At 40.0% G+C, this 288,358-nt stretch overlaps 1 protein-coding gene across 4 annotated transcripts; it reads left to right on the top strand.

The window, feature by feature from the left end:
• Nucleotides 1-62,785: 62,785 nt before the first annotated feature.
• Nucleotides 62,786-195,441, top strand: ADGRA3 (adhesion G protein-coupled receptor A3). Of its 4 annotated transcripts, none has more exons than XM_061419784.1 (19): nucleotides 62,786-63,039; nucleotides 100,205-100,276; nucleotides 112,078-112,149; nucleotides 116,133-116,204; nucleotides 122,599-122,670; nucleotides 125,472-125,632; nucleotides 127,287-127,500; nucleotides 132,785-132,949; nucleotides 135,942-136,143; nucleotides 137,373-137,528; nucleotides 148,219-148,380; nucleotides 151,130-151,333; nucleotides 164,371-164,584; nucleotides 164,792-165,000; nucleotides 178,830-178,954; nucleotides 180,012-180,135; nucleotides 189,654-189,799; nucleotides 193,829-193,924; nucleotides 194,060-195,441. In XM_061419784.1, the coding sequence occupies exons 1-19, from the start codon at nucleotides 62,801-62,803 to the stop codon at nucleotides 195,300-195,302; spliced, it is 3,948 nt and encodes a 1,315-aa protein (XP_061275768.1). In that variant the 5' UTR covers nucleotides 62,786-62,800; the 3' UTR covers nucleotides 195,303-195,441. The 4 variants fall into 4 exon arrangements, with proteins under 4 accessions (XP_061275768.1, XP_061275769.1, XP_061275771.1 ...); XM_061419786.1 differs by lacking the exon at nucleotides 62,786-63,039 and adding an exon at nucleotides 63,090-64,133; XM_061419785.1 differs by lacking the exon at nucleotides 112,078-112,149.
• The last annotated feature ends 92,917 nt before the right edge of the window (nucleotides 195,442-288,358 follow it).

Here is a 288,358-nt window from a genome sequence, read left to right as displayed (position 1 = left end):
GGAAAGTGACAATGTGCTGATTTGTAGACCTGGAACTTGGCAGTTTCTACTTCCTGGTCTCTCAGAACTCTCATTTGTATAGCCTTTACCTACCCTGCAAGAAGCCTGATGCCTCTAACGGAAAAATTATGAAGATAGGCCCTGAGGCTACGTGGAGAGAGCAAATCAGCTGAGCCCAGACTTCCAGCTGTCCCTAACAAGGCTCCAGATGTGAGTAAAACCCTCCTTGGACTGTCTTGTCCAGACCAGACTAGCCTCCAAGTGAGCCCAATTGGACCATACAGGGTAGAATTACTCAGCTGAACCCTGTCCAAACTCCTGACCCACAGATCATGAGCATAATAAACTGATTGTTTTTATAAACCACCAAGTTTGGAACATTTGTTACACAGAAATAGATGAGGAGAAAAAGTAGATACAGTCTTAGGTATTTAAAATGGGAACTCTGCTTGTACTGTGCAAGCTACATATCCTATAAAACCTCTTGTTGCAAATACTGGCTAAAACTTTCCCCAAAGTATTTTAAATGTGTAGCTAAGCTCCCAAGCGAATAAGAACACATTCGTAAGTGAAGGCGCCCACAATGAATCTGGACTAGTAAGTAACACTAAAGTTGGCAACTGCCCAAGGAAAGTGGTTCTAAAAAGCAAGAACCTTGGTTTTAATGGCTGAGAGAAAGTTTTGGGCCATCACAAAATGGGGAATTAGAGTAGAGAGGCTGATTAAGCCAGGAGTCCAACAGGTTGTGCCTTGAATAAGAGACTGAATAGAAAAATGTCAGTCCTGCAAAGGGATATTATTGGGAAACTATTTTTGGCCTTCAGGGAAGGAAGAAACTAAGAAGATATTTATTCTGAGAATCTGTTAACAAAAGCAGTCCTCAAACGGATTTGGGATTCCAATTCAAAACTACCTGCCTGTTCCAAAAGAGCTAAGAAATTAAAGTGGTCTGAAATTGGAAACAGTCCTAGGTATCTAATTAAAATACAGGCTAGTCTCCTCTGAAGAATAGATTCCTGTCATGACCAAGTTTGAATTTCTATAGGTAAGGAAAGTAACGGGCTTGGAGCTGACCTGTGCCAACTCACAAAAGCCAAGTATGTGCATTTCTTCCCAAGTCTGCATTCAACAGTACCAGGTTGATAGCCTGAAATTGGCTAGGGGTGTGGAGATTATTCATACCACAGAAATTAGCAAACACCACAAATTGGGGCTCTTTTTTTTTCATAAGTGAGCCACTTCATCAGCATAAAACTAGATTAAGGCTCCATAAACATGAGTTATTAGAAATATCACAACAAACCACAAACAGGAATCAGTAGAAAACAGCACAATTCACCTCCTAAAAGCTTCATATGATTGAACTGTAAGATAAAAAATATAACATAAGAGTCTTTCAGATGCTTACAGGAAAGAGATTCACAGACATAGGCAAAAAATGAGAGATTATAAAAAGTGATTAACAGACTTTAAAAAGGTTTCACATATCTTTGTAAAGTATATTTATTGTGATTACTAATCATTTTTAGTATGATATAAAGATATAACTGACTTTTATAAATTAAACTGTATCTTGAGAATTTGCTGAACTTATTTACTAGCTCTAGAAACTTCTTGATAGATTCCTTTGGACTTTGCACTTATAAGTTACCACCTACATGATTATGACATGGGACAAATTTCTTTTCTGATTTATATGCCTTTTGCCTTTAGACTAATACTTTCAGTACAATGTTGAATCAAAATAGTAAGTAAATATTCTCATCTTATTTCCAGTCTTAAGATGCTGCGTATGGGTATTTATTCTTTTACTATTAGTGATGTCAAGAGATTTTGTTGTAGATTGCCTTCTATCAGATTGAGGGAGTTCATTCCAAATTTTCTGAGATAGTTTTAGCATGAAATGGTACGATTTTCATTAAATTTTTCCCTATACCTAAGGACATGATTATACAGCTTTTCTCTTTTGTTAATATGATGAATTTAATTGATTTTTTTGTGTTAAATCAGCCATGTACTCGGGTCATGCTATCTTGTACTTTTATATATTGTTAGATTCACTTTGCTAGTAATTTGTTGAGGATTTTCTTGTCTTTGTACCTGATAGGTGTGCTTCGTTGCTCAGTTGTGTCTGGCTCTTTGCCACCCCCTAGAGTGTAGCCCACCAGTTTCCTCTGTCCATGGGGATTCTCCAGGCAAGAATACTGAAGCGGGTTGCCATTTCCTCCTCCAGGGGTACATGACAAATACTGGCATATAATTTTCTTTCTTATAATGACTTTGTGCAGCTTTGGCGTCATGGTAATGCTGACTTAATAAAATGAGTAAGGAAGTATAAGTGAGCCACTTCAGCATTTAGCAGCTGAATTGTGCTGTTTTCTACTGATTCCTATTTGTGGTTTGTTGTGATATTTCTAATAACTCATGTTTATGGGGACTTTATCTAGTTTTGTGCTGATGAAGTGGCTCACTTATAAAAAAAAAATTGATGAAGCACAAGCTGGAATCAAGATTGCCAGGAGAAATATCAATAATCTCAGATATACAAATGACACCACCTTTATGGCAGAAAGTGAAGAAGAACTAAAGAGCCTCTTAATGAAAGTGAAAGAGGAGAGTGAAAAAGTTGGCTTAAAACTCAACAAGCAAAAAACTAAGATCATGGCATCGGGTCCCATCACTTCATAGCAGATAGGTAGGGAAAAAGTGGAAGCAGTGACATTTTATTTTCTTGGGCTCCAAAATCACTGCAGATGGTGACTACAACCATGAAATTAAAAGATTCATGCTCCTTGGAAGGAAAGCTATGACCAACCTAAACAGCATATTAAAAAGCAGAGACATTACTTTGCCAACAAAGGTCTATCTAGTCAAAGCTATGGTTTTTCCAGTAGTCATATATGGATGTGAGAGTTGGACTATAAAGAAAGCTACGTGCCCAAGAATTGGTGCTTTTGAACTGTGGTGTTGGAGAAGACTCTTGAGAGTCCCTTGGACTGCACGAAGATCAAACTAGCCCATCCTAAAGGAAAACAGTCCTGAATATCCATTGGGAGGACTGATGCCGAAGGTGAAGCTCCAATACTTTGGCCACATGGTGCGACAAGCTGACTCATTAGAAAACACCCTGATGCTGGGAAAGATTGAAGGCAGAAGGAGAAGCAGACGACAGAGGCCAAGATGGTTGGATGGGAGCACTGACTCAATAGACATGAGTTTGAGCAAGCTCTGGGAGTCGGTGATGGACAGGGAAGCCTGGTGTGCTGCAGTCCATGGGGTCACAAAGAGTCGGACACAACTGAGCGACTGAACTGACTTAACTGAAGGAAGTACTCCCTCATTTTCTTTACTGAAAGTTTTTTTTTATAAGATTGGATTTATTTCTTAAACCCTTGATCACACTTGCCAATGAAGCCATCTGAACTGGAACCTGTGGTAATATGGAATTTGTCTATTTTGCCTGGGCTGTTCAGTTTATTGGCAAAAAATTATTCATAATATTCCTTTATTTTTGTTTCAGTGTCTGTATCCTTGTACTGGTATCTTGTGTTTTCTCTCTTTTACTCTTGGTTATTTGAGCTAGAGGTTTATCAATTATATCAGTTTTTTTTTATTCAAAGAACCAACTTTTGGCTTCATTGGGTTTTCAGTTCAGTTCAGTTCAGTTCAGTTGCTCAGTCATGTCCAACTCTTTGCAACCCCATGAATCGCAGCATGCCAGGCCTCCCTGTCCATCACCAACTCCCGGAGTTCACTCAGACTCACGTCCATCGAGTCAGTGATGCCATCCAGCCATCTCATCCTCTGTCGTCCCCTTCTCCTCCTGCCCCCAATCCCTCCCAGCATCAGAGTCTTTTCCAATGAGTCAGCTCTTCGCATGAGGTGGCCAAAGTACTGGAGTTTCAGCTTTAACATCATTTCTTCCAAAGAAATCCCAGGGCTGATCTTCTTCAGAATGGACTGGTTGGATCTCCTTGCAGTCCAAGGGATTCTCAAGAGTATTCTCCAGCACCACAGTTCAAAAGCATCAATTCTTCAGTGCTCAGCCTTCTTCACAGTCCAACTCTCACATCCATACATGACCACAGGAAAAACCTTGAATAGACAGACCTTTGTTGGCAAAGTAATGTCTCTGCTTTTGAATATGCTATCTAGGTTGGTCATAACTTTCCTTCCAAGGAGTAAGCATCTTTTAATTTCATGGCTGCAGTCACCATCTGCAGTGATTTTGGAGCCCCAAAAATAAAGTCTGACACTGTTTCCCCATCTATTTCCCATGAAGTGATGGGACCAGATGCCATGATCTTCATTTTCTGAATGTTGAGCTTTAAGCCAACTTTTTCACTTTCACACTCACTGGGTTTTAACTTTTTTAAATTAACTTTTACTCTTTAGTATTTGTTTTCTTCTCTTTTGGGTTTAACTTGTTCTTTTTCTTGGTTGCTAAGAGGGTGCTTAAAACATTGATTTTAAAACTTTCTATTTTCCTAATAACTATACATATCACTATGAGTACTGTACTGACTACATGTCATCAATTTTGGTATGCTTTTTTCTTTTTCATTCCATTCAAAATATTTTCTAATTTCTTTCATGAGTTAGTCTTTGATGCATAGGCTGAATTTCCATATATTTAGGGTTTTTCTGGATGTCTTTATTATTATTTGCCCGCATAAATATCACTTTAATGTTTTTCGTTTCCTTGTGATTTTCAGATTTCTACAAGATACCATTTATCTTCCATCTAAACAATGTCACTTAACATTTCCTATAGTGCAGGTCTGTCTACAATGCATTTTTTTACATTTTGTTTAACCAAAATTTTCTTATTTAGCCTTCCCTTTGAAGGAGATATTCACTGAATATAGACTTGTAGGTTCAAAATCTGTCAATGTTTAAAAATGCCCTTGTCTTCTGTCTGGCAAAAGTTTCTGTTGGCTCTTATCTAACATGGAGTGGGTTTTCCGTGCTCTTCTCCAGGGGATCTTCCTGACTCAGGGATTGAACTCATGTCTCTTACATCTCCTGCATTGGCAAGTGGTTTCTTTACCACTAGCGCCACCTGGGAAGCCCAATTCAGTCCATAGCAGTCTCTAAATCTTCAGATGGAAATCAAACCTTGGAAAGCTGGGTTCATGATGCCAGAGTAAATCACTTGGGTAAAACAAATGCACCTGGCTTACCTGTAGACTTGACGGTTTATTGCAACTAAACTACAACTAGTTATACGAATCATTGTTTTAATTTGCTGTTTGTTTCCAAATTGTTTATGCTTAGTGTTTCCCTGCTGCCCTATAACTTTGTCAGTGTTATTAGCTGTACTACTTACGTCCTGTCAATTTTGTAAGAATGTTTGCCCTTATCGTACCCAATGTGTAATCAGACCTCCAAGGATTGGTGATGGCTAAACATCTTGAGGAAACAGATCACATTTATGATTTTTACAGAATGATTGTAATAATGTGGTTCTAGGTATAGGAAGAAGCAAAAAGGGAAAATATCTGCTGGGTCATAATTGACTAATAAGACAGAGGGTCCAGAGAACCTTTAATTAGCAACAGGGCTTGATCCAGAAATTGGCACCTGGAGTGGCATATCAACAAGAATTTTTGCTTGGTCTGGGGAGAGACTCTCAGCACCGAGGGACAAAAATTAGTCATGAAATATCTCCCAAACACTGGTTGAATTTTGGACCAAGAAAAGGAACTGAGAAATAAAATATTGCCCAGCATATCAGTAAGCAAAGGACGTTACAGTCAGCAATGGCAGCCCTCCAGTGTTCCGCTGGTGAACCCTGGGGCAACCCTTGAAGGAAACAAAGAATACCTGCCATTTGGCAGCCATCAGACTACAGCTACTCTCAGCAGTAAGTCTTGAGGAGACTCAGGATATGAAAACACAGGATACAGCCCTGAAGAGCTGAGGCACATACCAAAGGAATGATTGGAGTGAGCCCAGACTCGCACTCGCATCTTCCCACATATAGAAAAGTGCTAAATTCCTTTATCTGGGATATTGTTTTCTTTTATTAAAAGTAATATTTTGTTCCTACTACCTGTGCTTTGTTGCAAAACTCCTATATATTTTAGGTCTCCTCTTGCCTCCTCAAAGCAGTTTTCTCAGGGGTTACTTGCTGCTTCCTGGGCTTAAAGTCCTCAGTGGTGGTGGTGGTTTAGTCACTAATTTGTATCCAACTCTCTGCGATCCCATGGACTGTAGCCCGCTAGGCTTCTCTGTCCATGCGATTTTTCATGCAAGAATACCAGAGTGGGTTGCCATTTCCTTCTACCAAGGATCTTCGCAACCCAGGGATTGAACCCATGTCTCCTGCATTGCAGGCAGTCTCCTGCATAATATGTCTTCCAAATAAAACAGAAGTCTCAAAAAGAAATGCAGAAACTAATAGAAGACACACACTGTTGCTAAGTCACTTCAGTTGTGTCCGACTCTGTGCGACCCCATAGACGGCAGCCCACCAGGCTCCCCCGTCCCTGGGATTCTCCAGACAAGAACACTGGAGTGGGTTGCCATTTCCTTCTCCAGGGCATGAAAGGGAAAAGTGAAAGTGAAGTTGCTCAATCATGTCCGACTCTTAGTGACCCCATGGACTGCAGCCTACCAGGCTCCTCCATCCATGGCATTTTCCAGGCAAAAGTACTGGAGTGGGGTGCCATTGCCTTCTCCAAATAGAAGACACACACACTCACACACAAATACCCTAATTCAGATGTCAGAGTAGATAATTTTAGTTATATAAAAGGTAAGACGATAAGCATCCACTATGTATGCTCTTGCCTGGAAAATCCCATGGACGGTGGAGCCTGGTGGGCTGCAGTTCATGCAGTCGCACAGAGTCGGACACGACTGAGTGACTTCACGTTCACTTTTCACTTTCGAGCATTGGAGAAGGAAATGGCAACCCACTCCAGTGTACTTGCCTGGAGAATCCCAGGGACCGGGGAGCCTGGTGGGCTGCCATCTATGGGGTCGCACAGAGTCAGACACGACTGAAGCAACTTAGCAGCAGCAGCAGCATGTATGCTCTAATAACTTAAAAGTGGATTGAGGATCTTTCAGAGCCTGTAACCTAGAAAAGCATACTTGCTCTATTTACATCAACATATTTTTGTGAAGACGAAAAATAATTAGCTAATGGTGGCTCCGATGGTAAAGAGTCTGCCTGCAATGCAGGAGACTGGGGTTTGATCCCTAGGTTGGGAGGATCCCCTGGAGAAGTGAATGGCTATTCACTCCAGTATTCTTACCTGGAGAATCCTGTGGACAGAGGATCCTGGCAGGCTACAGTCCATGGGGTCACAGAGTTGGACAGGACTGAGCGACTCAGCACACACACACACAGAACACATCTAACATTGTATGTCTTCCTTTATCCCCCATACTCCAGCAAGAAGCACTAATTTGTAACTGGACATTCTTCTATGCTCTAAGAAGGGAGAAAAAAAAGAAAGAAAAATTAATTTCATGGTCTACAAGATTTATTGCACAGAAAATTTGAGTCAGATTGTAAGCTTACAAAATTATAATAAGGTTCATAACCCTACTATTATCCTGAGTTATTGCCCTGAGCCTCAAATTTTATTTTTTAAAAATCTGTGAGGTAGGAGGAATATTTTTAGGAATAATCTTACTTTGTTTATAATTTTTAAATATGTATATTGTACATATCCTAACTTTACCTGTTGATTTGTAAATTAGTCATTTATACTTTCCAAAATGTGCAGGTCCTAAGGGCTGACCTTAACACTTTGATCTTTGTGAACCTCTGAATGTATCATTTTCAATAGAGATTTTCTTTTAAATAAATGCATCATTTTCTATTATGAACAAGTAATGCCAATGTCCAAAAATGACAAGAAGAAAAAAAACTCAATGCATCTATTTAAAGCCAAGTCTGAGAATATGTCATTTCAAAGTCATTTCAAGTAGCTAGTAACTGCAATTCTAAAATTAAGTAAATTTACATAGTCTAACACATTTTCCCTCTTTAAGAGTTATACAAAGAAACTGACTCTTTGGAAAATGTCATGGTTTGAACAATCATTTAAATTAATGTCCCATAAATCACAATCTTATTTAGCATATTAGTTCAGATAATTAGTTTACATACACATGATTGAAACAATAAAATGTTCTGAGTTATATAATTGTTCATAATTAGAATATTAAATTACTGCCCTAGTTTTTAAATTTTCAAACAAATTGTCTCATCATTATTTGGTATTTATTTAGCTTATGTTTTTATTGCTAAACTTGAGTTTCTACTTGGCAAGCTCAAATATAATTTGTTTAATGGAGTGAAGAAGATAAAACATTTAGGTAAATGTCAGTATAGCTGAATATGTAAATTTTAGAAATAGATGCAAAAGATTTGACTCCTTTCTGACAGCACCCTAAAATATAAAAAGGAAAATATATACATATACACATACATACATATCATTTTAAAAGGCTTATCCATGCCAAACACAGACTTATTACAGTTTTGTTTGAATCTGACTTTAAAATCTATGGTAATTCTATATCATTTGTCTCTGACAGTCATATCACCAGGGAAGAATTAATCTATCTGAGTTGCTGTCTGTTTCTCTTCTTTCTCTCCTCTATCTGCTGCTATTATTCTTTCTCCTCTCTTACTTTCCACTTTCTTTTTATCCTTTTCTTTCCTAATGCCAAAAAAGCTTATTTAATTAAGCCACAACTACTATGCCTGACCTCCTAGAATTCCATAATTAAAAGCTTTATCTTCACAGACATAATGTGTCTTAGAACATATGGTAGATCTAATCTAGAATGTTTCTAGCATTCAATAAGAATAATCAAATAACAGAATTAGTCATATTTCAACTTTATTATAAGAATTAAATACTGAAAATATGGAGATGTCATTTTTAGGGTGCATTTTAAGGCTCTACATGAAAGCTTTAGAAAGCAATTTGATTCACTTCTCAGAAGGTAGCTATTATGGGTTCAGTTGTGTCCTCCCTCAAATTCATATATTGAAGTCCTAACTCACAGTCCCTCAAAATGTGACCTTATCTGAAGATAGGGTCTTTATAGAGGTGCTATAGTTAAATGGCATTAGGATGAGCCCTATTCTAACGTAACTGATAAAAAGGGGAAATTTGGAGACACATGCCACATTCACAGGGAACCCCTATGAATATCAACACAGAGATCAGGGTGATGCACCTATAAGCTAAAGAACCCTAGAGATTGCCAAGCAAACTACCAGAAGCTCAAGGACAGATATGGAACTGATTCTTCCTCAAAACTCCCAGAAGGAAAAAACCTTGCCAAAGCCTTGATCCTGAGATTCTGGCCTACAGAACCATGAGACAATAAATGTCTGTTATTTAAGCCTCAGTTTGTGGTATTTTGTCATGGTAGCCCTAGAAAACTAATATAGTATCTAACTTTTGTTATTTCCACTTGGTAACTTTGTAGCTTCTAATTTTGATTTGTTTTCATTTGCATTGAAGATTCATTATACCAGAAAAGAAAAAAATCAGAATGTTAGGAAAAGTGAAAGCGTTAGTCCCTCAAGTGAAAGTGTTAGTCACTCAGTTGTCTCTGACTCTTTGCGACCCCATGGGGCCTGCCAGGCTTCTCTATCCATGGAATTCTCCAGGCAAGAATACTGGAGTGGGTTTGCCATGCCCTCCTCTAGGGGATCTTCCGAACCCAGGGGTTGAACCTGGGTCTCCTGCATTGCAGGGAAATTCTTCACCATCAAATAAATCTCAATTCACAGTTGGATTATCAAATATATCCTACGTTCAGACTGGAAAGGCTCAACAATCCATGCATTATAGAAAACATTCTCCTACATTATTATAGCAGCTGGTATTACTGATGTTTCGGCATTGTAGTGTCAAAAACACACAGGTTCAGAACTTTAAAACAAGACTTGCCCCAGGTTGCAAGGTTGATGTAACATCCAAAACTTAGTTAATGTAATACAGCCTATCAATATAATTAAAGACAAAAACCAAGCAGGCATCTCCATAGACATAGAAAAGTCATTTCACAAAAATCAGCCATTTCTCATAAGGAGAAACCAACAAACTAGGAATAGAGGGTAACTCCCTTAACTAAGTAAAGGGTACCTCCAATAAAATCACAACTAACATCATACTTAATGATGGTATATCAAATCATCACACTCACAATTCCTAATTTCAAACTTATTATGAAACTGTAGTGATCAAGACAATGTGATAATGTCACAGTAGACATGTATGTTCTTGGAATAGAATAGAAAGTCAAAATAAATGGACACCTATATTAGTGGTCAATTGATTTCTAATAAGGGTGCCAAGACAATTCAATGGATATTGAACTGGATACCCAAATGTAAATGAATGAGGTTGGAACCATTCTTCACACCATATAGAAAAATTAACTCAAAGTGGATCACAATCCTAAAGGTAAGAGCTAAAACTATAATATTACTAAAATATAATGTAGGACCTTGAGTTAGGAAAAGCCTTCTTAAATATGACATCAAAATCACAAGCAATGAAAAAAGAAATAAATTAGACTGCATTACTCAGGATTCTCTGGAGAAATATAACTGACAAGATATATACACATATAGAAAGATATTTCTATACATACATAGAAAGAGAAAAACATTGGCTCATGAAATTATAAAGACTAAGAAGTATAAAGATTTTCAGTCAGCAATCCAGAGAATCTGGAGAATAGATGAGTTAAGTTCCAATAGCTCATATGCTTGAGACCCCAGAACAATGCTGTTTTGGTTTGAGTCCAAAGGCAGAGAAAGATTAATGGGCCAGCACAAACAGTTAGGCAAGAGGAGTTCCTTTTACTCAAAGGAGGGTGAGGTTTTTGTTCTATTTAGGTCTTCAACTGATTAGATGAGGCCCACTCACAGTAAAGCTTTTCCCTGATAGCTCAGTTGGTAAAGAATCTGATTGCAATGCAGGAGACCCTGGTTTGATTCCTGGGTCAGCAAGATCTGCTGGAGAAGGGATAGGCTACCCACTCCAGTATTCTTGGGCTTCCCTTTTGCCTCGGCTGGTAAAGAATCTGCCTGCAAATGTGGGAGACCTGGGTTTGATCCCTGGGATGGGAAGATCCCCTGGAGAAGGGAAAGGCTACCCACTCCAGTATTCTGGCCTGGAGAATTCCATGGACTGTCCATGGGATCACAAAGAGTCGGGTGTGACTGAGCAACTTTCAGTTTCACTCACAGTAAAGAGGGTAATCTGCTTTTATCAGTCTCAGAATGTTTGACCAAATATCTGGGCAACCCCTCCACCATGACCTAGTTAAGTTGATATGGTATTAACCATCACATATACTTTATTGAAATTAAAAATTTTTGTGCTATAAACATTAAATTAAGGAAGCAAAAGATGAGAGAAATCAAAGAAAATTAAAGAAAATATTTGCAAATCATATCTCTGATAAAGGTGTTTAAATCCATAAAGAACTCTATTAATGCAATAATAAAAAACAAGATTAAAAATAGGCAAAGTATCTGAACAGATAGTTTTCCAAATTAGATATACAAGTGTCCAGTTAGCTCATGAAAAGATGATCAACAATATTAGCCATTAGGGAAAATGCAAATCAAAACTACAATGTGATATTTTATAGCTACTTTTGTTGTTGTTCAGTTGCTAAGTCATGTCCATTGCTTTTGCAACCCCCATGTCAGACTCTTCTGTCCATGGGATTCCCCATGCAAGAATACTGGAGTGGAGTGCCATTTCCTTCTCCAAGGCATCTTCCTGACCCAGAAAACAAACCTGCATCGCCTGCATTGGCAAGTGGGTTCTTTACCAGTGAATCATTTACACCTGCTGCTGCTACTGCTGCTAAGTCGCTTCAGTTGTGTCTGACTCTGTGCGACCCCATAGACGGCAGCCCACCAGGCTCCCCGTCCCTGGGATTCTTCAGGCAAGAACACTGGAGTGGGTTGCCATTTCCTTCTCTCATGCATGAAAGTGAAAAGTGAAAGTGAAGTCGCTCAGTCATGTCCTGCTAGGATGGCTATAAAAAAGTAAAAGTAAAACAATAAAAATAAAAACAAGAGTTGGAGAGGATGTGAAGAATTTGGAACTTTCATAAATTGCTATGAAAGTGAAAGTTGCTCAGTTGTGTCCAACGCCTTACAACCCCATGGACCATACAGTCCATGGAATTCTCCAGGTCAGAATACTGGAGTGGGTAGCCTTTCCCTTCTCCAGGGGATCTTCCCAACCCAGGGATCAAACCCAGGTCTCCCACATTGCAGGCAGACTCTTTACCAGCTGAGCCACAATGGAAGCACTCATGGGAGCGCAAAATGATGCAGTTTGGCATTCCTCAAAATTTAAATATGAAGTTATACCAGGTGACCCAGAAATTCCATTCCTAAATACATTCACACAAATGTCTATGGCAGCATTATTCATGAGAGCAATAAATGGAAAACAACTCTAATTTACATCAACTGATGAATGGATAAATGAAATAAATGCATCTATATGATAAAAGAGTATTCAGAAATAAAAAGGACCAGAATACTGACACATGCTACAATAGAGGAATCTTGAAAATGTATGTTAAGTGAAAAGAATCAGTCTCAAAAGACACTTATTGCACAATTCTATTTATATGAGATGTTCAGAACAGGCAAATTTATAGACAGAAAGTAGACCAATGATTGCCTAGGGCAGAGGTGGGTTGGAAGGGAATGGGAAGTGATTGCTATAGGGAAGGAATTTCTTTCTAGGAAGACAAAAACGTTCCAAAATTGATTCTGGGAATAGTTTCCCAACTCTGTGAACATAATAAAAGCCACTTAGTTTTGCACATTAAATGTATGAATTGTATGATCTGTAAATTATATCTCAATAAAGCTGTTAAAAATTAAAATAAAATTTTAAAACATTTGTGATTGATTTGTCCCATTTCCAAGAATAGCATTGAAGAAGGAAAATGCTTATCCATGACCATCTCCTACTTTTTGAACACACCAAAATTATAAACTTTTTTTTAGTACCTTAGTATGTCCAAGACCCTCTTCAACATCTGTCTTATACTCCACAAGAGAGAGGGTCTCTGAGATACTCTGATGCGTATCAGGGAAAAGGAAAGTTAATCATATCCCCCCAAATTATCTGATTTCAAAAGGACGATTTTAACATAGATTTGCAAGAAGTCACAGGATTTGTCCAGGGGAGTAAAATTGTTACTCTTTTTGTTATTTGAGATTTTCAAGTATTCTACTTGTAACTCTGTTGTTTATGAGAGTTCTGATAACCCTGTCAATCTCCCCGCTGGAGGTGTACAGATACACATATTTCACCGTATATTCTTTTTTTCTATATATTCTTTAACTGTAAATATGTCTTTCAAAGCACTGTCGTTTCTCACTATCATTTTAAATGTAACTTGAGGAAATTGGGCATGGCAAGAGGTGGTAGGGGGGAATGTTTCTGTAGGGAGCAGCAAACTTCAAACACAAGCAAGGTAAAGACACATCATGACATCTCCAGGGGTTTTCTAAAGTAGTTGTAGGGGGCTCCTCTGGTGGTGCAGCGGATAGGAATCCACCTGCCAATGCAGGAGACACAGGTTTGATCCCTGATCCAGAAAGATCCCTCATGCTGCAGAGGAACTAAGCCCTTGCACCCCAACTACTGAACCTGTGGCTCCAGAGTCTGGGAGCCGCAACTTCTGAGCCCATGTGCCACAGCCACTGAAGCCCATATACGCTAGAGCCCATGCCCTGCAACAAGAGAAGCCACTGCAATAAGAAGCCTGCACACCGCAACTAGACAGTAGCCCCTACTCTCCACAACCAGAGAAAAGCCCATGAGGCAAAGGAGACCCAGCACAGCCAAACACAGATAAATAAAATGAAGCTTTTAAGAATTAAGATTGAAAAAATAAATAAAGTAGTTCTGAGGTTAATTCTGCTTCAACAGGTAGGTCTTTGAAAGCTGGGGTAACCACCTGGCAGCCTTTCTTCGAGGCTAGAGCTATGTGCTACAGAGAAGTGAAATGTGGGCGTTCCCTCCAGTATTGGCCTTAGACCGGGGCAGTAGGGCCCTTGCCCTATGTTTCATGGTTTAGAAGATGACTATAAAACACTCAAACCCCTAAAAGAATGAAAGAGAACGTGGGTCCTGCCTCACTTAGAACCAGAGTCTTACTACTGCTTAGATGCTCAGCAGCCTCTCTTGTGAGTAACACTGCTCAGGGCCCAGGAAAACACTTCTCTGTACTTCTTCCTTTGTGTTCTTGATGGTAGGGATAAGGATGAAAATTTGCGATTGTAAAGCTGATGATATTGAAGACAGACAATGCTTCAGTGTGCAGGAAGGATTTCCTCTCAGGGAATCAAATTAATCTATCAGATTCTTCCTCTCAGTGTGAATGCCATAGATACTCCCATAGCAAAGTACCATTTCCAATCGGTGTTCCAATATGTGCTTCAGGAAGTACCCAGGAATTAATTAGCATAGTATTTGCAACATTGCACAAGGCAGCTGATGGACATTTTGTAATAGTAATTAATACTGCTCTCAAAATTGCATTATATAATTTGAGACTCAAATGTGTGAAGCTTGACAACTTTATATTAAAAATTTGATAGACAGTGAACATAAGGAATGTGAATAGTTTCATTTTTATAAATGTATTTAACATGATTATATTTTCAAAAATTAATACATTTCAACTTTAGTAATTTTGAGTTAAAATATTGATGCTTATTGTTATTTGAATTTGTATTTTGGTTTTAAATAATTTAAGCCTAAAGTAACTTTTTGAAAACTTATGAAAATTATTTAAAATATTTGATACTTATTTTTTATTAATAAGAAAATATATTGAAATATATCCATTTTGGATATAACGAAAGTGAAAGTCGCTCAGTCGTGTCCGACTCTTTGCGACCCCACGGGCTATATCCAGGCCAGAATACTGGAGTGAGTAGCCTATCCATTCTCCAGAGGACTTTCCCAACCGAGGAATCAAAGCGGGGTCTCCTGCACTGCAGGTGGATTCTTTACCAACTGAACTATCAGGGTACAATAGAATTATTTAATCTTTTATTTAACTGCTATTAACAGACTATAACTCAAGGGAGAAATAATTATTATAATAACATAATTATTGATATTGCTGAAATGGAGGCAAAAGAAAGAAATTTCATGGAAGAAGTTTATAATAATTTGTAAGTTTTAATTTATTCAGTCATCCGAAATCACCATTCAATCAGCATAACACCTAGACACATACAATTAATAGTTAAATTGAGTTGTTTTCACTCTATGGCTAAAATCACATAAAAACTATAGCTTTACACATATATTTGCTTCTTATTAGAAAAGTGTATTTGTTGAGATAGGCATTTAGAATACGTTTTACATAATATAGCTGGTTGGCTTAATTTAGGACTTTTAAATCTTTAAACCTATGGTCGGAGAAGGCAATGGCACCCACTCCAGTACTCTTGCCTGGAAAATCCCATGGACGGAGGAGCCTGGTAGGCTGCATCCATGGGGTCGCTAGGAGTTGAACACGACTGAGGGACTTCACTTTCACTTTTCACTTTCATGCATTGGAGAAGGAAATGGCAACCCACTCCAGAATTCTTGCCTGGAGAATCCCAGGGATGGGGGAGCCTGGTGAGCTGCCGTCTATGGGGTCGCACAGAGTCGGACATGATTGAACCTATGGTAAGTAGAACTAAAATTGTGCCTCTGGACCAGGATCCCAAAATGTTAGGGGCAAAGCAATTCCCTTCTAAAGTTTGGAGGTCATAAAAGTTATTTTTTATTTGCATATTGTTTTGGTGGTGGTTGTAACATGTGTGTGTGTGTGCTTAGTCGCTCAGTCGTGTCTGACTCTTTGTGACCCGTGGACTGTAGCCCACCAGGCTCCTCTGTCCATGCAATTCTTCAGGCAAGAATACTGGAGTGGGTTGCCATGCCCTTCTCCAGGGAATCCTCCCAACCCACTGACTGAACCCAGGTCTCCCATATTGCAGGTTGATTCTTTACCATCTGAGCCATTAAGGGAAGCCAAGTAGTGGTAACATAATTTTCCTCACTTTCCATGACTTTCTTGCTCATTACACAGAGCAGACTTTCGATGAAATTTATGCATCCACAGGCACGATCAGCTACACTATATAGTTCTGGGAGTTCATAGGGCCCAGCTGACCCAGGGCAAGGCAGGTATATCTCTGGAATTTTTACTGACATAGACCTTGGCTGCAGACATGTGTCAAATTGGAGTTCAGGGTTGGCCAACCCACTCACATGCTGAAAATGAACTTGGAATGACAATGCATGTTTGACAGGGGCCACAACCTGCCTGCCAGTTGTTTGAGGGAAATAGTGGGAATACATGCTGAGGCCCATCTGGTGATGATTTCATATAGTCTGAGGCCCATAGTCCCTTGAATTGCATTTCCCATGTTCACCATGTTAGTTGGAAGTGCTTCAAGCCTTTTACAGTTTTTTTTGTTTGTTTGTTTGTTTGCAAAGTTACTTTGTTTCCTATGGTTGCTGTCATAAATTTGCAATAAACTGTGTCTACAGCAGAAATTTCTCTCTTATGGCTCTGGAGGCCAGCAGTTAGCAATCAGTTGCACTATGTCAAAATCAAAGTGTCTTCAGGGCCCTTTTCCCTCCAGAAGTTAGAGGGGAGAATCTGTTCTTGTCTCTTTCGGTTTCTGGTACCTGCCAGTACGCCTTGTCTTGAACCACATCACCAGCTTTATGGCCAGCATCTTCAATGCCCTCTCTGCTTTGATCACACAGCTTTGCTCTGTGTGTAATAAAATCTCCACCTGCCTCCTTCTTCCAAGGGTACACATGATTGTATTTAGAGTCCACCTGGATAACCTAGGATTCTCTCCTCACCTCAAGATTCTTCATATCATACCATTGGCACAGACTTTGCTACAATAAGTAACATTCACAGGTTTCAGGAATCAAGACCCGATATCTTTGAGGAAAACATTTTTAACCAACAAGTCACAGTCCTTTCTTAATATCATGGTTTCTCTATTCTACTTTATCAGAGTTTTTAGGGTAGTATGAGGTACATAGTTAAAAATTATCTTTTGGGTCTATGTACATATTTATGGAAAATTTACCATTAAAATGAAAATCTTGGTCTTGGACTATGTTACAAGAAACTCCAGCAAGTATTCTTGGAGTTTTGTTTTTTTCCCCCTACACTAAGGCACTTGCTTTTTGACAAGAAAATTCTGGCCACTCAGAGAACAGGTACGTGATAACTAGGACATGGGAGTATCCAACCTACTAGGGAACATTAGTCAAGTCAGTTTGTAGGTGGATAAGGAATCCTACCTACCTTCCCAATGGTTTCTGCATAAGCTTTGGTCTGGTTTCTCTGAGTTACATGCAGCAAAAGTTGGGTAGTATGCACATATATCGGAAGAGCCAGGCCTAGATCAATCATCTTCTCCTTCTTCTATTGTCTTATCTCTGCCTATGGGTGCCACTAGCTTGAATGCCTGGGTGAGGACAGGAATGAAGGTCTGGGAATTCATGGAAAGACCACGTGGGAATAGCCAGACGTCCAAAAGGTAGACAAAGCTGGCCTCAGACATCCAGGCAGCATTATAAATCAGTGTCCATTTCATTCAATTATTCAGTGTTGGTTTGTTTGGGCTGATAAAACACATTCTGTAGTAACTGTACTTACCACGATAACACCAATAAATTTCCCAATATTTTAAATCAGATTTTGAAATATTAATATAAAACATATTTTTCCAAGTATCCAAAGTTGAAGTACTAGTTGTAGAAAATAAAAGAGATTCAAAAATGAGTTATTTAACCAAAAAGAAAGTTGGTTTAATTCAACACGCCCCTTTCCCCACCTTTCATTCTAAAATCTGGACTTTCTGCTATTAGGTAAGATGGTTTTCTCTTTTTTTTTCATTAATACACATAGCGTTAAAATTTACCATGTTTATCTAGACAAGATTTTAAAGCATCATTTTTTCATTCCTTGTGTGACCCTGACTTTCAGTCAAACCTTTTATCCATTAGTTACTGTATGGTTTATTTTTAGCTGCCAAAAGTTAAATTTATCATGTTTGAGTTTAAAATTCTGTGAGAAAAATAGAATACTGTTTTAAAAACAGTTTATTTCCTATTGATTTTGTGTCAGAGAAACAGCATCTTACCATGTGTATACCTCAATTCACATCCCAGTTTAACACTTCAAAGCTAAATTATTTTTGTTTGTTTAGTTTTGGGGATTTTTCTAATACCCAGTGTAGTCAAGAAGTCCCACTCCCTTTTAGATCTGCCTTGTAATCAGCAGAGGAGGAGACCCCATGACCCTCAGAAGGTTGAGATTTTGTGGCATTCAGCAAGGGATGGGGAAAGAACTTATTGTCACAAGCGCTTTTAAACTTCAAAAGACCATTTGAAAGGACTGTTGGCATATATTTGGAGAACTGTATAATACTTATTAAGTAAAACAGGATCTGTAAAGGGATTATAGTATTTGCCCACTGAAATAAAATATTGAAGATTTAGGAGTTGCATGACTGTCCAGGGAGCAAATAATTAGGGATCTCTTTATTCTTTGTGTTTTTTTAAATTTTAGAACATGTGACACCAAGTTTTTTGATTATAGAGTGGTTGATTTTCTCTTGAGTGTTATCTGTTGAGTTTCACTTCTGCCATGTTAATTGTAACCTACTTAAAAGTCTTTGAACCCAAAGGCTTCCAACATGGAATATTAAAACCAACAAATGCAGGAGTACTCAAACAATGTATAACTGAAATCTGATTCATGTGATATATTAGGTACTCAAATACTACATTAAATAGGGTCCATGATAATACTTAGGGTCTTAGAATAAAAAATAATCTGGCTTCCCTCTTGAGGAGTCCAACTCCTGGTTAAAAATCAATGTGTGATTTTTCAGTTCTCATCGTAGCCAATTATAAAGGTCCTACCTGGCAGGTCTCGTGGGGGAGAGCTGCCTGCCCCACTCCAGACTCGGTGCACAGCCAGTGCCCTGCCATCTTTCAAAGGAGTTACAGTCAAAAACACAGGCACCCTCTGGTTGGTCATGCTCTTATGTTTATCTGCATTCTTAGACCAGGCTCCTATATTCCTAGGCTTCTTTGAAGCCTTGGGCTGAGGTCCTTTTAGGGTGCCTCTTCCAAGGTCTTCTTATGGAGTGAAAAGGAAGCCTTGAAGCCATTTTATTTACTCTTAGTATTCAGTAATTTCCCCCCTGAGGTTTATAAAAACGATAGAGCCTTTTTGTTCAGGGCTTCCTTAACAGTAGTCCCTTCCACTCGGCTCTGGACCATTGCACCAATTCGTAGGGAAAATGGAACAGGAGAAGTTGGCAATTTCTCTGATTTTAGCCTCTTTGCTTACATTATCTCAGAAACTAGTTAAAGACAACTCTTTTATCTTTCCTTGCTGCCTTAAATTGGTTACTCTGATACCTACAAGCTCAGCTCTCTTTTTCCCAGCTCAATTGAGCTTCTGATATCTTGGGGCTTATATAACATAAGCAACATTATTAAATCAACTTGAACATCCTTTACTCGAGTTTGTCAAGGGTGAGTCTTCCCAATAAATAAACCAGAATGGACACTGAGCAAGAGCTTATGATGAGCAAACCTGGGCACATAGTCTATGGACTTGAGATTTCTTCAGTTAGGTTCAGTTCAGTCGCTCAGTCATGTCTGACTCTTTGCAACCCCATGAACCACAGCACACCAGGCCTCCCTGTCCATCACCAACTCCCCAAGTCTACCCAAACCCATGTCCATCGAGTCGGTGATGCCATCCAACCATCTCATCCTCTGTCGTCCCCTTCTCCTCCTGCCCTCAATCTTTCCCAGCATCAGGGTCTTTTCAAATGAGTCAGCTCTTGGCATCAGGTGGCCAAGGTATTGGAGTTTCAGCTTCAGCATCAGTCCTTCCAATGAATATTCAGGACTGATTTCCTTTAGGATGGACTGGTTGGATCTCCTTGCAGTCCAAGGGTCTCTCAAGGGTCTCTCAAGAGTCTTCTCCAACACCAAAGTTCAAAAGCATCAATTCTTTGGTGCTCAGCTTTCTTTATTGTCCAACTCTCACATCCATACATGACTACTGGAAAAACCATAGCCTTGACTAGACAGACCTTTGTTGGCAAAGTAATGTCTCTGCTTTTTAATATGCTATCTAGGTTGGTCATAACTTTCCTTCCAAGGAGTAAGCGTCTTTTAATTTCATGGCTGCAATCACCATCTACAGTGATTTTGGAGCCCAGAAAAATAAAGTCAGTGAGATTTCCTAGTGTGGCTTTATTACTTATCTTGCAATACTATGGATCAAACACATTTGTATTCAAACATAAATACTAAGACATATTTCTTGTAGTCACAGAATCTTACCTTCTCTGCCACACATTAATATGAATATGTCAGAATGGTTTTGGTCTCAAGTAAAATAAAACACAGGGATTTCCCTAACTGTCCAATGGTTAAGACTCTGTGTTCCATTGCAGGGAGTGCCAGTTCAATCCGCATGCTGCCTTTGTAGTGCAGGCAAAACACACACAAAGTGACCAAAGTAATAAGGAAATTTTTTAACTGCTGTAAATGACAGACCATCACATTTGCAGCCTGGAATATACAAGCCTGGACTAAAAGTTCAGACAAACTAAGAGTAAAAGCATGACTGAGTTCTTGACTGCAACTCCCTTCACAGAGTGCAATGGCCATGCATCAAGTCTAGTGTGTGGAGGGCAGCTCTCCCCCTCTGAGACTCACTAAGTGGGACCTTTGTAATTGGCTATGAGAAGGCAATGGCACCCCACTCCAGTACTCTTGCCTGGAAAATCCCATGGACGGAGGAGCCTGGTAGGCTGCAGTCCATGGGGCCGCTAAGAGTCGGACATGACTGAGTGACTTACTTTCACTTTTCACTTTCATGCACCGGAGAAGGAAATGGCAACCCACTCCAGTGTTCTTGCCTGGAGAATCCCAGGGACTGGGCAGCCTAGTGGGCTGCGGTCTATGGGGTCACACAGAGTCGGACACGACTGAGGTGACTTAGCAGCAGTAGCAGCAGGCATGAAAAATCACACATTGATTTTTAACCAGGAGCTAGGCTTCTGGTCTGTCATTTAGAGTAGTTATGGTTTGATTAAAATGTCATCAGTCTATATCTCAGTCTTACTGTGATTCCTTTACTCTTTCTTTCTCTGTATATCCTTCTGATCGGCACAGAATCTTTACTAAGGAAACAATATGGCTTCCAGAGTTCTAGACTTTGTATCTATGGGTCATTTCATCCAAAGGAAAAGAAAGTCTTAGTTTTCCCAGCATTCTCTCTCTTTAATTATACTAGCTTTGGTCATATGCCAACTCCTGAGCCAATCTTGGTGGCGAGGGCAGTGCATAATTCCAACTGTCTTGGTCAAGGTGATGTGCTCTATTCTTAAAGCTGATGGATGGAGTTATCATCTTTCCTAAAACTGCACGGAATCCCAAACAGAAATCAGGAGTTACTGAGAAGAGGTGAATGGGTACTGGAGAGGCAGCTGTAACTATCAAATAAATCGGGTAATAAAGAATTGACTGCACTTTGTAATTTGGTCCAGAAATTAGCATAATAATCACAAACTCTCTGACTACTTCTAGCTTGCTTAATTAGTACAATGCATTTTGCACAACCACTATTTCAGAACCATATTTAAAGTAATGTACATCTTTAAAGTTGTACATTTAAAGTAATGTACAACTCTTTTTAAGGAAAATGCCTTTGCCATCAACAAATTACAAAGCACGTCATCATTGTAATTATTTTCTGGGGGAAAAATCTTTAAATTGTTAAAGTATTATTGGATAAATTAATGTAAATAGGATTATAGCAACTTCAAAAGTATCTCAGTTGCTTCCACTGCTAAAAATAAGTTGGTGATGAGCAATGACTTGAAATACTCAATAGATGACAGTGTCAATTGTATGTGGATTTATCTATGTACAGAGTTGAACAAAAATAAGTAGCATATGATGTTTGCAGTATGTAAGGCAAGAAAAATTAAAGGAACAGCCTCAAGACCTCCATAATGTCTTTATTCAGATCAGATCAGTCGCTCAGTCGTGTCCGACTCTTTTCGACCCCATGAATCGCAGCACGCCAGGCCTCCCTGTCCATCACCAACTCCCGGAGTTCACTCAGACTCACGTCCATCAAGTCAGCGATGCCATCCAGCCATCTCATCCTCCGTCATCCCCTTCTCCTCCTGCCCCCAATCCCTCCCAGCATCAGAGTCTTTTCCAATGAGTCAACTCTTCGCATGAGGTGGCCAAAGTACTGGAGTTTCAGCTTTAGCATCATTCCTTCCAAAGAAATCCCAGGGCTGATCTCCTTCAGAATGGACTGGTTGGATCTCCTTGCAGTCCAAGGGACTCTCAAGAGTCTTCTCCAACACCACAGTTCAAAAGCATCAATTCTTCGGTGCTCAGCCTTCTTCACAGTCCAACTCTCACATCCATACATGACCACTGGAAAAACCTTGACTAGACAGACCTTTGTTGGCAAAGTAATGTCTCTGCTTTTGAATATGCTATCTAGGTTGGTCATAACTTTCCTTCCAAGGAGTAAGCATCTTTTAATTTCATGGCTGCAGTCACCATCTGCAGTGATTTTGGAGCCCCCAAAAATAAAGTCTGACACTGTTTCCCCTGTTTGCCCATCTATTTGCCATAAAGTGATGGGACCAGATGCCATGATCTTCGTTTTCTGAATGTTGAGCTCTAAGCCAACTTTTTCACTCTCCTCTTTCACTTTCATCAAGAGGCTCTTTAGTTCCTCTTCACTTTCTGCCATAAGGGTGGTGTCATCTGCATATCTGAGGTTATTGATATTTCTCCCAGCAACCTTGATTCCAGCTTGTGCTTCTTCCAGCCCAGCGTTTCTCATGGTGTACTCTGCATAGAAGTTAAATAAGCAGGGTGACAATAGACAGCCTTGACGTACTCCTTTTCCTATTTGGAACCAGTCTGTTGTTCCATGTCCAGTTCTAACTGTTGCTTCCTGACCTGCATATAGGTTTCTCAAGAGGCAGGACAGGTGGTCTGGTATTCCCATCTCTTTAAGAATTTTCCACAGTTTATTGTGATCCGCACAGTCAAAGGCTTTGGCATAGTCAATAAAGCAGAAATAGATGTTTTTCTGGAACTCTCTTGCTTTTTCGATGATCCAGCGGATATTGGCAATTTGATCTCTGGTTCCTCTGCCTTCTCTAAAACCAGCTTGAACATCTGGAAGTTCATGGTTCACGTATTGCTGAAGCCTGGCTTGGAGAATTTTGAGCATTACTTTACTAGAGTGTGAGATGAGTGCAATTGTGCAGTAGTTTGAGCATTCTTTGGCATTACCTTTCTTTGGGATTGGAATGAAAACTGACCTTTTCCATTCCTGTGGCCACTGCTGAGTTTTCCAAATTTGCTGGCATATTGAGTGCAACACTTTCACAGGAAAGATACAAGCATCTGAATGCAGAGTTCCAAAGAATAGCAAGAAGAGATAAGAAGAAAGTCTTCCTCAGCAATCAATGCAAAGAAATAGAGGAAAACAACAGAATGGGAAAGACTAGAGATCTCTTCAAGAAAATTAGAGATACCAAGGGAACATTTCATGCAAAGATGGGCTCGATAAAGGACAGAAATAGTATGGACCTAACAGAAGCAGAAGATATTAAGAAGAGGTGGCAGGAATACACAGAAGAACTATACAAAAAAGATCTTCACGACCAAGATAATCACGATCATGTGATTACTCACCTAGGGCCTTAGAAAGCATCATGAAGAGATTAGATTTACCTAAATTTATAAAAGCCACACAGAGGAGGTAACACTTGAACTAGGTCTTAAAGTATGGGTAAGACTTTTGCAGTAAGAAGGGAGAAGGAAGGCAGGCCATTCTAAGAAAAAAGACAAATGCAGGCAAAGAAAAGGGAAAGTCTGAAATTTCTGCAGCAAAGGGTCCTTGGAGATTTCTGAACACTGAATTATGTTGGAATCTGAAAAAGACAGGTCGGTTCAGTCTCTCAGTCATGGCCAACTTTGTGACCCCATGGACTGCAGCACGCCAGGCTTTACTGTTCATCACCAGCACCCAGAGCTAACTCAAACCCAGGTGATGCCATCCAACCGTCTCATCCTCTGTCATCCCCTTCTCCTACCTTCAATCTTTCCCAGCATCAGGGTCTTTTCCAGTGTCAGTTTGCATCCAGTGGTCAAAGAATTGGAGTTTCAGCTTCAGCATCAGTCCTTACAATGAATATTTAGGACTGATTTCCTTTAGGATGGACTGGTTGGATCTCCTTGCAGCCCAAGGGACTCTCAAGAGTTTTCTCCAACACCAGAGTTCAAAAGCATCAATTGTTCAGTGCTTAGCTTTCTTCATAGTCCAACTCTCACATCTATATATGACTATCGAAATATTATTACTAGCTTTCACTAGATGGACCTTTTTTGGCAACGTCTCTGCTTTTGAATATGCTATCTAGGTTGGTCACAACTTCTCTTCCAAAGAGTAAGCATCTTTTAATTTCATGGCTGCATTCACCATTTGCAGTGATTTTGGAGCCCCCCAAAATAAAGTCTCTCACTGTTTCCATTGTTTCCTCATCTATTTGCTATGAAGTGATGGGACTGGATGCCATGATCTTAGTTTTTTGAATGTTGAGTTTTAAGCCAGCTTTTTCACTCTCCTCTTTCACTTTCATCAAGAGGCTTTTTAGTTCTTCTTTGCTTTCTGCTTAAGGGTGGTGTTATCTGCATATCTGAGGTTATTGATATTTCTCCCAGCAATCTTGATTCCAGCTTGTGCTTCTTCCAGCCCAGCATTTCGCAAGACATACTCTGCATATAAGTTAAATAAGCAGGATAACAATATACAGCCTTGACGTACTCCTTTTCCTGTTTGGAACCAGTCTGTTGTTCCATGTTCAGTTCTAACTGTTGCCTCCTAACCTGCATATAGGTTTCTCAAGAGGTAGGTCAGGTGGTCTGGTATTCCCATCTCTTTAAGAATTTTCCACAGTTTATTGTGATCCACACAGTTAAAGGCTTTGGCATAGTCAATAAAGCAGTAGATGTTTTTCTGGAACTCTCTTGCTTTTTCAATGATCCAGCAGATGTTGGCAATTTGATCTCTGGTTCCTCTGCCTTTTCTAAATCCAGCTTGAACATCTGGAAGTTCACAGTTCAGGTACTGCTGAAGCCTGGCTTGGAGAATTTTGAGCATTACTTTACTAGAGTGTGAGATGAGTGCAACTGTGTGGTAGTTTGAGCATTCTTTGGCATTGCCTTTCTTTGGGATTGGAATGAAAACTGACCTTTTCCAGTCCTGTGGCCACTGCTGAGTTTTCCAAATTTGCTGGCATATTGAGTGCAGCACTCTCACAGCATCATCTTTTAATATTTGAAATAGCTCAACTGGAATTCCATCACCTTCATTAGCTTTGTTCGTAGTGATGCTTTCTAAGGCCCACTTGACTTCACGTTCCAGGGTGTCTGGCTCTAGGTGAGTGATCATACCATCGTGATTTTCTGGGTCCTGAAGATCGTTTTTGTACAAGAAAAAAAAAGACATCAAGTGTCAAAACATTAAGGCTTGAGACTTGATTTTACATGCAGTGAGTGTCAATAAAGTGTTTAAGAAGGAAATGGTACAATTGGTTTTGCTTTTAAGGATGACCCCAGTGGAGTGTGACTGTCAACTGTAGTAAGAATGGAGACCAGCCAGGGCCAATTTTTAAAATTTAGGTGAGAGATCACCCAGTTCTGCATTAAGTCCATGGAAGAGTTCAGCAAAGGGAGATTAGAATGCAGAGATGCTTCTGAATTTACAGCTAATAAGACTTGGTGAATGAACGAAAAAGGAATATTGAGTAGAAAAAAAAGAACACTAGATTTGCAGCGTAGGAGACCTGAGTTGACTTCAGGTTCTGCCATTAGTATTTTTTGACCTCATAAATTATTTTACCCTTATTACTTATAAGTTAGATATAACCATACCTCTCAATGGTTTATTGTGATTAAATATAATATTTATAAATCTCCTCCATATCATTAGTTTTATTATGATTATTAATCATAGTATGAGACAGAAGGAAATTCTGGGATGCCGTCTAGGTTTTTGACAGAAGAATGGATGATAAGGTCAGGAACTTAAAAAGTGATAGAACAAGTTCTTGAAAATAAGACTGAATTAGTTCCATTCTCTGTAGGACTCCAGGTTGAGGTGCCCAGGCATAGTTGTTAACATGGGCCAGAAACTTGGGAAAGAAAGCATGAGATTTAAAATACTGTTTCTAAAATTTATCAGTGTGTATATAATGTTTGAAGTGGAAGTAATGGATAAAGCTTGTCAAAGAAAGAAGAAATAGCTAGAAAGAAGTATTTTGTGAACTAAGCTTATGTTATATGACCTTGAGTCCCACCCCCTCCAAAAATTATCTATGAAGTTCTTTAAGAAAGGTCTGTTACTTCAAAACTTCATTTTATATTAGCATAGGCTTGCTTTTGCCTTTAGGGAATCCGGACTCTCAGTTTGGGTAACTACTAGCTAGAAAAAAATGCAAAAGTGGAGCTAAAGCCGTGTTCTGGTAGTTCAGGCCCTTAAGAAGCCAGACTGAGCTGTGTAATGTAAAAAGTTGTCCTAGTTGGGTGCAAAGAGATGAATGCAGAGATAAATAGAGTGCCACGTGGTCTTCTTCTTCAGAGGAAACTCTGTAGTGGTCCTAAGTTGCAAATCAGTTGCCTGACCTGGATATAGCGGCAAAAGACTAATCGAACCATCTAGTATCTGGTTCCCTCTGAAGTCTCCCTCAGGATAGCTGGCACTCTCGCATGAACCATACAGTTTATCCGATTAAGCGAATGATTAGAGGTCTTGGGGCCCAAACGATCTCAACCTATTCTCAAACTTTAAACGGGTAAGAAGCCCGGCTCACTGGCATGGAGTTGGGCATGGAATGCAAGTGCCTAGTGGGCCACTTTTGGTCTTGGAGGACTCTTCTCATCAACTGAGTCCTCTCGATATTCGAAGAGCCTGATATGCCACTGAACTGAAGAAGAGTCTCTCTTTGCCTAGCAAGTCTTATCTCTGGATGTAGGTGATGTGGCCAATGAGGCCTTCTTTCACAGTGAGCTGGCTAGAGCTTTACAATCTTTTGGATAGTTTGGAAACACTACCTCCCCACCCCAAGTCGAATGAAAGGTGGGAAGTCGTTGACTTAGAATGCACCTTGAGATAGGATACAGACAGCCCCCGAAATAGCTCAAGTGAAACTGAGCCTCACAAGAAAGGGACCGAACCCGGTATCAAGGAGATGTCCAAACTGACCTTCATGCCAAGGCAGCAACAACAGCTTCTTCAAAGATGATTATTGGGGGAAGAGGGCGCGCATGCATCAAGTTCGTTCTGTCCATTCAACAAATGGTCGGGGCTATGGGAGGCTCCGATATGGCTGCTGGGCCAGCCACTCAGGCGGTCTCCATTCTACTCAGCCAAACTCTCTCCCCACCCACCCACCCTCACACCCAGCCACTCCTCCCTGCCTTCCTTCACTTTCACCGGACATGGTGCCTTTAAGATGACTCTGATTGTAAATAGGCATTGACAGGAAGATTTCTTCAGTCTGACCTGTCATTCCTGTAACCCTGGGGTGGGGAGGGGATTATTTTTGTCCCCAAAGACCTCAGACCTCCTCTTTTTCTGGACCTTCTGAACCCTGGCCGCTGGACTTCATTCAACTGCCATTTAGTAAGAGGGTCATTCAAACAGTCTTGGTATGGTAGGTATGCTTTCTGTGTGGGTTGAAGCCTTCCCACCCTCACTGCAAGCTTTAAAAACCAAATAGACAATAACAACAACAACTAAATAAGGCAACAGTGTTTGCCACTTGGGGTATACCTTCCGCAGTCTCCAGTGATCAAGAAACCCACTTCACTGGGCAAATCCTAGGAGCCTTCTCTTGCAAAATTTTTTGGAACCATCACTCTTCCAATCACCCTCAATCATCAGATCATGTGTACAGAACCGACGGAAAAATTGGACTCCAAGAAGAACAAGGAAAACTTCCATGGGATTGCATGAACTGATAAGTAGGATGATAAAATGTATGACTTTTTGTCTAAAATAGAATTGAATGTGAAATAGGGGCAGGGCGGGAAATTTAGGAGGTTGGGAGGAACATATACACATAACGATACATAAAATAGATAATCAACAAGCACCTACTATATAACACAGGAAATTATACTTTGTATTAACCTATAAGGGAAAAGAATCTGAAAACCCAAAACTAACATGATTCTGTAAATCAACTCTACTTCATTTTTTTTTTTAAATCCCTTAACCTGAGTGAAAAGTAAGAGAGGGACAGACAGACAGAAGAAAAAGAAAATAGGATCTACTGTTAAATCTTTTGCTTTCCAGATACAAGGAAAAACAAACCACCAAAAGAACACAACTTTTAAATTTTTAATTTTGAAAGATGGACATCCATTTGGTCACTTAATACCCCTGGCAGCAGAATGGAGTCATTTATCTTTTTCTCCCTACCTGGTCCTTCCAGATTTCAGAAACTCTCAGTGAAGATTCTTATCTCCTTGGCAATAGTTATTTTTATACGTTCCTTAAGGGGCCCAAATGATGTTTCCATGAAACGGGGATGCACACTTCTGAATAGGAGATTCTGGTGCTATTTGCTTTCCTTTGTGTGTTGTTCTTAACCTGAAAGCAGGAATGAATCTTGAAGTTTTCCAAGTTGCCTCCAATATCTGGATACAACCCTCTCCATGCACATTTACCATTTTCTCTTACCCTTCTGATTTGGCATCACTGAGAATTCAAAAGGCCCCATACCTAAAGCCCTGCAAGTAGAAACTAGAGGACCTGGTGAAATTTTCTGAGAGAGCTTCCCTGGTGGCTTACACTGTAAAGAGTCTGACTGCAATGCAGGAGACCTAGGTTTGGTCCCTGGTTCAGGAAGATCTCCTGGAGGAGGAAATGGCAATTCACTCCAGTATTCTTGCCTGGAGAATCCTATGGACAGAAGAGCCTGGCGAGTCCCAGTCCATGGGGTCACGAGGAGTCAGACATGATTGAGCAACTCACACTTCACTTTTGGTCTTTTTCATCTGTGAATTTAACACAAAAATGTTTTTCCCTAGGTTAGCACAGTCTATAGAACTTCAGGCACACACTCTCACTTAGGGTTCACACCTAGTATCATGGCTTTGAATACAATGTAAATAGTGATGATTTTCAAATTTTTATTTACAGTCCAAACTTCTACATAAGCTCCAGACTCCTATATCCCACTGCCAAATCAACACCTCACTTGGATGTCAAAGAGGCATCTCAGAGTCAACATACCCAAAACCTATCTCCTGATTCCTTCCTCCTTCTTCAAACTCTTCTCCTCGCAGAGTCTTTTCCATTAATAATTCAGAAAATGATAAGTCCATCTTCACAGTGGCTCATACTAAAAAAGCCATCCTTGATTTGTCTTTCTCTCACAATCCATAGCCAATGCCTCAGTAAATATTATTAGTTTGAATTTCAAAATAAATTCAAAATCTGCATGAGAAGTAGAGCTTTGGGAACTATTTAACACCCCACACCATAAATTGCAGAAATCTCAGTAGCCATTAACAATGCACCAGTAACATCCTAACTGAACTCCTTGTGTCTGTCTCTCCTATGACAGCAGCTGCTGCTTTGCTCCAAATGATCCCACTTTCTGATAGCCATGCTCACATGTAATCCCCTTCCCTTGATTGTGAACTGGACCTACCAGAGTGCCCCAACCACAATAGAAGCAATGGTATGGAATGTTCCTTCTGTGACTAGGTTACAAAGACTCTGGCTTCCATTTGGCTGAGATTTCTGGCTCTGGCTCTTCGTGCTTGCTTGCTCTGATGGAGAGGACTACCTGGCAAGGAAATGAGGATGGCCTCTGGCCATCAGCCAGTAAGTGACCCAGGCACTCATTCCAACAGCCCATGAGGAACTGAACTCTCCTCACAGCCACTGAATGAGCTTAGAAGTATATCATCACCCAGTTGACCTTGAGATTACTGAAACCCTGGCAACACCTCAACCACAAGCATGGGAGACCCTAAAGCAGAGGCCGCAGCTAAGCTGTGTCTAAATTTCTGGCTCCTAGAATCTATGTGATAACAAATGTGTGTTGTTTTAAGTTGCTAAATTTTAAGACAATTTGTTACACAGCTAACAAATCTCAGTGAAGTCAATTTTGAAAGAGCAGCCAAACTATTTGTGAAAATCATATCAAGGCGCTCCACTTAAAATCATTCAATGGCCAGAGATGAATCCACACACCTATGGACACCTTATCTTTGACAACGGAGGAAAAAATATACAATGGAGAAAAGACAATCTCTTTAACAAGTGGTGCTGGCTGTTTACAATAGCCAGGACATGGAAGCAACCTAGATGTCCATCGGCAGACGAATGGATAAGAAAGCTGTGGTACATATACACAATGGAATATTACTCAGCCATTAAAAAGAATGCATTTGAATCCGTTCTAATGAGGTGGATAAAACTGGAGCCTATTATACAAAGTAAGTCAGAAAGAAAAACACCAATACAGTATATTAATGCATATATATGGAATTTAGAAAGATGGTAATGATGATCTTATGTGCAAGACAGCAAAGAGACACAAATACAAAGAACAGAATTTTGCACTCTGTGGGAGAAGCCAGGGTGGGATGATTTGAGAGAACAGCATTGAAACATGTCTATTACCATACATGAAATAGATGACCAGTCCAAGTACAATGCATGAAACAGGGCACTCTGGGACAACCCAGAGGGATGGGATGGGAGGGAGGTGGGAGGGGGGTTTGGGAAGGGGGGACACATGCACACCTGTGGCTGATTCATGTCAATGTATGGCAAAACCCACAATATTGTGATTAGCCCCAATTAAAATAAATTAATAAAAAAACAAAATAAAAGTGAAAAAAAAAATCATTCAATGGCTTCCAATCTCACTTGGCATAAAAGCCAACATCCTGCAATAGCCAATATGATCCTACCTGATCAGGCCTGATCCTACCTGATCCTCCTTCCTTAACAGTCTTAGTTCTCTGACTGTATCTGTGACTGTATCTCCTAGGAGTCTTTCTCTTGTCTTTGCTTCACACTGACCTCCTGGCTATTTTTGAACATGCAATCATCTGCACTATTTCAGAGTATGTGCGTTTGTAGTTTTATCTGCTTGGAAGGCTTTTTAAATATCCACATGCTTCTCTTCTTCAGTCTTTTCAGTCTCTATTCCAAGGTCTCCTTACCAATAAAGCCTTCCCTGATGACCCTACCAAGTATCAACCCTGATGACCCTCCCCTGGCATGTTCTACTTTTTTTCCATACTTAAAAAAAAAAATTTTTTTATTGTGGTAAGGTCACATAATACAGAACATAGCATTTTAACCATATTTAACTGTATAGTTCAGTGGTACTAAGTACGTTCACATTGCTGTGCAATTCTCACCACCATCCATCTGAATTTTTCACTTTCCTAAACTGAAACTCTGTCCTCATTAAACACCAAGTCCCCATTCCCATTACCAACCCCTCACCTCTTTACTGTTTGTCTACTTATTTATAACATGTAACCTGTATCTTTTGGGACGATCCCCTGGAGAAGGAAATGGCAACCCACTCCAGTACTCTTGCCTGGGAAATCTCATGGACAGAGGAGCCTGGCGAGCTACAGTCTGTGGGGTTGCAAAGAGTTGGAGATAACTTAGCAACTAAACAATAACAACAGCCTACACCTTGACTTGTATATGAGTATATCGTCCATCTCCCCTTACTAAAATAAAAGCTCCGGGAATAAAAGAACTGATTTATTCACTGCCATATCCCCAGCACTAGAGCAAGGCTTAATGCATAGTTAGCATTCAATTTGTCAAAAAAGTTTCTGGTCCTTTTGCAGTAGAATTGGTACATTTGAAAGTTGTAAATGTTTAATGGGAGAGACACGAGGATGTCTCAGGGCTTTACGCAGGACCTGCTAGCAAGCAATACATAAATAGCCATAGGAACATGAATTGCTATGAACAACGTATCACTCATTAGGATACAAAAAGAAAGTGTTAGTTGCGTCTGACTCTTTGCGATCCCATGGACTATAGCCCACCAGGCTCCTCTGTCCCTGGTATTTCCCAGACAAGAACACTGGAGTGGGTTGCCATTCCCTTTTCCAGGGGAATTCCCAACTCAGGGATCGAACCCATGTCTCCCGCCTTGCAGACAGATTCTTTACCTCTGCGCCACTATAGGCATTAATTTAATGCTATTACAAGCTAGTAATTTTTCACAAAAAGAAAAAAAAAATCGGTCCCATAATCACAGACTGTACCCCTAACCTTGGCTAATCATCTTGCAAATGCCTGCGATTAGTCACAATGGGTAATGCGAAGGGGACTGCCTGAGGCCCAGGCAGCACCATCCATCACCAGCGCAGGGGATATAACTCACATTTCGTGTCCTACTAATGGCAGGTCAGTTAGCATCAATTTTGTACTTGAAGGGCAATTCAAACCAAATTCCTTAAATGCACCAAAATTTTGATAAGTATTCTCTGCTAATACTAACATTATCTAGCAAAACTTTAACATGGGAAGAATTTGTAGCCGTCGGGAAAGCAACCGAATTAAAAGTATAAAAACAAATCACGCAAGGCAATCTTGCTAGTTGTTTTGATGGAACGTCAAAATGTAATGGCCATTTAAGGGAACAGCATTTTATCAAAATGTCAGGAAATCTTACTCATTTTTTTTATGGATACTAACAATTTGATTCAAATTGCCCTTCAATACAAATACCAAATATCAGAAATGGGTCAAAAGGTATGATATTTATCCCTGTGTAGAACTACCTTTGCACCTACCATAGGATGTAACACTTTAAGGCTGGAGGGTGAATATAAAAGAGTAAGAAGAACCTCTAAGAATACTCAGCAAGGCAGAAAACGAAGTGAATCAGGGTATCTACAGACATTAAAAATGATAGAAAGGAAGTTTTCAATTGTTGAGAGCAAGAAGAAATGATGGGATGGCCTACTGTTTAAAGAATATAATGTTAACAGGTGATAGAACACTAAAATATTTCTATTCAGTCTCCTTCAAGTTGGAAAGGTCCAATTTAAAGAAAGAAATTATAGCTCAAGATAGTCGAAAAGATAGTAAAAAGGGCACATAGGCACTTCAAGTGAATTTAAGTTTCTAAGACCAAGCAAATTACATTCTCAGAAGTTGAAGCAATTTCTAGATGGACTCTCAGGACCACTCTTTGACATGAAGAAAGGGGTAGAAGCCGGACAGTTGAAGGCAGCTCTATGTTGCTCTGTTTTCTAAAAAATGAGAAATACACACATATATGTATAGACATATATTTTTTAAGTGGTAGACAGAGACACAGATTGTGGGCAAAATCCAAGAGTGGATTCATTAAGCACAGCCATTTTAAACCTTTAGAACATAATGCAGTGATAGATGTGCTGTGGCCAGAGTTTATAAACACATGGTCTAAATTGAAGTGATTTGCATTAGTGTTTTGCTTTTTTTTTTTTTTCCAGAAGTTTCAGGTTTGCTAGAAAGAGTTTTGGAGGCAGAGAGCTGATCATGGATATAAATGCTGGTTCTACCACTGTCTTCCTGGGGGCTGTGGGGGAATTCTCTTCACTCTCTTTGAGTCTTGTTTACTTATAATACTGCCTCAAAGAGCTATTATGAAGGTCTTCGGGCTATCTACTGCACCTTACATAGATGACTTAGTGTTATGTGTTAGTGCAAATCCTCTATTTCTCTGCTTCTCTATTTCTCTGGAGAGAGACCAGCTATAGCAACTTTCCTTGCCTCTCATCCTGTCCGTATTCCCCTTATTTGCGTATATGGGAGAAGGAAGTGGGCCTGTCCAGTTCAGATGCTTCTCTTTTTTCTCTTTTGGAATCAGAATATTGAAGGACACATGCATTCTGGTCGCCTTTTCTGCCAAGAAGAAAGCTTGTTCAAGCAGGTTTGGTTTGTACAAAGGGGAGGCAGGTGATTATCCAACAATGCCAAAATGTTATCCACATGGTGACCAGGTGGGTACCATGACCTATTGTAGAGATTAGAAGCCCTGGTGGCCGCAGATTGAAACACACTCTTTGGTTCAGTTTTTCCAACAATAAAGTTGATATTCTGATCTCCATCCAAGTCTGATTCTTGTATCTCTGTCATTGGGGGAAATTTTTAAGGTTGGAGATGGAGAAAAAAGTGTTAGTTATCATCCCACTAGAACCTCAACAAGATGATGACAACAATGGTCACAAAACAAGTCAATTGGGACACTGTCATCCTGAGGAATTTTATACTTGGATCCCTATTCCTTAAATGACAAAATCGCCTGCTGCATTTTAGTGAGGAAATTGTTAAATGTCTGATAACTAGATAAGTAATAATTCTACAATACCAAGGAGGATTGATTAATAATACAGAATAGTTCCTTAGCATTTACGGAACCCTAGAGACTTCACAAGTTCTTCACACGTACCATCTAATTCCTCTCTGCAGTCACATGAAGCAAATATAATACCTCATTTTATAGGTGAAGAAAGGAGAGTTCAATGGTTAAATGATTTGTCTAAGGTCATGCAGTTAACAAGTAAAAAAATAGGATACAAACTTAGATCTAATTCCCGAGTTCATATATGATCCAGGGCTTGGCAAAACCCTACATCCTGCAGGCCAAATTCAGCCAAGACCACTTGTTACATATTGTTTATGACTATTTTTGCACTATAATGACAGAGTTGAGCAGGTGTGACAAAAAACATATGGCCTGTAAAGCAGAAAATATTTACTATCTTCACCTTAATAGAAAGTTTGGGCCTTCTGCTCTAGTATAAACCATTGTGAAACACTCTTTCAATTTAAAATCTTGAAGGTTCCCATCTCATGCCAAAAATATGATGTGAATGTTCCTTCACTTAACACTGGCAGACAAGGTAAAATTTGAGACTCTCTGAGAGATAAGAAAGCCTTCCTCAGTGATCAATGCAAAGAAATAGAGGAAAACAATAGAATGGGAAAGACTAGAGATCTCTTCAAGAAAATTAGAGATACCAAGGGAACATTTCATGCAAAGGTGGGCTCGATAAAGGACAGAAATGGTATGGACCTAACAGAAGCAGAAGATATTAAGAAGAGGTGGAAAGAATACACAGAACTGTACAAAAAAGATCTTCATGACCAAGATAATCACAATGGTGTGATCACTCACCTAGAGCCAGACATTCTGGAATGTGAAGTCAAGTGGGCCTTAGAAAGCATCACTATGAACACAGCTAGTGGAGGTGATGGAATTCCAGTTGAACTATTTCAAATCCTGAAAGATGATGCTGTGAAAGTGCTGCACTCAATATGCCAGCAAATTTGGAAAACTCAGCAGTGGCCACAGGACTGGAAAAGGTCAGTTTTCATTCCAATCCCAAAGAAAGGCAAAGCCAAAGAATGCTCAAACTACTGCACAATTGCACTCATCTCACATGCCAGTAGAGTAATGCTCAAAATTCTCCAAGCCAGGCTTCAGCAGTGCATGAACCATGAACTTCTTGATGTTCAAGCTGGTTTTAGAAAAGGCAGAGGAACCAGAGATCAAATTGCCAACATCCGCTGGATCATGGAAAAAGCAAGAGAGTTCCAGAAAAACATCTATTTCTGCTTTATTGACTATGCCAAAGCCTTTATTGTGTGGATCACAATAAACTGTGGAAAATTCTGAAAGAGATGGGAATACCAGACCACCTGACCTGCCTCTTGAGAAATCTGTATGCAGGTCAAGAAGCAACAGTTAGAACTGGACATGGAACAACAGACTGGTTCCAAATAGGAAAAGGAGTACGTCAAGGCTGTATACTGTCACCCTGCTTATTTAACTTCTATGCAGAGTACATCATGAGAAACGCTGGGCTGGAAGAAACACAAGCTGGAATCAAGATTGCCGGGAGAAATATCAATAACCTCAGATATGCAGATGACACCACCCTTATAGCAGAAAGTGAAGAGGAACTAAAGAGCCTCTTGATGAAAATGAAAGTGGAGAGTGAAAAAGTTGGCTTAAAGCTCAACATTCAGAAAACGAAGATCCTGGCATCTGGTCCCATGACTTCATGGCAAATAGATGGGGAAACAGTGGGAACAGTGTCAGACTTTATTTTGGGGGGCTCCAAAATCACTGCAGATGGTGACTGCAGCCATGAAATTAAAAGACCCCTACTCCTTGGAAGGAAAGTTATGACCAACCTAGATAGCATATTCAAAAGCAGAGACATTACTTTGCCAACAAAGGTCTGTTTAGTTAAGGCTATGGTTTTTCCTGTGGTCATTTATGGATGTGAGAGTTGGACTGTGAAGAAAGCTGAGTGCTGAAGAATTGATGCTTTTGAACTGTAGTTTTGGAGAAGACTCTTGAGAGTCCCTTGGACTGCAAGGAGATCCAACCAGTCCATTCTAAAGGAGATCAGCCCTGGGTGTTCTGTGGAAGGAGTGATGCTAAAGCTGAAACTCCAGTACTTTGGCCACCTCATGTGAAGAGTTGATTCATTGGAAAAGACTCTGATGCTGGGAGGGATTGGGGCAGTAGGAGAAGGGGACGACAGAGGATGAGATGGCTGGATGGCATCACTGACTCGATGGATGTGAATTTGAGTGAACTCCGGGAGTTGGTGATGGACAGGGAGGCCTGGTGTGCTGCGATTCATGGGATCACAAAGAGTCAGACACGACTGAGCGACTGAACTGAACTGAGGTATACTTTTCTATTCAGAAGCTTTAATTTAATAAATAATTCAATGGTCCTATAATGTTTTAGCTTTTTCTCCCTAGAGCCTCAGCATTGTTCTTAAATTCCAATAAATCTCTTAACAATATCTCTTGATTATACTAGATTTGACCTTTTCAACAAAGTAAGATAATTCATAAACAGTATAGCTGTTAGGACAGCTTTCAAGTAGCAGGTAGAGTTTTATCTACTTTATATTATAAAAATTTTCAGATATATACAAAAGTAGAGAGAACAATACACTAACATTCCTTGTATTTATCACCCAGCTTCAAATTACCATCTTCAAGGCTAATTTTATTTCACCTATAAATCCTTCCTCCTCCCCAACTCCCACCAGACCATTTGAAACAAATTGCAGACATCATATCATTTCAGCCACAAATGCTAAAAATGGTTTTCAACACAGAGGCAGTGAAAATATGCTAATAGGATACCAGCACATAGAACCATATAATCCTTATATGGTTATATATATAATTATAATTCTGCTCAAGTTGAGAGTTTATACTAATTCTTTATAGGCACAATGTTTACTACATTTTTTGGTCAAAACAAGATAACATGCTATTCAAACTCCATTAAGGAAAAGAGTTCAGGAACCATGATAGCAGTTTATGTCATATGGCCTCAGGTGATCTCAGTCATTCACCCAGCAGTGAATCTTCAGAGGGTCATCAATAAGACAGAGTCCATGTAATAAATGAACATCAGGGCAAGAAAGAGGTCAATCCTGGTCATGGTATGCCAACAAAAATAATAAATATACTGCCTGCCATATATTCTTGAAAGATCCTGTACCAAGGTTACTGAAACCATTCATTATATATTTTCAAGATTACAATAATGCAACTGTTACAGTTGGAAGCTGGCTTTTAAGTGTGTAGGGAGAAGCTATACTCTATTGTTTAAAGATGTCAGCACAAGTCAGTCATTTACAAATGTTCTTGAAAGCTACAGGTGTGATCTTACTCTATGCAAAACAGCAGAAAAGAAGTTGGTCAGTGCTGGTTCCTCCTGTGTCCCCAAATACTATTTGTGAGTAGGAAAAGCTAAGTATGTTGTTTACCATATTAATAGAGAACAAGCCTCCATGAAGTTTTGGTAATGTCTCAGTAGGGGAACAAAGTCAGAATTAATCAAGAATTGAGAACTGAAGTTTAGTTCTTTAGGTTTTTCAGTGCAAGAGGATTTGGCAAGAACTGTGTAAGGAGTAAGATATAACAGTCCAGTATTGTTGAAACCAGGAAGGCAAGGATTTCTGAGGTATGACATTGAGAGCATCTTAGAGTACAAATGGTCTGTTGATACTTTCTATTGTAGAATGGATGGGTCTTTTGAAGGTCATGCTAATGAAGGCAATGGAATAGTAAGGCCATTTTAAAGTAAACAGCTGTGGGGGAGCATAGAGAGTAAGCATTTTAATTTCTCAACATCCAGCTGTGGGTAAAAGTTGGTAGTTCCAGTTCTCAACTTTCATCTTCAAATTAGAAGCATGCATGCGTGCACACTCAGTCATGTCCAACTCTGTGACCCCATGGACTGTAGCCCGCCAGGCCCCCCTATGAATGGAATTTTCCAGGCAAGAGTACTGGAGCAGGTTGCCATTTCCTTCTCCAGGGGATCTTCCCAACCCAGGGATCGAACCTGTGTCTCTTGTGTCTCCGCATTGGCAGGCAGATTCTTTGCCAGCTGAGCCACAGGAGATATAGATAGTAGATAAGCTATGTAATGAGAGATAAATCAAGAATCTCTCTATATGCATATTTGTTTTAATATAATGAAGTCCATATAGTGTTTTATCTACCATCTCTTTAAGATGCCAGTAAAGAGCCTCTGAATATGATTCATTAGGCATCTTTCTTCTTTATTTTGGAGTTCTGCCCATCACTTTTTGTCTCTGTGTCTCCAAGGGTGTCACCATCAATATCCTTCATCAGAGGCTTCTTGCCAATTGGGAAGAACATCCAGTATTGACAGAAAAATTTTCAATCTCTGCATCTGTACCTGCTCAAAGTTCAGATGTTAATGGAGATGCATCATCAACTGTAACAAAAGGTTGGATCTTTAATTTAATTCTTTCCTTCTAAAGTTTGCTCTTAGTACTGAGAACCCAGAAGTGTATTTTTATTCCTTTGTGTTGCACAGCACTTCTGAGATGTCATGGATATTAACACTGTCAAACATTGTGCATAAACACAGCAGATTAAGGCTTAGAACTCGGTGCTTCTGTTTAATGTCAAGCCCATATTTCTACACTGAATTTCTGATATCAACAGATGACAAATTACAGACACATTTGAGACATCCTAAATCATTTTGGCATATCAGTTATGAGTGGGAAAATTTTGTTTTTAATTTCCAGGGTCACTTCCTTTAGTTAATGTTCACCGTTATTCAAGATTCATGCAATGTATATTCCACCTACCTTTGAAATGAGAAAATTCCAAACTTTCCTTAAGTTGTTAGCATTTTGGCTTCAAGTCCAATTCATTGGCTTCAAGTCCAATTCAGCTGGGGGATTCAGTCTCTTCAATCATGAGAGAACTAACTCCTGAAGTGGGACTTTTACTGATTTCTGAACCAACTCACTGTACAGCCTTCAGTAAAGAAGGTACTGGTTACTGTGAATGCCTCCCACAGCAGCCCCTTTCAATTGCCTTACCTGACTAAACCAGCTTCTAGCTTGACACTCTTACCCCCATTAACAGATCATACCTTCCCAGTTATTGTGTTCTGTATTTATTCTGTACAACCTCTCAGTGTCCCTAATACTCAGAGCGTGCTTCCAAATCAGTGACTTTTCCTTACTGATTGAATGGTTGGTCTTGACTTTCCTTAAAAGGAAAAAAAAAAAAAAAACAATTCTCCATGTAAGGAGCCACCAACTGTATTCTTTTCTTGTGTAAGGAAACCATTTTTACTTGTAATAAAATCCAAATTCAGCTTACCTCAAATTGTTGATTTGGGAATAATATCTGATGAGGTGAGATAGTCATATCTCAGAGACTTGGGTCTTGTTCTTGGAGATTTCTCATTAATTTCTCCTGCCACTTAATGAGAATGCTGCTCCCTCTTTGACATTTTCTTCCAGGATGGAATACAAGACTCATCCCTTAATTCTTCATAGCACAGCAAGAACCATGTTGAAAGATTAAAAATAATTTACTGAGTACTAAACAGGTATAGAAATACCAAAAGTAACTTGCTACAAAATACTCAATATTCTATTATATAATCTATTTTCTACTAGGGCTTTCTTGTAGAAAGTAGTCCTTTACTCATTCCTAGTCCCTGTCTAGCCCCAGATTTGCCTCAAGGGAACAAAGGTAATTTTCTCTTTGTTTGTCTTGTTAAGTCACTAAGTTGTATCAGACTCTTTTGCAACCCCATGGACTGTATCCCGCCAAACTCTTCTGTCCATGGGATTTCCCAGGTAAGAATACTGGAGTGGATTGCCATTTCCTTCTCCTTGAGATCTTCCTGACCCAGGGATTGAACCAGCGTCTCCTGCATTGGCAAGCAGGTTCTTAACTACTGAGCCACAAGGGAAGCCACATTTTCTTCTTACTGCCTGGAAACCTAATTCTAATGCATGACTAGATTCTTTGTAGACCAAAGCCAAAGAAAGGTGAAATGCTCCTTCACACTTGTCTAAGACCCGTCAGGATACTTAGTGGCAGCATGTGGGATCTAGTTCCCTAACCAAGGATTGAACCCAGGCCCCCTGCACTGGCAATGCAGAATCTTATCCCCTGGACCACCAGGGAAGCAGAGGATACATAGTTTTAATCTTAGCTAATCACTCATGAGACAACGAATGGGAAGTTAGCAAAGGGGGAAAGGTCTGTGTCTGCCTTGTTAGTAAGTCCAGACAATAGGGGAAAGTTGTGTTTGGCCTTGCCATACTTCTTTCCCCTGTTGTTGAAGACAGCCATAGGTTGTCCTTAAATAGTTACATCTTAAAACAAGGAGATGAGGAACGTCCAGCTCTATACCATTGTCAGTCCAGTTTCGATCCTGATGCGTTAAAACTATCAGTTGAAATTCAGCTTCTGCATGAGAAGTCAGTTGAAAGTGGAGTTATTTTTAACTCTGATAGATCATAATACACTGCTGAATTTTGTTTCAAGATGATGACTACGCGACAGTGTTAGGACTTAGGACTCTGAACAAGATTCATCACCCAACTGCAAGGCATAAGGTTACAAGCAAAAGGACTGATAATCTTTGCAATATACCTCAAAGCCAAGATCCTGCTTTCCATTTCCTGTCCAGGAGAACATGTCCTATTGGGCATTTGGCTCAACCTTAGAGAGTTAAGTAGCCTTGTCATTCAGTCTAGTGATGGATGACTCTACTTGATCTGTGACGTTAATCCAAGTGCAGCAGGAAGCGTTGGCCATGAAGCAGGCACCTCACAAGCTAGAAAGGAGAAAGTCAAGTGCTGTGATTGTCCACAACACTGGCCAGTGAGTTTAGGCTTATCTGCAACGCTTCCATCTGTGGTCCTATCTGGCTTAATGAGAGAGTTCTAACCACCTTTTCAAACTGTGTAATTCCCAGAGTGGGCACAATGACCCTCACAGCACACATAAAGAGAGAATTGATGACGTTTCCTAGGAGTTTTTCTGAATACCCTGTAGTTTCCTCATCTGGACATAACCATTTAAATCTATAGAGGGACACATGATCAACAGGTGGGCTGATGATTTTGAATAAGTGGAAGTCCTATAAAAGAGTTCCCGTATAAGGTAATAACACAGGAAAAACTGGGATATGTGGGAAAGGCAGGGGTAGTCTTGCTGACAAATAGTAATATCTCGGGAGGAGTTGCCCACAGACAGCTTGGGGGGATAGAAATTATTAATAATACCTGGGGTTAACCCTGGGGTATATCCCTCAGGAAGGCAGAGTCTTGCTTAGAATTAAGCAAAATTTGTAAGCCTGGCTGAAAAGCGGTGGAGGAAAAAATGGTTATTAGGGATAAAAAAAAAAAGTGTGTTTTTTCCTACATCCTGAGGAATTAAAGCTGCGAAGCTTGGCGACTTCAAGAGAAGCATAAATTACACTGGGAATTAAGTTTCAGTTAGCATCTACTGAGAGGTTGAGGTTGGTGATATGGGCGTAGTTGAAATGCCAATACGATCGTTAAGGGGAAAGTCTCCCTGAGAGGTGTTGAAGGGAATGACAATTGGGTGTTCATCCTGGTGTCAGGTGGGGGGATGAGTGGAGAATGTAGGGATAGTTTGAAAAAACTGAGCCGACTTAACAAAGGAGCTTGCCCTTCCTGTGATGAGGATGCAAAGGAGGGAAAGGACAGAGCAAAGAAGGGCAAAGTCATTGGTTTGTATTTTTTAAATTATGAAATATGAGCCCAAGATTGTACTTCTTGTAGTTTTGTAGCAGTATTGGTAATTAGGAGAATAAAGGCTCCCTTCCACTTGGATTCAGACTCAATCTTTCAGGGCTATCTTTTCTGGAAGACTAGGTCTCCAACCTGAAAGTCATGTAAGAGCTGTGGTGGGATGTCTAGGGGGAAGACAGAACTGACCTGAATGTATTGAATAAATATGAATATGTTTAAGAAGAACTTGGCAGTGTTGAAGTACAGTGGACCCTTGAACAATAGGGGGGTTAGGGGTGCCAAACTTCGTGCACTCAAAATTTCCTCATTTAACTTCACATTTGGCCCTCTGTATCCCCACTTCACATATATGGATTCAACCAACCTTGGACTATGTAGTACTGGACTAGGTGTTAATTGAAAAATCCAGATTTCCCTGGTGGTTCCAGAAGTTAAGAATCCACCTGCCAATGCAGGGGACACAGGTTCAATCCCTGGTCTGGGAAGATCCCACGTGCCATGGGGCAACTAAGCCCTTGTGCCACAACCTACTGAACCCGTGTGCCACAACTAGAGAAGCCACTGCAACTAGAGAGTAGCCCCTGTTCGCTGCAACAAGAGACAGCCTGCACGCAGTGCTGAAGACCCAGCAGAGCCAAAGAAATAAATAAATGAGCAAAGTCCATTCCGTGCATAAGTGGACCCTCAAAGTTCAAACCTGTGTTGTTCAAGTGTCAACTGCATATTGGATTGAATCAGATTAGAGTCTCCCAAGGTGCAGGATGGGAAAGGGATCTTCCTTGACCTGTTGTAATTACTTCACAAGGGCCCAAGCAGGAAGAGCAAATGATTATCAGGGCTAATAGCAACACTTTGAGCCAGAATCTGAGGAACCATTGAGAACTGAGAACAGTCCATTTACCAATAATAGAGAGACTTGCCAGGGGGGAGCTGGCTCCCATTCTTGTTTCTTCTTTACATGTTTACTAGGATTGTGTTTCTGGTGGATGATGCCAGTTGAGATTACCTGCCAATATGAGGGCTGATGCAATCTCATGATTTCTGCAGGAGACCTTTAAGATTTCCTTTGCTATACAGGGTAATCTTACAAGGGGCTTTCCAGGTGGCTCCAGTGGTAAAGAATCCACCTGCCAATGCAGGAGACACAAGAGACGTGAGTTTGATCCCTGAGTCAGGTAGATCCCCTGGAGGAGGAAATGGTAACCCACTTCAGTATTCTCGACTGGAAATCCCACGGACTTAGGAGCTTGGCAGGCTGTAGTCCATGGGGTCACAAAGAGCTGGACATGACTGAGCAACTTAGTAAACATCTAGTCTTATAGAGTAGTTGTTGTTCAGTCACTAAGCTGTGTCTGACTCTTTGCTAGCCCTTGGTCTGCAGCACACCAGACTTCCCTATCCTTTACTATCTCCCAGAATTTGTTCAAACTCATGTCCATTGAGTCAGTGATGCCATCCTACCATCTCATCCTCTTTTGCCCCCTTCTACTCCTGCCCTCAATCTTTCCCAACATCAGGGTCATTTCTAATGAGTCAGCTCTTTACATCAGGTGGCCAAAGTATTGGAACTTCAGCTTCAGCATCAGTCCTTCCAATGAATAATCAGGGTTGATTTCCTTTAGGATTGACTGATTTGATCTCTTTGCTGTCCAAGGGACTCTCAAGAGTCTTCTCCAGCAGCACAATTTGAAAGCACTCAGTCTTACAGAGGCTATGGGCTAGAGTTCAAGTGAGAGACAAAAAGAGACCAAGCTGGTGTCTCCAAAGCTCACTGACTGGATAAAAATCCATCCTGTTTTCAGGTAGCCTTTCAGCTTCAGGTACCAGCAGTTATTATGCCTTAAATTCCCTAAATAGAGTTTCTGTGACCAAAGGAGGTTGAGCAAGGCGAACTATGTTGAGGAAGAGTTTTCTTGGAAGCAGTTCCTTAGCATATTGTCAGTCAAGGAGTTTTCCTTAGCTGCAGGGGTCTGGCTACTAGTCTGAGGTTCGATTTTGAAAATATTTCTTAGAAAGTCTGGAAATTACAGATTTTTATTGTGCCCTTGTCTTCAGAGTCTGAGGACCTCTTCTTAATGGTTATGTCTTTTGACTGATCCTATTACAGAATTATTTTTGTAGAAGGCCCCATTTTGGTCTATATCTCAAATTAGGTAAGGACTGGGAATAAGAAATAAAGACTTGACCCCAACTCATAAGTTATTTTTACATAAAGGATGAATTTTATGGAGAAATAATGTTGATTTTCTAAATGAGGATCATCAGATCACCTTTGGTGTAAATGTTCAAAGGAAATTTGAATGATCTCATTGCTTAAATTTATGTCAGGTAGCCTGGAAGAAGCACAGATCATAGGAAGCCTGTAAAAAGAGATGAATCACATTCTATCCTACTTGACATTATATTGGCCCAAGGTCCCTTCAGGTTAAGGGCTCTGGAAGCATTTAACATGCATTTCAAGGATTCATGTTGATTTTTCAGGCAGATACCAAAAGAACTTCTTGGGTTAGACATTCTTCCAAAATGGCTCTAAGTGCTTATAATTACATTTCAAACATCTGCGGCAACAATCAGCTAGTTTTCGCAACACATGGATTGACAGGCAACTGTTCTGATTCAACCTCAGTTTGAGTGGTGAGAACTTGTAGTTCGGAGCCCTATCTGAACTGTCACCATTATGTCTTATCAACTCCAAGCAAATGGCCACCCCTGGATGTTATAGACCACTAAAACTGTCTTAAATAAAAATGTTGGAAGAACTGTTTCCAACATTTGCCAGATTTATTTATTTTTGTCCCCAGGGTTTAACATTTCCATTTTCAACAACTCGAATTGAATTTTCTAAATTAATTATTGTGGAGAGGGAAGGAGGTGGTGACAACTCAGGTTAAGACTTGCTGTGATGGTCCTCGTCTAAAGCAGAGGTCACCGCATCATCCAAATTTATGGTGCCCACAAGCTAAGGTGGCTTTTGCATTTTTTAATGGATGGGGAAAAAAGAATATTCCACAACACATGAAAATTGCATGAAATTCCAATTTCAGTGCCCATAAATAGTTTAATTGAAACATGGTGCTCTTTAATTTGTTATTTATCACTTTTTTTCACCACAATAGTTGTAACAGAGACTATAGAGCTGACCCGGGCTGAGATATTTACCATCTAGCCCTTACAGAAAACGTTTGCAGACCTTTGCTCTAGTGTTAAGTCGCTCAATTGTGTCTGACTCTGTGATTCCATGGACTGAAGCCTGACAGGCTCCTCTGTCCCTGGAATTCTCCAGGCAAGAATACTGGAGTGGTTAGCCACTCCCTTCTCCAGGCCATCGTCCTGTCCCAGGGATCAAACTGATGTCTCCCAAACTGCAGGCAGATTCTTTACTATCTGAACCACCAGGGAAGCCCTTTGCTCTATACTGCTGAAGAAAAAAACTCCTTCTGGAAATCAGCCCTAATATTTATACCTACTTTTGTCCATAGGGAAAAATTTGCAGGAGACTTGTAAAGGACTAGACTAGATATTCATCTTTAAAAGACATCAGTGGGCAAAAGATGGCCCTGATTGAATGATTGATTATAAAGTATTTTTCCACTATGGCTTGATGACAACAGAATCCTTAGAGCACCATCTGGCATGGAATATTTAGCTCTGTCTCCAGAAAACTGAGTTGAGATGCAAAGAATAAAAAATAATAATTCTCTTGATTCCTGCAACAGCTGAAGAGAAGCCAGCTGGAATTTCCATACTTGCTAGGAAAACTCAGAGCAATCTCATAAAAAGTTGTACCACCAACAGTAAAGGATTCTGTTAGCACAGTGGTGGGACTGGGGGTGGAGGATAGAGTGCTGCTGGGTTTGGCAGATAGAACAGTTGATTTTGTGCTTTTAGTCTTGTTTCTTTCCTTTGTATTTAATTTCATGTTCCGGAAGGCAGTTTAAGAAGGGTTAAATTAAAATAGTAGATCTTGCTCCGATAAAATTTTCTTCAAATCTTATTTGTCACTAAGTGACCACTTGGTAGAACAATAATTAAATGACCTTACGGAATTATCACCAATCACTTATTACACCATCAGTTTTTTTTTTTTTTCAATTTTATTTATTTTTTAACTTTACAATGTTGTATTGGTTTTGCCATATATCAAAATGAATCTGCCACAGGTATACATGTGTTCCCCATCCTGAACCCTCCTCCCTCCTCCCTGCCCATACCTACACCTTCAGTTTTGATACGCCCACCTCTTCAGTAAACAAAGGATGTTACAGCCATCAAGCCTTCAGCCACAGCTCCTCCTCCATGGTGCACCCCGAGAGGAATTCTGGATGTGGAAACGCAGGATACTGGCCTTAGATGGTTAAGATACACATCAAAGGAACAATTCAATGAGCCCAGACTCTTGCATCTTCCAATACTTAGAAAAGCTCTAAAGTCATTAGCTTGAGGTGTCTGTTTTCTGATTAGCAGTAATCTTATGACATTGGATTACGTATTTGTTTTCCCAGCAAAAACTCTCCTGTATCCTGGTTCCTCTCTTACCTTTTTGGAACAGTTCATCAGAGTTGAGAGGCTACCTTCCTGGGCTATGTGCATGTTAGTCGCTCAGTCGTGTCCAACTCTTTGCAACCCCCTGAAGTGTAACCCACCAGGCTCCTCCGTCCATGGGATTTCCCAGGCAAAAATACTGACGTGGGTTGCCATTTCCTTTTCCAGGGGATCTTCCCAACCCAGGGATTGAACCTGGGTCTCCCACATTGCAGGCAGACTACTATGTGAACTACCAGGGAAGCTCTTCCTGGGCTATAGTTCTCAGTAAAGCCCCAAGTGAAACATGAAAGTGAATGTGAAAGTTGCTCAGTCATGTCCAACTCTTTGCGACCCCATGGACTACACAGTCCGTGGAATTCTCCAGGTCAGGATACTGGAGTGGGTAGTAGCCTCTCCTTTCTCCAGGGGATCTTCCTCGAACCCAGGACTCCCTCATTGCAGATGGATTCTTTACCAGCTGAATCACAAGGGAAGCCCAAATGAAATATAATTCTCAACTTTTAAATTTTGCATTTTTTTTTTCAGTACAAGTGACTTTCTCTAGTTACTCTGGTGCCAGCTCTTCTTATTCCTTATCTGCTGCTGCCTCCTCCTCTCCCAATATTTAAAAGCAGACTTTCTTTGCTAATCCCTATTCTTTTCTCACTTTGATCTTTCTATTTAGGAAATCTCATCCTCACCTATGCCTCTAATAAAATTTATAGGCTTTGATTTATGGGCTTCCTTGGTGGCTCCAATGGGAAAGAATCTGCCTGCAATGCAGGGACCCAGGTTCAATCCCTGGATCAGGAAGATCCCTGGAGAAGGGCATGATTATCTATTTCAGTATTCTTACCCAGAGAATTCCATGGACAGGGGAGCCTGGCGAGCTATAGTCCATGGGGTCACAAATAATCAGACATGACTTAGCATTCACACATACATTCTTGCCTGGAGAATTCCATGGATAGAGGTGTCTTGAGGGCTACAGTCCATGAGGCTGCAAAAAATCAGACACCACTGAGTGACTTACACTTTCACTTTCCCTTATATTAAAAAAAAAAAAAATCAGTGGGAATGACCTGGCAATCCAATGGTTAGGACTCTATGCTTTAGTTACTAATGGCAAGGGTTCAATCCATTGTCAGGGAACTAAGATTCCCACAAGCCATTTCTTGTGGCAAATATATACATTTGTCTCTCCAGCCCTTGCTGAAAACTCCAGGTGCACATTCAAAGCACCACCTGAATGATTAAAACAAACCTCGGTCTCAACATGTCCCAACAGCACTCGTGATCCTCCCAGTCAAACTGCTCTTCCTCCAGGGTTTCTTGTCTTGGTGAATGGCATCATCACACACTCAGGTAAACCAAAACCTGGAAGGCATCTTTGACATCACCCCTGTCCCTCATATCCCCAACCAAACAACCACAGAAGTGAGTCCTGTGGTTTCTTAATTACAGTGTCATTCATATGCATCCTCTTTTCATCTCCATTCCCAACGTCTTGGCTTAAGCTACCAGAATAATTTCTCACCTCTGGCTAAAGCACCTAATTATTTCCCAGAATCTAGTCTTCTGCAGCTCCCCATTCTCCAAGGGAGTACATAAAACTGCAACTTTTATGGTGTCTTCCCTCCACTTTAAACCCTTCAATGACTTCCAAATGTTACTAAGGTGAAAAACATTCTCTCAATGAACAAAGCCACAGTCCCAGCCAGATCTTACCTTTTCTTACCTCACCAGTGTCATTGGCTGGCTCTCCTCCTTCCATTTGAGGCCCTGCTAGATTTGCCTTTTAACTTTTTCCAAACGTTCCATTTTCTTTCCAGCTGCAGTAGCCTTCCACAGGCAGGTCTCCATCCTCTCAGTTCAGTTCAGTTCAGTTCAGTCACTCAGTCGTGTCCGACTCTTTGTGACTCCATGGACCGCAGCATGCCAGGCCTCCCTGTCCATCACCAGCTCGTGGAGTTTACTCAAACTCATGTCCATTGAGTCGGTGATGCCATCCAACCATCTTATCCTCTGTCTTCCCCTTCTCATCCCGCCTTCAATCTTTCCCAGCATCAAGGTCTTTTCAAATGAGTCAGTTCTTCACATCAGGTGGCCAAAGTATTCAGCATCAGTCCTTCCAATGAATATTCAGGACTGATTTCCTTTAGGTTGGACTGGTTGGATCTCCTTGCTGTCCAAGGGACTTTCAAGAGTCTTCTCCAACACCACAGTTCAAAAGCATCAGTTCTTTGGCACTCTGCTTTCTTTATAGTCCAACTCTTATATCCATACACGACTACTGGAAAAACCACAGACTTGCCTCTGTTGGCAAGTAATGTCTCTGCTTTTTAATATGCTGTTTAGGTTGATCATAACTTTCCTTCCAAGGAGCAAGCATCTTTTAATTTCATGGCTGCAGTCACCATCTGCAATGATTTTGGAGACCCCCCCAAAAAGTCTGTCACTGTTTCCACTGTTTCCTCATCTATTTGCCATGAAGTGATGAGACCAGATGCCATGATCTTAGTTTTCTGAATGTTGAGTTTTAAGCCAACTTTTTCACCCTCCTCTTTCACTTTCATTAAGAGGCTCTTTAGTTCTTCTTTGCTTTCTGCCTTAAGGGTGGTGTCATCTGCATATATGAGGTTCTCTCTGCCTATCTCTGTCCTCTGCATATCTCTGTCCTCTGAGTTGCACTAAGTATTACTTAAATGCCTCAAAAGTACCAAAGTCCTTCAGAGACTGAAAGCCTTTGAGCTTCAGAGAGGGCCTTCCCTGGTGGCTCAGATGGTAAAGAATCTGCCTGCAATGCGAGAGACCTGGGTTTGATCCCGGGGTCTGAAAGATCCCTTGGAGAAGGGAATGGCCACCCACTCCAGTATTCTTGCCTGGGGAATTCCATGGACAGAGAAGCCTGGCGGGCTACAGTCCATGGGGTTGCAAAGAGTTGGAAGGGACTGAGTGACTAACATTTTCACACACTGAGCCTCAGAAAGGTACTGGTCTTAAGAGCCTGCATCCCTAGGTGTCCAGGAATCTTCTTTGTTCCTATGCAGACTTACTCACCCTTCCCCCAGTGACCTGATCTACATTTGAAGGGATATTAAAAACAGAACTTTTGGTCATAAGAAAAAGGCCTCCCTTGGGGCAATGGGTACCTGCTTGCTTTATAGTGTTTACACTTACATAATCAAAATTTTTACATTTACAAAATTAAGAGCATTTCTTCAAGAAATTTTTACTGGGAAAAAATAGGACAGACTTTGATAATTTGCAGTCTACTAATATAAAAAAAAATTGAATGAAAAGTTATATTTACCATATTTGCTCTCAACCTTTAAAATCATCTTGCCTTTTAATTGAAGAGTAAATGGGTGGCAAAGTGGTAAAGAATCCTCCTGCCACTGTAGGAAATGCAAGAGACTTGAACTTGATCCTTGAGTTGGGAAGATCCCCTGGAGTAGGAAACAGCAACTCACTTCAGTATTGTTGCCTGGAGAATCCCATGGACGGAGCAGCCTGGCGGGCTACAGTCCATGGGGTCACAAACAGTGGGACATAACTGAGCACGTGCACACACACACACACACACACACGCAGAGGTTTTTTAAAAATCAAATAATAAAAAAAGTATAATGAAATGTAAGTCTCCTCAGCAACAATCCCTTTCCGAGATAAGGTGGCCTTTATAACTGTTTCTTTATATCCTTCTAGAAATATTCCATATACTCATAGTACAAATAGACACACATACACACATTATTTCTAGAAATGAGGACCATATGGCTTCTTCCACAGATCAACAAACAGAGATCTTAGTCTCTTTCCTCAGGTTTTCACTTGAGGTGAAGTGCCGCCTGTTTGTAATTTGTTATAATTTATTGAACCCATTTTTCCATTCAATTTATTAATAGACATATTATTTCCAATTTGCCGTTATAAAAAAGGCACCAAGTTGTATCACTAATTTAGAGCATAATGATTATAGCTAATAATAATGTATCATAGATTTTACAGCCAAGAGACTAAATCTTTAGCATTCTCACTACAAAAAAAAAATGGTAACTATGTGTTGAAGAAGACAGAGGTAGTAGCTAATATTTAGTAATAATCACTTTGCAATTTATAAATGTAACAAATCAACATGTTGACACAAATGTACACAATGTTATGTGTCAATTATATGTCAATAAGCTGGCGGGGGTGGGGAGGGAACAAAACAAAATTTTTATCAATTTTTATTGCCTCCAACCATGTAGGGAATCATTGACTTCGCCACACAAGGAAGTTATGAAATGCTATTTTATTTATTTCACGAAATGCTATTTAATTTTTTCCAATTTGATGGCTAAAATTAGTATTTAGATTTTTGTTGGTGGGTTGGTTTGCTTGCATTTCTTTTTTGTGAGGCTGAACATCCTTCCATATTACACCTTTTATTTTTCCTTCTGTGAGCTAGCTCTTCTCTATTTTTCTTAAGTAATTGAAGGTTTTCTTACTGATTTGTAACCTTTGTAAATATAATAAAGAAATTATTCCTCTACCATATACGTTGCAAAGCTTTTTAGCAGCTTGACTTTCGATTTTTTTTAATAGTATTTGTTCAGGCAGAATTTGTAACCTTATGAGATGAAACTTACCAATTCAAGCTTTGTGTCTTGATGTGGTACATATGTGCACACACATATATACATCTATATGATCATATATATGCATATAAATACAATGTTTAAAACACTTTATGATTATATTTTTATATATTTAAACCTTTGATCTCTGTTGCGGAAGAGAGGAATTTGGTGATAAGCAGTGAGTAATAATAGCTGGTAATTTTTAAATAGTAATTATCCTTTGCAGAAGGAATTTAAGGACCTTTACAATAGTAATTAAAGGATTATATATTTGTCTTCCCCATCTGACAACAAATGCCTTGAAGGTTTTACCAAAGGCTTTTTTGTACAATGCAGCAAGCCAGACACTGAGAAGCCAAGGTTTGCCTCAAAGCGAGGATTTATTCAGGAGGCAATCAATGGAGGAGAAAGAGAATGCATCTCAAATCTGTCTCCTCAAAGGCAAGGGTCTTGGGGTATTTATGGGATAAAGCTGAGGTGTGGGGAGAGGCGAAGGGTGATTAGAGTTAAGTAAAGGCTGAGCCAAACATTCTGTACAGGCGCAACTAAGCTACCTGCTTCTCCATGGGTTTTTTCCCCTACCTTTAATAACATATTTGGAGAGAATTCCCTGGCGATCCAGTGGTTAGGACTCCAAGTTTCCACTGTTGGGGGTGTGGGTTCTATTCCTGGTTGGGGAACTAAGACTGCACAAGCCTCAGCACACAGCCAAAAAAAAAAAAAGAATGTATTTGGAGAATTCAGCTGATTCTACACCTGTTTCAGAGGTATGTTTTCAATTCAGACCAGGCAGTCAGAGGACTTCATTGTCCCCGCCCCTTCTTCAGGGATGTGTGACACAGACAGGCCAGTCATATCCCTCACTGGGAACCCTGTGTGTGGAGGGGGGATTGTTGTTTTCTGTTGTTATTTTTATCTTTTTGCTAGGATTTTACAATGTGAGGATGATGTAAAGGTGAAGCTGCCTGTGACTCTCCAATTATGAGTAATTCTTGCCAGAGAACGAAGCCAATAAAGTGCTAAGAAATGAAGAGAGAAAACTGGGGACATCATTTCAGCTCCTTGATCCAGCTATGCCTGAAGCAACATTCTAGCTACATGAACGAATATATTTCTTTTTGTGTATAAACTATTTGGAATGGTGTTTCTCTCACTTTCATCTGAAATGGTTTTGACTAACATAAGACTAGTTTTGATAGCATTTCATGGTGCTTTGGCAAAGGATCTATGAATGCCTGACTCTTGACTCCCTCCTTTCAGAGTTTGAGTGCAAGAAGGAAAGGAGGGGAATGAATATGCACACAAAACGAAATAAAAGCAGGAAATATTCTTAGCCAACTGAGTAATGAGTAACCCTGAAAGGCTCAAGCAGGGTGAAATACAGTATGGAATAGAATCACTCTCTCCCCTTAAGATTCTTTGTGTCTTGCATTATTAGTTGCCAGAGAGGCTGTTTTATTACATATGCCCATCAGAAGGGGCTGAGTTTTATATAATGAAGATTAGAGAAGCTAATTAAGTGAATTTAGAATTTATATACAAAGCTTTCACAGCCAAATAGGCTTCATATGAGTGAGTTTCCTGATGGGGAAAGACTGAAGTCAGACTGTTGGGGTTTTTAACATTTATAATCTATATCATCAAACATTCACTTAAGGAGTAAGTGCAAGTATGAGAAATTTCAATGCAGCCAATTGAGCCAAGAGATGAGTTCATAAATATAAGTTTTGCTTGACTTACCATATAGCAAATAAGTTATGGTTATTTGGCAGTCATGAAAAGACAAATTAATCAGTGGAGAAATATTACCTCTTCTTTTGTTCACTCATTCATTATTCATTCAACAAATATTTATGGAGTGCCTATTGCATGTGCGGCACTGTTCAAGGTGCTAGGATACAGTAATAAACAAGGCAAAAGCTTTCCCTTCATGGCAAGTACCTAAAGAAGCATCTTGATTATACTGAACTGAACTTAGAATATACATACATTAATCTGTATGTGTGTGTGCTTAGTTGCTCAGTTCAGTTCAGTTCAGTCGCTCAGTCGTGTTCGACTCTTTGCGACCCGATGAATCCCAGCATGCCAGGCCTCCCTGTCCATCACCAACTCCTGGAGTTCACTCAGACTCACGTTCATCGAGTCAGTGATGTCATCCAGCCATCTCATCCTCTGTCGTCCCCTTCTCCTCCTGCCCCCAATCCCTCCCAGCATCAGAGTCTTTTCCAATGAGTCAACTCTTTGCATGAGGTGGCCAAAGTACTGGAGTTTCAGCTTTAGCATCATTCCTTCCAAAGAAATCCCAGGGCTGATCTCCTTCAGAATGGACTGGTTGGATCTCCTTGCAGTCCAAGGGACTCTCAAGAGTCTTCTCCAACACCACAGTTCAAAAGCATCAATTCTTCGGTGCTCAGCCCTCTTCACAGTCCAACTCTCACATCCATACATGACCACAGGAAAAACCATAGCCTTGACTAGATGAACCTTTGTTGGCAAAGTAATGTCTCTGCTTTTGAATATGCTATCTAGGTTGGTCATAACTTTCCTTCCAATGAGTAAGCATCTTTTAATTTCATGGCTGCAGTCACCATCTGCAGTGATTTTGGAGCCCCAAAAAATAAAGTCTGACACTGTTTCCACTGTTTCCCCATCTATTTCCCATGAAGTGATGGGACCGGATGCCATGATCTTCGTTTTCTGAATGTTGAGCTTTAAGCCAACTTTTTCACTCTCCTCTTTCATTTTCATCAAGAGGCTTTTGAGTTCCTCTTCACTTTCTGCCATAAGGGTGGTGTCATCTGCATATCTGAGGTTCTTGATATTTCTCCCAGCAATCTTGATTCCAGCTTGTGCTTCTTCCAGCCCAGCGTTTCTCATGATATACTCTACATAGAAGTTAAATAAGCAGGGTGACAATATAGAGCCTTGGTGTACTCCTTTTCCTATTTGGAACCAGTCTGTTGTTCCATGTCCAGTTCTAACTGTCATGTCCAATTCTTTGCGACCCTTTGGCCTGTAGTCCTACAGGCTCCTCTGTCCATCGAATTTTTCAGGCAAGAACACTGGAGTGGGTTGCCATTTCCTTCTCCAGGGGATTGAACTAAGTCTCTCAATTCTCCTGCCTTGCAGGCCGCTTCCGCTGAGCCATCAGGTAGGCCCATTAATCTGTACAGTGAAGGGTATTCACTTGCAAAGGGATGAGGCTGACTGAGGTAATTATTGGACAAATAGAACTGTAAAAGCCGGGTAGGATGAAGAAAGTCGGCTGGCTTCCTCCTAAATTTTCTGTATGATTATCTCGATTCTCCATTTTGTCTTCCTAGTAGAAGCATTGTCTGAGTGTTCACAGTGTTTATTTTGGAGGAATTCAGAGCTCCAGAGATGAAAGGAATTGATACATATATAATTGTAGTGTTATTAAAGATGAAATGCTTTTGTAGCTTATAATGTTTATAATGATATGCTATAATTACATGGAATGTTTTTCCCAGTGATTTCCTTCACACATCACACATCACTTCTTTACATTTCCAATAATACTGGTATGTGTGTGTATGTGTGGGGGGGACAATTATTAGTTTCTCAATTTTGCAGGTAGGGAAATAGATATTTAGCAAGTGATGTTTAAATCATAACTCTTAACCAGATTTATAAGAAAGCTTGGTTACAGGTTTATAAGGGAAACCAACTACACCTGCAAAGTTTTCCCAGCTCTCTGGTTCAGGCTTTCATGTGCACAAAGGGTTTGATTTGAGATTCATTTAACCTCCTTAGATTTCAGCTTCATCTGGAATATGAGGCAATGGGCTAGATTCAGGATCAGCTAACTTTCAACAAGTACTTACTATGTGCAAGTCGTATGTTAGGAACTTTCAATGTAATCATAATAATTCATATTAAATTTTAAATTAAACCCTATAACAGGTTAAGAAACCTAGGCCCCAAGAAATTTGGCAGCTTGCTTAAGTCAAAGAACTAATTTGTATCAATAATAATTAATTTAAATCAAAATAATTTAAATTAATTTAAATATAAATTAAAATACATTAATTAAACTAATTAAAATTTATTAATTTAGATTAATATATTAATCCTATCTCCTGACTTAAAAAAATCAATGCTTTTCCCTCTATACTTTCACACTTTCCTCCATATTTTAGCATTATATACAATTATAGAAAAATGTATATGAGCTTTGATTTATTGATATATAAGCTAAAGTATTCCTATTACCCAAAATACACACGAGTAAAATAATTAATATATCTAAATTGAAATTTTAAAGTTTGACTGAGTTTATATAATCAAATTGCTTGACTTACTAGTGTTTGAGGTTTCTGAGTGACATGGGAATGTGTTTTAAAATATATTACAGAAATCCAAACAGCAAGATATTCCATGTGTTATCAACATACAGATTCAGAGACTGAGTCAAAGTAGTGAATTCTTGATTGAGAAATGCATAATTTCAAATATAGATTCTCATTCTGTTCAGCTCCATGAATGGATTTTAATATGTTAACTGACCCTAAGAAGGAAGAAGACTACTATTTTTAAAAAAAACTTTAGATGGAAGTTTCATGATTGGTATATCTGCTATTGTGTCTACCATTAATAATTATTAGTTGGTTGATAGATTTTAATCATTATATTGGCACATAGGAATACAATGTATAATAGCATAGCTGATATAACAAGACATACATCATATTTGGGAGATAAATATTTAGGAAATACTGCTATTTGGGAAAGCAATATACATCTCTGGTGTGGACTGTATTTCTAAATTTCCCCAGAGTCTGCTGTTTCCTCTATTATGTACCATGTTTTATGTTATGCACTATGTTTTAAATATTTTAAAACATATAATTCTGCTATAAAAATAATAGGCAAAAAGGAAGGAGAATTGATGACACTAAATAGAGAAGCAAAGACTGTGTGAGACATGGTAGATAGAGAAAAAGAAAGTAGAGTACATGTGGGATGAGCAGATAAATATGATGGGACAAAAGAGAACAAGATGAAAGGATAAATATTTAGAAAAGGATGAAAGATAAATATTTATGATTCACTAAATGTGCATATGGCATATGAGACACTCAATATATATCGGATTGAAAAACAGCTGCTCATTTGTGACATCAGATTTGGCCCCATGTTCCCTCTGTCCAGGAAGCACAAATAAAGTCCATAGCTGCTTATTGGGCGAGTTATAATCATGGCCAGGTATAACTGCCCCTGCATCTCTAACAAAGCAGTGAGATGTTGGTCCCAGACATCTTAAATCTGTTAGGTCACCTTGCTTAAAGTTCAGCTGTGGTCCTTGGAACTACACCAGCAGTGGGGAAAGTTGACGTGTCTGAGTTGGAAGATAGACCGATGGACTAACTCAGTTCATATGTGCATTGTATATGTTGAGGTGATAGGTCTTTCTTCTGTTTGCATCCTAATCCTTGTGGGTTAACCTAGCCCAACTCTTTCCCTGCTTCTCACTGGTCCATGTGTTTTAAATGGATATAATAAACTGTGTGATTTGAGCATCTTAATTTGCACTGTAAGCCTTCCTGTTCCACCACCTCTGTGCTAACCTGCCTGGTCATGTACTTGGAGACTCCTATTACATCAAGGTAATTCCCCACATGGCACTGCTGGCCAATTTTTGCCTCATATTTCTTCTTTATATTTACAACTGATGGTAATTACACTGCAGTGGGTAGAGAATATACCATTTCAGAAAGATATTTGGTCATCTAAAAAGAGCATTTAACTGTCACAGGGATACATTCCAATAATAGTCTGGCTGCAGCAGACAAACAATACAAGAATTCATGGTTTAGCAGGATAAAGTCAGAGCACTTTAAAGCTGGTTCCAGTTCAAATTCTCATTTCAGAAAGACGAGATTTAGTGACTTGCTGAAGGTCACTATTTCTAGTAACTAGTAAGGCAGAACAGGAGCCAATGCTGTCTAAAGACGTTATGGGGTTATTTGAGCTACTGCTGCTTCTAGCTGGGTCCTGGGTAATAACCAAGCATGCATTCCAGCACATGCCATGTAATGACTAAAAATATAAACTACAGCTGTCACAACTAATAGATTAACATTAAATGACGCAAAAATAAACAGAGAATGTCTGTTTATTAACAGGGTTTATAGAGGTGTCACTGAGACATTTCAAGTGCTAAAAATTGCTGTTCTTCCCATGTCAGTTTAATCATGACATTACACATTCCCCTTTGATTCTGGAAGACAGGACATTAGTCAATCTTCTCAACACTCACTAGCTAATATATTTGAAGAACTGTGTTAGATGTTTGCCACATAAAAATGAGTAAGGTATAAACTATGAGAATCAACACTTCAGACTCCCTTCCATGTGCCAGGCACTGCTGTAGGCACTAGAAAACCAAAACAACAGTGTCTTAAACCAGAGAACATTCATAATAAAAATAAGTCCAGAGGTTTGAGAGGCAGCTCAGCGATGACCTCAGGGACCTCTGTCTTTCCATTTCCTCCTATTATTTCAGAATTTTCCTTTGTTCCTTTTGCTTGTGGTTTCAAAAGGCCTTGCTGCAGCTCCATGCCTCACGTTCTCACAACACCATTTCCAAAGCAAGAAGGATGAGGGTGGTGAGACAGATCTTCTCTTGTAGGTCTCTATTTATCATCACAAAATTTCTATCCTGAAGTTTCTTGGCAAACTCCCCTCAGAATTGTGTTGAAGAGTAGAACTTTCTGTGAGTTGAAACTCTTTCATAATTTGTGCTACCCAAAATGGTATCCACCAGCCACGTACGGGTAGTGAGCACTTGAATTATGACTAGTGTGACTAAGGAATAGAATTTTTCGTTTCATTTAATTTTAATTAATTTGAGTTTAAAATTTAAATACATGTGTCTAATGTCTACCATATTGGACAACACTGCCTTTGACTCTTTCTGGGTAGAACTGCAATATGGCCACCAGTAGTTCCCATATTGTGTAGCTTTTTCAGCCTCCAAAGGAGAAAAAGTTGGGGAATGGCTCTTTGGCAGCAACTAACAGAAGAAAGTGAAACTGTTAGTCACTCAGTTGTGTCCAATTCTTTCCCTCCAAGGGACAATGATTGCGTAGCTTTTTCAGCCTCCAAGGGAGAAAAAGTTGAGGAAAGGCTCTTTGGCAGTTACTAACAGAAGAAAGTGAAACTGCTAGTCATTGAGTTGTGTTCGACTTTTTTCGACCCCCATGGACTGTAGCCCACCAGGCTCTTCTGTCCATGGAACTCCCCAGGCAAGAATACTGGAGTGGGTTGCCATTCCCTTCTCCCAAGGATCTTCCCAACCCAGGGATTGAACCCAGGTCTACAGCAGTGCATCCAGATTCTTTACCATCTGAGCCCCCAGGGAAGCCCAGAAACGAACAGAGTCTGCCTTAAAAAGTAAATAAGACAAAGTGTCATAGAGCTGGTATTGTAATGGGGGAGGCTAACATAAAAGTATAAACAAACTTTTAAAGGTAGCTATCTTCAGGTTGGAACAAGCCATGTTATCTAGATTCAGTCTAGATGACTGGTCTAGATTTTAGAGTGATGTAATAGGGAGTAATTGAAGGTGGGAGGGAGTAATTTAAGCAGGGGTGGGAAAAATCTCAAGAAGTTCATCGTCTGGTAGAAAAGGAAGAAGACAGCCATATAAAATTAAATTGTTAATAAATAGGGTGTTATATACATATATAAATCCATGTATTTATTGCATAGTAAATATATGTACATATGTATTTACTCATGTACATAGCTAATACAGAGTCTACACTAGAAGGATAAACAAAGCATCTTTGAATGTTTCCCTGGTATCTCCTACAAGCTTTACATAACATAGCAAGACAGGATTCGCAGCATAGAAGCCTTGGAATGTGGTCCATCTACCACCCTTAAAGCAACAGTTGACGCAATACAACTTTACAGGACTATGTGTACAGGAATTATGGTTAATGAGTGATTTCTCAAACAGTTCCTATAGGATGTTCTAAAGTGGGATAATCAACAACACAGTGAAGACTTTGAAAGGACCTATTAAAGTAACTTCAAAAGGTATAATGTTCTTGATGCCTGAGGGGGGATCAGCAGTAGATAGACCTGTCTGACAAGAGACTGTCAGGGCTGGGGTAGCTTAATTAAAGCGAAGATTTTGGTGTGACTGAGGGTTAAAGATGGTAAGTTTCAGACAGTGTCATCCTCAGAGATCTTCGTAACTGGGGAAAGGATCATCTGCCATGTCCTTATGAACCCATGCTGGTACAGAATGATAACCCAGGGTTGTGTGCTTTCCAAGGACTACAGGGTTGAAAGATAGACTTTCTAAAGCCTTTTCAAGTTTTAATATACTATATTACTATTTTGTGACTTGTAGTGATTTTTTTCAAAGACAGTGATTTCTGTGCCAGAATGTTTGAAATCATCCATGTATTAAAACATGTCCTTCATAGTTTTCCTTGGATTCAGGATATTACTTGAGATATCTCTGTGATAATTCTGTGCTTTCTACAGCTTTCTCAACTACAGTGAGGTAAAAAAGAGGATATGTATCAAATTGGTGTTAATACAGTAAACAAATTTCAAAACAGACATGCAAATTTATTTCAACCATAGGCTGAAGTAGAGTGTGTGAAGATACAGATTCTGAGTTCACATGACAGTTGTGGCTCTGACAACAGTAACATAGCTAATAAACTTCCATTTAGCCATGAAGTTTTCATCTTTATAGAGAAAACTGATGACAACAATGATGATTTTGTTAGGGAATAAGAATTCTTTAAATAAATTCAAAAGAATTTATTTAATTATACCACTTAAGCTTATTTATAGGTTTAAAGCTACTTAATGGTGATGGTGATATCCCACTTTTTCCATCCATCTGTGTCAAGAACTGCACAATTCAACAAGGTAGTCACTAAGCACCTTGGACTTGAAATTTGAATTAAATTAATTAAAGGTAAAGTGAAAAATTCTCTTCTGACCTCACACTAGCTACTTTTCAAGTATTAAATAGCCACCATACTGGACAATGCAGATCTAGAATATCTTATTTCAGAATGCACTGTTAGCAATAGACACCTTCAGGTTCACATCGTTGGTTTTCAAAAAATGTTGATCAAATGAAGCACTATTCAATTTAATGCAACAGTGTCTGTTAAATAGACATCATTTATTTACTATCGAGAAAGTTTTAGTCATATAAAGAGATTCCTAGGAACTGGTGCCTAAGATAGATTCTGTAGGGGCCTTAGTCAGTAATGACCTTAGACTTGGTGAAGAAAACCCCTTTCTAGCTCTGCATGTTATTTTATTTTTGGCTTTATTTTTATTTTTTAGCTGCACCTGGCAGCATATGCGATCTCACTTCCCCAACCAGGGATTGAACCTGTGCCTCCTGCAGTAGAAGCCAGGAGTCTTAACTGCTGGACCACCAGGCAAGTCCCTGAGTCTGCGTTTTAGAGGGCACCAACCAAGCTCTCCTCCCCAAAGGGTGAAAAATCTCCAGGGCCAAGGGACTTATTCCCTAAGAGCCTGTGTCCCCTTTCTGTCACTAGACCTTGTCCAAGGAGCCCAGGCCCCTGGAATTCAGTGACTGAAAATTCCCAATGCTACTTCCAGGGCCTGTGTGCTAAATCGCTTCAGTCCAGTTCAACTCTTTGCGACCATATGGACTATAGCCCGTCGTGCTCCCCTATCCATGCCATTCTCCAGGCAAGAATACTGGGTTGGGTTGCCATGCCCTCCTACAGGGGATCTTCTCCACCTTGGGATCGAAGCCGCTTCTCTCGCGTCTCCTACATTGCTGGTAGATTCTTTGCCCCTACTGCCACCTGGGAAGCTCTATAAGGGCTTGAGCAGGCCTCTTTCCAGAATTTTCCTCTTCAGGGAGGGCCAAACAACTGGTATTTGCATTCCTAGCCCTGAAGGGCTGCCAATACCACTTGAGGGTGTGCATGAAGCTTCGTTGAGAGGTGTGCAGAAAGCTCCTCTTGTTCATGAATGGTGCGGGCACAGGAAGTTAAAGTCACATAAGTGTGTAGACCAAGTGCTGGGACCTACCACTTATGAGGTGTAACTCCAAGGTATTTGAGAGCTCGGTACACACACCTGGCATTCCAGGTTGTTATTAAGGAGTATTTCTCAAGATGGGAGCACAGAATATATATATTTTTGAAGGTCTGACATACTCCTTGTAAATATTTAAATATAGGGTAGGTGAGCCCCGGTGTTGGGACTGTTAGCGTGGGGTTGGCAGCACTGCCTAGAAGAAAAATAGATTCCGCTTGAGTTTCTTGGCTGGTATCTTTGGTATCTGAGGTATCTTTGGATACCAGAGGGAAATTTCCTTTGCCAAAGGCTGCCGGTCCATCGAGGCCCCACTGCATCCTTTGCAGTGGTTATAAGTGGAATTGCTGAAGGCCAGAAACGGCTTTGGGGGGTCCTTTTTCTGGGACAGGACCCTGTTCCCAGCTCGGATGTATCTGGGACAAATGAGACTACGGAGTGTCTAGAAGGAGGTTCGAGATGTCTGCAGAGAGGAGGGAAGGCGATTCCTTTGAAGACTGTTAGTTTGGGGGCACTCTCTTCTTTCTTGGGTGCTCCAAAGAAACTGAACCCTGCTCTCCTCCCCTTCCCCAAGCCCAGGCTGGGGCTCGCCAGGCGGAACGCGCGGCTCCCAGGGACACACGGGGCACCTTTGTCTTGAGGGTTGCGGTGGAAGAGTAGAGAAGCGTGCGAGAGTGGCCACCGTGGCTGGAGTTTGGACTAGAACTTTCTTCCGCCCTCCCTACGGGTACGGTACTCCCGCTGACCCACAACTCCGGCCCAGAAGCCGGGAGCGCCTAGGTACCGGGGGTCCGGCTCCGCGGCGGGCGGCGCAGGTCCCCACGCACGCCCCTCCTTCCCGGAGCCGCGGGCGGCGAGGGGAGCGGAGACGACAAGGTAGAGGAGGAGGAGGAGGAGGAGGAGGAGGTGGAGGAGGTGGCGGAGGGGAAGGGGCGGGGGCGGCGGGCTGGGAGGAGCCGCCGCGGGCAGTGGCCGGGGGAGGCGGCGGCGACTGAGGAGGAGGTGGAGGAAGCGGCGGCACTCCCGCCCCGCCGTAGAGCGGCGCTGGGACCCACGCGGCCGTGACCCCGCGGCTCCCCGGAGGCCGAGCGCGGCAGCTGCGGACAAAGGAGCATGTCGGCGCCGAGGAGGGCGCGTCCTCCGGCCACCACGAGACTCCGGGCGCCACCGGGCCCGCGCTGCGCTCCAGTCCGCCGGGGCACCAGGGCGGCCCGCTAGGCCAGCGCTGCGTCGCTCGGCCCGCAGGCCCCGGCCGGCCGCCCGGCCCGCAGCATGGAACGGCCCGGGCGCCCGCGGGGCCGCCCGCCGCCGCCCCTTCTGCTGCTGCCGCTGGCGCTGCTCGCGCTGCTGGGCGGCGGGGCCGTGGCGCTGCCCCCAGGCTGCAAGCACGACGGGCGGCTCCGAGGGGCCGGGAGGGCGGCCGGCGCCGCCGAGGGCAAGGTGGTGTGCAGCAGCCTGGAGCTCGCGCAGGTCCTGCCCCCGGACACGCTGCCGAACCGCACGGTTACCCTGTGAGTAGCCCGCGGGGCGCCCCTCTGTCCTGGCGCCCGGTCTCTTCCGTCCCAGCGCTTTCCGTCGTGTTGCTTCTCCTTTCTCGCCACTTGGAAGAGGGTCCCGCCGCCACCCCCGCGCCTTTGTGTGCGTGGAGCCGCTGGCGGGGGTGATGCTGGGGAACGAGCGGGCTCGGCCGGAGGCGTTTCTGTGGCTGGCGAGCGGATGTGTGCCGGCGTCGCTCCGCTAGTTTGCAAAGTAAAAGTTTTAGGGTTCCCCCGCGCGGTCCCGGCGCAGTGCTTGTGAGCTAGCTGCGCGGTGCCACGTGAGGATGCAAGTAAACTTGCAAGCCGCGGAGTTAAAGCTCATTCATCCGTGCTTGGGCGCAGGAAAACAGCTGGGCTAGAAGGGCCAGCCCTTCAGTTACTTGCAAGTTAAGTTACTCGAACACTAGTTTTCAGGATACTAAAGCCACACAGGGACTTTGAACGCCACTGTGTGTGATCTCCAAACTTCCAGACTGTTTCCTTTGCTTTTGCCGGCTGAGTTTTATTACATTAAAGAGCACCTTGTAAAATAAGAGTTTTTTTTTTTAAGGGCCCAGAAATATATTTGAGATGAAATCGTGCACCTTCGACCCCCGGTTTCTTGGGTATGAGAACTTATCTTTAAAGCCGAGAACTTCACATTTGCAAACTGGGTTTGTTGAGCCTTCCAACTCAAGGGATTTTCCGATTGAGTTTCCACCTGGAAAGAAAAATTTTTGGTCTCGTAACTCACTTTGTGCTACGATTCACTGTCCAGTTTTGCCAATTCTAGCTGAACCCTTGGCCCGGTGACTCTTGATTTTATTTTCTGAACGAGGAATTGGTTTGGGACAGTTTAAAAGTGTTTCTAATGGGTATTTTGTCGAACTGAAATATGAGTCCCTCGGCGCCGTGTGCCTCTGTGTTGTTTTGGTTGGTTTCCTAAAAAAGAATCAAGGCTGCCAGTATAAAAACATGAAGGCAAGAGGAACAGCGTGACCTGTGAAAGAACTTAAAATATGGTTTTTAATTTAGCCCAGAAATATGGTTTTTAATTTAACCCAAATTAACCCTAGCAGGATTTATGGGTAAGTACAGATTTCATTACTAACACGTTTGTTCTTCGTTTCCATTTGTTTGAATTAGGAAAGGTTTAACACAGGAAAACTGTGTGTGTTTCTGTTTATGGAGGCCTGAAAAAGGTAAAAGAGTTTTTGTTTTGTTTGATTCCTTTACCAACACTTGACCACTTGGTAGTGGCAGCAGCTGTATTTATTTCTTAGCCAGATTCTTTGAAGTGGAAATCTTGAGTATGGGCCCGTAATTACAGTCTGGAGTCAAGTGGAGAAAACCTTTGTTTTGGAGATATCCTCTGTTACTCTGAAGAAATTAGTCCTATATTTGGCTTCTGAATCAGTGGCACTTAAGCTGATTCAAGTTTAGGTCGATTTTTCCTGAATTGTCAACAATTGTAAATTGTTGATTTCACAGGGAGAAAAAAGTTGATATTGTAGAAAATAACTTTTCAGCATATGATCAAACTATTTCATTGAATGTTAATGAACTGATTAAAATATGTGCCTTTGAAATGTCATTTTAATTCTTTTTTTTGCACCTGAAAGTCCTTTAAAGTAAAAGTAATACAATTTAGTGAATGGGAAGAATTATAATTGAGGATCAGATAAAGTTGATGTTCTGGATGAAGTTGGTTTCAAGTGTATCAGAATGGGGGTGGGTGGGTGGGTGGGTGTGGGTGTGTGTGTGTGTGTGGTGTTCTGGGCCAGTTTCCTCATTTTCCTAGAGAATAAATTAGACGGTCATAGTAGATAAGTGACTTGCCCAATTCCTATGATAAATTTATAGCGAGGGGATCCGTGCCCTGGATTCTTGCCCTGCAGTTCACATGCTTTTTCATCTTCATTCCTTGTCTTCATCTTCCTTAGTTCAACACAGGTTTTTTTTTTTTTTTTTTTATTAAATCATTTCTAGATCATTGGCAGTATGTTGAGGTTTGGACTAGGTGTTATTTTCCTAGGACTGTGGTAGATTAATCAGTAGTTTGATGCCTTAAGACAGCAAATTTCTTCTCTCACCATTCTGGAAGCCACAAATCCAAAAGCAAGGGTTTTAAGCAGGACCATGTTCCTGCCAAGGCTCTGGAGAATCCTTGCCTCTTTTCAGCTTCTGACTTTCCTTGGCTTGTGGCAGCTCAATTCCACTCTGTTTCTGTCTTCCTGTGGTCTTCCCTGTGGTGTCTTTCAAATATTCTCCTTTCTCTTATGAGACACCAGTCTTTGAATCTAGGGGTCCACTGGGAAGTCCACGAGGCTCTTTTCTCAAGATTCATGACTTGGTTTCATCTGCAGAGAAACCCACAAAAACCAACCCTATTTCCCAGCAGGGTTATTTTCAGAGGTACTAGGAGTAAGAACTTGGACCTTTGGTTTTGGGGCACACTCACTTTTCAATTCATACAGAATATAGACAAAAACATTATCTTTCTTCTCTAGGAACTCACAGAGATTTGAGGAGAAAGTTTCATGAAGTCTCAGGACAGTATGGTAAACACTCTAATATCAGGGAACACAATTAGCAAAAGGAACCCATAAGAGGGCAACCGAGGTTCCTCTGGGGCATAATGGGTAGGATCGAGGACCTGAGAACCCATAGCCAATTTGAGAAGTATGAGAAAGATACTGTGGAGGAAATGAGGGGATGAGAGGTGGGCATCCCCGGCAGGCCCAGGATAGTGGAGATGCTTGAGGAATTGTGTGTTTGAAGTTTCTGGAATGTCAAGGACACATGTCTAGTGCTTGGAATGGTGGTGGTGGTGGTAGGGGTTCAGGGAGCTCTAGGAACAAGTCAAGGATAGGCAGGCTCTCTAATTCCTTCGGTGTGGCCAAACGTTTTCAGCTGAGTTGTGATGTGGCTGCCGAGTGGAAAGTTGGGGGTTGAAAGGATGGCAAGGATTGAAGTTTTCTTTCTCTTTAATAATTAAAAATAAGATTATTTCTTCTTAGTGGATTTCTTTCTCAGATCCTTCTGCTGCTGCTAAGTCGCTTCAGTAGTGTGTGACTCTATGAGACCCCATAGACGGCAGCCCACCAGGCTCCCTGGTCCCTGGGATTCTCCAGGCAAGCATACTGGAGTGGGTTGCCATTTCCTTCTCCAATGCATGCGTGCATGCTAAGTTGCTTCAGTTGTGTCTGACTCTGTGCGACCCCATGGACAGCAGCCCACCAGGCTCTGTCCATAGGTTTCTGTAGGCAAGAATACAGGAGTGGGTTGCCATTTCCTTCTCCATTAGATTCTTCTACGATCTTAGTGAACAACACTTATTTTCATAGCCATGTTTCTAGAGAGGTTTGGCAGCAATCCTCAGCTTGACCACACTTGTTCCTTGTATCTTATATAGCCTTCTGCATTAAAGGATTACGTTGCATTTATTATTTTATGCACAAACTGAATACAAATTTAACTGCATTAATGCTTTTGTTGGAAATCTATTTCTGTGTTTCATGTGAAATGCTCAATATTAAGTTTTAAAAATTCTGAAGACATCAGTGGTAGAAAGTTTCACAGATTTAGTCGTGGTCTTCCAATAGTGTTTTCCTGGTGATGCTACATGGTGATTGTAGATAAAAGGTTTCTTTTAAAAAAATTTTATGATTTGTTAAGTAATTTTGGGACAAAATCCAGATGTTTTTCAGACTGTTTAACAGACTAAAATAATGCTCGGGTTTGGTTTTTACTTTTATAAAATGTTAAGTTCTTTTGCTATCAGAGGACTGATAATTGGACATCCCCAGTGTATGCGGCTCAGTGCTAGGTACACAAAAAGAAGTGCTGGTGTTTGGAAACTTCAGTCTGGTTGGAGAGGGAAGATTTGCACCGAAGCAAAGCAGACATCTAGGGAATAATCTCAGAATGTCTGTAATTAAGTAATAAATTCTGTACTGCTGATTGTTTAAATGCTTTAGGAAGCCTGTTAAGAGGAGAGAGCTGTGAGGCTGTGGAGGCCTGGGAGGGTATTAAAATTTTCCTGGAGAGGTTGAGACTTGAGCACGGCCTGAGGGAAGGGAAAGGTTTGGGTTTTGAGCTAGGGGAGAGAGGGCGCTCTGCAGTTGAAATGAGGCGTGGCGATGAACTGGCCCTGCTGAAAAGCAGGGAAGGTTTCAGAACCATTGGTCTGTCTGTGGTGTTTCAAGCACCAGGCTGGTCCAGGTCAGTTAGGGGAGTGTGTCCAGGTGGGAAGGAGGAGGGGCCCAGGCTGAAGTCCCCTGGAGCAGTAGAGGGGCCTGAGAAGGAAGGTGCAGCTGGTGAGGTTGAGGGGCAGCAACTGGGGAGTATTTGGTCAAAGAAGCCAAGGGGAGTTCAGGTTTGAAGACAGGATGGGGGCGCCCCAGTGGAGAGATGCTGCGAGGTCGGGAACAGTAAGAACAAGCTAGACTTGACAGCTTTGGTGCCCTCCGTGGGCCAGAGGCTGCAGGAGGCAGATTGTGGTAGATTAAAGGGAGAACTGTGTGAGGATGGTGGTGTTACCTTGATGAGGAAGAAGTTTGGTGTGAGGAAAGAGAATCTTTGCATCCTGCTGAGTATGGTTGGCAATAGTTGGGGAGAGGGAGAAATGGATGATGGAAGGTGAGATATGATGGGAGCTGGAGCCCAGGTGGGGTGTGAGGCTTTTAGATGGAGGGGGGTTGTTCATCCCCAAGTGGTGACTGGAGGGAGCTTGGGCAAAATGGTGGGTGGGAGACCACCGAGGAGGGCATGTGGGATGAAGAGGGCTTTGCTGTCCCCTGGCATTTATTTTTTCAAAGACCTAGAGGCAGGGTGAGGGAAGAGGGTGAGGAGATGGCGTGAAGAGGAAGTGAATGAAGAGTGAAGTGGCCCTTTTGGAAAGGACCTGGGGATTGTAGAAGTGTCACCCAGGTGGAGTGGTGTCCGTTTTTGCCTTGTGATCCAATTCAGAGGGAGATGGTCGGCATGTTTTTTTTTTTCTTCTCTTCAGCTGCTTTCAGCTTAGAGATGAGAACAGTGGATATTAGCCAGGCTGCTTCGCCAGGTGAGGACAACAGAGGAGGAGAAGGAGCAGGGAGATTTTAATGAACATCACGGACAGCTGCTGTGGTCTGAATTCATGTGGATCCAGGTTTTTATCTTTGAATGAAAGGTCTTCTCTGTAGCCATATTTTCTCATTCTCAGCACAGCCTTTTTTCCCCGTGCACATCTATTGAGACACTGTTAATATTGTACGCACAACTCTGAGTGCTAGGGATGGCTCTGAGTGCTAGGGATGGCTAGAATAAGCCATAATTCTTTAATCCGAGGATCAATGCTGCTGCTGCTGCTAAGTCGCTTCAGTCCTGTCTGACTCTTTGCGACCCCATAGACGGCAGCCCACCAGGCTCCTCCGTCCATGGGATTTTCCAGGCAAGAGTACTGGAGTGGGGTGCCATTGCCTTCTCTGTGAGGATCAATAATATACCCCAATTCTCTGCTTCACCACAGCATGCGTCTCATTGTCCCCTGAGCAGATTTTTATGTATTTGCTTCCTGTATGCCTCGGCTAAGTTTGCCACTCTTGCCTGATGCCCCTTTCCTGGTAAAAATCTGGGTTCTCATTAATCTAGCCCAATTGCAGTGGCCTCTTTTGTACCTCTTCCAATGCTCTGATCCTTGTCTTCTCTAAACTTGGGAAGTGCTTCTTATCTGTGCTCTTACGTCACTTTATGGGATACTTGATACGTTCCTAAAGCATGTCCTGTCAAAGGAAGGGCTCTGAGACCTCAGTGGGTGGGAATGTAATCACTCTTTATTGATAAGAGTAATGCCAGCAATGATAGGACTGTATGGTGGGAGGTCAGGACAAGCGGAGAGATGTGAATTCAAAATTTTACTCTTTTATGGCCAGTGAAAACATTTCATTAGTTTAGGTCAGCATTTCATGGCTGTTGGGTCCCCGATTCAAGAACAGATATAAATATGGGCATTTACATTTGACCTACATGATCTTATGTGTGTGATAAGCACACATTGCCAACATCCATTGGATCATAGAAAAAGCAAGAGAGTTCCAGAAAAGCATCTACTTCTGCTTTATTGAGTACACCAAAGCCTTTGACTGTGGATCACAACAAACTGTGGAAAATTCTTAAAAGAGATGGGAATACCAGACCACCTTACCTGCCTCCTGAGAAATCTGTATGCAGGTGAAAAAGCAACAGTTAGAACCAGACATCGAACAACGAACTGGTTCCATATTGGAAAAGGAGTATGTCAAGTATATTGTCACGTTGCTTCTTTAACTTCTATGCAGAGTACATCATGGGAAATGCTGGGCTGAATGAAGCACAAGCTGGAATCAAGGTTGCTAGAGAAATATTAATAACCTCAGATATGCAGATAACACCACCCTTATGGAAGAAAACGAAGAAGAGCTAAAGAGCCTCTTGATAAAAGTGAAAGAGAAGAATGAAAAATCTGGCTTAAAACTCAACATTCAAAAAACGAAGATCATGGCTTTCGGTCCCATCACTTCATGGCAAGTAAATGGGGAAACAATGGAAACAGTGAGAGACTTTATTTTTCTGGGCTCCAAAATCACCACAGATGGTGACTGCAGCCATGAAATTAAAACACGTTTGCTCCTTGGAAGAAAATTATGACCAACCTAGACAGCATATTCAAAAGCAGAGACATTACTTTGCAGACAAATGTCCATATAGTCAAAGCTATGATTTTTCCAGTAGTCATGTATGCATGTGAGAGTTGGACTATAAAGAAAGCTGAGCACTGAAGAATTGATGCTGTTGAACTGTGGTGTTGGAGAAGACTCTTGAGAGTCCCTTGGACTGCAAGGAGATCCAACCAGTCCATTCTAAAGGAGATCAGTCCTGAATATTCATTGGAAGGACTGATGCGAAAGCTCCAGTACTTCAGCCACCTGATGCGAAGAACTGACTCATTTGAAAAGACCCTGATGCTGGGAAAGATTGAAGGAGGAAGAGAAGGGGACAACAGAGGATGAGATGGTTGGATGGCATCACCACATCGATGGACATGTGTTTGAGTCAATGGACATGAGTTTGAGCAAGGTCTGGGAGTTGGTGATGGACAGGGAAGCCTGATGTGCTGCCGTCCATGGGGTCACAAAGAGTCAGACACCAGCTGAGTGACTAACTGAACTGAAACACTCACGTAAAACAGTGTTTCGGCAGGTTGATCAGAAATACTGAAGAATTTGGGGCAGACTTAGGCATTTGGTCTATGAATGCAAGTCTTGGTGGTGGTGGTTTAGTTGCTGAGTTGTGTCCGACTGGTGACCCCATGGACGGTAGCCTACCAGGCTCCTCTGTCCATGGGGTTCTTCAGGCAAGAATACTGGAGTGGATTGCCATTTCCTTCTCCAGGGGATCTTCCCAACCCAGGGATCAAACCCTGGCATCCTGCATTTTAGGCAGATTCTTTTCCAACTGAGCTACAAGGGAAGTGTTTTTTCCAATCTGGTGAGGTTTTGCATGACCCAGCCCCTTAATCTTGTTGCTTCTTACCTGCTTTGGAGTCCTCCAGCATCAGGAGTATTTGATGAGAAGATGGTGGGTTTGGCAATAAATCAGAAATAAAATACTAGAAAGAGACATAGGAACTTTCCAAACCTATAAAGGTGGTTTTTTTTTTTTTTTTAATAGGCAAAAACAACAAAGTAAAAACTCCTGAAAGTACTCAGAAAACAACACAGGGTGAAGTTCCTTAGAGTTGCATTTAGGACTTTTGTTTTCTTCCTATTTAGTTGCGTCTCTGAAAATAGTTGCTTTCTGTATTGGCTCTCCTCCTGTGGAGGAATTTTTTTTTTTTTTAAATTATAGCAGATCTATTTAGCTGTGTCGAGTCTTAATTGTGGCACACAGGATATTCATTGCATCAGGCAGAACTTCTGTTACAGAACACTGGCTTCAGTAGTTAAAGGCTCATTTGCTCTGCTGCCTGAGGGATCTTAGTTCCCCTGCCAGGGATCAAACCCGAGTCCCCTGCATTGCAGGGAGGATTCTTAACCACTGGGCCACCATGGAAGTCCCTCGCATGAAAGTCCCAGAGAACATAACAAATTCATTGTTCTCAACATTTTTGTCAAAAACAGACAAAAAAATAGAGTACAGAATTCTTAAAATTTTAGTAACTTATTAAATCAGTTTTTGGTTTTTTTTTTGCCAAAATTAGGAAGCTGTAGATGCAGACTTGCTCAATGAGTTTTTAATAGTTGCCTAACTAAATTTATTTTAATAAAATTTTTAATGCTTCATGGATGGTTTAGCTTGTTTTTATGTTCATGTGCAGATAATTTTAGTCCAAAGAGGGAGTTTTAAATTAAGCAGTTTCAAAAAAAAAATAAATAAATAAATTAAGCAGTTTCTCCCAAGCTTTTTAAAATTTAATTTTGCATGTGTGGTGAGGGAAACTCCTGCGTGTTGGATGGGACAGAACAGAGGTGTAGCTGTTGCCCCACAGAAGAGACAGGTCTGTCCTGACCACCACTTGTAGTGCCATGCTGAGCACCTTGCACATAATGGGCATTTCTCTCAGGTAACCTTTTCTTGTCCTCAGAGCCTGAAGGGAGTAAACGGAAGGGGTTGGTGTAAGAATCATCTAGGACTTCCCCCATCCCCCTGTGCCCACCCAGCTTCCCCCCAGCACCCTTTGTCTGCAGGTTGCAAGCCCAGGTTTAAATCTGCTTTCCCACAACAGCAGGGGCCTTCCAAAGACCAGACTTTTGGTAATCACTCTTCTCTAGTGGCTGTCTTCGTAATTCCTATCCTAGTTTTTAAAACTGCTTGCTTTTGTGTTCGCTCGGCAAATAGTTATTTCCTGCCTACTCGACCTGTTGTCGATGTAATTTAGGTGTGCCTGTGTGATTGTTTTTGGCCATTAGACCAGTTTAATCCTAGGCTCGTGTGCTTGTATTCCTTTCTGGAACTCCACCTCTTGCCTTCCAGAAACACAACATCTCCCTGGTCTGCCGCCTTGTGACACAGTTTAACCCGCATCCTCTTCCTTCGCCACACTCTGCTGTGAGAGCTGGAGATACCGGGGTTGGGGGTGGGAGGGGGAACTGGTGGATTTCAAAAATTATTATAGGCGTTGAGGTTTCTAAAGAGATACCCGCAAGACTGGTTTAGGAACAACATAACCAATGGGACTGATAGACCGTGTGGGCAGTGGCCGCCTTTGCTTCCCCTCACATCTGTCTGCTGGGCACAGAATCTTTCACCTCATATGTCTCTGATCTCCGTAGCACATAATCACCTCCAGTACTCAGAGCAGTTCTTTCTGAGGATTTTCATGTTGTGACACACACACACAGTGCTAAGGTTTGTGTGGAGGGTGCGCAGGTGGGAACCCCACTGAGCCAGACCCTGCATCCCAGCCCAGCTTGGGGAGGGGTTTGGGGGAGCAGTTATTTCCACCTTCCTGTAACCTGGTTGCTGAGTTTGCTGTTGAGACTTTTCACCTTGCTTTGAATCACCTAGGAACATTAAAAGCTCAGATGCCTGGGCCACAGGTCTCATGATCTGATTTGACTGTTCCAGGATGGGGCCTGGAAGTTGGTATTTTTCACAGCTCTGCAGGTGATTGTCTTGTCACCTGGGCTAAGAATCTGTTTTCTAGGTGTTTTCTTCACCACTTGTCATCTGCTACAACAAAAGAAGGTAGAAGAAAGAGGAGTGGAGCAGAATGAGGACAACTGCCTCAAGGGAAGGGGGCTGTTCTAAGTGGAGCAAGGATGAATGGAAATCAGGAGATGTTTTTAGGACAGAGAACTGAGAGCTTTAGGTTGGGGCCTTATTCATAAGAGAGGAGAAAAGTGACTGTATGTAAAGTGGGGAATGATATGCCGAACTAGGATTTAATATCAAGTCATGAGGTTAACGGCTTCCCAGAGGGCTCAGCAGTAAAGAATCCGCCTGCAATGCAGAAGACGCAGGTTCGATCCCTGGATTGGGAAGATCCCCTGGAGAAGGAAATGGCAACCCACTCCAGTATTCTTGCCTGGAAAATCCCATGGACAGAGGAGCCTGGTGGGTGACAGTCTGTGGGGTTGCTAAGAGTCGTACACGACTGAGCGACTAAACAACAGCAGCAACAGCATGGGGCTAAGGACAGTAAGGTTGTGGAGGTGCGTTGTGGCACTGAACGGATGAACTGAGAGAGTCTAAGGGCAGCAAACCAGCATTTGGGGGCCTGATACTCAGATGGAGCAGACAACGAAACACATAACAGCCCCTTCCTTGATCTGCCTTAAATCCTTTATTGTATATTAAATTTAAAATAGAGATTTATTTCTGATAATAATCCATTATTAATATAAAATAGTAAGAAAGCATAGAGAATCCATGAGAGGCCCAATTCCCCAAGTATCTACCTACTGAGAATTTTTTGTTTGGTCTTGTCTAAGTTATTAAAAAAAAAAAGCTTATTTTAATTTACATCCTCATTATAAGTGAAGTTTCATATATTTTTGACACATCTGCAAAAGGGTCATTTGTATTTGGCCACCTTCTCTGTACATTTTTAGTTTCCAGCAGTTTTTTTTAGCCCCCAGTTGACACTTAGATTTTTTGAGTGACCACTCATCATCTGAAAATGTAGTACTTTCATTATTTCTTGCTGCTTTGGCTGGGACTGAGGAGGCAGGATTGTGGACACCTTTGTCATGTTCTTGACTTGATAATGGACAGGCATGTTGGGCAGATGAGGACAAGAGATATTTCCTGGCAGGGCACATGATTTTGTTGAGAGGCTAAATCCACTCATATAGCAGGCATTTGCTAGTTGCTTTTAGCTCTTTATCAATTCACATGACTGACATTCTTGGTTCTTAGGTTAAATAAAAGATATCTTTTGCCCTTCTTTTCCTTCCCATATTTTGCCTTGTGATGTTTAAATTATGTAATGGTTGAATTGTACATATTTGAAATCTTTTCTTCCTGAATAATCAGTATGGGGGGGGAAGGGTATGCCTGTGGAATGCAGTTTTATACAAAGAAGGCTCAATTGACAGTCATCCTCACTCTCTAGTTCTTAGGCTATTTTTATTAAATTCTTTTGGATGACAGTGGCATGAGCATGAAGAAAATCTTTTGGCAGGATTGCTAGCTCTACAAGCAAAAGCGGTGCTTCCACCTAGTCAAGAATTGTACAGTAATCCTCCTTTATACCTAGTTTCAGTTACTCGTGGTGAACCATGGGCCACAAATATTAGATGGAAAATTCCAGAAATAATTCATAAGTTTTAAAGTGTGCACTGTTCTGAGTAGTATGATGAAGTCTCGCTCTCTCCTGCCTGGGATGGGAATCATCCTTTTGTCCAGCGTATCCACCTGTTAGACACTTGGTGGCCGTCTGGGTCATGTGTCATCAGATGGATTGTCCTGGAAGCTCAGTGCCTTCTGTTCCAGCCACCCTTGTTTTACTTCGTAACGAGCCCTCAAGTATAGGAGTATTGATGCTGGCAATGCAAAGGTGCCGAAGAGAAATCTGTAAAATGCTTTCTAAGTGAAAAGGTGAAAGATGTAACACGGAAAGAAAAATAATCATATATACTGAGGTTGCGAAGATCTAGAGTAAGAACAAATCTTTAGCCATTAAATAGTGAAGAAAAAAGAATCCGTGCTCATTTTGCTGTTGCACCATAGACTGCAAAAATTATGGCCACAGTGTGTGATAAGTGCTTAGTTAGATGGAAAAGACCTTTTTCATTTGTGCAGTGAGATATTTTGAGAGGGAGACCACCTGCATAGAACTCTGATTACAATATGTTGTCATAATTCTCTTAGTTTATTGATGATAATCTCTTATGTGCCTTCTTTAAAAACTAAACTTTATTGGAGAATGTATATAAAGGAAAAAAATAGTACATAAAAGACACTGAAGTTGGAGGCGTCCGCTGGGGGCCTTGAAGCGTATCCCCTGTGGATAGGAGGGACTCCTGTACTTGCAGGCCAAGATGTTTCCCCAGAATAGGAACAAGCACGTCTGCCACCCAGGCTGGGGAGAAATAAAGACCCCTGTGGGTAATCTAAGCTCCCCAAGCTGCACCCCTACTCCTCTCCCCTGCATCCTCCCAGTATGGGACATAATATACAGTAGGTGATTGTGAGTTAAATTCACTCCCTATATGAAGACATTTCTGAATTAGAGTAAATAGTTCCGTCTCTGTGATCTTGCCTCCCCTAGATAATGGAGCTTGGAGACTTTTTTGTCCCCTCCTGCCACTCTGGCACCTAGAAGAGTGGTCGGCTTTTCATTGGCATTTCTGTGATCGCCTCCTATCGTGAGCTGGATAGAAAGCAGGTTGTAAATTGTGTTGGGGATGACACTTCTGCCTAAACCCTCCTGAGATTTAATTGAAGGAAACTTAAAGTGGGCTTTGGAGATGCAGCTGTAACACAGACTCTGTAATGCAGTTGTTAAACTTCTCTTTCTTCAAGACTGCTTGAATCTAAGTCTAATTAAATTGATTCATTTCCCATCAAGATAAGACTTAAAAGCATTCTTTGTTTTATTGTGCAATTCTTCCCAACTCTTTTCTCATGAAAAGGCAAAGAGTAATTGACTAGGGGTGTATTCATCTCCAGTACCATGTTTAAGGCAGATGGGCTTTCTATTAGATTAAAAATTTTTTTAACCTTCGTTTTGTTTGTTTGAAACAAGACCAAGTGTAAACTCTCCCTTGCTGGTGAAGATTTGATTAGATTTCCCAACTCTAAAGATGGTAACAATAACCCTGTATGTGAGACAGCAAAAGAGACACTGATGTATAGAACAGTCTTTTGGACTCTGTGGGAGAGGGAGAGGGTGGGATGATTTGGGAGAATGGCATTTAAACATGTATAATATCATATATGAAACGAGTTGCCAGTCCAGGTTCGATGCACGATACTGGATGCTTGGGGTTGGTGCACTGGGATGACCCACAGGGATGGTATGGGGAGGGAGGAGGGAGGAGGGTTCAGGATGGGGAACACATGTATACCTGTGGCGGATTCATGTTGATATATGGCAAAACCAATACAATATTGTAAAGTTAAAAAAAAAAAAAAAAGATTTCTAAACTCTTTCCAATACCATGGAATTTGCAGTCCACCTTGGCAATCAGTGCTAGGCTGGCTCCTGCATTCCTTGTACCCGCATCCAGCCTCATCCTTTGCTTGCATTACTGCAGCCGTCATAATCTTTGGAATTATTTATTTACAATCCTTTCTGTCTTACCAGACTCTGAACTTTTTAAAAAATTGATGCATGCATAGTTGGTTTAGTTTCAAAATGTCCAACATAGTGATTCAGTATTTTTGTAACTTTAAATGGACTATGCCTGTATATATACTAAGTCACTTCAGTCATGTCTGACTCTTTGCAAACCTACAGATTGTAGCCCTCCAGTTTCCTCTGTCTATGGGTTTCTCCAGGCAAGAATACTGGTGTGACTAGCCATGCCCTCCTCCATGGGATCTTCCCAACCCAAGGATCAAACTCGTATCTCTTACATCTCCTTCACGGGTTCTTTACCACTAGCATCACCTGAGAAGCCCTTAAATGGAGTATAATCTATAACAAAATAATGGCCATATTTCTCTGTGCTGTACAATATATCCTGTGGCTTAATTTACTTTATACATAGTAGGTTGTATCTCTTAATTTCCTACCCCTATTGTGCCCCTCTCCCCATTCCTTCTCCCCATTGGTGATCACTGGTTTGTTCTCTGTATCTTAAAGTCTGTTTTTTGTTTTGTTACATCCATCCCTTTGTAAATCAAACCAGTCAATCCTAATGGAAATCAACCCTGACTATCCATTGGAAAGACTCATGCTTAAGCTCCTATACTTTGGGCACCTGATGCGAAGAGCCAACTCATTGGAAAAGACCCTGATTCTTGGAAAGATTGAGGGCAGGAAGAGAAGGGGACGACAGAGGAAGAGATGGTTGGATGGCATCACCGACCGAATGAACTTGAGTTTGAGCAAACTCCAGGAGATGGTGAAGGACAGGGAAGCTTGGCGTGCTGCAGTCCATGGGGTCTCATAGAGTGAGACTTGACTTAGTGACCGAGCAACAATGAGTGATAACATAGAGTGTTTGTCTTTCTGTGTCTGACTTATTTGTCTTAGCATGATAATCCCTAAGTCCGTCAACTTTGTTGAGTTTCCTTCTATTTTGTGGCCTAGTAATGTTCTTGTATATATGTACCACATCTTCTTTATCTGATCAACTGTCGTTGAACACGTAGGTTGCCTCTCTATCTTGGCAATTGTAAATAATGCCGCTACGAACGTTGGGTGCATGTATTTTTTAAAATTAGTGTCTTTGTTTTCTTCAGATGTATACCCAGCTGTGACATTTCTGGATCATGTGGTTCTGTTTTTTATTTTTGAGGAACCTCCATAGTGTTTTCATAGTGGCTGCACCAGATTGTAAACTCTTGATGGTGATATTTACCTCTGTATCCTCAGTGTCTGTCACATAAACACTTAGTAAGTCTTTGTATAAATAAGGCCCATGTTCCCCATTGTTTTTCTTTTTTTCCTAAAGTAGAACTAGAAGAAGAATCTTGCATTATTTTTAACACAGGATGATGACTCCATCACTGATAAGCTTGAGAGTCTTCAAAGCGGAATACCCAACCTACAAGGTCGAGGCTTAAACTCCCACTCTGTATTTGATAATGAAAAGCCTTTCTCTGTTACCCATATTACTTTGGTTGTTTTTTTCCTCCCCTTTTCTTGATCTGCTTCCCTTCTACTTTTGGAGAGACTGTCACTTACCTTTTCTGTTTTAAGCTTCTCTCCTTGTTTGTGATGTTTCTCCTTGGCATACATAGCCTCTGTTAAAACAAAAACAACAAAAATCTCGCCTCCCTCATACCACCCTTACGGCAGCACTATGTAGGTACTCTTCTTATTTCACAGTTAAGCTTCTTAAAAAGCAACATGAATTCACCCCGGCATTTCCTTACCTTATTTCGGTTTCAGTCCATTGTCTCGTTTCTGCACTGTGCCTTGCCTGAAAGCAGCTAAACTCAGAGCTCTTTTCATTCCTCCATCATGTGTAGTCTTCTCCTGGTCACCACCTCTGTTACCATGCTCATTTAATGATTAAACTTGAGCAGTTTGACATGGTTTGGGCTCAGCAGCTCCTATGAGGAAGTGGCTAGCTTGGCTGTATGGTTTCCTGCCAAGATGACCACAGGCAGCAGTACCTCCTTAGGGGATGGTGTTTTTTTTGAAGGCAAAGCCCTACGGAATGCGTATTGTCCACCCTGAACCACCATAAACAGAGATTGTCTACTTGAGATTATTGCCTACTTAGAGAAACCTAGTTAACTGTCTGCCTTGGCTTGATTTTTTTCAGGGATCCTTACTAGGGTCGGGAAGGGAACTGTCTTGGAGTTCTTCCCCCAGGGATAAAGTTGAAAAACTTGTCCATCAGCTTAACTAGAACAGCTTAGCAACCACAGACTGGGGCCATGATGTAAGGACTTTGTCAGACTTTCCCTTTATAAGCTTTGTTAGTGTTTCCATTGTTTTTCCTTTTAGTGTTTTATAGAACTTTAAAAATTGCAGATGTTTTGTTTTCACCGCATGGAGCACAGATGAGGGGGGATTTTGGAGACCTCCTACACTAAGTCTTAACTTTCACTAAGTCTTACACCATCTTAGAGTAGATGGTGACAGCTTATAAATGGAAAGAAGCTGTTTATTTTTCTGTTGGGAGGTTGATAGTAAAGCCAATGTGAAGAACCTTCTTGTTTTAGGAAAAATAGGATTTCAGAAAACCTCTTAGCTTTCTGTTAAACCTGCTGTTTCTACTTCTGATGTAACTGTAAAGAATCCATGATTGAGTTAGCTAATTTAGGTGGTTAAAAACTTTTGTTTTAATGCTGGTTCAACTTTCTCCCAAAACCAGCTTGATAATTGCCTTAAACTACCATGAATAGCACAACTAAGGTGTAGAACTCTGTAGAACTCCTTGGCCTCCAGAACTTTACATAGTTGACCCTTGAACAACAAAAATTTGAACTTCGTGGTTACATTTATGAGTGGAAGTTTTTCAGTAAGTACTATAGTACAACATAGCATTCAGCATTCAAAAAACTAAAATCATGCCATCTGGTCCCATCACTTCATGGCAGATAGATGGGGAAAAAGTGGAAGCAGTGACATTTTATTTTTCTGGGCTCCAAAACCACTTGTGGACAGTGACTACAGCCATGAAATTAAAAGACGCTTGCTCCTTGGGAGAAAAGCTATGACAAACCTAGACAGCGTATTAGAAAGCAGAGACATCACTTTGCCAATGAAGTTTCATCTAGTCAAAGGTATGGTTTTTCCAGTAGTCATGTATGGATGTGAGAATTGGACCATAAAGAAGGCTGAGCTCCAAAGAATTGATGCTTTCGAATTGTAGTGCTGGAGAAGACTCTTGGGAGTCCCTTGGACAGGAAGGAAATTGAACTGATCAATCCTAAAGGAAATCAACCTTGAATATTCATTGGAAGGACTGATGCTGAAGCTCCAATACTTTGACCACCTGATGCACAGAGCCAGCTCATTGGAAAAGACCCTGGTGCTTGGAAAGATTGAGGGCATGAGAATGGGTGACAGAGGATGAGATGGTTGGATGGCATCACGGACCCAATGGACATGAGTTTTAGCAAACCCCAGGAAATACTGAAGAACAGGGAAGCCTGGTGTGCTGCGGCCCATGGGTTGCAGAGCGTTGGATACAACTGAGTGACTGAACAACAACAATAGAACGACATGATCTGAGGTGGGTTGAATTCATAGATGTGGAGGAACCATGTATACTGGGAGCTGACTCTAAGTTGGATTTTCCACTGAGTGGAGGGTTGGTGCCCTAACCGCCATGTTTTTCAAGGCTCAGTTGGGTATAAGTGCCCTTAACTGATTTTGAGTTCAGTTCAGTTGAGTTGCTCAGTCATGTCCAACTCTTTGAGACCCCATGGACTGCAGCACTCCATGATTTCTTTAGAGCTGGCTGACTGATGGGGAAATAGAATAACTGAGACTTTAAATACTTACCGTGTCCTAGTAACTCAGGTTCTAATTGCGATATTTATCATGTGCTGGGTACAGTGCCACATGCTCCACATACACATCTTAGTTGTTAAAATAACTTCATAAGCTTGGCATTGTCCCCATTTTTCAGTTGTGCCATCTGAGCGTGGACAGGTAAATTGATCCTCTCAGGTTACATGCTGTGTACGCTCTGGCCCTGGAATGTGGCCTTTAAGCTTGTAATTCTCACTATTGTTCTGTTCATAAAAGTCACTGAGAAGCTAAATGCTCATGATGGCAGTAGGGGTTGAGGGTAAGCCTTTGCAGAACAAAAGAGATGGGGAACTTCTTTACCTGAACCATTTCTTTAGAGTTGGCTGACATGGGAAAATGGAATAATTGAGACTTCTCCTTCAGTACTTACTGTGTCCTAGTAAATCAAGGGCAAACGTAGTGTCTTGTTTTGCTATCAGCTAGTGGTTATGGGAACGATCAGAGCGTCATACTTAGTCCTCTTACCTGTGTTCCTGAGATCAAATATTTTATCCTAGAGTGATATCTTCGAGTCATAAATGACCTACCTCAGGCGTTACTGCTCTGTTAAGATGAAAGCAATAATGACATCATAGGGGGTAGTTGCATGTTTGATAGGTCTCCATGGGACATGAATCCATCACACACAGTCTTCTCAGGGAGCACTCACATCTACCTGTCAGAGTTGTGCCTGAGTAAGCAGGGAGCTGGCGTGCCTATTCCATGTTTGACAAAAATGCCCAGAAAGCAGGATACAGAGGAATTAGCAACAAGACTCAAAGTGTTCAGGGGCACTGAGTAGAATGTGACCCTTTACACATCATAATTTTTCTGGCTATCGCTTTCCTGAAGAGTAAAATAAGATTTTGAACTAGGTTATCTTTAAGTCTCTTTAACTGCTGAAATTCAAGATTACTGACATATTTTTAAAAATCCTCAGAGTTCATATGCATATTTGATGAAGCTCAAATTGTGTATTAGAAGGGGTTTGTTGCATTATAATAGCAGGGCTGTTTTCTTGGCAGATGTTGGGGCTGTGCAGTCCTTAGTATCTGGCCGCATGCCTTTTCTCACCACTCTTAGGCTGATTGCCCATCAGTTGCGGGCTGAGACCTGCCCTTGTTCCCTAGGGCTAAACCAACATGGAACTTTGTGCTTTCATCCTGTTAGCTGGTTTTGTTTTGTCCCTCAGTTAGATCTGAATCCACTGAACTCTGGCTATCTCTTTGCAGATCATCATTCTTTTCCTCTGTTAAATAAATATAGATTATTAAGTCCCAGCCCAGGTAGTCTACCAGTCTGCTTATCTGAGTTCCCGAGTATCACAGGAATGTACAAAGTGTCCATAAAGTTCAGAAGCATACTTTGTTAAAGCAACGTGAAAATGAGCTTTTTTTGACTTTATGCATACACAGACACATGGATATTTTCCCCTTTATTTCCAGACTGTATGGATATGCTGCAGATTTTATATCACGTGATTGTTTTTCTTGCCGGCGTGCCCCCCACCCCCTTACTGCTTTGCCCAATTGCCACACGTTTGTTATGCATCCTCTGATGCCAGTGTTCTGACTGATTCTACTTCACAGCACTTCCCTGTTGACTCTCTATACACAGTTCACCTTCAGTGGGCAGGTCAGTGCCTGGTCACGATGCCTCCACCAGTTATAAAAAGTACATTGAGGTCATAATTGCTGTGATAGAGTTTCTGTTGTAGAACCACTATGGTAAATAGATTCCTTGAATGACAACATCTGTGAATTGGGAGCAGCCATTAGGAGTGTGGCCTGAGCTTATCAGGAAAGTGCCAGTTCAGATGTCTGCTCTGGCACAGGATGGGGAGGTGGTGGCACACATGCCCTTATTTGCCAATGGCCCTGGAACCCCAAAACTCTGTTAATTACTGGATTGTTTGGTTTTATAATCTTGGAATCATATGGGTTTTTGTACATACCCAGGTTCTTTCCTGTTTGATAACAGTTTCAACAGCTACATGGAAAGAGTGTCTCTGAATTTTACAAAAGTCTCAGGAGATTTCTTTTTTTTTTTTTTTTGAGGCATGTGGGATCTTTGTTCCCCAAAGTATGAAAGTCTTAGTTGCTTGGTGGTATCCAGTTCTTTGCGACACCATGGATGGTAGCCTGCCAGGCTCCTCTGTCCATGGGGATTTTCCAGGCAAGAATACTGGAGTGGGTGGATATTCCCTTCACCTGGGATCTTCCAACCAAGGGATTGTACGCAGGTCTCCTGCATTGCTGGCGTATTCTTTACCATCTGAGCCACAAGGGACACCCCCTGCCCCAGGGATCAAACCCATGCCCCCTGTAGTGAAAGTGCAGATTCTTAACCATTGAACTTCCAGGGAAGTCCCAGGAGATTACTTACTGAAAGAATTAGACAATTCTTTGCTTAGCAGTGAGCACTTAGCTTGTCAGAAGTAATGATTTCACTCCTTGGTAATAGTTTCCGAACTCTAAGTATCTTCTAACAGAGACTGGCACCCAGCATTTGGGCCAGCTGCCTAAGAATTTTTGGAAGATCGTAATTAGTGAGAAGACACAGATAATCCATTCGAAATATGGGCCAGTAATAATCAGTAATGTTTGTTGAGTGTGCCAGATCCTGTCGTAAGTGTTTTTAAGGGTTGTGTTGTATTAGTTGATTCTCATAATTCCCTCATGAGGTCATTATTATTATGATCCCTCTTCTGTGCCTGAGCAACGGAGGCATAGCTCATTAATTTTCCCTAGGTCACCCGGGCAGTAAGAGGTGGAGCCAGGCTGTGAGCTGAGGCAGTCTAATTTGAGAGTTCACACTTAACAACCAGTGTGTTATAATGATCAAAAGACGTTTGCACACCTTCACAGGAAGGGAACACAAATTCACAATGGGAAGTGGAAATTACAAGGTATCACTTTTTTTTTTCCTGTTCAGATTGAAGCATGACTCTAGCAAGAATATTTCACAGGTGATATGTGCACTCATTTCCTTCCTTCCCTCCACTCCATTCATTAACTTAGGAGCATCCCCTCTATTGGTACCCAGGTGCTGTGCAGCCACTTCCCACCCTGAGCAGAAAACCCACATACTCTGGGCTGGGCTTCTGACCTGCAGAGCTATGTGCTAAGTAATAGGTATTGATTTAAAGCATTAAGTTTGTGGTAATTCGTTATGCAGCAAAAGAAAATAATACAGAGAGTTTATCTCTGTTTAAAAGGATTTTCCCCTTCCTGTCTGCACTTGGAATTCTTCCTCATTTAACAACAAAGTTCAGAAATGTTTCCCTTATTCATTTGCATTTCTGCAACATTTAAACTCTGTATTTTCTTTGAATCATACAGTCCTCTTGTAGCACTTTATACCAAGATTCATGTATTGTATTAGCCCTTGAGACCAATTATTGTGTCCTTTAATGTAACTCCCAGCACACAATAGATGCGCAAATACACTCAATTAATGCGTAGTAGGTTCATTGTGAATTTCAGCTTAAAAATCAGGCTCAAAATCCTAGAAGAAACTCATTCTGTTCCCAGGAGAAAGCCCTCTATTTGATTAAAATGCCAAATAAGCATGCTTTTATTGTATTCATAAATATTAAGTGCCCAGTGTTCTTTATGATGTTAAAGACACCTTGAAAAATAGGCTTTCTTTTCTCATTGAGCTAATGTGTTCCTAAATAAAATGGAAGTGTTATTTAATAAGCAGTTTTTCATTTTTAGGCATTTTGGAAACAATCAGTTCAGTTCAGTCACTCAGTCGTGTCTGACTCTTTGTGACCCCATGGACTGCAGCATGCCAGGCCTCCCTGTCCATCACCAACTCCTGGAGTTTATTCAAACTCATGTCCATTGAGTCGGTGATGCCATCCAATCATCTCATCCTCTCTCTTTCCCTTCTCCTCACACCTTCAATCTTTACCAGCATCAGGGTCTTTTCAAATGAGTCAGTTCTTTGCATCAGGTGGCCAGAGTATTGGAGTTTCAGCTTCAACATCAGAGAAGGCAGTGGCAAGCCACTCCAGTACTCTTGCCTGGAAAATCCCATGGACGGAGAAGCCTGGTAGGCTGCAGTCCATGGGATTGCTAAGAGTTGGGCACGACTGAGCGACTTCACTTTCACTTTTCACTTTCATGCATTGGAGAAGGAAATGGCAACACACTCCAGTATTCTTGCCTGGAGAATCCCAGGGACAGAGGAGCCTAGTGGGTTGCCGTCTATGGGGTCGCACAGAGTTGGACACGACTGAAGTGACTTAGCAGTAGCAGCAGCAGCTTCAACATCAGTCCTTCCAATGAATGTTCAGGACTGATTTCCTTTAGGATGGACTGGTTGGATCTCCTTGCAGTCCAAGGGACTCTCAAGAGTCTTCTGCAACACCACAGTTCAAAAGCATCAATTCTTTGGCACTCAGCTTTCTTTTATAGTCCAACTCTCACATCCATACATGACTACTGGAAAGAACATAGCTTTGACTAGACTGACCTGTGTTGGCAAAGTAATGTCTCTGCTTTTCAATATGCTGTCTAGGTTGGTCATAACTTTCCTTCCAAGGAGTAAGTGTCTTTTAATTTCATGGCTGCAGTCACCATCTGCAGTGATTTTGGAGACCCCCCCCCCCCAAAATAAAAAGTCTCTCACTCTTTCCACTGTTTCCCCATCTATTTGCCATGAAGTGATGGGACCAGATGCCATGATCTTAGTCTTCTGAATGTTGAGCTTTAAGCCAACTTTTTCAGTCTCTTTCACGTTCATCCAGAGGCTTTTTAGTTCTTTGCTTTCTGCCTTAAGGATTGTGTCATCTGCATATCTGCGGTTATTGACATTTCTCCTTGCAGTCTTGATTCCAGCTTGTGCTTCATCTAGCCCAGCGTTTCTCATGATGTACTCTGCATATAAGTTAAATAAGCAGGATGACATATATAGCCTTGACATACTCCTTTTCCTATTTGGAACCAGTCTGTTGTTCCATGTTCAGTTCTAACTATTGCTTCCTGACCTGCATACAGATTTCTCAAGAGGCAGGTCAGGTGGTCTGGTATTCCCATCTCTTTCAGAATTTTCCCCAGTTTATTGTGATACATGCAGTCAAAGGCTTTGGCACAGTCAATAAAGCAGAAATAGATGTTTTTCTGGAACTCTCTTGCTTTTTCGATAATCCAGCAGATGTTGGCAATTTGATCTCTGGTTCCTCTTGAACATCTGGAAGTTCACGGTTCACATATTGTTGAAGCCTGGCTTGGAGAAATTTGAGCATTACTTTACTAGCATGTGAGATGAGTGCAATTGTGCAGTAGTTCGAGCATTCTTGGCATTGCCTTTCTTTGGGATTGGAATGAAAACTGACCTTTTCCAGTCCTTGTGGCCACTTCAGAGTTTTCCATATTTGCTGGCATATTGAGCACAGCACTTTCACAGCATCATCTTTCAGGATTTGAAATAGCTCAGGTGGAATTCTCCTCCACTAGCTTTGTTTGTAGTGATGCTTCCTAAGGCCCACTTGACTTCACATTCCAGAATGTCTGCCTCTAGGTGAGTGATCACACCATTGTGATTATCTGGGTCATGAAGATCTCTTTTGTACAGTTTTTCTGTGTATTCTTGTCACCTTTTCTTAATATCTATTGCTTCTGTTAGGTCCATAACATTTCTGTCCTTTATTGAGCTCATCTTTGCATGAAATGTTCCCTTGGTATCTCTAATTTTCTTGAAGAGATCTCTGTTCTTTCCCATTCTATTGTTTTCCTCTATTTCTTTGCACTGGTCACTGAGGAAGGCTTTCTTATCTCTCCTTGCTATTCTTTGGAATTTTGCATTCAAATGGGTATATCTTTCCTTTTCTCCTTTGCTTTTGGCTTCTCTTCTTTTCACAGCTATTTGTAAGGCCTCCTCAGAGAGCCATTTTGCTTTTTTGCATTTCTTTTTCTTGGGGATGGTCTTGATCCCTGTCTCGTGTACAATGTCATGAACCTCCGTCCATAGCTCATCAGTAGTATGGCATTAAAAAAAAAAAACAAAAAACCCCTTTAGTTTTTCTTAATTAACCAAATGCTGTTTGATTACTGGAGAAGGCAATGGCACCCCCCTCCAGTGGGGTGGGGAAAATCCCATGGACGGAGGAGCCTGGTAGGCTGCAGTCCATGGGGTCGCTAAGAGTAGGGCACAACTGAGCGACTTCACTTTCACTTTTCACCTTCATGCATTGGAGAAGAAAATGGCAACCCACTCCAGTGTTCTTGCCTGGAGAATCCCAGGGACGGGCGAGCCTGATGGGCTGCCATCTATGGGGTCGCACAGAGTCAGACACGACTGAAGTGACTTAGCAGCAGTAGCAGCTGCATTTGATTACATGCGAATTTACTGCTTAATGCAAAAACAGAAATATAGATTTCCTTCCTATTTATAAAACTACTGAATAAAGTGGAAAAAAAGTGGAAGTGTTAAGTTGCTCAGTCTGCTCGTGGCAGCCCCCTGAACTGTAACCTGCCAGCCTCCTCCATCCATGGAATTCTCCAGGCAAAAATACTGGAGTGGGTAGAATTCCCTTCCCCAGGGGATCTTGCTGACCCAGTGGTCAAACTCAGGTCTCCTGCTTTGCAGGCAGATTCTTTACCATCTGAACCACCAGATCAGCTCTTTTATTTATAAAACTACTGAATAAAAATTCTGAAATAATTATAAGAAAAAGCAGGCCTTAAAATGTCAGATTTTTGATAGAAATGCCTGGAAACTTGAAAGATTATTTAATGAACCATTTGAGTATTAAGGATAACCATATGCCCAGGTTAACACCTGTTGTCTTGCTGTAATTATTAATGTGAATGTAAGCATCAAGTGTCTGGTGATAAATTATATGGTGACCTTACAATAATATGTTAGCTGGTGATATCTTTGACTTGCTGTCTAATTTTTAAATATTACTCAGGGACTTCCCTGCCAGTCCAGTGGTTAAGAATTCATGCTTCCATTGCAGAGGGCGCAAGTTTGATCCCTGGTCAGGGAGTCGAATCTTGGTCTCCTGCACTGCAGGGGCTTGCCTTGTAGCTCAACTGGTAAAGAATCCACCTGCAACGCAAGAGACCCCGGTTTGATTCCTGGGTCAGGAGGATCTCTTGGAAGAGGGCATGGCAACCCACTCCAGTATTTTTGCCTGGAGAATCCCCATGGACAGAGAAGATTGACAGGCTACAGTCCATGGGGTCACAAAGAGTTTTACAGGACAGAGTGACTAAGCACAGCACCTGCACTGCAGGCAGATTCTTCACCGTCTGAGCCGCCAGAGAAGCCCGAATAAAGCCAGTAAGAGCTTTTAAAGTTGTTCAGTTGAGCTTTGTCTTTTAATAGTGGCCAGGTGAGGGAACAGAATTACAACTTCCGTCTCGCACCCCCTTCCCCCCATATGACTCCCCACCCTTGTTTAGCCTTTGGGGGTTGGATGCTGAACCAGATGCCTGTGGCACTCATGAATGGGTTTACTCAGCGACACCTGATTGTTTTACAGGGCACCTGGAGCTTTACCTTTGGTGGACGTATGAGGCATTGTTTTAAGCGGGTCCCCTTGTGATTAAACGTCATCTTTCTTCCAGGTGAAAGGTGGTTGAGATTTTTCTATGGGTTTTGGCAACGTAAAGGGAAAGGCTAGCCTCCCTGTGTGCGGGGCTGGGATGGGCCAGACAGGAAGTCTGACCCCAGTCATGTAGCATCGAGAGAGGATGCAGGAGAGGAAGGGAGCCCTCCACTCTTAGGAAATGACTCTTTTACAACCCCCTCAGTGGATATACATTGAACCACACTTGTTTACTTTTTCTTCTTTCCTTCCAAAATTCTGTTGAAAATGACAGCAGAAACATGAAAATATGAACAGACCCATAACTAATGGGGCTGAAAACTGAGAAAGGTGCTGCAGTGCTCCAGGCGCACTGAGGATGCAGTGGAATAAATAAAACAGATGGGATCAGACTGATGGTGAAACTGCACGGCGCGGGAACTTACAACCCAATAGAGACAGAAGAGGGAGTAACTGCGCAAATGAATTTTTCTTCACAGGATCCTGGAAGATTCCCAAGAATTGAAACTCCAGGGAGTGGCAGCAGAAGTGGTGAGGAGAGTGATGGGCAGGGATGAATAGCTTGGAACCAGCTCTCATTGAGTTTGACTCAGCAGGCTTGGTGGTAGGGTTCGCCTCTGCAGCAAAGCCCTTCAGCGGAGTTCTTAGTAAGCTGGGAGATTTGTCCAGGCAGAATACCGGTAGCTTACTGTAGCCAGAAGTTGAAGTTTTTGTCACTGAGGACCCCAGGTTTGTGTCCCTACCTTCCAAGGGTTATTAGACTTTGTGCCTTGAGATGAATGCTTTTTGCTCAACTCCCTTTCCTGCTTATTCCCCATTGTTTTCATATGCGCTCAAGAAACCACCTGCAGCGGGGAATCTGCATTGATCCAGACCCCCATTTGTAAAGATGAGCAAGCAACCGTGGGTCATCAGGCATGCGAGAGGAAATCAGCAGGATGATCAAGAAGTTAATACAGGAAACTTTTAATTCCTAGTCTCAGATCCAAGAGAAGGACAAATCCAGAAAGCAACAGCTGTTGAGGGAAAGGAGTTACAGAGAAAAGGAGGCAATTGGAGACATTAACCGTGAGGTTGTAATGTTAGACTGTGGCGGCTGGGGCAGCACATGGGCTCGAGATTAAAATAGGAACTGCATCAGACTGAGAAAATTAGTGGTCGGGAAAACTGAGCCGAGGATTTCTTCTAAAATTCAAGGCAGAAGGTTTAAGAACTATGAAGAAGAATTGAGAGATGTGAAGGATGGGTCTACGAGAGCCTGTATCCAACCAACTTGAGGAACAGATGGAGAAGAAAAAAGCAGCCAATATTTGCTGCTAAGATGCCATCAACAGTCAGATGCCTGTTTCCAAACAGCTTTTTTCTAAGGGAGCTAATTTCTCTAAAAATGTCGGTGTTTTTTTCCCACACCATGAAATACCACTTCTTCAGTACTGAAGTGGACACCCAGCCATCTCATTTAGAAATCTTCTGAAGCACTTGACCATTCTTGTCATGCATAGTGTCATCTTAATACAAAACTTTTTATACTGTCCTCTGAAAATAATTTCAAACGTGAAAGTTGAAAGTAATAATGGGCAGAACCCTCATTTTATACCCAGATTTGCCAGTTTTGACTATGAATAACATTTTACCCCTTTACCAGTCCCCTTTTCTTTTCTGTGTATAAATGATAAATGTATTTTAAGATATTGGACAGCATGGTGCATGTATTGTAAACTACTGAGCTTTTTATAAAAGTGATCTTGACTTTTTCTTTTGCATCTTTAGCCTTGGCAGTATAATTTGGCTGTTTGTAAGGAATATTAGGGTTTTATTTGTACTTTTTATTTGGTTAATTTAACAAACTTCCTCCACCTCCATTGAATCATGCTTCATTGAAGTTTAACTGCTTCCCTTATAAATTCACTGCAGCTTATGAGAGATGGGAGCTGCTTGAATGATAGTTCTCCATGACACATGAATGAATCCCACCAGCCTCTCCTAAATGTTAAATTCTGGGAGATTTAACATTTCTGCTGCCTTTAATTATGCTGACTGTCATATAATATGCAGTCTCCCATTACATGACTTTTTATTTCAGTGCTGTATCATGGTGAAACCTTAATGTATCAACATTAAGCCATCATTAAGGATTCAGACTTCACATTCAGCCACAGTTTGTGTATTTGCCAGTAAGAACAGCTACTGATAACTTATTCCTTTTTCTAGCAGCTGGACATTTTTTTTTAATCTCTATTTTAAGATGCTCCTAATTTTAGAAGGGTTAAAATGTGGGGTAAAGTATATTAAGACAACTTTTACTGCAATATTAAAAGAGGAAGGGGCTTCCCAGGTGGCTCAGTGGTGAAGAATCCGCCTGACACGCAGGAGATGTGGTTTCAATCTGTGTGTTGGCAAGTTCCCCTAGAGGAGGGCATGGTAACCCACTCCAGTATTTTTGCCTGGGAAATCCCATGAGCAGACGAGTCTGCATTGGGTTGCAGAGTCAGACACCACTGAACACACATGCACATAGAAGAAGAAATCTAGGCGTATTCTGGTAGATTGTTTTTTATTCCTGCCCCCGTCCCCTCCAAACTTTTTTCAGTAGGTCTCAGAGAAGAAGGAATGAGCATGGGACTGAAATTTATGTCTCATCTGTATGACTGGGTGCTTGGATATTGTAGATGTTGTATCATTAATCCCTTATAGAGGGATCTTTGAACATAGAACTTTAAACCCAGCCATAATTTTATTTCACTCATTTACCGGACAGAAATTGTAGGTGTCTTATCAGTTGGATCCTCTGGAAAGCACATGCCGGAGTGGGGTTAGAAGAATAACTCTGGAAACTATCTCGGGGGGTAGGGGAAGAAGGAGATGAAGCAGAAGTTATGGAAAGCCTCTGGATTGGGATGCAAGTCTAGCACCTGTGAAAGGAGAGGGAAGGAAGGATGATTGGGTGGTGCAGACTACCTGCAGCTATGAGAGGGTTTTGGCCACCCGGCAGGAAGCTCTGGTGCAGAGCAGGACCACTGTGGAGTCTGTACCGACCAGGGATGGAGAACCTGCTTATCACTGTGGAGCTCAGTCCTGGACTGGCATTGCTTGCAAAGTGGGTGGCCTCTGCTTGGAACTGAGGCAGATCTTCTGGACAGTCGCAGCTGGAAGTGGTCAGTTGCCTGCTCTTCTGAACAGGGTCTGTCCGGAAGGGAGATCTTAGTACTGCACCTCCCTTAGCCCTGTGAGTCTCTCGTGTATCAGGCACTGTTTGACTCTTCACTCTGCTACTTGGTCTGAATATGAATCTGCGCAAGTTGCCCAGCTTGCAAATTTTCTGTTGTTACTGTCTTTGAAAAAACAATAGTGCCTGTTTCATAGTGTTCTTGTGAGGAGTAAATGAGTGTGTATCCATATGGAAAAGAATGGCTGCAAGATAGACTCTCTCCAGTGTTCACCATCATGATCTTTTTTTGTGGGGATGTGGTGACAGTCATGTTGAAAAAGATCCCCTATGCTTTATGGATTTTACCTTGTCATAGGAGACATGTAAATAGACCAATATCTGAGCAGAGTAATTTCAGATGGTGAGAAGTGCTGTTAAAACAAGGTGATGTGACAGAGCGAGGACAAAACATTTTTTGACCCACAGAGACAGAACATACCACCCAGAATTCTTTCTGCAGGAATGAATGAATGCATCCAGTTAACAGAAGGATGCACTGATGAACAGATAACATGTGGGGCAAAATGTGTGTAATTGCTGATGCCTTGCAGAATTAAATGTGATTTTAAAATAAAGATTATTCAAATCAATGGAGACTTTTGAAATGCAGTAGATACTCTTATTCTTACTTGGTAGGAAGAATTAATTTAGAAATTAGCATTTGATTTTCATTTGCCTGGAAACAGAGAATAAGCTGAGACAGAGTACACTAAGACAAGAGTTGGCAAACTTTTTCTGTAACGGGCCAGACAGTAAATATTTTAGACTTTCCTGGCCAGTCTCCTTCAGTACTCCTCAAGTCTGCTGTCAGCATCAAAGCTGCCATAGACAATATGTGAACAAATGAGCATCGTCGTGTTGCAATAAAACTTTAAGAACACTGAAATTTGGATTTCATAGATTTTTTTCATGTATCATAAAGTATTATTTTGGTTTTCTTTCAGCCATTAAAAAACATAAAAAACCATTCTTAGAGCCCATGGGTTGTCAAGAAAACAGGTGGCGGGTTGTATTTGGCTGCCCCAAGAGAACATGGGAAATAACCAGTTTTCATTAATGGGATAAATGAAGCAAAGTACTGAACATCACTTCTGAGGAGTTAACATTTCTGGTTTTAGCTTATCACAGGTGGCCCTAAAGGTTTAGGCAGTGTGCCCACTGTGTAAGTTAGTGATTCAGAAGCATAGCCTGGCCATATTGTCTATTTTTCTTGCACTTGATAAAGATGTAGCAATAACAGGTGCTCTTCTACATGATAAATCTAGTAGAAAATCAATTTGTATTATTATTTTAGCAAATCAAAAGTCTCAAGGGATGGGACCGTTTAATATGTAAATATATGCCCTCGGTCTTCAGTGTGTCTGATCTGTATGAATAGCTAAAAGCTTCCTCGCCACCACCTCTGCGCCCCCATCCCCCATTCTGCATGGTATCCATTTAATGGAGGACTTAAACCAATTCCATATTCCTGGGGCCAACTTAAATATTCAGTAATTAGCTTTTATAAACAATAGAGCAATGCATAATTTTGTTATCTAAATATATAATTATATTTAACATGTACTATATTTTGTACATGTGCAAGTATGTCTTTTGGAGAAGGAAATGGCAATCCACTTTAGTATTCTTGCTTGGGAAATCCCATGGACAGAGGTGCCTGGCGGGTAGGCTACAGTCTCAAAAGTGTCAGTCATGACTTACTGGACTAAACAACAGCAACAAAGTATGTCTTTTGGGTAAATTTCCAGAAGGGGAATTAATGGATCACATATTATATATGCATTTGTGTTTTTGCCCTCTATAGTGATCGTACTAATTTATTGCTAAATGTGAGTGGCTATTCCCGTCTGAGTCCAAATGTGATACCACATTTTTCCCCATTCTGATAAGTGATTTATGGCATCCTCTTTTACTAAGTTGCGTTTCTTTTGTAATTAAGGCTGTATATCCCTTCATGTGGTTGTGATCCACTAGTGTTTATTTTCAATGAACTATCTAGCTTTTGCTAGATTTTCTATTGGGGATTTTTTTTTTTAAAGAGCTCTTTATACATTTGGGAAATTAGTCCTTTGTCTTTGATAGTGGTTGTAAATATTATGTATTTTTTAACAGTTAGAACTGGACATGGAACAACAGACTGGTTCCAAATAGGAAAAGGAGTTCGTCAAGGCTGTATATTGTCACCCTGTTTATTTAACTTCTATGCAGAGTACATCATGAGAAACGCTGGACTGGAAGAAACACAAGCTGGAATCAAGATTGCTGGGAGAAATATCAATAACCTCAGATATGCAGATGATACCACCCTTATGGCAGAAAGTGAAGAGGAACTCAAAAGCCTCTTGATGAAAGTGAAAGTGGAGAGTGAAAAAGTTGGCTTAAAGCTCAACATTCAGAAAACGAAGATCATGGCATCCGGTCCCATCACTTCATGGGAAATAGATGGGCAAACAGTGGAAACAGTGTCAGACTTTATTTTTCTGGGCTCCAAAATCACTGCAGATGGTGACTGCAGCCATGAAATTAAAAGACGCTTACTCCTTGGAAGGAAAGTTATGACCAACCTAGATAGCATATTCAAAAGCAGAGACTTTGCCAACAAAGGTTCGTCTGGTCAAGGCTATGGTTTTTCCTGTGGTCATGTATGGATGTGAGAGTTGGACTGTGAAGAAGGCCGAGCGCCGAAGAATTGATGCTTTTGACCTGTGGTGTTGGAGAAGACTCTTGAGAGTCCCTTGGACTGCAAGGAGATCCAACCAGTCCATTGTGAAGGAGATCAGCCCTGGGATTTCTTTGGAAGGAATGATGCTAAAGCTGAAACTCCAGTACTTTGGCCACCTCATGCAAAGAGTTGACTCATTGGAAAAGACTCTGATGCTGGGAGGGATTGGGGGCAGGAGGAGAAGGGGACGACAGAGGATGAGATGGCTGGATGGCATCACTGACTCGATGGACATGAGTCTGAGTGAACTCCGGGAGTTGGTGATGGACAGGGAGGCCTGGCGTGCTGCGATTCATGGGGTCGCAAAGAGTTGGACACGACTGAGCGACTGATCTGATCTGATCTGATGGATTTTTAAAAGTAAAATAATAAGCTTTAAAAATATAAATATACTACGTTTAAGAACATAGTTTTGTTTACACTTTTCCTTAGATCTGGAAAATCTTTGATTATTATGCCTGTATATTAGGTATATCTGCCTATCTTCCAGTTTCTCTTTTTCCTCTTTCTGAGGTTGCCCTTGTTTTCACATGTGCCTCTGAGTCCTCTTTTCTTTCTCTTCTGGGACACCCATCACTGTGTTTAGAGCCCAGCCTAATCCAGGATGGGTTTTATCTTGAAACCCTTAACTTCATTGCAGATACCTTATTTCTAATTAAGGTAGCATTCACAAGTTCTTGGTATACCTTTTGGAGTCTTCCCTGGTGGCTCAGTATGTAGAGTCTGCCTGCAATACAGGAGACCTGGATTTGATCCCTGGGTTGGGACGATCTCCTGGAGAAGGGAATGGGCAACCCACTCCAGTATTCTTGCCTCGAGAATTCCCTGGACAGAGAAGCCTGGTGGACTACGGACCGTGGAGTGACAAAGAGACAGACATGACTGAATGACTAACACTTTCACTTTCATACGTTTTGAGGAACACCATTCAACCCACTCTAATGACCCTATTTATCTTTTTTTTTTCTTATTTATCTTTTTTGACTATGTTTTTTTTTCTTTCAGGAAATTACATTGATTTTAAGAGATATATTGCTAACGTTTGCTCTGAATATTTAATGCTCTTGAAATACATTTTCAGTTCCTCTTAAAAGGAAAATGATTCTGTGTCTTCTGCCATACAGAATGTGGATGCTATGAATAGCATTCCATTCTTGGAGTTGAAATAGCATGCAACTGAGGAATTGTAATGCTGAATTTTTATTTCTTTCTGCTCCATAACCTTTTGATTTAAAAAAAAACACATGTCTACATTGTGTCTTATTCCTTTTTTCCATGTTTCAGGCATAAATTACACACCAAACTAACTTGTTTCTGGGTTAAATGGTAGCAGCGGACATCAAACTCTTCTTTTTTTTTTTATATGTTGGTCCCAGAAATATTTTTATCAAAATGGCATTTTTATTTATTGCTCTGATTACTTTTACTGTATAACAAAAATTATACTACTGCTGTTCTATTATACATTATGGTTACAAAGATTTGATAAATCAACATATTCACTTTACTAAATCTACATTATTGTTTTAGTTATTTAATGGAAAATTACTACAAATAACATGACATCAAATTAGTTCACAAACCTGGCCATTTCAAAAATAGTGAACCAGATGATTTAGAGCATATATTCAACATTACTGGACTTTACATTCTTAGGTTCAACCATTTTCAAGTTCCATTTAAGATCTAAGAGTTATAGTAATTTTTAATTTCCCTGAAGCATACATTTAACCACATCATTGATAAGTTTTTCAAAAAGAAGTTAGTCAAATAAGCAAACAGAAAACACACCTCATAGCACCTTCATCTTGGTCTACTTAAAAGGAAAAAAAAGAAAGAATTATCTTGTGAAGTCTTAAGATTAAAATACCCTAAAACATCTTATAATTTAACTCTTCTTGTGTTTGAATTCCAGAGGCAGGAACCCATAAAAGCATTCCTGAGTGTTGCCTGTTGATCGTGTGGTGGTAACGTCATCAGTATAGAACAGAAATGAGTATATATAAGCTTTGTAACTCTGGTCAAGTTTACATTTTTCATTTAGTTACCTCCTAGAAAGTTTGAAATTTCAAAGGTTCCAGCAAAAATATTATGAATAGGTTTTAGGTTTATAATGATACATGATATTATGCACTTACTAGTTCCGCAGTCCCTCTGTCTCAAAATTGAGTATAAAAACTGTCTGCAGAGTAGATTTATTCATACCGATCCTGTTTTCTTGCAAAAATCCTTAAACACATCAAGTAATATGTAGACTGAATATATTAACATGAGGTTGTAAACTATATTTTTAAGGTTACAGTTATAACTTTTTAAGTGTGATAAAATATCTTCCCTTTTACTCTCGTCAATAAAGTCTGTCATTTATCATACTAAAGCCTTTATGACTGAGCAAATGACAGGCCTTTTGCTGAAGCAATACCAAGTCTCACTGAGTGTAATTCAGTCCGCATCCTGGCAGTTTTTCCCAAGATATGTCTGTGTGTAGGTTTCATTCTTCATTCTGAAACAGCATAGTGGTGGCAGTGAGCTTGGTAGCTTTGTGTAGTTTTCCTTTATTTCCTTACTTTTGGTTCATTGCTAGTAAATTCTCAGTCACCATCAGTTTCTTCAGCTTTGCTCATTACAACATGAATAATTATAAAAAATTAAAAATAAGTTGGGAGGTGCTTCTTTTAAGAATGGAGATCATTCTTGCCTAATCTCTTCTGTCTTAAAAATGATGAAACAGAAGTCTATGTAGAAAAGTGAAGTGGCTTGTCAGAGACTGAGTCATGTATTACTGGTGAGGTCTCAAAAGCCTGAGATAGCAACCACATTGTTCTTTGCACTACTTTTACTGCCTTTTAAGTTGCAGTCACTACATAAACCTTTTTTGAATGTAAATAATGAAATGTGAGCTTTTAATCTCAGCAGAAATAAAGTATTCCCTACTTCAATGTTTAAGATATACTCAAAATCAGCTCAATTTGAAGCTATACTTGGTAATTAAGATTCTTATGTTTATCATCAAAGTCTGTTTCAAAGAGAATCATTCTAGATATTTCAAAATACTGCAAGATTATAAAGACCAAGAGAGAAGTAGGAGCCTCATCACCAAGATAGTGATCATTGTGATCTATTTCTTCCAAGTCTTTTTTGTCTCTGCATTATATTCATTCCAGTCAATGGTGTCAGTTTTGTTCTTTGCTTTTTAACTGATTATAAGCATTTTCCTTTTTATCAAGTTTCTTTTAAAAGGATCATTTTTTAATGGATGTGCACAATTTTGTTGTTTGATATACCATCATTTGTTTAACTCCCCCTTTTACAAAAGCTGAACTCTTTGGTATAAATCATGCTTAAATTAGATCATTGAATATATTTCTTGTTGGATTTGGTGACCTCTTAGCTTAGGACCCCTGCCTGTTTAGGAAGGCAAGGTTGGCAGCTCTTGGGTATGGACTGCCGGAGAAATGCCGTTACAGTGACCTCTGCAGCCTTGTCCAAGTCCAAGTCCGTGTTTGCTTTTGCTCATGCCTACTACTTTACTTAAAGTCCTTTTGCAGCTTTGATTAGATAAAATGATGTTTTAATTGGCATGTTGTTGATCACCATGTTTTTCTTGGTTCCAGTGGTTCAGGCCTTATCCTTGCTTTAGTAACAGGTTGGAGGAGAAGAAAAATAACTCCATAGTGATATGCTTTGATTGCCGGATGCATTTTGACCTCAGAAACATTAAAATGAGGGAAGATGTGTGTCTTAGAACCAAGGAAATAGAATTTGCAACATTACACTCATCGAGCATGTTAGGTGTTTTCTTGCTTTCTTTCTAGAATTATATGAGGTATCAGTAGATACTGTTCTTCCCATTTATAAATGAGGAATTGTGTTACAGAGAATGGAGTGACTTGCTCATGACCAGTGTAATTGAACATGATAGAGCTGGGCTTCAAGCACACATAAGCTTGACTTTATCGCAAAAATGCTGTGAAATGTTAATCTGCATTAGCTGGTTTTTTTTTTTTTTTTAACTTCAAACTAAAGAACATCAGTCAAATGGCTATTTCTTTTTGCTTGCTTTCATACACATAATGGACTCTTTTGTTCTAAAGAAAGATGAGAGTAAACAAAATGAAAATGAGTGCCTGAAACCCCATGACCCAGGGGTGTTCTGTTAACATTTGTACGTACAGTGTTGCCCATTCTGGACTGGGGGCAGCCCTCAGCCTGGACCCAGTGTGAAGGGTCTGCCCCTGAAGTTGTACAGCACCTTGTGGGATGGAGAGTTTTCTGCCTAAAATGCCAGTAAGGGTGTCTCTTGACCAGCATTGGTCTGTATTGAAGAACAGGGGGTTTGGAGTGAAGTGTGTACCAGGGTTCCTATTCCATCTCTACCATTTCCTAGGATGGTCTTGACCATTAATTGAACTCTTCTAAGGCTGTTTTTTTTTTTTTTTTCCATTTATTTTATCTCGTTATTTCCACTCTCCCAAGTAAGGTAGCTTTAACATTTCCCCCTTCTGTGTGGAAATTCCTTATTGGCATGCAAGATGCAAAAGGAGCATAGTTACAAAGCCTAGAGAGGAAGCAAGACCGTGTGCGCATTGTCTGGTCTTAGGCAAGTTCTGCCACGGTGGTGGCTCGACCAGGACTTCTTTTAAATCATTTTTTTGTTTCCAGTTTTTTAAAGAACATCATCCTAATCCATGAGTTGTAGTATTGCAGTACAGCTACCTGTTTCTGCCTGTGAATGTGTGCAAAAAGTATAATATTTTCACACAAACTTATATGCAGAGTACATCATGAGAAACACTGGACTGGAAGAAACACAAGCTAGAATCAAGATTGCCAGGAGAAATATCAATAACCTCAGATATGCAGATGACACCACCCTTATGGCAGAAAGTGAAGAGGAACTAAAGAGCCTCTTGATGAAAGTGAAAGAGGAGAGTGCAAAAGTTGACTTAAAGCTCAACGTTCAGAAAATGAAGATCATGGCATCTGGTCCCATCATTTCATGGCAAATAGATGGGGAAACAGTGTCAGACTTTATCTTTTTGGGCTCCAAAATCACTGCAGATGGTGACTGCAGCCATGAAATTAAAAGACGCTTACTCCTTGGAAGGAAAGTTATGACCAACCTAGATAGCATATTCAAAAGCAGAGACATTACTTTGCCAACAAAGGTTCGTCTAGTCAAGGCTATGGTTTTTCCTGTGGTCATGTATGGATGTGAGAGTTGGATTGTGAAGAAGGCCGAGTGCCGAAGAATTGATGCTTTTGACCTGTGGTGTTGGAGAAGACTCTTGAGAGTCCCTTGGACTGCAAGGAGATCCAACCAGTCCATTGTGAAGGAGATCAGCCCTGGGATTTCTTTGGAAGGAATGATGCTAAAGCTGAAACTCCAGTACTTTGGCCACCTCATGCAAAGAGTTGACTCATTGGAAAAGACTCTGATGCTGGGAGGGATTGGGGGCAGGAGGAGAAGGGGACGACAGAGGATGAGATGGCTGGATGGCATCACTGACTCAATGGACGTGAGTCTGAGTGAACTCCGGGAGTTGGTGATGGACAGGGAGGCCTGGCGTGCTGCGATTCATGGGGTCGACTGAACTGAACTGAACTGAAGTTGCAAATGGAGAAGGCAATGGCCACTCCAGTGGTGCTCCCCACTCCAGTACTCTTGCCTAGAAAATCCCATGGACGGAGGAGCCTGGAAGGCTGCAGTCCATGGGGTTGCTGAGGGTCAGACACAACTGAGCGACTTCACTTTCACTTTTCACTTTCATGCATTGGAGAAGGAAATGGCAACCCACTCCAGTGGGTTTCTTGCTTGGAGAATCCCAGGGACCAGGGAGCCTGGTGGGCTGCCGTCTATGGGGTTGCACAGAGTCAGATACGACTGAAGTGACTTAGCAGCTTAGCAAGTTGCAAATAATATTCAGTATTATCTAGTGAGCAGGGGCTGCTCCAGATGCGGTGTGTGGGCTGCTCGTTGCGGTGGCTTCTCTTGTGCAGCACGAGCTCTGGAGCACGTGTAGGCTCAGTAGTTGTGGCTCATAGGCTCAGTTGCTCTATGGCATGTGGGCTTCTCCTGGATTAGGGAACAAGCCAGTGAGTGTCCCCTGCGTTGGCAGGCCGATTATTTACCAGTGAGCCCCCAGGGAAGCCCTGTATTTCCTTCCAAGTCAGTGCTTGGTAGAGCTCTTTTTGTATTAAGTTTCCAGTTTTTAAGTAGATATTCAGTTTATATAAATTAATTTTGTAAATGTATATGACATTCTTTATTCTTACACTGAACTTAGAGCTGTTTTATGTTGACTTTTTATTTCAAATGTCTTGGTTTAGGGTGACAAGAACAATTTAAGGTGTGACAAGATGTGCAAATTAGCTATTTTGGGTTGTTTCTCAAAGAGAAGGAAGCTCCAATTTTTTTCAGGCATCTCAAAAATTCTTTGGGTAATAAGTGACTTCTTAGACTTCCTATAGTTTAAACTTAACAAGCTAAATTTATTTGATATTGATGATGTACATATATTAGGCAACTTACCTTTTTTTTTTTTTTGTCATTTTTAGGATTCTGAGTAACAATAAAATATCCGAGCTGAAGAATGGCTCATTTTCTGGGTTAAGTCTCCTCGAAAGATTGTGAGTATTTTTTTATTATCATCTCTTATTGGTATTTTGTTTAATACATTTCCAATGTAAGTCTGTTACTAAGCTATCAACTTTTCAAAATAAAATTTGTTTTCCCATTATGAAACATATGAGAATTTTTTTTTTTTTCAGAATTGAATTTTAAAAAGCAATACATTAAAGCAGAGGAGGGCGAGCTTTTGATAAGGGCCAGATAGTAAATAATTTAGGCTTTGTGGGCCGTGTGGTCTCTGTCACTGTGACCCAGTTATGCCACTGTCTGGAGAAAGCAGCCACAGACAGTACATGCACAAATCAGTGTGGAGGTAACTGTGCTTACAAAACAGGCTGTGCAGCATGGTTTGATGATGTGTGGCTTTTAAAGCCTCAGTGCTGTTTTGAAATTCTGTCATGAAATGTGTGTAGAATTAAAAAAATTAAGAAAAAAAAACCTCATCCAAGGGGAAGTACTTTTGTATAAACTTAATATTTTATTCAGCCGTCTTTGAATGGGATCCTTTTGTTTTGCTTAACAGTTAGGTCTAGTTTTGCTTCTGACCAGATGTGTGACAAGTGTCACTTATTTTTTGCCTTGGTGAATTTTGCACAGTGGATCTTTAATTTGCTTGTATGCTGAATGCTACTCTAGGATCATGTTTCCAATTCCCATATTACTCATACGCTTCAGATAACGTTTCAGATACAGCAGGGAGCTGGTCACACAGTGAGCATCTCCGTTTCTGTTGGATAACAGACTTCCTCATTTTCTTAGCTCTCATTTCTTCTTTTTCTCCACTCCTCTGTGGCCTTTCCTTGACCGTTTCCTTTGGTGTCTTCTCCCACAACTCATTCCCACAGGACTTCATTGCTTTGATCTCAGATGTGTTATTTAAGCACATAGCATCTAAAATTCTTCGTCTTTTTCTTTCATTGAGATCAAATGTCTTTAAATTAGGTTATATTAGGGCCTTCCAGCTCCCCTCTACTCATTTACACATACAGCAATGTGTTTACATTTACCTATGTAATATATGCATTTACATGTATATATAGCAGTGCATTCATGTGTGCATGTGTACATATAATCGTGTATATACACACATGTGTACACATACACACCTATAAAATGATCTTTACACAGTAGTGCTTAATTCTCAGATTTTTTTTTTTTTTTTTTCTGTTTTCATTTGAGGCTTCCTGTCTTGTTCCACATTGTCCGTTTGCTTCCGAGGATGCTAGCTGCACCTCGTGTCCAGGCCTTTCCTTGAGAGAACCATCCACTGGTTCTCTGGTCCAGTCACTGGTCCAGTAATGGGTATTTGACACAGTTGAATCCAGTTGAGATTTGCTTGGGGCTTTGGGGAGAGGAGTTTGCTCCCTGTCATCAGAAAGATGGTTGGACTTCTGGTACAGAAGCCACCATGCTGCGGGCTTGGGCAGAGCTGACGCACAGAGGAGAGTGGGGTAGGCCCCTTGGGTGAGTGGAGGGGAGCTGGCACGACCTCCCTGAAGCAGGACTCCCTCTGGACTGTTGGAGTCGTAAGAGGTGGCATGATCCTGTTTAGTTTTCTATTCCTTGTAATAAAAGTCATCGTGCTGACAGATACCCTGTCACACGCAGCACAGTATCAGGCCCTGCATATAGGTGTTCAGTGATGCAGGATCAGTGAGGTTTGCCCTTTCCAAGAGAAGGGTAATGGGCACTCCAGGGAGCTGTGGTGTCTCTTGTGTTCAGAAACATAAGTTACTTTTGGCACCAGGATTGCTCTGGTGGTTCATGCACATCAGAAGTGTGGACAGCATTGTGGTAGTGGGGGTTTTGACCTCAACATAGAAAATCCGGGGGTACACAATTCAGCCTGTGGCAGTGATGTAGTATTTTGATAGATTCAGTTCAGTTCAGTTCAGTTGCTCAGTCGTGTCCAACTCTTTGCGACCCCATGAATCACAGCATGCCAGGCCTCCCTGTCCATCACCATCTCCCGGAGTTCACTCATGTCCATCGAGTCAGTGATGCCATCCAGCCACCTCATCCTCTGTCGTCCCCTTTTCCTCCTGCCCCCAATCCCTCCCAGAATCAGAGTCTTTTCCAGTGAGTCAACTCTTTGCATGAGGTGGCCAAAGTACTGGAGTTTCAGCTTCAGTATTATTCCTTCCAAAGAACACCCAGGATTGATCTCCTTCAGAATGGACTGGTTGGATCTCCTTGCAGTCCAGGGGACTCTCAGGAGTCTTCTCCAACACCACAGTTCAAAAGCATCAATTCTTCGGTGCTCAGCTTTCTTCACAGTCCAACTCTCACATCCATACATGACCACTGGAAAAACCATAGCCTTGACTAAACGGACCTTTGTTGGCAAAGTAATGTCTCAGCTTTTCAATACGCTATCTAGGTTGGTCATAACTTTTCTTCCAAGGAGTAAGCGTCTTAATTTCATGGCTGCAGTCACCATCTGCAGTGATTTTGGAGCGCAAAAAGATAAAGTCTGACACTGTTTCCACTGTTTCCCCATCTATTTCCCATGAAGTGATGGGACCAGATGCCATGATCTGTGTTTTCTGATAGATTAACCCATGTATATTTTCCTTACCTGTTTCCTAATTGCTCTGCCTCAGGAGAATGGATAACAGAACAGAAAAAAAGACTCTTTGACCAGTGAGTTCCTGAAGTCTTAGTCCAAGTGTAGAAAAGAGGTTTCAGTAGGTGTGAAAAATTATTCCTTACCTTGATACATACTCTGTGGGCTAATTGGGGAGTTAGAGGGAGTGTAGATAGAGCTTACATGCTGGTGGGTCCCCAGGAAAGAGCTCTGTCTTTGTCTTCCTCCCTGTTCCTCCCTGGGATGAGGGGGAGACAGGCGAAAAGACAGGGAAAAAGATCACGTGAAGTCAGTAAAAGGTTCTGTATCCAAAGGGGCATCTGAGGCCTCTTTCCTGGGGAAGCAAAATCCCAGATTTCCCAGGACCCAGCATGACGTGGGAGCAGGAGAGCTGATTGTGTAGCCATTGAAATGTGTGGGCTAGGACCGTCTATCGAAGGGTTTATCGAAGGGTTTGTCGAAGGGTTTCCTCAGGGAGCGGCAGGATAGGTTTGGGGCTTGTTATTGGAGAGAGGGCGCATGCTCTGCAGAATCCTGATGGTTGCCAGGAAGTACTTGAGAAGCGTCCTGGGCTGGTTCTGGGAACCCAACTTAAGACTGAGCTAGCCGGATAAATGACTTCTTGTTTGTATAAATGACATCATTTTCAAATCTTTCAAAAATTACCTGAAAACACTGTAGCAGACTTATTCCTTTAACACTTCCCAGAATGGGATGTGGTATAAAAAGCAAGTAGTAGGTCAAGGAATTATTCAGACTAGGGCCAAAACTGTAAAAGCCTGGCCTTAAAGTTCCTGTAGCCAGGCCATGCAGAATAAGAGAGGGGCTTAGTAGTGCTGGGTAGGGTGCCTGGAGTAGAATAGTAGGGGCTGGCTGGGTTGAACTAGCTGGCACGTGGGCCCCAGCGATGGAGTAAAACCTGCGAGGCAAGCGGTCTTGGCAGTTCTTTTGGGTTGAAGAGTGGATTTCTTAAGAGGATTCGTTTTCTCTTTTTTTCCACAAAGTAAAACTGGTGCGGGTGGACACACTCCTTCTTACAAACTCCATCTAGAAAGGAACCTATTTCTTTAGGCTTTGTTCTTTGAAATGTTTGGTTTTCGTTTGGGAGCTTTCTTGTTTTCCATCATTTGTATTTGCTTTTGTCCCTCATAAGAAAGTAGCAGAGTGTGTGGTGTGTGTGCTTGTCTTTAAAAATTTTTATTTGAGTATAGTTGATTTTCATCATTGTGTTAGTTTCAGGTGTACAGCAAAGTGAATCAGTTATACATGTACACACTCTTTTATTTTTTTAGATTCTTTTGAGTTTTTCTTCAGGGTTTGGGGTTTTTATTTTTAGGACATAATACCTCTTTCTGACATCTTGGAAACTAGTTTCCTAGTGATGATCTACTTTTTTAAAAGATTAATTGGCATTCTTTTAAAAGTGTGTACCATGGATAACTGATATAGATTTATTGTATCATGTTAATTTAAACCATTAAAAAGGTAAATGGTCTAACATCAAGGCTTGGTACAAGTATTGTCTCAATCATTATTAAGTCCTTCCTGAGTAGCTAATCTAAATTTGTTTAGCAGATATTTATTAATTGCCCACACTGTTTTCGGATTGGGATTCATTGGTGAATCCCAATCCTTTGTTGTCAAAGGTCCTGTCTTTAAAGAGTTTATGTTGTGATGGGAAGAAATAGAATAGACATAGCAAGCCAATTGATAGCATAAGTACAAGTGCCCCTGCTCCAGGTTCCATCCTGCATGGTATGGAGGACTGACTCTACTATACCATTTTACGTAAAGGACTTGAATGTCTGGATATTGGTGTTTGTGGGGGTCCTGGAACTAAAGGAATGACTGTACTATGGGTAAAGAAACACAGAGCAGGGAGTGGCGTTTGTGCACCTATGCACTGTGTATGTGAGGTTTGTATGGTGATAGTGTGAAGGCTTAGAGCAAGTGATTGAGCCTTGAGGAAAGAATATTATAGGCAGCCGGACCTGCAGGTGCAAAAGCTGTGCTGTGAAACGTGTTGCTTGTGTTTGAGGAGCAGCAAGGAGACCAGAGTGAGGCCAAAGAGGTATTGGTGGGACAGATTCTAGAGGGTTATTGTAAGGACCTTGGCTTTCACTGTGAGCTACTGTGAGCAGTAGTCATGTATGGATGTGAGAGTTGGACTATAAAGAAAGCTGAGCGCCGAAGAATTGATGCTTTTGAACTGTGGTGTTGGAGAAGACTCTTGAGAGTCCCTTGGACTGCAAGATCATCCAACCAGTCCATTCTAAAGGAAATCAGTCCTGAATATTCATTGAAAGGACTAATGCTAAAGCTAAAGCTCCAATACTTTGGGCACCTGATGGGAAGAACTGACTCACTGGAAAAGACCCTGATGCTGGGAAAGATTGACGGCAGGAGGAGAAGGGGATGACAGAGGATGAGATGGTTGGGTGGCATCACTGACTCAATGGACATGAGTTTGAGTAAGCTCTGAGGGTTGGTGATGGACAGGGAGGCCTGGTGTGCTGCAGTCCATGGGGTCACAAAGAGTTCGGACATGACTGAGCGACTGAACTGACTGACTGACTGACTGACTGTGAGCAGAGGGGCTTCCCAGGTGGCGCTAGTGGTAAACAACTCGTCTACCAGTGCAGGAGACGAAAGAGATGCAGATTTGATTCCTGGGTCCAGACAGTCCCTTGAAGAAGGGCATAGCAACCCACTCCAGTATTCTTACCTGGAGAATCCCTTGGATGGAGGCGCCTGGCAGGCTTGATCCATTGGGTCTCAAAGAGTCAGACACGACTGAAGTGACTTAACACTCACGCACTGTAAGCAGATGCTCTGGCTGCTGGAATGAGGGGTTGGGATAAGGAGGAAGTAGGGAAGTGAAACGAAAGTTGCTCAGTTGTGTCCGACTTTTCGCAACCACATGGACTATACAGTCCATGGAATTCTCCAGGCCAGAATACTGGAGTGGGTAGCCTTTCCCTTCTCCAGGGTATCTTCCCAATCCAGAGATTGAAGCCAGGTCTCCCACATTGCAGGCAGATTCTTTACCACCTGGGCCACAAGAGAAGCCCAAGAATACTGGAGTGGGTAGCCTATCCCTTCTCCAGCAGATCTTCCCCACCCAGGAATCGAAACGGGGTCTGCTGCGTTGCAGGCAGATTCTTTACCAACTGAGCTTTCAGTTCAGTTCAGTCACTGTCCAACTCTTTGCGACCCCATGAACCGCAGCATGCGAGGCCTCCCTGCCCATCACCAACTCCCGGAGTTCACCCAAACTCATGTCCATTGTGTCGGTGATGCTATCCAACCATCTCATCCTCTGTCGTCCCCTTCTCCTCCTGCCCTCAATCTTTCCCAGCGTCAGGGTCTTTTCAAATGAGTCAGCTCTTCTCATTAGGTGACCAAAGTATTGGAGTGTCAGCTTCAACATCAGTTCTTCCAAAGAACACGTAGGACTGATCTCCTTTAGGATGAATTAGTTGGATCTTCTTGCAGTCCAAGGGACTCTCAAGAGTCTTCTCCAATACCGCAGTTCAAAAGCATCAGTTCTTAGGCACCCAGCTTTCTTCATAGTCCAACTCTCACATCCATACATGACTATTGGAAAAGCGATAGCCTTGACTAGACAGACCTTTTTGTTTTTGAGCCTTCAGGGAAGTGTTAAATCTAAGGTAATTTAAAGCCCATAATCTCTGTTTAGAGACTAGTGCCTCACCTGGACTGGTGGTTGTCCAACTTTGTGTGCAGTAGAATCACTTGGGAGGACTTGATAAAGCACAGACTAGAGCTCCTGATACTGTGTTGGTTTTTGATGTGGCTGTGAGATGTCCAGATGTAGGTGTTGAGTTAGACAGCTGTGTATGCAATAGGGAACTCAAGGGAATGGTGAGGTTGGGCTACAGATACAGTTGTGAGCCTAGAGAGGGGTGGTGATGATTGCCTCAGAGAAAGTAGTTGTGGCACACAGGCTTTAGTTGCCCACGAGGTGTAACATCTTCCCAGCCTAGGGATCAAACCCGCGTCCCCTCCATTGGCATGCAGATTCTTACCCACTCTCCCACCAGGGAAGAAAGACTTAGCTCTTTTAACAACTGTTAAGATACTCCTTTAATTTTGTTTATGCAATTCTTGTGTGCCTTTTCATTTATATTTTAATGATACAACATTCAGATTTAGCTGTATATCCTCAACTTAGACTTGTGTTTACTAAGTCTGGAAGTTGTGGGTTGGTAAAGGCAGGGAGGGAGGGCAATGTTAAATGAAAGAATTTGACTATAAATATCTTTTGGCAATGCCTGATTAATATGGCTACTATTAAATATTATATAATATGTCAAGGATTTTTTATTATTGAAGAAAAAGTGCATCTTTAAATCATATTATAGTCCTCGGTTATTCATGAGAGGTATTTTGTAGAAACACATGCAGTACATCATTGACCACAAATTTATGTACTGCTTTAGCTAAATCACTTCCCGTTGTAGATACTCTTTAAAATCTGATAACTGAAACATATGTATTAAAAAAATAGAACTGACATTGTATATTTCTTTTTGCAGAACTTTTTGCTTATATAGGTCAAAAACATTGATTCAGGTTTTTCCTAAAATCATATCTTTGCAATAAAGAATTGGGGTCGGTTGTGGTGGGGGAGGTGGGTGGGGAGATGAGAACTAATAAATTGAGCCTGAGGACTAGTTGTAATTCATGGGACTAAAAATAGTGGGAACAGAATTTGTATTAAAATTTTCAACATACAGAAAATTGAAAGAATGATGTAGTAATCTCCCACATTACCAATTTACCTGCTCAGTCATTAATAACAGCATGTCATCATTGTTTTCCTTTATATTGGAGTATGCCTACATATACATGTTTGCTGAATGATTTGAAAGTCACTTGCAGACATCATGACCTTCTGCTTTTATTGAGAAATATTAGTGCTTATGAATGAGATGCAGCAGTTTCTACATTGTCTGACTATGAATATATCCTAATGATTTTGTGGCTAGCTGTAATTGACTAAAAAGACTTTTATGGTGAGGGTCAGGTAGTGTAATCCTGTCTCTCAGCCATGGTTTACTTTTCCATCCATTTATCATCTGTCCCAGCCTGTTCTGGCTGCTGTAACGAGATGCCATGAGCTGGGTGGCTTATGAACAGCAGACGTGTATATCTCTCAGTTCTGGAGGCTGAGAAGTCCAAGATCAGGGCTCTGGCAGGTTTGGTATCTGGTAAGGGCCCACTTCCTACTTGGCCGTCTTTTTGCTGCAGTTTCTCTCATGTAGTGGAAGGGGAAGCGGGAACTCTCTGGGTCACTTTTACAAAGGTATTAACCTCATTCATGAAGTCTCTACTCTTATAACCTATTCACCTCCCAAAGGCCCCATCTTTGTGGAACATAAAATCTGAGTTCTGATTAATGAAATACTTACTTAGTAATGGTAACCAGAATAGACTCTATACTATGTTAAAAGAATGTTTCCTGTATTTTATAAATACAGGTATTTGCAAGGTACTTGGGGGTTCAGTTTTATGTAGAAGAACCTGGCTCTGATTTGTAGGGGGGGTGGAGTGGGATTGCGGTTTTGCTGCTAGCTTACAGAAGAAGGCTTAATGCATAAGGTTGAGTGTGAGACATGGAGAAGGCAGAACAGGGTTTGTTGGTGGATGTTTATGTGCACAGGCGTCACTGGTTGCGCCTCCAGGGAAGAGTTCTTGAGAATTTCTGGTCAACTTCCATTGCCCGGTATGAAACAGCATTGAGAGCACAGGAGGCCAGTGTGGATGGCACTGGGTTGTGGAGAGAGTGTGGGTTTTCAACAGCGACTGACCAGTGCAGTGAGGAGCAGAGAGCCAGTTTCTTCAGGCTGTTTTTGTGAAATTGCCAGGAAACCTGCCTACAAACCAGTCCTAGTGGTGCAGCTTTGTCTATATTGGTAGTTCGAATGAGCCATTAAGGAAAAAGAGCATGTTATGAAGCAGGCCAGACAACGGTTAGTTTTCATCAGCTGATGTCAGTAAAATTGAACGTGCCTCCCTCACTGGATGACAGGAAACACGTGGATCTGAGCCTACTGCAGTGACTTACCCAGTGTCCTTTTCTTAAGCGCCAGTAGACCAAACAGGTCAGATGCCTGAGGAAGTGAACTGAGTATTTTTCTGTTGAGTAGTTTAGGCTGCTTCTCACAGGCTAGACTGCCCATGGTAGGGCAGTAGTGACAAATGATCCCAGAGACACGTCACCTCAGTGTTGTGATAGCAGGCGGCACCAGTGGTCCAGGATCTGCTTTCAGGAAAGCTTTTTATTTCTCAAATAAGTGAGGTACTGAAGGACCCGAGAGGTACATGCTACCCTGGGTTTGTATTGCCCTTTGCTCTGCATTTTTGCATTGTTTCACCAACTCAGTGTGTGTGTGGGGGTGGGGGTGGGGGGTGTAAGTCACTTTAGTCTTGTCCAACTCTGAGACCCTGTGGACTGTAGCCCATCAGGTTCCTGTGTCCATGGGATTCTCCAGGCAAGAATACTGGGGTGGATTGCTATGCCCTCCTCCAAGGATCTTCCTGACCCAGGGATTATGTTTACTGCATTGGCATGCGGGTTCTTTACCACTAGCGCTACCTCGGAAGTCCAGTTATGAGAATAATGATGGATAATTAGGATTGACGTCAGAAGCTCACACATACATGGAAGGGAAAATGTTGCCTTTGTTTGGGAAAGACTCCCAGGTGAAGAGAAGTTGGGAAGGGTTTCTGTTCACAGTCTGACCTGAGGTGCTCTGAGAGATGACCAGAGGCCACTCAGGCCTCCAGTGGGCAAGGTTATGAGTGAGTCCTGATGAATGGGCCCACTTTGGGTGTCTAGTAGAGTTGAACTGTGGGCCAGCCATTGGCTGGCCTGTGGGAAGCGGGCCACTGTTCTCCTTCTCAGTGCTCCTGCGGCTGAGGATCGCTCTCTACAGATGTTAGCTGGACTCTTGTGTGGGGTGACTGGAGAGTTTCAGCTGAGCCCAAGCAGAACCTTTGAAAGTGAAAGTTTCTCAGGTGTGTCCGACTCTTTGCAACCCCATGGACTATACAGTCCATGGAATTCTCCAGACCAGAATACTGGAGTGGGTAGCCTTTCCCTTCTCCTGATCTTCCCAACCCAGGGATTGAACCCAGGTTTTCCGCATTGCAGGTGGATTCTTTACCTGCTGAGCCCAAGCAAGCAGAACCTTTAGTGATGGGCCAAATCTGCCCTGGAGGAAGGATCTGGCTGTGATGCTCACTGCTGCCCCCAGTGGTGGTGTGCTGGCATGGAAGGGCCAAGCACCGGAGGAGAGTGGGGATACAGTAGCCTCCCCACCCCATCCGAGGTTTCAGTTTCCACAGTTTTATTTACTCATGGTCAACTACAGGTGGAAAATATTAAATGGAAACTTCCAGAAATAAACAATTCCTATGTTTTAAATTACACACCATTCTGAATTAGTCTGATGAAATCTCACACCATCCCACCCAGAGCGTGAATCAACCCTTTGTCCCTCACATCCTGCTCCTCAGTCCCTTAGTAGCCATTCCGGTTATCAGATCCACTGTCAAGATATCTCAGTTTGTGTTCAGGTCACCCTCATTTTACTCAGTAACAGCTCCAAAGCACGAGAGTACTGATGCTGACTGTTTGGATGTGCTGAAGAGAAGCTATATGACACTTCTTTTAAGTTAAATGGTGAAAGTTCTTGACTTAATAAGGAGAGAAAAAAACTGTATGCTGAGGTTGCTAAGATCCATGGTAGGAATGACTCTTTCTCTGAAATTGTGACCAAAAAAATTGTACTCGTTTTGCTGTTATATCTCACATTGCAAAAGTTATGGTCACAGTTGTGGTAAGTGCTGAGGGAAAAGGCTTTGCGTGCATGTTAAGTCACTTGGTCGTGTCCGACTGTGTACAACCCTATGGACTGTAGCCTGCCAGGTTCCTCTGTCTGTGGGATTTCCCAGGCAAGAATACTGGAGTGGGTTGCCATGCCCTCTTCCTGGGGATCTTCCTGACCCAGGGATCAAACCTTTGTCTCTTATATCTCCTATATTGGCAGGCGGGTTCTATACCACTGGCAAAAATGGAAAAGGCATTGCATTTGTACAGTAAGATATTTTGAAAGAGAAAGACCGATTTTATAAACTTTTATCATATTGTTATAATTCTGTTTAATTGTTGTTGATTGCTTACTGTGCCTAATTTACAAATTTTGTCATAGATATGTATGTATAGAAAAAAGGCATAGTATATAAAGGATTCGGCACTATTTCAGTTTCAGGCGTGCACTGGGAGTCTTGGAACGTATTCCACATGGATGGGGGGACTGCTGTCCGTTGTGATTGCTGTCAGATGCCATTGCATGGAGGACTGGTGCATCTTGGCTTTGAGCTGTATACTGTGAAATAACACACTGTTTTATAGAAAGCCTCGCCTTAGAAGTCCTGGGAGGAAGAAATATTAACAACCAAATGGTGTGAATTTTAGAGTGTATAGTTTTGAAAACGATTTGAAAATTTTTAATTTAATTATCCTTGTCACCAGTACAGTCTGATTTATTTCGATAATTAAAGTGTAACATACTAAGGAAGAGACTGTAAAAATAATGTATAAGATTGTCATTTAGTCATAACTTTGAATTGGACTAATGCTATGCTATGCTAAGTCACTTCAGTCATTTCCGACTCTGTGCGACCCCATAGGTGGCAGCCCACCAGGCTCCCCCATCCCTGGGATTCTCCAGGCAAGAACACTGGAGTGGGTTGCCATTTCCTTCTCCAATGCATGAAAGTGAAAAGTGAAAGTGAAGTCGCTTAGTCCTGTCCGACTCTTAGCGACCCCATGGATTGCAGCCTAACAGGATCCTCCATCCATGGGATTTTCCAAGCAAGAGTACTGGGGTGGGGTGCCATTGCCTTCTCCGGAATTGGAGTAATACTAAGATGCATATCTTTTTGACATATACCTTTATTCTATATTGCCCCACACAAATGGGTTCAGAACCAGATTTCTTGATTTTGAATTCTTGCTCTTCTACTTACTACTGGGCTGATTTTAGCTTAGCCTGTTTGGCCTCAGTTTCTTCCCATTCCTATTACTATCATTGCTGTTTTCTGTACAGCAGATAAGTGCAGTATACCTAAATAGTTCTTACAGTGTTGAGATGTAAGTAACTTTTATTTTGTCTTTAACAGGGACCTCCGAAACAATCTTATTAGTAGTATAGACCCAGGTGCCTTTTGGGGACTGTCATCGCTAAAAAGATTGTAAGTGTTTGAATTGCTGGAATGTGAACCATTCCTTTTTAAGTAACTGTTAACGTACTTCAAACTTTAACACGATAAAAAAGTGGCTTTTTAATAATTTTTAGAAGTTCGTCTAGCCGGGTCTAAGATAGAAAAGCAGACTGTTTAAAGTAAGTAGCTCAGAAGGCAATTTATTTATACAGCAGTTTGATTTGTTGGTGGTAGATGGTTACATCCCTCTTATGGTAATAAAATGATTATGGTTGGCTTTGCCAGTGGGCATAATCTGTAGATGAGTTTCAATTTACGAATGCATTTAAACAGTCTATTGTAAATGCCCTAAAAATTGAGGCCTCTTTCTATTAATGATTTCAAAATCTTGCCAATTTCCTATGTATTTTATCTGTATGTTATTTCAAAATCTAAAGACCAGTTTTTATTACTTCCGAGACTAAGCACTCTTGCTTTCCTTATCGTGTTCCTGTCACAACTACTTTGTGAGAGTGCTCATATTTTAGAGGTCACCTGGTGCTTAAGCCATGTGGACTGCGCCACTACCCTTCATTCCTTCTGAATGCATTTATTGAGTGCTGACTGCTTACTATGCTTGGACTTCCCTGGAAGAACTCACAGACTCTTAGGGGCAAATCGATAGTGAAAATACATCCTAAATAATGTTACTAATCTGCCGGGGAAAGGAGGGACCACCTGAGATGGGAATGACCTCCATGAGAGCAGCCAGCCTTTAGACTTGACTTTGCTCCTGAGGGGTGAGTATGTATTGAAGAGTAACAGAAAGAGCACTGTAAGCAGAGTGGACACAGGTGTGAAAAGAACATGTTCTTTGACCAAAGCATTAAGTAGAAAGGGGAAAAGAACATTGGAATGTAAGGTTAGTCAGAAAGAGACCAGGCTTTTGATGACCTCCTGCCATGTTGAAGAATTTCGAATCTATTATTTAGACAGTGGAGGGCTGGCAAAACTTTTTCAGTATGGAGTTGATGTGATCAGATTAGTGACATCAGGGCTGCAGTGGATCAAGCTGGGTTTAGACGTCAGTGAAAGTATTATCAACGTATAGAAATGTAATTGAAGTGGAAAGACAAATCGGCATCAATTCAGTTCAACAAAAATTTATCAAGTTCATCCTCTGTGCCCAGTAGTGACCAGCCTCCAGAGATACAAAGGTAACTAACTCAGGAACCGCTTGGAAGGTTTGCAGTCTAGTGGAATTATGTATACCAACCAAGATCTTGGGTTTGGGTTTGGAATATACTTCCAGAGAGATGGAGCCCTAGCTGGTGTTCAGCTGTTAAGGGTCTTTGAAGCTGTTGGGACTTGCCAGACTGACACAAGCAGGAGCATGGAACGTGGCCATCAACAGGCTACATGCATCCCCAGATACAGTCTTTAGGGAGTGGAGGGGCAGCAGCCAGCTGAGCTTGATTTATAACAATGAGTCATTTTCTCTGTGCTTCTTACTGGGACAAACTGACCCCTTGTTTGGATGGAATGTGAGTCCTCACGTAGGGAGAAGGAGTAGGAGTGTAGCTGCTAGAGCTGCCCTGTCAAACTCTGGAGCTGAGGCTAAAGCGTTTTTGTTTCAACTGTCCCTCCTGGTGATTCTGATGCTAAAGCTGGAGAATTACTACAACTAGTTGTTCCAAGAGGAGGGAGGAGGGTGGTATCATATGGCCAGACAAGTCCACTTATTCTCACCTTCTCTGATCACGTGACCGTCCGTGTTCTGTTTTCTGATAATAGGGAGCTTAATATGATAGTATCTGCATGTTGAGGTAGAGATTGAAGGAAACTCGACTCTTAATAAAAAGCAGCTTCATCAGGCTCTTTCAAGCATACTGCAAAATAGCCTGTGTTCTCCATCAGTTCTTTATCCTTCAGTAAATAATTTTTCACATATTGCTATCCAAAATGAATTTAAAATTTTCTTGTTCAGTAGCACTTAATTTAATTACCATGATTGTCCCAGATGTTGCTTTAGCATTTTTTCATTGCATTACACATTAAGTAGTCTCTGGTGCTCATGTCTAGGAAGGTAATTGTCATTTATAATCTTCCCACTAGAAAATTCGGTCTTAATTCCAAACAGCTAACTTGGTATACAGCTTGCAAGCTGAGAGAGTTCTGTATGAAAACTCCGTGAGATAGAAAGGTATCTGCTAGTCACTTCTTGACTACAGGCACTTTTTCTTATGAGGCCTTAAATCATTCAGTTGTGCATCTCACTCAGCAGCTGCATATAAAGTGTTTCTGTCAGTGTCCCATGCCTTTACTTTATAGATAATTTGGATCAGGAAGATTAAGTCAGTGGCTTTCTGGAGAATAAACTACCAGAAGTAGGTAAAACCTAGACCCATTCAGTTTCTCTTTTGCTTTATCAACAAAATTCAAGCTGATTCTCAATTCAAATGAAAACTCATTATCAGTACCTAAATTCCATTTTAAATAGGTATAGCTGTAATGAAATTGTTTCCCAAAGAATCAATGGTAATTACACCATTTAAAACTCAGAACTGAGACAAGATAATGAATAGAACTCAAAATGCTTGTTTAAGCAACACTTCACACGATGATGCCTCATTTTCTTAAATAGTAAAGCCCAGAAATAGAAGGAAAATCAGCCGGAATAAAGAAAAGTCCCACACGATTAAATACTTAGCTTTAATATTCTGAGGAGCTAGAGCATAATGAATGTAGATAAAAACTTGTATTGCTTAACATATTTTTTTAAATCAAAAGTTGCCATAAGAAAGGGAAAACAGAGCTATGAAATTTTTGAATACTAGGGATTACCTAAACTAGCTTTTAAAATATCTAAAGGAAAAAATTAATGAGTGGGTACTGAATTCAAATATGAAGTCTTTGTAATTTCTATCAGACTAATACCCCCCCCCCCATTACCAAGTGTATAATTTAGAATCTGACAGTTTTAGTTTAGAAATGGTTGGTATAAGTCTCTAAAGAGTAACTCAGTGAAATTCAAAGAATATGTCCTTCTCTATTACAGAGAATAATACAGACAGTGAAGAAAATACGAGAAAAATATTTTTTAAAGTTTGGCTTAGAAAGCTTGTTTTACTTCTTTTATTGAAATAAAAAATGACCAATAATCTCAAATCTTAATAACTGAGAAAAACAAAGATTCATTGTTTTAGGGCTTTCATAGTAAATCCACTGATGGGAAATGATGAAAGCTATGCTCTCTTATTTGAAGAAATAGTTATCTCCTAATTAAAATAAATCTTAATTGAAGTATAAAATTGTGTTCACTGTGCTTGGTATGAATAAAAATAGTGTGGAAAGAACAAAATACTAAACTTATTACAGATAAAGTTACCTACATTGAGGAGGAGAAAAAAAAAATGGTTTCAAAGTAACATTTGATAGGAACTATAAGAAGTTTAGGAGTGACTGAAAAAATATGGGCCATTACCTAGATATTGTGAAAAAGTAATTTGGCTTGGAGCCTAAATGACAGATCTGTAAAGTAAAAGCTAGTTCAGTTGTTTTTTCATTACAGTCAAAACTTCTGAGTATTTAAGGAATGAAGTTAGCATTAAGTTTCACTTGTTCTTGAGGAAATAAAAGTTTGGGGATTGTGATAATGTACCTTTTTACCAGTTGTCTCTTGGATGTTGCCTTAGATCAGCTCTGTTCCCTAACTTACCAGTGTGATGAGCTGTGTATATCATCACAGGCAGTAAGATAGATTGGTTTTATCTTGAGTCATTTTCCAGGAGTAAATGGCTTTAAATATTGAGGGCACTGTAATTAAACAGCGGTTAGTTTTCTACGTGCCAGAAGTAAGTGAAAGCAAGGATTATTTCTTCTCTCAGTGCTGTACTTGAGATAGGTGAATATGTTAGAGATGCTTAAAAGAAAAGTCTTGTGTGATACCTGGGTGCCATTCTTGAATATGAAATGTATGAAACCTTCATTAACCAGGAGAACTAATTGAAGATACTTTTCCCCTTTCTCCTTAGGGATCTGACAAACAACCGAATAGGATGTCTGAATGCAGATATATTCCGAGGACTCACCAATCTGGTTAGGCTGTAAGTACCTCTGTCTTCCATATTATAATACAAGGAAGCATATGAACCAGTACCCACATTTTTATGACCACTTATATGTTTAACATTAAAATAGCAACTGTAGAGGTTATAGAACTGGTAGGGGGATAGTTCAGTTCAGTCACTCAGTCATGTCCAACTCTTTACGACCCCATGGACTGTAGCATGCCAGGCTTCCCTGTCCATTACCAGCTCCTAAAGCTTGCTCAAACTCATGTCCATTGAGTTGGTGATGCCATCCAACCATCTCATCCTCTGTCATCCTGTTCTTCTCCTGCCTTCAACCTTTCCCTGGGAAAGATTGAAGGTAGGGGATAAGGAGCTGGAAATTTAATCATGGAGATATAATGTCATCAGAATATAATAATGCATGACATCCACTGCTCCACATACACATGCACACACGCGATGTAGTGTGTGTGCATATTGGACCTAGAGAATAGGTCCATATTGAGACACATGATCAAAAGCTTTGATGGTTTGGGAAAATTTCTTTGAAGAGGTGAATATTGAGCTAATGGTCCAGATCCTTAGAAGGGAAAAGAAGTCAAGCAAATGATAGAAATCAGAGCGAGGCCAGTTTGTCAAGGTGAAAGCTGATAGTCTTATGCATAGACTGACCATTGAAGTCACTCCTCTGACCTTGTGTTTATAGGTGACCTCTCAAGCTTTTCTGTTTTTCGTCTGTACAGTAGGATTAATAGTACCTCAAAGTTATTAGGAGGATTAATTAGCATTTGAATTATCTATACCTGTTTCTTATAATTTATATCTAATATAAATGGAGAACTTTGTATATATCATCAAATATATTTTAGTTTTATTTTTAAAGTTAAGAATCTGAGAATAACTAGAAGTAAGGACAGTTACCTGTAATAGAGCTTTATGCAAGAAAGGCAGACTGAAGCTTAGAACTGACTCAATCCTAGGAGGCCTCTGGAAGACATTGATGTGGGGAAATGGCATAAATCATGATTTAGAGAATAGCAATCTAGAAACAGGGTGCAGCATGCAAGGCAGGATTTTGAGGTAGAAGTTCTAGTTCTGAGATCGCCTATGCTGGGCTCTTTCCCTTTGTAGCTTTTTAGGATGTTTCATCTGTTGTGTTCAAGTTAACTTTGAAAAAGCCATATGGGCTTAAGTACTGAGGTTATTTCATCTCTACAGTAAGCGATGGGTCTCACTTGTCAGAATAGAACAAAGTACTCTTGCTCCTCAGTCAGCAAATTCGTATTTTTCAGTGTGCCCTTTAGCTCCGGGGGAAAGATAGATGGCCCCAGTATATGTTTTTAAATAAAAGATTGACTTGGTGTACAGCTTTACTCATTGCTAGAAATCAGTTAAATCTATTACAGTGTTCTTTTTTTGTAAGTGGATTACAGTTTTGTTTCAGTGCCTTTATTATATCGAGAGTTTTTAATTTTTGTTTTTGAGGAAAGTGTAAGAATTGGCAACCTGAGGCATTTATGGAGAAAAATGTGTTATGCTTTTGAGTAGTTATGAATCAAATAGTGAAAGAAGGAGTCTGAGGTTTACCATTTTCTTGACTTTAGTTCCAGATGGATTTATAGCTTTGGTCTAGGGATTTTTGACTCAACAGCAGAAGTTCTTTAGGCAAAAGTGTTGTTTTGGACAGTGCTTACATTAAAGCAGGTTACTATACACTTTTTTGTTTTTGCCTCCTGCCTTAAAATCTAATATTGTTGCAAATTTTAAAGCCTGGATTGTCTCTTACATTTTTACCAGTTCTCTGATACCTGTGCGAGAATTTACAGGACATAGAACATAACGGACATATATCCAGTGAGTCATTAAAACATAGAAATAACACTACCAAGTTTCCTACTTTGTGATTGATTGAGATAATTTTGTAGTCCATGTAATAGTAGATGATAGCCCTCTTAAATGCAGCAGTATGGCACATATAGAACTATACCTGACATATCCTTCAAATACTGTTCTAAGAAAAATTAAGACTTCCTGCATGGCTCTTTGGGTAAAGAATCCGCCTGCAATGCAGGAGACCCAGGAGACATGGGTTCAATCCCTGAGTCGGGAAGATCCCCTGAAGAAGAAAATGGCAACCCACTCCAGTATTCTTGCCTGGAAAAGTCCATGGACAGAGGAGCCCGGCGGGCTACAGTCCATGGGTCGCAAAGAGTCGGACACGACTGAGTGACTGAACTGAACTGAAGAAAAATGATCAGTACTAAACACATAAACATAAACACACAGGAAAAATTAGCAGTTGTGGTAGTTTCTTAGCATTCAGGAATGCTTTGCAGTGGAGTTGCTTGTGATCATTTGGGTTGACATAGTTCTCGAGCATTGAATCAGGAACCTTTGGATGGGTGTTCTGTGTGGACTGCATAGCTTTCTGGGCTGTCTAAGCCAGGTTGTATGTTGCTTGTAAAGGCTGATAGCATTTGGTATTTCAGATATGGAGAATAACATTTTCATTCTAGCAAGTGGAAAAGAGAGTCTGATTAGTTAAGGGACATGTAGTACATTTTTAGGTTAAGAGTCAGAGAAGCTCTGTATTACTAATATTTCCCACCCTATAGAGTAAATGTGCAAAAGAAATAAGTCTAGAGTAGATTACTGTTCTAGCTCTTTCCTCTGCTACCTCTTCAGCTTAACTCTTTGGCTTACCCTGGAACTTTGGACCCTTAGACTCACTTGGCCTCTTAGCCACGGAGCCTGGAAACCTTGGCAGAAGGCCTGTAGCATTCCCACCCAGACTTCTCATTGGCGATTTAGTGTAAAAATTGAAAAATGACATACGTCAGAGTGTTCAGTGGACTTGGGTGTGGTAGGTAAATTGATTGAATCTGTGTATTGATCTCTGCCTTTATTGATGGAGAAGTTCTGGGAAGTGAAGCCATCCTCCCAGAGGTTCCCACTCTAACCCTAGGAGTAACTGGCAGAAAAAGGATGGAACTAATAATGGACTCCAGTGAAGTCTCTGTCGTTCACTTACGAAGTTAGCTTACAGAGTAGTTGTTAGGAGATCCAAAAAAATCAAAACTTTGCTTTTAATTTTCTTTATGAATTTTGATCAATTTAAAACCTGTGTTTTTCCTCTAAGAATTATACCTTTAATATTTTTCTGTCAATCGAGTGATATTTATAAGAACTTCCTTTCTACAATTTAAAAATTATTGTTGTTAAGTAATAAAGCCATATAGAGAGATATGTAGGAAGAGTTGAATTTCCCCTTCATCTGTTCAAACATACCCTTCTGAGATAGCATATACTGTCCAGTGTATATATTCTCAGACTTTTCTATTGCCCCTGCAAATGTGTAGGCATCCGCACAGGGCTTTAAAAATGTGCTATACTCTGGACTTCCCTGGTGATCCGGTGGTTAAGACTTCACCTTTCGGTTCAGGGGGAAAGGGTTCGATCTGTGGTTGGGAAGCTAAGATCCCACATGCCTTGTGACCAAAACCCCAAACATAAAATAGAAGCGGTATTGTAAAAAATTCAATAAAGACTTTAAAAATGATCTACATCAAAAAAAATCTTTAAAAAGTGTATTCTACTTGACAACTTACTTAAAAAAATTTTACCAAGGTACCATTATCTTTTTAGGAGAATACTTTTTAGGAGAATACCGTTATCTTTTCAGGAGAATGTTTTTGTTCATGCTTCTGACTAGCTAACAGAAAATTCCACAAGTATAGAACAGTACGCTGTGCTTAGTCGCTCAGTTGTGTCTGACTCTTTGCAACCGCATGGACTGTAGCCCTCCAGGCTCCTCTGTCCATGGGAATTCTCTAGGCAAGAATACTGGAGTGGATAGCCATGCCCTCCTCTGGGGGATCTTCCCAACTCAGAGATTGAACCCAGGTCTCCCACACTGCAGGTGGATGCTTTACTGTCTGAGCCATGAGGTAAAAGAACAGTATGATTTAGTCAATTATTCCTAAGTTAAAGGAGGTACCATTTGATTCATTACCTCCTCCTTTAACAAGTCTGCCCTAGTAAACATGCCTGTACATACACAGATGCTGCATCGTACCCATTTAACTTACAGGAATGCAAATATCTATTTAACAAAAAGTAAGTGAGTAAAAATTAAGTGAGAGAGTAAGAAACAGCATGAGTGGGAGTGGGTGGATAATTCACCTGCCACTCCATTCAATGAGCTGTTTTAGGACATGAGAGAGTGACTTTGCTGTGAACATTGTCATTCTCAGTCCCATGATGCTTTTTTTGGTATAAGCATCTCAGAGTTGGAATGTGCCCTTAATGTATTAAGGGCTTCCCTGGTGGTTCAGAGGGTAAAGCGTCTACCTGAAATGCAGGAGACTCAGGTTCGATCCCTGGGTTGGGAAGATCCCCTGGAGAAGGAAATGGCAACCCACTCCAATACTCTTGCCTGGAAAATCCCATGGACAGAGGAGCCTCGTGGGCTGCAGTCCATGGGGTCGCAAAGAGTTGGACACGACTGAGCGACATCACTCTCACTTTAATGTATTAAAGTATATGTGAATTTTTTTGGTCATCAGCCAGTTACTTCACTTGGTGTCTAGCCAATCAAATAGCAATTTGTTCCAACACTGGAGGAAAAATTGCTTTGTGTTGGGATTTACTGGGAGGATGGCATGTCTTTCTCCAATGTGATTCCTTCCTCAGTGATTTCCAAGGAAAAACAAATTAATAGTACCTAATAATTACCATGAAGTTACCTAGCAGTTAGAATCTAATGGTTCCTGTAAGATACAATCATTTTGTTTATACTTAAATCCTATACTTGTAATATATATTTTTATTTCCAATGACTACACTCTTTCAAACATCTAAAAATTACAAATAATTGTACAAGGAATCTCCATGTACCCATCAGTCAGTTTCAACACTTAGCAACTCAGAGCCTATCTTGTTTTAGTTCCACATCACATCTCTTATCTTCCCACCTACATTATTTACAGTAAACCCCAGTAATCTTATAATTTCACATAGGATACCTTGATAAAAGTACAGTTGTTCATTTTAATTACATCCAGGTTACTTTCTTAAAATGTTACGATTTGCATTCTGTCAGCCGTAATACCCTTTTCAAAATCCACATTTGGTGTTCACTCTGATAAGCCAGAAAAGACAAAGGCATTGCTTTCATGATTCTTTAATGTAAAAGTATTCTTTTTATTTTTTAAGTTCCTTGGCAATTCTTTTATGAAGATCAAAATTATTTTACTCAGCCTCTTTTCTATTAAAAAATTATCCTAAGATATATGTAAAATGAATTCAATATGTTTTTACTGAAGTCCATTATATATTACTTTTGAGGGATTGGTGTTTGTGCAATGTTAAGTCTTCCCATCCAGAAATGCGTCGTTGCAGGTGTCATGGAAACAGCTGACCTCTGCCCTCTTCAAGTCTCTTCCCTCTCCCCAGTGGGGAATCCTACCCAGGTGTCACTTTTTTCCATGCTTAAAGGATTTAACTCAGCCTCTGGACGTGAAGCAGGCCTCCCTGCGGGTCTCAGGACTTCTTCCGTGAGAATTCTAGGTCCAGACTACAGCATTCTTGATACTACAGCAGGCACTGAACAGATCTTGTGGTGGTTGGGTCATCCTGCCGTTTTCCTGGAGCCCTTGGTAGCAGCTCCTAAAGCTGGGGTCCATGTCCTGAACAGCCAGCCACTGCAATTGAGCACCTTCTGTATACTCTGGCTTCTTACTGGCTGCCAGAGGTATCCAAGTAAATAAGACCTTTCTGTCCTGGAGCTTATGAAAGTCGAGCATGGAAGAAATCACAAAAAAATGATTTGTACAAACTACTCATATAATAGCATAAGGTGTTCTACAATTTATAGCGAACTCTGCAAGTGTTTATGTATTTATTAAAGCCACGATACAAGGGGAAACCAGAGAGGTTAAGTAATCTGCCCAAGGGCAACACTGAATTCTATCCCAAGTCTTTGATTAAACCCTGGACCCATTTCACTCTTCCAATATATTTTAGTAGGTGACTGTCAGCTGCTGCTGGTTATTTGTACCATCCTTTTCTTTGTTTTTTAATTTTTGTTTCCTTAAATGAAACTGAGTGAATTCCTGAAGAGCAGTTCTAGTTGCAATGAGAGCATGATTAAAAATCAGGTTCAGGAACGTAACTTGGAGGTTCTACATGTTATTTAACAGAAAAATCCTTATCCAGCAGTAATTTTATTTATTGCTTTATATAAGGTTAATTTTCTTCTTCAACTTTGGAGAAAATATTTACTAGATACTTCTTTCTATGAGATTTAAAACAACTTTCGTAACTTCTTAATAACAGTATTTAATAATAGGATGTTTTAGGAAATATAATATAAAATGATATATAATTGTTCACCTTTCTTACAGTAAAGTTATTTCCTTTTTTCCAGAAACCTTTCAGGGAACTTGTTTTCTTCATTATCTCAAGGAACTTTTGATTATCTTGGCTCATTACGATCTTTGTAAGTAAGAATTTTTTCTTCCTGTTTTTGTAAATGTATCTGAGTGTCTGAAAATTAAAAACAGTTATTATATGGCTTAAGAGACTTCATGGGAAAATTTTGTGATTTTGCAATAATTAGAATCTCACTTGAGAGTTTGCATTCACATTGAAAAACATACCATAAACCTTAATAATGTGTGTCAGGCTAGAGCAACCATTTTCTTCTTAGAATACTCTTATCTCTCTAATTTATATTTAAATAGGTTGGTAATTTTTTTCTTTGTGTTTCCAAATTAGAAAATATTTTGTTTACCTAATTAAATCCCCAAAGTATAAAATAAGCCTCCCTTCTTATGAAGAGTTTATAGTTAAGACTTACGTTGTTCTTTGAGAGCTTTCCTGGTGGCTTACATGGTAAAGAGTCTGCCTGCAATATAGGAGACCTGGGTTCCATCCCTGGGTTGGGAAGATCTTCTGGAGAAGGAAATGGCAACCCGCTCCAGTATTCTTGCTTGGAGAATCCCATGGACAGAAGAGCCTGGAGAGTCTCAGTCAATGGGGTGGGTCACAAGGAGTCAGACACAACTGAGCGACTAACACTTCACTTCATGTTATGTTTTAGAGATTAATTTTATCCTGTGACTCCATCCCCAAACTGAATTCACAGCTTATTGCTGATATTTTTAGGCATGCTTATGTAGAATGTCTGCTTTATGAAGTCAGTGTATGGTCATATTTACACAGTTCTCTGTAGCTTTAAAATTGGCTGAGTTTTTTTTTTTTTACACCCAAAACCAATTTTGTTAAGTGAGAGATTAGATTGTCTAGGAGTTACTTTCGAAGCTTACTGTATTTTCAGTAGCATTAATATGTCTCAAAGCATAACTTTTACTGATTCCTATTGGAATTACAGTTAAATACAATGGTTTTTCAAATTTTTATTGTGACATACAGACTTGAGTCTCTTTTTCCAGTGAAAGATGTCTTCTCTGCCAGCTGCCTGTTTGATGTATGCTCACTTCTTATCTTTCCCCCCTTCCCCTCCCCTTTCTTTTTCCTTTCCCTGCCCTCCTTTTCATCTTTAGTTTTGTAAATTTATCATTTCAGTCTCATTTAGCAGCTTTCATTGGAATAAAGCCAATGGGTTAGGTGCTCAAGGGGCTTCTCACCATTATGGCAGACATATGTATGTACTTCTAGAATCCCTACATCAAACTTTTTTTTTCTTTTTTTAAATTTAATTTTATTTTTAATACCCAAAGTATTTTTTTATTGAGGTATAGCTGATTAACAATGTTGAGATAGTTTCAGGTGAACAGTGAAGGGATTCAGCCATACATATACACGCAACCATTCTCCCCAAACTCCCCTCCCATCCAGGCTGGCACATAACATTGAACAGAGTTCCATATGCTATACAATAGGTCTCTGTTGATTATCCATTTAAAATATAGCAGTGTGTACAGGACCTTCCCAAAGTCCTTAACTATTCCTTCCCCCCAGCAACCATGAGTTCTGTTTTCTAAGTCTGAGTCTCTTTGTGTTTTGAAAGTAAGTTCATTTGTATCATTTCTTTTAAGATTTCACAATAAGGGATGTCATGTGATTTTCTCTTTCTCTGAGACAGATAATAATTATCGCATAATTATAAAAAATAATTTTTTTGACAGGTATTATTTTCATATGCTTAAAAATTTGCAGTCATTTTTCAGATCAAAGTAAAAGCCACTAACTTGCCATAGTGAACAGGCTTTGGATCATCTTGTTCCCTGACTCTTCCCTGATCTCAAGTCCAGTCAAGTCCCCCTCTTCCATAGTAATCCTCCAAGATGCCAGGCAGACATGCTTCTGCCTCAGGGCCTTTGCACTTGTGAGGCCTTTGCCTGGAAAACACTTCCACCAAGTATCACCCATGGCTCTGGGACTTCCCTGGTGGTCCAGTGGCTAAGAGTCTGTGTTCCCATTGCATGGGGCCTGGATTCAATCCCCAGTCAGGGAACTAGATCCCACATGCCACAACTAGGAGTTGTGGCTCCTACACCCTGCCTCAAACTCTTATCTGGTCTTTTTGGTACTATTAACATTCTTACCCAGAAAACTGCTTTTTAGTGAAGACATCTCCTTTTAGTGGGCTTATGTCAGCCATTTCTGTGAAGTTTAGGAAATAAAGACTGCAAAAATGATCTGACTTTTGAAATCCTAGATAGCAGGAATGTAAGAAGTATTTTCATGCAAAAATTGAGCAAAATTGTCAGTGTTTATAAAAGATAATGCTGTAAACTCACCAGAAGGTGGTTCTTAGGAATTAGAAGTTAGTCATCCTAATCAGAAAAACAGAATATAACCATGCAAAGCCGTCATATGTTGCTTTATGCTGTCAGAATTAAGAGTTTGCAGACATTTAAGCCAAGAACATGGCAATGATGCTAGAAGAAATGGGGAAAGCTTCAGTTTCCAGTAATAGTGCCACAGCCCTGATGACATATCCGTATAAGTTTGATAGACAAAAGGAATGTGGATGTGATATTCCAGTACCCTGGGCTTCAGAAGTATGTTTCATAGATGATGAAACTATTTTGTTAACATACCATCTTTGATTGAAAGCCGAGTCAGTCCAGGATCAGGTGGGAAGGGATTTTGGGGTCAGACATTCGACATCATCTCGCTGGGAAGGAAACCATAAGCAGTTGATGGTACAGTATGTGCCCTAGGTGAGATTGAGCAGGTGTGTGCTTGTCACCAAAGACTAAGCCAATGTAAAGCAAAAGTGCAATTTAATTCATTAACCATACTGTGTAAATTGCATTTTGTGTGCTACAGAGAATTTCAGACTGAGTATCTGCTGTGTGATTGTAACATACTGTGGATGCATCGCTGGGTAAAGGAGAGAAACATCACGGTACGGGACACACGGTGTGTTTATCCCAAGTCTCTTCAGGCCCAGCCAGTCACAGGTGTGAAGCAGGAGCTGTTGACATGCGGTAAGGAAGAAAAGCTGAGAAACGGTTAACTGTGTTTTGCTTGCTGCCATGCGTTTCCTGACAAACTTCAGAATTCTTTTTGTATGTTGGAACCGATTGTAGCCATCACTCTTCATGAATTTGATAATATTCAGTTTTTGTCAACAGTTAAGTCAGTTGAATTAAAAAATGTTTTTTTCAATTGGCATTTAAAGTTCTTAGGTTCTGAACAGCTTTCTTAATGAAATTCAATTTCAATAAATAGTATAGATCTTCATATTTTCTAATAGCAAATCAGTAATACGTTGATAGTGCTAAAATCTCAGGATGCAATCATGCGTTTTATTGATAGGGTATGAATTGATACAGCTGTTTTTGAAGGGTGGCTTGGCAGTAAGTATTAGTGTTCTTAGAGAATTGGTACAACTTGATATAGCTAATTCTGCAAGTAGGGCTTAATTCTTGAGAAATCATCAGCTATGTGTGTAAATCTTCAGATTTTATATAAGAACATATCTTAAATTCTGAAAAATAGGGCATTGGCTTACTTATGACAGTCCATTCAATGAAATAGCATATTTGTTGAAAATCATGATTTTCCAGAATACCTGAAGACTTGAGGGAAATAATACATTTACCATGTGTTTAATGAAAAAGAAAAACCAGAAAAAACAAGAAACAGTCCTTATAATGATAGAGGGAGGTTCTAGTTTAGTCTCTGTGCTTGGAAATAAACAACCCTATCAGTTTTTTCCTTTTATTTTCATCATTATTGTTGTTTCACATGTGAAGTGTGCTCATTGGATTAAAGATTTATGAAAAGAAATAATGTGTACACATAAGAAATCACCTTGGTGTACACTTTAAATATCTTATAATTTTGTCAATTATACCTCCATAAAGCTGGGGGGAAAAATGAAAAAACTGAAAGAAGGAAAAAAAAAACCAAAATCCATACTTAACATTCTTATCACTCATAGGTAGCTAACATCAAAGATACCTTGGTATACATAACCAATTTTCTACCTTTTTATTATGTTTTATCCAAAATACCATACTCTAATATTATTTTGTATCATTTTTAAACTTGAAATAATGTAAACTTGTTTCCTCATCATACTGATATAAAAGATGCATACCAATTCATTATATATATATAGCCATAACTTTTATTTTTACATTATAGGGATATAGCCACAATAATTTCTTTATTACTGCATATTTAGGTTGTTAATTTCTCACTCCATAAACATTAACAAGATTAATTTCCTTACGTACATCTTTACGTATTAGCTATTTAGGATAGCTTGCTACTAAAAGTAGAATTGTTATGTTAGAGACTGAATATTTTAAAGGTTTTTGATGGGCTGTGATATTTGTGTACGTTTTTGCATATGTAGTTTAAGATTTCCTTCTTTTATTTTTCTTATTGGAAAGAAATATATCAGCTTTGTAAAAGTGACGTGAAATGGTTTAATTTTAATTTTATTTAATGGTGTTTTCATCTTGGATCCTCTTAATTCAGCAACATCTTTGTTGATGGTAAAACTAGAATGCTGATTACTGAGGAATTTGTTTTTCCATTTTTAAGATTTCAATTCGAACTTCTATAATTTTAAGTTCTGTAGTGTGAATATAGTATTTGTTTACTGAGTCTTTGTTCTCCTGTCTCTAGACCCTCCCCTTGAATTACCATCTTTCTACATGACTCCGTCTCATCGACAAGTTGTATTTGAAGGAGACAGCCTTCCTTTCCAGTGCATGGCTTCATATATCGATCAAGACATGCAAGTGTTATGGTATCAAGACGGGCGAATAGTCGAAACTGATGAATCCCAAGGTATCTTTGTTGAAAAGAACATGATTCACAACTGCTCATTGATTGCAAGGTAAACTTTTTTAGATGAGGAATTGTCTCTGTAGATTTTATTTATCATCTCAGAAATTGTAATGTTTAGTTGACGTTTAAATTAATATTTTACCTTCTTGCATTTAAAAAGCAAATGTCTGACATTTCTTTTTCTGATTGTTATTTATCTTTGAAAGTTATCTTTTATTTATCTTTTCCATCTAGTTTTGAAGGTAAAAAAAGCATAAGGTAGAAGGGAAACACTTTAAAAGCTGGAGACTTTCTGTTTAAAGTTTTAAGAGGAAAAAATGTAACCTTTTTTTTTTTTTTTTTACCAAACTTAATTTCCAACTATTTCCTGCTGCTATTAATAAGCGCAGAATTTCACTTCTAGGAATCACCTAATTTTCACTGTCTTATGATTAATGTTGCATTTTAAGATACTGCCTTTTTCATCCTGTTAGTATAAAACAGTATACTACCTGTTAACCTCATGGTTGGTGCAAGTGCCACAATAGTTAGTTTGAATGAAGTTAAAGTACAAAAAACAGGATAAAAATAAATGTTATCACTCATTGTATTTTATTTTGGTGATATGTTAATCTGTAGGCATTGAATTTTCTCTTTCCTGCTCTCTGCCTCTGTCTCTGAGTATCTCTCCAAGCCTTTTCTATGTTTTTCTCTTTCCTTTTTATCAATTTTATGACGTTAGACCTCAACTTGAATATTTAAGGATAGAGCTATAACTTTCTACTGAGGTACTTTATGTAGTATTACAAAAGTGCATGAAAAAACTACCAAGAAACTAATAGTTCTCTGAGTTCAGTCTCAAGTCTGGGAATTTTGAGGTTTGAATATTCTGTTTCATAATTTCTCTTTCTCTTCTGAGATTTCCTTAGAAGCATATTTTCATTTATGTCTTTGAACTTTTATAGTAGAAACCCTTAAATCCTTGCCTCTTAGTATCTGGGTTATATGGGGGTCATCGCCCTGCTTATTTTTTATGAATATGGTTTATATTTTCTACTTTAAAAAGTATTATTTATATGTCTGGTAATGTTGGATTGTATCCTAGATATTGTGAATGATTTGCTGTGGAGAAGCTGACAAAGTACAGCTTACGGGACAAATCTGGCCTATTAATTTTTTTTATAGTTTTAAATGGTTACCTATCAAATGGTTATACAGATACCTTCCAAATAGTATTGCTTCTCAGTCAGCAAAACCTAAAGTATTTACTGTGTGGCCTTCAAAGAAAACGTTTGCTGACCCCTGACTCTGGATTCTTTTGTATTCTTCTCAAAGACAGCTGATTTTGTTTCATTGAGCAGTTAGCTTTTGGTTAAGCTAAAACTCCTGGATCTGGCTTTTGTGTAGTAGGCAGCCACTGAAATCTGCTTGGTGTTTGCTGTGTCTGCATGTAGGTCAGGGATCAGTTAAAGAACTGGGTGAATTATATATGCACAAGTTTGGGCTTCTAGCCAGGCTGCTTTCACCTCTGTCTCTGATTTTTCAACCACTCAGATTTTGAGTTTCTTTTTGAATAATGCCTGCCCTTTGGCAAAAGTCATTAAAAAAATTTCCTGGTTACTCCCCAGTGCCAATCTCTTTTTTCTAAAGTCAGTTCCTCTTTGGCTTCTGCTCACTTTGGATCACTCACCATGTGTTCAGATAGTTGACTGTAGTTTGTCTACAGCTTATAGCTGTTAAATGTCGGGAGTGTGGTTTGATAGGAGCCAAGAAAGGAATGTCAATCCACTCCAGTATTCTTGCCTGGAGAATTCCACGGACAGAGGAGCCTGGAGGGCTACCGTCCATGGGGTCACAAAGAGTCAGACACGATTGAGCAACTCACACTTTCTTTCACTCTACTATTACCAGAAGCAGAGTTCGCTTACTAGGGGTTAAGACTGTTAGGAATGTTTTGGGTATTCTTTGCATCAGTGTATTAAGTCCCAGTGAGAAGAGTCTGTTACATTGTTTTTACTGTGGTGATAATTTCACAAGTGTATACATATGTTAGAAGTTACCAAATTGTAGACTTGAAGTAGTTTATTGTCTGAGTAGACAATAATTGACATATAGTATGCACCCCACTCCAGTACTCCTGCCTGGAAAATCCCATGGACAGAGGAGCCTGGTAGGCTGCAGTCCATGGGGTCGCGAAGAGTCGGACACGACTGAGCGACTTCCCTTTCACTTTGACTTTCATGCATTGGAGAAGGAAATGGCAGCCCACTCCAGTGTTCTTGCCTGGAGAATCCCAGGGACGCCGGAGCCTGTGGGCTGCCGTCTATGGGGTTGCACAGCATCGGACACGACTGAAGCGACTTAGCAGCAGCAGCAGTACAACAGTAGGAGAAGGCAATGGCACCCCACTCCAGTACTCTTGCCTGGAAAATCCCATGGACAGAGGAGCCTGGAAGGCTGCAGTCCATGGGGTAGCTGAGGGTCGGACACGACTGAGCAACTTCACTGTCACTTTTCACTTTCATGCATTGGAGAAGGAAATGGCAACCCACTCCAGTGTTCTTGCCTGGAGAATCCCAGGGACGGGGGAGCCTGGTGGGCTGCTGTCTATGGGATCGCACAGAGTCGGACATGACTGAAGTGACTTAGCAGTAGCAAAGCTTTAAAAATGTAATAGAACTCTTGTCTGAATAAAAGCTTTATTTTTTAAAGTTTTACTGAAGTTTAGTTAATTTATAGTGCTGTGTTAATTTCTGCTATATAGCAAAGTGCCTCAGTTATATATATACATACTTATATATATACACACACACTTTTTCAGATTCTTTTCTATTATGGTTCATCACAGGGTATTGAATATAGTTCCAAGAGCTTCAATTTAGGCTTCTTCAATTTTGTAACAAGTAACCAGATTTACTTTATAAATTCATTTCTCTGTCATGTTTAACTTAATCTAAATTCCATTAGCATTAAAAAAATTAATTCAAAGGATAGCAACTTCGCACAATGGTTTTTTGTTGATAGGAATACTTACTAAAGTGAAAGTCTTTCATATGAAGACTGGGAAGTCCTTTACCTGGAGTTAGCTCCAGAATAATAGAAAGTTGTAGGAGAAGGAAATATGTGGTTATTGGATTGGGTAGCCTCATGGACCTCTTGATTCTTCATTGGTCTTTGCATGTCATTGAGCCTTCATTAATAAGAACTGGAGTTTGTATTTTTCCTGGACATTGAAATTGAAGCTACCCCCTTCTCCTTAAATCTCCTAATGTGTTGTGTTGAGGATTCTTGAAAAATTTATTCTGATAATTGGTTTTAGACATTGAAGGTATTGCTGAAAGTTATCTTTAAAAAATGTTAGGACCATTTCCCCCAGAGCGTGTGCTAACATGCTCTGGGATGCTACAGTGAGTGGACAGAGGTGCTGTGGGGTATTTTGAGTGTTTGAGCATAGTGATACTGGACATTCCTGGACATCTCACAGCTACCAGCTCCAGGCAGTTAGGGTGTTGACATTACATCATGCTGCCTCCCTTTTGTTTGTGTCACATCTTAGATACTGGTATTTTGACAATTACTATGGTACAAAGCAAGTACTGTATGAAAATCATTGTGGAATAAGAAATAGAGATATCATTGTCTGATCTGTATCTGATTAATTTTGGAGTGCCCAGTAAGCATGCGCAACCCATTAGGAAGCAGTTGTGGTTATGTAAGAATGAAATATTTATTTTAAATTGATTTTTTTTTTTTTCAAATGGCTGTAAGGTATTAGGACATATATACACAGTTTTAGGATTTCGTGTAGTCATTGCAACCACCCTAGGTGTTTCTTTTAGGCTAGGGGCACTGTGAAAGTTATCTAGTCAGTGAAGGTACCATGAACTGAGAAAATATGGGGACTTCTGGATTTGAGAATGCTTTTTATTGCCCAGAATTTTTATATACTTCTTCCTGGTTCAGTAGAGTCATATAAAGTAGAATTCTAGTTGGCAATGTTTTGGTTATTTAAATTTAATGTCAAACTCTTCTGTGTCGTTTTACCTTGAGTATACCTATTTTAATATGTTAATGTATTTAACTTAGTAAAGATGATAAACATTTTCTTTGGTTCAAAATCACAGTCCCTCAAAGTCTTTATTAGAGCATTTATTGTTGTGTAGCCATTAATGATTTAGGAAGCTACAAAAATGTATAGTAACTTCAAGACAGTCTTTAGTGAGTTAATTAAAATGATACATGCTTTATGTCTAATGATTTATCTGTATCTACATAAAAGCAAAGTATGATAGATCATGTGGGGGGAATAAAGGTTAATTGAAGATTCTGCCATTTGCTCTTAATTAATAGGTTTTATATTAGAGAATTATGATGTCATCTTGAAAGTTGAATTTTCTGACAGCTGTTCAGAAATATAGCTGTTATTAGAAGTTGAAGTATACTTTTAAATGAAAAGCTACTTTTTTAAAAGCCTTAATTGGTAATTTATTAAATCTTTTTAGAGACTTAATAGGTTTCCCCCCTTTTCCATAAGATATTTCATTTTAAATATTAATTACACACTTTATATTAGTCTCCTTCATGCTTGAATATTTTCCCTAGAATTCCCAAGATGTAACTTGGTAACTTCCCTGCTAGTTTTTTAATTGTTAGGCTTTTGATTTTTTTTTTTTTTCCTCTTTTTTCTTATTGCAGTGTAGTTGATTTACAACGTTGTGTTGGTTTCAGGTGTACAAAGTGATTCAGTTAGATCTGTGTGTGTATAGATATATTTTCCAGATTCTTTCCCTTATAGGTTATTACAAAATATTGAGTATAGTTCCTGTGCTATACACTAGGTCCTTGTGGGTTGCCTGTTTCATGTGTAGTAGTATGTATATGTTAATCCCAAACTCAATCTATCCTTCTTCCCTCCTTTCCCTTTGAGAACCATAAGTTAGTTTACTATGTCTGTGGGTCTGTTTCTGTTTTTATCCCTTATATGTGAAATCTAAAGAAACAGATACGAATGAACTTAGATACAAAACGGAAAACATAGCCTCTCCATTAGTTTTGCTGAAGGCAGTGCTGTGATGTTTCTGTTTTGGTGCTTGGTTTCCCTCTGTGGCATGGCCTGCTCTCCCTTTTCCTGGAGTCTCAGTGCCACTGCCCTCCATTCATTCTTATGTTACAGCCAGCTCTTGACTTGCTGCTGAAGTACTTAAACGGAGGGATCGTTTTTTTTATTCATTTTTATCTAGCAAGCGCTTAGCCTCCAGCACACATTCATGTTTGCTAAATGCATGATCGAAGCACATGTTGTCTCCCTTCTTGCCTAACCATATTTTCTCTCTTTAAACTCTTTCTTCATGCAGTGCCCTAACCATTTCTAATATTCAGGCTGGATCGACTGGAAATTGGGGCTGCCACGTCCAGACCAAACGTGGGAACAATACAAGAACCGTGGATATTGTGGTCTTAGAAAGCTCTGCACAGTACTGTCCTCCTGAGAGGGTGGTGAACAATAAAGGAGATTTCAGGTCAGTGACTTGAAGAGTGCTGAAAGGGGCTGATTTGCCCCAATTCTTTTTATTCTCAAAGGCATAAGTAAGTAAGTGAGTAAGTGAAGTAGCTCAGTCGTGTCTGACTCTTTGGGACCCCATGGACTGTAGCCTACCAGGCTCCTCCGTCCATGGGATTTTCCAGGCAGTAGTACTGGAGCGGACTGCCATTTCCTTCTCCAGTGGATCTTCCTGACCCAGGGATCGAACCCAGGTCTCCCGCATTATAGACAGACGCTTTACCATCTGAGCCACCACGGAAGTATCGATGTATGTAATTGGTCTCCTGTCTTCAGTAAGAATTTGAGAAATGTATTCACATATATAATAGGATCACTCTAGTGGCTCAGGACGGTAAAGCGTCTGTCTGCAATACAGAAGACCCAGGTTCGATCCCTGGGTTGGGAAGATCCCCTGGAGAAGGAAATGGCAGCCCACTCCAGTATTCTTGCCTGGAAAATCCCATGGATCTCGGAGCCTGGTAGGCTACCGTCCATTGGGTTGCAAAGAGTCGGACACGACTGAGCGACTTCACTTTGACTTTATTCACATATATATCCTTATATATCTAAGGACTGCCCTTTAGAATGGTGATTTCAGAATCATTTATGGAAACTAAAAGTAAAAACAGGTGCCTGAACTTTATCTCAGATCTATTGATTGATGAGTCTCTGAAGGTTGAGCCAGAAGTGTTTATTTTTATTTTGTAGTTTTGTTGTAGTAGTTAAGAACCACTACCTTAAGAAACATTTTGGAAATTCCACTCAAATAATGTGAAATTCAGACAGGTTAACAGCATTTCCTGTTTCTGAGGGGCTTTTTTTGGATGGCCTTTGGAAGGTTTTGTTGTGTTAATTCAGTTTTAACTGCAGACAGTCAGTAGACATTGTACTTAGCAGAAACACACACCCAGTCAAGAAAGCTGTTGGGTGGCCTGAAAGCTGGGGAGCCTCTAGTGTTGGACCCTGTTAGGATAAGCAGATTGACTTAAATGCTGTGGTTTTGTTTTTGCTTTTTAATAGAAAGTTTAGAATTTGTGAGCGGTAACAACTTTTACTTTAGACTCCCCTTTCTTTCAAAGTTGCTTTAAAACATTATCTTTAAACTTATTATTTACCTAAAATGCTTTATGTTCAGGATTTTAATAATCAGTTTATAGTTAATATAAATGAAGGGAAATATGTAGCTCTTTAAAGCAGCATAGAGATTTTTGAATACACGGTTGGTTTACACTGTCTGTGATTGGTATTTTTGCTGCCTTGTGGCTATAAGTCTGATTTTTACGGATAAGAAAAAAACTCTTTGTTGTTATTCTTTCAAGTCCAAGGTGAAGAAGCAATGACAACTTTAGCTCAGCTAGTTCTTCATTGATTTTTTTTTTTAAATTGCCTTTTGACTTTCCTTTCTCCTCCCCCATTTAAAATTCTTCTGGATAATGTGTGCGTGGAAATCATAATTTATTGTTGCCAACAGATAAGTCTTTTATGTGGATTAACTGTTAACTTGTAATATTTATACAGTATACTTTGAAGTGAAATAGATACCATTTGTTAATTTTGTTACATTCAATGCCTTTATTAAATAATCATAGGATATTTTCTATTTATGGTGTATTATCTGTCTTTACTTATAGTTTTGGAGTGTTTTCATTTTTAAAAATAGAAGAAGAATCTGTTTAACTGATTAATGAATTATTTATCTTTTGACACTCCTTAAGATATAATACAGTTAGAACTTCCACTGCATTAATAAAATTTAGTTTAGCATTGCTTGATCTATTTATACAGTTTTTGATAATGCATTACATTTTGGTGTGGCTGATATTATAATTTAGAAGTTCATATGTTGTAAGTCATCTGTAGCTTTTATTAAATACATTATTTTCATTCCCAGTTTTGGAGAAATAGAGCTCAAATAACAAAGATTTCTCCCAGTCCAGTTAGTGCTGATTTCACGCCAGCAGGTTGGTGTAGTCACTTGCACAGTACCTATGCAATTTATCTGGGTTTCACTCAGATAAATTTGGTTGTATATGTTATTGGATGTTTTCAAGACCACTTCCCAAGTGCAAAAGTTTGTTGAAAGGACTCACAGGACTCAGCATGCAGCTGTGGTCACAGCTCAGATGTAGTGATGTAGTAATATACCTAGGCGGATAATAAGGGGAAAAGACACAGATGGATTCTGGGGCGATCAGTGTGTAAGTTCTTGATTATCTCTGTCTCCCAGGAGGCTCATGCAGAGCCTACCCCTCCTCCAGCCTTGAAAAGGCAGCAGCCTCTGTATAGTGTTTTTGCCCAGGGAAGACGATTGTAGTCTCAGCATCCAAAACTCCTGTTGGGAAATGTTCATAAAGGCAACCTCTGTCTATCTCATTCCAAAACTTTAGACCCTCAGGATGAAAGCAGGTGCTCAGCACACACCATATGGCTTCCGCAGACTGTCTAGGTAAAGTGAATCACTCTTACCAGTTAACTGTGAACACAAAAAGCCCCAAATTCCTGGGTGCCACTGAAGGGCCAGCATTGCAGGCAGGCCACTTTAAGGATGGCAGTCCTTTCTGCAAGTATACTAACTGTCTTTCTGTGAAAGGCCAAATTCTATTCATACTGGAAAAGATTCTGACCCTATATACCTAATGATTGTATAAGCCAACGATACAGTAACAGTAATTAAAGAAACATAAGACCATTTGGTGCACCATTTTTCTTTTCTGCTTGATAAGGTACAATTTCCGTGGTTGTATTTAGAATATTTTAGGAAAATATTCTGTTACGGCATTAAAATTTATTCAGCTGATACCTTACAATGGTTTTAGTTCATTTTAGCTTTTTTTGTTTTTGCCTTTATTGTTAAAGGAGTTCTGTTTCTTCTTGATTTTCCTCTGATTCCGTGTGACACGTCCTGATCCTCGATTTTCCCCTGCTGTTATTGTGTCAGCGTAGGTTCTCTCGTGTCTTCGTCTCTCTAGGTGGCCCAGAACACTGGCGGGCATCACCGCGTATCTGCAGTGTACTCGGAACGCCCACGGCAGTGGGATCTACCCTGGGAACGCACAGGATGAGAGAAAGGCCTGGCGCAGATGTGATCGAGGTGGCTTTTGGGCGGATGATGATTATTCCCGCTGCCAGTATGCGAACGATGTCACTAGAGTTCTTTATATGTTTAATCAGGTAACTGGAAAGTCTTCAGATCTTCTGAGGTTGCTAATAAGACGTGGTGCTCACACCAAATACATAAGTTTTTTTTACTACTAGTAAAGCGTAAGGATTTGGTGTCTATACTTTCGTGGACTGTGTCTTTGGGATCAGACCTGTTCTTCTCAACCAGTATTCACAGCCCTCTCTGGCATTACTCTTCCTTTCCAGGTATGGCCTGGCTTTATGCCTTTGCTTGAATAACTTAGCATCTGTATCCCCAAACAGAATCCCAACCATTCTTCAAGAGCACCTGGGAGGCCCCCTCTTCAGTTCCTTTTATAATCCCTTTGTCACAAGAGATCCCTTGTCGTGCTTGTCTTTTTAGTGTGCCTTTTCTCATCTCTGCTTCTATGTCTTTTTTAAAACCATAGCCGATTATAAGCAGCTGGCAGGTGGTTTCTTTCACACATTTTCTTACGCTTCTTTGCACCTGGTATACACTTTTTGTAATGGTTGGTGCTGAGTTGTGTTTAAGTCAATAATAAACAAATGAAAAACATTACAGGCCGTGCATGGCAGTATAGATAAGTGCTAAATAAGTGGTTCATACTCCCAGGTGGCAGGAGTTCCAGGGGAGATGTTGATCCCTCCTGGCTGGAATACTTGGGAAAGGTGTTACTAGGCAATTGGAATTGAGTATATATAGGATTTGGATAGATACAGATGAAGAGATGGTGCAGGCCGCTTCCCTGATTTTTCTTTTTCTTTTTAAACTTTTAACTTTGTTATTTTTATCTTTTGGCTGTGCTGTAGCATGTGGGATCTTAGTTCCCTGACCAGGGATCAAACCCACATCCCCTGCATTAGAACCACTGGACCACCAGGGAAGTCCCTCCCTGATGTGTTTTTATGTGCTGTTTTATTTCATTCTAAGTTAAAAAAAGAAAATTCCTTCAGTTAGTTTCCAATAAAATTTGTCTTAGTTTTGGAAAAAGCGTTTTACGAAGGTCGTAGTGAATCGGTGATAAAGAGTTTTGAAATTGCCATGTTTTGAAATGCAAAGGTAAGGTGCAATGTGGGAGACCTGGGTTCGATCCCTGGGTTGGGAAGATCCCTTGGAGAAGGGAAAGGCTACCTACTCCAGTATTCTGGCCTGGAGAATTCCATGGACTATACAGTCCATGGTGTCACAAAGAATCGGACACGACTGCGCGACTTTCACTTCACTTGCTAAGTGCTTCTTTTTTGCCTTTTTAATACAGATGCCCCTCAATCTTACCAACGCTGTGGCTACAGCCCGACAGTTATTAGCTTACACTGTGGAAGCAGCCAACTTTTCGGACAAGATGGATGTTATATTTGTGGCTGAAATGATAGAGAAATTTGGAAGATTTACCAAAGAGGAAAAATCAAAAGAGGTATTTTCTGGTTCAGATTTGTAGCATATAGTATGTCAGCAAATGGTCATGTGATAGAGCTGACTCTCTATTTTTAAAGCCTACTTATGTTTGCTGTATTTGAACTAAATATACCTTTTAATTTCCAGAATTGTCATTGAGAAACCTATGCTCCATCTGTCATGGGAACTTGTTGGGAGGAGTAGAGGTGGATTGTTAGTTCTTGGCAATAAGGTACCAGGGTAGGGCAGAACCAGCCTGTGAGAAAGCAGCTTTTTCTGCATCCATGGTGTATGTGAGTCGGGCTGCATCTCTCAGGCTGACTGGGATTTCCCTTCTCCCCACTGGTGTGTTTTCATCTTTCTTCTTTGTTTTTTTTTAAAAATCACCACTTAAATTTATTGATTGAAGACGTCTTTGTATGCTTAACAATTTACAATGTTCAGAAAGTAGAATCTTTTTTGTTCTTCTATTTATTTTTTTAAATTTAATTTTAAATTAGAGGGTAATTACAATATTGGGATGGTTTCTGCCATATATCAACATGAATCAGCCATATGTGTAGATGTGTCCCTTCCCACCCCCTCTCCACCCCAGCCTTCCCGGTTGTCACAGAGCACTGGCTTTGGGTTCCCTGTGTCATACAGCACGCTCCCACTTGTTCATCCTTCTTCATGAGAGTTTTAGTTCCCCAGATCTTGTGTTAAATTGCTTTGGGAATGTCCTAGAGAAAATGTAAGACTATTTTAGCACTTTTAAAACAAAATTCCAAATGATTAAGATACACGAGGCATGAAAATTTAGTGACTTTGAAAAGAGGCCATGTTCAAACTATGATATTCCTGTCCACATGATACCCTTTAGGGGAAGACATTGACAACTACTGTTTTCAGAATCAGTGAGCAGCAAATAATGATTTGAATAAGTTTTTAGCTGCAGATTAACATGTTCTTAAACTTTATTTCCAGCCAGGTGAGAGCTTTTATATAAACTGTTTCTCTTGTGAGGGAATCATATAAGAATGAATTTTTGAGCTAGAATAAACCTAGATTAGGTCATACACTGAAGCCTAAAGAAAATTAAATAATTTCTCTAAGGTTTTAGAGCTAAACTATGCAGGGCTGAAAACAACTCAAGAACTTTGGCTGTCTAATCCAGCAGTTTTCTGCTGTATCATATTTACTTTCTAGAAGAGCTTTGCTCTGTCATAGTATTCCAAAAGTACTGTGGGGAAGACACTGAACTAAACAAAGTCTTAATATATTTCTTTATGTGGGGCATCTCAGATTCGTTAATGTGCTAAAAGGTGGTATTGGTTTGGCTAAAAAGTTCATTCAGCTTTTTACGCACAGTGGTATGGATAAACCCAAATGAACCTTTTGGCCAACCCAATTAATATCCCTTGTTTCTCTACATAATTTAACCAAGGGAGTTTTTTGCATGTGGTACCTATTAATATCTGGCATTTTGGTGATAAATTTTGAAATTGCAGCTCTGTACATTAGCTACTTTACTTGCTGTAGTGTAGCTGATAAAGGAAAGAAAGTAGTGACATGCTTATAAATGGGATTCAGAACACCAGACCACCTAATGATGACATGGCATTTCACTGTTGCTATCTAATCTTCAGGCCTTAGTTTCCTAATGAATTGTTCCTTTGCTTGATTCTGTCCTTGGGCCATAGCCCGCTTCCCATGATGAATTTTTCTGGTGCCGGGAGGAGCCGTGTGAATCCTGGCTCTGTGGTAATCCTGCTCTCCCTTGTTGATTATAATCATAGGTTAGCTGCCCACATGATTAGAAGTCATTCATGGAGGCTGGATGTTTCAGGTCACTAGAGTAATTGGAATGGCATTTGGAATCTGGACATAGGGAAAGGTCCTGCCATCGTGTGATAGACCAGAGTTTACCCCCTTGCTGCCCTGTTCTGGTGTGAGGGACTTCTGTACACTTCCCAGGTCGGGAGCAGCAGTGTGGTGCCCTGAGGTGTACGTTTCATTGTGTTGCTGCTGTGTGGGAAGAATGGTCTGAATCTTTGTTGCTTTGTCATGTTCTTAGGGGGAAGCATCTTGTTGAAGACTGGAAGTGGACCTGGTTTGTGAGTTATTAACCATGGACCCTTTGTTTTTAAAATGAGACATGATGCTTGCCCTGTTTAACTTGCAGTTAAACTCACTGTTTACGCAAGAGTGAATATAGGTGAAACTGTTTTTATCATTGCAAAGCTAGGACATACTTTTTATAGGGTTAAGAAATTAGCATTTTTTTTGTACGTGTGAGGAATTTTCATTTATCTATCTATCTTAATTGAAGTTGAATTGATGTGCAATACTTTCTGTTATAGATGCACAACATGCAGTTGCAGTTCAGTCGCTCAGTCGTGTCCTATTCTTTGCAACCCCGCGGACTGCACCATGCCAGGCTTCCCTGTCTATCACCAGCTCCTGGACCTTGCTCAGACTCATGTCCATCAAGTCAGTTATGCCATCCACACATCTCATCCTCTGTCGTCCCCTTCTTCTCTTGCCTTCAATCTTTCCCAGCATCAGAGTCTTTTCCAGTGAGTCAGTTCTTTGCATCAGGTGGCCAGGTGGCCAACATATTGGAGCTTCAATTCAACATTAATCCTTCCAATGAATATTCAGGAACAATTTCCTATATGAGACTGGTTTGATCTTCTTGAAGTTCAAGGGACTCAAAAGAGTCCTCTCCAACACCACAGTTTAAAAGCATCAATTCTTTGGGACTCAGTTTTCTTTATGTCCAACTCTCACATCCATACATGACTATTGGAAAAACCATAGCTTTGACTATACGGACCTTTGTTGTATATATATAACATAGCCGTTCACAATTTCTTTTTTTTAATTTATTTATTTTAATTGGAGGATAATTACTTTACAATATTGTGATGATTTTTTCCATATATCAACATAAATCAGCCATAGGCATACACGTGTCTGCTCTGAAAAGTAACATTCTTATGATCTCAGAAGCTAAGAGAGAAGTCCTTTAAAAAAAATACCACCAGACTGCTTTAGTTACTTATCTAAAAACTTACTTTGAAGGAGATTGTTGTCACTTTCACTGGCTGACATAGAAGGTGAAATTTTAACTATCTTTGGAAACAAATGATGGCAACCTATTAAGTATAAATAGAAAAAACAGGAAATTATTCAGGATTGAACAATTGAGATATAAATGTAAGATTACCTTTGATGCAGTGACAGACATTTGATTCTTTGGAAGCTTAAAATTGCAGGCCAGAGCTTTCCCAGTTTATTGCTATGTTAAGAAGAAATCATAAGGCTTAAGGGCTCCATTTTAAGTTAATTAACACTGCATAAAATTATGCTAAGGTATCTTAAAATGCATATAGCATAATTGGGCAATTAAATTGATTTTTGTATTATATCCAGAAGGTTGTTGTGCTGTGGATTTTTTCATAAACAACCTGGGATTGAGTCTAGCCAACACAAGCTGGTACTCTTGTTGTCTTAGGGTGGGTGCTGAAAACTATCAAACCGCCAGATCTAAATGAGGTATTTACTGGGGTCTTTTAAAAAGAGCCGAAGGTTCTCTGTCAGATAGTGCGTGTTCCATATTTACTATAGTGATTTCTCTTATGGAAACAAGCATATATCCATTTTAAAAGATGAGAACATCTATGAAGATTAGAGTTAGTTATGTATTATAATTTTCTTATTGTGCTCTAGTCTTAAATATGTAAGGCATGCACCTCACATTTTTATGTATAGAATTTTTAAAATTCTTTCATTTATTTACTTTAAGGTATAATCACATCTGTACTGGCAAGTTTCTTTTTTATTTTCAATATTTTTAATGTTTTTTTCCTTGATCTTACTTGTCAGACTTCCTGATACTGTTTATATTTTCAAAGACCCAGCCTCTGGCTTTTTGATCCTTCTGAGAACATGGTTTCTCAAACTTGCATGGGGCCCACGATTGGTACCAGGTTCCGGGTGTGGGAAGCCTGAGGATTCGTATTTCCTCTAAATTCCAGGTGATACTGGGCAACGTCTTTGGCACAGGCTTTGAGCACCTCTGTGAAGTGAAGTGAAGTGAAAGTCCCTCAGTCGTGTCTGACTCTTTGCAACCCTGGGGGGACTACAGTCCATGGAATTCTCCAGGCCAGAATACTGGAGTGGGTAGCCTTTCCGTTCTCCAGGGGATCTTCCCAACCCAGGGATTGAACCCAGGTCTCCCACATTGAGGACCACTGTAGTATATTTCTTTTCTATTCTTACCTCTTTTTAAAAAAATGTTCTCTTTGGGTTTAACTTTTTAAAAACTTTTCAGACACTTTTTTTTTTATTAGAAAATTCCTAAAATGTAGGAGAAGGAATATTACTATTAACACTCTTGTTTTACCTTTCACTGAATTTTGACAGTTTTCGGCACTTATCAGTCTTGCTTCATCTCTCCTGTCCACGCTTTTTATGTTTTCTGCCCCTCCTTCCTTCTCTCTTCCCCTCTCCCTGTGTCTCTGTGTGTCTCTGTCTTACTCTGTGTCTTTCTGTCTTTCAATGCCGGAACATTTAAGAGCACATTTTAGGTGTCATATTTCATCCATAATTTTTTTTTTTTAATTGTAAGGAACTTTAAAATAGAACCATGATATGGTTATTATATCACCCAAATGAACTCAAGTCCTTAATATTATAAAATATCTAATCCGTGTTCAGTTTTCCTTGATTATGATTTTTCTTTAAATGTGGACCTTGTGTCTGGTTTCCTTATGAAATTCGTTCATATAATTTTCTAGTTGGTTTTGTGGGATTTTCTAGACAGACGGTTTTGTCCATAGACAGTAGATAACAGTTGGTTTGTCTGTTTCCATATAAAACACATCCTGTTTTTCTGGTTATACGTCGGTGAGGACCTCCAGAACTATGCTGATGCGTGTTGGTGACAAGTGGTCTTCATGAGAATGGTATGATGTGTCATTATTATGACATGATATATGGTATGATGTGATACTTATGTGCTTCTGCTAGGTGCTGGGGGGCTATATCAGTGTTAGGGGGTCACATTGGAAGTAGTTCTCAGCTTGAGGTTTCTCAGACCACAGAAAAAATGAGAACTCTGTTCTCAGTCCTGTGTGAAGGTCGACTTGTGTTGACAGATGGACAGGGAAGAGATTTTTTTACCTCTTTCCTACCTTGTGCCAAAGTCAAGATGGGCAAGTTTCAAGTTTCCTTGCGATTCCCTTCCTTCCAGGAGGCTGGTTTAATGCTGGTTGGCCCTGACCCTGCTGGTGTCCCTTTTGGCTTATCAGCTTTATGCTGTGGTTTTCTCCTGTTAGCCTGTGTTGGCAGGGCCTGGGTCTTACATGGAAGTCAGAGCATAGTCTGTGGTCAGCTGAGCTCAGCCGCAGAGCTCTTCGGATTCCTGTTGTTCTGCTGTTGGCCTCTCGTGGAGCCTTTGTTTTCTGAATGGTCAGTGGTGCATTTAAAAGGTAACTTTTTTTCCTTTACCATTTTTCACTTTTATCAGGAGAATTGTCCATAGTACTTAGTCCTCCATGCTTCCAGAAAGGGAGATGCATGTACAGTTTTGTCATCGGAAAAACAAGATCTGCTTCCAGTGGGAGAGTTGGAGGGATCATACAAGTTAAGCCTTGCCATTTGTTGTGAAGGTATGGCTGAGGATGTTGAGCATTTCACTTGGTATCTCTTTAATAGTGTTCTTCACGTGTTCTAAGAATTTTCTTTATGAAAGTGACTGTCTACTTGGAGGAAATATTCTCCTTTTCATTAATAATTGAACAGTTATCTTCACTGCCTTGACTAGAAACACGTCAAGAATCAGTTTTTCCCCAGTCCCATTAACTTTGCCATTGATGTGTATTTTAACTTGAGTCTTTTTTTAAGCCTGTGTTTCCCACCAGGACTTCCCTGGTGGCTCAGACAGTCAAGAATCTGCCTACAATGCAGGAGACCGTGGGTGTATCCCTGGGTTGTGAAGATTCCCTAAAGGAAGGAAATGGCAGCCCACTCCAGTATTCTTGCCTAGAGAATTCTGTGGACAGAGGAGCCTGGCAGGCTACAGTTTGTGGGGTTGCAAAGAGTTGGACATGACTGAGTGACTTAACACACTTTCTCACTCTCTGTGTATGTTTTAATTTAAAAAGAATTATCTTTTAAACATTGTTAGGCTATTTCAGATACTTTCTATAAGGCAATAGAGAATAAATGCAACTTTTATTCCCTGTGACATTGTTTTCAATCTTTTCCCCTTCCCACTTGTTTTCCCATCGCCATCCTCTTTATTTTTGTACCAGAGTGACATCAGAGCTTTCATCTGATGACCATCACATTTGGACCTTTCGAACACTGACTACTTACCAAGCTGAGCAGCGTTCAGTTGGGGTCCCCAGGCCCTCAGGATGCTGAAGCTGGTTAATAATGCCATAAACACATTCTTAAAAATTGACTTTCAGAACTGAGCAATTCCTTCATTAAAGTAATCAGGGCATATAGCATACTTTGAGATGGGAATGATATCAATACAGCTATTTATAATTAGGAAAAACCATGAAGTTTACTTGAACTAAAATAATGACATCAACTGAGTTATTATTTAGTCGAGTTTGAACTGTGTGTCAGTTCTGGACTTCTCATCTCCATCTCAGCTGTCCCCAGACAACTTCTCAGCATACTGCCCTGTGGTGTATGTGTCTCTAATTTTTGCTTCTCTGGTTATTAGAATTGCTGAGGTACCCCCTGCTGACTTTGTGCTTGAAACAAGAATGTGGGAAGGGGCCTAGATTTCTTGGCTTTTCTCAAAAACTATATGAATTGCTTAATGAAGATATTTGCCTTCTGTTCTCTCTCTCTCTGCCTTTCTTAAAGACAGTTTTCATAGGGTTCTCGGTCTCATTTTGCAAATGGGCAAACAGAGACTTGGAGAGGATAAGTAATTTGCTATGGACATTTAACTTGTAAGGGATGGTTGAACTCTTAACCCAGGAGAACTTAAGTCCAAGGCACATAAGCATACTCGCTGCAGTGTTATTTTATTCTCCTGTTACATTAAAATCAAATACATCAAGTTGAGTTTATGTGTTGTGTGTTATGTGAACCAACATCAGAAATTCATGAAATTTACAGGTGATTTTAATCTAGTTTTGCCCGGGATTGCAAACATAAATATTGAAAAGAGCATGAAATATTCTGCCTCTTACCACAGATGACATTTAATGGTTTCATTGTTGTTAATGTGGCATTTTCATTTTCTCCCCTTTTATCTTGGATGAAGTACATTCACAGTGTTTTCGTTTGATCCTTGCCCTGTGGTATGACAGATGGCAGAGCAGGTGCATGACTCCTCCGACCCTTCCGTGGCTGGCGTGGCCTTCAGGGAATGCGGTTGAAGAGAAATACGGTGCTTCCCCGCACATTGGTCACGGTTATTAAACTGTACCTGTGTGTCACATTTCAGGGATGCTTTTTTAATCCAGTGTAATTTTTCATGTACTGTTATTCTTTTTGTGTCCTTTTTTGCCACCATGAAGGATTCAGAACTACTTCCATAACCAAGCTCCAGAAGCATGTAGTGTTTCATGATTGCTTGCTATAGGGGATATTTTGGCTACAAAACTGTTTCTTTAATTCATAGCCTTTTATAATGAAATAATGGGGAAAAAAAAAGCTTATCCTCAGCTAAGGCAACCACTTTTATTAGCTCTATACTTTCTTACAGATACTACTACTACTTCTTTTTTTGTTTTGTTTTACAGTTATTGACACATGTCAAATTCCTTGGCTGGCATTATCTAGTGACCCATGGCTGTAGTTCCTTGATTAAAAAATAAACAGCTTTTCAAAAGAGATGATGTATCAGTTAGGTCTCATGTTAGAGTTTCATAAAGCCCATACATGTAGAACTTGTAAAGAAATTTCCAAGCTAGTTGTAAAATTGCTGATTTTTTTGAATACTTCATAAATATTTGAGGAGGGCCTTGGAGGAGAATTGGTATTTTCTTGTATTTGATCTTTTAAATTTTTACAGGCAATGGCCATTTCTTTTCTGATAGCTATAGAACATATCATACAGTGTCATCTCTTATTTATTTTTGTATACAGTTTTGAAAATACAAATTTGAAAGGTAAGAATAAGAGGTAAAAATGTAACCAAATTCTCTAGCTTCTCTGAATTGCCATTAAGAGGTGGTAGTTATTATTCCAGTTGCTGTATAAGTGGCTGATATACAAATGCAGGCGTCACCACCCATCTTCATAACTCCAGAAATAAGCACTTCTGTTAAAGTGAAATTTACCCCCATACCTATTGTTTTTAGGAATATATTCTGAGGTGCTGGTGTTTTCATGAAAGTGAAAAGAAAGTGAAGTCGCTCAGTTGTGTCTGACTCTTTGTGACCCCGTGGACTGTAGCCTACCAGGTTTCTCTGTCCATGGGATTTTCCAGGCAAGAATACTCAAGTGGTTTGCCATTTCCTTCTCCAGGAGATCTTCCTGAACCAAGGATTGAACCCGGTCTCCTACATTGTAGGAAGACGCTTTACCATCTGAGCCACAGGGAAGTCTGGTGTTTTCATAAATTGTATCAAATGAACAGACTCAGGATTCTACATAGTTTGATTATAGGTTCTTCTTCATTCTTTGTCAGTTGATCTTGTTCATGTCTTGGGTTTGAATGAGTTGCCTCTTGAGAGAATATGTGAGTCCATTAAAATTGGGTTTTGCGGTTAAATTCCATTACTGTCTGTCATTTATTACTCTGTTTATTTCATCTCTTGCAGGTATCACAACCTAGTCACTTAAAAAAATGTATTTAGTTGCTTGTTATATATTTTCTTGATAGATACAAACTCCAAAATATATCTTCTATGTTTCTGTCACTGCTGTATCTCCATTGCTTGGGGATAGTGTCTGGCTCACCTTGATCCTCAATAAATATTTAGTCAGGGAGTGAATGGGTATTATATAGCTGTTGGCTTTTATACGAGGAGTTACTCTAATGAATGAGTATGAATATAAGTAGGACATTGTGCTGTCCCTGCCCCCAAGATGTTTATACTGGAATTAAAATAAGGACAGAATTGTGACACATGATGGTAACGGCAGTATGAAGTCAATTAACTGTATTTGAGTTGGATAAGATGATGGGGCTTTACGGAGGAGATAGAGGCAGTTTTGCTGGGTACATTGTTCCTCTTTATATATGAACATGTAGACTTTAAAAATGTACCCCTCTTAACACTTCTAGAGCCTGTCATTCTCAGAAAGACTTATTTTGGGATGGAAATGGGAAAAAAAAAGGAGCAGTAAAATTAGAGCTGTGTTTTGAATGCCTGCCATGTGCAAGGCATAGTTTGAGGAGCCTTATAGTTATTAGTGGAGCTTAATCTTCACAACATTCAGAAAAGACAGGATGGTTATTATCCTTGTTTCACAAATAAAGGAAGGTACGGGAGGTGCCAGCCCTGCTCCATGGCTCGGGGGTGGAATCCGGTAGATTTCCGCAGGCTTGTCTTCTTCCTGAAAAGAAGCTTGGGTGGAAAGGACTGATCTTTTTCCAGACCCACCTCAGCCCTCATAATTACACACCCTGGGAAGAGTATTGGAGACAACAGGGTTGAAAAGCTCAGCTGGACTCTTCTGGGGTGATGAAAAGACATCTGCTGAAATGGCCTTGGCAGTCTGGCTTGGCTTTGGGGCGTTTGAGGCTTTTTTCTTGGTTAGAGGACCTGCCAGCTTGTCAGCCCTCCAGTGCTACCTCCAGAATGCTTGTGTGCTCTAGCTCTTGTGAATGGTTTGCTCAGTAGTAGACCCTCCCGGCAGCAGGCTTTCTCCTCATCCTGGACTGTTCAGTGCACTTTTCTGAAATGAGACATACAAGTCACCAGCAACGATAGCCCATTGATATTTCACTGGTGTTGCCTGACAGATGTTTACATCTGTAAGTTACGGACTGAGCTAATGAAAAGAATTCAGGAAATGAAACAAACAAGCAGTGGAAAAGTGGACACTTATTGGGATTCATTTGTTTTTGTGACCATGTAAATCTAAAAGCATCCCTTGAGTTGGGAGACAGGGAAGAAGCAGCTCATTCAGGATAAAGATAAAGGGAACCATGTGTGCACAGACTCACGTGACGGCCCAGCGCATACAGAGAACTCACAGTAGTTGGACATACCTAGGGTTTTAAACATGACAGGATGCTAAAGAGGTCACCAGTATATTCTTTAATTTTTAATTAAATTTAACTGAAGTATAGTTGATTTAAGGTTGTGCCAGATACTTCTTGATCATATTAAGTAATACTTACGCAAAAAGAAGGTAAGTGTTTTTCCAGAGTGGAGATCTGTTTATTCTGAGAATCATGTGATTTTCTTCCCCTTGATTAATATAAATGCCTTTCTCCCCCGACTCCCTGACTGCACCCCTCAACCTGTCAATTTGAGTACTACATGTCACTCTTTTCCCTGATGATTTGGTGGTTATGTGAGTACACTGTTTTGAGCTAAATATTACCAAATGGTTATAATGACTGTGCTCTTCCTATCTGAAGATGCCTTAATGAGAAATGAGTCAAGTGCCTGTTGGGTTTTCCTGTGAAAATTTAGACTGAATGCCCAGCTTAGTGTCTCATTAGGATTTTGATGATGTAAAGCCTCCTGTGTGGGCTTTAAAGATCTTCCTTTTCTCTCCTGCATGCCTGCTAGCTTGGCGATGTGATGGTTGACATTGCAAGTAACATCATGTTGGCTGATGAACGCGTCCTGGGGCTGGCGCAGAGGGAGGCCAAAGCCTGCAGTAGAATTGTTCAGTGTCTGCAGCGCATCGCCACATACCGACTGGCAAACGGAGCTCATGTTTATTCAACAGTAAGTGTCACGTTATCCTAGATTTCTAAGGAAAAGGTTCATTGAAAGCAGCTTTAACCTCAAAATAGATAGGTCTCATCACCATTATGGGGTGAGTATTTTGTCACTGCTGATTATTACAGAATTTCTTGTTCTCAGACATTTAAAAAGACAGTTTTGCTTCTGAATAGTCTGTTTTCTTGGTAACTGGGCTTAATTTGTAATTTGAACAGTTACCACCATCTCATCCTCTGAAACTTTCCACAACACAAATAAGAACACCATAGCCTTGCCCTCCTGCCACATGCCCGTCGTGCATCCTAGCTGATATTGTCTTCTGGGCCCTGAAGGATGTTTTGAGACAGTGCTTGATTGCTTGCCCAGGTTTCAATTTCAAAAGGGAGCTAGGATTCCCCCAACTCTTGTGAACCTTTTGACATTTTTCAGTCAGTTCCACTTTGGGGGAAGTGAGTTCTTTATATGTAATAACCACTCTTGGGCTTCCCTGGTGGCTCAGTGGTAAAGAATCCATCTGCCAGTGCAGGAGATGCAGGTTCGATCCCTGGGTTGAGAAGATCCCCTGGAGAAGGAAGTGGCAATCCACTCTAGTATTTTTGCTTGGGAAATCCCGTGGACAGAGCAGCCTGGCGGGCTACAGTCCAGGGGGTTATAAAAGACTTGGACACAATTTAGTGACTAACCAACAGCAATGATCACTGTGTTAAATAATCTTAAATTTTGTTTGGGTAGAGTTTCTTGGTGTACTGCTTACTTTTTTTGTTCTAAAATGTAGATATGATAAATGTGGGAACTATGATAAATAGTGCTTTATTTTATTCTTTTAGCAGTCATATTCTGCTCTGGCCCATGATTTTCATTTTCTAACTATTTTAGTGGGTTCGTTGAATGTTTTCTACTTCCTCCTATGATTTTATACAATTCAAAATTACTGTCTTTAACTGATGGAACTTTTTTGATGAGACCGTGTTTTATTGATCCTTTTGTTCAGTTAAGTTTAGTATTACTTTCTTGAATAATAAACAGAATGGAGGCCTAGACTGGCTCCTGTCAGGACAACATAGTTTAGGGTAGGTGCTCTCTATGACCTTACTTGAAATGACCTTGCCAGTTTGGGGGCCACACTTGGTCCTCCCAGATCATTTAAACCCATTTCCATCCTGTGCTTCAGCCTTGCTTATTACTCAGCACAAAGAGCGTCCTTCATTCTCCTGAAAACCCACAGGTATAATAGAGGGTGTAGGGGGTATTTGTACACCACTTCAAAGTATAAAAAGTTCCTGAGAAACAATGTATCTACTTAGGACATGGCTTCAAGGGCACTTCAAAATGGCAGTTTTCTTTCAACTGAGGTTTTACATGTTTATCATAATTATAATGTGTCTTTGATTAATAAAAAATTTCAAATACAATTTGCTGGTAAGTATGATTGAATTTAGTACGATTTTCACACTGTGTCATCTCTGGGGCAAAACTAAATGCAAAGATTTCTTACTCTTAAAAATTTGGGGAACCACCAGATATATTCTACTATATATATGGTACTTGAAAAAATTCTACCTTCTTATATTTAAAATTTTTAATCTTCCTGATAGATTCTGGACACCTTACATGAAGGTCCAATATTAAAAAAAAAAAAAAATGTTTAAAGGAGAACTTTGTCCACATGTGGCACTTAGAATGGTGCCCTGCTTCCATAGTAAACGTAGAATTTACCATCCTTAAAGGAAGGAGTTTACCGCACATCCTGTCATCTTGCTGGATGTGAAAGAAACTGGTCAGCCTGTCACTTCTTATGTTAGCTCTGTCGTGGTTCTAACAGGCGGGAGTGGTGCCAGAAGCTCCTGGACATGGGTGGTTGGTTGTTTGTATCGGCAGACCGTGGGTTTTGATAGACTCGCAAGTTCAGTCGCACTCTTGCATTGCTTAACATTGTCAGGACAGGTGCCATCTTTTTCAGGTGACTTTTCTGGCCTAATTCTCCCTTCAGAATCTGTTCATTTATTTCTATTTGGACTAGCACCTCCCTTCCTTTTCTGAAGAAAACTTTGCCATGAGTCTGTGTAAAGATTTTATTGGTGAAACTTAATGCAAAGTGTTGATGTTCCTGTGAAAGGAAGAAGTGTAAAGATGTTATGAAGCGTTGAATAAGGCAGCTTTTAAGTGTACTAAGATCATCATGACTTCCCTGGTGGCTCAGACGGTAAAGCGTCTGTCTACAATGCAGGAGACCCGGGTTCGATCCCTGGGTTGGGAAGATCCCCTGGAGAAGGAAATGGCAATCCACTCCAGGACTATTGCCTGGAAAATCCCATGGACAGAGGAGCCTGGTAGGCTACATCCCATGGGGTCGCAAAGAGTCAGACACGACTGAGCGACTTCACTTTCACTAAGATCATTAAGGGGGTCCACTGATTTCTCCAGCTGTTTTTTTTAATCAGGATACTTCCATTTTCAACTTATAGATTCCTGCAACTACTCTTCAAATTATTAATTGACTTCTCATTTATATCTGATCTTCCATACTTCGTGACTTTTTTCCTCTTCGTGGGTATCTTGCTATTTTAGGACATCCTTCTGTAGTTGGCATCTTTTTTGATTCTGCCAGTTATCTCCACAATGTCTTTGTTTAGTAAGAGCTCAAGCTTTGTCTTCTAGCTTATGTAGTATTTTGTGTTTTAAACTCTTTGAAAGTGCTTTTTCCCCCTATGTTATAAATCTTTTGTAACTCCTGTTTGATTGACTTTTGAAGTATTCACCCAATATTGCTCTGGAAGCTTATGTCATCAAGGCTACTGGCTTCACTGGGATGACATGTACCGTGTTCCAGAAAGTGGCAGCCACTGACCGGACAGGCCTTTCTGACTATGGGAGGCGAGATCTGGATGGAAACCTGGATAAACAGCTGAGCTTTAAGTGCAACGTTTCAAATACATTTTCAAGTCTGGCTCTGAAGGTACGTTATATTCTGTAGTCATTTAAGACTTTGTAGTTAGATTAGAATACAGTACCTCCATATCCATAGGTTCTGTATCTACAGATTCAACCAAACTGCAGATTGAAAATATCCAATTTAAAAAAATATCCTGAAAAGTTCCAAAAAGCAAAACTTAAATTTGCTACATGCTGGCAGCTATTTGCATAGGATTTACATTCTATTTACAGTTATTTGTATAACACCCGCAGTAGGTATTTTAAGTAATCTAGACATCATTTAAAGTAAGTATACCAGAGGGTGTGCCTAGGTTATATACAGATATTATGCCATGTTAAATAAGAGACTTGAGCATCTACAGGTTTTGGTATCCGAGAGGATCCTAGAATCAGTCCTTCGAGGGTATGGAGGGTGCTGCACTTAAGTGCTCTGCTTTGCAAAAATAATCTTATGAAAGGTTGTTGGGAGGGAGAAGTGTATTAGAATTGCCTTTGTTCTTGTTTTGAAAGAAATTCAGACCAAGAAGGAACACATCATGGCCTTCATGGGCCTAGGCATTTTTGCCCTCTGGACCCCTTTCTGCATATGAATATATCAAAATTAAATTTTATGACTGGAGTGGTAAAAGCATGAATATATTAGTTACATATTGAGACATTTTCTTTGACTTTAAAGTTCATTTTTATGCTGCTGATTTTAAAGACATGAAGACGTTTCTGTAGACTTCCTAAAAGTATTTGGTGCCTGTGGCTCTGTGCTCCTGGGCCTAATGGGAAAGTCCAGGCATTTAATCAAGCCATCTGTATATCAAGATTTTTTGCACAGAAGTGCACATACATGTGTGTTTGTAAATTGGGGCTCCCCTGGTGGCTCAGATGGTAAAGCATCTGCCTGCAATGTGGGAGACCAGGGTTTGAGCCCTGGGTCAGGAAGATCCTCTGGAGAAGGAAATGGCAACCCACTCCAGTACTCTTGCCTAGAAAATTCCATGGATGGAGGAGCCTGGTAGACTACAGTCCATGGGGCTGCAAAGAATCGGACATGACTGAGCGACTTCACTGCAGCAAGCAAAATTAAAAGCATTTTTATTGGTTTTTAAAATTGGGGGTTTAGGCGTGTTTTATTAAACTACATTGAAGCAAATGTTGGAAGTACAGTTTGACACCCTAATGGAGCTGTGTTTTTTCATTGAGTTTTGTATGGCTATGTGTAATTGTGTTCTTGGTGGTTTTTAATTACACAGTACTTTTCTTTTTTTATAGTTTGTTTCTTAATTATATTGCAAACAATATTCCATCCATTCCAGTCTTAATGCCCGATAGTAATCAAATAGGTCTTAGATGTCCTGGTACACTGGAAATGCAATGAATATTGAATGAATGAGTGAATGGATAAATGAAGAATTAATATATTTTGTCATACTTGGGTGGTTTAGTCTGATGGTGGGTTAGTCGCTAAATCATGTCCAACTTTTGCAATCCTATGGATTGGGAACCTGCCAGGCTCCTCTGTCCGTGGGATTCTCCAGACAAGAATACTGGAGTGGGTTTGGAGTCACGCTTTACACTTGTGACCTCCATAAGGACAGCCAGTTTGCCTAATTTAGAAATAATCTTAACTTCTCCCACTGCCCAAGACAGCTATCTCAACTATATCAGAATGTGTAATGATAATATATTCAGAGGAATATTAGCAAGATGTATTTATTACTCTTAACTCTTGGAGAGTGTTTGCACCTAGCAGTGCAACTCCTTAATGTCTGCTCCTTTGCTTAGAGTGTAGTATTGGTAAAAACGTACTGCAGAAGGCATCGAAACAGCATCACACACAGGCCCACGAGAGAGGGGTGTGTGTCATTGAGGAACACTTAAAATTGATGAACCCTTCTGTCTTAGATGATCACAGTTGGTAGGAAGGGATTAAAAATGATGAAACTCAACATTTCATCAATTTCACAACCTAACCCTCTGGGTAAGGAGGGTTTCTACCTGCTGAAGTAGAAAGCTTTAAATGAACACTCTTAAATTTGTCAATTTCATACCGTTCCATCATTTTAAGATCATCTTGTGGCCAGAAACCAAGGATGCATCACACTATTATTCATGCTTCATAGATGGACATGCTTACACCGAGTGAAAAAGGACCATATCCTTCGTGATACAAAAGTCAGTTAAAAAATTTTGCATTGACAATGCAAAATGCCTTAGCATTTTAACAGAAAACTTTTACATTTTAGACTTCATATTATGGCAGTTTTTACTCTCTTTGCTTGTGCTTTTTTTTTTTAAATGCCATCAGTGGACTAACTAGACATCCTGAAGATGTCATAATTGATTGCCCTTGGATGGGAGAACACGCTAGCATATAAAGTTAAACCCTTAAGAAGGCAGTCCTTAGCTGTAGGAGCCTAACTGGAGTTGTTTTCTACATATTTTTTGAATCCCTATTGTCCTGTCTTTACTCTCTTTATTCCGTCACAGCCCAGTTTGGACTTTCATTCTGTATTGCCCATACCATTGTGAGCTTCTGTTTAGTCTCTTGTGTTTCCAGGTTCTTCTTAAAAATCTATGCTTTTCTGAAGCAGGGCACCCAAAACTGGTGCTCTGTGACAACCTGGAGGGATTGGGTGGGGATGGAGGTTGCGGGGGTGGTTTCAGGATATGGGGGGAGACATGTATGCCTATGGCCAATTCATTTTGATGTATATATGACAAAATCCATCAAAATATTATAAAGTAATTATCTTCCAATTAAAATAAATTGATTAAAAAAATATCCATGCTTTTCATACAGGTTGGTCTGCCTAGGGCAGTATTCAGCCAATGCATACCAATCCAACCATGGCAGTTAGTAAAATACTGAAGTGCTTCCTTACCCTTTAGTGAATAGCTGTGCCGTGGCCCCGCACCGCCAGCCACACCCCCCACCCCCGGCCCCCACCCCAACCCCCGTCTCCTGAGTCCCTCCACAGCTGACATTCTGGATACTCTCCAGTCTGTCCACCCTTTAGCAACTGAAGGACCTGCAGAGCCAAGGACCTATAGGACCTTCCCCTCTCTTCACACTCTTTGATTGTGAATGTTATCCCTGGATCTGTCCAACGTGGAGATGACTCTTGCAGATCCCACGATAAATTCTTCATGTCCTTTAAGGAGGCTGGCTGTCAGTTAACTTAATAATTTGGCATTTATCTGCCCTTGTCTAGTAAAAGAAAACTTCCTTTGTTGTCTTCTTCCAACCACTGACCAATTTTACTTAGGCCAGGCTCATACTAATTCTTCTACTAGAATCCCTGCTTCTCTACTCCCCTCCCTTCCCCAGCTGCTTGGTTCTGTGATAACACCCAGCAGAAAGACGTAACCTTCGAGAATCCTAACTAATTCCATCTGGTCAATCCTTGCCTCTCCCATCCTCATCTTCATTTCTCTTCCTCACTCTGCTCATCTCTCTGTCATCGCATGTTACACACAGGGGCCCGATGGGCTTCTTATTCCTGCACTGGACTGAGGGTTGCTTGAGGTCAGAGCTGCTCTTTACATCATTGATGAACTCCAGTGCTGGCTCTCAGTCGTTCACCATTTGGAGATTGAATTACCTGTAGTGTGACTCTTTCAGCACCTGATCTAAATTTTTTCTTTACCAAATGCTTCCTTCCACTGTTGGTACCATAAGTCAGATTTGTTAGCATCACAAAATATTGCCTATTTTTTGTTAAATATTAAGAGCTTTTAGTAACTGTTGGTGTTTTGAATTCAGAAGGAATTAGTTCTTTAAAATTTTCTTGGCAGGAATTTGGAAATCAGGTTTTCTTTATGTATCTCACGTTTCTGTTGTCCCATCGAGGGCTTTAGCCCAAATAAAGTTTTCATTTCCAAGGCAGTTGTGTACATCTTCACGCTTCCTTCCTGCACATGTGCCCCTTTTCATGCCCTCAGTCACCCCCCTGCTCGGGGAAATCCCTGTTACTCTCTTCTAAGAACCAGCTCAGACAGCAGCTTCCTTTTTTTCCTCAGACAGAATTCATTGTGGCCATTAGTTCGTAGTGCTTTGTTCATTGTCTGGAATAAATAGAAGCTGATATGCTGGTGAGTTGAGTTAGAAGCTAGAAGATATGGCTACTAAAATGTGTTCATGTTCTGCTCCTCGACTTAAAAGCTGTGCAAACTTGGGCAAGTACCTTAACTTCTCTGAATGTCAGTTCCTTTCTCTTACATAGGAATCATGAAGTGGTGTTAAACTCAAAAGGTTATTGAGAGGGTTTAAAGAGGCAAATACGTAGACACACACAGCAGTGTGTGTACAGGACTAGCACTTAATAAACGTTAAGCTTGTATTGTTGTATTATTGTTGTTGTCTCTTCCTTGCTAAATTTTGAATATTTGAGGTCAGGGACCATGGCTTATTTCATTGTTTATCTCCAGATTCTGCACAGCGCCATGAGTAGAGGAATGAAACATCTAATAAACATCATTGAATAAAAATTAACGGCCAAACTTAATCAGTGAAGTCAGTTAAAAAAATTCTAAAGGCAAGCATAATCCTTGTTAATCTTCAGTAGTGAGATAATCAAAAGATAGAATGCAGTTAATAACTAATTATACATAAGAAAATAATTAGGATGTATCTGAACACCTATCTGTTTAAAATCCAGTGAATAGATAGTCAAGAAAACTTGAACAAATTACTGTTTCAGTCTGCTAGCTCTTTGACTCATTCTAATTTTATTGTTAAAATTCTAGAGACTTAAACAAAATTAGGATTTCAAAAAATTTTAATTTCTCAATTACGTAGTTTTTGGAGTCCAGATTTCACAAGGAATGATAAAATCTAATGGAAATATTTGAGTTAACCTCCCTTAAGATACTTAACCATGTTCTTCGTAGTGTCATTCTAAATAAGCAAAAATGCATGCAAATAAATTCATGATAAGAGCTCAGTGATGACATTAATTTCATGTGTGTTTATAGTTTGTCAGTTTTGATTATTTAAAACTAATTCTGAACTGTGAAAGTCAGAACGTGAGGTTGTAGATGATTGTTGGTAAGTCAATTACTTCAAGGTATTTTCTCTCCCCAGCCTTCAGATAACACCTGCTACCCTGCAACAGTACAAGCAGATCTTTGAAATATTGTAGGTTCGATTCCAGATAATTGCAGTAAAACAAATATTGTAATAAAGTGAGTTACATGAGTTTGTGGTTTCCCAGTGCATATAAAAGTTACATTTACACTATACTGTGGTCTATTAAATGTGTGATTGATTATGCCTAAAAAATAGTGTTGTTCTTCAGTTGCTTAGTCCTGTCTATCTCTTTGCGACACTATGGACTACAGCATGTCAGGGTCCTCTGTCCTCCCCTGTCTCCTGGAGTTTACTCATATTCTTATCCCTTAAGTCAGTGATGCTGTCTAATCATCTCATCTTCTGTCGCCCCCTTCTTTTGTCTTCAGTCCTTTCCAGCAGCAGGGACTTTTCCACTGAGTCGGCTCTTTGCATCAGGTGGCCAAAGTATTGGAGCTTCAGCATCAGCCCTTCCAAAGAATATTCAGGGTTGATTTTATTTAGGATTGATTGGTTTGAGCTCCTTGCAGGGCAAGGGACTCTCAGGAGTCTTCTCCAAAACCATAGTTCAAAAGCCTCAATTCTTTGGCGCCCAGGCTTCTCTGTGGTCCAACTCTCACATCCATACATGACTGCTGAAAAAACTATAGCTTTGACTATACAGACCTTTCTTGGTAAAGTGTCTCTGCTTTTTTTTTTAATACGCTGTCTAGGTTTGTCATAGATTTCCTTTCAAGGAGCAAGCGTCTTAATTTCATGACTGCAGTCACCATCCACAGTGATTTTGGAACCAAAGAAAATAAAATCGGTCACTGCTTCCACTTTCTCCTCTTCTGTTTGCTATGAAGTGATGAGACCAGAAGCCATGTTCTTAGTTTTTTGAATGTTGAGTTTTAAGCCAGCTTTTTCACTCTCCTCTTTCTCTCTCATTAAGAAACTCTTTGGTTCCTCTTCATTTTCTACCATTAGAGTGGTAGCATCTGCATATCTGAGGTTGTTGATATTTCTCCCAGCAGTCTTGATTCCAGCTTGTGATTCATCCAGCCTGCCAATTTTGGATGATGTACTCTGCATAGAAGTTAAATAAGCAGGGTGACAGTATACAGCCTTGACATTCTCCTTTCCCAAGTTTGAACCAGTTCATTGTTCCATGTAAGGTTCTCACTGTTGCTTCTTGACCTGTATACAGGTTTCTCAGGAGACAGGTAAGGTGGTTTGATGTTCTAATCACTTTAAGAATTTTCCATAGTTTGTTGAGACTCACATAATCAAGGCTTTCATGTATTCAGTGAAGCAGAAGTAGATGTTTTTCTAGAATTCCTTTGGTTATTCTATGATCCAGCAGATGTTGGCAATTTGATCTCTGGTTCTTTTTCCTTTTCTAAATCCAGCTTGTATATCTGGAAGTTCTCAGTTCATATACTGCTGAAACCTAGCTTGAAGGATTTTGATCACAACCTTACTAGCATGTGAAATGAGCACAGTTGTACGGTAGTTTGAACAGTCTTTGGCATTGTCCTTCTTTGGGATTTAAATGAAAACTGACTTTTTCCAGTCCTGTGGCCACTGCTGAGTTTTCCAAATTTGCTGGCATATTGAGTGTAGCACTTCCACAGCATCATCTTTTAGGATTTGAAATAGCTCAGTTGGAATTCCATCACCTCCACTAGCTTTATTTATAGTAATGCTTCCTAAGGCCCACTTGACTTCACACTCCAGGATGTCTGCCTATAGGTGAATAACGACGTCATCATGTCTATCTAGGTCATTAAGACCTTTTTTGGACAGTACTTCTGTGTATTCTTGCCACCTCTTCCTAATCTCTTCTACTTTTATTAAGTCCTTATTGTTTCCTTCCTTTATTGTGCCCATCCTTGTATGAAATGTTCCCTTGATACTCCAGTTTTTTTGAAGAGACCTCTAGTCTTTCCCATTCTGTTGTTTTCCTCTGTTTACTTGCATTGTTCATTTAAGAAGGCCTTCTTATCCCTCCCTGCTCTTCTCTGGAACTGTGCATTCAGTTGGATATATCTTTCCCTTTTTCCCTTGCCTTTCACTTCTCTTCTTTCCTCAGCTATTTGTAAATCCTCCTCCCAACCCCTTTTGCCTTCTTGAGTTTCTTTTCCTTTGGGATGGCTATGTTCTCTGCTATGGCTATGTTCCTGTACAATGTTAGGAACCTCTGTCCATAGTTCTTCAGGCACTCTGTCTTCCAGATCTAATCCCTGGAATCTAGTCATCACCTCCACTGTATAATCACAAAGTATTTGATTTAGGTCATACCTGGAAGGCCTAGTGGTTTTTCCTACTTTCTTCAGTTTAATTGTGTAATAAGGAGCTGAAGATCTGAGCTACAGTCAGTTTCAGGTCGTGTTTTTGCTGACTTTATAGAGCTTTTCCATTTTTGGCTGTGAAGAATACAATCAGTCTGTTTTTGGTATTGACCATTTGGTGATGTCCATGTATAAAGCCATCCATTGTGTTGTTGGAAGAGGATGTTTGCTGTGACCAGTGTTCTCTCTTGACAAAACTCTGTTAGCCTTTGCCCTGCTTCATTTTGTACTCCAAGATCAAACTTGCCTGTTACCTCAGGTGTCTCTTGACTTCTACTTTTGCATTCCAGTCCCTTGTGGTGAAAAAGACATTTTTTTTTTAATGTTAGTTGTAGGTTTTATAGGTTTTCATGGAACTGGTCAACTTTAGCTTCTTTGGCCTTAGTGGTTGGGGCATAGACTTGGATTACTGTGCTGTTGAATGGTTTGCTTGGAAATAAGTGAAGATCATTTTGTTGTTTTGAGATTGCTACTACATTTCAGACTCTTGTAGACTATGGTGGCTGCTACATTTCTTCTAAGGGATTCTTGCCCACAGTAGTAGGTAGGTCATCTGAATTAAGATTCACCCATTCTCGTCCATTGTAGCTCACTGATTCCTAAGATGTTGATATTCACTCTTGGCATCTCCTGCTTGACCATGTCCAGTTAACTTGGGGAGCCTGGCATGGTGCAATTCATGGGGTCTCAAGAGTTGGACACAACATAGTGACTGAACAGCAACAATGAACCTAACATTCCAAGTTCCTGTACAATGTTATTCTTGATGACATTGGAGTTTACTTTTACCACCAGATGCATCCACAGCTGAGCGTCGTTTCTGCTTTGGCCCAGGCTCTTCATTCTTTCTGGAGCTATTAGTAATTGCCCACCAGTCTTGCCCAGTAACATATTGGACACTTTTCGACTTTAGGGGTTCATCTTCTGATGTCATCTTTTTGCCTTTTCATATTATTCATGGGGAATGGTTTTCCATTTCCTCCTCCAGTGGACCACATTTTCTCAGAACTCTCACTATCACTTGTCCATCTTGGGTGACCCTGCACGACGTGGCTCATAGCTTCGTTGAATAATGCAAGCCCCTTTGCCTTGGCAAGGTCATGATCCATGAAGAGGAAAAAATAATGTACATACTTTAAATAAAAAAATACTTTTTTTTTTTTTTTGCTAAAAATTGCTAACCATCTGACAGTGTAGGATTGCCACAAACATTGCATCTGTTAAAATCAAAGCAAACAACTCCTCCCACCCCCAAAATGCAGTATCTGTGAAGTGCAATATAACAAACTATGCCTGAAATAATAATAAAAACACCACCCACAGTTCCATTGCCTTTCATGCTTGTCATGGTTATGATCCCATTTGGTCCTCACAACTATTTGTTAGGAAGGTCGTTAGGTATATGTAACAAATGCAACTCAGAGGGTAGACAAAATCTTGCAGTGTCTAGCCACTGCTTTCTGGTGATGCTGGGACCCAAATTGTGGTTTCTTGTTGCAGATCCCATGTTCCCTCCCTCAGGGGTGGCATATAATCTTCAATAGATATTATAATAGACCCCAAAAACATGTCTTTCCAAAAGAGTTGTTTTTTTTTAATTGAAGGATAGTGGATTTGTGGTAATTTCTGCTGTACAGCAGTCATTCAGTTATATCAATACATATATATATTTATATTCATTTTCATATTCCTTTCCATTATGATTATCACAGGATATTAAATGTAATTCCTTGTGCTATACAGTAAGACCTTGTTTACCTCGTCTATATATAAAGGTTTGCATCTGCTAACACGAAGATTAGCAGCCCATCCTTCCCCTAGTCCCTTTTGGCAGCCTAAGTCAGTTCTGTGTGTGTGTGTGTGTGTGTGTGTGTGTGTGTGTGTGTGCTGTTGTGTAGGTAAGTTCATTTGTGTCGTATTTTAGATTTCATATGTAAGTGATAGATATGATATTTGTCTTTCTGACTTACTTCACTTAGTGTCATAATCTCTAGTTCCTTCCTTGTTGCTGCAAATAGCATTATTTTATTTTTTTGTGACTGAATACTGTCTCATTTGTATGTATATACCACATCTTCTTTATTTATTCATCTCAGTGGACATTCAGGTTGTTTTCACATCTTGACTATTGGGAATAGTGTGCTGTAAACATAGGCGTGCAGGTATCTTTTTGAATTTTGTTTTGTGGGATATATGCCCAGGAGTAGGATTGCTGGATCATATGGCAACTCTATTTTTTAATTCTTTAAGGAACCTCCATACTGTTTTCCATAGTGACTTCATCAACTTACATGCCCACCAACAGTGTAAGAGGGCTTCCCAAAGGTTTTGGAAAGAAACTTTTCTGACTTAGCTATAATTCATATGTTTTATGTCAATTTCCATTGCTGTAATCCATACATTTTAAAATGAATATATGGTTAAATGAAATTATTGCCTTTGTGTTTTTGTCTTCAGGCTAAGTGGCAAATGTATAGTCACAATAAATGTATCAAATATGTCCGTTAGTTTTGGACATGCCACATAGCATGTGGAATCATAGTTCCTCACCCAGGGGTCAAACCCTCACCCCCTGCATTGGAAGCACAGAGTTTTAACCACTGGACTGCCAGGGATGTCCTTCTTGGTGAATTTTTTCATTAGATTTACAACCTTTCTGTAATAAATGATCAGGACTTCTTTTAAAGAGATTAAATATTCAAGTGTTAACATATTTACTATAAAAATATTTTTGATACAGGTTAAGTTTGCTTTTCTATCTCCCCTAGGCTACCCCAAGGGACCTATAATTATTATTTGGCAATACTCGTTATTGAACTTTGAAGGATATCTTATAAATTATAAGCATGTAACAGCCTTGAATTTATAGCTCTCATCTCTCAGGGATTTGTCCTTACTCCAGAGTTTTTTAAATTTGTTGTTGTTGGGTTGGTTTTGCCAGTTTAAATTTGTATAGGAAAAAAATTGGACTTGTAGAAACTGTAATTGTCATTTCCTTTTTCAGCTGTCTTTTAGAAAGTAAAGTATGACTTTCTTTATTAAATTAATTTGATTTATCATAAGGAATACTTTCCCAGAGAGCTGTACTTTGTTTTCGAGTTATTTTGTGTTCATAATAGAATTATTTTATGGACTTTTAAGTACTAAAGTTTTAATAAATGTCCAGCATGTAACATTTCATCAGGATTTTGACCTTCTAATTAAATTGATCTATTGATGTTTTTCCATTTTGGCATGCATCTTTATATACTTAGGATAAATTTATATGCTTAATAGAAATGTACTATGTTAGTGAATGAATTGGTAATATCTTTATTTGCCTATCAAGTTGTATTTGGGAGAATAGTAGAAACCTTATTATATGTTTTCTTAGATGTAATATTTCTACTAAATATTTTCTTGTTATCTGCAATTTAAAAGTAATGTTCACCTATCAATATTTAAACTTCAAAAATGCTCTCAGCAGATATTTATGGTTATCTGCTGTGTTACAACACTGTTTTAAGCACAGTAGTTAAGAACTAATTCTGAAGTCAATCGTTTGCTTCAGTAGAACCTTAAAAATGCCACACAGACTTTCATTAATTTCATAAACAATGGGCTACTTTTGTTAATGCTAGTGCCAGGAACTATTATTAACATAGGCAGTCCCCAAATAAATGAGATTATCTGCATTCGAAAGTTCTCTCACCCTAGTTAAGAGGAGTAGACAGTCGGTTACACTGTGATACTTGAGGACTTTAGTTATGCTGTGCTGTGTGCAGAATGCTGCCTGAGCCCAGAATAGGGAGCAGTACCTGGAGCAGTGATGTAATTAATCACCCCCAAAAGCCCTATTAATAAAACCTTGCAAAGTCACTCTCTTCTTGGCTGCCAGCCTTTCTCATCCTGATCCATCCTTTGCAGAAGCAGCAGAATTAACTTACTAAAAATCAGATCTGACCATCAGATCTGACCAGTTTGAGCTTACCAGATAAAAGAATCATGGGGCATTTCAGCCAGAGATACTGGCATGTGCACAGTGGCATTTAAGAATCAGGGGATGGGGCTTCCCTTGTGGCTCAGTGGTAAAGAATGCGCCTGCCAATGCTGAAGACACGGGCTGGATCCCTGATCAGGCAGATGTCACATGCCATGGAGCAACTAAGTGCTGAGCCTGTCCTCTAGAGCCCGGGAGCTGCTATACTGAGCCCATGTGCCACGGTTACTGAAGCCTGAACACTATAGAGCCTGTGCCCCAGAACAAAGAGAAGCTACTGCAGTGAGAAGCCTACGCTCTGCAACTGGAGAGTATCCCCTACTTGCCACAACTGGAGAAAAGCCTGTGTAGCAATGAAGAGCCAGCACAGCCAAAAAAAAATAAGTAGAAAAGAAAAGAAGAAAAAGCAGGGGATGTCAAAAAGTGATAAACTCGATTCGTGTATATTATCATATGTGAAATAGATCGCCAGTCCAGGTTCGATGCATGAGACAGGGCACTCAGGGCTGGTGCACTGGAACGACCCTGAGGGATGGGATGGGGAGGGAGGTGGGAGGAGGTTCAGGATGGGGGACACGTGTACACCCATGGCTGATTCATGTGAATGTATGGCAAAAACCACTACAATATTGTAAAGTAATTAGCCTCCAATTAAAATAAATAAATTAAAAAAAATATATATTTTTCTGTCAATGTCACCCCCCCCCCCCCCCCGCCCCCCGCCAAAAAAAAAAAGTGATAAACTCACTGTGGCCCAGTCATAGGTTGTGGTGTAGGGAGTGTTAGGAGATGAATTTGCGGCAAGGATTTTAGCCAAATTATATGGCATACTTAAGAATTTTTGGCTGTATTTTCTAAACATTTGGGAGCCAAGGTGTTACTTGAACTGAGATAACAACAGATTTGTTGAAGAGGAAATTCTGTTGGCATCATGAGCATTGGGTTGGAGAGAGAGGTTGGTGCCAAGAGAAAGGCTCTGTGATGAGTCCTTAAAATAGGGAAGTTTTTAGATTATTATTTGTCTTCTTGGTGTACAGATTTATTTTTCATTACATGCTGAATAATTTATACTTTAAAAATCCCTAATAAATAACCTGAAGAACATCCAGTGCCTGGCCAGCATTTTCACTTGTTCCTCTTTGTGACTGTGTTTTTATAAACCCAATGTGTTTCTGAGTCTAAAGTTCTGTTGTGTAATTTCTTCTGTTCTTTGACAGTCGGCATCTATCATAAATCACCTTAAAGTTTCACAAGCCCAAATTAATTATATTCACATTTGCGATATGCTCCCTTTGTGCTCATTCACCATATTTTGTCATTGTAAAATTCATAGGCAGAGTGATCGCTGAGATCTTGTTCTGTTTAATGCAGTTTACTTCAGCAGTGTACAGTATCAGGGGAAAATTCACTTTGAAATAATCCCTTGTTTACTACTTTAATGATTTGAAATAGAGTTTGCATTTCTCTTTATTTTCTGCTGCTTTTGTTCTATGCTGTTATGTGATCTTTAGGCATTTCACTTAATGAATAAATTGTTTTAACTACTAAATCTCACTCATATTTAAAACCTGTGTTCAGCATGTAACTAGTCAGTATTCATAACTGTCTGAAATGTTTCTGGTTTTAACCTACTAAGATGTCAACTCTTCTTTGTTTCTTTATTTTTTTTTTTAATATATTTTCAGAACACTATTGTGGAGGCTTCTATTCAGCTTCCTCCTTCCCTTTTCTCACCAAAGCAAAAAAGAGAAGTCAGACCAAGTGATGACTCTCTCTATAAGCTGCAACTCATCGCATTCCGCAATGGAAAGCTTTTTCCGGCCACTGGGAATTCAACAAATTTGGCCGATGATGGAAAACGGCGTACAGTGGTTACCCCCGTGATTCTCACCAAAATAGGTTTGTCTGCGGCGTATGTCTTCCTGTAGTCACTGGACAGCACGACTCGATCATTCCCTGCTCCTAAAGATGCTTATTTTTGTTCCTTCTCATTTTAATGAGTCACTAGAGAAAAAAAGATATTTGCAGATGCCCATTCTTGTGTGTTGACATTTAATTGTTCATGAAATTTGTTTCAGAAATATTTTTATTTCCCTTTTCCTCCAGATGGTGTGAACATTGATACCCACCACATCCCCGTTAATGTGACACTGCGTCGAATTGCGCATGGAGCAGATGCTGTGGCTGCCCAGTGGGATTTCGATTTGCTGAATGGACAAGGAGGCTGGAAGTCCGATGGGTGCCATATACTCTATTCGGATGAAAATATCACTACCATTCAGTGCTACTCCCTTAGTAACTATGCAGTTTTAATGGTATGGCAGTTGTTAATGCATAAACACTAAGCATTCGAATTTCTTCCCTATGCATAGTTAAGCTCAAATGAAGATTTTTTTTTCAACTTTTAACGTAAATTGCTCCCTTAATTAAGGAAGAGGTGACATTTGGTGTCATTCTGATTTTAAAGGGAAATTGAGTTACTACTAAGTGAAATGTATTGGATTGAATTTGGTACGGGAATTTTCAGTAAACTTTAAGCCAGTCAATTCAACTAGACCTTGACCTTAAAATTTGGAAACACGCTGTCCAACTCTTAATCAAGAGTGATTCATTTGCCCAAAGACACACAGTAAATAGGGCTTCCCTGATGGTTCAGCTGGTAAAGAATCTGCCTGCAATGTGGGAGACCTGGGTTCGATCCCTCGGTTGGGAAGGTCCCTTGGAGAAGGGAAAGGCTACCTACTCCAGTATTCTGGCCTGTAGAATTCCATGGACCGTATAGCCCATGGGGTCGTGAAGACAAGGCGGAGCAACTTTCACTTCCTCACCCAGTGAATGGGGCTTCCCTGGTGGCTCAGACGGTAAAGAAGCTGAGTACAATGCAGGAGACGTGGGTTCGATCCCTGGGTCAAGAGATCCCATGGAGAAAGGAATGGATACCTATTCCAGTATTCTTGCTTGCAGAATTCCGTGGACAGAGGAGCCTGGAGGGCTACAGTGCATGGGGTAGCAGAGTCAGGCATGACTGAGCGACTAACTTTCACATTCACACAATGAATAGTGAGAGATTTTCCTACTTTGCTATTTAGTGCCTCTCCGACTACACATCGTAATTTTTTAGATTCCTTTTGTATTTAGAGTAATGGTGATAATTTCAGTTTAGTTGCTGCAAGCAGCAGCACTGACACAAATGTCTTCAATTTTAATGCTAATCAAGTTAATGTTTTCTGTTATTTACTATTTTTGTATTTATTAATTTTTTTGTGAAATAGCTAGTTATTAGCGTATCTTTTTATTAATGAGTCATTTATGTGAATCTGATCCCTGAGTTGATAATTATGAAATTAGCCGTACTAGTTTTTATTGCATATTGTGGTTATTCTAAGATACTAACATCCTGAAGTGTGTATACATTCATTTAGAGCAGAGTGGAAGAAATTACTGATGAACATGAAGGACATTTCTTAGCAATGGCTTGAGGCTAGCCTGGGAGTGAGGATGCCTACGTTTTGATTTCTGCCACCAGCTCTGAATCTTCTGTTATCTAGATAATATTTTATCAAAGCACCAAATAATCTTGAAACATGATATATTTTACTCTAAGTGAATTTTCTTTTCTTAAAACTACAAAAGAGCATTTTCACTGGAAATGGTCTTGAAGCATGCTTTAATTGGAGTAGATTTTCTTCAGCTCTGTGTTTTGGTTTTCTCTTTACTTCTCAAATTAGGCTACCTACCTAGTGTCCCGAACAGGTGAAGGAGTAAGTAGATTATCAGGCAGGGCAGAAGGATTAATGTGTGTGTTATTTAACCCAGCAGACAGTGGGTGGGGTCTACACTAGGAAAGAGCTCAGCTGTTTGGATCTAAGTCATCTCTCCTTTTGGGTTTAGTGCTAATAGTGTAGGATTCTCTTCACAAATAGATGTTTGAGTTCTGTAAGTCTAAGTCTGGTTTCTGTAAGTTCACATTTTATTGTTTTGTAGTCAGCTTTCAAAGAATGCTTGAAGCAGTAATTAAAATATGAAGCATTTGCTCTTTCAGTTTAAAAGTGTTTTCTCATTCAGGTTTTGATTATAAAATAATGTGGAACTGAGAAGTACTGAAGGAGAAATAAGAGAGAGGTAGCATTGCAGAGAAGGCAATGGTACCCCACTCCAGTACTCTTGCCTGGAAAATCCCAGGGACGGCGGAGCCTGGTGGGCTGCTGTCTGTGGGGTCGCACAGAATTGGACATGACTGAAGCGATTTAGCAGCAGCAGCATTTGAGGAGAAGGCAGTGGCAACCCACTCTAGTACTCTTGCCTGGAAAATCCCGTGGACGGAGGAGCCTGGTAGGCTGCAATCCATGGGGTCACAAAGAGTCAGACACGACTGAATGACTTCACTTTCACTTTTCACTTTCATGTGTTGGAGAAGGCAATGGCAACCCACTCCAGTGTTCTTGCCTGGAGAATCCCGGGGACGGTGGAGCCTGGTGGGTCACACAGAGTCGGACGCGACTTAGCAGCAGCATCATTTGAAATTTTTTTAGTAGTTAACTAGAAGAAGTTGGTCAAGAGAAATGAAATGCAGACCCACAACGAAAGGCATTTTATAAGCTTCAGTGTTCAAGACATGATACTGTACCATGTGAAACTTTTATTTAATACCAGTTAAAATATCTATTTTTGAACTTCCTAGCAGTTCTTCTCCACAGTTTAAATTAGTATAATCCTTTTCTTGAAGAAATAAGCTATTCTTTTATCTTTCATACTTTTAATCTTTTAAAAAATGTAATACACAATTCTTAAAGCTAGAATACAGCACTAAGTTTTTTTTCTGTTTTCAAAGAATATCCTTTCTCTTTTCTTAAATATAACTGTGCCACCTAGAGGTAGCAAGGTGAAAAGGATCTGAAATTGTTGACAAAATTGTCAAAGTTAGTATATGGCATTTTTAGAGTTGCTGATGAAATGTGAAGGCAAAGTTAATGAAATCATACCTACTCTTAAATAAAGTCATGTCTGAGTTAGAAAACATAGCTTTAGAAATTGGAAGTCAACATCTTTTTTTCTTTGCCTGACACTGTTTTGAATAATAGATAAAATCCTATTTTTTTTTTTTTTGGAGAACTGCTTTAATGTAGGATTTTATTTAGCAAGTCTAAATTCCTTTATTGGCAGCTAGCTCATAAAGCTTTTCCTGTTGTGGTTTAAAAAATAATGTGTATTTAGAAAATGAAATGAAAAGAATATATTTGTTTTTAAATCTCAAATAGATAGTCATAGTTCTAGACAGATAACATAGTTCAGTAGGCATCCTGCAATAACCATTTATATTCTAAGTTCTCAGAGAAAAAAGTTAGGTAGAAATAGAATTTGTTTGAATTATGTGATCAGAAATAACCAATTGACCGGAGGTCAGTAGGGAACAAAAAAACTGAATGAGGAGGGCCAGACTATTCATGGTAGTACTTACTACTTAATTGGTATTAGTAGTGAAGATAAAATAACCACTATATCTTGATTCTCCTTTGTTACTATATTCACCTAGAAACACATGAAACCAGAGAGCACTCATTTGTTTTTACATCTCTAGGTTTTTTCAAGGCAAACTGTGGTTTCATTTACTCTATAACTGAACATGAATGTTAGCATTGTTTATATAATTCTTAAGTAGGTATTATACTCACATGGATCAAATGTTTGAATTATTTCTAATTAATGTACAGTGAGAAATTAAACTCCTGACACTCTGTTGTCTCTTCTGCACAGAATCAGTTGAGTTCAGTTCAGTCGCTCAGTCATGTCCGACTCTTTGCGACCCCATGAGCTGCAGCACGCCAGGCCTCCCTGTCCATCACCAACTCCCAGAGTTCACTCAGACTAACGTCCATTGAGTCGGTGATGCCATCCAGCCATCTCATCCTCTGTCGTCCCCTTTTTCTCCTGCCCCCAATCCCTCCAAGCATCAGTCTTTTCCAATGAGTCAACTCTTCACACGAGGTGACCAAAATACTGGAGTTTCAGCCTCAGCATCATTCCCTCCAAAGAACACCCAGGGCTGATCTCCTTTAGAATGGACTGGTTGGATCTCCTTGCAGTCCAAGGGACTCTCAAGAGTCTTCTCCAACCCCACAGTTCAAAAGCATCAATTCTTCAGCGCTCAGCTTTCTTCACAATCCAACTCTCGCATCCATACATGACCACTGGAAAAACCATAGCCTTGACTAGATGGACCTTTGTTGGCAAAGTAATGTCTCTGCTTTTGAATATGCTATCTAGGTTGGTCATAACTTTTCTCCCAAGGAGTAAGCGTCTTTTAATTTCATGGCTATAGTTACCATCTGCAGTGATTTTGGAACCCCCAAAAATAAAGTCTCTCGCTGTTTCCACTGTTTCCCCATCCATTTCCCATGAAGTGGTGGGACCGGATGCCATGATCTTCGTTTTCTGAATGTTGAGCTTTAAGCCAACTCTTTGACTCTCCTCTTTCACTTTCTTCAAGAGGCTTTTTAGTTCCTCTTCACTTTCTGCCATAAGGGTGGTGTCATCTCCACAGAATAGATAACCCTTAATAGTTTTTTTTTTACGCATTATCGAAGGACTTTCACGTATGTTACAACAAAATGAATACATGATCCTATTTTCTTACATTTTTATATGAAGGTAGCATGCTGCAAACATTCTAAACCATTCCTGTTTCCATGAAGCAGTGTATCTTACACAAGGATGATGCTAACCATGGAACAGTATGTCCTAACACTGATGATGCTGCCTTGTGTTGGTGATATTCTTTGGATGATATGAGGGTAGTGATGGCAGTGGTTAATTTTTATTAAGTACTTAATGCACCGGGTTCTCTTAAATCTTTACCTACATTATTGTGCTACTATTATTACCCCCAGTTTCCAGATGGAGAAACCAAGGCATAGAGAAGTGAAGGACCATGACCAGGTTGACAAAGGTAGTCAGTGTGGAGTTGGAGTTCAAACTCCAGAAATGTCTTCTTAATCCCACTACTGAATTTCCTTTCTGAACACTTCCTTATTAGTGTTAGAGAGCTTTCTCATTCTTTTTTCTCCCTGAATATTACTTTATGACCTCACCATCATTTATTTGGGCATTCTTCTATATTGTTTGTGTTATAATAATTTCTGTGTATAGAATGATTTTACACATTAGAAAATCTGTATCATAAATTATCTGAAGTAGAATTGATAAGCAAAGGGAAATCAAAACTTTTTCTTTTTTCATTAAATTGAGCTATTGATCAATGTTCATAGATCTTAACTATATAGCTTAATGGTATTTTTAGCTGTGAACCTACATGTTTAGCTGCCATCAAGACTTTTATTTGAGCACTCAGAAGCTCTGATATGTTTCTTTCTAGGAATTTTCACTGTCATTTGAAGAAATAGCCTTCTGATGTGTATCACTAGATAAGCTTCATCTGCTCTTTAATTCCATATAATTGGAATTGTACAGCATGCACTCTTTGTGTCTGGTTTCTTTCCCATCATTATGTCTGTGATATTCATCTTTGTTTTTACATGTGGTAGCAGGTTATTGTTTTTTCGTTTTCCTTCATAGTAGGCCATTTTATGGGCTTCCCAGGTCGTGCTAATGGTAAAAGAACCTGACCGCCAATTCAGGAGATGTAAGAGATATGGGTTCAATCCCTGGGTCAGGAAGATCTCCTGAGGAAGGCATAGCAACCTACTGCAGTATTATTGCCTGGAGAATCCCATGGACAGAGGAGCCTGGTGGGCTATAGTCCCTGGAGTCACAAAGAGTTGGACATGACTGAAGCGACTTAGCATACACACAGGCCATAGTATGAAGATATCAGAATTTGTGCATTCATGGATTTTTGAGTTGTTGTGAGGTTCTGGATATCAAGAAAAAGCTGTTGTAAATATTTGTGGACAGTGACTTCAGCCATGAAATTAAAAGACACTTGCTTTTTGGAAGGAAAGCTATGACAAGCCTGGACAGCGAATTAAAAAGCAGAGACATCTCTTTGCTGACAAAGGTCTGTCTAGTCAAAGCTATGGTTTTTCCAGTAGTCATGTATGGATGTGACAGTTGGACCATTATGGTCCTGAGTCCTGAAAAATTGATAATACTTTTGAACTGTGGTGCTGGAGAGGTCTCTTGAGAGTCCCTTGGATAGCAAGAAGATCAAACCAGTGAATCCTAAAGGAAATCAACACTGAATATTCATTGGAAGGACTGAAGCTGAAGCTCTAATACTTTGGCCACCTGATGTGAAGAGCCAACTCATTGGAAAAGACCCTGATGCTGGGAAAGATTGAGAGCAGGAGGAGAAGGAGGTGACAGAGGATGAGATGGTTGGATGACGTCATTGACTCAATGGACATGAGTTTGAGCAAACTCTGGGAGATAGTGAAGGACAGGGAAGCTTGGCATGCTGCAGTCCATGGGGTCGAAAAGAGTCAGACACGACTGAGTAACTGAACAACAACAACAAAATAATTTAGGAACATGTTTTTTGATGGACATGTGCATACAGGAGTGGAATTGCTAAGTTGTAGGCATCTGTATGCTGTGAGAAGTAATGCCATGCAATTGATCAAACTGGTTTTATTGGTGTAGTCTCACCAGTAATGAGTGTTAATTGCTCTATATCCTTCCCAGTGCTTGGTATTCTCAATCTTTAGTTTTGGTCTTCTGGTGGCTGTGCTGTGATAGATCATTGTGGTTTTAATTTTTTAAGTTTTTTCAGTTTTTAAAATTTTTTTAAATTTAAATAAGATAAAAATTAAAATTTTTGTTTTTTGGTAACTGATAATATTGAGTACCTCTTCATTTTCATATTACAGTTTGAGTAGCCCTTTTGTGAAGTTATTCTTCAAATCTTACATATTTTTAATTTGATTGTCTGTTGCTTTCTTACTGGCTTATAGGAATTCTTCATGAACTCTGAATAGGATCTCTTTGTTAGATTTATGTGTTGCAAAAATCTTCTCCCAGTTCATGACTTGTTTTAATCAGTTCAGGCTGCTACAACAGAATATCACAGACTAGGTCATTTACAAACAGAAGAAAAAAAATTTTTTTTTCATAATTTTTGTAGGAGACAGGAAGAATAAAAAAAAAAAACAGCCTCTGGCAAGGGCTGCAAAAGAAATTTATAATTGTTGGTAAACTGGATGCTATAAGGCATGAGACTCTTGGAACAAGTCCAGAGGGAACAGTTCATAACCTTGAAAACAAGATATGATCCTGGGGTCGGAAAACTGACCCCAGACTGTTCCTCAACTGTCGTCTCAGAGTCACATGTTTTGTGTATCTGATGAAAAAATCTATAGATAAAAATATTAGTCTTAGTTACTGATTTGTTATTGATTACTGTTTCGTAATTACTCAGTGGTTGATGATCATTTTGTTCTTTGGCCCTGAAGGCCACATGAGTTATAGTTTAACTCCCCGCTTATTCTTTCATTCACAGCTGAAAGTATAATAAAGCTGCCTTGGATTCAGTTTCGGGACCTTCACCTTGGAGCCGTGTTAGTCCCCTGATCCTCGTTTTTCTCTAAATTCTTGTGTCTCGTTTCTTATTCTCTGACTGTATTGTGCTTTCAAAAACCCTGCTTGTCAAGCTGGTCTTGATAGTTTTGGAGGCTTAAGTCCATGATCAAGAAGCTAGCAGATTATTTGTCTAGTGAAGGCCTGCTTCCTGCTTCATAAATGCTGTCCTTTCTCTGTATCCTCTTGTGGTGGAGGGGGCATGGGAACTCTCAGGTGTCTCTTTTATAAAGGGACACTAATCCTGTTTATAAGGGCTCCACCCTCATGACCTAATCACCTCTCAGAGGCACCGCCTCAAGATAATATCACATTGGAGGTTAGGATTCAACATGTGAATTTTAGCTGGGTGACACAAACATTTAGTCTATGGGCATGCCTTTTTCCCTTTTTTCTTAATGTTGTCTTTTTATAAGCAGAGTTTCTAATTTTTCTAAATTTTTTTAGTAGTTAATGGGTTTTATGTCCTATTTAAGAAGTCTTTGCTTACCCCCAAATTATGAAGTTATTTTCCTTTATTTGCCTTAAGAAGCTTTAAATGTGTTTTATCTTTCACATTTAGGTCTGTGATTCAACCGGAACTGACTTTTGTGTATGGTGTGTGTTCAGTTTAGTTCAGTTCAGTTGCCCAGTTATGTCCGACTCTTTGCGACCCCATGAATCGCAGCACGCCAGGCCTCCCTGTCCATCACCAACTCCCGGAATTCACTCAGACTCACATCCATCGAGTCAGTGATGCCATCCAACCATCTCATCCTCTGTCATCCCCTTCTCTTCCTGCCCCCGATCCCTCCCAGCATCAGAGTCTTTTCCAATGAGTCAACTCTTCGCATGAGGTGGCCAAAGTACTGGAGTTTCAGCTTTAGCATCATTCCTTCCAAAGAATACCCAGGGCTGATCTCCTTCAGAATGGACTGGTTGGATCTCCTTGCAGTCCAAGGGACTCTCAAGAGTCTTCTCCAACACCACAGTTCAAAAGCATCAGTTCTTCGGTGCTCAGCCTTCTTCACAGTCCAACTCTCACATCCATACATGACCATAGGAAAAACCATAGCCTTGACTAGATGGACCTTTGTTGGCAAAGTAATGTCTCTGCTTTTGAATATGCTATCTAGGTTGGTCATAACTTCCCTTCCAAGGAGTAAGCATCTTTTAATTTCATGGCTGCAGTCACCATCTGCAGTGATTTTGGAGCCCCCAAAAATAAGATCTGACACTGTTTCCACTGTTTCCCCATCTATTTCCCATAAAGTGATGGGACCAGATGCCATGATCTTCGTTTTCTGAATGTTGAGCTTTAAGCCCACTTTTTCACTCTCCACTTTCACTTTCATCAAGAGGCTTTTTAGTTCCTCTTCACTTTCTGCCATAAGGGTGGTGGTGTATGTTAGGAGGATTAAAATCTTGAAATGATTCCTTGTTTCTTAGGGGAAAAATTAAAAGAAACAGACATAGTCTCAATTTTTTTAAAGACATTTTTAATTTTAAATCTCTTCTAAAATTTTATTTTATTGCCAAACTCTTTTTAAAATACTTATACTCTGACAGAGGGAAACTGAGATGTTTTTCTTTGGTCTTCCTTCCATTGTTTAGATCTTGATGAGTTTAAACCATAATTAATTTATAATTATTATTGATGTGATGCCAGTAAATTATTTAAAACTGCTAGTGCACCCCACTCCAGTACTCTTGCCTGGAAAATCCCATGGATGGAAGAGCCTGGTAGGCTGCAGTCCATGGGGTTGCTAAGAGTCGGACACGACTGAGCGACTTCACTTTCACTTTTCACTTTCAGGCATTGGAGAAGGAAATGGCAACCCACTCCAGTGTTCTTGCCTTGAGAATCCCAGGGACAAGGGAGCCTGGTGGGCTGCCGTCTACAGGGTCACACACAGTCGGATACGACTGAAGTGACTTAGCAGCAGCAGCAGCAGTGATCTTATATTTAGTAATTCTCAGGCTAAAACTATTGTATCAATCTCTATCAGGTTAATAAAAATTTCAAAAGCTCTTCTTCCGTTTATTTGGTTCCTTAATAATAAGTACTTTTGTAGTTTTTAACACACTTTTACTTGTTTTAATATTCTCTGAATTGGTGCAGTTTATTTTGGTGAACTTTACTTTCCATTTTCTGGCCTGTTTTCTTAAACTTAGTAGTAGTAGTAATAACACTTCATTTGTGTCCGACTCTGCAACCCCATGTACTGTAGCCCACCAGGCTCCTCTGTCCATGGGAATCTCCAGGCAAGAATACTGGAGTGGGTTGCCATTCCCTCCTCCAGGGGATCTTCCTGACCCAGGGATTGAACACAAGTCTCTTATGTCTCCTGCTTTGGCAAGTGGGTCCTTTACCACTAGCGCCATCTGGGAAGCCCTTAAACTTTGCACCATATGTAAGAGTGACTAAGATCACCATTTAGTGATGGACTGTGGTTGAATAAGCACCAGAGGCAGAGTTTTCCTATGTTATGTATCACGGTATTGCAAATGTGAATGACACTTTGTACTTTTCTTCCATGGGTGTCTCCTAGTGGCCATTTGGACAATGTATTTGGTAATTTTTTTGTAATGGAAGTGATTTGATTTATAAAAAGAGAATAAAAGCAAGAATCATGGGTTTCTGTGAGATTAAAGAGATTGAAGTCTTTTGATATGTGTCTTTCTGAACAGGTAGATTTTTTTTCAGTAGAGGTATAATTGACATACAACATTTTGTTAGCTTCAGGTATACAATGTAATGATTCAGTATTTGTGTATATTATAAAATGATCACCACAATAAGTCTAGTTAACATCCATCAGTATACAGTTACAATTTTTTTCTCATATGGTATAAACTAGCTTTACTCTTTGAGCAGCTTTCAAACTTCTGTATTATTATTAACTGTAGTCCCTTGCTGCACATTGCATCGCCAGGGCTTCATTTGTTCTATATTTGGAAATCTGTGCCTGTGGACTCCTTTCACCTGTGTTTTTGTTACAGTATCACAAAGCCTCTATTTGTTGATGGATATAATTGAAAATAGTTTTAACTTAAGATTTCTACTTTACCTCTTTTGTTTTAGTCTTTAACTTCTCTTCTTTCCTATCCTGATCTTCTCAGTTGTCTTATATGGCCTTAAATTCTCTTACATTTTGTCATCAAGATACAAGATCAAGTTTTTATTAACTTGATTTGTCTCCTTTACACCAGTAATGGAGTCTGCAAACCCTGGCAAATATTTGATCCACAGGCCTGTTCCAGTCAGCTCTTATTTGTTTGTTTGATGTTCTAAATGCTGGAAAGCTAGAAATGGTTTCCAAGTTTTAAAGATTATATTTTAAGTGGTTAATAAGTACCTGCATAATAACCTCAATTTTGCCTTTGGCCTGCAAAGCTTGAGCTCTTAACTCTATGGCTCTTCACACCTTGCCAGGGGTTCTCTTTCATTTAGAAAGGTCTATTTATTGTGACAACAAAAATGCCCCTGTGCGACAGTCAGTAGTACTTGCTCCTTCCTCCAGGACTACTTTGGAGTTTTAACATTCTGGGTCCTCTGTGTCAACATCCAGCTTCCTGCTCATGCTATGTCACATTCATTGGCTTTTGAAAAAACTGAATTCTTTTAACCATAAATATTGTATAAAATGTAAGTGAAAGAGGAGAGTGAAAAAGTTGGCTTAAAGCTCAACATTCAGAAAATGAAGATCATGGCATCTGGTCCCATCACTTCATGGGAAATAGATGGGGAAACAGTGGAAACAGTGTCAGACTTTATTTTTTTCGGCTCCCAAATCACTGCAGATGGTGATTGCAGCCATGAAATAAAAAGATGCTTACTCCTTGGAAAAAGTTATGACCAACCTAGATAGCATATTAAAAAGCAGAGACATTAATTTGCCAACAAAGGTCCATCTAGTCAAGGCTATGGTTTTTCCTATGGTCATGTATGGATGTGAGAGTTGGACTGTGAAGAAGGCTGAGCGCCAAAGAATTGATGCTTTTGAACTGTGGCGTTGGAGAAGACTCTTGAGAGTCCCTTGGACTGCAAGGAGATCCAACCAGTCCATTCTGAAGGAGATCAGTCCTGGGTGTTCTTTGGAAGGACTGATGTTGGGGCTGAAACTCCAGTACTTTGGCCACCTGATGAGAAGAGCTGACTCATTTGAAAAGACCCTGATGCTGGAAAAGATTGAGGGCAGGAGGAGAAGGGGACGACAGAGGATGAGATGGCTGGATGACATCACCGACTCGATGGACATGGGTTTGGGTGGACTCCGGGAGTTGGTGATGGACAGGGAGGCCTGTTGTGCTGCGGTTCATGGGGTTGCAAAGAGTCGGACATGACTGAGTGACTGAACTGAACTGAACTGGCAGTTTGTCTGATGTTTTGTTGGATAATATCCAGCCACCTGTGTTTTGTTATTCTCTGCAAAGGCCTGTGGAAGGCAAGCATACACAGGTTCTGCCCCTTCCCCAGACCCTGCCAGATGAGATGACTGTGGTGTCTCCATTTTACTGTGGGGTAACTGCCCCAGATCATACAGCTAGTGGTGGCAAAGTATTCTTGGAACATTTCCTGAAGGATTGGAAAACAGGCAGTGCACAGAAAGAGTGAAGAGACCACATCCTAGACGCTGAAAGTTTGTCCTCATTTATTCTCCATGGGAATAGAAGCTTTTCATAGAAACGAGGGAGAATCTGTCCACTCCAGCTAGTGTCTAACTGGCTCTTGTTGCCCCAGTCGTCTTTGAATTTCTCTTCTAACATTCTGGATTTTTAGCAGAATGCAAGTATTGATATGTTGAAACTGTGTACCATAGACCATGGGCATCTTACAAGGACAGGTTGTTCAGAATGGTGGCTGTAGGTTTCTGTCTTGTATTTTCCCTTTCGGGTCTTAGTTTATAGACTGTCAGCCCCCAAGAGATCCTGTGTTTCCCTGAATACCTGGTACTTGGCATAGTGCCTGGCCATGGTGGTCACCCAGCTGGCATTTATCAAATACGTAGATGAAGTACAGGCTTGTGACTCCTGACCGTGGGCTGGAGTGGAATTTCCCCTGCTGTGCCTCCAGTTTCTCATTAACTCTGACTTTTGTCAGGCTCTGTGGCCTCTGTTAGTCATTTGTTAATGATGAAGGATTTGCGAAGGTGTTCGGATAGATCTTTCTGGCTGTGTAATTATACACAATTGAGCACTGATTCTCCCCAGGAAAGTGTGCTGTTTCCCTCCCTCCTCCTCCTTTGTTGAGCCGTCAGTTTCCTCGTGTGTCTCACCCATTCCTTCCTGTCTTCACATCTTGGTTTTTCTAGTTTTAAGAATTATCTTAATAACTTCCTGACTAGAGATGCATCCCACTGTGAACTCCTTTCCACGTCCAGCTGTCATTTTCTAGCTTTCAGAATCGGTTTAGAAAGAGAATTTGGTGACAGGACCTGGTGAATCTGTGGCTTTGTCTCCTGACACTGGTTGTCTGGCTTGGGGTCCGGGGCCCCGGGAGAGACATCTTCCAAGCCTGCCCCAGTCCTTTGTCAGGAAGGAAGCCTTCAGGTGAATGGTGTTTTCGTTTTAGGACGTCACTGTCTGCTTTGTTTTAGGGAGCAGAGCCTTGGCAGCCACAAACTCTTTCAGATCTGATCTTCCCAGCCCTTAACCTCTTTGTGCCTCAGTTTTTTAAGCTATAAAATGGGACTAACAATATACCTAGCTTATAGGGTTATTCTGTGTAGGGTGCTGGCATGGTGCCTGGTTTAGGATAAATGCTCTGTGAGTGATCTGCTATTCTTATTTGTTATTACTGGTATTTGATCTCTAAGCGCTCAGTCACAGGGCTGCCCTTATGTTGATCAAACATGGTTGTGATCTCATTGTGTGTCTGAGGACCCTGTGACTTCTCAGCTCTTCAAGAGCAGGAATCATGGGTTAGCATTGCATCCCTGTCCTTCGCACAGTGTCTGGTCCATTCATATTTGTTGAACTTGACTGCGGGAGGTTAGGCTTTATTGACTAAGAGATACTGCTGCTGTCTTGTACCTTATTAGCTGGTGAATATGCAGAGTGACACGTTGGGTGAAAGTGAAGTGCTGGTCGCTCAGTCACTTCTGACTCTTTGCAACCCCATGGACTGTAGCCCACCAGGCTTCTCTGTTCATGGGATTCTCCAGGCAAGAATACTGGAGTGGGTTGCCATTCCCTTCTCTCGGGGATCTTCCTGACCAAGGAATCGAACCTGGGTCTCCTGCATTCTTTACCGTCTGAACCATCACGGAAACCGAGGGCATTAAAAAGGCTGAAGTCTGTGGTTGACCTTCTAAATCACTGCTTTCCCTCAACACTACCATCAAAGGAGAGTCAGTGTTCACATTTATAAAGCAGATAGTCTGTTGTAAGAAGAGTGTGTGTGTATGTGTGCATGTATGTGTCTATACATACTACATGAGTAGTTAACACAGTACAAGTTAGGAGGGCATAGTAATGTGTGAGGAAAATGGCATGAAACATAGCCCTTGGATACAATGAAGAGATCCAAGGGCCAGAGTTCTCTTTATCGGTATATTTGAGCCCCTGAGAAAATCCCAACAACTTTGTGCAGAGCAGCATTCCTAGAATAATGCTTTCATTTTCCCTTCAGGATCTGACGGGATCCGAATTCTACACCCAGGCAGCCCATCTCCTGCACCCTGTGGTCTACACGACTGCTGTCATTCTTCTCTTGTGCCTCTTAGCGGTCATCGTCAGTTACATATACCATCACAGGTAAGAAATGAAACCGACTGCAGAGGCCTGTGGACGTTATTTCACATTTAATTAGGATAAAATGTTATCCTAATTTTATACCTAATTTAATACCATGCTGTCCTTCCAAAGTAAGGGCAGTTACTTTAGAGTACCTCCAGGCCTTCTTCATGCAAGTCAAGACATAAATAATAAGTGCATGTGGTGATAAACTCATCTTCTGCAGCGTCCAGTCATCCTGCTGGGTTTGTACCTGGCAAAGAACATGGGAAGTGTGTGTTGGGGAGTGGGGCATGAGGATGAGGTCAAAGTGGAGCCTGGTTACCTGCAGAGGTATCTTCCTGAACCAGACTGTGGTATTATTTCTATTTCATAAATTTTTGCCTGTTGTGATAGTCTCTTTTACACATGGCATTTAAGAAAGCTTGTGGCATTTAAGTGTGGGATATGGTTTTTGTTAATTAGAGGCAAAGGTACAGAAATTTTTATTTTATGGTAAGATATAATGAACTGAAAGGATTTGCTAAGCAGAAATACATTTTCAAGAGGTTTTGCTAGAATGTATTTTCCTCTTTAAGCTGGACATATATGACATTTCTTGACATTTAGTTAAGAAACAAGGAGATTTTGATATAAGAAAGAAAGACTTGAGCATTTCATTATGAAAGGCCACGAGGAAATGCATTGGTTGTTTAGACCGTGTTATCCTAGTAGGTCAGGAAAAATAGAGATTGGCACCTTGTAGAAATTTCTGGGAAGCAAACAAGTAATCCATCTGTCATAAGACATCATAACTAACAAAAGCGGACGATTTCTTATTATGGAGAATTTGTGTAGCCTTTAGTGGATTGTAGTAGTTCCATTTGACTTGTCTTTTTTAGTGTATAAAGTTAAATGTTAAGAAACTGTATTGTGTTGAGGGATTTCTCAAAACCTGTATGTGTGTGTGATAGTATGTTTTAATAAAATGTTTGCACATTTACATTTGGCCTTGTATGAATTAGGTATGTTAACTTGGAGATGTCCAGCTTCAAGTATATTAACCCGAGTATTAATTTTTTCCCTTTTCTTTTAACAGTTTGATTAGAATCAGTCTCAAAGGCTGGCACATGCTTGTGAATTTGTGCTTTCATATTTTTCTGACCTGTGTGGTCTTTGTGGGAGGAATAAGTCAAACTAGAAATGCCAGCGTCTGCCAAGCTGTAAGTCAAAGTGAAAAAGTAAAAAAAATATACTGGTATTAAAAAGTAATTTCATATGTTTCATTGACTGTAAAAGGAAAATTGTTTCTTTAAAGCTTTTTTTCCTTAGCTAATTAAAGTTAACCTGAATGTTACTTAAATAATTCAGCAGTATACTTCAAGTTCTGAATTATAATTTCACAACAGATATATGACTTATGGAGCTTGTCTTTTTATCTTTGGGAATTTTGTGCTGCTTGTTATGTCTGTTATAATGACAAACGTTGAATTTTAAAAATTTATAAAATTCTGATATACCTGAAGAAGTAACATTTTCTGACAGGATTTTAAAAATCTTATCTATTTATGGAAACAGGAATTATAAAGATTTTAACTATAAGATATAAAAACAAGAAACTTCCTAGGTATGGTAAATATGAAGAATTTAAAAATCTTCAACTCTTAATTTCAAGTAAATGATTACATATATAGCATTAGTAAACAGTGTTCTAATAGTATAAGTATAAAAAACAAAACTTTTTAACATATGAGTAGGAAATACATAAAATTGTATTTATTTGCATATTATTTTCTATGTGCATCATAGCAAACAGTGTCACATAGAAATTCACAGTTCAGATTACGTGGATTTGGATGTCAGTTCTGCTTTTTCCAGTGTTTTTATGGGCAATTTGTTCAACTTTTTTTAATTGCAGATAATGAGATCTACCCTCTTAACCAATTTCTAAGTGTGTTGTATGGTGATTTAACTCTAAGGACATACAGCAGATCTTTAGAACTTTTTCATCTTGCGTGGCTGAAACTAGACCTCCGAAACGGCCACCTCCTGTATCCCTTCCCCTCACCTCCTGGCCCCACCATTCTACTTTCTGTCTCTGTGAGCTTGACTTCATAAATACCTTATATCAGTGGAATCATGCAGTACTTTTCCTTCCATGATTAACTTATTTCATTTAACATAATATCCTCAAGGTTCATTCATGTTGTAGTATGTCACAGGATTTCTTGCTTTTTAAGACTGAATACATATGTCATTGTATGCATACACCACATTTTCTTTATCCATTCATCTATCAATAGACATTTAGATTGTTTCCAGCTCTTGAATGTTGTAACACTGCAGTGAACATAGGACTACAATTATCTTTGATCCTGATATCAATATTTAACATTTCTGTGTCTCAATTTTCTCACCTGTAAGTTAGGAATAATAATTCAGTTGTTGTCAAATGATGAGACTATTTGCATTAGAAAAGCTAAAGTAATTTACAGATAAATTATTAGAAAAATAGGAAAACTTGTTTCCTATGTATGTAGTTTTTTTATGTAGTTTAATATACAAAGTGTGCTGCTAGTATGCAGAAATGTAACCAAGAGAAAACATAATTAATGAGAAGGTAACATTTATGTAGTATCAAAAAATATCCAGTACTTAGAAATAATAAAAATATTCAAGATTTGCAGGTAAAATTTTAGTGTATATTAAAGAAGACCTAAATAAATGGAGAAATACACTAGGTCCAAGGATAGGAAAAGTTAAAGTCAGAGAGGTAGCAGTTCCTCCTAAATTAATCTGTATATAAGAGAATTTTTCATGAAACTCAATAAAATGGTCCTTAAATTTATATGAAAGTAAAGAAGGATCAGTGATAGTTAGGATACTTCTGAAAAATAGTAGAGTAGGAATTCTTCTTGGAGAAGGTGATGGCACCCCACTCCAGTACTCTTGCCTGGAAAACCCCATGGACGGAGGAGCCTAGTAGGCTGCAGTCCATGGGGTCGCGAAGAGTCAGACTCGACTGAGCGACTGCCCTTTCACTTTTCACTTACATGCATTGGAGAAGGAAATGGCAACCCACTCCAGTGTTCTTGCCTGGAGAATCCCAGGGATGGGGGAGCCTGGTGGGCTGCCGTCTATGGGGTCGCACAGTCGGACACGACTGAAGCAACTTAGCAGCAGCAGCAGGAAGTCTTCTAATCACCCAAACTGTTGAGGCTGTTGGAATTAAAACTGTGCATCAGAGTAGGGAGAGATACATGGACCAGCACAGTAGAATAGCAGCCTTGGAAGCAGACCCACGCAGAGATTTGGTATGAGACAGATGTTACGTGTCTCATCAGCTGGGTCAAGACAGACCATTGTCCAGTTAAGGGAGCTGAGGAAAATCTATGTGGAAAAAAAGATTAAAGTGGATCTGTACCTCATGCCATGTTAAAAAAGTCAGCTTTGGGTAGATTAAATATTACAAGTCTAAACGAAAGTGTTAAAATTTATATTAGAAAATATCATAATCCTTGGGATAAGGAGGGATTTCTTAAATATGACTAGAAAAGAAAGAATGTACTTTTGACTAAAAATATCTTTTTCTTTAAAAAATAAAGATTCGTAAGGAAAGTGAAAAGACAAGTTCCACATTAGAAGACACTATTTTCAGTACATATGGGCTTCCCTGGTGGCTCAGATGGTAAAGACTCTGCCTGCAGTGCGGGAGACCTGGGTTCAATCCCTGGGTTGGGAAGATCCCCTGGAGAAGGGAAAGGCTACTCACTCCAGTATTCTGGGCTGGAGAATTCCAAGAGTCAGACACGGCTGCGCGACTAAGCATATCACAGCATGAATTCTCAATACATAATTACTGACAGAGCATTAGAATTAAAAAATGTATATATTAAAAACTAATCAGTGAGAATGCCACAAACATCCCAGTTGGAGAAGTGGTGAGAGTGACAGGCATTTCATAAGAGAAGAGACACAGGACCAGCGTACACGGCATTGGTGGTGACGGAGATGCAAATTCAGATCGCTACCATATTATGCCTTTTCTGTCAGCAAAAATTAAGCCCGGCAGTGCCAAGTATTGAAGAACACGTGGATCCACATATTTTATACATACTGGGTAGGAATGTAAGTGGATGACTCCAGGAGCTCTACCTTATACAGGTAAACTTTTACACAGTCCCACTACAGGGCTTAGAGTGAGTGCCTGTGAATATTCATAGCAGCAGTCTACACCGTAGCGGAAACCTGGAAGCAACCCAAGTGCCCATCACTGAGAGAGTGAATGAATAAATGGTGATATTATGCAAGAGTCAAAGTTAATGAATTACAACAAGGCGTAGCAGTGTGAGTCAGTCTCAGGAATATAAGTGAAAAAATTAAGTCCCATAAATTACATTCATCCTGATATTTTTCTTTATAAAGACAAACATAACTAAAATGAAACAGCATACTTTTAATGAAAACACATAGGTGCAGTAAAATCTTAAGAAAGAAAGCAAAGGGATGATAAGCACAGGATAAATGGTGATGATTACCTTGGGTGCAGGGGTTCTTAGGTGCTGATACAGGCTTTTGTCAAGATCCTGCCTTTTGTCTTATTGATAGGTTGGTGGACACATAAAAAACTATTTAAGAAACTAAATAAAGGCAGGCCATGCTTGTGTGCTCGGCTCAGTCATTAGAATGTCATTAACCTAAGGCTGATGATGAATCCAATATTTTCTTCATGTAAAACAGTTTCAAATATGTATGTGTGTGTATATAGGAATTGTTGAGAGAATTAAATGACTCCAGAGTGCCAGGTATACAGTAAGTGCTCAGTAATGTAAGCTATTATTATGACGGTTATTGGTATAATTATCTCTTAGCTGTGCAGAATATTCCCCTGTATTAGGACCATTACTATACATCTGAAATCAAACTTGTTTGAAGCCTACAAGAAGTTAGGTAATGGATCCCAAATCAACTTAATAAGTGTACAGAAGATAGTGCTTCTCTTTTCTCAGTGTTTTCTCCCTTCTTCACCTGGGTGACTCCCACTTACTTTGTAGGTCTCAGTTTACTGTTTTAGAGATGCAGTCCCTCCACCTCTTCCCCTCATTATCCTAGCTGATTAACATTCCATAGTGCCTGCAAAACTTTATAATTGACTAGTATTTACCTATTTGTTGTCCCTGGACTCGAAGCTCTACAGGGATGGGGATTGTACTGATTCAATTCACCAGTGTTCATCCAAAAATCAGTATAAGACCTGACACATAGTAGGTGCTCAGCAGATACTGGGTAAATGAACAAAAATGGCCTCTGTGTGCAAATAGTAGAACTCATTCAACCCTGGAGTTGTTTTGAACATAGACTATTAGAGTACTCAACACACAATGGTGGTAATAGTCTCAATTCTGTCTAAAAATACTCATTGATTTCTGGAAGTAGACACATAAATTTATTTCACTAAGGAAATGAACAGAAAGAGGCCATAGTAGAAATGACTGCCTTTCATCATCCTGAATGGTATTTTATACCATTTCTAGAATGAAAAGGATAGGAAAGTACACTGAGTTTTCAGGGCCTCAAGAATGAAGGTCTATTAGGTAAAGAATTACCTGAAAAAGTGTGAGGTGGGCAGGCTTCTAGATGTTTTCATATGTTGTTTTCTTCTGGTTTTTTTAGTGTTCTTCCTCTGTGAAAGACATAGCATCATTCTTATTATTTCTGACTCAGACATGACTTGCTTCACTTTATGTTTCTAATACTTATTCAGTTAGTAGCCAGCTGTGTCTGCCAGAACAGCCTGTGTGGCTTGTCTCTTAACCTCAGTTCCGTTCAGTTGCTCAGTCATCTCCGACTCTTTGCGACCCATGGACTGCAGCATTCCCGGCTTCCTTGTCCATCATCAACTCCCAGAGCTCGCTCAAGCTCATGTTTGTCATGAACAAACCTAGTGGTGGTGGTTTGTTCATTCAGTTGTGTCTGGCTCTTGTGACCCCATGGACTGTACCTGTCAGTCTCCTCTGTCCATGGGACTCCCCAGGCAAGAAATGCTGGAATGGGTTGCCATTTCCTTCTCCAGGGGATCTTCCCAACCCAGAGATCAAACCTGGGTCTCCTGCATTTCAGGCAGATTCTTTACCTACTTAGACACCTGGACAGCCCCTTAACCTAGTAGGGGCTTCATGTTTCTTCTGCAAAATAATGGGGTGGGCTCGTCTTCCATCTCTAAAACTGAACCCTGAAGCGTGCATCTTCTACATGCATTTCTTAGGTGCACATGATCGGTGGTGTCTTTGGCATATCTCCCTTTTAGAGCTCATGTATTTTGTGAATGGTGTGAACAGGTTCTAATGCAGTTTCTTCCCTGAAGTAATTGGCCGAGGTTATTAAAGGCCCCACCAGCCAGGGACTTCCCACTCTGGTTCTTATGTCATCCTTTCTGGGTGGTGCCATGGGTGCATGCTGTAGCCTTGGACTTTGTTTTGCAAAAGGAGCCAAAGGGAAACTGAGAAGTTGAGTGGTAGAGTAGAAGAGGCTGTTGACTCAACAGGGTTTGGAGGAGATCTGGGTTCTGGGTCAGGATGTGCTGCCAGATAACTGTGTGATCGTTAGTTTTTGGTCCTTGGTTTCCTAGCTATGCAGTGAAAGGATTTGGCTACAAATATTTAGGATACCATGTTGCTCTACCACTCCACGATTTCATCTGTTAACTATTGTGCCAGCCGACCTTCTCAGGTGTCTTCTGGTCTGTTATCCAGAGGACTGCTGCACGGGCACATAGGATACACAGGGAGATTCAATCCATGGATGTTAAGAGCTTTCTACTTGCCAGCCACTGCAAGTATGTTATGTTAACTTTCACATTAACCCTAGGAGGTAGTTCTTACTCATATTTATTAGTACGGAAATTGAGTCTTAGAGAATTGAAATAACTTGCCCCAAGTCTAGGGCCTTTGGGTGGCAGAGCCCTGATTCAAATGACAGTCTCTTTGAGTATTCCTTGCCAATCCCCACCCTTAACACTGCCTTCTTATTATTGAGGACCAGGATGATGTAATAGAAGAGTCTCAGGCTTTGGGTTTGAGTTGCTGCCCCACCACTCTCCATGTGGCCTCTAGAGGATGACTTAACTTCTTTCAGCCTCCATCTCCTTGTCTGTAGCACTAAGCAAATTGTGACACTAAGAGGATAAAATAGAAGCACATAAAAAATTGTCTAATACATTTTGGCATACATAGCAGGCATTCTGGAGAAGGCAATGGCACCCCACTCCAATACTCTTGCCTGGAAAATCCCATGGACGGAGGAGCCTGGTGGGCTGTAGTCCATGAGGTCGCTAAGAGTCAGACACGACTGAGCGACTGCCCTTTCACTTTTCACTTTCAGGCATTGGAGAAGGAAATGGCAACCCACTCCAGTGTTCTTGCCTGGAGAATCCCAGGGACGGGGGAGCCTGGTAGGAGGCCGTCTATGGGGTTATGGGGTTGCACAGAGTCGGACACGACTGAAGTGACTTAGAAGTAGCAGCAGCAGCAGCAAGCATTCAGTAGTGGATGCTCTTAATTTTTATATGTATTCATATCAGACTATGAGTATTAAAGATGATTTTTTTGCACACTTGCTGTGTACGCTGCATTATTATAGGTTTTGTTGGTGGTTAAAAACCCAACTGTTAAAATGTCTCATCTCTGGTATGTGAATGTTTATGGTTAGGTAACATATAAAGTCCAACTCTTCAAGATAATTTTTTGTATCCATTTTGCACCTTTGAAAATTGATATCTTGAGGTAAGGTGACTTTCTTAAGTTCTAATCTGTTGCATTTAATGAATCATTTACATGCCCTATAAATTAGATTATTTCCAAACTATTTACAAATTTCCCACATGTATCTGATTTATTTGGGAGAAATTGTGACAGAGAGGTTGTATTTCAAGTATAGCCCAAGTGTCCGATGGAGAATAAAATAGGAAGCACATATGTGTGCTCAGTTGTGTCTGACTCTTTGTGACCCCATGGACTGTAGCCCACCAGGCTCCCCTGTCCATGGGATTTTCCAGTCAAGAATGCTGGAGCGGGTTGCCATTCCCTTCTCCAGGAGATCTTCCCAACCTAGGGATCAAACATGCGTCTCTTGCGTCTCCTGCATTGGCAGGTGAATTCTTTACTGCTGTGCCACCTGGGAATCCCAAAATAGGAAGCAGCTTTTTCCAAAAGATAGGAATACCATTGCTGCTAGACTAGATCTCAGTGCCTCCTTTATTCTGTCTTATGGAACGTTTGGTGATTTGCTTATGTGACTATTACCAGGTACCATTAGACCCCTAAAATTCCACTATTGGTAATAATTGTTTAACTGGAAGGCTTTAGTATCTTTTAAGTATGAACACTTCTCTGCAAATTTTGAAATGCCATAGGAAACACTTCAAAATCTAAAGGTTGAGTTTTACCTATTAGATCTAAAACAAGAAAATTCTCCATCTTGCACCTCCTGTGTTGAAAATATTTTTAACTTCTGTTTTGAAGTTTATTTGAAGCCTTGTCTCATTCTTTTGACCTCTACATCGGAGAAAACTGTAGAAACAGAGGATACCATTTTGAGTCAATATCATTGATTGGTTTTGAATGTTTTGGTTTTTATGCACCAAATCCAATTATACTATTTTTATTTACAACATTTGATGTGACTCCAGATAGCTCAGAGGGTTATTTTATGCTTTTTGTTCCACTTGCATCTGTAAGCTTTGCTTTTCTAGTGCAGTGAGTAAAACTAATAGGAACCATGGAGCAAGTTTTCTGCTTAAGAAGAAGAGATTGTGAGGACTTTCCTGGTGGTCCAGTGGTTAAGAATCCATGTTTCCATTGCAGGGAACATAGGTTCGATCACTGATTGGGGAACTAAGATCCCTTGTGTTGCAAAACACTACCAAAATACAAATAAATAAAAATTAAACAAATTTTTAAAAGATGAAGATACTCTGACCCTCTGGTTCAGCCAGGCTGGATCACCCTCTTAGCCCTTTCAGTCATTGAGAGGACAGTGACTTCCCTGGACAAGTGACCACCCTAGTGTTTGCCCTGCAGAATAATCTGTGTACTTCCATGTCACCAAGTTTAATGAGGCTCATGTCTCATTAACATGAGCCTTAGGCAGCAGTCTAGATTGTTCTGTTACTTACCTAGGATTGATGATGTCAATTTGATTTTCTTGAGATTGGAGAGTCATCCTTTTTGAATTAAAAAAAGTTTTTTTTTTCCTTGGAAATTTTCTTTGATAGAAGTTCACATGTAATCATTGTGTAAGAAGAAAGGATCAAAAGATAGAATTAGATAAGAAAATTGAATTATGTCCTTGCTGCTCCATGCATTTATTTTTCTTAAAATAGATTTTAAACCTCTCTTACCCCATATTTGTCTATCTAGAATTTTATTTCTAACTGCTGTTGCTTCAGACACAGTTCACAAGGTGAACGTGCCCCCCATCATCCCTCTGGGAGGAACTCAGTGTCATCACTTACCTATATTGCAGTTCTCCATCACCTTTCGAGTACTTATTATGTCCCAGATATTGTGCCCTTTCAGTCCCTACAAAAACCCCTAGGGATGCTTATGGATGGATAGTCTTTCTACTATTCACATGAGGAACATTAATTTCAAGAATGTTCACGTTATTTTCTTAAAACCATACTCCTAGTAATAATAAAGATATTGCTGTATTTTTAATCACGTATAATGTACCAGGCAAAGTGCTAAATGCTTTATATAGGGTGTCCTATTTAAAGCCTTATGGTACTTTAATATTATCCTCAGTTTACAAATGAGAACAGTGCTTGAGATATTCTGCGAGTTTGCTTAGGTGTCACAAGGGGTAGATTCTGGTTTTAAAACCAGGCAAAATTGTTAATTCCAGAGCTCACTCATTTCAAATAATCACCGATCTGTTATACTGCTTGCTTGCCATCCATTTTGATACATAAAAGCTGTGAATTAGAACTATTCAGGCCTCTGACTCCAAAGTTTATTCTCTGTTGACTGTGACTTTTGCCCTCCAGTTACCCTTGACGTCCCCCTGATAGCTCAGTTGGTAAAGAATCCACCTGCAATGCAGGAAACCCCAGTTTGATTCCTGGGTCGGGAAGATCCCCTGGAGAAGGGATGGATGGGCTACCCATTCCAGTATTCTTGGGCTTCCCTTGTGGCTCAGCTGGTAAAGAATCAACCTGCAGTGTGGGAGACCTGGGTTCGATCCCTGGGTTGGGAATATCCCCTGGAGAAGGGAAAGGCTACCCCACTCCAGTATTCTGGCCTAGAGAATTCTGTGGACTGTCCATGGGGTTGCAAAGAGTTGGACACGACTGAGTGGCATTCACTTTCACTCTCACTTACCCTTCACCTCTGCATTCCTCTTTAAAATAGACTTTAGGAACTCGACTCTAATTTATAGCATAGCATCTATGAGAAACATGGCTTTGGTTTACTGTTGTCCAGGAGTGAATTCCATGGTATGTTCAGTGTCATCTTAGGTATAAGTTGTAGTCTATGGGCCTCCTATATTCAACTATAGATTCAGTCCTCTATTATACGCCTTTTAGAGTGCTTTCTTTGTTCATTAGCGGGCAAATCTGAGTCAGATATTCAAAATAACTTAGCAGTCTTTTTGAGGAAGCTTATTGGCAATTATTATATTTTGATTGTAAAGGGGAATTTTTTTTTTTTTTTCATTTTAGTTCATGTATTCTTCTTTCTAGGTTGGAATAATTCTTCATTATTCCACTCTTGCTACAGTACTATGGGTGGGAGTGACAGCTCGGAACATCTACAAACAAGTCACTAAAAAAGCTAAAAGATGCCAGGATCCTGATGAGCTGCCACCTCCACCAAGACCAATGCTCAGGTATCTAATATCTTCGTGTACTATCTTCTGTTAAATGTCCACACATATTAAATTTAATGAAGGATGGTCATAACAAAAAATTGCTGAGTGAACATTGGAACGTGGAAGAATAGACTTGTAAGCAGCCTTGCAGCTGGGAGTTCTTTGTGAAGTTTTGTATCCTCTCTTGTCTTTCTATCTCATCTAGAAAGTGGGAATGATTCTCTTTCATAGACTTGTTGTGAGGCATAAGTGACTCAATGTGTAAAGCACTTCAGACGGACGGTACTGGCCATGGAATAGACTCTGAAAATATTAGTTTTTATTTCCTTGAGGTCGTTTAGTAGATTTCAGTCTTCTCAAGTATGTATCAGTGTTGTTATTCTCCAAGAAAGAAAAAACAGTTTTGGTGTCGTGCTATTCCTAATATCATAATTTAAATCAGTTGTCAGTGAATTATTATTCTCAATGGGTAGAAGACCTGTCCTTGAGGTCTTTACAGTCTGTGAGGAGACAGGTGTGAGAAGAACTACTGTAGCTGTGTAAGAGCTGGAGTGGAAGTACATTCTCTGAAAGCGCCAAAGAGGAACTGTAATTCTGAGGGGTCAGGGAGAGTGGGGGGCTATTAAGAATTGCTTGACTACCACATAAAGGGCAGAGGTGGCACTTCAGATACAGGATCATATTGCAAGCTGAACAGATTTGAGAAGTGCGGTTTGACTGTGGCTGGAACCTAGGGTTTATGGTGTAGAGTAGCGTGATTCAGAGTAAAAGCTGAGTTTCAGGTTTTAGAGGGCCAGATTAAATTGTGGGCTATACATTAGAATGCCCGAAAGTAGGAGACATCTACAAATAATTCTGCTGAGGTCATTAGGAGATCCTCATGAGTACTGCATAGGGTCTTTTGCCCATTTCAAAACTGGGAAAGGAGTATTTCAAGGCTGTGTATTGTCACCCTGCTTATTAATTTATATGTAGAGTACATCATGAGAAACGCTGGGCTGGATGAAGCACAAGCTGGAATCAAGATTGCCAGGAGAAATATCAATAACCTCAGGTATACAGATGGCACCACCTTTATGGCAGAAAGTGAAGAAGAACTAAAGAGCCTCTTGATGAAGGTGAAAGAGGAGAGTGAAAAAAACTGACTTAAAACTCAACATTCAAAAAACTAGGATCAGGGCATCCAGTCCCATCACTTCATGGCAAATAGATGGTGAAACAATGGAAACAGTGACAGATTTTATTTCCTTGGGCTCCAGAATCACTGCAGATGGTGACTTCAGCCATGAAATTAAAGATGCTTGCTTCTTGGAGGAAAAGCTATGACAAACCTAGACAGCATATTAAAAAGCAGAGATTTTGCCGACAAAGGTCTGTGTAGTCAGTGCTGTGGTTTTTCCAGTAGTCATGTACAGATGTGAGAGTTAGACCATAAAGAAGGCTGAGTGCTGAAGAGTTAATGCTTTTGAACTGTGGTGTTGGAGAAGACTTTGGAGAATCCCTTCGACTGCAAGGCGATCCAACCAGTCCATCCTAAAGGAAATCACTTCTGAATATTCTTTGGAAGGACTGATGCTGAAGCTGAAGCTCCCAATACTTTGGCCATGTGATGTGAAGAACGGACTCATTAGAAACAACCCTGAGGCTTGAAAAGATTGAAGGCAAGTGGTGAAGGGGGTGACAGAGGACGAGATGGTTGGATGGCATCAACGACTGGGTGGACATGAGTTTGAGCGAGCTCTGGGAAATGGTGAAGGACAGGGAAGCCTGGCGTGCTGCAGTCCATGGGGTCACCAAGAGTCAGACATGACTGTGTGACTGAACAACAGATGAGGACTGCCACCGGCACAGTGGCATGGAGGTTAGAGAGGACACGTGTTCAGGAACTTGAGGCAGTTTCTCTAGGAGTGATGACTAGCTGCATTTGGGAGCTCTGTATGGGGATTTGAAGGTGGCTGCAGGTTGTCTGCTCCAGTTGGCTAGGGTCCTTCTGCAGATGGTGCATCCATCAACTGAGAAAGTCACAGAGGAAAAGTGGGTGGGGGGACCCAGGGAGGGTAAGCACAGGGGAAGTGGGCTCACCCATACTTTCTCATGGAAATTCTACATTTGGGGAGTCTAGTGCTCAGCAGAGAGGACACACTCTGTGTCCCCTTGACAGGACAGGAGATGTGTTAACATGTGTTCACTGAAGCACTGATAAGGAATGAGCTCTCCCAGGGAAAAGTCAGCTAACAATGATCCCTGGGCCATATCAGTGTTGAGTAGATGGGCCATAGCAGATAAAGGGAAGAACTGAAAGAGAACATTGAAGATTGAGGGGAGAGTGGTTCAGTGAGCGGCAAGGGACAGAAGGAGTGCTTGGCCACAGCCAGATTCTAGGATGCGATTTGACACCCCTGTCACTGGTGTTAAAGGACCTGAGGGTGATGGTGTTTGGCCAATAGACAGGGATCCATCCTCATGCAGCTGTTTGTTTCTGTTGGGTTTCCTTTCTGTTCGGTGATTAAAAACACAAAGGGTTTAGTAAAAGGCAGCCTGAGCGCCAAAGCCTATGTAGTCCTCTGTGGCTGGTAGGTACACCCTTTGCTTTAGACGGTCAGGTTCACCCTGTAGGCTGCCGTCCTTTCCCTGAGTTCTGGAGCTTAAGGAAACTCAGCATCTGGGCTACATGGATGATGGGCAGGGACTTGTCCTGAGTCTGCTGGCCCCAGAGAGGGCAGTTTCAGTAGCATGGTAGCTTGGAAGCAGTGTCACCTCGCAATAAATGTGAGGCACATGTTGGTGCTGTTGTTTCCAGGTGTTTGTCACCAAAGGGAGCAAGAAAGAAGGTGGTAGTTGAAGGAAAGTTTTAGGATGGAGAAAACGTGAACATACACATAGGCTGGAAGGAAGAAGCAGTGGAGAAGTAGATTTAAAGCTTTAAAGTAAGAATTAGTTGGTAGCAGGCAGTCCTGGAGTAGAGGTGGGGAAGGAGTGGCAGAGAGTACTGTGGAACTCGAGACAAATTTGGGTGAACTGGTGCTTCTTTGTCAGGTCAGAAGCAGCTATGAATTGGTTCAACAGGAAGAAGGGCAGGGTCACAAATGCTGGCCTTCCTCTAACCTGTGGAATAAAAGACATAGTTATAGTTTTATGGGAGTAATTAGCTGTCTTTTTCAGCAGTAATATCATATTGAAGATTTTTAGTACCCATAAGCATGACTAAGAAAAAAATATATGGGAAAATGCGTTGTGAACATTGCCTTTATCAAGCCAATTCAGCATGTTGACTGTGTCTCTGGACTTGGCAAATGCAGAGTTAAGACTGGCGTACCCAGGGGTAGCTCACCAGGCCAGGAAGTTCCCTAGGATCTTTTCAGAGCACTCAGAGAAGCTGCTCCCCTCTGCCCCAAAAGTTGTTCTTCAGAGGACCAGCTAGCACTCCGTCTCCCTCAGTTCCTCCAAGCAGGTCTGTGGGCAGTTGGTGAGGAAGGGCCCAAGCGCTGTGGGCAGCTGGGATCCAGGTACCTTCCTTACCTCCATTTCAGCTGACTGAGGATAAGCATACATAGCAGCAGGACATTAGATCTAGCAGGTCCTGCTAAGCATTAATATGCAGGTCTAGCCTGGCATTAATGAATAAACGATGTTGTTACATTTTTAATGTGAACAGTGGCACAGTGGGATCTTCAAGTCCATTTTGCAGTGGACTAACTTTCTGCTCCACTGGCTGAATCTAAAAGAAACAAGTATAAGCCAAAGCCCTACCTGCAGGAACTGGGTGTTACTTCGCCTGCCCACAGGGTGGCAGAAGCTGATCAGCTTTCCTTCAACTCAAACTTGGTAGATCTTCCGCTTTTTTAAACTAAAGAAATCAAGAATAAATAAAAACTTAAAAAAAAATGTTACTGTTAACAAAGGAGCCTGCAAATGTTAACCTCTCCTGAATTATTGAAATAGTGACTAATCTTTAAGGAATAACTTCTGCAGAAATGAGATCCTACAATGTGAACACCTAAAGTGATTAGATTGATGAGCTGTTGTTTCCATCGTTGCCCCTACTAGGTTCTACCTGATCGGTGGTGGTATACCCGTCATAGTTTGTGGCATCACTGCAGCCGCAAACATCAAGAATTACGGCAGTCGGCCAAATGCACCCTAGTGAGTATTCAGTGTTCTCTTTGTACCTGAGTTGGTTCCTTGAACTGTTTCCCAGGAACTAAAGCTTACTGCAACTTTTTAAACACTTTCTTGACATATGGAGCATTTGAGCTGGTTCTCCGTTTTCTTTCCTAGTTGCTGGATGGCGTGGGAACCCTCCTTGGGAGCCTTCTACGGGCCCGCCAGCTTCATCACTTTCGTAAACTGTATGTACTTTCTCAGCATATTTATTCAGTTGAAAAGACACCCTGAGCGCAAATACGAGCTGAAGGAGCCCACCGAGGAGCAGCAGCGGCTGGCAGCCAATGAAAACGGAGAAGTCAATCATCAGGACTCCATGTCCCTGTCCCTGATTTCCACATCGGCCCTGGGAAACGAACACACCTTCCATGCTCAGCTTCTGGGGGCCAGCCTTACCTTGCTCTTGTATGTCGGCCTGTGGATGTTTGGGGCCTTGGCTGTTTCTTTGTATTACCCTTTGGACTTGGTTTTTAGCTTCTTTTTTGGAGCCACGTGTTTGAGCCTCAGTGCGTTCATCGTGGTTCACCATTGTGTCAACAGGGAGGATGTCCGGCTCGCATGGATCATGACTTGCTGCCCAGGACGGAGCACCTATTCAGTCCAGGTCAACGTGCAGCCCCCCAGCTCCAGCGGGCCGAGCGGGGAGGCTCCCAAGTGCACCAACAGCAGTGCAGAATCTTCATGCACAAACAAGAGTGCTTCGAGCTTCAAAAACTCCTCCCAGGGCTGCAAATTAACCAACTTGCAGGCTGCCGCGGCCCAGTGCCACACCAATTCCCTACCTTTGAATGCCACGCCTCAGCTCGACAATAGTCTGACAGAACATTCAATGGACAATGATATTAAAATGCATGTGGCGCCTTTAGAAGTTCCATTTCGAACAAATATGCACCCAAGCCGCCATCATAAAAACAGAAGTAAAGGGCACCGGGCCAGCAGACTCACGGTCCTCAGAGAATATGCCTACGACGTCCCCACGAGCGTGGAAGGCAGTGTGCAGAATGGCCTGCCGAAAAGTCGGCTGGGCAGTAATGAAGGACACTCTCGGAGTCGGAGGGCGTACTTAGCCTACAGAGAGAGACAGTACAACCCCCCCCAACAAGATAGCAGTGATGCCTGTAGTACGCTTCCCAAAAGCAGCAGGAATTTTGAAAAGCCTGTTTCAACTAGTAGTAAAAAAGATGCAGTAAGGAAGCCAACTGTAGTTGAACTCGAAAGTCAGCAGAAGTCTTATGGCCTGAACTTGGCCATTCAGAACGGACCAATCAAAAGCAGTGGGCAGGAGGGACCCTTGCTGGGTACGGATAGCACTGGCAATGTGAGGACGGGGTTATGGAAACACGAAACTACTGTGTAGACTTGGTGGGCTTCCTGGGCAAGAAATCCATATAAACTGTGATAGTCACATTCCTTTAAGCTATGAACATGTAAAAGCAGACTGTTTACAGCCACCTTAGGGATTCAAAAGAATTTTGAATAAACTTTTAAGTTTTGGATTTTGTGTATTTTATATCCCCCAAGTGTTGCATTTTTATAAATTTTGGAAAAAGCCTCTAAAACAGTGTTTCACATGTCAAAGCACCAGCAAGACATTTTGGGAATCTGAAATGTAATTTTCTTGAAATCTGTACTATCTACTTAACGTTTCAGGCTTGTATTTAATACAATAAATAGGTGTTTGTCATTGTGTCAGTCTTACATTTTTACATTTTACAGTCCCAGAAGCATTTAGTTCTAATTTAATGAAGTTTGTGCATTGGGATAATTTAGCCAGAATTATACATAAATCAATTATCAGATTTTTTACATGATTAGCTTCACTGATGATGGCATGTAAATCAAATGGCTTCTGGAGTGACGTATTTTGTAAATACTGTTTTAAATACTATAAGTTTTTTTTTTAATCTCACAATTTTTTTTGAAAATGCAAATGCCTAAAAACTTTGCCTAAATTACCTTATTTTCACCCTATCACTTTGGTCATATTAATACCATTTTTTTATATTTATGTGGCTTTCAGTGGTTTATATATTGGTTTACTTATTCTTTTTTTTCAAACACAAGTTATTTTTTTTTCTTTTTTTAAAAAAATATTTATTTGGCTGTGCTGGGTCTCAGCTGTGGCATGTGGGATCTTTAGTTGCTATTTGGCTTCGCTGGGTCTCATTTCCAGCATGCAAGATCTTCAGTTGTGACATACAAACTCTTCAGTTGCGGCATGTGGGGATCTAGTTCCTTGGCTAAGGATCAAACCCAAGCCCCCTGCACTAGGAGCAAAAAGTCTTAGCCACTGGACCACCAATGAGATCCCTGTTATTTCTTACTAATTGAAGTATAATTTGACTTACAATATTAGTTTCAGGTATACCACATAGGGATTTTATATTTTTATACATTACGAAGACAGTGATCACCACAGTAAGTCTAGCTACCATTTGTCATCATAAAAGCACTTAAAATATTATTGATTCTATTCCCTATACTGTACATTGCAGCCCCATAACTTACTTGTTTTTTAACTGGAAGTTTATGCCTCCTTAATCCCCTTCCCATATATGAACCTGAATGAAGAAGAGTTATCATATAAGGTTCACATTCATTTATTTTGGATTCTTTTGTGTTGGCAATTACTTTGTCCTTAAACAGGTAAAGTGCCTCAGGTTCATGTTAAAGTGCTAATTTTTAAATTCCATCCAAAGGGCAAAAACAGGTCTGATCCAGAAGTTCTCATTGGTTGTTGATGCACCCCAGTCCTTATCTGTCTCTCATCTCCAGTCTCACTGCAGTCCATCCTGCAAACGTCAGATGGGTCTTCTCCGGCTGCCTTGCGCACGTGCTTCCCCTGATACGCAAGACAATGCCCGAAACGGTCGGCAGAGCTTAGATCTGTTTTTTGGCATCAGTCTCAAGGTTTGAATCAGATTAGATTCAAAAGTATTGGGTGGGCTAAGAAGTTCCTTTGGTTTTCAAGTAAAAATAGAAGACACATTTTAAATTTTTATTAAACAACATATTCACTGTTTTGTTCTACTAACTTCTGCCATTTTTCAGGCAACTTCACAGTTCTGTCTTCTCCCAATTTTTTATCTTCTTGAGCAAAGAACTGTTGCAGGTGCCTTTTACAGTCTTCCAGGGAATGGAAATTTTTTTTCATTAAGAAAATTTTGTAAAGACTGAAATAAATGGACATTTGAAGGCACAAAGTCTGGTGAATATGGTGGATGAATCAGAACTGTAGCAGTTTTTGCCTGATTATCAGTGCTTGATTTGGATATTTTGAGTGTGTTGGTTATCTCTAGCATGGTATAACATCAATTGTTTTCTACTGATGTCTCGATCGCTATCAATTTCAACTGGTCTGCCTGACCATGGAGCATCATCTATCGAGAAATCTCCAGCATGAAGCTTCACTAACCACTTTTGACACAGTCAGTCACAGCACCTTCTCCATACACTACACAAATCTTGTTTTGCATTTTAATTGCATTTTTACTGTTCTTGAAATAATAAAGCATAATATGCAGAAAATGTTGCTTGTTTTCTTCCATCTTCAATATTAAAATGGCTACACAAAAATCCACAAATTTTGATAACTTTTTGTAAAATGCATGCTGATAAGACAGCTGTCACAATACAACCTACAAAATTGTTTTGAATGAGGTTAAAGACAAGCACTATTGGAGCCATCCTAGGAAAAAACTGAACCAACCTTTTGTCCAACACAGTATATGTTCAAGAAATGCTAAAATCAAGAAGCTTGATAAACCTCAAAACCTGAGAGACTTACTTAGTATTTTCATGCATCAAGTAATTCTCACAGGGTACGACAGGCAATCACTCATTATGGTGAAAATGTTCACTTTTCATTGAGTTACTACCTTAGAAATAAATTATTTTGTCTTAATAAAACTGGTAGTTCTACATAGGCCTTTTGTTAGCTCTTGGTTTTAAAAACATTCGTTTTGGTGGGGAAAAGAAGGCAGTTGAGTGGATAAATTTGGCACCTGTTCATTTAACTACTTCCTGGCCCAGGGTCTCCAGGTAAGTTCATGAATTTGTGCAGGATGATGTTTAGAAATGACCAAGACAAACTAATAAGAAATGGAATAAATCATTCTTATTTATTTGAATTGCTATTTAAATTTTGCTCTGTTATTTTGCAATATATCATTCCAGTGTTTAATCTGCATCTTTGACCCATAGATCTAATAGAAAAACAACTTTTTTCTGCTTTTTCTTCCTCCGCAGGAAGTGAGGAGTTGCCCTACCTGCAAGTGTTCACTCTTAAGTAAGCACTTTTTAATTTGAAACATAGCTTTTTGTAGGTAACAGAAGAAAGAGAAGCCTGAAACTTGGAGAGGTGGAGACTGGAGAGAAAATTTAGAATGAAATGAAGATTCCACTAAAAATATTCAAGAGTGTTTTGATGCACAAATCACAGGTGATGAGCAATGACTTAATGCCTTATATTCTTAGTATTTGAATTGAAATTTGATGTTTACAAATAGTAAATAAAACATTGCATCCTCCCCATATTATAAAAGATAAATCTTTGACTTCTTGCTAGTTGAGATTTCTCTATTTTTCATAGAATCATAAAGTCTTAAGATACGTTTCAGCTTTCTTAAGAGATCAGGTCATTCATTTTTCTCATTTAAAATTTTTAGCAGCTGAGGCTCTAAGGATTTCTGACCTGCTGAGCATGCCAGTAGGTTATGCCACATCGAGGACCAGGTCTGTGTTCCCTGCTGCCATGGCCACTGTGTTTTGCACATTGACTGCTTCTGTGAAGGCAAACACTCCTGCTCTTCACAGTGTCTATTAGCTATAATTTTGCTAGACATCTTTCTCATCCCTGTTATTATGAGTTAATTTCATATTGTGAAAATGAAAGTTGCTCAGTTGTGTCTGACTCTTTGCCACCCTATGGATTATACAGTCCGTGGAATTCTCCAGGCCAGAACTGGAGTGGTTAGCCTTTCCCTTCTCCAGGGGATCTTCCCAACCCAGGGATCGAATCCAGCTCTCCCGCCATTGCAGGCAGATTCTTTACCAGCTGAGCCACAAGGAAAGCCCCATAGTAAGGTATAATTGGTTATATTCAACTTAAGGAAACATATGATTTATTTCATAAAAGTTTTTTCTAAAAATCTGTTACATAATATGTAAGGTATGTAATAGGCACATTACATATATATATGTTTCACTTCGTTGCTCAGTCCTGTCTGACTCTTTGCGACCCCATGAATCGCAGCACATCAGGCTTCCCTGTCCATCACCAACTCCCGGAGTTCACTCAAACTCATGACCATCGAGTCGGTGATGCCATCTAGCCATCTCATCCTCTGTTGTCCCCTTCTCCTCCTGCCCTCAATCCCTCCCAGCATCAGAGTCTTTTCCAGTGAGTCAACTCTTCGCATGAGGTGGCCAAAGTACTGGAGTTTTATTAGCATCATTCCTTCCAAAGAACACCCAGGACTGATCTTTAGAATGGACTGGTTGGATCTCCTTGCAGTCCAAGGGACTCTCAAGAGTCTTCTCCAACACCACAGTTCAAAAACATTAATTCTTCAGCACTCAGCTTTCTCCACAGTCCAACTCTCACATCCATACATGACCACAGGAAAAACCATAGCCTTGACTAGTCGAACCTTTGTTAGCAAAGTAATGTCTCTGCTTTTGAATATGCTATCTAGGTTGGTCATAACTTTCCTTCCAAGGAGTAAGCGTCTTTTAATTTCATGGCTGCAATCACCATCTGCAGTGATTTTGGAGCCCCCCAAAATAAAGTCTGACATTGTTTCCACTGTTTCCCCGTCTATTTCCCATGAAGTGATGAGACCAGATGCCATGATCTTCGTTTTCTGAATGTTGAGCTTTAAGCCCACTTTTTCACTCTCCACTTTGACTTTCATCAAGAGGCTTTTGAGTTCCTCTTCACTTTCTGCCATAAGGGTGGTGTCATCTGCATATCTGAGGTTATTGATATTTCTCCCGGCAATCTTGATTCCAGCTTGTGTTTCTTCCAGCCCAGCGTTTCTTATGATGTACTCTGCATATAAGTTAAATAAGCAGGGTGACAATATACAGCCTTGATGTACTCCTTTTCCTATTTGGAACCAGTCTGTTGTTCCATGTCGAGTTCTAACTGTTGCTTCCTGACCTGCATACAGGTTTCTCAAGAGACAGATCAGGTGGTCTGGTATTCCCATCTCGTTCAGAATTTTCCACAGTTTATTGTGATCCACACAGTCAAAGGCTTTGGTATAGTCAATAAAGCAGAAATAGATATTTTTCTGGAACTCTCTTGCTTTTTCGATGATCCAGTGGATGTTGGCAATTTGATCTCTGGTTTGTGTGTGTGTGTGTGTGTGTGTATATATATTTAAAATAATGTTTTATGCTAGTGTATTCTAATCTATTTTTAGGTAACAGATTTGTGTGTGAGTATTGTGATTTATGTACGTGTGTAAATGTTAACATTTCAGGTTATTAGGTGGCAACTGATTTCTAAATCTCAGGCTATTTTGTACATGTAACTTAATTTACATCTATGTTTAATCTATTTATATAAATAGGTATAATCTTATAAAGAAGGCAATTTATGTGTAAATGCTGAGGTTTAGGTTGTATTCGTCATTGAGAAATAACAATGTTAAAACATTTAGATCTATGTGTTTCAGGCATTTAATTCAAATTCTCAAATTGAAGTTGGTTGAGACCATAAAATTGGGGAATTAAAAAAATTAACTGAATGCATTTGATGCAGGAATTAAGCTAAATCATCAAGGAAAGTGATGCATACACAGCAATCAGAAGTTTAAAACAAATGTTAATTCTATTTTTCCTTTCATATTCCCAGAATAATTTAATTACTTTAATATTCACTTCAAAGCTCTTAGCTAAGAGATGACTTGATTATAACTACATATGATATTTTCCAGACTTAAGTCATTCTATCAGTTTTGACAATTTTGACGTATTTTCCCTAAATTTACATTAATACCATCATCTGGGTCAACTCACATTTTCCCTCTGAAATATAAAAATAAACCAATAGATTTATTTGTATAAATAAAGCACTCCTGAAAGAAATATGTAATTTTATAAGTTTGTTGGTAATAAGAAATCTCTCTGTTGCTTGATTTTAGACAAAAATGAGATTGCAATAAGATTTTCTTTTTTAAGTTCATATTAAATGAATCTTCTTCCCAACCTACCTGCAGGTTTCCAGTCTAGAGCTATCCATTAGAAGCTTCAAGCCAGTGTAATTTTGAAATTCTGGAGGCATCAATTCAGAAACACAAGTGGTGTATTAACTTAATCATTGTAGGTTAATGGTCCTGTATTTCTAGCTTCTCTGGTATACCCTTCTCTGTGTGTGATGAAATCTCAGGCAGCCTGTGGTTATAGATTTTTTTCAGCCTCTTCACTGGGGACATCAGTGCCTCAAAGGTGGATACTGAATGTGAACTTACAGGACCATATTATTAAGAAACCCGCATTTGTATGGTCAGCGATGGACCCCTATCTTTGCTTATAGAGTTAGATGCTTAGAATTAATTCCTGGCCAAAACCTTGTTAAACTTTTGTTTGAAACACACACTGTCCTTCTTTGTCATGTGTATAAAATAGTATTCAATGGAAGGAAACAGTTCAATCTGTTGTCTGCTACTACCATCTAGTTTGAGCAGATACTGATGAAGGCTTTGATCAGAGTATTCCAAGTATATTCAAAAAGTTCAAAATCTTTTCAGAGGGCTCTTCAGATACATTTCCAAATAGATGGTTTAAATAAATAATTCAGCTAATCACATTTTCAGTTTTGCAATCATTGTGTTCATTCTGTCTTGGCATATACTGTTGATGACATTTTGTGTGTACAGATAAATTGAATGTTCTGTGTGCAAACATGCAATTTATGATTGCTTGCAAAGCCAGGTATACTCACATGTACCAACTCAGGTTGAAGATTGCAGCTAGGAAGATACTTCACGTGAAAGCAGTGAACTCCAGTTCTAAGCAGGCATTTTGTTATCAGCATTCGTTCCTTTATGAAACTGAGTAAAAATGTTAATTTAGTGGTCAACCATGATTAACAATTTTTTTACTGCTTAGTTTTTTTTAAATTTTCATGTGGAATCTGGGTGAACTGTTTTTTAAAAATCAACATTTTAGAAGCTTAATGCAATAAAAATTTCTTAATAGTCTGCCATGTATGTTCCTGGTATGGCAGCTCTTCCAGGAGTTCTCACCCAGATTTCTGCCCTTCTCTCAGGTAATTCCTCAGAAGATGGAGGATAGCACATGGGAGGATTTTAAGGATCAGGCCTGGAAATGGCATATATTGTTTCAATCCACAAGTCATTGGCCAGTGCAAGGAATCCAGGAAATGTAGTCGAGGTATGTGTCCAGGAAGGAAAGGTAGATGGTTTGGTGAATAATCAATCAGATTGCCACAGGGATAAATTCCTGGTATGCATAACAGTGAGGTTTAGTCCTACCTAGTCTTCATGTTTTTGTTGTTGAATTGCCAAGTCATATTTGACTCTTTGTGACCCCATGGACCCCAGGTTTCCCTGTCCTTCACTATCTCCGAGTTTGCTCAAATTCATGTCCATTGAGTCAGTGATGCCATCCAACCATCTCATCCTCAGTCGCCCCTTTCTCCTCTTGCTGTCAATCTTTCCCAGCATCAGGGTCTTTTCCAGTGTCGGTTCTTTGCATCAGGTGGCCAAAGTATTGGAGCTTCAGCTCCACTTCCAGTCCTTCCAAAGAATGTTCAGAGTAGATTGCCTTTAGGATGGACTGGTTGAATCTCCTTGCAGTCCCAGGGACTCTCAAGAGTCTTCTCCAGAACCACAGTCCAAAGTATTCTTCGGTGCTCAGCCGTCTGTTTGTCCAGCTCTCACATCCTTACATGACTACTGGAAAAACCATAGCTTTGACTATATGGACCTTTGTTGATAAAGTCATGTCTCTGCTTTTTAATATACTGTCTAGATTTGTCATAACTTTACTTCCAAGGAGCAAGCATGTTTTTATTTCGTGGCTACAGTCACAGTCCACAAGAAAATGAAATCCGACACTCTTTCCACTTTTTCCTCTTTTGCCATGAAGTGATGGGACCGGATGCGATGATTTTAGTTTTTTGAATCTTTAGTTTTAAGCCAGCTTTTCCACTCTTCTATAGTTTCACCTGTAGTTTCTCTTCACTTTCTGCCATAAGGGTGGTGTCATCTGCATATCTGAGGTTATTGATATTTCTCCCAGCAGTCTTTAATTCCAGGTTGAGCTTCACCCAGCCTGGCATTTCGCATGATGTACTCTGAATATGTTAAATAAGCAGGGTGACAATATACAGCCTTGACGTACTCCTTTCCCAATTTGGAGCCAGTCCATTGTTCGATGTCCAGTTCTAACTGTTGCTTCTTGACCTGCCTACAGGTTTCTCAGGAGTCAGATTAAGGTGGTCTGTTGTTCCCATCTCTAAGAATTCACACAAAAGCTTTAGCATAGTCAATAAAGCAGAAATTAATGTTTTTTCCAAATTCCCTTGCTTTTGCTATGATCCATTGGATGTTGGCAGTTTGATCTCTTTATGAGTACCAAACAAAAAAGCTGGGTTTCATGTCAGTTTGCAAATTATGTTTCCTTATGAGTCCTCTACCTTGGTACTCTGATCTAACACTGTCTTTCCTTTCTTTCTGCACATCCCTGGAGTCTCTAATGTATCCAGATTTCCTCTTTTAAGGACACTAGTCAGATTGGACTAGGGCCGATTCTGTTCATCTCTTTAAAGGTCCTGTCACCAAATGCAGTCACAGTCTGAATTGAGGGGTCAGAGCTTCAACATAACAAATTCTGGGGAACATAATAAAGTACATAATAATTATTTTGGTTATTTGGGATTACTTGAGATTCCATATGACTTTTAGTATGGATTTTTCTATTTCTGCAAAAATGTGTTTAGATTTTAATAAGGGATTGCACTAAATCTGTAGGTCTCTTTGGGTGGTGTTGACATTGTAGTAGTACTAAGCCTTCTAAGCTATGAACTCAGAATATCTTTCCAGTCGTTTGTGTTTTCTTTAGTGTCTTTGGGCAGTGTCTTATAGTTTTTACTATATAAGTCTTTCACCCCCTGGTTAAATTTATTCCTAAGTACAGCTGACCCTTGAAAGACTCAGAGTAGGGGCAGTGTCCTCTGTGCAGTTGAAAAGCTGCCTGTTTCTTTATAGTCAGCCCTCTGTGTCTGTGGTTCCATGTCCACAGAATGGTGTAGTACCACAGTACATGTTTATTGGAAAATATCCATATATAAATGGACACACACAGTTTAAACCTGTGTTGTCTTGTTCCAAGGGTCAACTGTATTTCTTTTTAATGCTATTATAAATGGAATTGCCTTCTTAAAGCATTTTTGGCTTGTTCATTGTTATTAGAAACACAACTGACTTTGTGATTTGATATTGTACCTTCTACCTCTGTTGAATTTGGGTACCTTTTGTTTCTTTTTCTTATCTGCTTTGGATAGGACTTCCAGTACTATGTTGAATAGAAGTGATGAGAGTTAGCCTCTTTGTCTGATATTTTTTTATTGTAGTATAGATGATTTACAATATTATATTACCTTCAGGTGTGCAGCATGGTGATTCAGTATTTTTTTAGATTGTTGTTGTTTAGTCCCTAAGTTTTATTGAGTCTTTTGAGACCCTGTGGACTGTAGCCAGCCAGGCTTCTCTGTCCATAGGATTTCCCGGGGAAGAATATTGGAGTAGGTTGCCATTTCCTTCTCCAGGGAATCTTCCTGACCCAGGGATCAAACCCACGTCTCTTGCATTGGCAGGTGAATTGTTTACCACCAAACTACTAGAGTTTAATAGTTTATATTAATAGATTATACTATTATATATATTATATATATAATACATTTTTATTATATATTTTATACATGTATAATATAGTATAATCGATTATACTATTATATATATATATATATATATATACACACACACACACACACACACACACACACACATACACACTGCTGCTGCTGCTGCTAAGTCGCTTCAGTTGTGTCCGACTCTGTGCGACCCCATAGACGGCAGCCCAACAGGCTCCCCCGTCCATGGGATTCTCCAGGCAAGAACACTGGAGTGCGTTGCCATTTCCTTCTCCAATGCATGAAAGTGAAGTCGCTCAGTCATGCCCTACTCTTAGCGACCCCATGGACTGCAGCCTACCAGGCTCCTCCGTCCATGGGATTTTCCAGGCAAGAGTACTGGAGTAGGGTGCCATTGCCTTAGGAGTTTAATAGATTATACTCCATTTAAAGTTATTGTGAAATATTGGCTCTATTCCAATTACATTATATCTTCTGCGGTATATTACATCCTTGTATCTTACAACTACTACTTGTTACCTCTTAATCTCCTCCCCCTATTTGCTACTCCCCCACCCCTTTCTCACTGGTAACCACTAGTTTGTTCTTTATCTGCTTGTTTATATTTTGCTATATTCATTTTGTTTTATTTTTTTAGACTCGACATATAAGTGAAAATTTTGAGCATTACTTTACTAGCGTGTGAGATGAGTGCAATTGTGTGGTAGTTTGAGCATTCCTTGGCATTGCCTTTCTTTGGGATTGGAATGAAAACTGACCTTTTCCAGTCCTGTGGCCACTGCTGAGTTTTCCAAATTTGCTGGCATATTGAGCGAATCACTTTCACAGCATCATCTTTCAGGATTTGGAATAGCTCAACTGGAATTCCATCACCTCCACTAACTTTGTTCGTAGTGATGCTTTCTAAGGCACACTTGACTTCACATTCCAGGATGTCTGGCTCTAGGTCACGATCACGCCACCGTGATTATCTGGGTCATGAAGATCTTTTTTGTACAGTTCTTCTGTGTATTCTTGCCATCTGTCCTTAATATCTTCTGCTTCTGTTAGGTCCATACCGTTTCTGTCCTTTATCGAGCCCATCTTTGCATGAAATGTTCCTTTGGTATCTCTGATTTTCTTGCAATATGTGAACGGTGAACTTCTAATATTCAAGCTGGTTTTAGAAAAGGCAGAGGAACCAGAGATCAAATTGCCAACATCCACTGGATCATGGAAAAAGCAAGAGAGTTCCAGAAAAGCATCTATTTCTGCTTTATTGACTATGCCAAAGCCTTTGACTGTGTGGATCACAATAAACTGTGGAAAATTCTGAAAGAGATGGGAATACCAGACCACCTGATCTGTCTCTTGAGAAATTTGTATGCAGGTCAGGAAGCAACCTTAGAACTGGACATGGAACAACAGACTGGTTCCAAATAGGAAAAGGAGTTCGTCAAGGCTGTATATTGTCACCCTGTTTATTTAACTTATATGCAGAGTATATCATGAGAAATGCTGGGCTGGAAGAAACACAAGCTGGAATCAAGATTGCTGGGAGAAATATCAATAACCTCAGATATGCAGATGATACCACCCTTATGGCAGAAAGTGAAGAGGAACTAAAAAGCCTCTTGACGAAAGTGAAAGTGGAGGGTGAAAAAGTTGGCTTAAAGCTCAACATTCAGAAAACGAAGGTCATGGCATCTGGTCCCATCACTTCATGGGAAATAGATGGGGAAACAGTGGAAACAGTGTCAGACTTTATTTTTCTGGGCTCCAAAATCACTGCAGATGGTGACTGCAGGCATGAAATTAAAAGACGCTTACTCCTTGGAAGGAAAGTTATGACCAACCTAGATAGCGTATTGAAAAGCAGAGACATTTCTTTGCTAACAAAGGTCCGTCTAGTCAAGGCTATGGTTTTTCCAGTGGTCATGTATAAATGTGAGAGTTGGACTGTGAAGAAGGCTGAGCGCCGAAGAATTGATGCTTTTGAACTGTGGTGTTGGAGAAGACTCTTGAGAGTCCCTTGGACTGCAAGGAGATCCAACCAGTCCATTCTGAAGGAGATCAGCCCTGGGATTTCTTTGGAAGGAATGATGCTAAAGCTGAAACTCCAGTACTTTGGCCACCTCATTCGAAGAGTTGACTCATTGGAAAAGACTCTGATGCTGGGAGAGATTGGGGGCAGGAGGAGAAGGTGACGACAGAGGATGAGATGGCTGGATGGCACCACTGACTCGATGGACATGAGTCTGAGTGAACTCCAGGAGTTGATGATGGACAGGGAGGCCTGGTGTGCTGCGATTCATGGGGTCGCAAAGAGTCAGACACGACTGAGCGACTGATCTGATCTGATCTGATAAGTGAAAATATATAGTATTGGTCCTTCTCTGTCTCTGATTTATTAATTTTTCAGTAAGCACAGTAGAATGGGAAAGACTAAAGCTCTCTCCAAGAAAATTAGAGATACCAAGGGAACAATTCATGCAAAGATGGGAACAATAAAGGACAGAAATGGTATGGACCTAACAGAAGCAGAAGATATTAAGAAGAGGTGGCAGGAATACACAGAACTGTACAAAAAAGATCTTCATGACCCAGATAGCCACAATGGTGTGATCACTCACCTAGAGCCAGACATCCTGGAATGTGAAGTCAAATGGGCTTTAGGAAGCATCACTATCAACAAAGATAGTGGAGGTGATGGAATTCCAGTGGAGCTATTTCAAATCCTAAAGTTGATGCTGTTAAAATGCTGTACTCATTATGCCAGCGAATTTGGAAAACTCAGCACTGGCCACATGACTGGGAAAGGTCAGTTTTCATTCCAACCCCAAAGAAAGGCAATGGCAAAGAATGTTCAAACCACCACACAATTGCACTCATCTCACAAGCTAGCAAAGTAATGCTCAAAATTCTCCAAGCCAGGCTTCACCACTACATGAAACGTGAACTTCCAGATGTTCAAGCTGAATTTAGAAAAGGCAGAGGAACCAGAGATCAAATTGTCAACATCCGTTGGGTCATAGAAAAAGCAAGAGAGTTCCAGAAAAACATCTGCTTCTGCTTTATTGACTATGCCAAAGCCTTTGACTGTGGATCACAACAAACTGGAAAATTTTAAAGAAATGGGAATACCAGACCACCTGACCTGTCTCCTAAGAAATCTGGATGCAGGTCAGTAAGCAACAGTTAGAACTGGACATGGAACAACAGACTGGTTCCAAACAGGAAAAGGAGTACATCAAGGCTGTATATTGTCACCCTGCTTATTTAACTTATATGCAGAGTACATCATGCGAAATGCCGGGCTGGAGGAAGCACAAGCTTGATCAAGATAGCCAGGAGAAATATCAGTAACCTCAGATACTCAGATGACACCACCCTTACAGCAGAAAGTGAAGAGGAGATCAAAGTTTCTCTGATCTAGGAGAAACTTTAAGTTTTTCACGATCAAGTATGATATTATCTGTGGGCTTTTCATGTATGGCTTTTATTATGTTGAAATAGTTTTCCTTTATTCCAAGTCTGTTGATGGTTTTTTATGAAAAGGTACTGAATTTTATCAAGTGCTTTTCCTCCATCAGTTGAGGTGATCCTGTTTTGTTCCCCTTTATTTTATAAATGTGATATATTACATTGATTTTCATGTATTGAATCCTCCTTTCTTTTCAGGAATAAATTGTACTTGGTCAGTGGTGTATGTTCTATTTTATGTGCTGTTGGTTTTTTTGATAGTATTTTATTGCAGATTTTTACACTGATAGACTTCTAATGCTTCATCTTTTGATATGCCATTGGATTTAGGTATTTTGTAAATAGCCTTTATGATATTATGGGCCAAGTTTTAACATGAATGAGATTTGGATTTTCTCAACTATTGAAATATTTAAATTGTTTTCTCTTTATTCTGTTACTGTAGTCAAAAACCTTGACTGAATTTTGAATGTTAAACCAACCCTGCATTTGTGGAATAAATACTATTTGATCATAAAATATTAGCTTTCCAATATATCACTGGGTTTTATTGCCATATGTATTTTTAAATTTTTTGCATCTGTGTTTATTAGAGAATTTGGTCTATAATTTTGTTTTAATAATCATTATTGGGTTTTAGATGAATATTACACTGCCCTCTTAAGATGAACTGTGCTCCTCTGAAAGAGTTTTTATAAGATTGGTATTAGTTACACGTCTTAATTTGGCAGAATTTTCAAGTGAAGTTATCTGGGCCTGTTTTTCTTTCAAGGGTAGTTTTTTTTATTATACATTAAATTTTCTGAGAAGTATTGAGTTAATAAAGATTTTCTGTATCTTCTCATTCAGTTGTAGTGAGTTGTATAATTTTCTTTGGAAAATGGAATGGAATCTGTCCATTTTACCTGAGTTGACACATTCATTATCATAAAGTCCTTCCTAATATCCGCTCACCCTTTAAGGTGTGTACTAATTTCATCTTTCATTTCTGATAAAGCTGTTTTATGTTTGCTCTATTAAAAAAAATCCATGTTCCTAGAGGTTTTGCCACTTGTGTTAACTTTTTCAGGAAATCAACTCTGGCATTGTCCATTTTCTCTGCTGTGTGCTTGCTTTCTACTGTCACTGTCTTTTATTCATTATTTCGTGTTTTGGGGGGCTTACATTGCTGTTCTTGCTCCAGCTTTTTTAAATGGAGTTAATTCTGTAATGTACACTTAGAACTATACGTTTCCCCATGAACATTGTTTGAAAACTGTGAAGACCAAAAGATTATCCATCTAAACCTTGTAAACTGTACATAAATGCCTTCATGTCGTTTTCTATTTTGTTTGTTTATTTTGAGGAAAATATTACTCTTTCTATTTACCCTACTTAGAATGAGAAATTATTAAAGTTTAATCCTTTATTTCTATTTTTAACCCTCCTGCCTAGGATCCTCTTATCTCCTTAAATTTCATAACTCCTTATTTTGGTAGTTTTTCTTCCATGCTGTTAGAAATTACTGTGGAGGGTGGGTGGGGAGTGTTATTCCATTGTTTAAAGATGCCTGAATGTGCTCCTATTTGAAGATACATTGCATGGGTATCTCCTCAGTATAGGCAGGACACTAAGAGACCTATAGACCAATTCTAACTGTGTTTCTGGAGACATTTAGATCATCTTATGTAGAATATTACCTGAAATAGCAGCTTTATGGGAAGCTAAAAAAAAACCTGTAACTTTATAAATTATAATCAACAACAAAAGGAAACTTGAAAAGACTGATTAGAGTCAAGTATATAGATTTTATGTTACAACTGGAGTGTTCCTAACATTGAATGCAAATTGTGTTTGAAGTGGTTTCTACATGAGATTTCCATACATTTTACTGCTTTCAGGGTTAAATTGGCAACCTGATACCATGACAGGCCTGGAAGATTTGGCTGGTTTTGTTCACTGAAGGACTTGGCATTCATATAGGGATAGGACAGAAGGCTTGGTGCTTGGAGAGATAGGGATTTGCAGCCAAGATGAGTACATGAAGCTGAACCCTTCAATGTGCTACATCCACAGGAAGAAATCCCACCCACATTTAGAGACAGAGAGCAGGGGAGTTTATCAGTCATGGCCTGGGCTGTGGTTTGTTGCCTCTGCAAGTTGATAGCCACATAGCTTTAGTGTTCATATTTTTACTTCTTGCATTCTTCTATGCTTCTCCCCAACAAGAGATGGTAGCATAAAAACATGGCCTTGCTGGATGCCACTTCAGCAGATGGAAGAACATGCACCCAATGACCTATAGGTTTTATGTTGCCCAGGTGTGAACTGTCTCTTACTTAGGTATTCAGCATCATTCTATCTGAACACTTTTGGAATGACCTGCTATTGTTGTCTTTATTGCACCCCTCCATTTCATCAGTACCATCTGAATGCAGTGGGATCTGCCTGTAGTTAATTATTCCAGAAATGGATACATGGCCCCAGCCAGGGCAAGCAGTCTCTTCCCTGGGAATTGGAATGAATAAGTTCCTCCCTTGATAATCTGAAGACTCAGGATCCTTTGGCTGTTGTATATTCTGCCGTGTAGCCCTTTTGCCAGAGAGAACAATGCAGAAAACCAGAGGGAATGAAGAACAAAAAAAGAAAAAGTTTCAAAGGCTTTAGAGTGCCTGGGTTTAGAAATATCTTGAAATCCAGTTGCATTCCCTACTTCCCAGGTGGCGCTAGTGGTAAAGAATTCTGCCAGTGCAGGAGATGCAAGAGGCAGTAACTGATTCCTGGGTCGGGATGATCCCCTGGAGTAGGAAACAGCAACCCACTCCAGTATTCTTGCCTAGAAAATTCCATGGACAGAGGACCCTAGCAGGTTACAGTCCATGGGGCCGTAGAGAGTCAGACACACACCCGTGATTTCCATGACATCCATCCTGTCGCCCAGTTCCTCTACCACTGGGCCCCTCCCACTGCCTTTTTTTTTTTTTCTTTTTCTTGTTTTTCAGTTGCTAAACCGTATCCGACTCTAAATGAAGCTATAGTTGATTTCTGTTACTTACATTTCAGAAGAGTTCAAGCTAATACATCAGTAGAGCCTCCATCTCATTTTTTGGTGTGCTCTCAAAGATCAGACATCTGTTTTTGATGGAACGTTTGGAAGAAATACTCCAGATCTGACAAGCAAAGGCTGAAGCTGCAATTGCATTTTTGGATAAATACTAATTCATTTTCATCATTTGAGTAAAAATGCCTAAAAATAATGTGAATGTAATTTTGGCACCATTATTTTGTGGATTTTATAAATGAGTTTAGCCATTATACTAATAAAAGTTTAAGAATGAGAAAATACATTTCTTTGGGCAAAATAGTGTGCCAACATCACGTTGCACATTTAATATTTTGCAGGTGAGATTTGCTCTCCAGCTAAAATTAATTCTTTTTCATATGAACAGAAGATTGGTTGAGTGATAGTTCTTAATTCAAGAAGGAACATCATAACTGAAAAGCTATTCAGAAGCAAAAATACTCTCCTAAAAATATTTTTGCATTCTATTAAACATTGTTCATTTAATATTCACCTTTGAATATTGAAGCTCCTGTTGACTCATCAAATATATTTATTCTGTCACAAAATAAGACATGCTTTAAGAATTTAACAATTCTTGAAGGTCCGGTTATAATTTCATGTTTTGACTTGAGCGAAATAGAATATTAGGATGGAACTCTTAGGATATTAGAATGGAACTCCCCCTGCCTCAGTTTCAACTAAGGTGCCAGTTTGATAAATTAGGATACTAAATGAAGTGAAAGCATCACATGTAAGTTTTATTAAAGAACTGTAAAGAAATGTGTTCCGCAACTCTATATCCATTTGACAGACCTAAGGATCAAAGAAAAGGTCAGATAGGCACTTGTGGAGATCTTTGGAGGACTTGTTGCCATCCTTGGACAGGGAGTGGAGTGTGCTACCATCTATACTTCAAGCCTAGTGGGAGTGATTTCCATGAGGAAACCTAGAAAGGCTACTTTAGGATCCAACTCACCCCTGCCCCTCAGAAACATAGTAGACAGAATGCATCAACAAAATAATGGACCTCCTAAAGATGTCTACATGCTAATCCCTGGCCCCAGTGAACTTGTTACTATACATGGCAAACAGGACTTTGCAAGTGTGATTAAGGATCTTGAGATGGGGAAGTTATTCTGGATAATCCATGTGAGTGCAGTGTAATTAAAAGGATCCTTTGGAAAGGGAGGCAGGAGGATCAAAGGAGGTGTGATGATAGAAGTAGTGTGACGCAAGCCAAGGAAGGCAGGTGGCCTTCAGAAGCTGGTAAAGGCAAGAAACTGGTTGTCTGTTTCCTCACCGACTTCAGAAGTATCAGCCCTGCCAGCAGAGTTTAGCTCTGTGAAACTGATTTTGGACATCTGACCTCCAGAAGTGTAAAATCACAGATTTGTGATAATAGGAAACTAATGCACAGAGTGATGCTTCGGTGACAGAGTTCAGAGTTCTGCTGCTTTGAGGTAGGTCAGCAGGCTCACAAAGTGGGGAGAAGGATGGCTGAGTACTTCCCATGGACCATATGGGGACCTCACAGGAGAGAGATCTGGCAAGGGGTTTTCATTAGACTTATCCAATAGTGCCTCTGTAGGAGCAAGGCTGTTTCAGCGGGCACAGTCTGGAGTATACCATTGACTTCCTGTTATTAAGGAAGGAATTCCAAATGACTGTGTGCATCTTTATATCAACAAAACTGTAACAAAGTATGGGCCCAGACAACTCAAGGCCAACATATGACAGTTCCAATTAAAATTTCTCTTGTCCCTTTCTCCGACGTGTCATTTCTGATAGAAGCTAAAGGAACCTTCATGTAAATGGGGAAGATAAGGTGCAGAAATAGAGAAACTGGTCTCCCATGCCTTTCCTATTGCTGACTTGGAACTATTGTAGTTACAGCAACCTACTGCTGCTGCTGCTAGGTCACTTCAGTTGTGTCCGACTCTGTGTGACCCCATAGATGGCAGCCCCCCAGGCTCCCCCGTCCCTGGATTCTCCAGGCAAGAACACTGGAGTGGGTTGCCATTTCCTTCTCCAATGCCTGAAAGTAAAAAGTGAAAGTGAAGTCATACAGCAACCTAGAAGAAAGTAGATTAGACACTAAAGCAAATTCACAGCTTTATTATATTGAACTGGACTTTCTGGCTACTTAATAAAGAGTTGTTCATGGTATAAAGGGACTGTAGAACCTTCTAGAGTTTTCTCTCAGGGAATAGTTTTGTCTCTCACCAAATAAAGTGTAAACAAACAATAGGGGACAAAATACAGTTACATCTTTTAAATTTTATGAAAGCTTCCAAACGTAAAAAATTAGAGATAATAGCATGAATTTCCCTCTATGATGGACTGAATTGTGTCCCCTCTTCCCCTGCCCTGCAAAATTCATATGTTGAAGACTAACTTCAATGTGACTGTATATGAAAATAGGATTTTTAAGAGGTAATTAAGGTTAAATGAGGTCATAAGACTAATATCTTAGGACCTTAGATGAAGAGAAAGAGCAATCCCCTCCCTCCCTTACTCTCTTAGTCCCTCTCCGTCTCAAAATCCTCTTTCTCTTCCCCTGACCCCCTGCATATACTCTGAGGAAATTCATGTAAAAACACAGTGAGAAGTTGGTTGCTCACAAACCAGAAAGAGCTCTCTCCAGAGAGCAACCATGCTGCATCCTGATCTCAGACTTCCAGCCTCCAGAATTGTAAGAAGACATCTGTTTGCTAAATCTCCCGGTCTGAGTGTTCTGTTATTGCAGCCCAAGCAGATGAGTCCACTCTTTAACCATCCCTCAAAATCAATTATCATTAAATGTCATGATTCCTTCATTGACTTTTCTCCTTTTTGTACCTCCTCATCCCTACTGCCCATTTTATGAAGACTATTTTTATATCAAACTTAGACATCATTGGGCTTCCCTGGTGGCTCAGAGGGAGCCACATGCCTGCAATGAGGTAGACCTGGGTTTGATCCCTGGGTGGGGAAGATCCCCTGGAGAAGGAAATGGCAACCCACTCCAGTATTCTTGCCTGGAAAACCCCATGGTCGGACAAGCCTGGTGAGCTACAGTCCATGTTACCACAGAGTTGGACAGGACTTCACTTTCACTTTTTTTAGACATCATATGATATTTACTTCTAACATCTGCATCTCTAAAGAATAAAGGTGACTTACCACCCAACCCTTGTGGCATCATCCTTGCTATCCATTAGGATCTTGCTTCCCAAACATGTTGGATATGCTAGTAATTGAAGTCAGTTGTGGGCATGCAATTTGTTTTCACTTCCGAAATAAAAACACAAGTAACATGTATCAGGTAGCTATTACTGTGTAATAAACCATGCCAGAATGTAGTGGCTTAACAGGCATTAATTTTTTTCACAATTCTGTGGGTTGGGTGGGCATTTCTTTTGTTTTGAGACAGTTTGGCTTATCTCTGTGGTCAGCTGGCAGCTCTGTGTGTGGCTGGATGGTGCAGGAAGTCCCCAGTTGGGGCGATCTGTTTGACCATATGTTCTTTCCTATTAGTAGACTAACTTTGGATTCTGCATAGTGTGGTTCAAAGAGCATGAAGAGAAAGTAACCTCCAATGTAGACGTGGTTTTGATTCCTTTTGATCAATTTACTAATGTCCCATCCACCAAAGTAAGTCATATGGCTGAGCCCAAATTTAAGGGGACAAAAATAGACTCCCTCTCCTGTTGCAAAGAGCTACAGCGTCGTCATATTTCACAGGAGTGTGCATACAAGATGAGAAGAGTTAATATTGTAAAGCAATTATCCTTCTATTAAAAATAAGTAAAAAGATGGGAAGAATTTGTGTCCATTTTTGTAACCTATAGTAGTGTGAGACTCTTCCTGAGTGATAATTAACTGAGGGTTTTGTTTTGCATACAGTATATGTGAAGTCTGGATAACAAATTAACAGTTGAGAATTGGCAGTGGAACAAAGCAAAACAGTGTTAAGAGGAAAGAAAGAATGCTTTCTAACCATTCATTGATAGTATATAGAAAAATTGTATGTATGTAGTTATATGTATATTCCTGAAAACTTGATAAATTTACTTAAAAATTATAGTAACTTCCTTAAGATCTTCTATATACATGATCATGTGGCCTACAAATACAGTTTTAACTCTAATGTGTATGTGTTTACTTTCTCTTGCCTCATTTCTAATATAAAGAAAAAGCATTTAGTCTTTCAACATTAACTATGTTAGGTATACAGTTTTTATAGCTCCCTTTATCAAGTTGAGACTATTCCTTTCTGTTCTTAAGGTGGAAATTTTGTTCATTGATATTATTATTTTCTTTTTTCCTAAGCATTTAGAGCTACAGTTTCTTCTAAATTTTATTTTAGCTTGTTCCTCACAATTTTTATGTTTTCTTTCATTTTTAGCTGTTTAAAATATTTAAAATTAAAAAAAAAATTTCTCATCATTTCTTTTTTGACCATGTGTTCCAGAGAAGTGTGTTGGGAGATTTTCCAGGTATCTTTACTATATTCCTAATTTAATTCCTTTGTCATCAGAGAACACACTTTGTATGTCTTAAGTCCTTTCAAATTTGACTTATTTTATACTCAGCATATGTCTTGTTGAATATTTAATGAACATGTGTAAAGAATGTACATTCTACTGCTGTTGGATAGAGTATTCTATAAATGTAAATTAGGTTAGTTAGATTGGTGGTATTTGAGATGTCCGTATTCCTGATTTCTGTCTGGTTGTTCTATCACTTGCTGAGAGAGAGGTATTGAAATCTTTAACCATGATTTTGGATTTGTCTACTTTTTCCCTTTCTGTCATTTTGTTGTTAATATATTTGAAACTTTGTAATTAGGTGCATACACACTAAGACTGGTATGTTCTTTGAATTAATTTGTTATAAAATATTTGTGTTTTTATTTCTGATTATTTTTATGATTTTCTTCTGTCATTGGTTTTCATAAATTTTATTATATGTTTGGTGTGGTTTTTGTTGTGTATGTATTTGTTGGATTTGTGCACTTTTTGTCTTCATAAAACTAATAAAATCTGTAGCCTTATTCCTTTGAATATTTTTCTTTGTCCTACCTATAAGTTAGTCCACAACTGCCCCCAAATCCTCAGAGTTCTGTGTCTTGTTTTGTTTTTTGTCGATTTTTCTCTCTCTTCTTCAGTTTGGATATTTCCTATTGCTTTATCTTCAAGTTCACTGATTTTTTCTTCTAGAGTTTCTAATCTCTCTTAAACTCATCCAGTGGATTATTTATTTTAGATACTGTATATTTTATCTCCAGAATTTAATTTGATTCTTCTTTGTATTTTTTCATTCTGTGTAGGTTTTTCTGTACAATATTAATTATATTTATAATAACTTTTAAGTCTCTGTAATTCCATCCTGTGAGTCATCTCCCATGATTTTTTTTTCTAATGACTGACTTTTCCCCTAGTTTTTGAAGTACATTTTTCATCTTCTCAGTTTATTAATTTTAACTGAAGTTTGTGCATTGTGATTCTTTGCTGTCGAGTGTCTGATTCTTTTGTCTTTAGGAGCATTCTTTTTTTTCTGGAAGACAGCTACATTGCTTGTAGATTTGTTCAATTCTTTAGATGGTTGTTTGTGAGGGCTTGTCTAGTGTACTCTTCACTGTAAGGCTGTTTTACCTCTACCACTTAGCAGTGACACTTCTCAGGTCTCCACTCTCAGTGGGCAGAGCTCTCAGTGGACAAAGTGGCCTGTCTACACTGGCAGGTTAAACTCAAACATCTCTCAGTCCTACACAAGAGGTGATCATTTCTCAGTTCTTTCCTGATTTGGTGAAATTTCAACCTAGGTGCATTAGGATCTAGAGAAGACTCCTATGCAGATTCCTGAAGCTCTTTCTTTGTGTAACAGCCTCCTCTCTGGTTCTTTCCAGAGAAAGAACCACATGAGCCTCTCTGAATTCCCAGCTTCCTTTCATGAACACAGTGACACTTCTGAGCTATACTTGGGTTCTCTCTTCCAACGTGGTCTGTAAAGTGCCTCCAGGCAGAAAGCTGGGGTGACTATTATTGCTCACTTTGATTGTTTTTTCTCCTTTGGGGAAGTCATAGTTTTATGCTTTATGTTCTCTAATGTCCAAAAACAGTTGTTTCACATATTTTATCCCTTTTTCTAGATCTTTATTATGGTAGACGAGTCTGATCCCAGTACTCTAGTGTAGGTAGAAGGGAAGACCTCATTCCATTAGACTTTAAGAGTAATTATTAAGTGTCTTTAAAATTTTCTCCAAGGTATATCAAACTGCTCAAAATACATTTACTATTCATAAGCAAAAATTTTATCAACTTTTGAAAATCAGAGGAGCTAATTGTGATAAAGCTATAGATCTTACAGTAGAAATGGAAGTCTCAGTAATTATCAAGAATGCTTTTATTAATGAGACAAAATCATATAATGAAGTACCATTAAACTGGTCATGGAAGCATAACTGTAGAGGATCTATGTAATTTTGCTATTCTCTTCTGAATTTAGCAAAACTTTTTTTTCTGTTGTCCATGGGAATTATAATAATGTCATTGATTTTCATATTTTTTAAAGGGTGAACTTGGTTATATTAGGGGGACTCATTAATTCTTGGTTTACATGGCTTTTAGAAACATACTTTTCTGGATAAATTTGACTAATTTGAATTGATATAAATTTCTTTTCTCTCCTTTTTTTAGTTTTAGTTAAAGACCCTAAGGGGACATATTTGGAATTATTCATTCATTTAGAGAAATCAAAGAAGGTCTGTGAGAGATTTGGTTTCTTTTCATCTTTAGTTTTAGAAATTGTATTTTCACAGATTTTGACAATATTGAACTCCTAATAAGTGAAAATATACAAGACTAGAATTTTTGTATGAATTTTAAAGCAAGTAGAATCTTTAAAGGATGTTATTAAAGATACAAAACAAACATAAACATTAAAAATGCTAATAAGTGTCCCAGATTCTGTATTTCTTATCATACTCATCCCTGTCATCTCATACCCAATAGAAATCTCTTAATGAACTGACCATAATATTAAAAACACACCTTCTACACTGCTGCCACTAGTACGGACACAATCATCCAAGAACAGTTGAAACCAGAACCAGGAACAAATTCAGCCAAGAATCAGATTTTGCACTCTCCAATTGCCCAGTTACTTAACCTGTGGCTCAATACAAGGAAGCATGTATGGAAAAATCATGGATATGACTTTTAGGGTGCAGAGTAAACCCAGATAATGTTCAAAGGACATGCACATACAGTAAATATCTTCAGATTTGGGGACTTCTCATCTTCCACAGCCACGTGTACCAATCCTTTATAATAAATTTCTCTCTCTCTCCCTTAGAGAGATACAGAGACATAGTCATGGATATACATCTATATATCTATATCATATTGGTTCTGTTTCCCTGGAAAACCGAGGTTAATGATAGCTTATGGTGAACGATGTTGGATTTGTAATCTCCAAAGAAGATTTAGCTTTGGGACCAGGGACCAGCTTGATCACTCAAGAGCTTTTGTGTAACAGAGTTTTATTAAAGTGAAAAAGGGAAAGAGAAAGTTTCTGACATAGACATCAGAAGGGGAACCCATTCCCACAGTATACAAGTTTTAAGATAAGATTAGTCAGAAGGTTCTTGTTAAGGAGAAATAAATCCTCGAGCAAGATACATTGTTATATTGACTAAGACCAAGCAATGTAGAAAAAAAATGTTTGTCTTTTTCTCCTTCTTGAGAGCCCTGGACTCCTTTATCCTTCTCCAGGGCCCTGGACCCCTTTCTTCTCCTCAGGGACCCAGGACTTCTCATCAACCTGCCTAGGAATTAACTCTCTTAGTACTACAAGTGCTGAGCCACTTCTGAGTATTAAGATTAGGACCATCCCAGGAATGGCAAAACACCAAGACAAAAGGACCTGGAATCACCATATTACCTTGTGGAACAGAGATTCCTGCCTACCCTGGACCACTTGCCACCTGAGCTGCTATATGACAGAGCCAGAATCTTCTGTCTTGTTGCAGCCATTGTGTTTGCTTCTCTGTTAGAGTTGCTTAGCTTATGCTCCAACATGGTGCCAACAGTCAACCTGGGTACATTTGTTCTTCTTCAGGTTAGTATTTTTCTTCCCTTAAGTTTGCATCATTGACTACAAAAATTGGGAAATTAGACTAGCTATGTGTCCATGGCCTCTTTGCCCAACTCTGTAACCCATCTGGATAGCTATAGTAGATTTGTAAAGAAATTCATGATGTGTTCTCACAGTTTGTAATTGTAATTCATGTACTTATTAATTCACACTTCTACTGTATAGTCATAAATGATTTGATTTAGGTCATACCTGGAACGACTAGTGGTTTTCCCTACTTTCTTCAATTTAAGCCTGAATTTTGCAATAAGGAGTTCATGATCTAAGCCACAGTCAGCTCCCAGTCTTGTTTTTGCTGACTGAATAGAATGTCTCTATCTTTGGCTGCAAAGATATAATCAATCTGATTTCAGTATTTACCATCTGGTGATGTCCATGTGTAGAGTCTTCTCTTGTGTTGTTGGAAGAGGGTGTTTGCTATGACCAGTGCATTCTTTTGGCAAAACTCTGTTAACCTTTGCCCTGATTCATTGTGTACTCCAAGGCCAAATTTGCCTGTTATTCCAGGTATCTCTTGACTTCCTACTTTTGCATGCTGCTGTTGCTGCTGCTGCTAAGTCGCTTCAGTCGTGTCCGACTCTGCGACCCCATAGACGGCAGCCCACCAGGCTCCCCCATCCCTGGATTCTCCAGGCTAGAACCCTGGAGTGGGTTGCCATTTCCTTCTCCAATGCATGAAAGTGAGAAGTGAAAGTGAAGTCACTCAGTTGTGTCTGGCTCTTAGCTACCCCATGGACTGCAGCCTATCAGGCTTCTCTGTCCATGGGATTTTTGAGGCAAGAGTACTGGAGTGGGATGTCATTGCCTTCTCCCCCTATAATGAAAAGGACATTTTTTTGGGTATTAGTTCTAGAAGGTCTTGTAGGTCTTCATGTAGTGGATTATACAGTGGAAGTGACAAATAGATTCAAGGGATTAGATCTGATAGAGTGACTGAGAACTATGGACAGAGGAGGTTCTTGACATTGTACAGTGCCGGGGTCCAGCCCCGGTGGATCCAGGGAATTCAAAGCGGGGACGGCGTCGGCGATCAGGAAACAATAGCTTATTTAAATGTTAATTAAAAATATAAAGAGTGGTTAAATAAGGATAGCTCAGTGAGAAAATTCAGTGGAGAAAAGAGGTTGAATAACTTGGTTTACGTGGAAAGCCAGTGAAATTCCAAGACAAGGAATTTGTGTCACCTACGTAGGCTGCAGGCGTCCTCCCGTTCTCCCGAAGGAGAGGAGACACTAAGGCCTCCCTGGTCAGATCTTAGAAGCCCAGGCATAATTAGTAGGCTTGACGAGCCTCCACGCTCCAGATGGGAATTCAGCCAGAAGGTGAGAGAAAGAACGACATGGGGAGACCAAGCTTCAGTGAACAAGGCCCGCACTTTATTTTCCAAAGTAGTTTTTATATCTCAAGTTGTGCATAGAGGACAACAAGGGAAGGAGTGGAGTCATGCAAGGACAGCAGTCCTTGATCCTTATCGAAGCCAGGCTTTCAAACTTATCATATGCAGAAGTTTAGGTGATTTACATCATCTTCTGGCCAGGAGGCCTGTTAACATTTTATGACCCTTTCTTCAGAAAACTTATTTTTCTCTAAAGGTGATTATTCTAAAGTCAGGTGCACCCTCCAAAAGCATTAGATAAAGTTGCATTTCTATAGGGCAAAGGTGTGGTGGGCTATGACAAGAAAAGAATTAACTCAAGGGTCCAAGGTTACAAACATTAAAGCTACTACTTACATTCCTATACACCAATTACATTAATCAATACACTCCCAGGGACACAGTAGGTAAGGGATATGGAAACTTAGCAGCAAACATTTGCCCAACAAGTGAAAAACCCTTCACCAATACAATTTCTAATTAATCTTTTAACTGCTCAAAGGAATCTGTATTTAGACAGTTTAGAACATCTCATGCCTCTCACGGTTGGGAGGCTGTGAACAATCACATGTGGCCGGAAGAACCTGTTCAGGCAGGCTAGAGGACTTCCAAAGGAGTTTGTAGGTTGAAACACTCTTGTCACGCCCAGGAACTTTATTAAATGAAGCTGTAAGTTAACTCTTTTTCAGAGAGAGGTGGTGGGGGACAGCCCTCCGGTAAAGTCAGAGGTGTAGGTGAGAGCACAAAGCAGTAAAGTAGGCAGACTCTGGTTATGGGGGTAGATACTCGAGAATTTCCAGGGGGACTCCTGAGGCTCGATCCTGCCTTTGCATATGCCGAGCCTCCTTCCTCATGACCTTTGCCATGGGCGGAGTTCCTCACGCTGGCTCCCAGCAGTACAGGAGACAGTGATCAAGAACATCCCCAGGAAAAAGAAATGCAAAAATGCAAAATGGTTGTCTCAGGGGGCCTTACAAATAGCTGTGAAAAGAAGAGAAGTGAAAGGCAAAGGAGAAAAGGAAAGATATACCTATTTGAATGCAGTTTCAAAGAACAGCAAGGAGAGAGAAAGTCTTCCTTAGTGATCAATGCAAAGAAATAGAGGAAAACAACAGAATGGGAAACACTAGAGATCTCTTCAAAAAAATTACAGATACCAAGGGAACATTCCATGCAAAGATGGGAACAATAAAGGACAGAAATGATAGGGACCTAACAGAAGCAGAAGATATTAAGAAGAGGTGGCAAGAATACACAGAAGAACTAAACTATACAAAATAGATCTTCATGACTCAGATAACCACGATGGTGTGGTCACTCACCTAGAGCCAGACATCTGGAATGTGAAGTCAAGTGGGCCTTAGGAAGCATCACTATGAACAAAGCTAGTGGAGGTGATGGAATTCCAGTTGAGCTATTTCAAATCCTAAAAGATGATGCTGTGAAAATGCTGCACTCAATACGCCGGCAAATTTGAAAAACTTGGCCATGGTCACAGGACTGGAAAAGGTCAGCTTTCATTTCAATCCCAAAGAATGACAATGCTAAAGAATGTTCAAACTACCGCACAGTTGCACACATCTCACACACTAGAAAAGTAATGCTCAAAATTCCCCAAGCCAGACTTCAAGTATGTGAAACATGAACTTCCAGATGTTCAAGCTGGATTTAGAAAAGGCAGAGGAACCAGAGATAAAATTGCCAACATCTGTTGGATCATTGAAAAAGCAAGATATTCCAGAAAAACATCTGCTTTATTGACTATGCCAAAGCCTTTGTGTAGATCACAACAAACTGGAAAATTCTTAAAGAGATGGGAATACCAGACCTGCCTCCTGAGAAATCTGTGTGCAGGTAAGAAGCAACAGTTAGAACCAGACGTGGAACAACAGACTGGTTCCAAATCGGAAAGAAGTATGTCAAGGTTATATATTGTCACCTTGCTTATGTAACTTATATGCAGTGTATATCACGTGAAATGCCAGGCTGGATGAAGCACAAGCTGGAACCACAATTTCCAGGGGAAATATCAATAACCTCAGATACACAGATGACACCACCCTTATGGCAGAAAGTGAAGAAGAACTAAAGAGCTTCTTGATGAAAGTGAAAGAGGAGAGTGAAAAAGTTGGCTTAAAACTCAACATTCAGAAAACTAAGATCCTGGCATCTGGTCCTTTCACTTCATGGCAAATAGATGGGGAAACAATGGAAACAGTGAGAGTTTTATTTTGGGGGCTCCAAAACCACTGCAGATGGTGACTGCAACCATGAAATTAAAAGACGCTTACTCCTAGGAAGGAAAGTTATGACAAATCTAGACAGCATATTAAAAAGCAGAGACATTACTTTGCCAACAAAGGTCCATCTAGTCAATGCTATGGTTTTTCCAGTAGTCCTTTATGGATATGAGAGTTGGATTATAAAGAAAGCTGAGCGCTGAAGAATTGATGCTTTTGAACTGTGGTGTTGGAGAAGACTCTTGATGTCCTTTGGACTGCAAGGAGATCCAATAAGTCCATCCTAAAGGAAATCAGTTCTGAATATTCTTTGGAAGGACTGATGCTGAAGCTGAAACTCCAATACTTTGGCCACCTGATGTGAAGAACTGACTCTTTTGAAAAGACCCTGATCCTGGGAAAGATTGAGGGCAGGAGGAGAGCGAACAACAGACGATGAGATGGTTGGATGGCATCATTGACTGGATGGATATGAGTTTGAGGAGGCTTCAGGAGTTGGTGATGCACAGGGAAGCCTGGTGTGCTGCAGTCCATGGGGTTGCAGTTTCTTTTCATTTGAAATATATTGCAAACTTCCAGTTTATATGCATTCATGGAATAGGGCCACAGTGTAAGTATCCTAAATTCAATTCAACCGGTGTTAATTGGGTAAGTATAATATGCAGGCATCCAGTTGGTCCTATTAGGGGACACAAAGTATTATAAAATAAATCTCTTGTCCTCACAGGGGTTAATATTTTAATGAGGGAGAAAGGATATTCATAATTTTACTATAATTTCCCCAAGTGGTTATTTCAATAAAAATAATAATATTCAGTTTTAGAGGGAAATGGACAATGATTATGCATTATCAAAAAATGATGCAAATGTTATTTCTATACAGTTTTTGGAATGCATGAAATTTTCATGGAATCACATGGAAAATTTTAAACCTGGGTGTATTCAGATGGCACAGAGAGGGAGATAGGAACATGACCTCAAAGGTAGAGAGTTGCTCTATGAAGTATGAAAAATCACTATTAAGGGCTGTAGTTGTTAACTGAGAGTTAACTTATTTACCTCCATTATAGCTTTCTTTCTTTCATTCTTTTTTAGGCATCTGTATCATCATACCTTTCTTTACTAAAGTTTTTCTATTCAAGTACTATGAGTAAGCCTTACTCAGCCAGAAATGATATACAGAATAATTAGCTTAGAGTTATAATATTTTCTTTCTGATTTCATGAGAAAGAGAAAAATAATTCTGATTAGACTCATACCTGGATTGGTAGAATCCTCATGATGCCTCAAATATAAGAAATGTTTGTTGTGACACATTATTTTGAGTGCAGTTTTTAACCTATAAATTTTCCTTTCTTCCTTTTGTTTGGTGGTATAATGGTTAGTGAAGTTTGCATATGCAACAAAGTCTATATGGTATGAAATTAAGTTCAAAAGGATGAAAAGATAAGAAGGCAAGTAGCAACAATCAGCTGCTATAAATTATAACTTCCTGGCCAAAGTGACTTGCAATGCAGGCAACTAAAATAAATTGTGAGTGAATCCATCAAACTGCTATTTGAGGAATTCTGAGGAATAGAAAATTCAGGAAGAATCAGAGTTGGGTAAGTTTATTTCTGATTTTTTTTTTTTTTTCAAGTGAGATCTTCCACACACTGTCAAGCTTACCCCCACTCAGAAGACAAGGAAAAGCCAAGACGTGACTGATCAACCAGTCCAGACACAATGAGGCACTTTTAGGATTAGACCATCTATTACTTACAGACAGTAGGGAGCTGAGTAAGCCGAGGAACTGGCGCCAAAGTCTTTGGCCCCTGCACCAAAACAGGAAGGGGCAATGAGTCCATCTCTGGGGTGTTCCATTGCTAAGTTGCCTGTGCTTCATGAGAACCCAGGAGATGATGAGAATCTGTCTCATAGTATCCTTTCAGGGAGGTAGGGAGTTAAGTGGGAGATGGCTTCCTAACAGCTCATTAGAGGCATCCAAAATTTTCTCCATTCCAGGATGGCGTTCAGCCAGGACTCAGGTAATCTACAGTTCAGGCTTTGTTTATACCAGTTCTTGCAAGGTTGCCAGGGCAAAGCTGTTCCTCTACACAAATCAATAAACTTGGATGGGTCTAGAGTAAAATCTTAAACATATTATTTACAAGTGAGATAACTTGTAAACACAAAGATAATGATGATGAAGATGCTGACAAGGTAAAATTTAATATAAATAAGTATGTAATTATGGCTTTGTTTCAGGGAACTGACTTTCCAAACTGAGAATAGAATGGGTTTAGCAGAAATCCTCAAAGAAATAGACTTAGGGGTTTACAAAACTCAAGGGTTTTATTGGATAACTTAATAAGAACATATTATGATTGGAGTGCCAAGAGAGTAAATGGGCTCTTAGGTCCTAGTATTAGGATATTGTTTTCAGCCCCATGGAAGTGATATGCTTTGTCTAACTCATGTACAGGAACATGACTAGGGGATCACTTGAAGAACACACAATTTAGGTTGAGGGGGCTGAAACCAACACTAGATAGGAAGTAAGGATTTTGTAGTTCAGAGGAGAATCAAGTGGAGTTATTATCATTGTTGTGAATTAGATTCCTGTCATGTTCTAGATACTGTTACATGCTTTACATGAATTATGAATGAAAGCCTCACAATACCAACAATGGCCATTATTACCCTCATTTTCCACGTGAGACAGTGAAGACTCCATGAGGTTAAATGGCTGCCCAAGGTTACCATGATGTTAACTAGTGCCCGAGCTGGGGTTTGAACTCAGGTGGACTACCCCAGCTTCACACTCCTATGCAGTATACTGTGATATCTCACTGACACTTGCCAGCATTTGAAGGGCTTTAATATTTAAAGGGAGTATTAAGGACTGAATGGTGTTCCCCCCAAATTTATATGGCAAACCTCTAACCCCCAATGTGACTGTGTTTGGAAATGGATCTTTAAAGAGCTAATGAATGTGGAGTTCCTAAGCCAATGGGACGGATGCCCTTTTAAGAAGAGATTCCAGGGGTCAGCACACAGAGAAATAGCCATGTGAAGGCACAGCGAGAAGGTGGTCTCAGCAAGCCAAGGCCTCAAGAGACACCAAACCTACCAACATCTTGATCCTGAACCTCAACCTCCAGAGCTATGAGAAAATACATTACTACCATTCCAGCTACTAAGTCTGTGGTGTTTTTATATGGTAGCTAGAGAACTAGCATAAGGGGTTAAATTAGTTTCATAATTGACAAGCAGTGAGCTGAAAGTATGAGATAGTGTGAGATAGTATGAGATGGGGGACCCTGGCCCTTGACCTAGTGACCTACAAGGACCCCAAGGAAAGTGTCAAAGTGGAAGCTGTAGAGAGACAACTTTAGACTATGACGGGAAGAACCTTCTTTAAAGGGGCTCCAAAAATATCCTTATTAAGTTGTCTTGGCTTTGAGATATTTCTGATTAAAATGAAATTGAATTGTATTTAGCCTGAATGAACTTTTATAGATGATGTTGATAAAAAGATTTAAATGTTCAACAATTGGTTGGACTAGATAATCAGGACTTCCCTGGTGGCTTAGTCAGTAAAGAATCCACCTGCAATGCAGGAGAATCCAGGCTCGATCCCTGGGTCGGGAAGATCCCCCAGAGAAGGAAATGGCTACCCACTCATATTCTTGCAGAATCCCATGGACAGAGGAGCCTGGTGGGCTACAGTCCATGGGGTTTCAAGAGTCAGACACAACTTAATGGCTATTCCACCACCAGATAATCTGTAAAGTCTCACAATTCATGCCTCTCTTATCTTTGCACTTTGTACCCACTGAGGTTTGTTTAGAAAGATATATTTTGTTAAAATACTTTTAGATTTACAAAAAATTGCAAGGACAGCACAGAGAGTCCCTTCATATCCACACCCAGTTTTTCCTTGTGTTACTGTCTCACATTATATGGTATTTGTCACAATTAATGAACCAATATCCCCACTGAACCTTCAAACTTCTTTTTTTTTTTGGAAAAAATTTCAACTTTGACTTTAGTTTAATCAAATGGAATCTTTTCTTTGTATTGAAAGTAACTATTGAAAATATAAAAATACCGGTTGCTTCTGAGAGTTCTATCTGGGCAAAAAAATTTGAGGAAAAAAGCGAAAACTCACTCCCCAAATTTTAGCCAAGTAGGCAGGACAAAAGCTTTAGAATCTTGAGAATTATTAGATAGCTCAAAAATGAAAACTGGGTAGAACTTGAGAAATATATGTGTTGGAGGGGAAAGAGCAACAAAATGCTGAGAGTTGCTCCTCTTCTCTTTTTATTTATTTTTTTGCTCATTTGTTAAAAAACACAGAAAAGCCATGGGAAAGCCAGATTTTATTTTGCTTTCTTTGTGCGTACATAGCAGTTGTCGCCCCCTAAGGAAAGGGGGAGAAATCTGGAAATTCTTCCTGACTGGCAGCAGAAGCTTCTCAGGCTGTTGGGGGAGGATTTCTGACTTTGTGTCCTGTCACACACACTGCAGCTCCTGGCATGAAGGTTCTGTAAGGGTCTTTCTCTGGACACCCTTTACCTGACACACCTTGACACATGAGCACAAGAGTAACTGTCTGACTCTTCCTTTAGGCACTATTTCTGTAGTAAGAATTTTTAGAATTAAAAACTATACAAGGAAGGATATAAAGATTTCATCCCATGATTCATTTATTTTCCTAGAGAATTAAATTATCACTGAAAAAAGTGTTTGAAAAATTATCACTGTCTCTCTATAGGTATTGGCATGTTAAAAACTTAGCCTAAAAGATGGTATCAGTTCAGTTCAGTTCAGTAGCTCAGTCGTGTCTGACTCTTTGTGACCCCATGAATCGCAGCACGCCACGCCTCCCTGTTCATCACCAACTCCTGGAATTCACTCAGACTCGCGTCCATCGAGTCGGTGATGCCATCCAGCCATCTCATCCTCTGTCGTCCCCTTCTCCTCCTGCCCACAATCCCTCCCAGCATCATCGTCTTTTCCAATGAGTCAACTCTTCACATGAGGTGGCCAAAGTATTGGAGTTTCAGATTTAGCATCAGTCCTTCCAATGAACACCCAGGACTGATCTCCTTTAGAATGGACAGGTTGGATCTCCTTGAAGTCCAAGGGATTCTCAAGAGTCTTCTCCAACACCACAGTTCAAAAGCATCAATTCTTCGGTGCTCAGCCTTCTTCACAGTCCAAGTCTTACATCCATACATGACCACAGGAAAAACCATAGCCTTGACTAGACGGACCTTTGTTGGCAAAGTAATGTCTCTGCTTTTCAATATGCTATCTAGGTTGGTCATAACTTTTCTTCCAAGGAGTAAGCGTCTTTTAATTTCATGGCTGCAGTCACCATCTGCAGTGATTTTGGAGCCCAAAAAGATAAAGTCTGACACTGTTTTCACTGTTTCCCCATCTATTTCCCATGCAGTGATGGGACCAGATGCAATGATCTTCGTTTTCTAAATGTTGAGCTTTAAGCCAACTTTTTCACCCTCCACTTTCACTTTCATCAAGAGGCTTTTTAGTTCCTCTTCACTTTCTGCCATAAGGGTGGTGTCATCTGCATATCTGAGGTTATTGATATTTCTCCTGGCAATCTTGATTTCAGCTTGTGCTTCTTCCAGTCCAGCGTTTCTCATGATGTACTCTGCATACAAGTTAAATAAGCAGGGTGACAATAGACAGCCTTGACGTACTCCTTTCCCTATTTGGAACCAGTCTGTTTTTCCATGTCCAGTTCTAACTTTTGCTTCCTGACCTGCATACAGGTTTCTCAAGAGGCAGGTTAGGCAGTCTGGTATTCCCATCACTTTAAGAATTTTCCAGAATTTGTGGTGGTCCACACAGTCAAAGGCTTTGGCATAGTCAATAAAGCAGAAGTAGATGTTTTTCTGGAACTCTCTTGCTTTTTCGATGATCCAGCGGATGTTGGCAATTTGATTTCTGGTTCCCCTGCCTTTTCTAAAACCAGCTTGAACATCTGAAAGTTCACAGTTCATGTATTGCTGAAGCCTGGCTTGGAGAATTTTGAGCATTATTTTACTAGCGTGTGCTGCTAAGCTCCTACGTCACTTCAGTCGTGTCTGACTCTGTGCAACACCATAGATCACAGCCCACAAGGCTCCCCCATCCCTGGGGTTCTCCAGGCAAGAGAACACTGGAGTGGGTTGCCATTTCCTTCTCCAATGCATGCAAGTGAAAAGTGAAAGTGAAGTTGCTCAGTCGTGTCTGACTCTTAGTGACCCCATGGACTGCAGCCTTCCAGGCTCCTCCATCCACAGGATTTTCCCGGCAAGAGTACTGGAGTGGGGTGCCATTGCCTTCTCCTCCTAGCGTATGAGATGAGTGCAATTGTGCAGTAGTTTGAGCATTCTTTGGCATTGCCTTTCTTGGGGATTGGAATCAAAACTGACCTTTTCCAGTCCTGTGGCCACTGCTGAGTTTTCCAAATTTGCTGGCATATTGAGTGCAGCACTTTCACAGTATCATCTTTCAGGATTTGAAATAGCTCAACTGGAATTCCATCACCTCCACTAGCTTTGTTCATAGTGATGCTTTCTAAGGCCCACTTGACTTCACATTCCAGGATGTCTGGCTCTAGGTGAGTGATCATACCATCGTGATTATCTTGGTTGTGAAGATCTTTTTTGTACAGTTCTTCTGTGTATTCTTGCCACCTCTACTTAATATCTTCTGCTTCTGTTAGGTCCATACCATTAGGAGGAGGCTATAGTATGTTTAAATGGCAGCATCCAGTTGGGCACTGAATTATGTGACACATCCTAAAGTAAAAGCTTTCTGCCCATTGATGGAAACTCAGACATCACTCCATTTAGCAGCCTTTCTTTTCCTCTAAAATGGCAAAGCTACCTCTTCACTTTGTCATAACAAAGATGATACCTGTTCCCAGGTAGTCACACTGGAGATGGCTAACATGTTCACCAAATTGGAAGACAAACACATTTTAATTCTACACAGACTTGTGCGGTAGCTAAGAAAAATATGAATAACCAGAGTTATAGATCCATAGTTGTGGAAGACCTTAATGATTGATTAAGATAGTCTAAAAGTATTTTTACATTAGCGATCAGCAGAATCAGCATTACCACCTATGAGACAAGATGGGAATCAGCAGATTCCATGAAAGTAAGACAAAGAAAGAGGAAGATTTATGCGTAACAGGACAAAAACGTGCCCCCAAACTCACCTGGATACAATTTTCATTAGTCCTTGAATGAGGAGGGATTAGATATTAAGTATAGCTCCTAAACATCTACTGTAAATATGTATTCTTACATTAACTATTGAATAAAAGGCAAGTGGTAAGTTCATTCCATATTTCAGATTCAGTCCTTAACTAATCCTTGTACTGGTTTCCAAAATCCCTTCATTGAATCCCTCAGCTACGATTGAGGGAGGCCCCTCGACTGTGTCCTCACACACTTAGCTGTCAGTCAATGGCTGGTCTGCACAGTAGGCAGAACCAGGTACGTGGCCATCTGTCTAGGTGCTCCCTGCGCAAAGCATCCATGTCAGGACACAGCCATACGACTCTCTGACATCTTTGATCTGCTTTTCTCAGGCTGTGGTGGGCGGATCATGTGCATCAGAATTCCCAGAGGGGCTTAATTAACATACAGACTCTAAGTCCCCCTTCCTGCATCCCGAGTATGAATCAAAATCTCTGGGAATGTCATTTTAAAGACAATTAACTGCTCTGAATGAGCAAACAAGAGATTGAGAACTACTGTTTCAGATTCTGCCAACATTAAAGGGAATGCTATAAAGAAATTCTTTGGGAAACCAAGAGATAATTGCCAGTTTTTAACATTTCCCCGGGAACTCTTCTATTTGTATCCATAAATGATTTTTTCAGGAAGGCTTCACTTGGATGTTGAAAATATTTATAGTATGTATAGGGAGGTTACCTATAATTACCTACCTGAGAACCCATATGACAGAACCATGCTATATATCTACAGATAATTTTTCTAATTGCTCAAGCAATGTGGAAAGCACTTACTTAAAAACTAAACTGAAGTCATACGACTGAGACAAATCTATTTTGTTGATTCCCACATTTCTCCATATATCTAAACCCAGTACACATTTCCACAGCAAGTTACATGTGGTTTTATAAATCATTAATGTAATCAGAGTAATGTACTAATGTTGTTCCACTCAGAATCTTACAGAAAATATTCTCTATGATTATGTTCACTTGACAGCAACAATTATACTGTGTACTTTTGTAGCAGGACTAATATATAAACCAAAAATCTTGACTTTTAATTCACTGACTTGTATGAAATACTCTTTCTCTACAAGGTCATAATATAAAACTATATATGTATTTTGAAATATAATCCAAAAGTATTGTGTTAGAAGAAACCATATTTCAGCAAAACTAAAAATATATTCTTGAAGTATGGTGTGATGATTAAAAGTATAGACTGTGGAACTAGAATTTCTAGACTCAAAATTCCAGTTCTCACACTTCTTAGCTGAATATCCTTGGACAAATAACTTCTCTATGCCTAAGTTTTCTTATCTGTAAAATAGCAAAAATAATTGCACTTCTCTTGTTGGTTTGCTGTGATGGTTACTTGAGTTTTATATATATGGCCAATAGGACTCAAAGTTAGTGTATTATTATTATTAATCTATTTGATGACATGCGAAAATTATGCTTCAAGTCATTAATCCATTTTTAGTGTATTTCCCTACCCCATTTTGCTCTTGAGGGTTCTTTTCAAAATTATTGAAATCAACAACCTAACATTGATTTCAGATGTATAATGTTATGATATGATATTGTATATATTGCAAAGTGATCACTGTAAGTTCAATTTGCATCTGTCACCATACATAGTCAACACCATTTTCCCTTGTGATGAGAACTTTCAAGAGCCATTCTCCTAGCTACTTTTAGCTATGCAAACAGTGAAAGTGAAAGAAAGTGAAAATTGCTTAGTGTGTTCAACTCTTTGCGACTCCGTGGACTATACAGTCCATGGAATTCTCCAGGCTAGAATACTGGAGTGGGTAGCCTATCCCTTCTCTAGGGGATCTTCCCGACCCAGGGATCAAACCCAGGTCTCCCACATTTCAGGCAGATTCTTTACCAGCTGAGCCATGAGGGAAGCCCAGGCAAACAGTAGTATTAATAACTGTGGTCACAATGTTGTACTTTTCACCCCCTGACTTATTCATGCAGTAAGTGCACATGTGTACATTTTGACCCCCTTCACCCGTTTCACTCACCCTCCCCCCAACTCTGGCAACCAGCAATCTGTTCTCTGTGTCTTATGAGGGTTCTCCCCCCACCCCTTCAGCCCATATCAATGCTGAAAAAAAGATTAAAAGTTACCATTGACTTGAATGCTAAAGGAGGACTCTTGGGTCAGTTTTTATATTGTCAGTGAGAAGCTTGAGGGCTTGGGGCTGGGGAAAGGCCATAATGGTGACTAGAGGGAAAGAACTGGAGGAAGAGATTGGGAGTCCGCGGAGTTGGAGGGAAAGAAAAGGCCCTTCATCTGGAGACGACTCCCAGTGAACACGCCATCTGTTGTGGACACCTGTCCTTCGCATCCCACAGGCAAACTGCTCCCCAGCATCCCTGACACATAGAAGCTTCTGCTAACAGGCTGGGGAACCTGGCCACCCTGCATGAGTTTAGGTGTTTGAAGGGAGAACCTCAACCTTACAGACTCAGTTGTGTATTGAGCCAGTGGGGATGTCCCTAAGAATGGAGCAGTGAACAGACAATTGCTGTTACAATTCAGATACATGCATCTACCTACGTACTGGAAAAATGCTACATTGCAAAAAGGTCAAGCTGGAGTTTGGGTGTTTTTAATTTCCATAGTCTAGAATTATGAGAATTAGGTGGCTACACTGATTAATTATAGAGTAGTTTTGAGTAGAGTAAAAAAAAAGTTCCTGCTCAAATAATTCTTCTCTAGAACTTTTAATATTTCCCTCTTAAATGAATCATTTCCCTTTGTCCTTTAACAAAGACAGGCTTTTAAAAAAATCTCACAAATTTTTTTCTCATGACATAAATCTCAACCTCCCACCACCAGTAACCATGTTTCATAGTTTCTATTTGCACTTGGGATGACTAGTATCACACTGTGAGTTTCATATTTCCACTATTCGCTCCTACATCTGTACATAGACTTAAATGTGGGAGTATATGAAATTAAAAGATGCTTACTCCTTGGAAGGAAAGTTATGACCAACCTAGATAGCATATTCAAAAACAGAGACATTACTTTGCCAACAAAGGTTCGTCTAGTCAAGGCTATGGTTTTTCCTGTGGTCATGTATGGATATGAGAGTTGGACTGTGAAGAAGGCTGAGCGCCGAAGAATTGATGCTTTTGAACTGTGGTGTTGGAGAAGACTCTTGAGAATCCCTTGGACTGCAAGGAGATCCAACCAGTCCATTCTGAAGATCAGCCCTGGGATTTCTTTGGAAGGAATGATGCTAAAGCTGAAACTCCAGTACTTTGGCCACCTCATGTGAAGAGTTGACTCATTGGAAAAGACTCTGATGCTGGGAGGGATTGGGGGCAAGAGGAGAAGGGGATGACAGAGGATGAGATGGCTGGATGGCATCACTGACTCGATGGACGTGAGTCTCAGTGAACTCCGGGAGTTGGTGATGGACAGGGAGGCCTGGCGTGCTGCGATTCATGGGGTCTCAGAGAGTCAGACACGACTGAGCGACTGATCTGATCTGATCTGATCTGATGATAATGTTTGGAAAATTGCATTTCCCAAATTAATTAAGCCCTTATCTGTTCAAGTCGATTTCACTCATTGCTTTCCTTGACTTTTCAGAAATATCTGACACCAATTCCCTTGTCCACTTTTCTTGAAATTATCTTCCTTTCCAACATAGTAATATGATGATTTTCTTTTTTTCTTTGTAACTCCTTTGTGGAATCTTAGGGGTCATCCTTGACCTCAAGAAACATAGTCTAGTGTAAAAACCAACATTCTGATGGACACTGCTGAGTGGCTGACCCAGTCTCAGTGCATAAACCTCTTCTCCTCAGCCATTTTCCTTTATATAATCTACTAGACATCTATGGGGTCGCACAGAGTCGGACATGACTGAAGCAACTTAGCAGCAGCAGCAGCAGTACACAATTAAGTATAAAATCTGTAAGCAGTAAAACTATCTACCAAAAGAGCAGGGGTGGGGAGAAGCCATTTAAATGGCAGAGATGGGGAAGCTTTCTATAGGAGGTGACACTTGGATGAACATCTAAAGATGCAGAAATTTCAACAGTAAGAAGTAAAGATATTCCACATGGATGAAACTACTAGAGCAGTGGCACAGAAACAGAAAAATACTAAAATTCTTAACAGTTCTAGGATGAAGAATGATCACCAGGATGAAGTGACAGATGTGAACCTTGGTAGACTGGGGGTGGGGTGGGGAACACGTAGATCATAGATAAATGCTATGGAATCTGGTTGGCTTTATTTAGATAAAAGGGAGTCTTTGACAGTTTAGGGAGAGGAGTGTCACAATAGAGCTATGTATTAGAGAGCTCAAGTATCAGTGTGGAGAACACAGTGGAGGATGAGAGAGTAGAGGCGGGGCATCCTTTTAAAAATATCTCATTTAATATCAGTCATACATTATTCTCCCATATTTCTATGCTAAATATTTAGTCATGCCTTGCCTTCTAAGAGCATAAGCTCTTTAAGGCAAGAGCCATATCATGTTTTTCTTTCAAGTATACTATCCCAGATATTATCACCCTGCCTTGTAAATTATCTTCATAATTTTCATTGTTATATTAAGTAACACTGAGCATTTGCCACATACCAGTTGTTTGTGTCTAGTCACTAAGTTGTGTCTGACTCTTTTGCTTCCCCAAGGACTATAGCCTACCAGGCTCCTCTGTTCGTAGGATTTCCTAGGCAAGAACACTAGAGTAGGTTGCCATTTCCTTCTGCACATACCAGACACTATGCAAAATCAATTACATGCATTATCTCACTTAATCTTTAAATATGACTGTCTCCAATTTACACATGTGTAAACAGGGACTTAGAGAACTTAGTCCTTTGCTCCAAAGCATGGAGATGGTAACCAGTAGAGCCAGGTTTCAAAACAAGTTCTCTGTGACTTCAAAGTTATTAACAACAATGTACAATGGACTCCCATGGTGGCCAGTCAATGAATACTTTTAAATGGTTGGGTAAATAAAAATGGGGGATCACAGAATGAAGACACCAACTCGTCATTTGAGTTGATCTATATAGGCAGTTAAACATATCCATTCATATTGGGAATATAGCATGTGTTTGAATTGTGCAAAGCATCTCCTGTATTTTTAAAACAATAAGTTTAATAAACAATGGTATAAAATATTACTCATGTAAATGAACATCATTTACATGATGGAACATGGTTGCATCATCCTGGAACCAAGTAATAAATAATGTCAGAACTGTATCCATATTCCCTAATGTCTCTTTTCCTATTCCTGTGTATCCCCAGAGTTTAATATGCTTTTATTCCTATCATTCCATAAACTATAGCAATTTGGGATGGGACTTTTCTTCAATCTACTGGTGTTTTCTTTGACTAAACACGTGGGAATTTATGTCCTCCTGGGTTGAAACTTTGCTGATGACTCTTTGCCAATGAATTTGAGAGTCAAGTACACTTGACTCAGATAACTCTAAGAATAACTTCCTTTCTAAATAGCATTGAAACATGTATATTACCATATGTAAAACAGGTGACCAGTGTGAGTTCGATGCATGAAACAGGGCATTCAAAGCTGGTGCTCTGGGACAACCTAGAAGAATGGAGTGGGGAGGGAGGTGGGAGGGGAGCTCAGGATGGGCAGAACACACATATACCTGTGGCCAATTTTTGTTGATGTATGGCAAAAACCATCACAATATTGTAAAGTGATTATCCTCCAATTAAAATAAATTAATTAAAAAAAAACTTCCTCTCTAGAGTTTACCATAGGAGCAAACTGAAGCTACCCTGTGCCAGACTTTGAGATCACACCTTTATTTGACTTCATTCCCTTCACTTCCTTGCCTTCTTCAGCCTTTTATTGGTTTCGCTAATGAGATTTCCTTGATAAATCACTTGCATATGAACCTTCATCTCAGGATCTGCTTCTGGGGATATTGACATATGAAAAATGATACATTAAAATCTACTGAATATGTTAATGTTTCCCTTTAAAATAAATAATGGTTTCATTTCAATACTTAACATGGTGCCTTCTTCATTTTAGGTGGGAAAAAATCATCAACAGTATCATGTTAGGATGCCCTCTGTTATCACTTAACTCTTTATGAGATTTGATTTTACTTATGATAATTTTCATAGCAAACTACATGGAAGAAAAGTTTTCTGCTGTGTTCCTGTATAAAAGTGCAACTTATAGACATTTCGTTGTATGAAAACTAGAAATTGCCTTAAAATTTTCACTATTGAATTTCTAGGAGTTTTATTTTCTAAGTTCTTAAATTATATTCTAAATATAGAAAACGTGCTTTAAGTGGGTACATTTTGAATTCATATGGTTCATATCATTCCATTTCTTCTAGCATTATGAGCAAAGCATTAATATGTTTCTTTTCTTCATTTTCCAAGCTGAACATTTTATTTCCTCCAGCAGGATCATAGATAAGCACATCATTCCAAATTTAGTACACTGGAAACCTCTCATGTTTAAATCATAGATGGTTTTTATGGGCTTTGTACCTTTTACTAATTTATCCCACAGTTTGCTTCAGGTAACATTCTGAATGATGGCAGTTTCTTCTGCATCCAGACTGGTGATGGTGTTGAAATCTCCAAATGGCCAGGTCATAAATATGTCTTGTATTCTTTAAATAGACTCAATAGTCCTCATGATTTGCAAACTCACTGGCCGCTCTTCCCTCCAGTCACCTTCCTTAAGTTGTAAGTGACTCATGTGACCCCATCTTCATCTAATCCTACTTATGTGACTGACTACTGCTGACATGGAATAAAGCTACCTAACCTAGAAATTCTCTTTGAACTTGTAATGAAAATAGACATGGGAATTTTTAGCTGAAGATATATTTTTATATTTAAGCCCTTTGAGATACATCATGTTAACTAATTCCTCTGTCTTGGAGATTATATATTGAATCCAGATTAGAGTGTACTCTAAAGCCTTTAAGTGGAGTGAATGTTCTTCTCTTAAGTGTTAGCTGACCCTCCAGATAGAAGGCCAGGGTGTGGGAATGCAGAGAACCTACTGTAAGATGGAGAAGCAGATGGAAGACAGAAGACTGATATGCAAAAATGACCAAGGAGAAATCTATCACCAAATTCCAGGGCCTATTGGATGCTGGGCGAGAAAGATGAAGCTAAAAGGGCAGAAACTGAGGAAAAGGTGAAGGAAGAAGCAGGAATGAGGAAGAGGTGGACTTTTCCAGTGTTCTGAGCTGAGATGACTGCCTTCTGATGCCTTGGTGGTTTGATCCATGTTAAAACTGCGGGATCAGGCAAACAAGTACTATATTAAAATCCTCTTATACAACAATTAAGAATGATTCACTCTTTATAATTGAAGGGCACTGCAGTAGGCAACGGGGTTGCAAATAATAATAATGATCATCATCATCATTGTGATAATAGTAACAAAAATAGCTCGCACTCCCATAGAGCTTACTTGTATGGTGTATATTATGTGCCAGATTCTTCCCTAAGGGCTTCACATATATTAACTCCTTGCAACAACTCTATGGGGGTGCTTCCATTCTCTTATTTATTTACTTTTTTGTTTTTCAGGTGCTACTGTTCTAATTACCATCTTATGAATGATGAATCAGAAATACAAAGAGGTAGAGCCCTTTGCTCAGTGTCACTCAGCAGGTAAGAAGCAGAGCCACAATTTGAATCCCAGGAAGTATGGATTCAGGATCTGCAATAAACTGCCTTCAAATAAGGTGCTGTTAGATGGAGAGGCAGGAAATGTCTATAACCATATAAATGACCATAAAACCCATTTTGTCCTAAATATTAAGTTAATGCTACACACAGTGGATGCCTCAGAGGGCTGGAGCTGGGAGCCAGTGTTGTGGTTGGCTATTTGTACAAGTTATAGAACATCCAGGAGTCAAATACCAAACCCAGACTTTGAGAAACAAAGGGGGTTCACTGGTGACATAACTTAAAAACCGCAGAGTTTTGGCATGACTGTCATAGAATGCAAATGATATTATCAAAATATTCTCTCCCTTATTTTGGGTTTTTTTTTCTTCTGTCAGCTTAATCTCAGCAAAGTCCTCTTCATGTGGGCCAGATTGCTCCTAGCAACTTCAGAATTACATTCTGCCTGTTTACCAGTAAGGAGGTTGTCCTCTTCGGTGTTTCTAGAAACATTTCCAGGATTGATACTCACAGATTCTAATTTCCATGGCTTTAGTGATGTATCTGCTTCCTGAACCAATTACTGTGCGTGGTCTGGTTTATTTATTCATTCCTCACACCAGAAGTGTGCTCCTCTGAATCTGTATGGATTAATAGCCTAGGAGAGGTGGTTTCCCAAAGGAAAATCTAAGTGCAGTTGGTGAAGGAAAGGGAAATGATGAACTTTGGAAGAAAATAAAGCAAAACAACAGATCCCTTGTCCCTATATTACCATGGGACATTGTATTGACTAACCAGGTTAAGTACACATATGACTATAGAGAAGGTAAAGCTGAAATTTTTTATTTTGGCCAGATTATGGAGAGACTAAGATATATGTAGATTTTATTTTGTAGGCAATGGATAGATAACCATTGCATGTATTTCTGCAGTGAAGTAAGTAAATCCAAAACTAATGTAAGATAATTAATCTAGAAGAGATAGCTAGGCAATCATGGGTTCCCAAATCATTTACTAATTTCATGAGATTTTTAGAGGAAATCATACAATATATTAGATTGATATATTGATAAATTCATGTTCATCAAACTCAAGTGGATACACAACACTGCTCTGAAAATCTTATTTCACTGTCTTGAGCAATGGTCACTTTCTGAGATGGGTATTTCATACTGTTCCCTCCATTGTCTAAACTCTAATCCTTTCTCTTGCCCTTCAGGCCTTTCTGAAGGCCTCCATCCTGACAGCCACCACATCAGTTCAAATTCTCTTTCACTCCCACTTGAACTGTTGCAGTATCTCATTAGAGGCTAATGCCACCCTGGTTTTGTTATGGCCCCATTCCATGGCTTTAACCCTTGGTGATGGGTACTAGGTCCTAGGTGTGATGTAGTGGAGTCGATCATTAAAAAATCACTTAATGAAGTCCCACAGTAGAGGAAAGGTAAGGAACAAAAAGGTGAATGAGGGAATATTGAGCTTGTTTTTTGGCTGAAGAGAGGAAACCAATAGAGAGAATTATGATGCAAAGAAAAAGAAGGGAAATATTTAATGGACCAAGGCCCCATAGTGTAGAAATGTATTTCAGTAAAGACATCTTCTTACTCTGAAACAGCTGAGAAGTAACAAGGATTTGTTGAGTGTTGTATTGACAAATCGATGCACTTACCTGTTCTGCTGGCTTCCTACCCTGAACTCAAATCTGAAGATGCTATGGGGGTGAGTAGGTACTAGACAAATTTATTCAATACTTTAATTACTTCCTAGGCCTTTCTATGCCTATTGGAATTTGACTGTGACCCACTGAATGTGAATCATTGTGGAATGTACATTGTATTAGAAACTGAAAAACTAAAGGCAATTTAAGTCAAAACCACAATGAGTTATTACATCTGTCAGAATGGCTGTCATCAGAAAGAACACGTAACAAGTATTAGGGAGGATGGGGAGGAAAGGGAACCCTCCCTCACTGTTGGTAAGGATGTGACTTGGTGTAGTCACTGTGTAAAACAGTAGAGAGGTTTCTCAAAGAACTAAAAACAGAACTACCATATGATCCAGCAACTCCACTCCTGGGTATATATCTGAAGATGTAAAAATAATAATTAAAAAAGATACATATACCGCAATGTTCATAGCACTATTATTTACAATGGCAATGAAATGGAAGCAAACTATGTGTGTATCAACAGATGAGTAGATAAAGAAGATGCAGTATGACAATGGAATACTACTGAGTCATACAAAGGAATGAAATCTTGCCATTTGCATCAACATGGATGGACTTAGAGTTCATTATGCTAAACGAAATGTCAGACAGAGAAGAACAAATACTGTATGATATTGCTTATATGTGGAATCTAAAAAATACAACAAACTACCGTTATTAACTTGATGGCTTATTGTTTATGCCTGAACCATTGCAAACCCACAGACTCAGTTCATCTTTGGGCAGGGTTCTTGGTATACAGTTTTTTGTAAACAACAGGTATGAATCTTTAGTTTTGGAGTAAAAGTTGTAATGTTTAAATGGTGCTGAATTTCAGCTTAGTTTGGGAGCACTGAACATTAGAAGCAGGCAAAGAGATTGGGATCAACAGCAACACTGCATATAAAAGGACAATAGAGTTGTGAATCCACTCTACTTCAGTTTCAAAAATGACAGAGGTAGTATACTAGTTTCTTAGAAACTTATTGATCAAACAGACATTAGCAAGCTAGAAAGTTTGAATAACATAGTTAATATATCCAGGATAATAGATTTATACAGAAATAGAAATGTAATATATGCATAGAAAATTTTTGGCATTGTTAAATCTTCATAAAACATTAACAAAACTGTATAAATACTATGTGACAAAGAAATTTCAATAAATAAAAGAATACCACACAAAATAATTCAATCAGATTAGAAATCAGTAGCAAAAGGAAAAATAGAAAATTGGCACATGTTTAGAAACTAAAATCATACCATTCAATATCCTTGTGTAGATATTTCATAATTAGAATCATTATGAATTATCATTCATAAATTATTAGTACTAATAATTTCATAATCTGAACAAATACATGAAATTGTTACATGATAAAATTTATGGCATATAGTTAGAGGTAGTATTCAGTAGAAAAGTTAGAGCTTTAAAACATTTGCTACAGTAAAAACAAAAGTCAAATGAACTGATTGGTCTTCTATAGAAAGAATTAATAATGTATGAAAGAGTTAAGCCTGAGTAAGAAGTAAACAAGAAAATTAAAATTATGACAATAATTTTTATATGTAGCATTTATTGACCCATTCTAATGTTTTACTAACTTGAGTCACAATAATAAAGACAAATGCAGAAATTAATGAAATTGAGTAAAAATGGTATAGAACATTAATCAAACCGAGTTTAGCCATTTTAAAATATAAATTAATTTAAATTGAATAAAATCATTTTTCTGTTGAGCTTTATCAAATTATCAAGGAAAAGATAATTCCTACCTTACTAATTTTTTTTAGAAAGCAGATATATGCCCAATTCATAGTATAACTGGCTAGAAAAACCATTCTTCCAAACATGAAGATGATATGAAAAAGAAAATTTTAGGCCCCTTGCACTTAGAAATGTAAGTGCTAAAATGTAGTAAGATACTAATTAAATCTAACAATGTAACGTATCATGATTAAGTAGAATTTATTCTAGGGATTCAAATGTGATTTAATAACAGAGTTTCTATGCTAATGGATTAAAGAAAAAAAATCACATTAATTGAAATAAAAATGGTATGCTGTGCTGTGCTATGCTATGCTAAGTCACTTCAGTCGTGTCCAACTCTGTGTGACCCCATAGACAGCAGCCCACTAGGCTCCCCGTCCCTGGGATTCTCCGGGCAAGAACACTGGAGTGGGTTGCCATTTCCTTCTCCAATGCATGAAAGTGAAAAGTGAAAGTGAAGTATAGAAAATGTATTTGATAGCATCCAATTACTGTTTGTGATTTAAAAGGTCTGGACAACTAGATATAAATGGAAAATTATATAACTCAATAAAAAGCAGTAAACATTACTTATTGGTGTTTAATAATACAAAATTCCCCACTTCCATCATTACTCTTCATCACTGTATTGGAATTGCTGACAAATGCTCCAGATAAGATAAACAAATAAGAGACATGTCAATCAGGATAGGTTAGATTATGCCACAAGTCATAATAACTAAACATTTTAGTTGCTTAAAAGCCACAAGAGTTTATTTCTTGCTCATACTAAATGTTCTTTATGGGTTGGCAGAAAGCCTGGACTCATTGACACTCAAAAGAGGCAGACTGGTGGGATAGCTACCATCTTAAACATTGCTAGTCATTGTATCTGAGGGAATAGGGCAACTTGGGAGATTCTGGTGAAAGTATTAGTCACTCAGTCATGTCCAACTCTTTGCAATTCCATGGACTGTGGCCCACCAGGCTCCTCTGTCCAGGCTCCTCTGGTATCCACAGTTAAATGTTCTGATTACAAAGTGATAATATGTCACCTGTCTCAGAACTCAGTTGGCCAGAAATAGTCATATGGTTCCACTGAAGAAGGTCCAGAGAGATAAGATATGGAAATATTGGTGGATATTACTAATAACTACCACAGAAGGATATTAACTGAAAAAGAAGACAAAAAATTGTCTTTTTTTTTGTAGATTTAAGAGTGTTTACATAAACTGACAAGAAATACAAAAAAAAATTGACAGTCCAATTATCATAACTAATAAGATCTTGTAGCAACGTTGCTGAAAATACATGATCAGCTCACAAAAGCAAATAGTAGTGCTAAACATCACCTGTGCATATGTCCATTGCCTTTTCTCCACTAACTGTGGATGAATATTTAGTTTCATGGCCACTTTAGAGCCAGATTCTAATTTCTCTCACTTATTCAAACAGATTACAACTCTCTATTCTTATTTATTCTGGAATATTTCCAGAACTCAAGCATTCTACAAGTTCTTGCAAATCTCAAAATAATCAGCAAAGTTCTCAAACATTCTACGAATGCTCACATCTTAAGAATAATCCTGTTTGTTGATTGCACATCCACCTGTAACTCCCGTCCCATTTTATTGTTACAGTTGAGAGTAAAACTTGAAAGAGCTGTCTGTTCTTGCTATCTCCAATTACTCTTCTTTCTTTTTATCCTGAATCCATAATCTTTTACCATTCTTTCCATGATGATTAATGGCTTCTGTATGGCTAATCCTGTAGTTACTTTTCAGGTCTTTACTAATTTGACCTATCATTGGTATTTGATAAAATGAATTACTTCCTCCTCTAAACTTCTGTTCACTTGGCTTCTACAAAATAGTAACCTTGTAAGTTTACTCCACTGTCACTTGTCACTCTTCATAATCTTTGTTCATTTTCTCTGCATCTCTGGAGATACAGATGTGGGAGTATACCAGGATCAGTCCTTGGACTTCTTTTTCCCCTTTTCTCTGTTCCTTGGTGATGTACTATAGTCTTTTAAGTTATACAGTAATGTTACTTAAATTTATATCTTAGAGACAGATCTTGCCTCTGAACTCCAGACTCACATATACAACTGTCTATTCCAGTCTCACTTGAGTGTTTCATGACATCTAAAATGACCTTTTAGATCCCTTTTAAAAAAGACATCTAAAAGATGAAGGGAATTTTTCTCCCTTAATTTGTTAAGTAGTCTTCCATTCGGTAAATGGAAACTCGATTCTGTAAGTCATTCAGGATTAAAATTTTGAGATCATCAATGATCCTTCTTTCTCTCCCATATTCCAATTGATGAGTTGTCAATGAATCCAGAGTCTGACCCCTTCTTTCCTCTTCCATTGCTACTAAATCATCCAGATCACCACCATCTCTTATTTACCCTGTTGAAATCATCCCTAACTGGCCTTTTTTTTTCCTACTCTTGCCCCACTTGCAGCTTAATTTCAACACAGTGTCCAAAGTAAATCTGACATGTGAATCAGTCATGGTTCTCCTCCTATGTCCCAGCCCACTCAAAGGCAGTGCAGGGCAGTGTGTAAGAGCAGAGGCTCTAGAATTAGACTGTTGGGTTGGAATCCCAGTTCTGTCACTCACCTGCTGAATGACCTCAGGCAAATTCCTTAAGCTATGAATGTATGTGCATGGTTTCTTCTCCTATAAAGTAAGGAATGATAGTAGTAACTATCTCACAGTGTTGTTGAGGGGATTCAGTTCAGTTCAGTCGCTCAGTCGTGTCTGACTCTTTGCGACTCCATGGACTGCAGCACTCCAGGCTTCCCTGTACATCACCAACTCCCAGACCCTACTCAGACTCATGTCCTTCATGTTGGACCATCCAACCATCTCATCCTCTGCCGTCCCTTCCTCCTCCCACCTTTGATCTTTCCCAGCATCAGGGTCTTTTCAAATGAGTCAGTTCTTCACATCAGGTGGCCAAAGTATTGGACTTTCAGCATCAGTCCTTCCAATGAATATTCAGGACTGATCTCCTTTAGGATGGACTGGTTGGATCTCCTTGCAGTCCAAGGGACTCTCAAGAGTCTTCTCCAACACCACAGTTCAAAAGCATCAGTTCTTCGGTACTCAGCTTTCTTTATAGTCCAACTCTCACATCTATACATGACTGGAAAAACCATAGCTTTGACTAGATGGATCTTTTTTAGTAAAGTAATGTCTCTGCTTTTTAGTATGTTGAAGGGATTAGATAAATTAAAATGTTTAAAACCCTTAGAATATTGCCTGGCAAATAATACAGGATATGTTTTAGTTGTTACTGCTATTTTAATAAATACTTATATTGACTTTTAAGACTTTATACCATCTACCCATCCTAAGATAAGCTCTGTGGTAATCAGAAACTTTTGTCTGTTTCCCCAGTACACAAAATAGTATCTTTTTAATAAAGGTGCTCAATAAATATTTGCTAAGTGAATTAATGGATAATAGAAGAAATGAATTCAAAAGGGCCAGTTCAATATAATAGAGATCCCAGAATCTAGTCCTTATTAAATGCTATAAATTGCACCATGAATCACAGGAAACAGAAGGACTTTTTAATTAATATTGTTGAAGGCATTGGCTTTTTATGTAGAAAAAATGAACACTGGTATTTTTAAAACCTACATCACATAGAAACCTAAATTTAAAAACCGTGATTTTTTTAGATAAACCCCTAAATCACAAACCCTAACAATCAAAAGTGGGTTGGGCAAAACTAGCAAAAGTAAGAAAATAATGATTAAAGCATAGATAAATAGAGAATAGAAAACAGTAAGAAAAAATAGCAGTGAAACCAAGAGCTGGTTCTGTGAAAAGATCAGCAAAACTGACATTGAGTAAAGTCACTGAGGAATCTTGGCGCAGGACACCTAAGAAGGAAAATTGTATGGTCTATTGGTGTTAGTTGCTCAGCTGTGTCCGACTCTATGACCCTGGTCTGTAGCCCACCAGACTCCTCTATGCATGGAATTCTCCAGGCAAGAATATTGGAGTAGGTAGCCATTCCCTTCTCCAGGGGATCTTCCTGACCCAGGGATTGAACCTGGGTCTCCTGCATTGCAGCAGATTTCTGTCTGAGCCACTGAATAGGATTGGGGCTATTATAATTTGAACAATAAAAGAAAAATGACTTTTTATACCCAAACTGATGAGGGAATACTTGTTACTGATCTTGTGAGTCATTTTATATAAATAGGATCATAATATGCATACTGTTTTATAACTTACTTTTTTTCTTTAACAATATGTTGTGAACATATTTCCATGAAGTAAATATATAAATGTGAAAAAATTAAGGATCTCAGAAAAAAAGTAGGTTGGATTGACTACATTTAAATTTAAGTTTTGTTTGTCAGTGAAGGACATTGAAGATAGCAGACAACTGACAAATTGGGAGCTGAGAACCATAATCAGAACACTGGAAACCAAGGGATTATTATCTAGAACATAATAGAAATACCTGAGTACCTTTGGATTTTCAGTTAAAATAAAATAGAAAATAATTCACAAACAAGGAAATCGGAATGTCTTATAAGAGATTCTTACCCTCATTAATAATCAGAGAAATATAAGTTAAAAGTCATATAATCCTTTATACTTTTCAGATTGGTGATATAATACTGATACCATCATTAAAACTCCTCAGATTGGTAATTAGACATTAGGATACTAGCAAACACTGGTGGTGGTAATGAAATGGGAACCCTCATATTCTTTTAGAGAAAGTGTTCAGTTCAGTTCAGTTGCTCAGTCGTGTCTGACTCTTTGAGACCCCATGGACTGCAGCATGGGGTCCATGGGGAAAGTATAAATTGGTAGAAACCTTGAGGGGAGAGAAATCTGACAATAGCTCATGAAATAACATCTGTGTATCCTTTAAAACTCCTACAACCCTGTTCTTGGTTACAGACTCCTCTTCAACATGTCTAAGGATGTAGCCTGTGTCGGTCACTATTTGTGGTGGTGGAAACAGGAGGAAACTGTCACTGGGGAAATAATAGGTAGAATGAGGCTGATGCACACAGGGATCTGTTGTGTAGCATTTAGGAGCAATAATTAAGTAGCTATCGATCTATCTATCTATATATACATATATATTATATATTTAACTATGTGTTACAGTTGTTTTTATATATCTATGTATTTTGAAACCGTATTATTGAGTGGAAAAAAACAGAACCATATTCAATGAAATTTATTTAAAATAAAACCATATATTCACATGAAATGATCCCTATTATCTTATAAAAATATATATGTATCCAAGGTAACATGTTAGAGATGCAGAGACCAGAGGGAGAAGGAATGTGGTGAAGGTGAAATTCCCAAGTTGAGAAAGCCCTTTGGAGATCTATGGTGATGGCAAGGTGTGTACATCTACTATGGAGGAATGAAGGGCAAAAATGAAGATCATCTCATGGCAATAACTCTTCTTCAGTGATTTTGCACCTGACTACTTCCCTGTGTGTGTGTGTGAGGAGTGATGCCTCCAACACCAGACCAGGCTGCAAGGCCAGTGCTGTATCTGTATCTGATGTGCTTATTATGGCTGGAGACGTGAAGACCATTGAGAAGACCTCTGCCCATCAGTGCAAATAACACACCTGGATCCTCCAAATGCCTTAGTCTGGAATTCCTTCAGAAATGAGGATAAAAAGTACAGATTCACAAGAAATCACATTTTGGGCCAGAAAAGAAATTGAAAGCATAAGGAAAAAAGACCTCTACCTTTTCATGTAAGTAAGTAAATAGGGCAACAATTTCAAATCTTTACAAAGTTCAATATCTAAAAACACCACCACCATGTCTTAGATTGTTCACATCAGACATTAACCACAGTTTTGGACTTTGTCATTCTTAAGATATAGCCACTATTGCTTAAGTTCTTACTATGCTCTGGGATACACAAGCTAAAAGCCATCCCTTCTGCCCATATTTCAATAAAATCAATGTAAACAGTTCATAAATTGCCTAGAATACCTGTCAGCACACGTCTCTGCCAGTTTGACCTGTGATTGGACTTGCGTTTAAAAATTTAAGTCCCTAGTATTATAGGCAACTCCCAAATATTAAATCGATTTTATTTCAAAATTTATTTTATGACCTTATTGTTTGGAAAGCAGATTGTCTTAGCAGATAAAAGGATTGTTATAAATGGTGTAACCCACTTTCCTGGGCACTGGGCCCGCTCTGAGCAGAATTCTGAAAGTATGAATCTTGGCAGTTCCCCTGCAATACTCACAGGTGATGCTTCACGTGCCTGGCACACCCATCCATGCACACACCTACCCAACAGGAAATCACACCGATGCTTCAGCTAAAGAGCTGTTCCAGAGGAATTGCAGGTGAAGAAACGGGATGTACTGTTTTTCTAAATCCCTGGATCTCAATCCTGCTTTTCAGAAGAAATCAGAATCCTGGCAGGTGGGTGTTAGGTGCAGAAGCTGCCCAGGTGATTCTGGGTCCCACTGTGTTGGGGACCAGCACCAAAGTCATTCCAACACTGTTCTCTTTCCTCCATGCCTGCAGGAGCAGCAGGCAGCGCAGGGGGCCTCTGGCCTGAAACCCAATGTGCAGGGGGATTTAAGACCTCACCCCTACTGCCTGTGAATCTGGCAGGTGTCCAGAATGACAAAGTCTTATCCACAACTTTACCCTCACTTTATTGTCTAGTCTAACACTGAGGTTCTCAGAACAGGACACCTTCTCTGGTTTTAGAAATAGGTGATCAGGATGTGACTTTTGTGTCTTTTTTCTTACTTTTTTATTGGAATATAACTGTTTTACAATGTTGTAAAACATATATATCCCCTCCCTCTTAAACTACCTCCCTCCCACCCCACTCTCCCACCCCTCTAGGTTATCGCTGCAGGTTCCCACTAGAAATCTATTTTATGCATGGTATTGTATTTATGCCAATCCTAATCTCCCAGTTCATCCCATACTCCCCTTTCCCTTGCCCCCATGTCCACAAGTCCATTCTCGACATCTTCTCTATTCCTTCCCTGCAAGTAGGTTGTCTGCACCATTTCTCTAGATCCCACATATATGTGTTAATATATCATATTTGTTTTTCTCTCTCTGACTTAACTTCACTCTGTATGACAGACTCTAGGTCCATCTTAGGGTCTGACCTTTGATTCTGATGAGCAGAAAAAAAGAAAAGTCAGACCACATTGTCTGAAGTGAGAGGGAAGGGGTCAGATTCTGATACGGGCTCCCAGTGGACAGCCAGGTCACCATTTGTGCGTTCCTCCATGCAGTCTGCCAACAAGCAGTGAGATAAACAAAAATCGCTCTGGCTAAACACTTCTCTAGGTTCTGGCAATATGGAAAGGAGCAAAGCAGATGCAAGTCTGCTTATAAGCAGGTAAAATAGGTAAAATATACATCAGGCAGCACTAAGTGATAAACAGAAAAATAAGAAAGGGCCCCAGGAATTTCCCATGTCATGGGGACTGATAAAGAAGGCCTTGCAAGAGGGTGACATTTGTGTAAAGACTTAAAAGGGTGAAAGTGAGCCATGTTGCAAAGGCAGGTGGCATGTCTGGTATAGGGGAGGGACATCAAGGAGCCTGGAGTGGCCTGAGTGGGAGCGAGGGAGGAAGAATCTGAATAGAAATAATGAGAAAGGAGGTTTATTTGATTTTGAAAAAAAAAAAAAAAACAACTGCCGTGACAGCGAAAGGACGCAATTCCCTTTCTCTTGCCGCTAACTTGAGTTCTGGAGCTTTTGCAGCAAGACTGAGATGGTCTGCATCCCTATTTCCCCATCCCCTGAAAAGGCACTATATTAGTTTTTACCAGGACTTAAACTTTGATCCAACCAGTCCATTGTAAAGGAGATCAGCCCTGGGATTTCTTTGGAGGGAATGATGCTGAAGCTGAAACTCCAATACTTTGGCCACCTCATGCGAAGAGTTGACTCATTGGAAAAGACTCTGACGCTGGGAGGGGTTGGGGGCAGGGGGAGAAGGTACGACAGAGGATGAGATGGCTGGATGGCATCACTGACTTGATGGACGTGAGTCTGAGTGAACTCCAGGAGTTGGTGATGGACAGGGAGGCCTGGCGTGCTGCGATTCATGGGGTCGCAAAGAGTCAGACACGACTGAGCGACTGAACTGAACTGAACTGAAACTTTTGTCCTCCAATACCCCCATATCCCCAAATGTTTTCTTCTCTTCACATTAAACAATATTCCTTGCTTCCATGAAGATGAAAACAGCTTTGCGTTAGAAGAAACCAGTAAAATAGAGTTCTCGCTTATGAGCTTGTCAGTAAGAATAAATCTCTCGTTGATGTACCATCCAGCACCAGGAGGTGTAGGGTCCCTGACCCATTGCCTTCACCTGTGAGTCGTTTCTGAATCAGGGGCTGTAGCTGGTGGTTCAGTGTCTTTTCCAGTTGTTTACTCTGGAACCCCCAGGCTCATCGGGAACCCTGCTTGATGTCTTTTGGAAGTGATGGCACTCATTTTACGGTGGGAAGGGGCAAAGATGACAGGCCTTGGACCAAAAAGGAAGCTCACCTGGCAGTTGGCGTTTGCAGTTTGCTGCCTGCTGTACTTGCCAAGCTAAAGGCAGGGCCTAGGGGAATTCAGGGGCCCAGGCGCCTTCTGAGAGCAGACTTCCCAGAAGAAATGCCCCGGACCTTTGCTGTTACGGTGATGAGTCAGGGAGCAGGAGGTGGGGGCACAGCTGGGGTGAAAGCAGAGAGGATAAATTAGTCCAGGAAACAGCAGGCCAAGGCTTCCAGAGGAGCTGCTACCACTACCTACTGCTTTGAAGTGAAAGAAGGCCGACCAGAGTCAGATGGGTCAAAGGGACCCAGAGGTGAGAGAAGAATCATTCTCAGGAGCCTCAGCACCAAAATAGTTGCATTCAGGATGACCCAACCCAGATTTAGAGTCAACCAGGTCACACCTACCCCCGCCACACACACACACACACACACATCCCCCACTCTCTTACTCTCTTCTATTATTTATCAGTTATCTATCTGTCTGTCTACCTACCTACCTACCTACCTATCAAGCTATGAAAAGACATACTCAAACCTACATTGTCAAACCTAGAATGAGGAGAAATAGGTCAAATCCTGAAATCTGTTCTTTTGGCATCTAAACTGGAATTAAGAGATTCATTATTATGTCAACAAATATTTATTGACTAATGCCTGTCAGTAAACACACACACAAAGATCTATCACTTTTCAGTATGATATCAGTGGAACACACACACATTTATAAAGACTCAAGGTCAAGAATCTGCTTGCAATGTGGGAGACCTGGGTTTGATCCCTGAGTTGTAAAGATCCCCTGGAGAAGGGAAAGGCTACTCCAGTATTCTGGCCTGGAGAATTCCATGGACTGAATTCCATGTGACCATGGGGTCACAAAGAGTCAGACATGACTGAGCGACTTTCATTCATTCAAGGTCACTTCTGAGCCTCAAGTGAAGAGCTGTTTTCCTAAATTGGATTTTAAACTCAAGGCTTTAGCCAGGTTAAGCAGAGGGCTGGAAAGACACTGCACGCAGGAATGAAGACATTTCAGAGCCTTATCTCCTGGGGGTATTGTGAATTATTTGCAGGAAACACACTTGGGGTTGTGATCTAATATAATTTGGGGGAAATATACAAAATGTATGGAAGGACTTTTGATAATGAGGGAAAAAATACGTTGGAAGACCAGGAGTAAACATGCTGAATAGTTGTTTTCATTATAGTAAAGGACTGTTATGCATAAAAACCTTAGATTATTCACAATACTTAATAACAGATTAAGGTAAGAAACTTGGTTTAATTGATTTCCTTAATATTCCCCCCTCCACCATACTCCTCATCCAGAATTCCATACTTTGAGTAGAATCTCTGAACTTAACCTAAAAGTCCAACCTCAACTCGCAGTCAGGCAGTGAAAGTGAGGGAAGGGACAGGTGTGCAGGCTGGAAAGCTGGTGACCCTCATGTGCTGTGGCAGAGTGGGCATAACTTCCTTGTGATACCTTGGAAAACTGACCACACTCTGACTAAGCCTGCAGCTTTAGGGAAAAGGAAAACATTCAGAATTCTGGGGTTGTTCTGGGTGGTCATTTCAGCGAAGACCTGCCGGAGCAATGCACTGAGGCCAGAGCACAGCACGGGGAGAACAGAGCTTGGGGAGGAGAGAGGTGCTCTTCCTGCAGATTAAATCCTCTGTGACAGAGTTAAGACAGGTGAGGTGCAGCAGAGCGCCACACTTCAAAGGAAACAGTTAACAGGTGGCTCTGAAGAGTTTACTGAGCAGAACTGGCGTCCCTAACCTTCTCCCCAACCTCTTGTTAAAATCTCTGGAAAGCTAGATTAGACAAGCTTGCAGCAAACATCAGATTTAGGAAGCTTCCTTTTCTATCAAGCCTAATTTTTCACATAGCCTTTGGGTGCTTAGTCATTATGGCCTTTGGCTACCCGCATGAAAAGCCAAAGGGTCAGAGAACAGGCAGATCTTAGAGTCTAACAAATCAAAGGGTAGCGCTATCTCTGGTGGCTCAGTGGGTAAAAGCGTCTGTCTATAATGCGGGAGACCTGGGTTCGATTCCTGGGTCGGGAAGATCCCCTAGAGAAGGAAATGGTAACCCACTCCAGTACTCTTGCCTTGAAAATCCCATGGGCGGAGGAGCCTGGTAGGCTATAGTCCATGGGGTCACAGAGAATCTGACACGACTGAGTGACTTCACTTTCACTTTCAATCCTAATACATTGTGAAGATACAGGTGGCTATGAGAGGGGGGGTTTAATCCACTTTGAAATTCAGGAATGTTCTGACGCTCCATCCTTTTTCCATGTTTAACTTCTTGATGAATCAATGCTTGAGCTGAAACCTGAAGGACAAGTTATTAATAGAAATTAGCCAAGGGAAAAATAGGAAGAAGGCTTTCCTGGCGAAGGACACACTGCAAAGAGGGGCACACCTAAGACCAGAGACCTGCTCCGGTGTATTGGATTTTATTGTTGGCTCTGGTTCTGACGCTGGCCGTGGTACAGTGCATCACCCTGGCCTCGAGAGTGCGCCCCCTCCTGGAAGACTGGAAATGGCACAAGGATTTCAGATAATTAGACCATTGGCCAAGGTCATAATTTTCACCACTTCGGTATCATCATCTGTCAAATGGAATAGTAATAACTACCTTGTGAGATTTAAGGGAAATTACATGAAGGGCGCAGAAAGGTGGAAGGTTCATAGCAGCTGCTCAGTAAGTGTTGGCATCTTTTTTTTTTTTTTTGCTGTGCTGGGTCTTGGTTGTCGCAAGAGCTTTCTTTAGTTGCCTCGAGTGGGGTTTACTCTCTAGTTGCGATGTGCGGGCTTCTCATTACGGTGACTTTTCTTGTTGCAGAGCACAGGTTATAGGCACACAGGCTTCAGTAGTTGTGACACATGGGCTTAGTTGCCCCGTGCCACGTGGGATCTTCCCACACCAAGGAGCGAACCAAAGTCCCCTGATATCTTTATAATATCACCCATCCCTACCCCTTTTTCACAGCCAAGGTGAACCTTACTACTTTCATAAATCCTTCCTTCTCTGATCATTCCAACTCCTTCCCCACTACCCCTTCTTTAAACTCCTGTATTCCCTTATCTTATTGTCAACAAATTTCATTTTTCTTCATACTTTTTCTTTTTCATTAAAAAAATCTGATAGAAGTTTGAGATGTGAAACATAGTGATTCAGTGTTCTGATACTCCATTTAAAGTTATTGTCAAATAATGGCTTTATTCCCTGTGCTGTATAGCTTTTTAACATTAGCTTTTATTCACCAACATGATTGTAATCCTCTAAGAAAAGCTTGTCATAGACTCCAGGGTACCTAGAAAGTTAACGAGCACAGAGTGGGTGATTTATAAATTTTCAGGGCTAGAAAGACCCATAATAGTATGGTTGTTGAATTACCATAAATGCTGAACTTCATGGTTCTCATATAGCTCTCAACCGGAGTACCTGAAAAGTGGACCAGAAACACACTCAGAGAATGCATTCCCACAGAAAATATTTTGGTGTGAACATGTATGCATGTCTGCTCAGTCGCTAAGTTGCATCTGACTCTTTGTGACCTCATGGACTATAGCTTGCCAGGACCCTCTGTCCCTGGGATTTTCCAGGCAAAAAATATTGGAGTGGTTTGTTATTTACTCCTCCAGGGCATCTTCCCAACCCATGGATTGAACCTGCATCTCTTGCATTGCTAGGCAGATTCTTTACCACTGAGCCACCTGGGAAGCCCCATGAACACATAAGTGCACGTGTTCATGCTTAGTCACTTCAGTCGTGTCTGACTCTTTGTGACCCTATGGACTGTAGCCCTCCAGGCTCCTCTGTCCATAGGATTCTCCAGGCAAGAATACTGGAGTGGGTTGCCATTTCCTCCTCCAGGGGATCTTCCCAACCCTGGGATGGAATCCATATCTCTTATATCTCTTGCATTGTCAGGCAGGTTCTTTACCACTAATGCCACCTGGGAAGTCCTGTGAACATGTAGACATAGATGCTAAATGCTACAGACATTTACTAAATTTGGGTGAAGAGGAAGAATAATGCTATGCATTCAAACATATGGCACACAGGTAATAGTGGACTCTGTTACACTGAGGGGGTCTGCTTACCTGATCTGCCCCTCTGGGAATAAGAACCCAGCTGCCATGATCAGGTGGGTTAGTTCATTTCAGGTGCACATCTCAGTAACACCCCAAATGGTGGTTTACTTGGTACCTTATAAAGACAGCAAGGATTAGTTGAGAAGAACTGAAACTGAACTTGGAAACTGTATTTACTGAATAAATAAATGAATCATAGCAAGTACTCTAGCACATGCCTGTTCTCAGGATGGTTTACTTCTAGGAACTGGTAAAACCCTTAATAGCTGTGGCTAAGGGTGGTGTTTCTATTCTGATTGTTGCTTGGGCCCTCAGACATAATTTGTTTCTGTGTCATTCACTACTTCAGGGTATTGTATTTGGATCCAGGTGTATTTGTGTTTGGATTCTGTCTGCCTTTTACTAGAAATTTAGTTTTGAGCAAGTTTATCCACCATTTTTGAATTGCTGTTTCTTTCAGTCAGAAGTGGGAGAAATAAATTTACCTTATGGGATGATTGTGGGAATTGGTGATAAGAAATACACAGCTCACAGTGATATGTATGATACAAAGATCATGTTTATACAAAGATCTCATGAATGATGCTGCTGTTTATTATCATTGTGGTTGTTCCTTTCTCCTTCATCCTTTTCTGTGGCCCACTCCCTGGTAGATCAGTCAGGTCCTGATAGACAGGAAAGTAGCCTGCCTAAAGGTAAATCACAGCCTGACTTACTCACGTTTCCAACTCTCAACCACAGAGTCATCATCAGCCCTATTTCCCCATCTTGGCTCTTGTATTTCTTGTCCATTAACTACTGTGATGTTGACACTAGAGGAAGACCAATATTTTTTTAAACGTGTTCCCTACTGCAGTCAGGTAATTATTTCTCTCTGTTTTCTGTAGTAGTTGTGTGAGAGGGATTTTATAGAACACTGTAGGACAGGAAATGGAAAAAATCAGGGTTGCATGCTACCTCAAGACTTCTCCCATTAATGAAAAACTAACTTATTATTTATTTCAGTATCACACTGCCTTTTATACCTGTCAGCTGAACCTCCTGGGATTTTGTGGTTTAAACATTTCTTTTTCTTATAAGTCAGAGATACAGTGAAGTATAACAACAACAAAAACAGTCAGTTACACAGATGAACACCATACCGAAATACCAAATGCAGTATGGTTCCCAAAAGTACAATCTCCAGTGGTCAATTCACATGAAAAGTGATTGTATGACTTGTGGACACAGTGGGGGAAGGAAAGGGTGGGACAATTGAGAGAGTAGCTTTGGAACATATACATTGTATTACCATATGTAAAATAGATAGCCAATGGGAATTTGCTGTATGACTCAGGGAACTCAAACCAGGGCTCCATGACAACCTAGGGGGTGGGATGGAGAGGGAAAGGGGAGGGAGGTTCAAGAGGGAGGGAACAAATCTCTATCTATGGCTGGTTCATGATGATGTATGGCAGAAACCAATACAACGTTGTAGATCAATTATCCTTCAATTAAAAATAAATTTATAAAAACTGTTTCCTTACAAGCACCTTTAAATATAAATGGCTTTCTCTCCCAATATATTAAATTCCTGATATTTTAATAGTTTATTCCAAGGATTCTGCTCATATATAATTTTAATAGACCAATGGAGACTTTTAGGTAAAATACTCTATTGTATTCAATCTCATTTAGTAAATAAATATGTATTAAAACCCTACTAAATTCAGAGGGACTAGCCTAAACCCCTACTGGGCTCCAAAGGTTTCCTGTTCATAAACAACTTATTTGCTCTCTTCTCTACATGAAATACAGTCTATTTTACATATAAATAGAAGTTTCTTTTAATTATGGCACATCCAAATTGCAATCATAGCTCTTTTTATTTTATATAGCGTGTATTTCCCAGGGTGAATAAAATACTTCATAAATCAGAGTAAAAGGATATACTCAGTTATGCAAGATGCTACTTTTCCAAAAATGCAAGCAGTTGAATTTTAAATATTTTACTTCAATTTGTACATATATTAAATAAGTATATTTTAGTACCTACTATGTGCCAGACACTTTGATAGAATCTGGATTATGAATAAGACAAAATCCTTACTCTCTAAGGACTCAAAATCTATTAAACATGCAAATCACAGTTGGCTTAGATAGTGAAGAATCTTCCTGTAATGCAGGAGACCTGGGTTTGATCCCTGGGTCAGGAAGATACCCTGGAGAAGGGATTGGCTACCTACTCCAGTATTCTTTCCTTGAGAATTCAATGGACAGAGGAGCCCGATGGGCTACAGTCCATGGGGCCACAAAAAGTCGGCCACAACTGAGAGACTAACATTTTCATATGGTATACACAGTAACAAAGGTGTGTTTAAGGTGTGGAGGAGGCTACTGCTGATATAGAAGAGAGAGTTGGGGAGGGATCTCTTGATTTCCTACTGCATCTTTTCCAAACTACCTATTCCTCTCTGGGTGTTCCCAGTTGTTGAAGCCAAAAATCTAGGCATCATCTATGAATCAGTCCTTTCCTTGATCTCCCACGTTTAGTCCACCAGATGGTCCAGCCAAACCTTCCCCTAAGCTGTATTTTTAAATCTGCCAAGATTTCTCTCTCCCGACTGTTTTACCCCTCAAATGCAAGCTCCCATCAAATCTCCTCTGGTTCTTTTCAATAGCCAGTTTCCTTGGCCTCCCTGCTTCCATTTTTGCCATTTTACAAAGCATTCTCTACACAGCAGTAAACATATAAATCAAATGATGTCATTCTATTGCCTAAAGTTCTTCAGTGGCTTCCTGTCACACTTAAAATTCAACCCAACATCAGACCTTGGCCTGCAAGACCCAGCATGATTTGTCCCAAGCCTTCTTTTCCTTCTTCATCTCCTTTCCTTTCCCACTCAGTTCCACTTTGTAATAGCCATGAAATTTACAGTTAGCAAACTATATTGATTGCCACAAGATATATTAATTACTGTATTATTTTCATATATTAATGTAGCTGTGTACATCAACCTTCTTTCTATTTTTGAATACATTGAGCTTGCTCTCACTTCCAACTTTCTGAATGAAACTCTCTTCCCCAGATATTCCCATGGAGGGATCCTTGTTTTGTTTTTTTTTTGCAGATCTTAGCTCAGAAGTTACCTCCTCACTCTCTTTCAGCTCACTGTTTTCAATTCTCTGCAACACTTTCTTTTATCTGAAATTATCTTAGTCTATCATTTCTTTATCTTTTCTTCCCAATCCCTGCTTACCCTTGCCTTCTACATATACACTCAAATATGATTCACAAGATCAAGGACCTCTATCCACCCAGTGCTTAGCATTAGGTATTTGTTGAATGAATAAATCAATGATTTCATAGGGAAGATGACATTAGAACTAGCCTTATGACCCAGCAATCCCACTGCTGGGCATACACACTGAGGAAACCAGAATTGAAAGAGACACGTGTACCCCAGTGTTCATCGCAGCACTGTTTATAATAGCCAGGACATGGAAGCAACCTAGATGTCCATCAGCAGATGAATGGATAAGAAAGCAGTGGTACATATACACAGTGGAGTATTAGCCATTAAAAAGAATACATTTGAATCAGTTCTAATGAGGTGGATGAAACTGGAGCCGATTATATGGAGCGAAGTAAGCCAGAAAGAAAAACATCAATACAGTATACTAACACATATATATGGAATTTAGAAAGATGGTAATGATAACCCTGTATGCGAGACAGCAAAAGGGACACAGACGTATAGAACAGTCTTTTGGACTCTGTGGGAGAGGGTGAGGGTGGGATTATTTGGGAGAATGGCATTGAAACATGTATAATGTCATATAAGAAACAAATCGCCAGTCCAGGTTTGATGCAGGATACAGGATGCTTAGGGCTGGTGTACTGGGATGACCCAGAGGGATGGGGTGGGCAGGGAGGTGGGAGGGGGTTCAGGATTGGGAACATGTGTATACCCGTGGTGGATTCATGTTGATGTATGGCAAAACCAATACAATATTGTAAAGTAATTAGCCTCCAATTAAAATAAATAAATTTAAACTAAAAAAAAAGAACTAGGTAAGATTTTGTTACCCAGAGGAAACCAATCCTGAATATTCATTGGAAGAACTGATGTTGAAGCTGAAGCTCCAATACTTAGGCCAACTGATGTGAACAACTTACTCATTGGAAAAGACCCTGATGCTGGGAAATATTAAGGGCAGGAGGAGAGGGGACAACAGAAGATGAAATGGTTGGATGGCATCACTGACTCGATGGACATGAGTTTGAGCAAGCTCCGGGAGTTGGGTGATAGACAGGGAAGAAGCCCGGCATGCTGCAGTCCATGGGGTCGCAAAGAGTTGGACATGACAGTGAGTGAATGGAACTGAAGATTTCGCTAGACCAAGAAGGTGGAGTATTCGAACACTATGAACTGTTGTTTGTTCCCAAATTGCCTCATGAGAGAGAAATGTACAGATAAGGAAGTGGCAGTACCATGGCAGTACCAATTGGCTAATATTCCAATTGGGAATAATTTCCTGATCAGTAGGCATAGTATTGATTGAAATATGCTTCACTCTTAGCCAGACTAGGAGTGCTAACACTTGGAACATGTTTCCATTTTTTAAAAATTTGGGGTGTTAGAACTGGAGTTTATACTCAGCAGTTTATCACGTGGTTTGTATCTTTCCAATTATACAATCACTCTCTGGTATTATTTAAAGTGAAATTGTAATTTAAATACTTTTGTGGGGGTTGTGTGTGTATATGTGTGTGTGTGATTGAGAAAAGGGGTCATGAGCATTCACTGGCAAATCTGGTATCTGTGGAACATACTCAATGACAAGATCACAAATTGTTTGCAAGAGTCTCAGAAATAAAATCTCATTTAATTTTCTGTCACTAAAGCTTTTAACCTAGGGAGACTTGAGCTAACAGTGAAAAGAATCTGCAAAAAAAAAAAAAAAAAAAATCCACCATTTTTATTACATTTTCAGGGGGCCATTCCTGTTTTTAATTGAATCTGTCAAGTTTTCTTATGATTTGTGGGGCTTTTGGAAATAAATCAGTTTCTATATTCTCATTGTCTTTATAGGGAGTTTACCAGTTTCCCAGGAATTGTGAGAATTTGTCAGGTAATTATGGAATCTGATTTCTTCCAAGTCCAAAGTGTTGACCTCTCTAGAAATCACAAAATTAGAATGTGGACAACTTAATGAAGAGATTTTTTTCCCCCTTCAAATTAGCATTTACATTTACTCCAAGACATTTATAACCGTAATAAGTGTCTGATGTTAATGGATGGCATAGACATTCTTATCATCTGAATTCTAATTATTCTATTTTCTGTTTCTAGTAGATAATTAGTTATTGCTAGCTTTTAAATGTTTTCTGAGAGTTTGGGTTTGTCTCTGCATCCCATCATCCATAGAGCTCATCCATTTTCAGAGCTACACTTCTGTCTCAATGACATTCTCAATTTTCAGGCCAGACTTCTTACCCAAGTACCAGACTTTAAATGACCTGGATATTTTCATGCAAAAGCTCAACCACTGTGTAAAATTCAACAAACCCAACTTCACCAAAACTCCTCTGCCATTCTCTTGTGTTTATCTTTCACACTTTCATCCCCCACACTCCCTCGCCTACGTTACCTTACATCGTTCCCTCATCCCTTCTGTTCAGACTGTGGCTCTGACTTACATATCATCTCTTGGATTTGTTTCTTCTAGTCCCATTGGGTACACATTTGTACAGACATCATCACACCTAAATCAAGTCATTAATGTCCCCATCTGTCTCCCTGCCTCTAATTCCTTTGCCCTTCAAATCCAGATATATTTTCAAAATAGCATTTATAGCATAAAAATGATAGAAAAGGATCCAAGAACTCTTTCATGTACCACAAAAAGGAGAACTTTGAATTATCTGTGAAAATAATTTTAAACAACTTATCATAGCACTTAAGGCCCTCTTCCCTTGTTTTTGGCAGGCTTGCAGTCTAGACAATCAGGTCTCTTTCCCATCCTCTCCACAACCTTTTAAGGTGATCTTGTGCCATTTTTCACCTTGGATGACCTCTTTTTCCTAAATAGTTTTCAAAGTTTACTTTTCCTTCAAGTCACTTTTTTTTATAATTTTTTAAATTTTATTTTATTTTTAAACTTTACATAATTGTATTAGTTTTGCCAAATATCAAGTCACTTTTCAAACCTCATCTTTTCAAAGAGTCTTCCCTGGACACTCAACTCTATCGTCTTTTCTTTTTTGACAATGTATTCTCATGTGTTGTTTTGTGTGCCTTGATCATATCTCCTTCCTGAGAACATGAGTTTTGCAAGATGGAGATGTTATTTTTTGCTATCTCTGTGTCTTTCACAGTGCTAGGCATTTTGCTAAACCTTAGTAAATACAGTGACAAAGAACCAGTCTAGTATGGATGCTCCATGAGGACTGTCGTCATGCCTGCTCTCTTCCCAGATATGTATCCTGTAGATAACACAATGCCTGGCCTGTAACAGGTGTCTGATATATATTTTTTCAATTGAAAGAATGAATGAATGAGAGCTGAGAGTGAGAATCACAAGTCGCTGTGAAAACCTTCCTGTGTCAATTTTTACCCATAAAAATTGTAAGGGTAATTAAGAGAAAGGATACCTAGGATAGAATCTCAAATTCCAGGCTATGTATCCATGGGTTAGAATAGAAGCCACAGCATACGTATGGGTTAAAAAACTACCATAGGAGGATGACTCATGACAGTCAGAATCCAGTCAGTTCAGCAAGCTGTCCAAAACCTTGAGATTTCTGTTACCTTTGGTCTGTCATGGAGGACAAAATGTCACAGAGCAAGAACATACAGTCTCTTCAGGCAGTTGGAAACCCAGGGTAGGGGAGCTTGTTCCCACCGTCAGGAAGCAGGCAGGTCTTCCCACAGAGCAAGCTCTGCAATGTGTTCTTAACAAAGATGATATTGGAATTTTCTTCTTCTCAGTGTTAGGTCCCCATGTTAGTAGCTGTCATTTCCTACTATGTTCTACATTTGCTACAAATGTAATAAGATGATTTTTTGTTGTGTGTGCTGTTTCTTTAATATCTGTTATTCCTGTAAAGTGCAAGCTTCAAGAAGGCTTCTCGTGTCTCACATGCCTGGACTAGAGCTCACAGCATAACAGGTGCTCAGTATGGATTTGTTAAGTGAATGAGGAACTCTACGTCTGTACTCAGATGAGTGCGCATATTTGTGTATGTACGCTCATGCATGTGAGAGACATATAGACAGATATTAAGATGCTGGATAGACTTGAAAACTGTAGGATAGTCTCAGAGAAAAACACTGAAACCCATTAAGGGAATGGAAAAGAGGTGTTAAGAGCAGAAAATGTCACAGTTGACATTGCAAAATTTAGAGATAAGAATATTATATTAATAGAGTGAGGCAGCTCTGTGATGTGACATGACTCTTAGCTGTCTTATTTCATTTATATTTATAAAATGGGGATAATAGCCATTTTTTCTTACATTAGAGTTAATTGGGGTTATGTATGTGAGGCATTGGAGAAAGCGATGGCACCCCACTCCAGTACTCTTGCCTGGAAAATCCCATGGATGGAGGAGGCCTGATAGGCTGCAGTCCGTGGGGTCGCGAAGAGTCGGATACGACTGAGCAACTTCACATTCACTTTTCACTTTCATGAATTGGAGAAGGAAATGGCAACCCACTCCAGTGTTCTTGCCTGGAGAATCCCAGGGACGGGGGAGCCTGGTGGGCTGCCGTCTATGGGGTCACACAGAGTCGGACACGACTGAAGGGACTTAGCAGCAGCAGCAGCATGTGAGGCATTAACCTAGTCCCTGGTTCCTACACAAGAAATTACTCACCCTCTGGACAGTTTTTCTTTAAATTGAAGTAGAGTTGATTTACAATATTATGTAAGTTTCAGGTATACAGCACAGTGATTCATATATATTCGTAGATATATACATATATACATACACATATATATTCTTTCCAGATTCTTTTCCCTTATCTGTTGTTATAAAATATTGAGTATAGTTCTCTGTTCTACACAGTAGCTACTTGTTTATTATCTACTTTATACATAGTTGTGTTTATATGTTAATCCCAGCCTCCTAATTTATCCTTTTCCCCAACCCCTTTTTCCCTTTGGTAACCATGGATTTGTTTTCTATGTCTGTGAGCCTCTTTTGGATTTGGAAATAAGTTTATTTTTGTCAGGTTTTTTTTTTTTTTCAGATTTCAAATATAAGCAATATCATATGATACTTGATTTATTTTATTTAGTATGATAATCTCTAGGTCTATTTGTGTTGCTGTAAATGGCATTATGTCATTGTCTTTTGTGGTTCAGTAATATTCCATCGTATATATGTACTATATCTTCTTTATCCACTCCTCTATTGACGGACTTTTAGGTTGCTTCTGTGTCTTGGCTATTGTAAATAGTGTTGCTGTGGACATTGGAGTGCATGTATCTTTTCAAATTATGGTTTTCTCCAGATGTATGCCCAGGAGTGGGATTGCAGGATCATATGGTAGTTCTATTTTCAGTTTTTTAAAGATCTTACATACTGTTCTCCATAGTGGCTTCACCAATTTACATTCCCATCAACAGTGCAGGAGGGTCCCTTTTTCCTTCACACCTTCTCCAGCATTTATTGTTTGCGGTCTTTTTAGTGATGGCCAAAACTACCTCATTGTAGTTTTGATTTGCATTTCTCTAATAGTTAGCAATGGTGAGCATCTTTTCATGTGCTTTTTGGCTGTCTGTAGGTCTTTATTGGAGAAATGTCTATTTAGGTCTTCTCCCCACTTTTTGATTGGGTTTTTTGTTTGTTCTTTCATATTGAGCTGTATGAGATGTTTGTATATTTTGGAAATTAAATCCTTGTCAGTTGCATGAATTATAAATATTTTCTTTCATTCTGTAGGTTGTCTTTTCATTTGGTTGATACTTTTCTCTTAATTCATAAACTCATAGGCTATTCTTTTTTAAAAAAATATTTATTTACTTATTTTCATTTTTGTCTATGCTGGGTCTTCATTGCTATATGGGATTTTCACTAGTTGTGGTGAGCAGGGACTATTTTCCAGTTGCAGTACATGGGCTTCTCATTGTGGGGATTTCTCTTACAGTGGAGCACAGGCTCCAGGGTGCGTGGGTTCAGCAGTTGTGAGGTATGAGCCTAGCTGCCTCACAGCATGCGGGAGCTTCCTGGACCAGGGATTGAACCCGTGTACCCTGCACTGCAAGACAGACTCCCAACAATTAGATCACCAGGGAAACCCCCGTAGGCTATTGTTTAAGAGAATATGATGAAACAAACCTGAGAAAAACAAAAAAGCAGGAAATACAAAACATAGTGTAACTGAATCGATTGTACATATTTAAAAGTCATTCAAAGCCTTGCAAAAAGAAACTAGAAAATATTTCTTCTGATGTCATTGCAGCCTAAATACTATATCTGTGTGTACTTATGTATCTATATCTATTTCTCCAATTATATCTCAGACAGCATGTGCCCATATTGGTTCATGTATTTTAATTAGTGGTAGAATTTTTAGCAACTGACACGGTAAATAAGTAAAAATCAACATTTTGCAAAAAAGTTGAAATCTCTTCCTTCTCTTCCTCCTCATTCATGGTTTTTTGAAGTGACCAGATATCAAAATAGATTTTTCCTGTAGCTTTGGAATATCTTATACTGTTTTGATGAATTTAAAATTTACCTTTTGGTACTAAGGGCCATGATGAAGTTTTTAAAGTAAGCGCCAAGGGAACTTCTGCAGACTTTGACGTCTGGTAAGTGCTGAGTATTTTCCTTTACTCTTCATAAAGATATTCCTCTATAACCCGAGTGCCCAGACTGATCGTGTGAAACATCAGGTAAAGCTTCCAACAGTGAGCACACCAGAACTTGTGCTGGGATCTTTTCCCGAAGTGTATAGGCAGGGACTTGAAATCTCTCTCTTAAAATTAAAATCACTGACTAAATGTTGGGGTTTAAAAAAAGATCTCAGTGGTAAAACTGACTGTATCAATTCAAAGCTTTCTACCAAGGTCCCAAATGAAGCTCCACTGTGCCATCAAAACAACAATGTTTAGAGGTCAATCAGGAGAGGGTGAAATGTGAACAAAACTTATAAAATAAGAACATTTCCCTTCTAATAGCTTCTATTAGATTTTGTTATGTAACAATAAGGTAACAATTAATATTTATTGCACATATAACATGAGTTAGGAATTTTGGATATTATTTAGCCTTTGCATCAACTGTATGAAGTCTTATCTTTCTTATTGGTCTTTTACAGATGAGCAGACTAGGGTACTGTGAGGTCAAGAAATAGTCTCATGTAAGGCCAGTGAGTGGCTGAGCCAGGTTTTAAGTCCAGGTAAATGGGTTCCTCAGGCCGTGAGCCTGAGGGTGCCATTGCTATTTCATCTTGGTAACAAAATCTCTCCTTAGGACAGGGGTTACCAGTGGACTGATTATACATAAATGGGAGATTAAAATTTTTTTTTTTACATTTATTTTTACTTTTCTTCTTCTAGTTTTATTGAGATATCATTGAAATACAGCACTGTATAAGTTTAGGTTGTGCCTATGACCCTGCCGTTCCACTCCTGGATATTTATCTGAAGAAAATGAAAACACTAATTGTAAAGATATATGTACCCCTATGTTCACAGAAGTATTATTTACAATAGCAAAGATATGAAAGCAACCAAAGTGGCCATCAACAGATGAATGGAGAAAGAAGATTCTATTCTAATAGAATCTATTATAAGGGAAATGTTCTTATTTAACAAATTTTGTTCACATTTCACCCTCTTCTAAAATGCTGGACTGGATGAAGTACAAGCTAGAATTAAGACTGCCGGAAGAAATATCAATAACCTCGGGTATGCAGATGACACCACCCTTATGGCAGAAAGTGAAGAGGAACTAAAGAGCCTCTTGATGAAAGTGAAAGAGGAGAGTGAAAAAGTTGGCTTAAAACTCAACATTCAGAAAACTAAGATCATGGTATTTGGTCCCATCACTTCATGGCAAATAGATGGGAAAACAATGGAAACAGTGAGAGACTTTAATTTTGGGGGGCTCTAAAATCACGACAGATAGTGGCTGCAGCCATGAAATTAAAAGACGCTTGCTCCTTGGAAGAAAAGTTATGACCAACCTAGACAGCATATTAAAAAGCAGAGACATTACTTTGTCAACAAAGTTCTGTCTAGTCAAAGCTTTGATTTTTCCAGTAGTCATTTATGGATGTGAGAGTTGAACTATAAAGAAAGCTGAGTGCCAAAGAATTGATACTTTTGAACTGTGGTGTTGGAGAAGACTCTTGAGAGTCTCTTGGACAGCAAGAAGATCCAATCAGTCCATCCAAAAGGAAATCAGTCCTGAATATTCATTGGAAGGACTGATGCTGAAGTTGAAACTCCAGTACTTGGCCACCTGATGCAAAGAACTGACTCATTTGAAAAGACCCTGATACTGGGAATGATTGAAGGTGGGAGGAGAAGGGGACGACAGAGGATGAGATGGTTGGATGGCATCACTGACTCAATGGACATGAGTTTGAGTAAGCTCTGGGAGTTGGTGATGGACAGGGAAGCCTGGCGTGCTGCAGTCCATGGGGTCACAAAGAGTCGGACATGACTGAGCGACTGAACAGAAGTGAACTGAAAATTGACATTTAACCATTGTTGTTTTGATACTACAGTAGAGCTTTATTTTGGACCTTTGTTGAAAGGAACTTTGAACTGATCCAGTCAACTTTTCCATTCATTTGCTGATTGCCACATTGGTTGATACACACACACACACACACACACACACACACACACACACACACAAGGATATCACTCAGCCTTAAAAATAGTGAAATCTTTCCATTTGTGACAACATGACTGCACCAAGAGGGTATTACGCTTAGTGAAATGTCAGGTGGAGAAAGACAAATAATGTATGACTTCACTTATGTGTGGGATCTAAAAAACAAAACAAATGCACAAACAAAAGAAAACTGTAACGGAATCGTAGATACAGAGAACGTACAGGTGGTTGTCAAAGGGAAAGGAGGTATGGGGAGGAGAGAAGTGGGTGAGGGAGATTAAGAGGTACAAAATTCCAGTTGCAAAATAAATGCATCATGGGTATGAAATGTACAGTGTGGGGAATATAATAATAATGAATAATAATGTGTGGGGAATAGAGTAATAATTACTATGTAATGTCTTTGTATGGTGACAGACGGTGACTAGACTTGTGGTGATGATTGTGAAATGTACGGAAATACTGAATCACTATGTTGTGTGACAGGAACTAACATAGTGTTGTGGGTTGATTGTGTGATTTCTTTTATGATCCAGACAGATGACTGACGTCTTTATTCACTTCTGATGGAAAACAGGTGTGTTTTCTACTGGTGAATGAAGAACCTCAACCTCACCAAAGGCTTTGCTACCTGATGTGGCCTGTGTGATGATTTACTTTATTTGCACTTTCCCTGTCACTGACCTACGATAATAGCACCTAGTTTTGCTTACCAAAAAGCAACAACTCATAATTAACTACCTTTGGCTGTTCTTTTCCCAAAGTCATCTGCATCTGTGGTGCTTTGCAACTGAAATTTCCAAAAAGCAGCCCCTCTTGACATGGAAATTAGGTTTCATACAAACAGGGGTTCCACCTCCAGAAAGAAAATGAGTGGAGGGTGAGGGTGTAATAATTTAGTGCTAGATGTTCAAGGAAGCAGGACCCCAAATATCACATAGACTGAATCTGTTTAGGTCACATACCTAAAACAGTATTTTAACAGATGAAATGACTTTCCTCTTCTGGTTTCCCTGAACATGTGACATTACTGACAACTCTGTTAGAGTGCATTTGAGAATGTGGTAGTGATCTAATAGAAATCAGCAAGACCTTCCCAGAGGATTTTTGATGGAAGAGAACTTGTCAAGGCTAGAATATGAGAGGGGTGATGTGCTTTTAGGCAGAGGGAAAACATGATCAAAAAGACAGAGATATGGGAAGAAATAAAGTTTTTGAAGGCTGGAATGCCAACTATGAGAGGTGGAGTATCTAGCCAGGTAACTCAGAGGCAGCTTGGAAAATCATATGCACTACACAAAAAGCCTAATTTCATTCTTCAGGCAAAAGGAAACCATGAAAAATGTTAAGTATAGTAGTGATGTGATTAGTTTCAGATTTTAGAAAGCTCACTGGAATTATGGTGGCCGTTGGATTAGAAAGAAGTAAGAATGGAATAAGGGAGGGCTAGTCAAGAGATTATTAGAATAATCCTTGTAAGAGAGAATGCTGGCTTGAATTGAAGCAGTAGGAGTGAATTAGACAAAGGAGTGGATGTAAGAGGTCTTCGAATCTGTAAATAGGATGACTGATTGTATGTGGAAGTAGAAGAGCCAGTGGTAACTATTAGGTTTCGGACTTGTATACCAGGGGAGAGACTTGCATTTGTCTGTCTGCTAATAGAGCAAAGATCCCGGGGTGGTGAAAATATTGGATAGACAGGACAGATGGAGGCTGATGTCTTGAGGTCCTGGAGAGGCAAGAGGACATGTGTATGTCAATGGAAGGAGAAATACCCCTTCCACTGAGGATGGAGAACAGAAGATGAAGAAAGAGGTTGCGGGTAGGTTTGTGCTGGCTTAGCAGATAGGGTAGCAGTGCTTAAGAGGTTGAGAGACTTTTTGAACTCTGTCTAAGAGGCAACAGACAAGATTTTTGGATAAACATGTTTGATAAGAGACTTGGAGAGAGTGAAGATTTGTACTGTTGGCACACTAGAAAGGAATGTTGCCAAGGAAGAGACAGAGAGCGGCTCTGAAAGGGCTAAAGGAAACCACAAACTGGCAGTGGTATCATTCTGCTCAGTTCGTGATGATCCTTGATCCTATAGTGTGTTACAACTATTAATAAAGGGCCGCAATGATGGCAGGGACCATGTTTCATTTAACCTGAAGATTCTCCAGTGTTCAAAAAGGGCATGATCCATATTAAATGCTCAATATACTTTTGTTGACTTGAAATCTGTGGAGCTATGGAGCAGCAGACATGAAATACTATTAGCAAACAGAACTTTTTTTTTTCCAAGCGCATTAAATGGCAGTACCTTGGAGAACACTAAAAGTAGAAGAGTCAATATTTTAGGATGGTTCTCCCAGGAGTGACGGTTCTTTGTGTGAACAGGTGTATCTGAAAAGACCAATTTGCTGCCAATAGTCACTTTCCTGCTACAGACTACGGGTTTAATGATTTAAGGTGAGACAGAACACCTGGCGCTGTTTACAGCCCTCTTTCTTCACAGTGACAATCTCAAAGAGTCTATAGTGATTTCAGGGAGAAAAGGGAAGCGAATTGGAAAAATAGTGATGCAAGGGGATAATGAAGGAGAAGAGTGAGCTGAGGTCACGTGCCAAGAGGAACGTTGCTGCCTGACACTTAGTATAAGCTTTAAGGCAAGAGCACATAGCTGGACTTACAGAAAGGAAAACATCTAGGTTCTAGTTTGAGCTCAACCTCTAACTAATCATATCACCTATAATCTTTTATCAGTTTTCTGAAACTCAAGGTTTTTTGTTACCCAAGGGGAGTCACACTTTTTGGATCAGATGACTCCTTTAATAAATATTTTGTAAACTGCCCAGCATTCTACAAATGTGTACAAGGCTAGAGGAGAACCTTGATGCAAAGCTGACTTCTACATTGCATGCATGGGATCTTTGCCTCATGGCTTTAATTTTTCTCCTGCCCACCTCAGCCTAAGTTGTCTGTTTTTCTTTCTTAAATCTCTTCATAATTTTATCTCCAGAAAATCCTTATGTACAAGGAAGATTTATGTTGCAACTTAAACCTAAGTCAGTATTTACTCCCCAAGGTATCCTTTTCAGTGTACCCAGTATGATTATCCGGAAAAGGCGATGGCATCCCACTCCAGTACTCTTGCCTGGAAAATCCCATGGATGGAGGAGCCTGGTAGGCTGCAGTCCCTGGGGTCGCGAAGAGTCAGACACAACTGAGCAACTTCACTTTCACTTTTCACTTTCATGCATTGGGGAAGGAAATGGCAACCCACTCCAGTGTTCTTTCCTGGAGAATCCCAGGGACGGGGGAGCCTGGTGGGCTGCCATCTATGGGGTCGCACAGAGTCGGACACAACTGAAGCGACTTAGCAGCAGCAGCAGCAGAAACAGTATGATTATCAACACATCATTCTTTCAGTTTCTAAGTATTTGCAAATATGAGGTCATTTGTTAATGCAATTCAATGAATGTATAGCTGTTACATGCCAAGCCCTGTATTAGGTTCAGGGAATACAGGGATGAGGTACAATAGAAGAGATGCTTCTACTGATTCTACTCAAATGGATGCTAAATGTTCATATTAATACAGATTGGACACAGAGGAGAAATTGACTAATTTATCTGGGAAGTTTAGAGAAAGCTTTGTAAAAGCTGTGATATTTGACCTTGGCCATGAAGAATGAATATGATTGACACAATTTCACCAGATAGAGAAGGAGGGAAAAGACATTCAAGGTAGAGAAAACAGCCTGGTTGAAGCCTAGAGCTGGCAAAGGGTGCTGTGTGTTGAGGGGAATGACAAGTGGCCCAGCCCTAGGCCATTCATTCTCCAACAAGAAATTCTTTGTTGTTCAATCACCCAATTATGTCCAACTCTTTGCAACCCTATGGACTGCAGCATACGAGGCTTCTCTGTCCCTCACCATTTCTTGGAGTTTGCCCAAGTTTACATCTATTGAAATTCTTACCAGAAGCTAAAAATCAGATATGGACACAGTGGCCTCAAAAAATGGTTATTCCCATTGCTTTTGGAGAGTTATGGCTGCCAGAGACTTTGGAACTGTGGTACAGAAGGGTAGTGATAATTACTATTAAACGTATAAAGAGCTGTCACCTGGGAGAACAGAGGTTGTGAAGGGCAGTGTTAATAACTTGCTATGCTATGCTATGCTAAGTCGCTTTAGTTGTGTCTAACTCTGTGCGACCCCATAAATGGCAGCCCACCAGGCTCCCCGTCCCTGCGATTCTCCAGGCAATAACAACTTATGAGCATATAACCAGAGCCATCCCACCAGCAGATGTTAACCTGACTCATTGTGGAGACCATTTCTCAGTATATGCAAATATAGGATCATTATGTTGTACACCTGAAACTAATATAATGTTACATGGCAATTATACGTCAATTTTTTTTAAAAAGTAGCATTTCACAAGACCAGTGGACTAATTAGTTCCACGTTTTGTGGAGCAACCAAAGATAGCTGAAGATTTGCCATGATTTAGGAAATGACTAACAGAGGAGAAGAAAGCACATGAGTTGATGTTTTACAGACAGCACATGCAAAATCCTAATCATTTGAGATGTTCAGATACCGGCAAGGTGCATGAAGCCCTCTTCTTCCATCTAAATCTCATGGCTATTGATTACATAGCTATAACTTGTTTATAAGAGTCAGAGGGAAGCTGGCTTAATCACAGCCTTTGCTACTTGTTCTATGTGGAAACTTGGCCAAAGTATTTGATATCTATAAATACTGTAAATCTCAGTTGGTTCATCTGTTTGAAAAGGTGAGAATAAGAATACTTATTTCATGAGTTGACAGGATTTACAATGATGTACATAAGGCAACCTGTAGAATGCCTTGAATTTGCAACATATGCAAGATGAATGGTCCCCATTATTACTTTTGTCTTAATTCTATTGCCTTTTCTCTATATTTAAGTATTGCGATGGTTTAATTTAGCAAATTTCACCACCAGATCTCAAACTGTATTTTAAATGCTATAATTCCCACCTAACTGGCCTTGTTGGAGCCAGGGCTCCTGAATAGAAATTGATGTGGGTAATAATTTTCTTGTGAGAAGATAGGTGAAGAGTTGTGCTTTGCCTATGTTATACGTGCCCACATTGAGGCAGAAACTTTGGATATATCCCAAGAAATTCAGACTCTGAACTAAAACTCTAATTAAATGCCTTTATCTCCAAGCCTGCAGACTCAGTCATTTGCTTCTGCAATCTTGTCCATACGACTGTAAGTCATCAGGATGCTGAAAGGAACAACTCTCATAAAGCTGTCTGGGCACCAGACAGCACTGCCATGGCTAGCATTTCACAAAGATCAAGTCCCTTAGAAAAATCCAATTTGATAGGAGCAAGAGTAATAACAAAACAAGGGATTGTAGTTTAATCATATCAAATCAAAGATATATATATATATATATACATATATACATATATGCACATATATATGCATGCATTATATGGTAATGGCAAAAGGAAAAAGTAATTCATTTTTGTGGTTCTAAAATTGGATTTTTCCCAAAGATAAGACTAGAGCTCAATTTTTTGGACTTGGGTTAACGATACTGTCACTAACAGAAAATGCTGGGAGCAAAAGCTGAAACAATTGCATGTTGAATAGCTTCCCTAAAATTGATTGTCCCATTTATGCATTTGAAAATCTGAATTGTAAAAGAAATGATATATGTCTCAGTTAGGTATGGCCTTATATAGGATTTTTCATTTTAGAAATTTATTAATATTCCTTAGGCAATTCTTCCTTTATGAGAAAGGCAGCTGTGGCATGGCATTTAATAAGTTTGTGGCAACATTAAGCTCTATTGATCTGAATTGGTATATCTGCCTTTTGCTTTGATAGTTTATTACTGTGACTCACAGGTAGAGAGATGTACAGTCACCCAGTTTCTATTGACTATGCTAGAAAATGTATTGCATGCCACTGACTATATTGCAAGTCTTTGGAATAATTTACACAGTGTGTTTTGTTTTTGTATATTAAATTTTTTGTCCTGGCATTAATATCAGTACATAGACATGTAAAACAATGGTGTGAACATTGAGTGAGTGAATGATTGAGTTAATAGCTTGTATGACATCAGAGAAAGTAAGCAGTGGATTCAACATACAAGTTTTGAGCTTGAGAACATTCAAGTGTTCTGGCCAAGGAGAATGAGGTTGGGCCAGAATTAAGCCCAGCAGCTCACAACTCAGATCTTGATGTACTCATTTTGGCTGTATCTCTTAATTAGTTGTTCTAAGTTGGGAGGCTGATGGAGTGGATTTGAATCAGATTCTCTGAGGCAGCATTAAGAGCTAGAGAGCAAAGTAATAGAACATGATCCTCAATAAGAAACTGGACTTATGAACTGGGATCATGGTGCAACAGATTCAGAATGGCTTAATCTAGGAGGGTTCCAGGAAATTGCTGTTTGCAGGGGTGTGTGTTATAGTTTTTACTTCTTAATATATGTACAGGGGTGGCAGAGGATGAGATGGTTGGATGCTATGAACTTGAGCAAACTCTGGGAAATAGTGGAGGACAGGGAAGCTTGGCATGTTGCAATCCATGGGGTCTCAAAGAATCAGACACAACTTAGGAACTGAACAACAACATATGTACATGGTTATGTTCTATTGGCTGAAAGTTAATCAGTTTGCAATGGACTGAGAATGTTTTAGAATTTAGTTTAAACAAATGATAATAGTGGTGATTGCTATCTACCAGGAAGAGTTCTAGGGTTTTACATAGATTATCTTACTTAAATCGGGTATTTTTACCCTCATTTTATAAATGGAGCACTGAGGCCTAGAGATTTTAGGTATCATGTACAAAGTAAGGAAAGTTATAGACTCAGGACTTGTATCTTTGGAACCTGATGCTAAAGTCTGGGCTCTAAACAAGCATTCTAAAAAGTAAGGGAGTTACCATGGCCTCCTTAATGCAAAATTCAGACTTAGAGAAAATAGGAAAACCACCAGGCCATTCAGGTATAACCTAAATCAAATCCTTTACAATTATACAGTGGAAGTGACAAATAGATTCAAGGGATTAGATCTGATAGAGTGCCTGAAGAACTATGGATGGAGGTTCATGACATTGTACAGGAGGCAGTGATCAAGACCATGCCCAGGAAGAAGAAATGCAAAAAAGCAAAATGGTTGTCTGAGGAGGCCTTACAAATAGCTGAGAAAAGAAGAGAAGCAAAAGGCAAAACAGCAAAGGAAGATACACTCATCAGAATGCAGAGTTCAAAAGAATAGCAAGGAGAGATGAGAAAGCCTTCCTAAGTGAACAATGCAAAGAAACAGAGGATAACAATGGAATGGGAAAGACTAGCAATCTCTTCAAGAAAATTAGAGATACCAAGAGAACATTTCATGCAAAGATGGGGTCAATAAAGGACAGAAATGGTATGGACCTAACAGAAGCAGAAGATATTAAGAAGAGGTGGCAAGAATACACAGAAGAACTATACAAAAAAGATCTTCATGACCCAGATAATCATGATGGTGTGATCACTCACCTAGAGCCAGACATCCTGGAATGTGAAGTCAAGTGGGCCTTAGGAAGCATCACTATGAACAAACCTAGTGGAGGTGATGGAATTCCAGTTGAGCTATCTCAAATCCTAAAAGATGATGCTGTAAAAGTGCTGCAGTCAACATGCCAGCAAATTTGGAAAGAATAGCAGTGGCCACAGGAGTAGAAAAGGTCAGTTTCCATTCCAATCCCAAAGAAAGGCAATATCAAAGAATATTCAAACTACCTCACCATTGCACTCATTTCACATGCTAGCTAGGCTTCAACGTACATAAACTGAGAACTTCCAGATGTGCAAGCTGGATTTAGAAAAGGCAGAGGAACCAGAAATCAAATTGCCAACATCCATTGGATCATAGAAAAGCAAGGGAATTTCAGAAAAACATCTGCTTCATTGACTACACCAAAGCCTTGACTGTGTAGATCACAACAAACTGTGGAAAATTCTTCAAGAGATGGGAATACCAGACCACCTGACCTGCCTCCTGGAAACCTGTATTCAGGTTAAGAAGCAGCAGTTAGAACCCAACATGGAACAATAGACTGGCTCAAAATTGGGAAAGGAGCATGTCTCAACTGTATATTGTCACTCTATTTATTTAATTTACATGTAGAGTATGTCATGTGAAAAGCCAGGCTGGATGAAGCACAAGCTGGAATCAAGATTCCTGGGAGAAATATGCAGATAACATAATATGCAGAAATTGACAGATATGCAGATGACACCATCATTATGGCCGAAAGCCAAGAGGAACTAAAGAATCTCTTGATGAAGGTGGAAGAGGAGAATGAATAGCTGGCTTAAAATTCAACATTCAAAAAACTAAGATCATGGTATCCGGTCCCATCATTTCATGGCATATAGATGGGGAAACAATGGAAACAGAGTCAGACTATTTTCTTGGGCTCCAAAATCATTGTGGACAGTGACTGCAGCCATGAAATTAAAAGATGCTTGCTCCTTGGAAGAAAAGCTATGACAAAGCTAGACAGTGTATTAAAAAGCAGAGACATTACTTTTCCAACAAAGGTCCATGTTGTCAAAGCTGTGGTTTTTCCAGTAGTCATGTATGGATGTGAGAGTTGGACCATAAAGAAAGCTGAGCACTGAAGAATTGATACTTTTGAACTGGTGCTGGAGAAGACTCCTGAGAGTCCCTTAGATTGAAAGATGAAACCAGTCAATCTTAAGGGATATCAACCCTGAATATTCATTGGAAGGACTGATGCTGAAGCTCTAATAATTTGGCCACTTTAAGCTAAGAGCTGACTCACTGGGAAAGACCCTGATGCTAAGAAAGGCAGAAGACAGGAGGAGAAGGGGACGACAAAGAATGAGATGGTTGGATGATTTCACCGACTCAATGGATGCCAGCTTGAGCAAGGTCCAGGAGATAGTGAAGGACAGGGAATCCTGGCATGCTGCAGTTCACGGGGTCGCAAAGAGTTAGACACAGCTGAGTGACTTTTACTTTTCCTTCTCTCACCAACACTGTCCCACCCCCTAAATATTCTGACTTTCTCTTCCTCTGAGATTTTGAAGCCTAGGACTATCTTAGACCTTGGAGCTACAGGTTGGAGGTTTTTGGTAAAAGGTACATTAACTCAGAATGAAAATACTGATGGCCTGTTGCTAAATGCAGTCTCTGAATGGTATTTACTTGCTCTGCAGTTAATAAAAATAATGAATGATTACTTTGCAAATATAATATAGAGGACTAAATATTTCAAAACCTATCTTCTTTGGAGGGAATACCCATCAATCAGATGAGGGCAGCTTCCATTTCAGTTTACAAGTTTTATTACTGCTCTCTTTCTTCAATCATGGCAGCTTTTGTCTTCAATTGGTGCTGGCTATTTGTCTGCCAAGCCGTGGAATCAGAATAAAAGCTAGCACTGACAAGAAGATAGTCATAACAGGGTCATTTCTTTGTTGAGTCCAGGAGAAGAGATTTTTCCTTTGCAGAAACTTTTATTCCAAACCTAGCCTTCCTGACACGGGTTTGTTTAGCCGCAGGCAGTTGTCAAGTACCAGCAAAGCCTCTGAAGATGCTGACATGGACCCTGTTCAGGACCATCAACACTTAGTGTCGAGCAGATGAAAATGGATTTTTAAAAATGTGTGCAGTTTGGCAGCAACTTTACTGATTGTCAAAGCTGATTTTTAGTTATTCATAAACTCTTCTGTGAATAGATAGAGTGCATGTGTTTAGTATTTTGGGTTTGAATCTCTGATGAAATCTTATATTAGAGCAACTCAGGATAAAAGAGAGAGCTTCCTGTCTCAGATGTGGTTGATAAGATGGATATCATGGTTGATGGAAAGGAGAGATTTTGGAGTCAGGCAAAAACTGACTTCAAAGGACAGACCATGTTTTAGACCGACCTGCTTTGTGGTCATGGGCAAATTGCTTAAACAAACTGCAGTTCCCTGACTTCTAAGAATCACTATTGCAATACCTCCCACCCTATAGTCTTCTTAGAAAGAATAAATGAGAGTAGATATTGGTAGCGAGGTAAAAAAAACCATGAACTCATCCAAGGCTCTTAATTTATGATTGAGAAAACTGCAGCTGATTTGTTTATAATGTGCAAACCCAGGACTCCATCTTCCTGTGTTTAACTCGGAGCACAGTAGTCTTTCTGCTACAACATGTTCAAGCAAAGGAAATATTTATAAAGAGCACATGTTACATAACATAACTATATATAACTGTGCTCAAAAGAACCCACATTATCTATATAATTCTGACTATATGAAGCTGGATTCCAACAGGCTAAAAGGATGTAGGATGTGACCACAGCCAGCTGGGTTTCTAAATGATGCATTATGGACATAGGATGAGATAGTGGCTTGAGTCATGGCCTCCAAAAAGATGTCTATGACCAATCCCCAGAACATGTGAGTGCAACCTATTTGGAAAAGGCTCTTTGAAGATGTAATTAAGATAAGGATCTTGAGATAAAGAGATCATCCTAGATTATCCAAGTCCTAAATCTAATGACAAGTATCTTAATAAGAGACAGAGGAGTGACACCAGAAGAACAGGAGGAGGCAGTGTGACACGGAGGCAGAGATTGGAGTCACACAATCCCCAGGCCAGAAATGCCACGGCCACCAGCAGAAGCTAAAGGAGGCATGGGGTGGAAAGTTCCCTAGATCCTCTGGGGTGACCACAGCCCTGCCAACATTTTGATTTCAGTCCTGTTATATGGATTTCAGACTTCAGGCCTCCAGAACTCAGCGAGAGTCAATTTCTGTTAAGTCACCAAGAGGATTTGAATTTTGCAATACATTATAGCAGCTCTAGAAAACTAATACAAGAGATCAAGAATCTGAGACAAAGAATTGAAAGTAAGTTGTGTGCCAGCTAGGATGTAACTCACATGCAGACACTGGCATATGGAGAGGACGAGAATGCCCTGTTTTTGAAATCTCTCCTTGTTTACCTACAAGACCTTTTGGAATTAACACCCAAAAAAGATGTCCTTTTCATTATAGGGAACTGGAATGCAAAAATAGGAAGTCAAGAAACACCTGGAGTAACAGGCAAATTTGGCCTTGGAGTATAGAATGAAGCAGGGCAAAGGCTAATAGAGTTTTGCCAAGAGAATGCACTGGTCATAGCAAACACCCTCTCCCAACAACACAAGAGAAGACTCTACACATGGACATCACCAGATGGCCAACACCAAGATTAGAGAAGATCTAATCTCCATCTAAAGATGGAGAAGCTCTATACTGTCAGCAAAAAAAAAAGAAAAAAAAAAAAGACCTGGAGCTGACCGTGGCTCAGATCATGAACTTCTTATTGCCAAATTCAGACTTAAATTGCAGAAAGTGGGGAAAACGACTAGACCATTCAGGTATGACCTAACTCAATCATATGATTTTACAGTGGAAGTGAGAAATAGGTTTAAGGGACTAGATCTGATAGACAGAGTGCCTGATGAACTATGGATGGAGGTTTGTGACATTGTACCGGAGACAAGGATTGAGACCATCCCCAAGAAAAAGAAATGCAGAAAGACAAAATGTCTGTCTGAGGAGGCCTTACAAATAGCTGTGAAAAGAAGAGAAGTGAAAAGCAAAGGAGAAAAGGAAAGACATAAGCATCTGAATGCAGAGTTCCAAAGAATAGCAAGGAGAGATAAGAAAGCCTTTCTCAGCAATCAGTGCAAAGAAATAGACGAAAACAACAGAGTGGGAAAGAATAGAGATCTCTTCAAGAAAATTAGAGATACCAAGGGAACATTTCAAGCAAAGATGGGCTTGATAAAGGACAGAAAGGGTATGAACCTAACAGAAGCAGAATATATTAAGAAGAGGTGGCAAGAACACAGAAGAACTGTACAAAAAAGATCTTCACAACCAAGATAATCACGATGCTGTGATCACTCACCTAGAGCCAGACATCCTGGAATGTGAAGTCAAGTGGGCCTTAGAAAGTATCACTACAAACAAAGCTAGTGGAGGTGATGGAATTCCAGTTGAGCTATTTCAAATCCTAAAAGATGATGCTGTGAAAGTGCTGCACTCAATATGTCAGCAAATTTGGAGAAGTCAGCAGTGGCCACATGACTGGAAAAGGTCAGTTTTCATTCCAGTCCCAAAGAAAGGCAATGCCAAAGAATGCTCAAACTACTGCACAATTGCACTCATCTCACACGCTAGTAAAGTAATGCTCAAAATTCTCCAAGCCAGGCTTCAGCAATACATGAACTGTGAACTTCCAGATGTTCAAGCTGGTTTTAGAAAAGGCAGAGGAACCAGAAATCAAATTGCCAACATCCGCTGGATCATGGAAAAAGCAAGAGAGTTCCAGAAAAACATCTATTTCTGCTTTATTGACTATGCCAAAGCCTTTGACTGTGTGGATCACAATAAACTGTGGAAAATTCTGAAAGAGATGGGAATACCAGACCACCTGACCTGCCTCTTGAGAAATTTGTATGCAGGTCAGGAAGCAACAGTTAGAACTGGACGTGGAACGACAGACTGGTTCCAAATAGGAAAAGGAGTACATCAAGGTTGTATATTGTCACCCTGCTTATTTAACTTCTATGCAGAGTACAATATGAGAAATGCTGGGCTGGATTAAGCACAAGCTGGAATCAAGATTGCTGGGAGAAATATCAAGAACCTCAGATATGCAGATGATACCACCCTTATGGCAGAAAATGAAGAAGATTTAAAGAGCCTCTTGATGAAAGTGAAAGAGGAGAGTGAAAAAGTTGGCTTAAAGCTCAACATTCAGACTTCACTTTCACTTCTCACTTTCATGCACTGGAGAAGGAAATGGCAACCCACTCTAGTGTTCTTGCCTGGAGAATCCCAGGGACGGGGGAGCCTGGTAGGCTGCCGTCTATGGGGTCACACAGAGTCGGACGCGACTGAAGCGACTTAGCAGCAGCAGCAGCAGCAGCAGCAGCAGAAAACAAAGAGCATGGCATCTGGTCCCATCACTTCATGGCCAATAGATGTGGAAACAAGGGAAACAGCGGCTGACTTTATTTTGGGGGGCTCCAAAATCACTGTAGATGGTGATTGCAGCCATGAAATTAAAAGACGCTTACTCCTTGGAAAGAAAGTTATGACCAACCTAGACAGCATTCTTAAAAAGCAGAGATATTACTTTGTCAACAAAGATTCGTCTAGTCAAGGTTATGGTTTTTCCAGTAGTCATGTATGGATGTGAGTGTTGGATTATAAAGAAAGCTGAGTGCAGAAGAATTGATGCTTTGAACTGTGGTGTTGGAGAAGACTCTTGAGAATCCCTTGGACTGCAAGAAGATCCCATCCTAAAGGAGATCAGTCCTGAGTGTTCACTGGAAGGACTGATGTTGAAGCTGAAACTCCAATATTTTCACCACCTTATGTGACGAACTGACTCACTGGAAAATACCCTGATGCTGAGAAAGATTGAAGGCAGGAGGAGAAGGGGAGGACAGAGGATGAGATGGTTGGATGGCATCACCAACTGGATGGACATGAGTTTGAATAAGCTTCGGGAGTTGATGGACAGGGAGGCCTGGTGTGCTGCGGTTCATGTGGTCGCAAAGTGTCAGACATGACTGAGCAACTGAACTGAACTGTTTACACTCATCAATTCATTGTTTGCTTTATCAGAGCTCTGTATTGGTGCATTAATTCAATCACTACTTGAGAAATACAGGATGCTTGCCTCCGTGTAACTTAAGTCATTGATCAGTGAACAAACCAACCAACAAATGAGTTGCAGGACCGTATGCTGAGGGCCCCCAGAGAGTGGTTAGGTGAATGCTGTGGGTCTCATAGAGAAGGGACGCTCAGGCTCTGATTAGGGAAGGGAAGCCCCCAGGTTAGGCTTCTGAGGAGCATGGCTGTCTGAGCTGGACCTCCCCTTGGCTTGGAGACATGGAGATTTGGCTGACAAAAGAAGCAAGAGTGCTATTTTCCCCACCCCTGAGGTGGAGGTCATGAAGGCTAGAACTCTATTATTATCATGTCTGCTTTCCTCTTCTCTATGACTTGGCGTGTGTATATATATATATATGGAATGCTGTAGGTGTTGGCTGAGAATGTTAGACAAGGAAGTGTGTGGTTAACGCACGTGAGCCAGGTGTTCTGGAAAGATAAGCTCAGAAGTGGGTAAGGACAGTGTGGGTGGGATGGAGGACTTCCCACTTTCATGGGCCAGGTGGGAGGATGTCCAGCTCTGAAGTCATCAGCTCTGCCAGTGGCTTAATTATTCTTGCCTCAGAGCCTCCCTCCTCTCCCCGCCCTGTCCCACCGCCTCAACTCACCTCTGACTGCCCTTCAATTCATCACCCTAATTCCCGACAAGGAACCGAGTAGGAGAAAGGGAACAAACCTCTTTTTATGTATGACAGGCACTGTGCTAATTTCTTTACATACGTGATCTGATTTAGCCCTGGCCATATTCCACTGGGAAATGTATTGCTATTCCCGTTTTTCATAAGAGGAAACTGCTCTTGTTAGGTGAAGTTGCTTTCCTGGAGCTGAAAGGCATAAAGACCTTTGAAGCCCTGGCTTTTGCTTACTTCTCCATCTTCAACACCAGTCATTCTCTGTCTCCAGAGCGACCCTCTGACTATACCAACCTGCTTCAAGCTCTTCCTTCCATGTTTAATGTGATGGCTCTCAACTGGGGGCGAATTCGTTCTCCAGGGAATTTGAGATTTGACAATGTCTGGAGACATATGTGTTTGTCGCGGGACAGGGAGGGCGTGCTGCTGTCACCTACTGGATAGAAGCCAGGGATGCTGCTGCCAAAACGGAACTGGACAGGGCGGCCCCTCCCCCAACCAGAAAAGAATTATCTGCCCCCAAAATGTCAGCGATGCTGAGCCTGAGAAATCCTGCCTCCGTGTTCATCATTCCCTCCACCTGATCTTTTCTTATTTCCTTCCTCTCTTGGCTGAAGTTCTCGTACTCATTTATGACCCAGCCAGTGTGTCGTCCCCTCTAGGAAGCCCTTTCTCATTTCTCCAGGGTGGGCCAGATGCTACCCCTCTGTCCTCCCATAGGCAGCCTGTTATTGTACCTGTTATTGATTCTCTGCTGTCCTGTTCATGAATCTGAGTCTCCTACTGGGCAGGGAACCACATCCCATCTAACTTTATAGCCCTGGAAGATAGTGCAGATCCTGGCAGGTCTTAAAGGATATTGCTGCATGAATGAAGTGGTGATTTGAGATTTATACACTATATGGAAAGGGAAATGAGGAGAATTGAGATTATTGTTCTCAGTGCATAGTGACTGGCAGGAACTTCTGCTGCAGAGATGGAGACATGTTTCTTGCTGATTTTAGCTCTGTTTTCCTGAGTCAGAACAGAAAGAGTCTCAGAACTTCAAGAAAGAGACAGAGGGCTTCTCAGAGAAAGGAAAAAGTAGCCAAATATAAAGATGCAAGTCCTTTTCTTCTTAAAATCCACTTGCTCTCCCAAGTTGTGAGAATTAAAAGAATGACAAAAACAACTTAACTTGAACTGAACAAAAATTAGGTCTGGCTGTTGAAGCTTGAACAGCTCTCAGATCCAGTGGAGGGAGCATGGGGAATGACAGCGTTTGTGCAAGGTCGTGGATGCAAGAAAACCCAGTTGGCCCCTCCTTGCTTCCCTCAGAGAAATTCAAATGACAGTAGCACTTACGCTGGCTGCCAAAGGAACTGGCTGAAAGCAGGAGATATTTGAGGCACTTGACATGCTATTTTTTCTAAAAGGGAGTGTCCCTGACAGCCTTCCAACTCCTTGGCTTTCTTCAGCACTCAGAAGCAATGGCAATCAAAGAAAAGTTGAGGACAAATCCTCACTGCTTTTTATCTGCACAATCTTAGGATTTAGAATAGCACATGCGTGGATAAAAAAGGTGGCTCCAACTGCTTTAGTTAAGCTCCCCTACCTGTAGCAGAAGAGAGTCCAAAGATAAAACAGGACTTGCTTAAACATAAACACCCAGGAGTCTCTGCAGGTGCAGACTAAATTGAAATCTGGATCTAGGAATTCTTACAGTATTTTAAATGTAGGAATCTTTGGATATTATCTTTTATATTTTAAATTCATTGCTATTTCTAAACAGGAGCTTAAGTGAGGAACATAAAGTCATCATTGAAAACTCTTCATTTAGTGTCAGAGCAGCCTGATGGAAAAGATAGATGAAAATGTGTATCTTTTCTCCCATACTGATTTTTCCCTTTGATTCCAAATACACCACTTTCCAATATTCTTTTTCTTCCTGAAGGAAAAACCTCAAAGGAAAATTATTATGAGACTAGCCAAAACAATGGAGAAGGCAATGGCACCCCACTCCAGTACTCTTGCCTGGAAAATCCCATGGACAGAGGAGCCTGGTAGGCTGCAGTCCATGGGGTCGCTAGGAGTCGGACACGACTGAGCGACTTCATTTTCACTTTTCTTTTTTTTTTTTTTTTTTCATTTTCACTTTTCACTTTTCACTTTCATGCATTGGAGAAGGAAATGGCAACCCACTCCAGTGTTCTTGCCTGGAGAATCCCAGGGACGGGGGAGCCTGGTGGGCTGCTGTGTATGGGGTCACACAGAGTCAGACACGACTGAAGCAACTTAGCAGCAGCAGCAGCAGCCAAAACAATTCTTTCAAAGACAATATGCTACATGGAGCAGGGGCTGTCCAGCAGTCCTGAGAAGGAAATGATTATACAGTATGACTTTGAGTGCCTTCTGTCGGGGAGGGCATTGAACAGTGTTGAGTGGGAAGTGCGTGCTGTCCATCTCCTATACAGTGGACCATCTGTCTTTATCATATAGCCAGCCCTGAACTTATTACTTCTGGGACGACAGCATTTGACAGTCTCCTCCCTCCTGTGGCACTGACAGAGAGGTCAGATCAGTGGGGCATGGGCTGAATGCAGACACAGCTAAGTACAAGTCAAAGGGCAAAACCAGAGTTTAACATTTTAATAAAAGATTACAATTTTTATGTGGTTAACATTTCAAAATCTTCTTTAGGATATGCACTTAAAAAAATCCCTCCATGAAATAGCAACAACTCCAATATGCACATGACACTGCTCTAATGGCAGAAATTGAAGAACTAAAGAGCCTCTCAATGAGGATGAAAGAGGAGAGTGAAAAAGCTGCCTTAAAACTGAACATTAAAAAAACTAAGATCATAGCATCCAGTCCCATCACTTCATGGCAAATAGATAGAGAAAAAATGCAAGCAGTGATGAATTTTATTTTCTTGGGCTCCAAAATCACTGCAGATGATGACAGCAGCTATGAAATTAAAAGAAACTTGCTCCTTGGAAGAAAAGTTATGACAAACCTAGGCAGCATATTAAAAAGGTGAGAATCACTTTTCCAACAAAGGTCTGTATTGTCAAAGCTATGGTTTTCCAGTAGTCATGTATGGATGTGAGAGTTAGACCATAAAGAAGGCTTAGCGTTGAAGAATTGATGCTTTTGAGTTGTGGTGCTAGAGAAGACTCTTGAGAGTCCCTTGGACAGGAAGAAGATCAAACCAGTCAATCCTAAAGGAAGTCAACCCTAAATATTCATTGGAAGGACTGATGCTGAAGCTGAAGCTCTTAATACTTTGGCCACTTGATGCAAAGGCCCAGCATATTGGAAAAGACCCTGATACTGGGAACAATTGAGGGCAGGAGGAGAAGGGAGAAACAGAGGATGAGATGGTGGATGGCATCACTGACTCAATGGACATGAGTTTGAACAAAGTCCAGGAGATAGTGAAGGACAGGGTAGCCTGGTATGCTGCAGTTCTTGGGCTCACAAAGAGTTGGACATGACTTAGCAACAACAGAGTTGAACAAACAACAGAGAGTTAACCAGAAAACGCAAGTGAACTAAACTGTAAACGTTGAAGTTAAACTTATAACCAATTTATTAAAAAGTAAAACTGTTATCATTGAAAACCACCTTCAATACAAGTCAAGCAGGAACTCTTGCTACCATCTTCACTTGCATGCGCAGTGGGAGCCTAAAAACATTGCCCAGCAGAATGTGGCAGGCTAACTCTAGAGTACTCAGTTTGAATTTTGAGTAAGTGTAATTGTAAGTTATTTTTACCTTATAAATGCAAAGGTTTTTGAATTGTTTAAAAAAATCCCTGCATATCTCAAGGTTATGAGAGTATTTTCCTGTATTTTCATCTAAATGTTTTGAAGTTTTGTGTTATCTGTATTTTTAATTTACTGAAAAAGGGAAAGGCTACCCACTCCCGTATTCTGGCCTGGAGAATTCCACAGACTGTATAGTCCATGGGGTTGCAAAGAGTCAGACATGACTGAGTGACTTTCACTTCACTTCACTTTAATTTACTGGAGTTCGGGGGGTTTTTTGGTAGTGGTGATGTAGTCATTTATTTATTGATGTATAGTTTATTTACAATGCTGTGTCACTTTCAGGTGTATAGCAGAATGTTTCAGCTATACATATACATACATACGTACACACACACACACACACACACACACACACACATATTCTTTTCCAGAGGCTTTTCCCTTATAGGTTGTTACAAAATATTGACTAGAGTTCCCCTTGCTATACAGCAGGTTCTTGGTTATGTTATATATAGTGGTGTATATATAGTGCTAGCTGTCTATCGTGCTGGTATCAAACTGCCTCAGTTACTATAACTTAGTAATGTTGTTTTGAATGATTGCTAAACCGAGAGCAGAGAAATGCACTCATACCCCCATACCCACTCCTCCATGACTAGTTTGGAGTAAGCAATAAAATTTTATTGTGTTCGAATGAGATTTTTTAAAAAGTTTCTTACTGCAGAATAAATTAGCCTGTTTGTTAATAAATCAATGAACATGTCTCCATTGGATTATTCTTATTGGATTGACCATGTAGTCATTAATATTGTTGGCCTTCTTCTCTTGGCCTCTGAACATCCTCTAGCCCATTTCTCTGTTCAGTGAAGTTTTGTGAGTCTTCTTCACTCAGTCTCTATTTCCTTTCTCTTTGATTAATTCCAAACCTGGTGGTCATTTCTCCGTCTTATTTAATTCTAATTTCTAGCAGCATTTGTAATGGCTGACCATGCTCTTTCCTTTGTTTTTCTTCTTACTGTATTAACCAGTTCTTCTTTATCTCCCCTTCTGGCTTCATCCCTTCATCAGATATCAAGATATAGATGTGACCCAGAGCTTCTACTCTTGGCTATCAAATTCATGTGATCTCATCCATGTCTGTGCCTCTAAAGCATGCCATATTTATGCTAGTAGAATCCAAACCTATAGATTTAGTCTGAAACTCTAACCTGAGCACAAGATTCATATATTCAACTGTTTATTTAATATCTCTATGTGGAGGCTTAAGTGGTATCTCAAACTTAACATGAACAAGACAGAACTATTAATAGCCCTTTCCATCATATCTGTTTTCCATCTCTGTAAATGGTATTGCTATTCTCAGCGTCTAAACCTAGGATTTTTTCTTGACTTTACTCTAATTTACCTTTTCCTTATATCCCTTGGTCAGTTAACATTTATCCTCACCATCATCCCTAACTAAACTATAATTCAAGCCACCCTCATCCTTTCATTTGAAAATGCTTCATAACTGGTCTTGTTACTTTCTTTGCAGTTTCCTTAGAGCAGCCAGTAGGATCTTTTGGAAAGAGAAAACATATAGTGTCACCCTCTTGCTAAAGGTCTTTAGGATTCTCTGGTTGTAACTAGAATAGAATCCAGATTCTTTACTTCACCTCACAGTGTCCTGCATATACTATCCCTTCCCTGACTCTCCACTCTCATCTTCCCCTGTTACCCCCCACATACTAAAGTTTAGTCTGACTATTCTTATTGTTGCCTAATCATGTCAAGCTCATTACTACCTCAGGGCCTTTGCACTTCCTTTCTCTTCTTCATGGAATGATTTTCTTTTGGATCTTTTTATGGCTTCATCCTTCTCATTATTTTGATCTTTACTCAAATGTCTTTGTCCTAGAGAAGCAAATAGACAATCCTTGAGTCATTTTCTATGCTTTTAACCAGTTCTATTTTCTTTATAACATGAATCTGGATATGAAATTATTTTTTCTTTATATGTGACTAATTCAATATTAGGAGGTTTGGCTATATTTTAATAAGTGATACATTTCCAGTATTTTAAACTATTATATTAATATTTATAAACAAGTAAAAGAAACTGGATATTTAGCTTTTCTGCTAGGAAATGTCAAGCAGGAGCTAAATATAATGAATGTAGCAGGAATTGAAAAGAGGTGCTGGCTTTTGTGTGGAGAAACTTATTAAAACCACTGGTTCAAATCATTACTTAATTATAGCATGCCAGAGTTAGAATGCCCCCTGATTATGGCTCCATTTCAGTTTACCACTAAGATTCTGGTACAATTAGCATTTTGAAATGCCATTGCAGCATTGCCTGCTGGAGTATCTTATTCTTGGTGAAAAAAAAAATTTCTTTTTTCCTTTCTGGTTGCTTGAGCACCACTTTCATTAAATTGCAATCAAGTCTTTGCTCTACACTGCATCTATTTTTAGAACCAGTCCCACCCTTTAAACACCCATCCTCTGCCTGGTAGAGCACACTTTCTCACACATGTATACCTGTGGTGGATTCATTTTGATATTTGGCAAAACTAATACAATTATGTAAAGTTTAAAAATAAAATAAAAAAAAAAAAATAAAGCCCATGTGCCCCAGAAAAAAAAAAATAAAGAGACTTATGCAGCCTGTCTGTGATGGAGCTGTTAGGTCTGACTGAAGTGCCCACTCTCCTCTGTGGACCTCCCCGTTGGCAGCTCTTCCTTTTATTCCTATTCCTGCTTTTGTCCCCCACCCCAAGTCCTGATGAACATGTGGCTCAGTTTTCTCAGCTGCAGCCTTCTCTTGCTGGCCAGGTACTTCCAATAGTATAGCACTAGTCTAGTTACCAAGCTCCTTTTTGTTACAACCCTGGTACCTCTTATTCTTAGATGCCAATTCTCGAGCAGTTCTTACTGAACACACTCTGGAGGGTTAGACTCAGAAATGGTCTGATTTTCAGCATCATGTCCTCCAACCCAAAGGCTGGGGACCTCATGATGATGAGAGAGGATAAATGAAAGTCTTTGGTGGCTTACCAGAGGACTGTTACATATTCTTTCTACAGAGTTCAATCCATTCATGAGAAACCTCACTCCTGTGCTGGTTAGGAAGCTTTCAAAGATGTCAACTGGGCCCCAACTCCCAAAGAACTACTTTGCTTCTAGACTTCTTCCCATCTGACCAACCCACTTGGTGAAAGTCCTGGGTGTCTAATCCAGATTAGCACTTACTGTCCTTTTGAATAGATCAAAATCTTCTAAGTATAACTTTTAAAATTTGAATAATAAGTAGATTCACCTGAAGAATTCTTTTTATTCTTGAGAAATCATCTGTATTTAGTTTGCTTGGGTTGCCATCACAAAGTACCACAGATCAACTTAAACTACAGAAATATGTTTTCTCACCATTCTGGAGGCTTGAAGTTCAAGATCAAAGTGTTGGACTGAGCTGATTTCTTCTGAGGGTCATGAGGTAAGGATCTATTCCAGGCCTCTCTCCTTGGCCTATTAATGACTGCCTTCTTTCTCTGTCACTCCATTGTCTTCCCCCTGTACATGTGTACATGTCCGAGCCCAAATTTTCAGCCATATTGGATTAGGGTCTACCCTAATAACTTCATTTTAACTTAATTATCCCTGTGAAAATTCTATGTCCAAATATAAGCACATTCTGAAGTACTGGGAGTTAGGCCTTCATCATATGAATGGGGGTATGTGTGCAGAATCCATCCCACAGTAAGAATTTCAGCCTTTTGAGAAACACTCCATCAAAAGTTACATTCTGTCCCATGATCACTTATAACTAAATGAGTGAAGGAATATGAACACCTTAGTTTATTCCTGCTTAAGAGTGTTTCATTGGCTTTTTCCCTCACCTAGAAAGTTCTTCAGAGCTATGTAGCTTGCTTCATCACTCCACTTAGGCTTTTGATTAAATATCACTGAAATAGAGAGGCACTCCCGGGTCACCAAGTAGAGTGCTTATCTTACCCCCATTGCCTTCCACTGTTTCGTTTATAGTACTTAGTACTACATGACGTTTAGAACTTTTGTTTACTCTAAAGAATAAAGGATAGCAATAAGAAAAACTATACCTAACATTCATTGAGTCTTTACCAAATGTTAGACGCCTCTAAGTACTTTTCATAAAATTTCATAGCAAACCTGTCAGGTTGTCATGATTTTTAACATTTTTGTAAATGTGCTTATTGTCTTGCTTACCATGTTAGGACTTACATAATTTGTTGTGTGA

Source organism: Bos javanicus, chromosome 6 (assembly GCF_032452875.1).
Source record: "Bos javanicus breed banteng chromosome 6, ARS-OSU_banteng_1.0, whole genome shotgun sequence".
NCBI lineage: Eukaryota > Metazoa > Chordata > Mammalia > Artiodactyla > Bovidae > Bos > Bos javanicus.
The sequence above is the reverse complement of the archived record's forward strand: the minus strand, read 5'-3'. Positions and strand labels throughout refer to the sequence as shown.

Excerpts from the sequence above, each read along its gene's own strand:
- ADGRA3 (XM_061419784.1), top strand. The coding sequence starts at position 62,801 with ATGGAACGGCCCGGGCGCCCGCGGGGCCGCCCGCCGCCGCCCCTTCTG. Across the intron at positions 151,334-164,370 it reads TTTCAAGTCTGGCTCTGAAG|AACACTATTGTGGAGGCTTC; the intron begins GTACGTTATATT and ends ATATATTTTCAG. Across the intron at positions 193,925-194,059 it reads AGTCGGCCAAATGCACCCTA|TTGCTGGATGGCGTGGGAAC; the intron begins GTGAGTATTCAG and ends TTTCTTTCCTAG.